General features: G+C 32.2%; 3 protein-coding genes and 1 long non-coding RNA gene across 8 annotated transcripts; 2 read left to right on the forward strand and 2 right to left on the reverse strand.

The window, feature by feature from the left end:
- Window positions 1-35,279: 35,279 nt before the first annotated feature.
- LOC145314041 (uncharacterized) lies at window positions 35,280-38,312 on the reverse strand. The gene has a single exon (XM_080153775.1). It carries the CDS (start codon window positions 38,281-38,283, stop codon window positions 35,554-35,556), a length of 2,730 nt encoding a protein of 909 aa, XP_080009901.1. The 5' UTR covers window positions 38,284-38,312; the 3' UTR covers window positions 35,280-35,553.
- A 63,716-nt stretch (window positions 38,313-102,028) lies between these two features.
- Window positions 102,029-105,841, forward strand: LOC145314043 (uncharacterized). Its single transcript, XR_013877603.1, has 9 exons — window positions 102,029-102,330; window positions 102,712-102,787; window positions 103,118-103,193; window positions 103,789-103,875; window positions 104,114-104,170; window positions 104,337-104,377; window positions 104,774-104,915; window positions 105,313-105,363; window positions 105,757-105,841. It is a non-coding gene; the product is annotated as an uncharacterized LOC145314043 (long non-coding RNA).
- Window positions 105,842-113,556: 7,715 nt separating this feature from the next.
- Window positions 113,557-230,584, reverse strand: LOC145314044 (uncharacterized). Of its 5 annotated transcripts, none has more exons than XM_080153777.1 (24): window positions 230,507-230,584; window positions 227,228-227,354; window positions 225,142-225,264; window positions 224,019-224,171; window positions 223,252-223,308; window positions 222,788-222,894; window positions 207,024-207,098; window positions 195,722-195,794; window positions 188,564-188,597; window positions 187,889-187,954; window positions 187,425-187,529; window positions 186,829-186,921; window positions 185,958-186,061; window positions 184,728-184,805; window positions 184,310-184,368; window positions 183,244-183,329; window positions 178,898-178,946; window positions 178,387-178,455; window positions 177,784-177,877; window positions 151,147-151,210; window positions 150,489-150,559; window positions 149,582-149,681; window positions 114,170-114,350; window positions 113,557-113,688 (listed from the first exon to the last, which is right to left on the reverse strand). In XM_080153777.1, exons 2-23 carry the CDS (start codon window positions 227,352-227,354, stop codon window positions 114,173-114,175), a joined length of 1,965 nt encoding a protein of 654 aa, XP_080009903.1. In that variant the 5' UTR covers window positions 230,507-230,584; the 3' UTR covers window positions 113,557-113,688; window positions 114,170-114,172. The 5 variants fall into 5 exon arrangements, with proteins under 5 accessions (XP_080009903.1, XP_080009904.1, XP_080009902.1 ...); XM_080153778.1 differs by lacking the exon at window positions 230,507-230,584 and adding an exon at window positions 227,823-227,890 and having other exon boundaries at window positions 114,184-114,350; XM_080153776.1 differs by lacking the exon at window positions 230,507-230,584 and adding an exon at window positions 227,823-227,890.
- Window positions 230,585-231,734: 1,150 nt separating this feature from the next.
- On the forward strand, window positions 231,735-239,071 carry LOC145314045 (tetratricopeptide repeat protein 38-like). Its single transcript, XM_080153781.1, has 14 exons — window positions 231,735-231,869; window positions 232,339-232,504; window positions 232,976-233,053; window positions 233,390-233,454; window positions 233,933-234,023; window positions 234,306-234,377; window positions 234,907-234,979; window positions 235,525-235,681; window positions 236,090-236,249; window positions 236,729-236,820; window positions 237,167-237,309; window positions 237,641-237,779; window positions 238,352-238,503; window positions 238,792-239,071. The coding sequence occupies exons 1-14, from the start codon at window positions 231,831-231,833 to the stop codon at window positions 238,832-238,834; spliced, it is 1,470 nt and encodes a 489-aa protein (XP_080009907.1). The 5' UTR covers window positions 231,735-231,830; the 3' UTR covers window positions 238,835-239,071.
- Window positions 239,072-246,607: the final 7,536 nt, after the last annotated feature.

Genomic DNA, 246,607 nt, shown 5'->3' on the forward strand with positions numbered 1-246,607 from the left:
TCTAGGGCTGGTTTCTCTTAGAAGGGAAACTAGGTACCCTCCCCTAAAATAGTTATAAACCTACCCTGGACCTATTAGTAATTTCATTGATAAGGGAAATCAGCGGTTAGTGGTTAGTGTGATCTTTCGCTACACACATAAAGAGAAAAGCATCTTGTTACCTTTATATAAGGATTCTAGTGTTTTTCACATATCCAAAATATTGAGAGAGAAAAAATCCACCATTCCAAAAATAAAAAAAAATCTTCATAAAGGTATTGGTCTAAATTTCACGACTCACGGTGGTAAAATAATTAAAATACTTGCCTAAATATATCTTTTTAGTAGTTACATAAAAAATAAAAACTTGTAAAAAAAAGGGTTAAAACCCCTTAATTATATTTTTAATTGGAATATTTTTAGCGTTCAAGTGAGAATTTTTTTTTTAGAACTAAAGTACAAATCTTGTCTCTAGCTATGTTACTTAAGATATTTTAAACGGCTGCAGCTTATGTATTTTTATTTTCCAAGAAACATTTCTTGGAAAAATTCAGTGATAGAGCAATGATTATCCTTAAATTAACACACAAAAAAAGTCTGAAGTAAGTATATTTTGGCCTAAAATGAAGAAAAATTTCAAGATTTTCATAATTTAGTAATCTTAGAGATAATTACTTCCAATTTTGCTTATGTTTCTAAATTCTTATTCTTCTAACACTATAAAAGTTATATAATTTTAGAGCTTCGCTATTATGGATGTTGTCATCCTTACTTTAGTTCATACAAGGTTAAAAATTTATACCAAACTTTACGACAGCCGTTATACCTTATGATCGAACATACAGACAGAGACTAAATAAGGAAAACCTTCGCTTGAAAATAAACACTTTCTCCCTTCAATATTTGCTGTAAGAATGATTAATTTCAATGAGAAATTGAAAGGTGGTATCCCATTTGTTGGCAAGTGGATCATCAACCCCCCCCCCCCCCATTTAACATTCTTTAACATTTCAAAACTATTTTCCTCTTCTAGCCCCAGCAGGTTACTGTCATCAGTCAATCCAATTATAATTAAGAATAATCATAACGCACTTAAGAGTAGCTTCACACCGAAAACTAATAAAAGATGGGTGGTTACTTCTCTGTCGCGATGTTTTAAAGGATATTGACAATTAACAATATTATTTACAAGATTTATCCAATACAGGGACATTTAATCTGAAAAAAATGTTACAAGTCAAGTTAATCCTGACAAAACTTTACTTTAATTACCCTTATTACTTTTTAAAATTTACGCTTTTTTATATATATTCGTACTGTAAAGATTGATTGTTAGGTTTTTTTTATGAAAGAAATCTTAATATACTTAATGAGTGATGTTTAACTATAGCGTTATTTGGGATAGCCAGAATTTTAAACAACTATTTTCTGAATATTTATTTTGTCTTGTGAATTTATTATATATCAAAATATCACTAATTTTTGTTCCTGATTTATTAATATTCAAATAAGTGTATAGTAAATTCTGAATCCAAAGAAACCCCAAAATAGAATTATAAGAAAATATCTTTTGTATCTTTACTATATAGTATACTAGTGGATACACCCCTAGAGGGTCACTTAAGGGTATGGGGTGAGTCGCAATCAATTCCCCCCCCCCCCCCACCCACCCAACAGTTTAAGTTTAAAAAAGAGATCGATTCTCTAAAAAATCTTTAAATAGAATTTATGCAAATAAGTACAAAATTTATGCAAATTTCTGATCAATTTTCGTTTTTTTTTTAAATGCAACCAGTGGCGTGCGAACCGAAGGGGGCATTTGGGGCAATCGCCCCCCCCCCCCCTAGTGACCAAAACGCCCCCCCCCCCTAAATGTTGAAAAATGCCCCATTTTGCCCCCCCCTGGTCAATAAAAATGCCCCTTTTTGCCCCCTACCCTACAAAAAGCAAAACTATCCCAGTTTCAATAAAAAAGATCAAGAAATACTCCAAAAAAAAATGTTTGGCGCTTTGCGCCGAACAGACAGTTACTATTCATTTAACCTTACCAAATTTTTTAATTAGTGTAGAAATTAGGTTATAATCTTTTTTCACTGAACATAACAAAACAGGTAATAGAAAGTATTTTATTTTGTATAATATAAACTTTTTACCAAAGAAATTTTGTACATCCCCAATGATGATACACAAAATCACAAACCCTTATTTAGATTACAATTAGTGGATGAAATGTATGGAAACTCGACTTAATTAACCAACCAATCAAAATTCCATTAAAGTCCCCAAAGTTGTTGAGCCAACCAATAAGAAAATTTTATATGAAATATTGGGGACTAGTGTAATAAATAGCCCAAAAACCCCTCCCTCCCTGCATATTTGAGGAAAAAAATTTGCACTTCGCTCCCTTCCAAACGGTTTCTGCTTTTTATCACATTGCATTGTATATTGTGTTTTTATTTCTTTAAAAAAACATGTGTAAACAACAAATATTTAATCAAAAAGTTATTTTATATAAAAAAGAAACAGCGTTGATATTTATCTAAGCCTTTTTTATCAACACTGTATGTCTGTCTAAATGAATAACTATATATGATGTCATTTTATTTTCAGGATAAGTTTATCATTTTTTTTGTGTACATACCCTTACAAAAAGACATGTTTTTTATGGCAATTTTCATTAAAAACCATTAAAACTAACTACACTCTATATTCCTAACCTGATCAAATACGCCACTCTTGTTGTCTTTAATTGATTTTAGTTCTGAGGGGGAGTAAATATTTTAGGTGCGCTTCACGCACCGCCCTTATAAATCCTTGGAAACACCACTTAATCAAAAATTAACAGAGTTTAAAAGTGCCATTTAAAGAGGGTAGGATATGTTGATATAACTTTTTAGCTTCTCTATAATTCACTATGGCTGTCAGTACGTAATGCTAAGGGGGAAATGTGATTTTTTCAACTGCAATTAAAGATAGAAGGCTAAAACTTAATGTTAACATTCCCATCATTATGGAGTATAATTAACTATTAAAAATTCATGGAGGTTGGACTGCTTTTCAGGACGTTTTTGGCTATTTTTGTATCTTTTAAATTTCAGGTATAGTCCTTTTTGTGACATTGCCTCTTAAGGTGCATTTCGTCGTATTTTCACAGTAGCTTTTCACCTATTTATAGCTCCTGCGGGGCCAATTGCCTAACCCTGCAGGGAAATCACCTGACCTAACTTAACCTAGAATAACCTTTTAAAAGCTACTATGAAAATACGACGAAATGCCCCTTAAGAGGCGTTGCCACAAAAGAGACTATACCCTATATTTCTAAGAGATTTTTATATCTGTAGATGAAAGGACAAGTAATTTTTTGTGGATTATAATATTTTTAAAAAAAAAATTTCTCGCTGATTGGAGCATCCAGTATTTAATTTACTTTGACTGTCATCACACAATATACAGGAAAAAGGATTTGTGACTTTTTCTACCTAAAATATGTATTTATTTCAACAGATGCTCTTTAAATTTACTTGTCTGTATTCTTATACATGATTTTTTGTGCTTTGCTACTTAAAGATGTTGTCATCCTTGTTGTCATACAATAAATAAATATTTAAAATCAGTATTACATATTAGGTTAATTTTTGTAAATTATTTCCAAAATGAGTGTTTTTATCTCCCCCCCAAAAAATTTTTTTTAAATTATTATTCATCCTTCCTGCTGAGATTTTATAACATCCCCTTCCACCCATAAAAAATGTTTTGTGGGGGGGGGGGGTTAAATTATCTTCTGTACTTTTTTTTCAAAGATGCTTTCTAGCTCCCTTCCCTTCGGTCATTGCAGGGTGGGGAGAAGGGATGGGGGAGAATAGATGGGGGGGGGGAAGATGTGGGATATAAATGGGAAAAAGGGATGGGGAAGAAGGGATAAGAACTAGAAGGCCCATAATCAAATAATCCCACTCCTTAAAACGCCCTTATTTAAAATTAGTATATATAATCAAAATATAAATAATTGATTTAGGGGGGGGGGCAAAATTTTACAAAATCTTCAAAATGCCCCCCCCCTAGACAAAGTGCTTCGCACGCCACTGAATGCACGTATAATAATAGCTATTAAAACAATTTTCAAGCATAACTTTTATCTTATTATGATAACAATTTAATAAGAAAAATATTTTTACCATATGCAATTCGGGATCAAACACCTAATTGAAAAAAATGCAAGATATAGCTTTTATTTTCAGATAGACTAGGGTCGGTTTTTTTTCTAGGTGTGGTTTTTCTTCATATAGGTCCAGGGAAAGTTGTAAGCTAATATAACTTTTATATTTATGTCTTTTAATGGTTTTAGGCTATTTCTCTGCTTTACTCTACCCCTTGTAATACAAAGTCCGTATGTTTAATTTTAAAATGTTATTTTGTCCTTGCAAGATGAATGCAAAATGTGGGGACGAATTTGGATACAAAATATATGTAGAAAAACAAGGATGACAACATCCATAAAACGAGTGTCAGAACTGAGTAACCAGACCATATGTATATATAGAAAATTTTTAACAAAATTGTAGGTAAATTTGTTGAAAAATTGCTTAAATACAGGATAATGTTCAAGGACATGCTTACACATTTTGAACTTGATTATAGAGATGCTCCGCTTATTGAACATTGTTGTCTTAGGAATCAGTATTCCAAAAATTGTAGCTACAATAAAAAAATTTTGGAGACCCTCTCTTTCCAAGAGCATTATTAGAATTAAAGTAGGATTTCAATGTTCTATTTTATGTCTGATTAACATTAAGAACTTTATAGTATATTTCCCCTCGCTTATATTGGTTGGGCCATTTATCCACCAGGAGGGGAGGGGATGGGGTTACGGAGGAAGATGGGGGAGATCGCTATTTTAGCCCGCTACAGAGTTCACTTTATTACAGAACATGAAAATCTGGTGTCCAAGTAATGATATATCCATTCCTAAGACACTAACATCCCAACTATTGTAAACAACCAACACTTTGATTGCACGAAAGGTTCTTTGTCTAGAAGTCCTAACTTTGTATTGTAATGGATTGAACCCGTTTTGGACCAAAACATTTCCCCTAATCTTACTATTAACAATGTTCATTTGACATAGAACCAGTAGGTACTTTAATGTCTTTAGTTATGTCGCGGTTTTGGCATAGATTCAAACCCATCACCCACCCAAGGACAAACGGATGCGTTACATATTACGCTACATAGTACAGTCTTGGGTTTCTAATGTTTATTTATAATGTTTAAAATATAAGTACAATTTTTATATTTTAAAGTAAAGATATACGGACTGAAATTTCACATTATAGAAAAGTTATGCTTTCATAATACACGTAGTTAAAAAATGGTATGCAAAAAAGGTAGCACCAAAAAGAGCAAAAGAAAATTAGAATTTGCCATTTTTAGAACTGTGTGATTTCTATCCTGATAAAGTGGTGTGTCATCAGTTATGCAAAAATTTGCGAATTTTCATCATCTGAAAAACTATTGCTAATTTAACACAATTTACAAAATTTCAGGTTCAAATTTCGGTGCCCAACATAAAAAGTCAAAGTAAGAGGAATGCTATGGCCTATAAACAAATGAACCTCATTACTATTCACTGTTAGAACTTCCATACAAAGGTCGTGCAATATATAGGTTGGTTGTCTGTTGGATGTTACTTAATCTAATATCCTATAGTTAGAGTATTGCAAACCTTTGCATTCAAAAGATGCCTTTCGGATCTTAATATCATAATTTGAAATCCAAAGAAAACCACTCCCAAAAAGCATGCTAATTATCTAGATATAAAAATAAAGTCTTTAAAAGGGTTCCTAGTGCTGCTATGTCATATATTCGACATAGATATTTACAGTAGGAGATATGCCTTGGCCTACAAACATGTGGAACTAATTACCATGTACAGTTAGGACTTCTCAGACAAAGGTCTTGGTTGTATGTTGGGTGTTAAGTAACCTAATATCCTATAGGTGGCGTTGGAGTATCATAAACCATTGCAATAAAGATGCTTTTGTGTGTATTGATTATTGCGAAATTAGAGTAACACACTAGAGGAGGAAGGGGTTAGATAACCGTATAATCCCTTCCCAAGGAAATTACCTTGATATGAAAATATGTGGTAGGGATGACACACCGACAAAATAATAATCTTACAAAAATGACAAGAAGTCTCTCAACACTAATTTGATTTGTATTTGATTTGTTTGTTTGTTTGTACAAGAGAACTCATTTGTATTTGATTTAAAATATGGAACCCATATGTTTGTTAACAAAGTGAATATTACATTGTTGTGTGTTTGTGTATATATCAATAAATATCTCTAAAAAGTTTTTCAAAAATAAAAGATTGCGTAGTCCGAAATTCGTGGGTTGGTAAAAACACCCTCCATACTGAGTTGATGAACTGAAATTTAGTTTCCGAATGTGAACACAGTATCCTCGGTGTTTCCACATCCTATCTCTATATTTACTACTAGCTAAAAAAGCTTCAAACTTCCAAAAACAATCAAAATTTGAAAAATTAAAATTTTGAATGTATAATGTATAAATCGTTAATACATTCAAATTTTGATTTTTTTTTAAGTTTGAAGGTTTTTTAGCTAGTAGCAAATATTGAGATAGGATGGGGAAACACGTAGGAAAATGTGTACACATTCGGAAATTAAATTTCAGATCATCTACTGAGTTGTATGCAAAATTATAATGTGAATGTATATTTTTTTGGAAGATTCTACTTTATAAATTGAATGTGGCTGGGGGTGCGCAGTTTCTCTACAGTTTATCTAAATCTGTTGTATTCAGACGGTGTTGTCTTTCATTAACTTATAGGATTACTAAACCTACATGACTTTTAGCCACACAAAAACCTCTCCCCCCCCCCTCCCTAAATGATTTAAAATAAGAAGGGGGTAGTTTTTCGTTTATTTGTTTGATATATTAGGTAAGGTTAGATTATATTGGATTCTAGGTAGCCCCGTAAGGTTAGTCAACCGCCGCTGGTATAGACCAAGCATGATTAGAGTCATCTTCGGGGATAAGTCAAAAGAAAAAATCCCCCCCCCCCCTTCTTCTTATAATCTTGCTGGCTTAGTTAGTTATTCCAGGCGTAATTAAAACTTTCAAGATATTGTAAAATTTAAACTTAAACTGGTCCCCAAAGTTGTAAACCATTTTTATCATTCTATACTTTAAACATTTTGAGGACTTCTAAGAAAATTTTATGTCGATACTCTAATCATTATCTAAACCCAACAGATTTCTTAATAAGGTAAAAAAAACGTTATAATATTTAGTCTTTAAAAAAATTTAATGAAAATTATCGATGAAAAAATGTTATAATAAATTATCAACTCTCATCTTTGTCAAAGATGAGAAAGTTTAAAATCAAAGACTAGGAAAAAATTTCAAAAAAATAAATAAATTATTCTCACAAAATTCTAATAATAAAAGTGATGCCTTGCCTGACTATTATTTTTGTTGTCAACATAAGATCTCATCAACTAACTATTTTAGACTGATGGTGGGTGTTTCGGTTTCCCTAAAAAGTGCTAGGTGGGCACCTATACCCCCCCCCCCAACCTAACCCAACGAGAATTATCTGTACCCATTATAACCTAACCTGAGTTTTTAAAAATGTAGAATATAGGACAAAGATTTTCTAAAAAGAGTAAAACTCATATTAACTGATTTAGCGACATTACCTGTCAAAATCGTATTCATCTAAAATGATTGATGCCCCACCAATAGCAATAATTGTCCTTGCTTCTCATACAGGCCACAAATTCAACTTTACAATCTTCTAAAGCCACTGTAAGCAAAAGCATAGACGCCCAAGGGTGTCAGTAAAGGGGTGTTTTCTCCCCTCAAACTTTAAAAATACTCATTTTTCTACCATCAAAATCTTACAAATTACAGTAATCACCCTAAAACCCCTCATTGTACCCTCTCAAAATAAAAAGCTTGGCTGTCCTTGACTGGTAGTGTTACATCTCACGCCTGCCTTTTATTTTCAGAATTCATGTCTGTGTTTCTGTTTTAGCAATATTTGCTAAATTTTCATGCACTGTGATTTTGTCAATTTGGACGTCCATGCAAAATAATTATAGGTTGTATTTTAGCAAAACAAGAAATGAAAATCATTATAATAATACACATTTTTTTTATTTATTGGGTCCATTAGGAGATATTTCAGTATGGCTTCGAAACCTATTGATATCCCCTGGATTGGATCCGGTCCTCAGCCATTCTGAAAAATCATGTATGGCATTATATTACAGACAATTTTCCACAAATATTAAAATAAAATATGAATAATACAAAATAAATAAAATAACATAAAATAAAATTAATACCAGTTTCAAGTAATGGTTCTTACATGATTATATTATCAGATAACACCAGATTATCATTTACTTTAATAAATTAAAACTTGTAGCAGGCTAAAATAACGACCCTCCCAGCCCCCTCCTTTTACCCCATCATACCCCCTCCTACTGGATGAACAAACTGACCAATAAATTACAGGTAAAATAGCAACTTAGAATTACTACAGTACTTTCCCTTGTCATGATATCCACGTACATATATTCTACAACCATTCGTTTAGTACGTTCTAAGGACCATTTCATACATTCTTATACTAAAGTAACAGGATGTCTATTTGTTTGTCTGTGTGTTTGTACCGAAGGATCTCGCTAACCGCTGAACCGATCGGGTTCTCCTTAACAGGGTAGACTCTCATAGGTCCCGGGAAGGTTTATAACTATTTTCTTGGGGGGTGGGACAATACCAACACTCCCAAAAAATAAAAATTCCCCCACCAAATTATTTTTTTTAACTAAAACTAAAATTGAGGGGGGCACCCTCCCCCCCCCCCCAAAAAAAAAAAATTCCACACCTCAGAAATTTTTTTACTTTTATTTTTAAAATCTAAAATAACAAATTGGGTTATCAAATTCGACTCCCCCCTCCACAAGTGCCCTTAGAGGCTTCTAGGGGCGTGGCCGCTAGTTATTTATAAAACCTGAAATATTAAAGTAATATATTATATTAATATTAGTAATAAGTAATATTAATATTTTCTTTCCGGTTTTGTTTGAATACTCGCTGTCAATATCTGTGAAAAGGGTGAAAGTGTTAAACAGCTAGGGATTCCAAAGTCTTTACATCAATAACCAAAATCACATTAGGTTTTAAGGTTTTTATTCAGTATGGCTCTGGATCCGATCAATATCCGATTACTTGGGGCTAACAAAAGTTGTTATATTCTTATAAATTTTTGTTTTGTTATCCGTGGAAATCTGTCTATTATAAATAATTATTATGATTTTGATTAAAAGTCCAAAAGAAAGAAAACTTCCTGTATTTACAATTCAAAATTTTAAGTAGCCTAACTGTAAAGAAGATTTTAATAGATCCTATGGTTATAGAGATCTTATGGAAAAGTAACATAGACAAATTGTTATTTATATCAAATAGATAATGATAATGTGATAATATATGCTTTCTTTTTAAAAGCGAAGCTTTTCTATAATTAAGGTCGGTCCGTCCGTACGTTCGTCCGTCACAGATTGATAGCTTTTTTTGTTAATTTAGACATGTTAGAATTGTCCTATCGATTTCAAACTTTGCATAGTGATTCCTTTATTAGTTAGGTACGATTTAGAAATCGTTGCAACTCTATAATCTTTACAAGAATGTCCGTACGTCCATTTTCAACCTGTTGATTTTTTTACTTTTTTAACAACATATTTTTATATGATCTAATCATCCGATTGATTTGATTTTTGGTATGTTGATTCCAGGGACAACAACGTATAATGTTATAAGCGAAGTATGTCCATAAACATTATACTGTATCAAGCAGTTTTTCAACAAATTTACTTACAATTTTGCTTCGACTCTTATACATTTATATTCTGATTATTCAGTTCTGACACTATATAACTGTTAATGTCCGTTAGTCCTACCGTTTCAGTGCTTCGCTTTTATGGATGATGTCATCCTTGTTAAGACTCGATTTTAGAGAGATTCCTCCCTTATCCTATAGTACCTTGTTGTCCTAGGAATCATTACTCCAAACATCAGATGAATATGATGATTATGAGATACAAAAATATGTTCTAAAGGGTTTTACGTACTTTCTGGTAAAGAATATAGAGTTGTCACGCTCTCTAAATTGTACATTATTGTTACAGGAATCATAATTCAAAGTTAATAATTGGTAGAATAATTTTAACATGTCTAAATTAACGATAGACATCCTCAATTATTTCCATTCTATTTATTCGTTCAGATTGAAGGAAAATAAAAGTTTTTCTAGTATGGAATCGAAACCGATTAATATCTGCTGGATTAGAACCGGTTAATCTTATATTTTTCTATTCTAATGTCCGCGGAAAGTTGTGTATGATTCGATGCGATAAATAACTATTCTGGCATTTACCTATTCCTGTTTCCTGTTCTTCTTTTATCTCTGAAGTGCAATTAAGTGGAGATATAATGTGATTTTTAGTCAGAGGCCTGTTAAATCAGGGAGAGAGGGGATATTGGGCTGTTTATTACAATAGATCCCAAAGTCTTTTTTTATAAATGTTTTCTTATTCGATATGGGTCTTAACTTTGGGGATTTTATAGAATTTTGATTGGTTGGTTCATTGGGTTGATTGTTCAAAAGTTTCAACCTCTACAGATGGGGTAAATTTGTATTTGTGATGCTGTGAGTATTGGTTTAAAAAATATGACGTAACAAAAAAAATTAGCCAATGAGAGGCCGTTATTGACCAATGGCGGCATGCGTAGTGGACTCTCATTGGCTAATTTTTTTTGTTACGTCATATTTTTTAAACCAATACTCACAGCATCTAAATTTGTGCATCTTCATTGGGGGATAAAAATGGGTAAACAATATGGCTATTTTTGTCATCTTGTGTTCATCTTGCCAAAATTTAAGCACTTCATGCATCATCAGTAAAGGACATAAATGCAGTGTACGTCTCTAACACCTTTGTATTCCTGAGTTCATACATAAAGAGAGGGCACATATAATGTTCAGGGATCTAAAGGGATAAGACAATGGTCGATAAGTTAATGTAAAATGTATGCACAACCCAAATGATGATACAGACAAAATTTTCCTACCGTACGCTACAATTGGTGGTTGACACGTTTGGATACTCAAATTAATAAACTAACCAATCAAAATGTGTTATAATTTTCCAAAGATGTTAAGCCTGGCCAACTAATAAAAAAAACGTTTTAATAAAACTTTGGGGACTATTTTAATAAAAAGCCCAATGTCCCCTCCCTCCTAGGGTACAAACACATACAGGGCACCTATAAAGCTATTTGTATGCTGTGTTAATGTATTTATTTGTACTCACACAGTCAGGGCAAAAGGAAGAAAAATGAGACACAATTAATAAAAGTTTTGACATGTCTAGCACCCTAATTAATAGACAAATACACCTGGTAAAAATATGCAGTAGAATGTTAAATTAATTAATCCCTGAAAATTTTTGAAAAGGACATGAGAAAATCACGAAAACTTGAAAGTCTAGGAATTGATCTAGCACCCCAAATAACAGACAGATGGACAAACAATGTACAGATTAGATGGGCATATGTCATAGGAATCTTAACTAAAAAATTCAACTACATATATGTATGGAATAGGAGCCGAGAAAATCACGTTTTCCCCATAGCGTTACGGCCGAACAGACAAAGTAAATTATAGAGTAGCTTCGTTACTAAAAATAGATAGGTTATGCAAGAAAAATAGGTCATACGAATATTGACTCGATATTTCAACTGTCTATCTTAAATCGCAGCCAAGAAAATCTGATAAAGTTATGAACCTTTGTTCAGACAGACAAAGATAATTATAAAAACACGTCCATAAGTCAAAGAAATTACTGGGGGCTTTAAAGACTATGATAATGTTATTAATATGACTTACAAATAAACTGTACTCATTATAAAAAAAATAAAAGGATTTTTATGTTTGTCTGTACTGAAGATCTCGCTAACTGCTAAACCGAAATGGTGCTCCTTTATCATATAGATTCTCACAGTCCTGGGAAGGTTTAAAACTATTTTTGGGATGGGTTGCACCACCCTCCACCCCACTCTCCTAAAAAAAAATATTTTTAAGTTTTCTTTTTTAAAATAAAATTGAAAAAGGGAGTCGTCGACTTCTAACCAAAAATTTATCTATTCAAGAGGTTTTTAATTGATAATCAATCATAAATTTTCATAATCTATTCATTTAATCAATCCTTTAAGATTAAAGCCAATTTTAAGGCTTACAAAAGTATGAACCTGATGGTGGTACAAGTTTTTGGCAATGTTGAGAACAAATATGATTAAATTTAATTTTAAACTATTCTGCAAAATATTTAAGTATTATTATATTAAATTGTTTAGTAAAAAAACATGCATAATAAATTAAGATTTTACAAAAATTAAATAAATTTTTGTTGTTGTTTTTCCTTCTTTAATGTATAAGATTTTTATGTGCAAATATACAAAAATAGACATGATCTATCGGGAAAATATAAAACTACATAATATACGACTTTTAGATGTACTTAATATTCTTTTTAAAAGTAACAGGATTTCTTTCTGTTTGTCTTTTTTTTTTACAGGATTCTTCCAATAGGCAAGGGAAGGTTTATTTTAGAGGAGGCTGCCACCATCCTCCCAAGAGATTTTTAAAAGCGAAGCTTTTCTATAATTAGGGTGTGTCCGTCCGGAAAGCTTTTTTCGTTTATTCAAGCATGTTAGAATTGTCCTATCGATTGCAAACTTTGCATGGTGATTTCTGTAATAGTTAGGTACGATTTAGAAAACGTAGCAACTCTATAATCGTTACCAGAATGTCCCTGCGTCCATTTAAAACATGCTGATTTTTACTGGACCATCTGACGACCTTCAGATGAGTCTTTAAATATCAGCCAATAGCGTCGCAAATATTTTCACAGCCATGTCGCTAGAAAAAAAAAAGGTCCGCAACACTGGATCCAGGTAGTTGTCTGGGTTATACAATATACATCTATTCTTAATACATTTATCATTTGAAAAATATATTTTTCTGCTGGTGAAATATCCCAGCCATGATTAAACTACCTTATTATACAGCTTAACTTTTATGGAATAGAAATACAAAATTCATTGTTGATATCTTTTTACATAAAAAGATTACAAAACAAGGAATACACTTTCCATAATAAGGGTAACTACATAAAGAGTAAATGTAAAAGAAATATTATGGGAGCTTTACAAAGTGTCCTAAAATATGTCCCATGTGATGTCATAAAAATGAGTTATGAGAGGAGAAGTGGGAAAGGAATCCCCATAAAAAGAGATGGATCGATTGACGTCACACAGCGTATTTTTCAAGACACTTTGTAGAGCTTCATTTGAAGGGGGAGCATAAATTACTAGTAAGAAATGTTTCGGTTTTTAGAAAATTTAGTGGCAGTCATTATAACTGAACTGGTTAAGGTTAAGGTGTAAACCCACCTTTTTAAACGGTGTCATAACAGAAGATATTAAAATGGTCACGCTGTTGCTCTGTAAATCAAGACGATAAATGTATGGGTTGAGGAATGCTTTGGCTTCAATGAAATGCCAAATTAGGACTTCAAAAAAATACTGAGCAATCAAATAGCTCGTTAACTGAAAAGGATAATAGATAATTTACTATCTCTATAAAAGTCAAATAACATGCATAAATTGAACAAATTTGTGTAGACTTGGAAGATGTTGTTAGCTATAATGTACTAGGGCAACTGAACAGATATCCTGCAAATTAATTAATGAGTAGCTACGCTACTTGCAATTTAGCTTGTTGTTGTTTTGTGATTAATTTTATGATGGTATAAAATTGATACTTGCAACTTGTAGTCAAGGAAAGGAACGCTTTTTCTAAAAACAAATGAGTATAAAAATTATTTTGACAATGTTTCAAGGGCATATGAAGCCACTAATCCTAATAAAAAAGTAACAAGATGTTTGTCTGTCTGACTATAAGTTCCGAAGGATCTTGGCAATCACCCGATTTGGTTCTTCTAGTTCCTTCTTATAGGTCCAGGGAAGGTTTATAACTATTTTCTGGAAAGGAGCCGGCACCCTCCCAAGAGAAATCGCCCTAGAAAAAATGCCCCACCCCTCTAAAGAAAAAACATCAACTTATGACTAAAATTCAATAAAGATCTTCGACTTCCCCCTCCCCTTTCCCTCAAGTACCCCTAGAGGCTTCTAGTAGTCGAATTTTACAAAATATTTTTTTTGAAGAAAAAAATATATTTTTACAAATTGCTGATAGTTCTGAGTGGACAAAAAAGATTACATTATGCAAATTATCTATCTACTTAAAATAAAGGCTGTCTCTGAGTTTGTACCGAAGGATATCGCTAACCGCTGAACTGATCGGGTTCTCCTTAACAGGGTAGCTTCTCATAGGTCCTGGGAAGGTTTGTAACTATTTTGGGGGAGGGTACCACCACCCTCCCAAGAGAAATCGCCCCTAGAAAAAAAATCCTCCCCTGCAGACATTTTTTTTCATTTCTTGTAACTAAAATTAAAAATAGGGGGGGTGGGGTCACCCCCCCCCCCCAAAAAAAAAAAAAATTCTCCCCTCCAACAATTTAAAAAAAAAAATTTTAATTTTTCTTTTAAAATCTAAAATAATAAATAGGGTTATAAAATTCCACTCTCCTCTCAAGGGCTCCTAGAGGCCTCTAGGGGCGTAGCCGCTAGTTTTATATAATTTGAGAGGATCATCTAGAAAAAAATCTAATGATATTATTAAAACTTTTTATCTATACTGGACATAGACTTAAAAGATTACATTAAGCAAAACTATCTGAGACACCATGAAAAATACAAAAAAGAATTCAATTAAGCAAAACTATCCGAGACACCCTGTATATTTTTCTATCTATACTGGACATAGACTTAAAAGATTACATTATGCAAAACTGTTTATATATGCAAACCCTAATACCCAGCCGGTTTAATAGTCATGATTCAAAATTTAAGTATTTGTAGTGGCGTCTAGCGGTTTTTGCGATAGGGGTGTGTTTCTTCAGGGTATGAAAAAGGTGGAAGCCAGGCCTCTCTAATTTTATTTTTAACCATAGAAGAGTTGAAGAAAAATATAAAGATTCTTCAGTACAATATTCCCTAGTTTCAGTCGCTTACAGCCAAATAGCAAATTACTTGGATTGACTTTACGAAGTTAGCTTTATGTTTTGGTTGATTATAAGCATAAGATTAATCTACATATAATATAATTCATTTATTTTACATTAATTTCATTTATAAACATTCTCTTTTTTATAATTTTGTTTTTTACTAAAAAAGCAAAACTAATGGAATAGGATTATTTAAATACTTAACTAGGTGTTTAAGCTTCAAACAAGAACAAAAATAACCATGAATGGTAGAGCCAAACATAGTAAAAAGTGTTAGGATGTTTGCATTGTATATTGAAGGGGTTAAAGCAGATATAACTTGAGGTATAACTATAGCGGATGCGCTCGTTGCATCTAAGATCCCTGTATTAGTAGTTGAAATTTTAAGCTTCCCAAAAAAAAACTTACTACTATAATAAAATTTTAGCAGATGGATGCTCTGTATTCGAAAGAGTGGGGAAGGCAAAAATAGCCTAAAACCATTCCAAAAAATTAAAAATAAAATAACCTAGACATATGTTAAGCTTCCCAAAAAAGGAGAACTTGAAAGATGTAGTAGTTATATTGAAATCTTAAGCTCTGTATTGTAGGGAATGGCAGAAATAGCATAAAACCATCACAAAATTTAAAAACTTGCGTGTCTACGTTAAAAAATAAATTGGAAAATCTTCCAAATTTTATCATAAAATCCACATAAACTTTGCTCCACACTAGGCTAATTCTAATTTATGTAGTATAAATTATTAACCTAGGAGTCTCTTTCCAATTTTCAAAACTTATGATTTACATGCATAGCTATTTAGTTGGTAAAAAATAAAATAATTTTATATTCTAAATACACTCATACTTATTTTGAATATCATTTAAAATTAATATTACAAAATAATAAAAGGAATACTTTTAGATATAAAAATGTAAATGATTTAAATATTTTAATCTAATCTATCAATGAAGTGTTGATTTCTTCACTGATAATATAAAATTAAATAGATTTTATGGAGGGTTGATACCCTTTTATCTTTTAACTAGCGGCTATGTGAAGCTTCCTTGAAATGGAGATATAATTCGTTTCAGTAGTTAAACAAATCTCAAGCTTCAGACAAAAATTCTGTATATATATTATTAATGAAAAGTTATGCTAATGAGGTAAAAAATTCATCTTGCGTTTTCATATCCCTGCATCTTTAAGTTTGAAGAACATCAATTTATCAGTTATTGTCTTATCCCTTTATATCCCTGGTTGTAACTATTCAATGGATTGTTATTAAACAAAATGTTATTTTAAATCGAAGCTATTTTACATTAAGTATGTATGTATGTAATTTATTGGTAGCTCAAAATCTAACCGTAATTTCCTCTCTCTGCCTTACAAACCCCATAATCAATATATTTATTATCTATTTGAATCTTAATTGGTTCGGTAATTAGATTGTCTTACATATTTGTGCTTTCATTTTATCATATTTTTTACAACAACATAAATTGCGTATTTCCTTAACAACATATATTGTGTAAAGGGGTAGTGGGATGTTGACCCGACACTTTTAACTTTAGTTTTAAATAAAAAAAACAAGCATTACCTTTAGGATCGCAGAGGTACAAACTATATCTTGAATAATGGCATTAAACCTTCTGTTTCATTTATAGTGAATCTTATATTTATTTCGTGGTTTTGTAAACCATGTTTCTAATTCAATAATTATCCTTTGAAGATTGTTCTTGACATGAAACACTGTGTATTGGACTTATCAAATAAAAATAACATGTTTAATTAAACTGTTGATCACTCTATATTATAGAAAGTAGTAAGGTTTTAGATCTCGTATTTAATAGGGCGAATATGATTATAGACATAATTGCAATAGTAGTAACTCATTTTTATCCCACGCTATAGTTCTACCAATTTTTAGCAGTGCTGCTACTCCATAATTCTTTTTGTCTCTTTGTCCGTCAGTCCGCCCGTAACGCTAAACGTGATTTTCTCAGCTTCTATTAAAGATAGACAGTTGAAATTTTGAGATATTCAACAGGTTTGTCCGTCAATCAATAATATTTCTGTTCTTTTTTAAGTTTAATTTACTTCTTGTTTCTATAATCAGAGCTCGGTAGCTGCGCGTCAGCCGCGTGTAAGCCTCAGTTAAATCGTAATATTATAACTTTTGAAATTAAGATGGGTGTCTAAACATTTTCCTAAACAGACAATCCATCTTTTAAGAATGAAATCTCTTACACACAAGTGGGTTTAAATTTGAGGCTTATGCGCGGCTGAGGCACAGCTGCCGAGCCCTGAATAATCCCTACTTTGTTTTTCTACAGGCCAAAATTGTGGCCAAAATTAGAGGCGTTGTCTTGCAAATTATTTGCCAACTTGCATTTTCATCTGCATAAATATGAACACGGTTAACAACTTTTATACTTATTTATCGCACCGTATTATAGACAACTTTCTGTTGATATTTAAACGAAAATATATTAGATTGAAAACAGTTTTGTTAGCCCTGAAAGCCGTAGACATGGGCTTACAAAACTGTTATAATTTTTTTTTTAAATTTAATATTCATGGAAAATTGTCTGTATAACGATACTATATATACTACTAGCGGCTGCGCCCCTCGCATCTAGGGGCTCTATATTCGGAGGGCACAAAAATAGCCTAAAACCATACCCAGACAAAAAAACAAATTAAATAGCCTAAAACCCTCTCAGAGCCTATAAGAGGCTTCACTGTAAAGAAGAACCATATCGGTTCAGCGGTTAGCGAGATAATTAGCTACAGACAAAAAAAGCTTATTACTTTATATTATAGGATATATAATTGTAGTATAGCTGAAAACCGGTTGTAATCCATTGGATATTAATCGGTTTCGAAGCCATACTGAAAATGAATTAAAACCCAAAGTGTAAATACTCTTGCATAGTTGTGAAAAGATACAAAATTATTTTGTGTATAAAATTCAGCCTATTGTAGCACTTGAATTTTAATTGAAGTAAATTAATCAGTTTTCTGAAACATTTGAATATAATTTTGGTTTATACTTTTTAAAGAATATTTGACTGAGAATTTAGTTAAACCGTGAGTTTTGACTGTTTGAAAACATGCCCCCAAAAATAACATTGTTTATTAAAAGTATATTAGAAAAAATTATTTTCATTTTTCACAATAAAGGGATGGGAGGTTCCAGTGCTCGAAAGATTTCTAAATAAATAGTTTTTAATTTATTTTTGGCAACTCTTGCAAAAACCAAATTACTATTAAAAATTTTTATTTATTTGATCGCCTTTTTCGGAACATATTACAGAACATTTGAAAATATCATATTTACACGAATTATAAACAAGAATAATTTGTGTACATTGTATTGGAATAATCGTTTGTAATAAGAATAAACAATTAACTGTAATACAGTAATTATAGATTATAACTAATTATGAAGAAAAATGTTGTAACTTGGCTTTAATACCAAGATATAGTTTTCTCTGAACATCTATAGAAAGATACTTTGACCAATAACTAATATTTTTTTCTATGAATTTTACCAGAGAAGTGTGTAAGTGTCCTGTGGCGAAAGCGATATACCAAAAAATCCCAACTGATTGTTTATATTTATTAATTTTGAAAAAAAAATTCTCATTTATTTGTTGTAATTTAACATATAATAAAAAATGAGGTATTTTATTGTATAAAAGTGAACCCTACAAGTTCGTACACGGGGGGGGGGGGGCAAAGTTTCTTATTAATTAAGCTATACTATGGATTAAATTAGTAAAGAATCTAAAATAAAAAAGAAAATATATAATTGTGATGTCAGAGTTATAAGTTACCTTCCTAGAGGAAAAGGGATTTGCAGAAGCATTACAATTACATGTAACGCATTAAAGACAGACAGACATGAAGACAGTGTGATGGATCCTAACCTATAAAGAACACTCTTTAAGTGTTTTAAATCATTAAGAACGATATATTGCAATATGTTTTATCATTAAAATACACTTTAGTACCTTACGTAGACTTACTTTTTACAAAATTCAATAGCAAAAGACAGGATCTTCGATTTAACAGGGAATAAACTGCCATTAATATTTCTGCGTACGCCTTTATAACTTCAGAGTATCACTTTCAAGGATATACAGATTGGTACATAGATTTCATTCATATACGTCCAAGCTTTTTTTTAATTTGAGGAGGGGAGGATAAAGTGAGGGTTTTTTAAAAATTGAGTGGGGTAAAATGAGGTGTTTGAAAGGGTAAACAATTCCTTCTTTTTTCAGTTCACCCATAATTTATCTAAAAAAATATCTCACCCACGTGATGTAATCAATCTATTACATAAAAAATCTATATTTTACGGGTTAAAATTACAAAAAAAAATAAGATTAAATCACAGTGACTAATACATAATGAAAGGTTTTATGAACTTAATTATGAATTTCATAAACTAACTTTTTTTCTATCCTATATATTTATCTCTTTATCCACTTTAGTATCACACTGCACCTATGAACAATATTGGCAAATACTTTTAGATTTTTTTTACATTTTTCCTTTTTCATTAGATCTGCAAAATATCATTTAAAGAAAATTTTAACCTTACCCTTTATCTAACACTCCTCATAAAAAAAATTGGTTTACTATTGTTTTTTTTGGGGGGGAAACAAATATTTTTTAAATTGATATCAATAAAAAAAATGCTTTCTGCAGATTTAAATATCTATGTAAATGTAAAAAGAAATACAGGAAACCAAGAAACAGATTTTTAAAATAAAAATTATCATGCAAGACCTGCTATTCTTTAAAATTACAGACACTTTACCACCTGCTATTTAATAAATTTTTAATAATTTAATAAATTCTTTTTATCTGGTATGAGGTTTCCAAATGAAATGTCTACAGAAACTTAGTGCCCCGAGTTGGAGCTCGCAGTAGGATATCCCGGGCTAAAGGTCAAATTTGCATAATTGTAAAAAAAAATTTGCATGCTCGCGCGAGATATTCAGCATATAGATTTGCGTGTGCATATGTATGTGTGTGTGTGTGTGGGCAGGGATATAAAGGGATAAGACAATGGCCAAAATTAATGTATACCCCCATTGATGATTCTCACAAAATTACCCCTTCTTTAGATTACAATGCATAAGTATGTGTGTATGTAAGGGATTGGATCTAAAGGGATAAGACATTGGCCGAAATTGATGTACATCTTTATTGATTATACACAAAATTAACCCTTCTGTGAATTACAATTATCAGTTGAAACGTTTGATAACTCAAAAGTTGTTAAGCCAACGACGTATAAGAAACGTTACAAGAAACTTTGGGGACTAAACAGCTTAATATCCCCTCTCTCCGTGATGTGAGGGTGAATTAGAATGATATCTGCAGAAAGGGTGGGGGAATTAGGCTGTGAATTAAAATGATACCTAAAGCTTTAAAAACACATTCCCTCATTTGTTGGTTTTAAGACTTATTAAACTTTTCTTAAATCTTGCATTGTTTAAATTTTACAACTAATAATTCAAATGTAGCAAAGGAGTAATTTTGTTTATCACCCTTGGGATGTACATCAATTTATCGTCCATTGTCTTATCCCTGAACAAGGACATCAAAGCTATTTAAAAAGTCTTACTTATATAAATGAATTAAACAGTATTAAAAGGCTAATCCGTTTTCTCATTCATAGATCTATAAACTTTGGATACTCTTATTCAATATGTTTTGGTTGGTTATAACTTTGCAACCAATATTTTCAATGCACTTAGGGAGTACTTTAGTTTATCATCATTGGGAATGTACATAATTTATATATCCCTGCATTCCTGTCTTAGTCTCTGTTTGACTCCAATTAAGTTTCTAATCATGGACATACTTTATACTTTAATCATATCCTTTGTGTACTAAATATGTATGTATTTATGTGTGTCCTCTAAGATCTCATTAACGGTAACAAAAACATTTTTAAGATAGCAAAACCTACATTTAAAATTTTGACCTAGACAAAAGGCATATTTGTCAGAGAGGTAGGGGTTATTGAGATGTTTATTCCACACATGTCCCCAAACATGTATTCGTTGGCTTCACAACTCTGGAGACATTCATTAAATTTGGATTGGTTGGTTCTTTAAGTTTAGTGTCCAAATGTTTCAACCATTAATTGTAATCTAAAGAATGGTCAATTTTGTGTTATCATTTCGGACGTACATCATTTTATCGGTCATTGTTTTATCCTTTTAGATACCTGGCTATTTATTTGGTTTATTTGGGTATAAATTTACTAATTTATGTTTTAAAATAAGTACGTAGTAAATACTCCCCCTCATTTTAATTAACACGGATGACAACATCAATATAATCAAAGCTCTATTATTTAGACATTTGGGCAGACCTAAACAAACAGCACTTCTAATTTCGAAACTTTCTGTCATTGACAGTAAAGTTGTAAAAAGGCAAAGTTTGAAATTAATAGGAAGATTATGCCATGTTTAAATCAACGATTGTAGCTGTCTATTACAGACGTACAGTTAAATAAACAGATGGAGTGACTTCAAATGTTTTATATGTCTTTATATTTAAGAAAAACAAGGATGACGAAACTGATAGCGAAACTATGAAACGGTAGGATGAACAAACAGTTGAGTCATAACTGAATAAGCAGAATTATAAATGTATAAGTCGAAACAAAATTGAAAGTAAATTTGTTGCAAAACTGCTTAAATACAGAATACTTACATGTTTAGGTCTTGATAATAGACATGCTTCGCTTATAACGCAGTACTGTTATAAGAACTAATATGCAAAGTTTGAAATCGACAAGGCAATTATGTATGTCTATATTGACGAAAGATCTAATCGTTAACGGACGGACGGTTAAAAAATCTAGAACGGCATTTATACTTTTGATGTTTAATGTTAAGAATGCATTGCTAACATTCTGTAGGCTAAAAAACATCATGCTCTTCTCATCTTTACTAGGGGCTACACCCTAGAAGACTCTAGGGGCATTTAAGATGGGGGAGGGGAGGAGCAATATAAGTTTTACAAAGAAAAGTAAATAACATTTTAGGGGGGTTTCATTTTTTTATTGGGATGCTAAAGACAAAAGAAAACTTATTACTTTATATAATTGGATTGCTAAACTTCATATGACATAATTATCTTTGCTAGACTTGGTTTAATGCCCCCTGCTGGAACACTTGTCAACAACTCCTTTCAACCTAATAAAAATAAATTAGTACAAAAAAGATTGATTAAATTAGTGGACTTTTTTCATATGTACATTAAGTACATCATACAGGGTGGTCTCTTTGAAATGTACAGAATTAGAGCAATAAATAAGGATGACAGCATCCTAAAAAAGCGAAGCTCTGAAATCAAACACTTGTAGAGTGTCAAAATAAGCAGCACATCAGTTTTAAAGTATAAACTAAATTGTACATATATAAATATAGAATCGTTCTAGGGACATACTTACATTTTTAAAATTTGATTATAGAGATGCTTTGCTCAAAAAATTGTGCTTTGCTGTCCTGGAATCATTGTTCCAAAAATCAGATAAATATGATAATTATACAAAAAGATTATTATCAAAAAGAGTTTGAAATCTATAGGACAATTCTATGCCTGTTAACATGCCTAAATTAACGAAAATAGTCATCCGTGACATACGGACGTGCACACCCTAGTCATAGAAAAGCTTCGCTATCAAAAAAGGATTGATTAAATTACTGAATTTTTTAACACCAACCTAGTTTTCTATAGCGCTTAGTCTCCAATACTCGTTTACTTTGTATGTAAACCATAAGTTTTTGTATAATGTGTTCGTTGTTTATTTGCGGATTTTTAACTTTTATTTGCATGGTGTACAGTACAGTAAAGAAATGGATAAAAATATAAAGTAGAAAATAAAAATATCCAAAGCTAAATTCATTTGAGAATTTTTTTTACAGTTTATGAAAAAGTTAAAACTGTTTATGTCCTATTATATCAAGATTCACTTTGAAAGTATAAATGTCTGTTTAAGGCATAGTCTAAAAACCTTAACTACTTGTCAATTCCCTTTCGCACGTTCTTGCTTCTATCCCTACTACGTCGAAATATCCTGTTTTTAATAATGGGTAATGTCTTAAACTTATGTACTATTAAGCAGTATATCAGTTTTATTTTTGTCCAATTAACACTTCTATTTTGCTGTTATTATAACAATAAAAATATTCAAGAAACCCTAATTTCGAATAATAAGACTTGCGGATATACTTTTTTTCAGAGAGAGAGAGGGGACAATGGAATTACGTTTTCTTATTCGTTGTCTTAACAATATTGAGAACTTGATTGAATTTTGATTTATTAAGTTGAGTGTTCTTACGTTTCAACCACTAATTGTAATTTACAAAAGGGTTAAGATAGTGTATAACCTTTGGGGACTACATCAATTTATCGGCCATTGTCTTTTCCCTTTAGATCCTTGCTTTTTTTGCTGATTAGATATATTTATTTGACTCAAAGATGAAATACAAATTACAATAAGTAAAACGTTTGGACACTCAACTTAATGAACCACCTAATAAAAAAAATTGAAGTCCCCAAAATTATTAAACAAACGAAAGAGATAAGATTTTATAAAACTTTGGGGACTAGTGTAGTAAACAGCCCAATGTCCCACCCCTCCCTGAGTTATAACCCTTTATTGCTAAATAGCAATAATATTTCAATTCCATTGGGCGGTTTCTCTAGTCTTTCAAAAATTTTAAATAACATCAAAGTTGGAAATTAAAGTGTTATACTAATAGATATTATTTTTAAAGTATAATAAAGATTGATTGACAAATTGGTCAGGGGAATTTTCACAGAAAATTTGTAGAGCATACCTTAATAGAATATGCACAAATTACATTTTTCACCCCTGTTTGGGATATATATGCTAAAAAAAAGTAAATGTCAAAGACGTGTATATTATAAGGAAGGGTGGGTACATTATTTGGATGTTTATTACACCAGTCTTTAAAGTTTTTTCTTATCCGTTGGGTCAACAACTTTGGGGACTTAAAATTTGATTGGTTGGTTATATGCTAAAAAAAAAGTAAATGTCAAAGACGTGTATATTATAAGGAAGGGTGGGTACATTATTTGGATGTTTATTACACCAGTCTTTAAAGTTTTTTCTTATCCGTTGGGTCAACAACTTTGGGGAATTAAAATTTGATTGGTTGGTTCTATAGGTTGATCGTCCAAACGTTTCAACCACTATTTGTAATTTAAAGAAGGGGCAATTTTTTTATCATAATTTGAGATGTAAATTAATTTATTGGCCATTGTCTTCTCCCTGTCCTTTCCCTTTAGATCTCTGATAGATTTTCTATAAAATACTAAATACAATTATCTATAATACAAAGTAGAACGATGTCTGTGTGTCTGTCTGCTTGTAGCGAAGGATCTCGCTAACCGCTGAACCGATCGGGTTCTCCTTTACAGGGTAGCTTCTCATAGGTCCAGGGAAGGTTTTATTTTTTGGGGGGTGGGACACCCCCAACCCCCCCAAAAAATGAAAAATACCCCCCCTCCCCCCCAATTTTTTTTTTCTTTTTAAAACTAAAATTAAAATAGTGGGGTCGACTACCCACCCCCCCAAAATGAAATTTTTATATTTTTTTTCTTTTTCTTTTAAATCTAAAATACGAAAAATTGGTTTGATTAAACCTCTTGGGGCAATGCCCCTAGAGGCTAGGGGCGAAGCCGCTAATTTTCCATATATTAGTACTTATTTTTACAGAGAATGATTGATATTTTAATAACGTACATACAATAAATTCTTTTTAAGTATCGCCCTTTTTATCTAAACAAGGATGAAAACATCCATTAAAGCGTAAGGACATACGAGCATTTACACTTGCAGAGTGTCAGAACTAAATAATCAGAATATAAATGGATAAAAGTCAAAACTAAATTATAAGTAAAGTTGTTGAAAAACTGCTTAAATAACGGTAAATTAACGCAAAGAGCTAAATATCTGTGACGTACGGACGAACCGACCCTAATTATAGCAAAGCATCGCTGTTAAAAATATTCTGCTACTGTGACTTTACTAGTACCGAAGGACTATGAGACAATCTTTTGATGGAGCTAATCTTTTATTATGATTTATTCCACCCAAATCATTAAAGGCGGAGAGACAGACAAACAAGGATGACAACATCTATAAGTAGCGATGCCAAAAAAAATGTAAATGGAAATACGGACAATACTATGAGATGTTAAAAAGACATAATTAAAGAACCAATTTATTTGATAAAAATCACGAAAACTTTCACATGCTTCTTAATGTGTTTTAGTATTTTTAATTTTTGAGCATAACTGACAGATATGTCTATTTTCCACGCTGAGTATGTAAGGCTTTTGAAATATAATGAAATAATCCTTGAAGAAGCAGTAAAACTTCGATTTAACCTTCAGAAAATGTGGTAAAAGAGAACTTGGCAAAATTAATATTTTTATTTTATCTATTTTTTGTTTTATTTTGAATGTAATACTTGTGTTACTTCCTACTTATATGCAAAATTATGGCCATTTATATTATAGCTATTATATAATAGCAGCTCCAAAGATTAATGGGGAAGCATGTCCGTTTTTGTGTCGACAATACTTGATATAATAGCAGCTCTAAAGGTTAACAGGGAAACATGTCCGTTTTTGTGTCGACAATACTTGATATATAGCAGCTCCAACGATTAACAGGGAAACATGTCCGTTTCTGTGTCGACAATACTTGATATAATAGCAGCTCCAAAGATTAACAGGGAAGCATGTCCGTTTATCTGTTGACAATACTTAATATAATAGCAACTACAGAGATTAACAGGGAAACATGTCCGTTTCTCTGTCGACAATACTTGATATAATAGCAGCTCCAAAGATTAACAGTAATGCTAGCCGTTTTTGTGTCGACAACACTTGATATAATAGCAGCTCCAAAGATTAACAGTGATGCATGTCCGTTTCTGTGTCGACAATACTTGATATAATAGGAACTACAAAGATTAACTGGGAAACATGTCCGTTTCTGTGTGGACAACAGGGGCGTCCAAGCTTTTTATTTTGGGGGGGGGGTAAAATTTTTGTAAAGGGGGGGTAATTCGGCTTTGGGGGGGGTAAAATGGCGCGCGAAGCAAAAATCTTAGTACTAAAAATGCGCTAAAATTTTTTTTGTTAAAGATTTTCTATTTACGGGGGGTATTTACCCCCCCAAAATTGTTTGGGGGGGGTAAATACCCCCTCCTTAATGGTTGGGGGTGCCTACGGCACCCCCAGGGTAGGGGTAAATTTTAAATGGGGGGGTAAAATGAAAAAAATTTTGGGGGTGCCTACGGCACCCCCAAAATTGTTTGGGGGAGGGGGGGGTAATCGCCCCATTACCCCCCCCCCTTGGACGTCTATGGTGGACAATACTTGATATAATAGCAACTACACAGATTAACAGGGAAATATGTCCGTTTCTGTGTCGACAATACTTGATATAATAGCAACTATAAGTTTAACAGGGAAATATGTTCGTTTCTGTGTGGCAACTACAAAGATTAACAGGGAAATATGTCCGTTTCTCTGTCGACAATTAAATACAGTGAATCAAACTATTTATCATTTTTATATTCGCTCAAACTCAGGGGTACATAGGATAGGTAAATTCATTAAAATCACACATAAAACTATTAATATGGTTTATTCATTTATTTTTTCCAGTATAGCTGTGAAACTGATTAATATCTGCTGGATTAATACCGGTTCTCATCCATACTAAAAAATCACGTAAAGCATAAAATTAATAGCCATGTAGCGTATTATATTATGGACAATTTACAATCTACTAATATTAAAATGAAAATCATAAAATTAATGCAGGTTTCGTTAACCAAGGTTTTTTTTATTTTGCTATCCGCGGAAAATAACTATACCTGTATACTAGAGTCCAACTACCTTTTACTTAATTCCTGAAGCTAAAGTTCGTATCGCAATTAAAGATAATTATTTCAGTTATTATCAGAAAATGTATCAAGATTGAGAATTCCAATACTTTTAATCATTTATATATTATGAACGTTAGATTTGTATGTAATTACAGGGTGTTCCAAAAAAAGTCATCAAACATTTTTAGAATTTTGTGTTATAAAAGGTACATTTTGATTTTATTTTTAAAGCTAACTTTTTTTGCTATTTTTTTTTAATTGTTCAATAAAACTTATACAAATCGAAACTGAAGATTATTTTATTTAGTCATTACAAATTACGTAAAGAAGGTGTATTAACTTTTTTGCTTTTTATTTAAGATAGCTAGCCGGTGCTTTTAGTAAGTAGTAGATGTAAAATTTTTCATAGAATTCAGATATGTAATCGGTTTTTTTGTAGACCTCTTATTTTTTAAGTAATTTAAGTTTTTTTTTAAAATAATTAAGTCGGTTTTAAGGTACTAAAACGCAACAAAATAAAAGAAGAAAATGGCCAGTATGAACAAAAATAGTAAGATCTTTAATTTGACACCTTACTTTTAAAATTCTGTTGAGTAATTATTGAAAAAATCTATTTTTTTAACCTCGGTTTAATAAAAATTTTAAACCTAAATATTTTCTCAAACAGACATAAAAAATATGGGTTCATATATACCTTTAGAATCAGAAAAATATTACGAATCTATTCTAAGCAAAATTGAAAAAGTTTTAAAAAACTATAATAAAAAAAATAAGTTTATTTTAAGAATCATAATTTTTGGCTTTAAAGGGTTCACTTGAACAAAACCTGAACAAAAACTAAACAAATGTACATACACTGTAACAGATATTTTTTAAACACAAGAAACAATAATGCATTTTTAACTGCATTTTTTTGAAGTTTATAAACAGACTGAAGCATACTTGTTCATAATTTTTCATTCTTTACATGTTATGTAAGTATCACTATTTTTATTGTAGTATCTATTGTATAATTATATATTGTTTGAACATTATCCTTTTTTTTGTCAATTGTATTGGTTAAGTTTTGAGAAGAAGCTTCTTGATTCGTCAATTTTAGAGATTTTTGATTGGCTAGTTTAATAGTTACAATTAAGTGTCACCTGTAAAAATATAATATTTTAGGCCATCTTTATTTTTTTTAAGTTTTTACTTTTTTTCAATTTTGCTTAGAATGGATTCGTAATATTTTTCTGATTCTAAAGGTATATATGAACCCATGTTTTTATGTCTGTTTGAGAAAATATTAAGGTTTAAAGTTTTTATTAAACCGAGGTTAAAAAAATAGATTTTTTCAATAATTACTCAACAGAATTTTAAAAGTAAGGTGTCAAATTAAAGATCTTACTATTTTTGTTCATACTGGCCATTTTCTTTTTTTATTTTGTTGTGTTTTAGTACCTTAAAACCGACTTAATTATTTTTTTAAAAAACTTAAATTACTTAAAAAATAAGAGGTCTACAAAAAAAAACGATTGCATATCTGAATTCTATGAAAAATTTTACATCTACTACTTACTAAAAGCACCGGCTAGCTATCTTAAATAAAAAGCAAAAAAGTTAATACACCTTCTTTATAATTTTTACAGGGCTTTGACTATAGTACTGAACACTCTACAATTTATTTTTTTAAGATTATTTCCAAAATAAAAGGCTGAAGGAGGTCTTTGTGCTCAACAAGGCAATTTGATGGCAATCACTGTAGGTGATCATGATTATGGAAATGTTTACAATATCTTTCATAGATCAATTATTAATTCGGCTAATTATTTCTTAAACTGTTTTTTTTTATTTTCTATGTATAGATGCCCAGACATAAAAGTAAAATATAGACTAAGTGTTTAATAAATTAATTGCCATAGGAATTTTCACCAGAAATTTCAGATGTCTATCATTATTATCAGCACAGAAAGGACATATTCTCAAAAATATTTTTGACTGACATAAAGACTTTTATTGGAAAGTATAGAGAAACTTTGCCACTAGAAATGCATTGCACTGTATATCAAATTTCTAAAAGATTTGATATCTCATATTTCTGTGTGTAAGGAAGTAATTGTATCAATGTATAAACCTAAGCAGAATTGGATTTATTATTACTTTGATCTTACACCAGAATTATCATGTAATCTAATAAAATGAAACTTGTAACTGGCTAAAATAACGAATCCCCCAACACCCCATCAATCAACTTAACCCCATCCTCTGCCCTCTTGCTGGATGAACAAACTTAACAATAAGTGATATCCATGTTATCAACCGAAATTGACGACAACTTTTACCTTGTCATAATATCCATGTATATTCCATATCCATTGAAGCAGGGTTGCTTTCTTTTATTTAACAACATGAAACTACACAACCGCTTTGCATCTACTTTTTAGTGAAGCTTCCCATAGGTTCCGGGAGGGTTTTTGGCTAATTTTCTGTCCCATTCTCACCCCTTTAAAGTCAGAGCCTGGATGCTAGTAGCGTAGACGCTAGTTTACAACTAGAATACTAAGTTTTTTTGTCGAAAGCAATAGACATGATTCCTGTATTAAAGGGGCTGAACTAAGGGAGTAAGGGAGGGGACAATGGATCGAATATTCAATTATTAGGAGTCTCAGACTTTGGGGACTGGCTTAAAGGGAATGTGCAACAATTTAGCAGTTTCTGACTGAGTTTGGGGACTTGCGCATAGAATGCCGCTACTCGTTATGTATGTTTTAAATATTGCAGACGGGATAAGGGAAGTGGGGGGAAGAGAAATAAACACTCGTTGTGTTAGTTTGGAATGTAGCAGACGGGGAGAAGGGAGGTAGGGGAAAGGGGCAAGGGAAATAAACAGAATAAAAAGGGGCAGTCATATTCTTGCTAGGAGCTGGCCGGGTCTAATAATCTTTTAATATAAAAATCACACCAAAAAACCTCAAAATATTTCATCAAAAACAAGTTGTGATTTCACTTTACATGACGCTATGGAAATTTATTATTCAATTAACAATCCCTTTATAATTCCTACAAATTTATTGGATTAAACTGGATTTCATGCCCTTTCTTTGATAACTCTTATATTGAATTAATTGCCCATTGTCCCCTCCCTTACTCCCTGGGCTGAACTGGTGAAATTTTGATTTTAAGCTGATTTATTGGCCCATCGGTTTAGTGGTTAGCAAGAATTTAAGCTACAGACAAAAAAAACTTACTATAGTAGGGTAAGGAGAAATTATTTTAACCAACTCTTACATATTTACTTGAACACACTGTATTTACAAAATCAGAGCATAGTAGTACAATATTAGAAAAACTTACTTAACTTTAAAAAAAAAGCTGTCTACAATAGTGAATGATTTTATATCAAACACTAAGACTAAGTTGTTTTTAATTTTATATCGTTTTGTTTAATTCTTGATTGGGAACTATTAGATACTAACAAAAGGACGGACGAACCTCGTTTATAACTAAAGAAATGCTTTGCATTTTGAAAAAAAAACCTGGCACTGAATTTTAGAATTGTAAGTTTTACAACTTAAAAATGTAGGAAATAAAATGTTTTACACTTTGATGTTAATTTGATATTTTTAGACGGTTTATTGCCCTTTTTGGGGTTTGGTTTTGGCTAAGGATACAGGGAGTTTTAAATTGAAGATAAAACAGCAAGTTGAGAGGGGGGCCGATATTTCTACAACAAGCAAAAATATATCTAGCTACTGTGTTTAGACAATAATTGGGTATGTTTTTGTCACATTAAGTTTACTTTTGTATAGTTGGTATCAATATTTCATTTGCTAAATACATCCTTTTTATAAAGTTGTCTTTAAATAGGTCCAAGAATTTTTTTTTCTAAATTATTTTAATTAATTATATTTTTTAAATCCTTGGAATTGTTTTAGGCCATTTTTCTGCACCCTTCTTTCTTAATCCTTTAAATACAAATCCCTTAGATCATCTTATTATCAAAGTATAACAGTCTTCTCTTCTTTGCTTTTACGGAGCTACTCTACATAAAGAGTCGACAATAGTTGACTATTACTAGCAGCTTGTCTTCTGGACATAAGTGTCCTTGTTTCGCAATGAAAAATATTTATAAAAAATAAAATTTTTCCAATTCCTATTTTGACCAGGCATTCAGCCCTTCGAGGCCAATAAAACCGAAATAAATATTTGTTATTTTGATTTTACGATCCGCAGAAAAGTGTCAATAATATGATGCGATAAATAACTATGAATTTTATTTTTTGTCAAGTAGTTGACGTTTTGTAATATAGTTTCTAAATTCACGTTGTAGAGTAGCTTTGTCATTAAAGAGTGTAATGAAATAAAAATATTACAGATTATATGAAATATTATATAGATAATCTTGAGAACTAGTGTATAATACAATAGTTCTTTATATTTACAAGAATAATAATATTCATAGAAATATTATATAGATAATCTTTAGAACTAGTACAAGTGCCTCTAGAGGACTCTAGGCTTATCTAAGTCCCACCCTCATTTTCACTTTTAGTTTTAAAAAGAAAAGAACAAAAAAATTTTTTAATGTGTCATTTTTTTATGTGCGATTATTTTTTTAGCTAAGAACCTTCCAACAAAAAACTACATTGTAAAGGAGAACTATTTCAGTTAACGGTTAGCAAGATTTTTAGGTAAAGGCTGAACGACTTTTATATAAGGATTACTGTAAATCATATTCAATCAGGCAAAATAACAAAAACTGACGGACGGACATCCATGTGATAAGTTATATAGTAGCTTTGCTACTAAAAATGCGCATAAATTAGGAAGAACTTGAATCCTTCTCAACAGTGTTCTTACAAACAAGGATAACAAGGACAATTATGTTTACTAGCAATTATTGCGTGCACAGATATTCACCAGGGGTGGGGGGAGTAAATCATTTAAGGGGTTAAAAATAGAGACAGGCCTTCCTTCTAAATTTAAATTTTTAAGGGGAGTGTTGACATCCCCTCCTACTGCACGCTAATGATTGGCAGAATAACAAAAAAACATTAATGTAGTTTTAAAATCAAAGTGAACTACAATTAGTGGAGTTCATAAGGGTGAAAAAGAAGTTGGGTATCCGAACCCTCAAGTTTACACAGTTTATGCACGTCTCTGACTTCAAACCAGAAACATTCAGAAACATAGGTTGACCTACATAACTAGATAGGTTTTTCATTTAATAACATTGTTAAGCAAACAACATTTTTACTTCATTTTGTAAAACATCCATACATTTTTTCTCTTTCCCATTGCACTTATATCATATCAAATAGGAGCGTGCGGGAGGGGGGTAAAGGGACACAGGCGCCCCTTTTAAAAATAAAGTCTCGTGTACTCACCCTCCTAGTTAAAATTCAAGAACTGTTATATAGGACCCCATTTAATATTGTATTACTTTAATATGAAATGAAACCCCCCTTCCTTGAAAGAATCTTTTATTTCAAAACCATGACACCACCACAATTTTATAATGAAAAGTATTATGTGCACTTTGCGCACTGCACCATTCTGGCATATTCCTGTGCACGCACGTCATATTCGATGTATGTTAACACAAGGTTTTAAGAAATACTTAAATTTTTGTGTTTTATTGTAGTAAATATGATAGAAGCTTCGCCTTAAGCCTCGAGTATAGCACGTGTTCTTGATATTTGGGGTTGGTCCTTCCGTACGTACGTCAGGTACGGATACCTTTTTTTCGTTGATTTAAGCATGTTAGCATTGTTCTATTGATTTTAAACTTTGCATGGTGATTCGTGCAATAATTAGGTACTATTTAGATAGCGTAGCAACTCTATAATTGTCACCAAAAAGTCCGTATGACCATTTCCATGCTGATTTCAACTATTTATCTATGAAATATTGATTCCAAGAACGATAAGATACAATAATACAAGCGAATCGTCTCCATAATCTAGTTCTAAAAATGTAAGTATGTCCTTAAACGGTATCCTGTATACAAGAAGTTTTGCAACAAATTTACCTACAATTTTGTTTAAACATTTATATTCTGCTTATTCAGTTCTAATACACTACAAGTGTTAATGTTCGTTTGTCCTACCGTTTGAGAGTTTCGCATTTATGGATGTTGTCATCCTTGTTTCCTTAATATTTGTTGTTAAAAGATAAATTTGCATTGGAAGCTTTACAAGTGATATTTTATCCATTTAATACTTTGCAGTAGTAGCAAAGCTACTCTTCAACTAGATTATCTAACGCTAGCGAAAAATATGTAACTGCTGCTGCTAAGTCAGACGCGAGACTGGTATTGATAAAACCTTGGTATGTATAATTTGTATATAACTTTAACAGTAAAATACGATTTTAGATTTTTAATAGAGTTTTTTCTAAACAAAAACCTTACTACTAATCGTCTTATTATTCTAGCGGCTGCGCCCCTAGCATTTAAAGGCTCTGTGTAGAAAAGAACAGAAAAATAGCATAAAATATCCTAGGACTTTGATCTAAAAAATAGAAAAAGCCTAAAACCATCCTCAGACCAATGTGAAGATCCCCTAAATTAAAGCTTTAAATCAGTTAAGTAGTTTTCGGAATTTTAGGTTTCAGACAAAAAAAAACGTAATATTTTTCTATAATAGGATAAGTTGGTTTGCCCCTAAACTCGAGGGGCTTAGTATTTATATGGATTGTCTGTAGATGCAAGAAACTGATTTCTACACCTATCATCACTGTGCATAGTGTATTACAGTATAATGTTCTTTTTTACCAAAATAAATTAAGTTTGTTGCAACGCTTCTTGAAAAATAATTGTCCTTGCAAGCATTAAGTATATTGAATATATTTGAATACCATGTAATTGAATATTTAAATTAAATATCAAAAAATGTATCTTTTATCAAGTTTTGAAATATTTTATCAAAAAAAGTTTTGCTCTTGCATTTCAATAATAATTATTTATGGCAACGTATTATAGACAGTTTTCTGCTGATATTAAAATGAAAATCTATAGAATTAAAACCTTCTTGTTAGCCCCGAGTGACTAAAGACCCGTGGTAACAAAACTAGTGTTATTGTATGTAATACGAGGCTATACAGGTTTTCAGTACGGCTGAGAACCGGTTCTAATCCAGCGATTCATACTTAAGTTTAATTGAAGGGGAAAAATATGATATGACAATAAGCTAAACTTTTTAAAAATATATTTCTTTTAAAATCACGCAACCTTTGATATTTTAAATAGCAATTTTCACAGTAATTTCAAAGTTGAAAAGTAATAATAAATTTTATCTAAAGCCACAACATAACAAGAATACCTTTTTTCAAAATGCTACTTCAATAATTATAAGTTTAAACTTTGGTTCTTTGGCATGTTGATATACAATGGTCATTAAAACTCCTGCATTTTATAGACTTAGAATTGTGTTGACGCTGTAAGTTAAAAAGGGTTTTGCTATTACTGTATTTTATGTGTAAATACTACAATTGCTGCACTAATAAAGAATATTGTATAGTAGTTGTGATTTTTAGTAAACAATCGGCTGCACTCATAGCATCTAGAGGCTCTGCATTCAAAAGAGCTGCCAGAAAAATAGCTTAAAACTAACCCAAGACTTGATTTTCAAATCCTCACGGGACCTATGTTAAGCTTAACACAAATAATATAAATAAAACAAGAACGTAAAAGTAGGATAGTATTTTTATAAAATTAACCCAACTTATATCTTCATAAATCATTTCGATCAATCAGACAAAAGGAGTCTTAAGAGTATGTGCTCATTGGTCAAAATGAATTACATGTCAAGTCCTATTATCCTAGAAAAAAAACAAAAATTATCTTACAACGCCATCATCATACAGACAAAGAGAGTAATTGAGAAGATTTTTTTAAATCAGAAAAATCTTCACAACAAATTTCAGATGCTTATCTACCACAAAAATCTTAAGTACTTCGATGATTATACAAACAAACGGATCTTAGATGCCCATTGATCAGGGGAATTTTAATTGGCTAAAACTGTCCACCTTCAATAAAAACCTAATTACAATTAAAACCTATTTACCACAGCATAGATAACAGTACGGACAAATATTATAAGTTATAGAGTAGCTTTGCTAACAAACAAAAAAAATACAAAAAAATCAATTTTAACAAACGTATATTTTGATTAAATAAGACAAAATATTAATAATAATTATAACAAAATAATGAGTTTTTAATTCAATTTGAATTAACAAAAATATTCTACTAAATGCCCAAATGAAAAAATAATAAATTTAATGTAGAATTTCAAAAAATAAACAAGAGTAGAGATTCAAATGAAAAGTTATCATATTTTAAGAATATCATTCCCTCTCCTTAAAATATTTTTTATGTAAATTTCAATTGACAAATGTTGTACAATAAAAGTGTTGACTAGACCAGAGTAGAATGTTCATAATCATGAGACAAGCTTCTGCCGCCGCTGTTAAAATGGACACTTTTCATGCCAATCGGCGAGGCACTCATATTTCTCTCTATCAGCTGTGGCGTAGACGGCGGTAGCGGGGTTGTAGAGGCGGGGGGCGGAGTTTTCCACATAAGTTTTCCCGCCACAGGTGACCTGTAGGCGCTGACTTGGGCGGCGGGATGGATTGTCGGCGGACATTTGCTGGCCAGCGCATAGTTGTTTGACGTGGGAGTGGTGACTATGCTCGCTGGCGCAGCCGCTGGCAGGTGATATTGATTTGAATTTCCACCAGATGAAATTTGCATGCCAATAGATGAAGCTACATGATTAGGCAGAGCTTTCACATATAAGCGCGTGTCAAAAGTGCGCACAAAATCTGTAACATTACAAGTCTCTGGTTTTGATGGATTTCCTGGCCGCTTAGCTTGACTGGCTGCCGTTAATGACATAGTTGGCGGCTGAACTAGGGCACCTGGTGACTGGAAAGCAGTGTGTCCGGGAGGGATTGAACCATTATGGCGGCTGGCTTCTTGGTTGGCCAATAGTCTGGTGTTGCTAAACAGGCTAGAATAGCTGGCATACATGCTTTCTGTATGGCTAACAGGACGAACAAAGGGCGCAGAAACTGATAGATTACTTGGAGGTCCAGGTAGAATTGGTCCATTTGGCGGAGGCGAGGTTGCCATCTCCCCAATCAGGCTATTTGATGCCAAGTGGTTGTAGTAATTTTTGTAGGTGCCACTTGGACGGACAAGCTCATGTTGTTGGTAGATATCCCTGCGGGAATCCAGGGTCCCATAGCCATGTAAATGGTCCAGGGCAGGTTGCAAGGGCTGCCTAGAGTGCACCCAATCCAACACCTCTGTTGACCTAACCTTTAAATCAGCTCCAGGTCGTGTTTTTGGCTGATTCTGCTTGACCTCCACAACCTCCAGGCTGCCTTGTGATCTTGTTTTGACCAGGGGATCCTTGGCTCTAGCCTCTTCGGCTTGAACAGCTCGTACAATAATGCTATTCGCCCGCATGTCACTGATTGTCTTTGTTCTCTCCCGATTATGAATTTTCTTTCTGGTTTTCTCAAAACCTCCAGAACTTTGCTTGTTATTTTCACCAGATTGCAAATTTTTGTGAGATTGTTGTTTTAAGATTGGCGGAAAATCTGTCTGAGTGGCAGCTGATGACGTCACCAGAACAGGAGCAGCACATTTTTCATCATTAACAGCAGCTGTAACAGATTCTTTATCACTTGTTTCACAATCATTGTCAGTGTCCAGCGGTTTTTTGGCGGATTTTACTGATTTATCACTATATTGGGAATGGGGCGTAGCCACAATATTTCCCTTTTCTAGGTTGGTAAAAACATTGAGGGCACTGTGAAAGGATGGTGATGATTTGTCCCCTCCCCCGACTCCCTCCTTCTTGATACTTGTAATTTGAATTTCTCCTGGTTTCAGTCGTGTACTGGCTTCCCGCAGAATACTAACACCAGATTTGGGCGGCTGTCCGGCCTTTTTGAGTATCCCCTGCAGGCCATTTGTTGTAGATTTCTGCACAAAATCATTCTTGTTTGCTATGCCTCCGGTGGTAATAGCTTCATTCTTGTTACCACTATGACCGTCCTTGGCTGTATCTAATCCATTTGTCTTGGCAATTATGTGTTTAGTGCCGGAGTTTGTAATTTTTGAGACATTACCGTGAGAATTACCATTGTTTTGGTCAATTTTGTCAACACGGCCATTGTTGTTGTTATTATTATTACTTGCTGTTGTTGCTGTATTATGTTGTTGCAAGTAAAGTACTCTTGTTGTTGACTCAAATTGTTGGCTGGTGGAACTAGACTCACTTTTAATGCTGTCATTGTCCTTACAACTATCTGTCTTCGCCTCCTCCTTACTGTTTCCTCCTTCCTCAACTTGAAGAGTGTTTGTTTTATCTAAGGAGTGGCTGTTGGTTGTTAATGTAGAATTTTCATTGCTTCCAGCAATATTGTTGTATTTCACTTTGCCATGCGCAAACGTCCGCACTGGCTTCGGCGGGATTACATCAAGTTTGGCCGCGGAAACGTCACTATTATTATTATTAGCGGATGATAAGTCCTCACTTTTAACAATTTTAGCAGTGTCTGTTTTTAGCTGCTTTTTCAGCGGCTCTGATCTCAGCTGTGGGGACAAATCTGACTCTGAGCTGACGCCAGAACTTGATGATACAGAATCCACAGAAATGGACAGATTAGTATCAATGCCAGAGTCGGTGGAATTTTTTCTAAACTTAATCTTGGATGCTGCGGAAGCTGTGTTGTTCACATTTTCAGAGCTGTTCGTGATTAACTCCAGTTTTGATGGTCTGGGCGAGGGTTCTGGCGACTGGTTGCCCAGCACTTGGTAGATCTGCGACAGGTACAGCAGGATTGACTTGCGGTCGGGCGTCGAACACTCAGCCATGTCCTCCGGGTCTAGCAGGGGCGGGATGCCCAGATATTTATCCGCCAAACTGAAGGCAAGTTCACAATTTTGCTTAACATTCACTGCCTCTAGGCTGGCAAAATCAATCAGCTCCGGCCGAAATCTGTGGATAATGGCGCAAAAGGCGAGGCCGTCTCTGAAGGCGGTTGTCACATTGTTTATATTAACGCCCGGATAGCCGGAGCAAACGCGCCGACTCCACTCCTCCAGCGCTCTTGTTCCTTTGAACACCATGGTTAAACTGATGAGAGAAGTGAGGCGGACGGACGGACAGACGGAGCGACGGACAATTGCGAGCGACGATTCTATAGCTCTGTCTTTTTTTGGCGATCCTAAAGACATAATTTATACTAAATCACAAAGTCTTTACCGGTAACCAATGCTTAACTATACCTTTATTTGGAGTCTTGAGAAACCACTTATCTATATAACCTAGGGGGCGGGGTATATAGATGGGGGACGAAAAAGGGCGCGAACTAATCCCCTAGACCTTCACAGGGACAGATAAAGATACACACACACCAACCCCCATTCCCTTTTTATTCCTTTTATATGCCCCACCCTCTTTTTAGTAAATCAGCCTTAATAATAGATGGTTTTATAGTAAGATAGTAGTAGTAGTAATATAGTAGTACATGAAAGAAAAGAGGAGAGAGAGAGAGAGAGAGAGAGAGAGAGAGAGAGATAGACAGGGATAATATAGTGTGTGAGGACGGAACGGTACATCAACATTTTGTCTGTCTGACCCTTTAACCCTACTATTGAGCGCCCCCCCCCCCCTTTACTCTTTAAATTATTTTAACCCCTTCACTTTTAATTTTTGTATTGTGATAAAGCTTTTTTGTATGTATGTATATAATTAGTTTTAACAAAATGAGAAGATTGATTCTATCATCCAAAACGTAGACATTGTTACTGATCCTAATTGTAGATAAACCTTGCTTCAAACAATTCATACACACTCACACAAATAAACATATACACATACGTACAAACACACACTCAGAGCAATAAAATTTGCACTTGACTTGTTTATTGCAAATTTATGTTTTGCACACCCGTATCCTATCTATCTACATATATCCTAACTATCTACTTGTATCCTTTCAATCTATCTATTTATATCCTATATATCTATTCTTATATCCCATATTTCTATCTACTATACTATCTGTCTATCTACTTATATCCTATATATCTATCTAAGTATATCCTATCAGTCTACTTAAATCCTAACAGTCTATCTACTTGTATCCTCTCTATATATCTACTTTTATATTATCTATCTAATTACTTATATCCTATATATCTATCTATCTACTGATATCCTATCAATCTATTTACTTATATCCTATCTATCTACTAAAATAGTATCTATCTAACTATCTACTTATATAAAGACAAACACATAGACATCCTGTTATTTTATATTATGATAATGGATTAGGTGTTAGATGATTAAATGATATTAGTTAAGGTCTCCACCCCCTGTCAACGGCCCTAGCTACAATGTCATCATTATTTGAAATCCTTAGAATAATATCAAATGGTTCCGCCCCTTTTAAACGCCCCTGACTGCAAAGTCATGGTTACTTAGAACCCCTAAATAATATCGACATTTTCCTTACTAGATAATCCTAATATATAAAGTAACAGGATGTATGTTTGTACCGAAGGATCTAGATAACCACTGAACCGATCGGGTTCTCCTTAACAGGGTAGCTTCTCATACGTCCCGGGAAGTTTTATAACTATTTTAGGGGAGGATACCACCACCCTCCCAAGAGAAATCACAAAAAAATCTAAAAACTTTTTTTGAGTAGTGACTTGAAGGCAACTTAGACAATAATTTCTCAAATTAGATATTTGAATTAAAAAAAAAACATTTAAAGTACCACTAGAGGCCTGTAGGGGCGTAGAACCGATGAACCGATATGGACATGGTTTTACTGTACAATGTAGGTTTTCATAGGGTCCTAGGAATGTTTATAAATATTTGGGAGAGGTTACCACCACCCTCTCAAGAGATATCACCCCTAGAAAAACATTATCCTCCCCAGTATTTTTTGACTTTTTCTTTTAATAACTGAACTTTAGAATGGGGGAGGGATCGACTTCTATTCCCCTCTCCTCACATCAAGTGCCCCTAGAGACCTCCAGGGGGCATAGTTGCTAGTATTATATAATATCTCCACCCCATGTTGACGCCCCTGGCTGCAATGTCATAGTTATTTAGAATCCTTAAAGGTTAATTTAGTAAAGAACACTCCCCAATTTTTTAATGCATTTTCTCTTAAACACGGACAAGGGATTTTAGTTTATTTTTTGTCACAGATCTTAAGGGATAAGACAATGATCGATAAATTGATGTAAATACCCAATTTTGATAACTAATATATCCGCTTCTGAGGAATGAACTTATTGAACCAACCAATCAAAAATTAATAAATTAAAGCATTCTAAATCTAATACTTTGGGTAGTATTGTATTTAATAGTTTAATGTCCCCTCCTCCCTGACTTTTATTAGAAAAAAGGTTTGATTCTTGAAAAATGTATATTATTCCGTAAACAAGCCTTATTGATTAAATCCTAATAATGCTAAGGTCTAAATTGTTTGCGTTTTTACTTGTCAACCTGTACAACTATAACCAATTCATTTGAACAACTATAGAGTAATATGTTTCAGTCAATAATATTTTTTTAAAAAGCTAAAATGTTTAACTTGCATCTATCAGTTGAAAAAACCGAGAAAATTTTACAAGCCAAATTTTGATTAGGGGTTAAAAAATGGGCCATCCTATTTTCAAGAATTTGTTGAGAACCCCTTGCCACACGCCAATACATTCAGATTTAGTTATTTAGATAATAAGTTTGTTGCTATTTCTTTAACTAATAGGAAACTATAATGATATTGTTTAATCGTCTTTGACGTACGTATAGCAGGTGGACTTGATACACAGCGAAGCATGTACAATTGCCGCGTAACTTTATTATTATAGTGCACAATGAATGAATGAATAGCATAGCCACGCTTCTAATTACTTAGTCTGTACGTCTGTTGTCCAAAAAATCTATTATCCAAGCTACCCTATTATATACTTATTTCAAATACACGTTTATACATATGGCATGCAAGCTTGACATAATGGAAAGGCGTGGAGAAATAGCCTAAAACCTGCTATGGTCTATGAATAAGATTTTATTAGACAAACATACATACACACAGACACAGCCTGGACAAAAAATTATTATTGCATATTGATATTCGCTAATATTGTTGCTTAATTATCCTTGTTAACCCTTACAGATCGGGCCCCTATTCCCACCTTAATAGATCGGGGGGGGGGGGGGGGGTCATATTGACCCCCACCCTCTATCTCGGCTTCTGTTACAGATAAAGACGTAAAATTTTTATCTGGTGGTTCATGTGTATTTTTAGAGAAAATTACTTTTTCTAGTCATAGCGGCCAGGCCGCTCCTTAGCCGCTTTTTAGCGGCCAGCCGCTAAATTTTAAAACAGCTGTAGAGCGGCCAATTTTGCAGCTAGGATGACCAAATTTTAGGACGAACTTTTATTTTTCATATTAAAGAAATTACTTTTTCTGATCATCGCCAAAAAACGGCAAATAACGGAAACCGCCATTTTCGGCGGTTACGGCGGTAAAACGGCGGTTGGCGGCGCCAATTAATATATTATCTGTTTATTATTGCTCAAGGATTTACCAAAAAAATTTATAGGTCTCTAGCTGTAATAGAAGCCAGGATATTCATGATATATGTCTGTAGTAAAAGCCGGACAAAAATCGGTCATAAAGTCGGTCAGGGTGCGGTCAAACGGCCATAACACCACTTTTCTCATAAGGTCATTGATATTTCAGTATTCACCAAAAAAATTTTAGGTTTCTACCTTATATACAAAGTCATAATGTAGAAATTAGGATTTATTTAGAATTTTTTTAAATTTTGGTGCTACCCAACCGACTTTGACCGGACACCACGACCGACACAGACCAGATATCCTAATAAAATCAACTCTTGCCGACGTATAATTACTAAACTTAAAAAGTCATGAAGTCACAACTCTCTATCTTACCTACAAAAAAAATGACATTGAAAAAATAGAGGGGGGGGGGTCAATATGACCCCCCTCCCGATCTGTAAGGGTTAAATTTAAGCTTCGCTAGGTGCTTGGAAATGTTCTTATTCTTGTTTTATCATAGGTGTACATTTACTTCCGGATTGTGTTTTATTTTCGAAAAAATATCAATAATATTAGATGTGGTGATTAATCCTATTATATAAAGTATTTTATGGAAGCTTTACATAGTTTCCAGAATATTTTTTTTGAAATAAAATTTTTGGTTAATTTTGAGTTATTTCTCACCAACTTCTTTTATGCAGAGCTTAAAGATGCTAGTGGCGCAGCCACTAGTGTTTGTAATATAGCGATAGATGAGGATCTTTTGGTGCTGTTTTTATAGTTTGCGAATAATACCATTAAATAAAAGTAACAGGATGTCTTTCTTTCTATCTGTCTCTTAGGTCCTGGGAGGTTTTATAACTATTTTGGAGAAGGGTGCAAACACCCCCTTCAACTCACCTCAAGTACCCCTAGAAACATCTAGGGGGCGTAACAGCTAATAATTAGATAATGTAATTGAAATCTGCGGAAACGGATGCACACCATTGTTATTATTATATGCCTGAATAATTTGTAATCCTTGAAAATTATTTATTTAATGTACATACAATTCATTTCAAATAGAATTATATCCAAACACACATTTAGGTTTTAATCGTATGGTAATTTTTTTAATTCTAAAAAGTAAGATATGTAAGCCAAGACCACTTCTTGAAAATAACAGATATTATATATACATGGATAATGATATCGTTAATATAGGTTGCTAACATGGAATCCATTAATTTGTCAGCTCGTTTATCCAGTAGAAGGGTACATAATAATCTGGTGTAAGATTCAAGTAATAATCAATCCAATTACTACATTTACTTGATGATGAAAGTTTAGGTTTGATTTTCTGAAAGCTATAGCTAGCACATTAAAAAAATGCGCAAGATTTTAGCTGTTTTGCGGAAGGATTGTTGATTTATTGATATATCAATTATTTCAAGGCTACCGCTGCCTTTTTCACGGTGTTCAGACATTTACGCTAAAAGAAACTTTAAAACTTTGACTATGAATGCTTTTTAGTCAGTGTAATGAAATTAAGAATACTAATATTTGATTGAACTATTTTTTAAATTGATACTTACAGAAGGTTTCAAAATAACCCTCTTTACGCATTCCTGTCCCCTCCTTCTGGATGAGAACTGACCAATTAATCAGATCCATACTAGCAAGCTAAATTGATGACAAATTTTCTCCTGTCAATATATCCACATAGGTCTTATATCCATTGGAACTAAAAATCCCTTAATTCTTAAACTAATATTTCCTCTGTTTAAAAACATTTTGCTCATATGAGGAAACACCTTTTTTTGCTTACTCAAGCAATTTTATTTAATTTTGGCTTTCCAAGAATAAGGTTTCGCAATCTCTCTTTGATTAATCGAGTTTTAAAAACAAGCTATTTTTCAATATATTATTTATTATTTGTATGATTTTTATTGATTTATTTTCCAAAGTAGTTTGATCAGTGGCGTGCACAGGTTCTTTGCGGGGGGGGGGGAGAATCGACAACTACCCCCCCCCAAAAAAAAAATGGTTGTAGAGTCGAAGCTTATCTCGAGAAATTTCAAACATTTATCTTTATTAGTAGCTGAGTTAATCACGAATTCCGTTAACAGAGTTAACAGACAAACAGACAGACGGGCGGACATTACAATTATAGAGCAGCTTCGCTATTAAAATCTAGATAAATCCTTCAGATTTTAAAAATTACTTCCTAATCCATCCATTGATTATTTATTACTCATTTTATGACTAATTATTCATCATAAAACAAGGATGACAACATTCATATAAGCGAAGCACTAAATACAGAAGGAAGGACAAACGAACAATAACTATTGTAGAGAGTCAAAACTCAATAAGCAGAATATTAATTTTAGAATGCAAACAAAATTATATATGAACTGCTTGCAAAATTGCATAAATGCAAAATGAATGACATACTTATATATTTAGGACTTGATCAGAGAGATGCTTCGCTTACATACAGACCTTTTTTTATAGAAAAGCTTCTCTTTTAACAAGGAAAATTATGTTTATATGCAGTGTAGCAATAACAATAATACATCCATTGATTATTTATTACTAATTTTATGACTAATTTTTCATAATAAAACAAGGATAACTATATCCATAAGCAGTGTAGCAATATCAAACTAAGAATTGTTATTTATCCCATTGTATTTTAGACAGCTTTTAGCAGATATTAAAATGAAAAAAAATTAATATTGATTTTTCATTTTAATGTTCGTGGAAAATTGTCTGTAATACGGTTCTAATCCAATGGATATTAATCGGTTTCGAAGCCATAATGGAATAATTATTACTATTTTATAAAAAAGCTTTACTATGAAAAATTCAATAAGAATATGAAGACGATTTTATATGTTAGATGGACACTTAATTAGGCAATTATGTATTCAATTCTGTTAAAAGATTTTCTTCCTAACATTTAAAAGGACAAACTATAAGTCTAGCGTAGCTACGCTGCTATAGATACTCAATAAAAGTTTGAATGTTTCCCATACATATGGTCTATGGCAGATTTATAATTTTATTATCCCTTTTTTTTAAGGAATATAAAAATAGGCAATAAAACAAAGATGACAACATCTATAAGTAGCAAAGCACCAAAAAATCGTGAATGTAAATATATACAAGTAGATTTAAAGAGTATTTGTAAAATTCAATCGTAGCTTCGCTACAAGAAACAAAATAGGGCAGCAACTCGTATTTTTACAGGAACTCTTATAAAAGTTTGAAACCGATAGAACGATTATAACAATAGAATACAAGTCTATTGTTCCGTATAGATGGACTTACGTACATGTATTCCTTATTTACAGAGTAGCTTTGCTACTAAAAAAAATATTTACAGCTACAGTATAATATAGTAATTATATGGACAAACTGTTTATGGCTTTAAAAATACAAATTTCCTCAATCGCTGAATACATAAAATAGAGTTAACTTTAGAGTTTTAGAGGAGTCATTTTTATTTGTCGAGTATGGCTTCCAAACCGATTAATATCCGCTAAATAATTGCTTCTTAGCCATTCTAAAAATCATGTATCGTATTTTAATGCAGACATAAATCATAAATAAAAATCATAATATTAATACCAGATATTTCAGTCTGGGCCTAATAGCGATTTTAATCAGTTTTTAAAAAGTTTTCAAAATCAAGTATTTTTATCTTTGTTGAAAACCTTAAAAACGAGCATTAGATTAGCACTTAGTTTTCGAATTGATGGGGATTAAATTACAGTCTTAATGTTGTCTTTTTTTTGTCAATTAACATCTCGCTCACCACTCAACCGATTATTTTTGCTTTCGCCTGCTTCGAGTCCAGAGTCCCTAAAGGATATTTCTTTATATGCTAACTCTATTAAAAATTCCTAAAAACGGGGAGGGATAAAATAACCTATATATCTTTCCAATAAAAGACTAATTTTGATCAATTTTATGACTTCTCTAATCCCACCCCCTCGATCCTCCCATATGAAAGAAGCGCAGTTTCTGTATAATTAGGATTTTTGGGTACGTCTATGTGCCATGGTAGTTGAAAATAGCTTCCTTCTACATATATTGAAAGGATTTAAACTGAAAGCATTCAATTCAAAGCATGATTAACTTTCCAACGTTTAAAATACTTCAAAATAAAAGTAAATTTTGTCTTTTTTCAACAATTATCCCTAAAAATTTGGTTTATTATAAGTCCTTTTACAATTGATTTTTGACGTACTATCATATATTCATCAAAACAATTGCCAACTTGTTTTTGATGCGCTACTGTTGGTCATGATAGACCTTGTTTTCTTTAGTTTTCAATAATTAACAAGGATGACAACATCCATAAAAGCGAAGCTCTGAAATGGAAGGACAAACGGACATTAAGACTTGTATAATGTCAGAACTGAATAATCAGAATGCGAATGTATAAGAGTCAAAGCAAAATTGTAAGTAACTTTGTTGAAAAACTGCTTGATACAGGATAATGATTATGGACATACTTACATTTTTAGGACTTGATTATAGAGTTGCTTCGCTTTTAATATTGTACTTTGTTGTCCTAGGAATCAGTATACCAAAAATCAGACCAATCAGATAATTAGGTCACATACAAATTTGTTGTTAAAAATGTATAAAAATCAACATGTTTAAAATAGACGTACGGACATTCTGGTAATGATTATAGAGTTGCTACGCTTTCTAACTCGTACCTAACTATTACAGGAATCACCATGCAAAATTTGAAATCGATAGGACAATTATAACATGCCTAAATTAACGAAAAAAGCTATTTAAAAAAGTTAAAAAATCAACATGTTTAAAATGGACGTACGGACATTTTAGTAATGATTATAGAGTTGCTACGCTTTCTAAATCGTACCTAACTACTAAAGGAATCACCATGCAAAATTTGAAATCGATAGGACAATTCTAACATGTCTAAATTAACGAAAAAAGCTATCCGTTACGGACGTACGGACGGACGTACGGACGTACGGACGGACGGACCGACCCTAATTATAGAAAAGCTTCGCTTTTAAAAATAGAGAAGGGAAAGGGGATTATTTAGAAAGGGAAGGTAATCAAAAGGGAGACTTCAAATCTTCAACTTTTTCACCATTGAAATTTATCAAGATTTTCTTTCTTGATTTTAATAACAGCATGCCATTGTCAACTCATGTGCAGTATAAACATCCATGTATGGCTTCGGAACCTCGTGATACTAGCTGTATTATAACCGGTTTTCAGCCAGACTGAAAAATCATGTAAAGCATTGTAATATATAATAGAATTAATACCAATTAATACCAGCCTAAGCCATCTGCCCCTCAGGGCTGAAAAAGACTGGTATTAATAATAGGATTTTTGATTTTAACATACAATGCGATAAATAACTATTATGTATTTATCTCATTGATGATTTTTTAACTGGTAGAAAAGTAAGTGATATTGTTAGGCATTGGCTTTTGGCGCATAAAGCAGTATTAGCTACCTCCCATCTTCATGAAACTTAGAGATTAGAATATGGGTAGTAATTAGGTATCTATAGGGATAAGACAATGGACATTAAATTGATGTACATCCCCAAATGATTATATAGAAAATTACCTCTTCTGTAGATTATTGGCTAAAAAGTTTAAATACTCAACTTGTGGAACTAACCTTTCAAAAAAAAATTCAATAAAAGTACCCATATACCCAAATAAAAAAACGTTGGGTACTAGTGTAATAAACAGACCATTGTCACCTTCCTCCCTGGTAGTATAAAATAGATCTATCTTCTGTAGTTTCCTTTTAATTAGGGGAAGGATAAAAACCATAGTAAAGTAATTAGCAGATTCTTCACAAATCTCAATTTGATCAGGAATACAGTGATACATCAATAATAGATTTGTTACTATCTCCCTTTAAAAAAAAAAAATTAACAGCCTTTTTAAAGAAGTCTTCTGTATAGATTAAAACTATAGATATAATTGTCGTTTGCAGGGTATTTTATTGATACCACCTGCTTAAACTATGATTTTCATTTGGAAGCATAATTAGAATTTAGAGGGAAATTAAAATAATTTCCATTGTCCTATACCTGTATACTAGGAAAAATCTTATTGTAATGAAATATTTGTTTTTAATTCGCTGATATGGAATAATTTTCATAAAAATAAAAACTTGAACAAAAATACCACAGTAAGGCAATGCAAGTTGGTAAGGAGTTGATTGTTGAGAGCTTAATCTTCAACTATTTCTTAATCCAATATTTACAAGCTAAAAAATGGAAAATCTTAACATATGATAATTTGGGAGAAGTTTGTTTAAATTTCCATTACTCTATACAAAAAAAAACTTCACCCCAATCCTGAAATGTTGTATAATATGATATTTAAAATTATTTGGGTGATATAAACATATTAGAATAGCAATTTATTTTACCTCTTTGACTATGGCATGCTATAATTACTATAAACAAAGAAACCAATTTAATGAAGAAACTATTTTTTGGACTGACAAAATAATTACAAATAATCCTGAATTTGATTTTTGTATATTTGGAAGGGATTACCCTTTCAATGCTTAATCTGACCTTGACTTTCATTAGTAAACACACACACACACACAAAAAAAAATGCACGTGCATGTGTTGTTGACCAAGGAGTATCTAGAAGGTAGGTCAATTATTAGTATAGCGTTTTTTAAGTAGATTTTTTATATTGATATCTGTTTGTACCGAATGATCTCGCTTATCCTTTACAGTGGAGCTACTCATAATTACTGGGAAGGTTTATCACTATTTTGAGGGCGGGTACTATCACACTTGCAAGAGAAATTGCCCCCAAAAGAAAATTATTATCACCACCCCCCTCCGCCTACAAGCCTTAATGATATATCCCTGGAACCACCAGGGTATGTAGAATTTTGGTTAAGAAAAACATTTAGACCCTCTCATTGCAATTTTGTTGGATATGGCGTGTCTTAAAGACCATAGTCAACCTAAATTCTGAAATGTATGTATAAAAATCCGTCAAATTTTTAGGATTTACCAACATTTTTCAAATTGACATAAGTTTGTCAATTTTCAACCTTTTTTCACATTTTAAGTTGCTAAAATTATCTTCATTACCTAAGGTTTTTGTTTTTTGAAAAATTATTAATGAAAAATGGAATTTAAAGCATATTTTTTTTTAATTTTAGATGAAATTTTGATTTTTAAAACTTTTTTGGGGGCCGGAAATGGCCGGAAACTGGTCAAAAGACCGGATTTTAACCATTTTTTCAACTCTAGGGGTCATATCCAGTGTTGAGGAATTCAGATCATACCTTAAAGCAAAAATCATCATTGGGGCGTACCCAGGAGAGGGCTTGATTTACAGATACCCCCTAAAAACCGGAAAAAACCGGGTTTTTTTTATAAAAATCCCGGCCGGTTTTGGCCGGATCCGGCTCAAATTTTGCATGGAGTCATCCTTTGGTATTCCCCACAGTTGATACTTGATCTGGCAAGATCCCAGAAAAGTGTGGTATATCTACCCTCCGGGCCCCCCCCCACCCTATTATTTTTTTTTGAATTAGAGTTGAGAATAGTGCGTAACTGCTAGTTCTTGATATTGTATGTACATATTGTCGATGTTAATATCAGGGTATTGCTTCCTAAAAAGTAATAATTCTAAGACAGCTATGATCATTTTTTGATAATACCAAAATATCATACATTTGAAGGATGTAGGTCTTTATTATGGAGGTCTCACAGATTAGGTTGAAGTCAAGTCAGGTTGATAACTGTGATATTACAACTTATTAAAAGTAATTTCATTATAAGAATAGCATTAACTTATTTTAAAAATATTTTCTTATAATCCAACCCGTATTTAGATACCTTGGTATGTCTTTTTTTCACTTACCCCTTCTTTTCCTATCAATTTCCCACTTTTATGTTGCAAAGCTACTCTAAAATAACTCACTTAATTATACATTTAAGCAGGTCTCGGCAGCCACACGTCAGCCGCCTACAAGCCTCAGAAAATCAACCTTTATATTAAAAAAAACTGGAAGTCTAAACATATTCCAGTGATTTCTCCTTTCAATAAATTGTAAAGCACCCAAACGGGTTTAAATTTGAGGCTGACTCGCGGCTTCTGAGCCCTGCCTTTAAGTATATCCTATTACTGAACGTTTTCAACAAAATGTCCGTGAGTTCAAACTAAAGATTGTTATTTTTAATAATCTTATTCAAAATATCATAAAAACATATAGAGCAAGTTTTCATTATGAACCATATAATAAAGTAACAGGATGTATGTCTTTCTGTCTGTACCGAACTATCTCCCTAACCGCTGCACCGATATGGTTCTCCTTTAGAGGGTAGCTTCTCATAAGTTCTGGGAAAGTTTATAACATATTATGTGAATAGTACCACCACCCTCCCAAAAGAAATCGCCAAAAAACATAACTACTACAATCTAGCGCCCAAGAAAATATAATTGTAAACAGCTTATCTAAACGTAAAAAAACTTTAAGTTTCGATAGAAGCCCTAGGGGCGTAACCGCTAGTATATGATATTGGCTGACGGAAAAAATATTCTGTTTAGTTGTTTAAAATCTGCACATCTAGGAGAAAAAAAACATAGAAAATGAATTACAGAATACAGATTCAATTATACACCAACACAATTCCCTCAATTCAGTAGGATATAGATAAATAATCAGATAACAAAATAAATAAAAAAAAAGTTAAATAAGCGCGTTCTCAGCAATTTGTGGAGGTGGGTGAGACGCGAGGGGTAAAGACTTACTCTTTTCTCTTTTTTTACAATTATCTTGTTAGCATTGTTCTATTGATTTTAAACATTGCAAGAGGTTTCTTGATGGGTACAATTTAGAAATCCACTCTATAATCGTTATTACAAAAAAGTACGTTCATTTTCAACATTCCTAGAACAACAAGGTATCATATAAGCTCTGTAAAATCAGCTATAAGTTTATCCTTATACAGTATATTAGGTTCTGACACTCTAAATGTGTTATTGGTTGTTTGTTCTGCCATTTAATTTTAGAGATTCACTTTTATCGATGTTGTCATCCTTGTTCTAATAATAACTATCTCTCTACCGCCTCGTATAGTTTGGCCTAAACTTTGTAATAAATGGACGTAATCGTTATTGTTTCCATGATATGTATTCCTCTCACCCGCCTGGCCTTGTGTCGTGTGAATTATCCTGCAGAAATTGTAATTTCGCTAGCGGCAAATTTTAGTAGGAACAACACTGCATGAGGACAGGAAATTTTATTCTAAAATATAGATAGTACTTAAATGAAATGGAATTGATCAACAACTTCTTAAAAATGCTGCAGTATTTTTGGAAGAGTGAATAAAATAAAGTAATGGCTGTCTAAAAATTAAATTAAAAAATAAATAACTAAAATAAGTACCAATAAAAGCAATTTTCAGTATGGCTTCGAAACTGATTAACATCTTCTGAATAAGAATCGGCTCTAAGTCATACTGAAAAAAGACACTTTGAATAATTACTGAAATCAAAAAAAAAACATAAAATCAATACCAGTTTTGCAATTTTTATTTCCCCGTGCCTTCGGCCCCTCGGAGACAACAAAACTGAAATCGATCTTATAATTTTTCCCTGCTGCTCAAGAAAATAGTTGATTTTGATTCAATTTTATTATTCTTTTTATTTTAAGAATAATTATTCTAAGCTATAGTAAGGAACAGAACACATACAATAATAATATACAACAGTCATTCTCAAGAATAAGGGATGCATGAAAAAAAAAACTATATTGCCTCAGAATATTAAGTATTTCCTATTATATAACGTAGTAATGATTTTTCGTCTGTTGCTTAACTTTTCGATTAATACAGAAACGATTGAGTTTCCCCCTTTTTAGGGATGCTTCACATAGGTCCTGAGATGGTTTTAGGCTTTTTTATTTCAAGAAAAGAATACATACAATAATAATATACAACAATCTTTCTCAAGAATTATAGATGCATGAAAAACTATTTTGCCTAAAAATAAGAATATTTTATCATGTAGTCAATAGTAAGGTATTTTGTCTTTAGCTTAATATTTCTAAAACTACTGAAATGATTAAGTTGTACCTTTAAAGGAAGCTTTATTAAGGTCCCGGGGTTATTTTTTTTATATTTCATTATTGGGATGGTTGAGGCTATTTTAATTTTCCCTACCCCTTATAATTCAGAGCCTCTAGAGGCACAGCCGCTAGTAATTTGTTATTGTAGTAACAAAAGTTAATGAAATCTGTAATATTGGAGGCAAATTAAATGTTTTGTTGGTGTGCTATCCCCCCCCCCCCCCAATCCCTTGGTGTGCATTGACATTTTATTTGAGTTTGCCGAAGGAGGAAAAATGGTACAGGGTGCGGTGTGTGTTCGCAGACTCTAGTGCCAGCCATATAACATAACAAACAGCCGCTAAAATGTAAAAATACATTGCTACTTGTAATAATCTGCAGCCGCTAAAGGCTGAATTTCTGAATTGAAATATGTAGTATACTTTTTTTAATCATCAAATTAAACTATTCGTTTTTCAATTTTTGATAAATACTTATTTTTGAGTTTGAACTAACTTTTAAAAAAATTATTGCTTTGAAATTAAGGCCATACCATCTTTCTATCTGATTTCAGAGTGCCTTTTAATTGCCTACGGATAATTAGTGTTCGTAGTCGCATAGTAGCACTGTCATTATTCGGGCACGTCTGTCCATCAATACCTTAGTTTTATCAAAAACATAAAATAATTTTAAAGATGAGTTATTCATTCTTTTGTTGTATAATTACTTTATACTAAATTAGTTGATAGTATGTTGTCAAAATGTTGTTATAAATTAATTACAGATTTTGAAAAAATATAAAGTAGCAGTAACTGAATCCTATTTATTCATATAAATCTAAATTAAATCAATTTTTTTCCATTGTCTAATATCCTCGATCCATACTGCTGATAATGCTCTAAGAAAAATTATTACGATATCGTTCTATGGTACGTTGAAGTCATTGATCAAGTTAAGGATTTTTTCCTATTAAGATCTTGTACACTGTTGGACCGAACAGTGGCTGGATATTAGCCCAGGAGGGTGGGATTTAGGCTATTAACAGGGGAGGGGGTTTTTCATACTGAAGAACATAACTTAGAAACTCTTAGAAAGAGTTTAAAATGTTTGTAAGGGGTTCTGTGTAAATTCATCTTAAGGACAAGCGTTATGTGCGTTTGGGCGGGGAGGGGGGAGCATTTTTTTTTATTTTGACATATATTTTTTGTCATTTATTTGTTTTCATATCCTGGAACTTTTTATTTGTGGATGATCTCAGCGTTTGGGACAATATATATAGATTTAAAATGATTAGTTATTTATCGCATTTGCAGTTTTGTTATCTTTTGAGGGACAACAAAACTCGTATTAAATATATGATTATTGTTGGAAAATTGTCTATAATACGATACATGATAGTATGGCTTACACCCGGTACTTATACAATAATCGGTTTCGAGGCCATACTGGAAAAATATACTTGATGGGAGTGTCAAGTTATTTATATAGAGTAATAATAAAAACCATAACAAAGTTAACAAACGAAAAACCTTTCCAAGAAAACTTGAGATACAGAATAACAGAAAGTTAAGCTTAAAACATTCAAACTTTACTTTCTCAAATATCATAACATAGGCGTCCAGGGGGGGGGGTAATGGGGCGATTACCCCCCCCAAATTTTTTTTTCATTTTACCCCCCCCCCCCATTTAAAATTTACCCCTACCCTGGGGGTGCCGTAGGCACCCCCAACCATTTAGGAGGGGGTATTTACCCCCCCTAAACAATTTTGGGGGGGTAAATACCCCCCCCCCCAAAATAAAAAATCTTTAATAAAAAAAATTTTTGCGCGCTTCGCGCGCATTTTTAATTCTATATATTTAATAAAATTTAAATTACCCCCCCCAAAAATTTTACCCCGGGGGTAAATTTTGAGGGAGGGTGAACTAAATTTACCCCTGCCAACAGATTTCAGGGGGGGTGATTACCCCCCCCAAGCAAATTTTACCCCCGGGGTAAAAATTTTGGGAAGGGGGTAAAAAAAATTTGCGGCGCGCTTCGCGCGCCATTTTACCCCCCCAAAAAACAAATTACCCCCCCCCTAAAAAATTTTTACCCCCCACCAAAATAAAAAAGCTTGGACGCCCCTGTATCATAAGATTGTTTCTTTTGGGCTAAAAATCATTCTCTTGCTGCTTTACTTGTATATTTAATTGTCATTTAAAAATGATATTTGTCTCAGTCCCTGGATGATTTTTAAAAAGTTTCTATTAATTACTGCTTGACTGATGAAAAAATTTCCCACTCTCTCAAACCACAGATTTTAAAAAACTAAGGGATAAATGGATTGTTAAGAAAAGATAAAATGGAGGAATTAAATCACAAAGAAAAGAAAATTAGCAATCAACCAACCTGCTCGTTAAAGTAATTACCGATTATGTTCCTAAGATACGCTTGTTATAGAACTACGGATAACCAAACATACAAAAAAGTAAAGTTTTTTTTTGTCAAAACATAAAGATCTCGAAAATTGCTGGTCCAAATGGAAAGCTTAAAATATACTGAATCTATTGAGCTTCACATAGGTTATGGTTTTAGGCTATTGTCTACCTTACCCGTTTAATTTTAGAGCTCCTAGCTGATAGTGGCATGGCCGCTTAAAACTAAAGATACGTTTTAGATTTAAAAGTTCGAATCATGGAAAGAAAAAGAAATAGTAGGTTTCGTCGTATTTTCACAGTAGCTTTAATTGGTTAGGTAAATGTTAAAGATTGCCACGCAAGGTTAGATGCCCCCACAAGGGCTATTAATAGGAGAAAATCTACTCTGAAGATACGACGAAACCCACTACTTAGTTTTTTTCCAAGATAGAAAATTTTCATTATGATTAACAATCTCATAATCCTGACTAAAAATTCACACACAGTAAATCACGGAATTTGGTTTTTATATGGATTTCTATTTTTATAAATACGAAAATAAATACTTACATTTAAATATAAACAAATGAACACTTATGATATTATTTTCCTTATTCAAATACCTAATTTAAATGTTATGAAAAAAGTAGTTAGTTGTAAGTCTGCATTTTTGTTTGATAAATTATATAGGCACTAGACAGTTTTATCTTTTCTTTACAAGAAAGTTTGAATTTTTCAAGTGAGCTAAGGTCCCAGGCATGTATAAGGCTGGGTTAGGTCACCCCACCCCCCCCCCCCCTCTCCATTATCGTATATAAAAAGTCAGATGTGAACGATAATACAAAAACAACATAACTTTGGAAAAGCTTTGCTTTAAACAAAGCAAACATAAAAAGAAAAAATGTCTCTTTTTGTTATTATACATATGAATGTTTTTCATCAAAATCATGAACAGTTTTATTTTCATAGATTTTTGATGAGCTTTCTATTTGATTTTTTTGTAGCGAAGATACTTTATAAAACTTTGTTACCATCCTTGTCCTTTTGAAAAATTAACTTTTCTCAGCTGCTATTTATAATAGCACACTATTCTTTTGTGAAAATTCTCCTAATTAATAAGCATCTACTCTAAAAATCAATTTTGTTCGTCTATCTATCCATACAATATACTAGAAATATGATTTCAATTAGTAAAGAGGAATTTATTGGGCTTTTAAGTGTATTATAAATTAAACTCTACTGTTCAGTGTTCATTAAGCATCTACTTAATAAAAAAAATTCCCGAATGACTGTTTGTACATAAATTACAGTTTGGAAGAAATTGAATTTTATTAGGAAAATTTGTATAATTAAAATTTTTGTGTGGTATTATCTAAGTGAAATATTCTATAAATAAACATTTTTTTGTTTATAAGTGTTTTCTCCCTATAAGAAGAGAAATACAAAAAAATGGCACCACATCTTAAGCTTCAGACAAAAAACGAAATGACGGACGGATAGACATTGATTTACTTTACAATATATATTTTACGTTCTTACAGATGTTGTCCACCATAAATTAATGATCGACTTGTAGATGACTTTAAGAAAATGCCTTTTTTTGTCCAAGTGTCATAATCATAGCCTTTAAAAATCCTAAATTTATATTAAATTGTCCAAAAAAGTTTAAGACACTTAAAATCCAATTATTTTTGACCTATCTAACACTTTAGAATAAAGCTAAAATAATAGCTTTAACATATATGTAATATGTATTTAATGATATATTATAAAATTACATAAAGTTGATACACGAAAAATTTACAATTATATTCGATAACGATATATATAAGGTGATGTTTAATACAAAAAAAAACAAGGACGACAACCTTTATAAAAGAGAAGCTCCAATATAAAACGGTAGGACAAAACTATCGCAGAGTGTCCAAACTAATTAGGCAGAATATAAGAATTTATTTTTTTCAAATGTTTAAGGACATACTGGCTTTTTTAGGACTTAATTATTAATGTAGATGGTTTCTTTATAATATTATACTCTGTTGTCCTAAGAATCATTATTTCAAAAATGTATAAGATAGTCATATCATACAATGAATTGTTGTTAAATAAGTCGTATCTAACTGCCATAAGGAATCATTATGCTTTGTTGATATAATTAATAGGACATTTCTAAATTAACGATGATAGCCAATTGCTATTTACGGAAGGACGGATTAAAAATGTGGTAAAACTTCGCTTGTCGCTATTAAAATTTGATTTTTATTGTCTGTGGAGTAAAATTGATGTATATTGTCCCTAATTTTAATAGGCTTTATTGCCTAATTATCATGTGAATATAATTGCTTAATGCAGTTCAGTGGATGATTACATTTTTCTTTGATAAAACAATTTACTTTATTAAACCCAGGTTTAACTTGGAAGAATATGTTCAATATTTTATTTATTATAAAAGCTATTTTTCGTCACGAAAGTGAATTTTTTGTCAAAAATGTTGACATTATCTCAATATGAAATTTTAATTGTTCATGTCCACTATGTTTTTTTATCAAAAAATTGTGTTCGCGGCTGATAATTTAAGGCAAAGCCCAAACTGTGTTAAAATTGAAACAAAATTAATCCATGTGACGTAATAAAATGAGGGAGATGAGAGGAGAAGTCGGAAAGAAAACCCCTAAAAAAGAGATGGACAATTTCCACATTTTTATTACGTCACATGGATCATTTTTGACACAATTTTAACACAATTTTGGCTGTGTCATAATTGAGAGACAAATTTAACTATTTTGGATTAAATATAAGTAAATATGGCTGATATTTTATTGAAATGTAGATTTTCTAATGAAAATATAGATAGTTACTTATGTTTAAATAATAAAAACAATTTTAATAGGTATAACAACTAAAAATCTTCATTATAATAAATCCTACCCAGTTCCTAAAATAAAAATACACTTCACTGCCCAACCTAAATGAGGGCCCAGATTAAAAGGCTAAATTCCTTAATATAATTTTAGCTCTCCCTTCCTGCATATTTGGGTGTCATTTCAAACCTACGAAAAATAATTTTTAATTAAAAACAAAATATCTAAAAGCTCATAATAATAAATAAGTTTTGTGTGGAGATACCCTCCTTCCAAATATTTATAAACTTCTAAACCTGGACTTATAAGTAGCTTCACTGTAAAGGGAGACCATATAGGTTCAGCGGTTAGTAAGATCCTTCGCTACCGACAAAAAAGGCTTACTACTTTATATAATATCCATAGACACTTCGCACTTTTAGGGCTCATCAGTATGGCTTAATAGGAAAACATTAAGTTATGTTCTTAGATATTATGCGTTTACGTATATAATTATACATATGCAACTTTTTGATAGTTATTATACAATTTTGCATACTTTATCGACAACCCAGATGTATCGTCATAGGGCAATTATCATGATAAACAAAAAGTTGAAATATAAATTAATTTTTATAATGTTTAGGTATAGGTACAAATTGCAAAATCAAAATCTGTTGCCAAACGGAGCGTAAAACAAATATAGTTTTAATTTTAATTATATTAATAATGAACTACAAAATTCATACCCCCCCCCCCCCCCCTTACCGTTTCTTTGAGACAGACTGCAGACGAACGGACATTTCAAATATTTGAGTAGGTTCGCTACTATCAAAACTTTCATTCCAAACTATATCTAGAACTATTCTCAAATGTTTGTATCATGCATTTTTTTCGAAATACTTGTCTTAGACATGAAATTAAGCTGTCTTAACAGAGAGGAAATAGCAATCTAGCAACTACCTATCAATAATCAACATTCTTTATAAGTAGCGAAGCTTCTCTTTAACTTGGATATGTCCCCCATCCATCTATGGACCTGTCTCAACTCAACATTCTTTGAATAGTGAAGCATCTCTTTAAATTGGCTATGTTCGTCAAACCGTTGCTGGTACTATCATAGAAATGGTTAATACCATCTAGTAATACCATCAATTAATCAATAATCTTTATAAGTAGCAAAGTTTTTCTATAACCTAGCAACGTTCGGCAGACCGTCTATGAACCTATCTTAACTCAACATTCTTTATATGTAGCGCAGCTACTCTATAACACAGCAATCTCCGTCAAAATGTGGATGGTACTATCATAGAAATGGATAATAATGATCAATTAATCATCATTCTTTGTAAGTAGCAAAGCTACTCTTTAAAATGTCTATGACCGTCAAACTAGGTTTACTAAGTTGTTTCCAACCAACCAGGGGAATTTTTAAAAGCGAAGCTTTTCTATAATTAGGGTCGGTCCGTCCGTCCGTACGTCCGTCCGTACGTCCGTCCGTACGTCCGTCCGAGATAGATAGCTTTTATTTGTTAATTTAGGCATGTTAGAATTGTCCTATCGATTTCAAACTTTGCATGAAGATTCCTGTAGTAGTTGGGTACGGTTTAGAAAGCGTAGCAACTCTATAATCATTACCAGAATGTCCGTACGTCCATTTTAAACATGTTGATTTTTCTACTTTTTTAACAACAAATTTTCAAGTGTTTTAATTATCCGTTTGATCTGATTTTTGGTATATTGATTCCTGGGACAACAAAGAACAATATTATAAGCGAAGCAACTCTATAATCAAGTCCAAAAATGTAAGTATGTCCATAAACATTATCCTGTTTTTAAGCAGTTTTTCGACAAATTTACCTACAATTTTGATTCGACATTTATACATTTATGTTCCGATTTTTCAGTTCAGATACTATGCAAGTGTTAATGTCCGTTTGTCCTACCGTTTCAGTGCTTCGCTTTTATGGATGTTGTCATCCTTGTTAAATATCACTTGCTTGAATTAGCATTACTAAATTTAAGACTCTTCAAAGACTTATAGTCTAAATTTCTAAAAACAAAAAAGAGATGAGGGGCAGGGCCCGGGGGTAGCTATTAGCCCTTTTTTTACTCTTTAAGGTGAAATATAAAAACTTATATAGTAGCTTTAATTATAAATATTATGAGGTATCCTGAAGGAAATACTTTAAAACCCTATCGCGCCAATATTATAATTTGACAGTATCAAAATATTTTGATTTGGACCCATTTGATATTTACAAATTATATAACTTTAAAAACTAAGCCACCCCACTTCCCATATTTTTCTTTTCACGATAACAAAATTCTTATTGGGAACGGGGGTGTTGTATTTTAATTCGACACAAAATAAATGTTCTAGGAAAGTGGGTAAATTTGACCTTTTCTCTAAAAAAATTTCAATGAAAATGAAGATGAAATGATTATGTTTTTTTAATGCTGCCTCTGAAATGCAGGTAATTAAGGACAGTTTTTACCATTTCGGACACAGAAAAGAAATATAGGCAAAAAATATTAACAACATATTACAGGCTTACTCTTTTCTAAAGTGCAAAGAGTGAAAGGGGGGGGGGGAGAATAATTGACCCTTCACTTTTCTCTTTAATTTTGTATAGAAAAAGCAGAAAAATATTTTCTTCCATGGGCAATTTTTAAAGATTGTGCCTTCCCTAAGAATAGTTATAGACCTTAGTGGACCTATAAGAAGCTTCATTGTAAAGGAGAACCATATTAGTCCAGCGGTACGCACACAGAGACAGTAGACATCCTGTTACTTTTATATAGGCATAAATATAATAGTTAACGATAAACATAGTTTTAGATTGACCAAATAATAATTTTCAGAAATTTTAAGTATCGATTTTGTATATTTGAACTCGGGGAGGAGGGGACATTGGGTTGTTTATTTTTAGAAGTCCCCAAAGTTTTATAACAAGGTTTGCATTTTCGTTAGCTTAATACATTTGGGGACTTTGAATTAAATTTTAATTATTTGCATCAATAACTTAAGTGTCCAAACGTTTCAACCACTACTTGTAATTTACAGGAGGGGATAATTTGTGTATCATTATTGGGAATTTTCATCAATCTATCGGCCATTGTCATATCCATATAAATCCCTGATTTGAACTCCTATAGTGTAATCAATATCTTATCTTGTCTTCAACCTGCCAGGATATTTCGGGGATCTAAATGGATAAGACAATGGCCGATAAATTAATGTACATCCCCAATGATCATACACAAAATTACCTCTTCTGTAGATTACAATTAGAATTGAAACGGTTGGACACTTAAACAATTGACATTCAAGAAGTCCCCAAGGTTGTTAAGTCAACGAATAAGAAAACATTATTTTAAAACTTTGTGGACTAGTGTAATAAACAGCCCATTGTACCCTACTTCCCTTATTTCTTGTAGCGAACCTCTAGGAGTGTATACAAAAGACTAGCTTTGTATTGTATGCTCCATGAAAACAAAAAGTTGGACTGACAGTTGACTTAAGTATCAGGCAAATTAGCATCTAAACGAGAAGTTTAATAATTGTACGCACAATTGATTGTAGAATATACGTGGATAATATGACAGTGGAAAAAATTGTCGTCAATTTAGCTTGATAATATGGAACTCGTTTATTGATCAGTTTGTTCATCCAGTTGGAGGGGAGAAGTGGAATTAAGCCCGCTACAAGGTACATTTCATTAAAGAACATTAAAACATAGTGTTAGATCCATTCTTTATATACTTAACTATCTATTATACTTATTCCAACCGTCTATCCTTAATGTGTATATACCATCTATCTATCTATCTTTCCCTTGGCGCATTTTTTGAATGAAGATATATTCTTAAGCATAAAATTACAGAGTATTAGGGGCATGATTTTCATTTCTGTAAGGGGTCAATTTTCATACTCGAGACGAGAATTTTAAATTATACTATAAAGACTAGACACTAGATATATTAGAGTTAAAAAGTGTAGAGCCTTTTAAGCCTATCTATTTAAAATCGAACAAGAAGATTCCTATTAAAATTAATATGATGTCTTTCTGTCTTGTGTGTCTTTGTTTGAATAAGGATCTCAATAACCACTGGACCCTGAAAAAATACTATACCCCAAAAAATTAAAATTCTTTTTAAAACTAAAATGGAAAGTTGAGGATCAGCATTTTCCATCCTTCCCTCTTAACTCAAGTACCCCTTGAGGCCTCTAGGGGCGTAGCCACATTAAAAATATATTAGCTCTATACTTCACATCGTAGAATATACTTTATTGTTTCTAGCATCATTATTATTCAGAGTTTGAAACCAATAGGACGATTCTAACATGGCTAATTTTACGTCATGGCTGTATAACTGGATATAATCCTACATTTGAAAAGACACGCCTTAAAACTTTATAGGATTTTCTGATTGTTATTACTCAATTAATATAAAATAGGGGGTTGAAAGTGATGTATCTATAGACATATTCAAGACTTAAATATCTTTTTATAACAAGCGAGTCTACTCTACAATAAGAATCTGTTGGTATATCCGCTTTATACAACTAAATGAGTGGTCTGCTAATTATAGGGGTGGGGTAGATTTGTTTGAGTCCTGGTCTAAAGTAAGTAAGAAAAGTAGATGCTTCCTTCTGCTGCTAAGTCAGACACTGAACAAATAGGACTACTAAGAAGCGCAACTAAAAAGTTAGATACTTCTAATATAATATTGGATTGGACATTAGAAAAATCAGAATAACAACATGCATAAAGCGAAGCTCGAAAATTATACGGTTTGAAAAACGAACATAAACACTAGTAATGTGTCAGAACTTCTTTAATGGGTGTAAACACTCTCTGGTAGCACTTTGGTTTTTAAATTATACCTAACTGAAAACTCATGCAAAGTTTGAAATCAATAGTACAATTATAACATTAAATTAACGATAAGAGCTAACCATTAAGTATCTTGTATGAAATGGCAAAAAAGGCTTTTGATTCTAGTTATATCAACATTTATAATAAAAAGTATAAATAGATGATTTAATTGAAAAGCTAAATCCGCTCCAATACATATGTTTGTTCTTGTCGTAATATATAGTGAGTAAGATATTATAAGGCTAAGAAAAAGTATAGAGCAAAGCTGCTTATTAACTAATTTAAAAACATAATATAAAATTCAATAATGTATCTTAAAGACATTTATTAAGTTTTTGCATCTGTTTGTTAAAAAAATCTATTTGTATACTGTTTAAAGTATATATAAATAGTTTGATCACGGAAAGAAAACAAAGAAGTGGGTTTCGTCGTATTTTGATTATTTCGGTAAGGTTAGGTTAGGTAATTGTAAATAATTGCCCCGAATATTTTGAAAATTGGCCTCGCAGGGTTAGAGCTCCCCTCCCCCCGCAGGGGCTAGAAATAGGAGAAAAGCTACTGTGAAAATAGGAGGAAACTCTCGTTTTCTTTCCATGATCGAAATATTTTATCCAGGGGAATTATTTGACAATCTAATACCTGCAAGACAACCAACTTTTTGACTGCATGGCTGTTGTCTGTAAGTTATGTAATTGTGCAAGCAAATAAGTTCGCCTCTTAACAAGAAAAGGCATTTTTCCTTATCATGTAATTAATTTTAACGTCTCTAGTGTGACGCACTTAAGCTAGACCTACAAAGGCTAATATCGCGCGCGATGCGTCTTATACAGAGATCTTAGGAGATAAGACAAAGGAAGATAAATTTATATATTTAGATAACCAATAATGATAAATAAAATTACCACTTCTATAGATTAAAAATATTGGTACAAAAGCTTAAACACTGATAGTTTCGGACCAACCAATAAAAATCTATTTAAAGTACCCAAAGTTTTTGGGCCAACGAATAAGATAACGTGGTTATAAAACTTTGGGAACTATCTGTCTATATTGTCAGGGTTTAGGGATAGAATGATTGACTATAAATGTTCTTCCCTAAAATTATCTATAATACAAAGTAGAACGATGTCTGTCTGTCTGTCCGTCTGTCCCTTAAGATCTCGGTAACCACTGAACCGATCGGATTCTACTCTTCAGGGTATATACCCATTGGTACTGTGGTGGTTTTAAGCCATTTTTTGGGGGGATGGGAAACCCCTAACCCCCCCTTAAAATGAAAAAATCCCCCCCCCAATTTTTTTTCCTTCTGTTATTTAAAACTAGCGGCTACGCCCCTTGAGGCCTCTAGTGGCACTTTAAATGTTGTTGTTTGTTAAAGTTAATTTTTTATGTACGATACCACCTTATTTGACGTTGAAGTCTCCTCTAAATTTGAAATTTTTTTGATTTTTTTGTCATTTCTCTTGGAAGGGTGGTGGTACCCTCCCCCAAAATAGTTAAAAACCTTCCCGGGACTTATGAGAAGCTACCCTGTTAAGGAGAACCCGATCGGTTCAGCGGTTAGCAAGATCCTTCGGTACAGACATACACACAGACACACAGACATCCTGTTACTTTAGTATAAGGATTAGTGGTGGAGTTGGGGGCTTCTCACCAGGTACTTAATTTTTTTTCTTCATTAATTACCTCTTGGGGCAAAGCCCCTAGAGGCTAGGGGCGAAGCCGCTAGTTAGTAGATATTACTACTAACTTCTACAGATTAACACTAATTGATATAATTTATGTGAATAAATTGAAAGGGGAAAAATTTGTCTTTAATTTAGGTTGCTAATATGAACCTCATTCCATGGTCAGTTCTTTCATCCAGTAGAAGGGGATGGTATGGGGTAAAGGGGGTAGATGTAACATATAGTTATATTAGCCAGCTGGAAATACCATTTTATCAGAGAAGGTGAAAGTCTCGTGCAATATCCAATTAATTATTTTAAGATTGTCCCTCCCTCCGTCCCTTCGTCCCTGCTAATTTGTACTTATGTTTAAATTATGGAAATTAAAAGTTCCGGTCAAGAGATAAAAAAAATATTGGGTTTTCGTTCAAAACTGCAGAGTTTGTCTGACTTAATCTATAATACAAAGTAGCTTGATGTCTGTCCGTCTGTCTGTCCGTCTGTCCGTCTGTCCGTCTGAAGCTTAAGATCTCAGTAACCGCTGAACCGATTGGGCTCTACTCTTCAGGGATTATACCTACTGGTCCTGTGATGGTTTTAAGCTATTTTCCTGGGGCGTGGGACACCCCCAACCCCCCCAAAAACTAAAAAAACCACCCCTCCAAAATTTTTTTTTTTACATTTTTGGTAAAATCTCAGTAACTGCTAAACATATTGGACTCTACACTTCTGGGAATATACCTACTGGTCCTCCGGTGGTTTTAGGCTATTTTCTAGGAGGGTGAGACACCCAACCACCCATAAAATAAAAAATCCCAATTTCCAAATTTTTCTTATTTTTTTTTAACAAAAACCAGTAATTGGGTTAGGGGAACCCCACTGCACCATGGGGCGAAGCCCCCCTGAACCCCCCCCCAAAAAAAAAAAAAAAAATTTCAAAAAAATTTCACCCAAAAAAATTTTTGGGCTTTTTGTAACTTTTAAAAATTTACATCTTTAAAAAGTTGTCGCAATTATAGGTATTAAATAAGATTTACAGAGGAGAGTTTTTAAATTTTGTGTATACGGTGAACAACATGGGTTTAATTTTTACGAATTGAAATTTTTGTGCTAACGACGACCTGGGTTTAATTTTACCAAAGAGTAATTCGGCAAAGAATAACTTTTTTGAAAATATAACTATAAAATTATTTTGGAGGGTTGACTTTCCATTACCTCAAGGGGCGAAGCCCCTAGAGGCTAGGGGCGAAGCCACTAGTAATTATAATATAGCATTCTTCTACTATGTTAGGCGCGTGGCAATGTCAGAAAAAGTAGGGTGTTTTCCTTGGAATTTAAATGGGACTAACTAACTATATTACAGATTCAGTCAAAGGTCGTCAAATTAAATGCAGATTGTCAAGGAGATTTTAGTTTAAATATCAAACCAGTCACTAAAAAGCTTGCACTTAATATCCTTTTATATTTCCTTTTATTAAGTTAAAACTTGAATATTTGTTAAAAAAAATTTATGCATAAAGTAGAAACATAATATTTTTCCTAGAGTGTTTGAGCATTTGATGATGCTTTGTGTACAAGCGTAACATCTCTATAAGTTTCATATTGCTTTGAATTATCAATTACTGAAAAATTATATTAGTTATTTATTGCACCGTATGGACAGCTTTCCACGAATATTAAAAACTGGTATTAATCTTATAATTTTTATTTTTATATTTGTGGAAAATTGCTGTAATACGATGCTATACATATTTTTTCAGTATGGCCGAGACCCAGTTCTAATCCAGAGGATCTGTTTCGAAGCTATACTGGGAAAAAAATATTCTTTAACCTAATAATTTTCTTGTAATTTCTAAACCCATGATGGAGGGGGGGGGGGGGGGGGGTTCAGAAAAGTAGCCTAAAACTATCTTAGGTCGTATATAAAGCTTTTCTGAAATAGATAACTCAAACTATTGAGTGTTAAACGAGATCATAACTGACAAATAAAAATCATTCTATCCCCCTCAGCTGTATAGCTATACAATGCATCGCTCTTGTCTGTTTGAATGTTAGAAAAAGTGTAAAGGTAAAAAGGTGACGGGAAAAAGGGGGAGAAGGTTAAGGATAAAATAAATTATTGAAATTATTTTTGGCGCGAGATAGCCACAGATAAATTATTATTTTACGCTTCTCATCACATTAAATATCTATCTATCTGTCTGTCTGTCTATATTTTTTTGTATTTTTTATATTTTTTTGTATGTATTAAGAACGACTACGCCCCTAGAGGCATAGTGCTCTTTAATTTCAATTTTACTTTCTACACTTTTTGGCGCATTAATTTTTTTCTATTGGTGAATTATCTTGGAAATATGGTTGCACATTTCCAAAAAAAAAGTTTTCAACCTTCCCTGGATCTATGAGAAGGTCTATGGGAGAACCATGTCGGTTCAGCGGTTGGCAAGATCCTTCCGTACACACAGAAAGACATTATGTTACTTTTACATAAAGGTTTATATTACATTTTTCTTGTATTATATGACAAAACTAAAAATATGTAATGATTTTAATTGTCTGTAAGGTTGCAATATCTGTCTATCTATCTAATCATCTATCTATCAATTTCTTTTTAATGTTATCTGATTTTCTATCTAAATATCTATCACTATTATGTATTTAAACACTACCTATCTATCCATCTACCCAACTGACTATCTTTCTATCTATGTCTATATATCTCCGTATAAATGATTATTAAACGCTGGTCAAAAGATAATCGTAGACGGATTATTATGGAAAAATGGTCACACACGAACTTTGATATATATCCTCTTAAGAAATTTATACTTGTGTAGCATTACATATCAAGCACACAGACCAAGAGATTTTAAAAATATAATATTATTAGATCAAACAAGTTTAAATAAGTCCAAAAGAATTGCATTAACTTTAGTTATGAAGTAGATTTTTTATACAGGTATAAAGTTAATGAATTCACTTAAAAGTAAGAGGACTAATTTACATTGAAACCCAAAGTTTTATCACAACGTTATCTTTTTTGTTGGTTCACAAACTTTGGGAATTCTTATTGAATGTTGATTGGTTCGTTCCAAACAACTGGTGCTCCAACTTTTCAACCAATAATTCAATCTACAGAAAGGTCATTTGTCTGTCATCATTCGGGACTTTTACCAATTTATCTGCTATTGTCTTATCCCTTAAGATCCCTCAGTAAATGTATGGTTATATAGAAAGAAAGATAGACAAATAAATAAATTCTGTGTGTGTTTATCAATAAAAAAAGGTGATACTAGGTTTTACCGGAAAAATATCTAAGAATTTTTTTTAGTGAACAAAAAACGATGACTAACGATTTTTAAAGAAGGCGTATCAACTTTTTTGCTTTTTATTTAAGATAGCTAGCCGGTTCTTTCAGTAAGTAGTAGATGTAAAATTTTTCATAGAATTCAGATATGCAATCGGTTTTTTTTGTAGACCTCTTATTTTTAAAGTAATTTAAGTTTTTTAAAAAAATAATTAAGTCGGTTTTAAGGTACTAAAACGCAACAAAATAAAAGAAGAAAATGGCCAGTATGAACAAAAATAGTAAGATCTTTAATTTGACACCTTACTTTTAAAATTCTGTTAAGTAATTATTGAAAAAATCTATTTTGTTAACCTCGGATTAATCAAAACTTTGAAATTAAAAATATCCTCTCACAGGCATAAAAAGTATGTGTTCATATATACTTTTAGAATGAGAAAAATAATACGAATTAATTCTAAGCAAAATTGAAAAAGTTTTATAAAACTAAAATAAAAAATATAAGTTTATTTTAAGAATCATAATTTTCGGCTTTAAAGGGTTAGCTTGAATAAAACCTGAACAAAACCTAAACAAAAGACAATGCAATGTAGCAGATATTTTTTAAACACAAGAAACAATAATGTATTTTTAACTGCATTGTTTTGAAGTTTATAAACAGACTGATGCATATTTGTTCATAATTTTTCATTCTTTACATGTTCTGTAATATCACTATATTTATTGTAGTATATATTGTATATATTGTATGAACGTTCTCCTTTTTTTTGGCAATTCTATTGGTTAACTTTATAGGTTAAGCTTTGCGATTCGTCAATTTTCGTGATTTGTGATTGGCTAGTTTAGTAGTTACAATTCTTAAAATAAACTTTTCATTTTTTTTATTTTTTATTACAATTTTTTAAAACTTTTTCAATTTCGCTTAGAATGGATTCGTAATATTTTTCTGATTCTAAAGGTATATATGAACCCATGTTTTTTATGTCTGTTTGAGAAAATATTTAGGTCTAAAGTTTTTATTAAACCGAGGTTAAAAAAATAGATTTTTTCAATAATTACTCAACAGAATTTTAAAAGTAAGGTGTCAAATTAAAGATCTTACTATTTTTGTTCATACTGGCCATTTTCTTCTTTTATTTTGTTGCGTTTTAGTACCTTAAAACCGAATTAATTATTTTTTTTAAAAACCTAAATTACTTAAAAAATAAGAGGTCTACAAAAAAAAACGATTGCATATCTGAATTCTATGAAAAATTTTACATCTACTACTTACTGAAAGAACCGGCTAGCTATCTTAAATAAAAAGCAAAAAAGTTGATACACCTTCTTTACAAATTTATATTAAAATAATCAAAAAAAATATTTTCCAGAAAAACAAACCGTTTCTGATTCTTGGACAGACAGACAGAAATGCTATTTTTGTATCTTTCCCCCACTTTTTATTTGTGAAATTCTGCCTTAAATACCTGGTAGATATAGAACAATAAAACTACAATTGTCCCCTCCCTCCCTGACAGCCATGGATAATTTTGTCTACTCTTTTGACTACACGCGACTATTTTAGTTTCTTAAAGAGCGTAGCAACTCTATAATAAACTATTTCTTTTTATCATAATTATATGACTTTTATTTCAATTTGGCTTCGAAACCGATCATGTATAGCATGGGCTTATTCAACTGGAATTAATTTTATATTCCTTTATCTTAATATCCGCGGATAGCAGTCTATAACATGATGCGATAGATAACTATAACACACGACTATTTTAGTTTCATATAATAGCATAGAAACTCTATAACTCACAACTTTTTAGTAAATAGAAAAATTTTGTTTAATATTTTCTTAGAGATCAAAGCAACTCTTTAATTCTTAGGATTAGTGTAATTTTTTCTTTTGGCGAGGAGAATCATGAATTAGCCGATCCGACTTGAGGAAAAATTTAAAATAGTTGCTCAAAGGTTTACACAAAATTCTTTACATCTAACAATTAGCAGCCAATCAAAAAGTATTTTAGACATACAAACAAACTAATTTAGAATTTTAGTATAGATACGATACTATTCTATTATGGTATGACTATTTTAAAAGTATTCTCAAAGAGCAGAGCCTGCTTGGTCCAGTGGTTACCGAGATCTTAAGCATCATTAAAAAACACACAGACAAACAAAAAAATATCTTTGTATGATAGATTACTGTGTACTGAAGTATAATTCCCTATATCCATTATTCAAAATTTGACCTTGGTTTTAGTTTAGTTTTTGCTCTTTTGAACATCATAATCATACATAATAAAATAACATATTTTAACGGGATAAATAAATAGTTTAAAAAATAGAAATATAATATAAATAACTTTGGGTTTTTAAAGTATTATCTAAAAACATTTTTCTCGTTATTTCTTCGTTTTAGAAATCTAAAAGTTTTCCTTAAATGGCAATTTTTAAGATAATTCCTAAAGAAAAGACCAAAGATGTTTTGGAAATATTTCTTTTGAGTCATGCATACATTTATCAGCCAATAAATTTTTCCCTTTTTCCTGAATCTTAAAAAGGCTTAAACATAATTGCCATAACTAAATCCCCCAGTTTTAGTCAACCCAGAGAAACATGGATATGTTTAGAAAATTGTTTTTTATTTTGAATTTTTGGGTATGAAAACAATATAAATATTGAATGGGTCCTGATTCCTAAATATTTCATTGACGCCACCCTCCCTGAATATAACTATAGTATTATTATATTCATACAAGAACTTTTATGTCCATAGGTAGAGCAATTTCTAAAGTTTTCAAATACAGGCAATATAAAGTTTCAAGAGTGGGCAAATTAGCCCCTTTGGCTTAGTACTTCTTCTAAAGACAAAGCTTTTATAATATTTTTCGTCTGTCCGTAACGGATGGATATTATAAATAATTTAGGCATATCACAATCGTTCTATCAATTTCAAACTTCTTGTATTTGTTAATTATCATTTGTCAATTTTTTCAATTTGTAAAGCTTCGCTTTTATAATGTTGTCATCCTTGTTAATTTTAACATTTATTTGATTAAGATTACTTTTTAGGTCTTAATGTATGAATAAAATGAATTTCGAATTTGTTTTAAATCTTTAGAAGAAAAGAAATAATGTAAAATTTAAGAGAAACATAAACAAAAAGATTAAATTTCAGAGTAGCCTTGCATTTAATATAAGATAATGTATATTTTAGACCTAGATGTAAAAGATATATCCTAGTTTAATGATTTATTCCTTATTTTATGGCCAATTTTAGGCAAATTATTAGTCGTGTGAACTCATAAAAAGGAGTCTTAATGGCGAAGCTTTTTAATAGCATATCCGCCTGTGTAACAATTATTGTAGACGTTCATTGATATGTGGGGGGGGGGGGCGGGGGGGCACAATTTCCCCCACCGTACAAAGGATGGAACATTGGGCTTTAAATTACTATGGTACCCAAAGTTTTGTTAACACACCCTTTGACTCGTTTGCATACATTTTGGGGTACTTTTATCAAATGTTGATTATCAGTGTCCAAACCTTTCAACCAATGATTTTATTCTACAGAAGGGGTAATTTTGTTTATCATGATTAGGTATGGGCATCAATTTGTCGTTTTTGTTCTAACCCTTTAGATACATTATTTGAATTTCTAAATATGTATACATGTTGTATATGATGAAGGGGAACCATTTTAAGATATTTTTAAATGAAAATTTTAAATAGCTACAAAACTTAAATGTCTAATCTGTAAAGCGGAACAAAACGCCCAAATTAATATAAAGCTTTGCTTTTTTAATTTGATGACAGCAACAGCTGTTGGTAGGAAGTTGGTGCGGTGAAGATGGTGTTGGAAGCAGGGCTGCTCTATAACTTGGATATTTTCGTTCGTTAGGCTGTACGTGTTGACCTCTTTGCTTGTCTCTATATTTCTTCCCAAAAATTAACAACCAACAGATAAACCCAGTTTTTAAGAAAATAAATACTGTTAGATTGTTTTTGGTTCGCTAGCTTCTTATGTACGCAATTGTTATTGTTAAAATGTTGCTAAGATGTGTGTAAAGCTTAGTCAAGTGACAACATCTTAAACTAATCATCGTCAAGTTTACAATTCACTTGATTTCCTCAAAAGAAATATTACATTATTAGTTTAATCCTATTAATATATAGTATAGATGTAAAATTTAGACAAATGCCTGGCCCACGTGGTGGAGACCCTTTCGTCTGTAGTATTTTGCTTTCTGTTCTTTTGCAGGTACTCTGCTGTGTTTATTTTTCCGACGCTATTAGCTGATTGCAAAGAACCAAAACAAAATCAGGACAGGGTCCCCGTCCTGTGGGCAAAGTTACATTTAGATCACGCCCCCTTTATTATTTTACTTTAATTTTCCTCCTATAAGATTTTTATAAATAATAATTGACAAAGTCACAGCTAATGCAATGTACACAATTTAAAGATGAGTTTTGTCTTTATAATGATTTTTTGTAAGAAAGCTATTTAGAGGATTTATTCAAAAAGTAATTTTAAGTTTAAACCTACTGGAAAAGGAAATCAGCTAACAGAAATTCAGACGTCTATCTCAAATACCAACCAGGAAGACTGCGTTTACCTCAAAACATTCTTGGTAGATGGACATCTAGATATTTAGATTTAAGGAAATCTATCGTTAAAATGTTATAATTGTATCTTATATAGCGAACGCAATTTTTTTCGCTTCCTCTCCCCATTTCCGTAAACTCTAAGTAATTTTTTTTGTCATGTAGGGACGCTTTTTATAGGGATTAATATTAGGGAAAACCATCTTAAGTAAAAACACCCCCTAATAAATGTTTTGATGAGTTTAAAATGCATAAAGTTATAACAATTTTGTACTCCATAAATTTTTTTTTTAAATGTTATTTAAATTTGACTATTGTCCTACCCTTAATTTCATTTACACCCGTCCCCCATATAAATATAACATCTTTAAGACCCTTTAATTGCAGATATCTTGTCTAATAGTCGTTACTTTAGACTTGCAAGTATATTTAGGGATAAGACAATTGACAATAAATTGATAATCATTAACAATGATGATAAACAAATTAATCCCTGATATAGAGTATAATTTTTGTTTGAAATTTTTGTACATTAACAGCTTGAACCAATTAATCATGGTATAATTCAAGTACCCAAAATTTTTTAACCCAAACAACTTTGAGTACTAGTATAATTTACACTCACATGTTCCCTCCTTTCCTGCTTATTTGTAAGATTTTAGTATTCGTTTTCAGAATATATGTCCCTGTGTTTTTAAGATGCTATGAATCAAAATACAATTTCCGCACTAATTTATCGCTCTTTTTATTTAGGAGCGCAGCTGCTCTATAGCATATTATGTCTAGAACTACTTGTTTGAAGGTTTTAATAAGATAAATGTTTCTACTATATATAAACTTTCCCTGGCTTTAGAAGCTTTTAGAAGAACCATATCGGTTAGCGAGATTTTTGGATACAGACATACAAGCGGACATCCTGGTACTTTTACATAAGAATGAATATGTAAGATTTCTTCCTTGTTTTCCAAGTAATAAAGTTACTGTTAATAACTTTATTTTAGTAAGGTAACTGTAAAATACTATAGTAATAAAAACTAAATTACCAGGGCTCGGAAGCCGCGACGATGCTCTGATTTTTTAAATTGTAAACGTATTTTTTTTAGGCTTACAGGAGGCTGCCGAGCCCTGGGAAATTACCGCTTTCTTTAGGATATGTTGTTTGGTTAAAAATAAGAAAAATGTTCTGCCATGTCAGATGCATGGCATTGAAGCTAATATAGTTGCAGAAATACGGGGTTGAAATAATATGTTTTTAAACGTTTCGCTTTGTGTTTAGTCATGTTAACCCCCCTCAAATCTTTGAAGCCCACTTCCAAAAAGCTTGGATGTCCTTGCTTTAAGTAGCAAAGTAGCACAGCTACTCTATAGCTAGAATGTTTTGCCATCTGTTCATCTTTCTTTGAATTAGTTCCAATTACTTACCTGTTTTTTTGTTAAAATGTATTTATTTCTTATTGCTCTGCTACTATGTACTAACAGCTGTAAAAGTATTTGTTTTTAATGACAACTATTATAGGTAATAAAGTTTTATATTATAATTATAATTATCAGTAAATCATTATAACTAATGGGACAATGTTATAGTCAGGATCATGTTTCGTGCTCCAAGCATTACCCTCTAATCTAGGAGGGAGGGGGGGGGGGGTATACTTTTTAGTTATAGTAATTTATATAATACACGTTGAAATTTTGTCGTCAACTTAGGGGCTACTTTAGTCCTTATTTATAGGTCAGTACTTTCCTTCAGTAGGATGGAGGTGATGGTTTAAGAATAAAATGAAGAAGAAGAAAATGAAATATATATTTGCTAATTGTAATCTACAGAAAGGGTAATTTATTGGAGATGTACATAAATTTATCGGCCATTGTCTTGTACCTTTAGATGGTATTATTTTATAGTGCTGTTTTTAAACTCTTATTAATATTGATTTGTTTCCATTCAAATATTATAATAAAGTTGTACGCGCATATAAATGTTGAAATAAGAAGTTATGGGGTATTCTAATGTATGTAACTGTTTATTTGATTTGATACGGTTATACTTTTTTTCCTTACAAAACGACCAAAATAAATGCCTTTCTTTATAAATTATTGGTGGAAAAGTTTAAACACTGTTACTTTTTCCAACCCAATTAGAATTGATTTATATAATAATAGAATTTTGGTACATTCATTATCCTATACACTTATTCCTGTCAAGTCTTTGTGACATAATTATGATTTACAAGAAGACAAACAATGAAAATTAAATCATTAAGATTTTCATTTGTTTTGTTCTTATTTCATCTTATTTTTGAGCATAATCAAATATCAAAATATTGTCTATGCTGTTCTAGATCTCAAAACAACTGAAATTTTTCGTCTGAGCTAATCTATTGTCTATCTTTGTGCTATTTAAGATCTCAAAACAGCTAAACATTTTAGGCTGAGTTAATCATGGAAGCTTAATCAAACATCAGTTTTTTAGGGAAAGATATGTTAACTCTAAAGAGAATTCAAAGTAATAAGCTAACAATGTCGAGTAGAATAAAGTTCACGTAAATGTCGTGCAGGAATAGATTTAAATTTCCAGGTTTAATGTGATGTAAACATTAAGTCGCTTTCATTTTCCTAGCATATTAGAATTGATGCAATTTTTATAAGAATGCTTTTCTAAAATGGGTTAAGAAGGAAAGTCAATTTACGTAATATACTATATCAAACATACGGACAGACCACAGATCCTAGTTATTTCATTAGCTATTCTATTATATCATGTCTGAAATGCGAAAAAAGCCCTTCAGGCAAAATTAGGGTCTTTATCAGACAATTTTTTAAGATATTGAAACACACATAAATTTAGACTTTTTTGTAGTTTTTCTTGAAAAAATGACTATTCGCATTTTTGTCATGAACCTTTATTTTCCGTACAGTCTTTTTTCCGTCCTGCTATAAAGTAGCGTAAAAACACACAAAGAAAAAAAGGACATCTAACTTCATTGAGAGGAAAAAGTATTATATAAAAAAAAAGTATTTTTTTTTGTCTGAAGCTAAAAATCTTGGCAATTGCTGGTCCCAATTTGCTGTACTTTGCAGTTGGGATTTATAATTATTTTTGGACAGTTTTAAACTATTTTCTCGTATTCATTCGAATCCGGTGGATAGGAACCGGTTCTCATCCATACGAAAAAACTATGTCTAGCATCGTATTTTATCCAGCTTTCTACGAATATAGAAATGTACAATCATAAGATTAAAACCATTTTTTTAGCCCCGGGATGCCGAAGTTTCGTAGAAACCTATTTATAATACGATGCGCCTTTAGTCGGCGCCTTCGGCACTTCGGGGCTAAAAAAACTAGTTTTAATCTCATAATTGTACTTTCTATATCCGCGGAAAGCCGTTTATAATACGATGCGAGAAATAACTATTCCTTACCTCACCTGTCATTCCTAGAAGATAGGGGCCAAGAAAATAGTTATGTTTATGTGAAAGGAAAAAGTCAAATCTTTAGATCTTCAATGAATGATGTTCAAATAATTTATATAATAATTCATTTTTTCTTCATATTGCATCTAAATTACGTATTTTTTACGCTTACTTTAGGTTAAGTTAATGTAAGGTTATAAGAGCCTCACATGGTTACAATCTCCGAAAGAGATATAAATAAGCTTTTTTTCATTTGTGTCGGTTCAAGAAATTAGGCCTTAGGGAAAGCACAAAAATAGCCACAATATCATTATCAGATTCAGAACCATAATATGTGGAAGGTGTATGCGATCTCTTAGAAACATATTATTTTTACAGTATATAAATGTAGATATAGGTTTCTTAGTGTAAACAAGTCCCTGATCCTGGTTTATCGTTCTGATCTATTATATCTCTTTGACCATTTGACCATTTGACCATTTGATTCTTCAGTCAAATTCATACCATTAGTTGCAAGCAACCAGCTCCTTTATTGCAGTACATTTGTCTAAAATTGTGGTTTTGAAATTGGATGGATTGCTTCTATCTAAAATTATAATGGTTTATGTCGACTTTGAAGTGTTTAATAAAAGTGATCAAGGCTGACATACTATCGACTAATTGTTTTGCTAATAACATTATTAGAATGTATGAATAATATACGTGGATAGTATGACAGAGGGGGGGGGGGATTGTCGTCAATTTAGATTGGCATTTCCCCCATCATTTATTGGTTGGGAGGGAATATTATGGAGGGGGAAGAGATCGTTATTTTATCCAGCTTCAATTTTCTCCTTATTAGAGTACATAAATATCTGAGCTGGATCTTTAAATCATTTCAATGGTGCGCCAAATCGGGGTGAGCCAACTTTCCACCAATGAGAGCACAGCATTTTACGAAATGCCGCGCTGTGATTGGCTGAAATTCTGCGCACCCCGATTTGGCGCACCATTGAAAAGATTTAAAGATCCAGCTCTGGTGTAGTAATAAATCCATAAATATTATCATAAATAGGAAATTTTAATAAATTATTCGACATACGTTATAAGTGAGACCGTAACTAACAAACATTTTACATGCAACCTGACCCATTAAAAAAATCAGCCTAATCGTATAAACACCAATTCCCCCTATTTTCGTCATTATAGTGTTATCATCACTGTTCATCTAAATTACATTATCAGACCAACAGGACAACAGGGAGTGATGAATAGCATGGAAATTAATCTATCCCCCTAAAGATTTTTACATTTTGTAGAAAAACAAAAGTAGAGTTGTTTATGGAATATTAGATAATCATCACCTCATTTGACAAAGTTAAAATTATTTCTTAGGAAAAATATAGAATAACCTCTTAGTAATCTCTTAGTATTAGTCTCTTAATTAATCTCTTAGTATTAGTATAAAATTTAGATTATTTTACATGCCTTTACACTGCCTTTAGTATATTGAATTAAGGTTATATGAAAAAAGACTATTAGGAAAGCCTAGCTGTTTTAGAGATACTATTGGTAACATTAGAAAAACAACAAAGTAGCCGAAAAAATGGAATAAAAATTGAAGGGTTCTTGACCAGAGGCCTTTTAGCAATTTGGTGCGGTTTTCATGGTCATTTTTATAAGTAGCGCAGCTTCACTATAATTAGGGTGTATCCGGCTGTAACTCAAAGATATATGGGGAACATCATAAAGGCATAGCTAATCTATAGATAGTGTATTGTATGTAGTTGCTGTCTCTCTTTCGCTTTTAATCAGAAATTAATCAGAAATTTTATTGTTACATTTTATCATTTAATGACTTTAGAACTTGGCCTTTAATCATTAATTTAGATATCCTACTTTGATCAATTTAAAAACAAGGATGATTTTGTCCATATTAATAAATTTGTGATTTGGTGGATTTTTAAGCATAGGAGAAATAAGTCGCCGTATAAAAATGCGGCAGAGATGATCTAAATATTGTAAATTTTATTAAGATTACCGTTACTGTTATTTCTAATTTAGAATCATAGTTACTCTATAAGTCACTATATTCGTGTGTCAGTCAACTACAAAAACTATACAATTGCCTTTCCTAATCGATTTCTAGTTATAACTTTAGAAATACAAAGTGTTAAGTAAAAAAAAGTATAGACATAAGAATTGTCTAAAAACAGACTCATACAAAAATTCATGAAAAAATAATAGAGTAGCTTTGCTGATAAACATATAATCTGTAGATTATCCTACGTTTACCATCTTAAAAATATTAAGTGTCCAAGCAAAACTACTAATTATATGTATACCACTTCAAGGGATAGAGGGGACAATTGACTGAAAAAAAAACAATAGTACTCAAAGTTTTACAACATGTTTTCTCATTGGCTGCATTAAGATAATTGGAGATTTTTTATAAATATTGATTGGTTGGTTCCAATGTAATAATGTCCAAAGTTTTTCACCACTAATTTAAACTATAGAATAAATAATCTTTTTTTGTCATAATTTATTTACTGAGTTTCTCACCAGGTTTTGAATTACAAAGTTGGCTAAAAAAATCATTTATTTATTTTTGTAAGAATGTAGAAACTAAACTTTAAAAATGATTTTATCTTATGCAAATAATAAGATATAATTTTAATCTTCAATTGGTTAATAATTTTGGATAGAGGGATAGGTCATTGACAGATATATTGTGTAATAAGGTTCCTATCAATTTGAAATTACATTGATGATAAAACAAATATTTTTTTTAAGGAGACTTTAACGTGGAAGTAAAAGCATCGTAATATGTTCATAGTCATACATCCATTAATTTTATGTCCACTGGTAATAATATATCTAATATTGTCAAAAATATATTGAGTGAGGCATAGCAACCCTACATTCAACATTGGGAAGTATGTACTTCAATTCTTAACATCTGTAGGTATGTCTTAGAGAGGGGGGGGGGCGCTTGAGTTTTGACTTACCCCTCTAAGTTTATAATCTCCTTATACCTTTTCTTCGCTTGATAAATTTATGGGGTAAATTCGGGGAAGAATAGGAATATAATATACACTGGTACCTAAAGTTTTATAACCACTTTTCTTATTAGTTGGTTGAAAAACTTTTGTAATTTTCCTAAATTTTCAATCAATAATTTTAACCTACAGATGGGGTAATTTTGTTTTTCACCATTACGTAAGAACTTTATTGTCAGTAATAGGCAATAGTGTCCAAACTTTTCCTGTAATGATTCTAATCTATAAAATTGTTTGATGCTCTCTTTTTAAATAAAAATAATATCTTTAATCTGCTTATAAAAAAGATATATATGCTTTTTAATAATCTTCAAAGAATAAGTAATTGGATCTATAATTATCATTTTCTTACAAGAAATTGTCTTCAAAATTCTATTTTTATTCCCATTAAAAATTTATCTTCAACAAAGATAATTTGGTCCATAAGTAGCGTAGTAACAATAATTTAACAGAAAATAACAGTAAAATCTAGTTTATAGTTGAATACAGATGGCTTAATATGCTTTGTAATATACAGTTTATTGCCTTTAGCCTCTAGGAGAGAACAGTGGAGTTCAGAAAAATAATTCAAAACCCCCACAAGTTATTTATAAATCTTAACTGAAATGTACAGCTAGTTCAGACCATCATTTTCCGAAATCCTTACCTTCAGACAAATATCTTACTAATTTATATGGATTTTAATAACACATAATATTTGAAATATGCTCAGTTAGTATTATTAACAGTCACTCAGTTACAGAGACGGACAGTCAGACAGTCGTACGAATTGTAGATTAGCTCCACTCCAAATAATGTTTTAAAAAACCTATTTTGCCGCGTGTTTTAATGCTAAAATACCAAAGCAATCCATCAACCCATCAGATCACATTAGGCTACGGGTTGTTTCTTCATTTCAACTAAGAATTGTCATTAACACTTCCGTCAGTCAAAAATAATTATTTAATTATAAATATTACATTTAGATTAAAGAAAATGTAAAAATTTCTTTATGTGATGTATACAAATAGCTGGGATTGTTTAGGGAAGCTTCTTTTAAGTCCTCTGCCAGTATTACTAAATCCTTAGTTCTAAACTAAAATCCAATAGACAAATGTAAATCAATAAGCCTCTAAGTTTATTTTCTGAATTAAAGTCGACATTAAAAAGAACATTTTCCTATCTTTTTAACATAAAAAAAATGAATTTCAAAAACTTTTTTTGTAGCTCTAAATAAACATAGATTTAAACGCAAGGATAAACCTTTGATGAGATTATGGCCCCGCCTACAAATTAGGGCGTGGTTAAAAAGGGATTAAAATGGGTTTTTAAGGAGCTATACCTTGTGAAATAACTTTAAATTTACAGTAAAAACTTTTATACTACATTAGCTGTTATGTATGTTACTTAAAACCAAAGGAACCACCTTAAATTTTCAAAAAATTTCCAATAATAAAAGCACAACTTTTATAAATCTCGTTTATGTATGGCTATCTTTAAATATATTATTAGCTATTATTAGGTGAAAGGTTGTCTTTCTCTCAATCAAAAAACTAGTTAACCACATTGAGTTTTTTTGCTTCAAAATACATCACACATAAAGTCATTCTTTCTATATTAAGAGTTTTTCAGTGTATCAACTTTAGACTCGGGTGTGCCCGTCCGCCAACTCTTTCAGTTTGTTTAAAATCTTTTCAGATGATATTTAAGATATTTTTGTTATAAAACATTTTACAATCAGACTTTTAAAAAGTTTCATTTTTAAAAAGTAAACCTTTAACTACCCCTTTTTGTTAATATTCCAAGTTTTATAATAAATAACCTTTAATTTGGGATATAAATAATTATTCTTTTCTTAATATAAAAAAGAATCTTTGTTTTCTTTAACTTCAAGGTTTAGTTTTTAGTATTATACTTTTACTTTGTCTATTCCATAGTTTAATTTTTGTAAAACAAAGCTAATCAAAAACTCACATTATCTGTCGAATAAACAACTGTATCCGGTTCTGGTTGTTCTGATGCTTCTGAGGTGAATTCTTGAAAAAAAAACTTTTTGCCCCACTAAAATCATTTTGCCATTTGAAATTTTAGTTTAGATTTTTTTTCTTTACAGCGTGTTTATGTTGTCATTCTTGTAAAAAGCAAATTTTTTCTGTGATCGTTAGAAAATGACTGGACTTCCAAAAAAACATGTTGATTTTTTTATAATGACTTTTTATGTGATATATGTAGTTAATTATCCTATTTTTAAGATTTTTGGATTACTGATTTCTAGGACAACAAAGTACAATTTTATAAGCAAGGCATCTCATTATTCAAGGCCTTAGAATATAAGTATGCCATTAAATTGTGTCCTGTATTTATCCAATTTGCAACCAATTTACATTTTTTTATACTCTTTATAGCTTCTCTTTTATGGATGTTGTCATCCTTGTTTTTCTTTTAAATCCATTGGTAAACTAATTATAATGAGCTGACCGCCTAAATATAGCACCTGTAAACATTCAAACAATAGGCCTTTGTTTTCAATTTGACTCATTGTTTTTTAATAGTTCAACTCGCAAATAAGGACGGTCTTACTGATTTAGAGGTCGAAGGAGGTATTTTAAAGGCTTTTTATTACAAAAAAATAAATTAAACTTTTTTCTAATCAGGTTTAATTTATTAATACATTTGAAATAATTCCCTTGTCAAAGAAAACGAAAAAGAATGACTTATAAGTAAATCGTTTTCAAATTTATTATCATCATTAATGTATTCGTACATCCATCACGGTTAGTTTTTTATTAAATGAATAAGTTAGGGTACAATGTTTGGCACTTTCGATATAAGTAAATGATAATAACAAAGCCACAGAATACGATAATACCTTCAGAAAAATCGATGAAAATAGTTTTCATACTAAATTTTGGTTTTTTATATTTTTTTCTAAAATGTCATGACAGAAGATGCAAAATGTCGTCTTAGTTTTTTGAAAGGATTAATCTTCTCTGAAATCTAAATTATCAAAATATTTTTTTTGGTAAATGATTATACGATATATGTAAAACATTTTATCAGAAAGAAATATTTAAAATTGTGAAGTAGAAACCTGAATAATTTTTCTTGTGGAAATAGTTTTCTGCAAATGTTGATAAACATATGTCTGCTAGCATTAAGATGTTTGTACTGCCAATACACGTTGGGTTTTATTTAAAGAATTTCTTTAAAATGTTTTTTTTTTACATTGTATACCAATAACGCAATATTTGCTATCAGAAAACCCCCGACTAAGACTCGCCTACGACCCGATCTTTTAGGATTGCTTTGTAATTTACATTTTTGAAAGTCTTTCAACAGTATACACAGCAAATTCTCTCTTTTTTAACTAACTTTCCGAATAATATACCTAAAGCATTTGAATTGACAAAGGCTATGCTAATATTTTTACCATTCAAGTTTATTTAATATTCTAATAAATAGCGCAACCCTCCAAGTTTATGACTACTTTTCATGAACATATGATCTAAAGAATAAGCTCTGACGCAATGTCATATAAGGATATTATAATATTCATTAAAAAAATTGTTATTTTTGCATATATGTTACATTTTACAGTGTTTTGTGGCTCAAAAGAAAAACAATTAAAAATTATTTCATATTATATAGTTTAAATTACATAAGATAACCTAGAAATAGTAAAAAATTCGGGTATAGTCCTTTCCATGACATCGCTCCATATGGGGCGATGATTTTAATTGATCGCCTCTTATGACAAGGGGCGATGTATTGGCTCCTTGAAAGGAGCGATTTAATAGCCCCTTATAACAAGAGGCGATGTTATGACTCCTTGAAAGGAGCGATTTGATAGCCCCTTGCCCTAAGAGGCGATTAAATGATCCTTTATCGCTCCATAATCGCTCCTTCTGAAGAGGAGATGATATGTCCTATTTAATTAAATATCGCCTCTTCATGGCCCCTTCACTATTATATATATCTTAGTCCCTTGATGGCCCCTACATCGCTCCTACATTACCCCTTCATCGCTCCTCCATAGCTCCTTCTCCAAATTTATATTACATTGTACTTTGATGGCCCCTACATCGCCCCTCCATCGCTCCTACATCGCCCCTTCATCGCTCCTTCTCCAAATTTATATTACATTGTACTTTGATGGCCCCTACATCGCTCCTCCATCGCCCCTTCATCGCTCCTACATCGCTCCTTCATCTCTCCTTCTTGAAATTTTTATTACATGGTACTTTGATGGCCCCTACATCGCTCCTCCATCGCTCCTCCATCGCCCCTTCATCGCTCCTACATCGCTCCTTCATCTCTCTTTCTTGAAATTTACATTACATTGTACTTTGATGGCCCCTACATCGCTCCTCCATCGCCCCTTCATCGCTCCTCCATCGCCCCTACATCACTCCTTCATCTCTCCTTCTTGAAATTTACATTACATTGTACTTTGATGGCCCCTACATCGCTCCTCCATCGCCCCTTCATCGCTCCTCCATCGCCCCTACATCGCTCCTCCATCGCCCCGTACATCGCTCCTTCATCGCCCCTTCATCGCTCCTACATCGCTCCTTCATCTCTCCTTCTTGAAATTTATATTACATTGTACTTTGATGGCCCCTACATCGCTCCTCCATCACCCCTTCATCGCTCCTACATCGCCCCTACATCGCTCCTTCATCTCTCCTTCTTGAAATTTATATTACATTGTACTTTGATGACCCCTACATCGCTCCTCCATCGCCCCTACATCGCTCCTACATCGCCCCTACATCGCTCCTTCATCTCTCCTTCTTGAAATTTATATTACATTGTACTTACTTTGATGGCCCCTACATCGCTCCTCCATCGCCCCTTCATCGCTCCTACATCGCCCCTACATCGCTCCTCCATCGCCCCTTCATCGCTCCTACATCGCCCCTACATCGCTCCTCCATCGCCCCTTCATCGCTCCTACATCGCCCCTACATCGCTCCTTCATCTCTCCTTCTTGAAATTTATATTACATTGTACTTTGATGACCCCTACATCGCTCCTCCATCGCCCCTACATCGCCCCTACATCGCTCCTTCATCTCTCCTTCTTGAAATTTATATTACATTGTACTTTGATGGCCCCTACATCGCTCCTCCATCGCCCCTTCATCGCTCCTACATCGCCCCTACATCGCTCCTTCATCTCTCCTTCTTGAAATTTATATTACATTGTACTTTGATGGCCCCTACATCGCTCCTCCATCGCCCCTTCATCACTCCTCCATCGCCCCTACATCGCTCCTACATCCCCTTAATAGCCCCTTACCTTAATTTATATAACATAGCCCTACATAGCCTCTCCATCGCCCCTTAATAGCCCCTTACCTTAATTTATATAGCATAGCCCCTACATAGCCTCTCCATCGCCCCTTAATAGCCTCTTACCTTAATTTATATAATCCTTACCTTAATATATATAACATAGCCCCTACATAGCCTCTCCATCGCCCCTAAATAGCCCCTTACCATAATTTATATAACATAGCCCCTACATAGCCTCTCCATCGCCCCTTAATAGCTCCTTACCTTAATTTATATAACATAGCCCCTACATAGCCTCTCCATTGCCCCTTAATAGCCCCTTACCTTAATTTATATAACATAGCCTCTACATAGCCTCTCCATCGCCCCTTAATAGCCCCTTACCTTAATTTATATAACATAGCCCTACATAGCCTCTCCATCGCCCCTTAATAGCCCCTTACCTTAATTTATATAGCATAGCCCCTACATAGCCTCTCCATCGCCCCTTAATAGCCTCTTACCTTAATTTATATAATCCTTACCTTAATATATATAACATAGCCCCTACATAGCCTCTCCATCGCCCCTAAATAGCCCCTTACCCTAATTTATATAACATAGCCCCTACATAGCCTCTCCATCGCCCCTTAATAGCCCCTTACCTTAATTTATATAACATAGCCTCTACATAGCCTCTCCATCGCCCCTTAATAGCCCCTTACCTTAATTTATATAACATAGCCCTACATAGCCTCTCCATCGCCCCTTAATAGCCCCTTACCTTAATTTATATAGCATAGCCCCTACATAGCCTCTCCATCGCCCCTTAATAGCCTCTTACCTTAATTTATATAATCCTTACCTTAATATATATAACATAGTCCCTACATAGCCTCTCCATCGCCCCTAAATAGCCCCTTACCCTAATTTATATAACATAGCCCCTACATAGCCTCTCCATCGCCCCTTAATAGCTCCTTACCTTAATTTATATAACATAGCCCCTACATAGCCTCTCCATCGCCCCTTAATAGCCCCTTACCTTAATTTATATAACATAGCCTCTACATAGCCTCTCCATCGCCCCTTAATAGCCCCTTACCTTAATTTACATAACATAGCCCTACATAGCCTCTCCATCGCCCCTTAATAGCCCCTTACCTTAATTTATATAGCATAGCCCCTACATAGCCTCTCCATCGCCCCTTAATAGCCTCTTACCTTAATTTATATAATCCTTACCTTAATATATATAACATAGCCCCTACATAGCCTCTCCATCGCCCCTAAATAGCCCCTTACCCTAATTTATATAACATAGCCCCTACATAGCCTCTCCATCGCCCCTTAATATCCCCTTACCTTAATTATATAACATAGCTCCTACATAGCCTCCCCATCGCCCCTTAATAGCCCCTTACCTTAATTTATATAACATAGCCTCTACATAGCCTCTCCATCGCCCCTTAATAGCCCCTTACCTTAATTTATATAACATAGCCCCTACATAGCCTCTCCATCGCCCCTTAATAGTCCTTTACCTTAATTTATATAACATAGCCCCTACATAGCCTCTCCATCGCCCCTTAATAGCCCCTTACCTTAATTTATATAACATAGCCCCTACATAGCCTCTCCATCGCCCCTTAATAGCTCCTTACCTTAATTTATATAACATAGCCCCTACATAGCCTCTCCATCGCCCCTTAATAGCCCCTTACTTTAATTTATATAACATAGCCTCTACATAGCCTCTCCATCGCCCCTTAATAGCCCCTTACCTTAATTTACATAACATAGCCCTACATAGCCTCTCCATCGCCCCTTAATAGCCCCTTATAATTTATATAGCATAGCCCCTACATAGCCTCTCCATCGCCCCTTAATAGCCTCTTACCTTAATTTATATAATCCTTACCTTAATATATATAACATAGCCCCTACATAGCCTCTCCATCGCCCCTAAATAGCCCCTTACCCTAATTTATATAACATAGCCCCTACATAGCCTCTCCATCGCCCCTTAATAGCCTCTTACCTTAATTTATATAACATAGGCCCTACAAAGCATCTCAATCGCCCCTTAATAGCCCCTTACCTTAATTATATAACATAGCCCCTACATAGCCTCTCCATCGCCCCTTAATAGCCTCTTACCTTAATTTATATAACATAGCCCCTTCATAGCCTCTTCATCGCCCCTTACCTTAATTTATATAACATAGGCCCTTTATGGCTCCTGTACAGCCTCTGTAATTGTATTGCCCCTTCATTATAGAAGGTAGGGCATTAAGGTAAGGAAGGAATGTGACCCTCTACAGTTTTAAATTTAAGTTTTAAAAGGATGACAAGGATGACAACATTTATAAAAGCAAAGCTCTGAAACGGTAGAAAAAAGTTTAATGAACATTAATAATGTAGAGTGTCAGAACTGAATAGTCAGAACATAAATTTAAAATTCGAAACAAAATTGTAAGTAAATTTATTGAGAAATTGCTTACATGCAGGAAAATGCTTAAGGACGTACTCACATTTTTTGGACTTGATTATAGATATGATTCGCTTATAACATTCTATTTTGTTGTCCTAGGAATCAGTATCCCAGAAATCAGATTAATCGGATAATTTTGATACATAAAAATTTGTTGTAAGTTAATAATTAGTATGCTTAAAATGGACGTACGGATATTCTGATAATGATTATAGACTTTCTAAATCGTACCTTTCTACTACAGGAATCACATGCCTAAATTAACGAAAATAGCTAACCGTTACAGACGTACGGACTGATCCTTAATATAGAAAAGCTTTGCTTTTAAAAAGTTAAAAAGATTTTTTGAGGGGATGGGGTAATATTTTTCTTGGGGTGAATTTTCTGGGAGGGTGGAGATACCCTCCCTCGAAATAATTATAAACCCTCTATGAACTTAAAAGAAGCTTCACTGTAAAGGAGAACCATATAGGTTCAGCGGTTAGCTTTTCTACAGACAAAAAAAAGATTACTACTTTATATAATAGGTTATGAAAAAGGAAAAAAAAGCAAGATAACAAGGATAACAACATTCACAAAAGCAAAGCTCTAAAATCAGGAGGTCAAACATAAATTTTGTTAAAATTAGCGTAAATCTATAATACAAAGTAGAATGATGTCTGTCCATCAATCTGTCTGTCTGTCCGTCTGTCTGTCCGTCTGTCAGTCCTTAAGATCTCGGTAACCACTGGACCGATTATATTCTACTATTCAGGGAATATACCTACTGGTCCTGTGGTGGTTTTAGGCTATTTTCTTGGGGGGTGGGATACCCCCAACCCCCCCAAAAACAAAAAAATCCTCCCCCATTTTTTTTTTGCTGAAGATTTTCTTGGTCCTATTACGAATTTCGCCAAAAAAAATTTTTATCACCTCTTGGGGCAAAGCCCCTAGAGGCTAGGGGCGAATCTGCTAGTATAGAATATAGTAAAAGGGCATAATTTTATTTTTAGTATTTGATTATAATACTAAACCTTGTTGTCCTAAGAAACATTACTCCAAAACCCAGATGAATGGGACAATGATATTATACAAAAAAATGGACGTACATACTTTCTAGTAATGAATATAGTATTGTACCCAACTGTTATAGAAATCATTCTGCAAAGTTTGAAATCGATAGGATATTTATAACATGTCTAAATTAAAGAAAATGTCGTCTAACCGTTTGGACGTACGGACAAACCAATCCTTACTATAGAAAAGTTTCGCATTTAAAAAGGAAAATTATAATGAAAATATAATGAATTAATAAAATAAATATAAATAATATAATAACATAATGAAATAAAGAAAAAAGAATAAACTAAGAGAATGAAATTTTTTAGTTAAATAGAATATTGAATAAGGATCATATAATGGACAAACAGACAAAGTAAGTTATAGAGCAGACTTTAAGAGAATATGCTATTACTCAAAGATTATCACGAAACCTAAGTCTTTTGAAGCATAATTGAGAGACAGACAAAATAATTTATAGACTGGATATACATATGTCATGGGAATATTCACTAAAAATCTCAACAGTCTATCTTTAACAATAGCAGAGAAAACCACATGCTTAACTTAATGAGAAGAGCAATGACGAAAGGACTAACCCTAATTGTAGAAAAGTCTCTCTTTTAACAAAAAAAGTATTTTTTTTGGTCTGAAGCTTAAAAATTTCATAAACTGACTAAATTCTCCATTTAAGGGAAGCTTCACATAGGTCATGGGATGGTTTTTTGCTTTTTCATTTTCAGATTTAAGCCCCTAATTGGTTTAGGCTATTTTTCTGCCTCCTTACATTAAAAAGAGCGCAGCTGCAAGTGAATAAGAAAAGAGAAATATAAAAGAAGAATACATATTATCCTATTATATAAAGTAGTAAAACATAAACAAACGTTGGAGTGGACAAACCTAGGAATGGGACAATCGTCGGAGTGGACATTGCTTATGTAAAACGCAGGAGTGTCTTTTATTTTATTTATAAGATAAAAATCTTTCAAAACAAAAAAAAAATCTTGAATATCTTTTCTCACAGACTGAAATTTTAAAATCAGTCTAACAGTTTTCCAAAGTAGGTAAGTTCTATCGAAAGGCAAAGGTTTGAAATAGATAGAACATTTCATTAAACTAAAACATATTTTTTTCTCACATTGTTTACAACTGTCAAATATGTTTTTTTATATGCCTAACCTCTGCAGGGGGCTTATTTGTATATTTATATCTTAACCTAACCTAACCTGTGTAGAAATAACTAAACAAATGTTGTTGAAACCTAATTTTTAAGATATTATAGACACTTCTGCGTTTTACTTATATAATGTCCACTCCGACATTTGTCCGAAACATCCTGCGATTGTCCACGTTAGTAAGGCTTTCTGTTCTGAAACTTAAGATCTCAATAACTACTAAACAGATTGGGCTTTCTATTTCAGGTAAGCTTAATATTTGTCTTGTAATGGCTTTAGGCTATTTTATTTTAAGTCGAGGGATGGTTTTAGGCTATTCTATTTTAAGTCCTGGGAAGGTTTTAGGCTTTAATTCATTCCCCTTTGAATACAGAGCCAATAGATGCTGGGGGCGTAGCCGCTAGTCGATATACAAAGTTTTTTTTTGTCTGTAGCAAAGGATCTCGTTTGCTGCTAAACCGATATGATGTATGTCTGTCTGTCTATACCGTAGGATCTTGCTAACCGCTGAGTCCTGAGATGATTTTAAGATAGTTTATTTTTTTTCCTTATAATAAAATAACAGGATATTTGTCCATAAAAAGCGAAGCAATATCTTAATTTTTGTTGTTGGAACTGTTATTCAGTTGATTATACCAAGGATCTAAAGGAATAAGACAATGGCCGATAAATTTTTATCCATCCCTAATAACGATACACAAAATTGCAACACTACAACCAAAATATGACAAAAGTCCCCAAAGTTTTGAGCCAACGAATAAGAAAACTTCATTATAAAACTTTGGAGACTATTGTAAAAATTGCCTAATGTTTCCTTTCTCCCTGAGATTATACAGACTATCCTTAAACTAATATTTACATTAACGTAACAGGATGTTTATCAGTATCAACTGAACCGATATGCTTCTCCTTTACATTGAAGCTTATTTTACTCGCAGGAAAAGTTTTCATTTTGGGGAGGGGACCAACACTTTCAGCCCCCGGAAGGTATCACTTCCCTTAAATTCTTAACCTTCCCCCTCCCCCCCCCTCTCCAACACATCTATTCATTAAAGTACTCCTAGGGTCATCTATGGGATTAGCCGTTAGTGACTTAAAAATAATTCAAGTGCAATGATATATTTACCAAATTAATACGATAATTTTGTATACATTTTTTATGAAAAAAAATTATTTTGCCAAAGGCAGCCAAAAAATAAGCAGCAAATATTTCAATAATGCTCTGATAATCAGAGATCTACAGGGATAAGACGATTGTCGATAAAATGATATATATGCATATATACAGTGTGTTTTTTTTATGAGAACTTTTTTGAAAGCAATTTTACCTTACTTATAGTTATCAGAATTTAATGATTAATGGCTTATTCTCTTCTTTTTTATAACCTTTAATAGAAAAGCAAAAAATATTTCAGTTTTTATTCAAAAAGTACAGTAAATTAAAAAATTTAAAACTTAGGTGTCAACATCTAAAAATGGTTTTAGTGCATCTTTCTTATAATCTACCTTTGCAAGAATGGCTGCAAAACGCTTCAAAGTTGAGATATAGAGCTAAAAATTTATATAGATACTATTTGTGACATGTACTAGAACATTTTGAAATTTGAAGGCCATATCTCAACCAGGGAGGGAATACTGGCCCCCCAATGTACTCCCTCCATTCTTGGAAAGGGTAGAAGATTTGAGCATAAGAAAAATGCGCTAAAACCATTTCTCGTATTCATTTGAATCCGGTGGATAGGAACCGGTTCTCATCCATACGAAAAAACTATGTCTAGCATCGTATTATATCCAGCTTTCTACGAATATAGATATGTACAATCATAAGATTAAACCCAGTTTTTTTAGCCGGTGCCTTCGGCACCTCGGGGCTAAAAAAACTAGTTTTAATCTCATAATTGTACTTTCTATATCCGCGGAAAGCCGTTTATAATACTATGCGAGAAATAACTATTTTAGATGTTGACACCCATGTTTTGAAATTTTGAATTTACTGTACTTTTTAAATAAAAACTGAAATATTTTTTTGCTTTTCTGTTAATGGTTATAAAAAACGAAGAGAATAAGCCATTACTCATTAAATTCTGATAACTATAAGTAGGGTAAAATTGCTTTCAAAAATGCTCTCATAAAAAAAAAAACTGTATATATATGTATGTATATATATTAATTATTCCCATTGATGATTCACAAAATTACCCCTTCTTTAGTTTAGAATTAGTGGTTAAAACATTTAGACACTCAACTTAATGAACTAAACAATCACAAAACAATAAAAAGTCCCCAAGGTTGTTAATCTAACGAATAAGAAAACGGTATTATAAAACTTTGGAGACTAGACAGCACTCTTGGATAAGCCAACTTATAACACTTTGGGAACTATCCTAATCCTCCCTGGCGAAATGACAATGAGATTTTTTGGTAAATTTGTGGCAAACTTTATTCTTAATAAATTAGCACTTGCCAAAATTATACTGGAGAGATATTTCATTGAAGAATAAATCTTTTTTTTTGCCCAAACTTTTCGTCAGCCAATAATAACAGATAAGTTAAACATTGTAAAAATAATATAGTAACTTAACTCGAGTTGTCAACGGCAGAAATTAGGTCCTGAGATGGTTTTAGGCCTGGAAAGGTTTATAACAATTTTATCTGTATTTCTTAAAATAAATTAACAGAATCTTTGTCTGTATGTATGAATGTCTGTCTGTACCGAAGGATCTTGCTAACCGCTGAACCAATATGGTTCTCCTTTACAGTGAAGATTCCTATAGGTCCTGAGATCGTTCTCCTTAATAGGGTAGCTTCTCATAGGTCCTGGGGAGGTTAATAACTATTTTATTTTAATCCTTATAATAAAGTAACAGGATCTTTGTCTGTATGTATGTCTGTCTGTACCTTGCTAACCACTAAACCGACATGGTTCTCCTTTACAGTGAAGCTTCCTATGGGTAATGAGATGGCTTTAGGCCATTTTATTTTTAATCCTTATAAAAAGTAACAGGATCATTGTCTGTATGTATCAAAGAAGATCGCTAACTGCAGAACCGATATGGTTCTCCTTTATAGGGTAGCTTCCAATAGATCCTGGGAAGGTGTATAACTGTTTTGAAGGAGGATATAAGGGGCTATTAAGGGGCGATGGAGAGGCTATGTAGAGGCTATGTTATATAAATTAAGGTAAGGGGCTTTTAAGTGGCGATGGAGGGCTATTAAGGGGCGATGGAGAGGCTATGTTATATAAATTAAGGTAAGGAGCTATTAAGGGGCGATGGAGAGGCTATGTAGCGGCTATGTTATATAAATTTGCTATTAAGGGGCGATGGAGAGGCTATATAGGGGCTATTTTATATAAATTAAGGTAAAGGACTATTAAGGGGCGATGGAGAGGCTATGTAGGGGCTATGTTATATAAATTAAGGTAAGGGGCTATTAAGGGGCGATGGAGAGGCTATTTAGGGGCTATGTTATATAAATTCGGGTAAGGGGCTATTAAGGGGCGATGGGGAGGCTATGTAGGAGCTATGTTATATAATTAAGGTAAGGGGATATTAAGGGGCGATGGAGAGGCTATGTAGAGGCTATGTTACATAATTAAGGTAAGAGGCTATTATGGGGCGATGGAGAGGCTATGTAGGAGCTTTGTTATATAGATTAAGGTAAGGGGCTATTAAGGGGCGATGGAGAGGCTTTGTAGGGGCTATGTTATATAGATTAGGGTAAGGGGCTATTAAGGGGCGATGGAGAGGCTATATAGGGGCTATGTTATATAAATTAAGGTAAGAGGCTATTAAGGGGCGATTGAGAGGCTATGTAGGGGCTATGTTACATAATTAAGGTAAGGGGCTATTAAGGGGCGATGGAGAGGCTATATAGGAGCTTTGTTATATAAATTTAGGTAAGGGGCTATTAAGGGGCGATGGAGAGGCTATGTAGGGGCAATGTTATATAAATTAAGGTAAGGAGCTATTAAGGGGCGATGGAGAGGCTATGTAGGGGCTATGTTATATAAATTAGGGTAAGGGGCTATTTAGGGGCGATGGAGAGGCTATGTAGGGACTATGTTATATATATTAAGGTAAGGATTATATAAATTAAGGTAAGAGGCTATTAAGGGGCGATGGAGAGGCTATGTAGGGGCTATGCTATATAAATTAAGGTAAGGGGCTATTAAGGGGCGATGGAGAGGCTATGTAGGGCTATGTTATGTAAATTAAGGTAAGGGGCTATTAAGGGGCGATGGAGAGGCTATGTAGAGGCTATGTTATATAAATTAAGGTAAGGGGCTATTAAGGGGCGATGGAGAGGCTATGTAGGGGCTATGTTATATAAATTAAGGTAAGGAGCTATTAAGGGGCGATGGAGAGGCTATGTAGGGGCTATGTTATATAAATTAGGGTAAGGGGCTATTTAGGGGCGATGGAGAGGCTATGTAGGGACTATGTTATATATATTAAGGTAAGGATTATATAAATTAAGGTAAGAGGCTATTAAGGGGCGATGGAGAGGCTATGTAGGGGCTATGCTATATAAATTAAGGTAAGGGGCTATTAAGGGGCGATGGAGAGGCTATGTAGGGCTATGTTATATAAATTAAGGTAAGGGGCTATTAAGGGGCGATGGAGAGGCTATGTAGAGGCTATGTTATATAAATTAAGGTAAGGGGCTATTAAGGGGCGATGGAGAGGCTATGTAGGGGCTATGTTATATAAATTAAGGTAAAGGACTATTAAGGGGCGATGGAGAGGCTATGTAGGGGCTATGTTATATAAATTAAGGTAAGGGGCTATTAAGGGGCGATGGAGAGGCTATTTAGGGGCTATGTTATATAAATTCGGGTAAGGGGCTATTAAGGGGCGATGGGGAGGCTATGTAGGAGCTATGTTATATAATTAAGGTAAGGGGATATTAAGGGGCGATGGAGAGGCTATGTAGGGGCTATGTTATATAAATTAGGGTAAGGGGCTATTTAGGGGCGATGGAGAGGCTATGTAGGGGCTATGTTATATATATTAAGGTAAGGATTATATAAATTAAGGTAAGAGGCTATTAAGGGGCGATGGAGAGGCTATGTAGGGGCTATGCTATATAAATTAAGGTAAGGGGCTATTAAGGGGCGATGGAGAGGCTATGTAGGGCTATGTTATGTAAATTAAGGTAAGGGGCTATTAAGGGGCGATGGAGAGGCTATGTAGAGGCTATGTTATATAAATTAAGGTAAGGGGCTATTAAGGGGCGATGGAGAGGCTATATAGGGGCTATGTTATATAAATTAAGGTAAGGAGCTATTAAGGGGCGATGGAGAGGCTATGTAGGGGCTATGTTATATAAATTAGGGTAAGGGGCTATTTAGGGGCGATGGAGAGGCTATGTAGGGACTATGTTATATATATTAAGGTAAGGATTATATAAATTAAGGTAAGAGGCTATTAAGGGGCGATGGAGAGGCTATGTAGGGGCTATGCTATATAAATTAAGGTAAGGGGCTATTAAGGGGCGATGGAGAGGCTATGTAGGGCTATGTTATATAAATTAAGGTAAGGGGCTATTAAGGGGCGATGGAGAGGCTATGTAGAGGCTATGTTATATAAATTAAGGTAAGGGGCTATTAAGGGGCGATGGAGAGGCTATGTAGGGGCTATGTTATATAAATTAGGGTAAGGGGCTATTTAGGGGCGATGGAGAGGCTATGTAGGGGCTATGTTATATATATTAAGGTAAGGATTATATAAATTAAGGTAAGAGGCTATTAAGGGGCGATGGAGAGGCTATGTAGGGGCTATGCTATATAAATTAAGGTAAGGGGCTATTAAGGGGCGATGGAGAGGCTATGTAGGGCTATGTTATATAAATTAAGGTAAGGGGCTATTAAGGGGCGATGGAGAGGCTATGTAGAGGCTATGTTATATAAATTAAGGTAAGGGGCTATTAAGGGGCAATGGAGAGGCTATGTAGGGGCTATGTTATATAAATTAAGGTAAGGAGCTATTAAGGGGCGATGGAGAGGCTATGTAGGGGCTATGTTATATAAATTATGGTAAGGGGCTATTTAGGGGCGATGGAGAGGCTATGTAGGGGCTATGTTATATATATTAAGGTAAGGATTATATAAATTAAGGTAAGAGGCTATTAAGGGGCGATGGAGAGGCTATGTAGGGGCTATGCTATATAAATTAAGGTAAGGGGCTATTAAGGGGCGATGGAGAGGCTATGTAGGGCTATGTTATATAAATTAAGGTAAGGGGCTATTAAGGGGATGTAGGAGCGATGTAGGGGCGATGGAGGAGCGATGTAGGGGTCATCAAAGTACAATGTAATATAAATTTCAAGAAGGAGAGATGAAGGAGCGATGTAGGGGCGATGGAGGAGCGATGAAGGGGCGATGGAGGAGCGATGTAGGGGCCATCAAAGTACAATGTAATATAATTTTCAAGAAGGAGAGATGAAGGAGCGATGTAGGGGCGATGGAGGAGCGATGAAGGGGCGATGGAGGAGCGATGTAGGGGCCATCAAAGTACAATGTAATATAAATTTCAAGAAGGAGAGATGAAGGAGCGATGTAGGGGCGATGTAGGAGCGATGAAGGGGCGATGGAGGAGCGATGTAGGGGCCATCAAAGTACAATGTAATATAAATTTCAAGAAGGAGAGATGAAGGAGCGATGTAGGGGCGATGTAGGAGCGATGTAGGGGCGATGGAGGAGCGATGTAGGGGTCATCAAAGTACAATGTAATATAAATTTCAAGAAGGAGAGATGAAGGAGCGATGTAGGGGCGATGTAGGAGCGATGAAGGGGCGATGGAGGAGCGATGTAGGGGCGATGTAGGAGCGATGAAGGGGCGATGGAGGAGCGATGTAGGGGCGATGTAGGAGCGATGAAGGGGCGATGGAGGAGCGATGTGGGGGCCATCAAAGTAAGTACAATGTAATATAAATTTCAAGAAGGAGAGATGAAGGAGCGATGTAGGGGCGATGTAGGAGCGATGTAGGGGCGATGGAGGAGCGATGTAGGGGTCATCAAAGTACAATGTAATATAAATTTCAAGAAGGAGAGATGAAGGAGCGATGTAGGGGCGATGTAGGGGCGATGTAGGAGCGATGAAGGGGCGATGGAGGAGCGATGTAGGGGCCATCAAAGTACAATGTAATATAAATTTCAAGAAGGAGAGATGAAGGAGCGATGTAGGGGCGATGTATGAGCGATGTAGGGGCGATGGAGGAGCGATGTAGGGGCCATCAAAGTACAATGTAATATAAAATTCAAGAATTAGAGATGAAGGAGCGATGTAGGGGCGATGTAGGGGCGATGTAGGGGCCATCAAAGTACAATTTAATATAAATTTCAAGAAGGAGAGATGAAGGAGCGATGTAGGGGCGATGAAGGAGCGATGAAGGGGCACTGGAGGTAAAGGACTATGGAGGGGCGATGGAGAGGCTATGAAGGAGCCATCATGGGGCTATAGTATAGCCTCTTATCATAAGAGGCGATATTAACGCCCCTTCAAAGGAGCTATTAAGAGGCCATGAAGGAGCTATAGCATAGCCTCTTATCATAAGAGGCGATATGAACGCTCCTTAAAAGGGGCTATCACATCGCTCCATATGATAAGAGGCTATGCTATAGCTCCTTGAAGGAGCTATAGAAAATCATCGCCCCATATGGAGCGATGTCATGGAAAGGACTATACCCAAAAATTCCCTTTCTTTTTTTGTCGCAAAAGAGAATTCAACAAAGATTTTCATTAAAAAACACCTTAGTGTAAAAATTAAAAAGTTTAAACATGGTCACAAAAAGATTCAATTAGTTTATCAAATGTTTCATTTTCAGCAAATGACGATTAATCTCTATTACAAAGAATAAAGTGTAAAAAGATATTCTCGTTTTAATTTTAAGCAACTTAAAATGCATTTTAATACCTTTTAATGATTTTTTTTTTAAAACATCATTTTATAAAATGTTATTGATTTTTAAAGTTATATATTAGAATGTTTTTAAATTTTGTTAACATTTTGTTTTAAATGTAGAAAATTGGTAATTCTAAACATTCAAAAAATGATTTTATTAAATTTTCATCACTTAAATTGCATGTTTGATGAAATTTTCAACTGATAATTCAAGAAAAATCATTTAAGTTTTATTATATTTTACTTTGAAATGTTAAAAAAATATATTATTGTCAAAAATGTGGAAGTTATACTTTCCTCAAAAAAAAGGCCTAAAACATGCAAATTAACACGTGTAATGAGATTTTTTTTTCTTTCAGGTTTAATTTTAAGTAATTATTGATAATTTTTGTAAAAAGGATTTTATATAAAAAGTTTTAAAACTCGAGTTATGTAGTGGTTCTAAAAAAGGTTGCGAATTTATGCAATTTTCTTGCAAAAAAAATTTTCTAGGATTTTAAAAATAGCAAAGGGTGTTATTAGACGTACTTACAGATACAATTGCTAAGTCATTTTGGCCAAACACTAAAATAAAGTTTTGACATCTGAGGGTCCAGCCGTGCCATGTCTTAAAGGTGAATTTTGAAAAAGCAAGCCTTGCCTTATATTTAAAGCTATCCAAACATTTAACATTTTGTTTTAGTAAATTATTGTTATATATTTTACGTAATATTCTTATTTACTGATTTTTTGTTAGCATTGCTGCGATACTTATAGATATGACTGTTCTAATTTTATATTCTTTAACCCTTTCCCTGTCAAGCAGTAAAAAGAAAACAGACTATTGTTATGAATTTGATGCATTGTTTTTAAACTGTTTTTTCTTAAGTCGCGCATCTATTATGAGTCTTTCTTTAATGTCAGTTTCTTAAACAAGGCGCCTGGGACTTGGCGTTTTAACAATGTAATCCATTTATCCTATTCCTTTTCTTTTTTTATTCTAAGTCACTTATAATTTAATCCAATAATACGAACTTCAAAACTTTGTATAATTAAATTTGCCCAAGCAAAGCTTTATTGTTTCTACCATGTTTTACTTTAGCTCTAATTAGAACTTTGTTAATCTGGCTTTTTAAACATAACTATTTATAACTATTAACTATTGACTTTTTGGTTTTAAAATTTTATGAGGATTTAATTTCTTCTAAGGCAATATCTTTGTGGCCTATTACAAAACAGTCTAAATCTTGCCATCATGGTTTCTAAAAAAATAGACTGTTTTTTTGTTGATTTTAAGGAACACTGTTAACAATTAATGCGCGACAGAGAATTAAGAAAATTCTACCACTTTAATTCTTCTCAAATTAGAAAGCCCAAAATAAGTTATTTTTCAAAGGAATTACATAAAAGTACCTTACATAAATTTAATTGATTCCTTACAGATAAACATTGACAAGAACAGTAATGTCTTTAAGAAATGCATCAAAAACAAAAATATGAAACAATGATGAAAATAAATATACACATAACTGGAGCATAAAAAATGATTATAAGCTCATGAAGTAAGCAACAGCATTAATTTATTTATGACAGACGTACAAATGAACATTTCTCAAGTTATATAGTAGTTTTTTTAATATCAAGAATATTTACTTTTTTTCATATTCCGTAAAACATTTAAATAATAACAACGCTTGTCTGTCCATTCTCCCCCCCCCCCCCCCCTCACCAATTTAAAGACAGATCACAATGACTTAACTAATATGTATTTCAAAAGTAATCTACAAAGTAAAATTTAGAGCAATGAACAAAAGTAAATTGTAACACAATGCAAAACCATTTGAATTATGTAAGTAAATTCAGGGATCTTAAGTAATAAGTCAATGGACGATATATTGATATACATTCCCTTGATGATAAACAAGATTACTTTTCTGTAGATTATAATTGCTGGTTGAAAAGTTTGAACACTACTAGTTATCAATCAAAATTCAATTAAAGTACCCAAAATTTTGAGTCAAAAACGTAATTTACAGTCAAATATACACTCCCTCCTTAAAGGGGTCATAATGCTGTAAATTATTTTGGTACTCTTTATAAACACGTACTTGCATTCGTTGGCTAAGATTATTGGGGAATTTATCCTATTCAAAGGTTCAAATATGTAAATTCCATGAATAAACACCAATTTTGGTAATCAAATTAAGGAATTAACGAGGGATTAAAGGTTGGGTTATTTTTACCTTTTTGACCTAACTTTTAATCTCCTCACAGCCCCTCCCCCTTCCTTGGGGATTAGCATAGCCACTTGTAGACGTTGATATTTGAGAAATAACTACAAATGTCTTATGGTCGGTAGGTTGGTCAGTAAAACACAAATTAATTGATTATTTTTCATATTCATACTTTTCATATATATGCCAGACGCCCATCCTTCAATTTATATGTTCAGGTTTTGTGTTAATTTTACTATCAAATCTGCTAGCGGTTATGCACCTATCATCTGCAGGCTCTGTATTTGATGGGTCTACAAAAATAGCTCAAAACCATCCCAAGACTCTATTCTAAATATAAAATAGCCTAAACCAAACACAAGACCTATGAAAAGTTACCCTAAAAAAGATAACCCAATAGTTATTGAGATCTTAAACTTCAGACAAAAAAAAACATTACTACTTTATTTAATGGAATTTGTACATTTCACTGTTCTTTTTTCTCTAAAAAAAACTATTGTTTTTTTTATTTCTGCTGTGAAACTTTGGATATACATCAGTTAGGGAGTTGAATCCATTTTTATAGAAGCAGAAATATAATCTATGATTATGGTTTGGACCCTCTAAAACTGTAATCTACCCTTCCACTTTCCCCTCTCTTGGTGAAGATATCTTCAACGCCGATACGATTTTTGAAATATAAGATTCCACTTTTGTCTCTCTTGTTGAAGATATTTTCACCAAGAGAGGCAAAAGTGGCATCTTAAATTTCAAATATCGTATCGGCGTTGAAGATATTTTCACCAAGAGAGGGGAAAGTGGAATCTTACATTTCAAAAATCGTATCGGCGTTGAAGATATCTTCACTAAGAGAAGGGAAAGTAGAATCTTACATTTCAAAAATCGTATCGGCGTTGAAGATATCTTCACCAAGAGAGGGGAAAGTGGAAAGGTAGATTACAGTTTTAGAGGGTCAAAACCATAATCATAGATTATATTTCTGCTTCTATAAAAATGGATTAAACTCCCTAACTGTACATATATATTTTTTTTAAAACCAACTTTTTGCATTTAAATCAGCTGTAACCAACAACTGAATTAATTCGAAAAAATTTTATTAGAGGTTCCGTGATTTTTTTTTTTTTTTTGGGGGGGGGGGTTGTAACACATCGCAGTAAAGGCAACCTTTTAATCTGCCCCCCAAATTATTTTAGATTTATCTCGCCTATAGGCTATACATTTTTTCTGCATTTAAACCTATTTGTCCATTTTCTTATAAGAATTTGTGGATAAATTCATCCTTGTTTAATGAAAAATTAGCAATATAAAACTCCCTAATTATATATAATTCTAAATATTAGCATTCTTTTTTTACAAACAAAAATATGTTGAATTAAAAATGTACAGGAATATGTGTTCTATAAATAAAAGTAGTTGAATTTTTGCTTTTTTCCTAAGGGTCTTTAAAATGTGAGGTCTTAAATTAGTCCTGGTAAGGTTTTGGGCTGAAAAAGATAGTGAACTCGTACTCAGTAGAGATCTAACACTACAATGCACTAGCCTTGTGGGGTTTTCCTTACTACCTCTTACTTAAGCTATCATAACCTAAATAAGAATATAGTTTAATTTAAGTTTTTTTAATAACGAAAGTGTTTTTTACTATTTGACTAATTTTTTAAAGGGTGTTGCGCCCCCCTCCCCTTCCCTTCCTCCATAAAAATTGATATACTTGTCCCTGTCCCCGTATCTGTCATAGAACTATTCATAATTATACAACAACAACAAATATAAACATAAAAAAGTATAACAAGGATGATAACTTTCACAAAAAGCCATGATCTAAGAAAAAAGTATAAATATTTTCTAAGGCAAAAGAATTATGGCAATGTGATAAAGACAGACTTACATAAGTTAATGATAGAGTAGACTTAATATTCAATTCAAAATGCAAACAGATTTTTAAGTATTTATTATATTGGATTAAATGCAGTTTTTGAGTAAATAAGATTATGTATTGATACTTTATTTATAATTGATTAAATATGTTAATAAGTCAAAACTACTGATTATTTAAAGCTGGAAAGTTCTGAAGTAGCAGGATGTCTGCCTGTATATCAGGACACCAAGCAACAGGATAACTGTCTCTGAAGTAGCAGGATGACTGTCTGTCTAATTAATACAAAGGTATTAATTAGCTGTATAACTCTGAAGTAGCAGGATGACTGTCTGTCTAATTAATACAAAGGTATTAATTAGCTGTATAACTCTGAAGTAGCAGGATGACTGTCTGTCTAATTAATACAAAGGTATTAATTAGCTGTATAACTCTGAAGTAGCAGGATGACTGTCTGTCTAATTAATACAAAGGTATTAATTAGCTGTATAACTCTGAAGTAGCAGGATGACTGTCTAATTAATACAAAGGTATTAATTAGCTATATAACTCGGAAGTAGCTGGATGGCCGTCTGTCTAATTATCAGGACACCAAGCAACAGGATGACTGACTGTTTAATTAATACAATGTATTAATTAACTATGCACTTTGAAGGGGTAGAATATTTGCCTATGCAAACTAGCTAAAGTAGTAGAATGTCTGTAAATAGCTGTATTGGTCTTAATAAAGACTCGAACCCAAACCAGATAATGTTCTGTGTTAGGACTCTCAATATCAACTGACTAACTAAATAAATGTTCTCTTAAAAGTTCTCTTAAATGTGCTCTTAACTTTTACAGAGCAATAAAGAGTAAATGATGTTTCTACTTTTAAGCCAAAACTTAAAACTGAACTATACTACATTTTCCCCCTCCTGACGCCATCAAGGCTTCACTAATCTGAATCTACATCAGCAGCCATTACCGCATTATCTACAGCAGCAGCTACAGAACCCTCTTCAGCAGGCACTGAAGCCTGAACCTCCAACTCAGCACCAATATCTGGAACGTCTCCCTGAACCACCATCACCTCACTGGCAGCCACCGCCCCACTAGTACTCCCAGCCTGTTGCAGCTGCCAAGGTACAGCAGGTAGATCTTTACTTATTTTGCGCCTGATCTCGCTGAATATATTTGTCAAATGTCTCTGAACTTCTGCCTCTTTCTGTGACATGTCTAAATTAACCCCCTTCACACTGGCCCCATGACTTGTCAAAGCATTTTCCACCTGTTGAACTACTGCTTCCACCTTTAAAATACATGTCACCTCTACTCTCAAATTTTTATTTTTAGAACCCAAATTATCTAACCCAACAGCAGGACGCTTGGCCACACCTCTTCCTGACCCTCCTTCGCCCTCCTCCAGACCACTTTGACCGCTTGGCCACCTGTCCCATGCATCAAGATTCACTTCCAAACCGTCCTTGCCAATATCATCATTATTCTTCAGAAACTTCAGAAACTCATCATTAAATTCATACCTGGGCCGCCCATCCTTATGCTGTCTTCTACTGGGACCAGCCCTATCATCCATTCTGTACACCACCTGCCGCCCATCCTTATGCTGTCTTCTACTGGGACCAGCCCTACTGGGACCAGCCTTATCATCCTTTCTGTACACCACCCGCCGCCTGTTGGTCCTACCATCCTCCAACCTCTCTAAAGACCTCTCGTGTTCCTCTTGCAACCGACCAGAAACCAGCCGATGTCTCTCTCTTTCATCCATCTTTCCTGATAATTACAATTTCAATATTTTTTATATTTAAGACGACATTTAAAACAGATTACATTATACGAATCATCATATCAATTTTATGTCAGGGATGCCAAGGTACAAATCGAAAAATATCAAGAAAATTTCACACTCCAGCCGCGCCAATCACCACCATGACAAAATGCTGCCAGCTATCAGTCAACCATAATAAATGTACAAACCAATCCTTTCCACTTGATGATATATAGAAGTCAGCTGCAACAATAAAACACTATTCTCCTCCACTTTATGCATCCAGGACAAATTTCAGCTTGGCTGATGTAACCCACAAAAACACATCAGGAATATTTATTATTTTATTCAGGAATAAAATAATACAAATCCATCGAAAAAAATCTGAAAATGTCAATTTTTCCTCCTACTCCAATCCTAATGAAAAATGTGGAGAAATCGCCAACCAATTTTGGCCACCATGACTTCAGACGCCATATTTAAAATTAAAAATAATAAACAAGGTGATATTTGCAATTTCTACAGCCCAAAAATTACTGAAATGACACCTATCTTCTTGTGATCTGTTGTGAACCAGCCCAAAAACCGAACAATCAGAATCTCACAGTTCTGCCATTCCACTCTGTCATTAATACAGGTACATTTCAGCATCACATAAAAATGTAAAAGACAATTTCCCAAAACCAGACAAAATAAAAATGTTTACCTGATTTTGATGGTTTACCACTATAACTCGATATTATGATTTAATTGCTCACAATCTCAGTTCCAACTATCAACTGGACTTAACTTTTATTGTAGATCAACTTTCCAACTTACTAGCTTAATAAGCACATATTTGTTATTAAAATAATTAAACAATAATTTAATGAATCTCCATTATATAAACATATATATAAAACTTTTATATTTATTAATCTGCACATGTACCACAGGACCTCCTACTTGAGATTTAACCTCCTCTTTGTATCTCATTTAGCTACTGACCCACTCATTTTAATCGTCACCACTTTTTCAGGCAAAGATAGCAAATGGAAACAACTAATCCAATGGAAAATTGACCTCATCAACACTCGTTCCAGCTTTAGAAACAGGTACTACAGACTCAACAGCCATCATATATTTAAAGGGAGATATTTCATACACAGTCCCTTTAAAACAGAATTCAACGTTGACTTGAATGATACATAATATTTTTTTATGTTCAATCCCTTGAAGGAGGGGGTGATTCCCAAAAGGCGCTAAATCATACAAAGCATCCAAAAACTTTTTGACCAAAATAAAAGGCCCACCGTAGAAAGACTGTAACTTCTTGGACACGTCACTCTTAATGCTTCCTTCTGTACTCTGTGTTTGTTTTGAACCTCCAAATATAGTTTGGAATTTGTTAAAATTCTCTTAATTATATCCTCCATATGTTTCAGAAATTCCAAATACGACCAAAAAACGAATAACCTGTCCTCGAGCTCTTGGAGCAGTTAATCACCAATGTTGCCACAGGTAATTTTTTTTTTTTTTCCAAATATTTCATGATTTTTGTCTACTCTTAAAGCTGCGTACAAATTCGGATTCTTGAAAGGAACTAAAACGGTGTCCACCCCCAATCCTTTCATTACCCCCTTTTTGTAACTCTGTCAGATCTCAAAGCCCGAAATAAATTATAGGTAGGTACAAAATTCTCCAAAATAAACCATAGGTAGGTACAAAATTCTCCAAAATAAACCATAGGTAGGTACAAAATCCTCCAAAATAGACCATAGGTAGGTACAAATTTCTCCAAAATAAACCATAGATAGGTACAAAATTCTCCAAAATAGCCTTCACTGCTGTCTCAGTCTTAGCATCAACTAGCTGACACGTAAATATATACCTGGAAAATAAGCTAAGCAGATTATGATTAAAACAAACTTAACCGTTTGTAATAATTAGTGAATCCCAAAAATTTCTGTAACTCCTTTCCTGTCTTAGGCTTGCCCCAATCCTTAATCCGTTCCAAATATGAAGGATTCATCTTCAATCTGGCGGCACTAATAATATGCTCCAGATAGTGGCATTCTCTAGTCAGTAAACCACACTTATCCAGATTCCATTCCAGGTTGCCCTGTCTGAGAACCGGAAACAACGTCTGCAAATGTTCTACATGCTCCTCTGGACTAACCGAAAACACAATCAAATCATCCAGGTAACTGATACAGAAACCATACATCCCTAGTGAAATGGATAACACCTTGTCCATCAAAGCACAAAACAAGGATGGCGCGTTGCAAATTTTAATAATCTTCGGTTTCAATTCTGGATTTTCCTTAATCATCTGATTTTCCTCTAACTTCAATTGTTGAATAATAAACTGTACTCGCTCATGCATTTTCTGTCCTGACAACTTTTCTGGTTTCTTTAACACATTTTTTGTTTTCTTACAGGTGGAATCCAGATTGTCCATGACAAAACAGTGCCCCATCTTCACATTTTTAAGCAAGGTAATAGGTTTTATCGACGCATCAACTACGTTAACTCCTCCTTTATCCCTGACAGAGTAGGTTCAGCCACTACCTGTTATTGTAAACAAGACTTAATAGGAACAGATTCCCCATGAAATTCAAATTTATCCACTTTCAAACAAATATTAATTTTATTTTTCTTCAGGAAATCAGAACGGAGATTCACCAACTTGCCTGTTACCTCAGGTACATAAAATATTTCTGTAAACACAGCTTGGTTCCCACAAATCTAACTTTTAACTCAACATATCCAATAATATTAACTTTCTTTTAATCTACCGAATAGGCTGATAACTTAGCAGGACAGAAACCAATTTCATGTTTATCAAAAATTTCTCTAGATATTAAAGAATTAAAATTATTTCCTGTATCAACAATTCCTAATTCCTCCACTGTAATATCAGCTCCTGGTACAAAAACTCTAAATCCGCGCAAATAGACATTTTTCTTTCTTTATCTTCAAGACTTCACGATCCCTTTAAAGCCCTAGTAACTTCTGCCACCGTTCTGTCGGATTAAAATTTCAATGTCATGTTATAAATAATTAATGTATATATTTAATTAATTAACTTCAAATTTCAGATACAAAGCCATCAATCTACAACACAGCAGCCAGCCCTCCGCCATCCACCAGCCGCCATCATACTGATCGACATATTATGTCATGCACAGCCTGCAGAACACCAGCCCCTCGTGACTAGACACCAAACTCCTTGCAACACAGGTAAGTACCCCTCAAAGGTTTAATATTCATTAAAACTTTATTTAGATACCTACCAAATTTTATACACAATAGTACTAAATGTATTATATAATATATTGTTCCCATTAACAGTTACTAGCACCTCCACACATTGACTAACAAAAACAGAAACTTCTTCACAACATTGAAAGCCATTATCCGAATACAAAACAGCAAAAATTTTCAAATTTTACATAGCTTAAAAACTCAATTACACTAATATAACCTAGATATAATATATGTGAACAAAGAAACAATATATAAAATAAGGTTTATACATCGAATCAATCATCACACTACTACATAGGATATTGATAATTGAACCTAGCCATTTCAGCAATCATAGCCTCGTATTGTTTTTCATCTCTGCTTTTTTCAGAATCCACAGCCGGCCCCCTCTGATTGACTGATTTCTTCAGAAACTGCTCAGGTATCACCCGATTATTAGGCACTCCAGGCCCCTCTCCCTTTTCATTATTGACCGGAAAGAACTTAGCCTTGGTCTTACCTATGCGAGAATCAGGGGCAGGCGGCTTACCATCCCTCTTCTGCCAACAATCAGCCACTATATGTCCTTCTTTCCCGCAATACCAACAAATCATATTCTTAGCCTTCGAATTCCAAGCCCCAATCACATTCTCAACTTGATCCCAAGGGATATCATCCTTTCCCTCAATCCAAGCATTATTATCGCCAGTCCCGGTTCTGTCAGCCAAATTGGATACATGCACCTCACTAATCACAGGCCTAGATTTCACCTCCCTAGATTCTTCCAATTTCAACCCTTCCATAGCCTGAGAATAACATGACGTCACATTTTCAGGTGAAATGTGTCCAGAACGAGCCCAGCTGATGTAATGTTGACCTCTACGAATCAAATAAGTCAAGAATGAGCTATAATCCTCCAGGTAATGCATAGATTCAACAAAGTTGGCCATATCTCTAGCTAAATCTGTAAACATTAAATTCTTCGCCACATTGTTATAAAAATCACGCCAAGATTGTTTAGAAATATGACCAGGATGCATAAGTCTAAACAACCGTAATTTCTCATTAAAGAACACATCCACATTCTGACCACTCTTTTGTTTCAGGGCGTAGAAGAATTCAGTAGCCGATTCTGTATCTGCAAACGGTATCACCAACCTCCTTATCAACAGGTAATAACCTAAAGCACTCAGGGAGGCATTAGCCTCCGGAGTAATAAGCCTCCCCATTTTCTTTCCCTTGTACTCAAAAATCCTATTGTACAACATATCCTTGAAAAGCATGGGATCCTCCAATTTTGCGAACCGAGCAACCCTCCACAAGGACAAAAAATAATCCTCAAAATCAATATTTCCTTCCCAAAATGGAGCGTCCCGCACAAAATCACTGTCCCACTTGACACCCCTTACCAGACAAAACTCCTTAAACTGTCCCTCTACAGTCTGCTGACTGACACTGCCGCCGGCCACCTTTTTATAGGCCTTAAGCACTTCAGCCCTTTCCTCAATTAATGGAAATATATCCAACAATTGATTCTCATATTCGGTCAGACAACTCTCACGAACATTCATCCAATTTCCATTCCCAACAGGACCCAAAAACTCAATCTGCGAAAACTTCAAATGTCCAGGAGCACTTTTCACCCTTTTAGCCTCAAAATTTGTAGAATCCAATTTAGCCTCCACACTCAAACGATTAATGAAAGATGTATTAAACGAATCATCTCCCGTCGCTTTGACTGCAGATACACTAGCCCCCATACTTGTCTCATACAAAAAACCGCTAATATCTCCATCCGCTGGCAATTGCGCCACCTTTTTCTTAATAGTAGCCAAATCAACATCATAACCTAACTTCTTATGCTCATCAGAATTCTTGAATTCTTTCACCTTATTCTCCAGCCGTTTATTCGCCGCCGTTAACTTATCCACCTGACCTTTGACAGTCGTATGCTCCTTTAACATTGCCCTAACATATTTTTTTATGCTTTCAGGCACAACGTCATTCTCCACCTCGCCCAACGCCGACTCCACATTCTCCACCTGAAATATAAATCAAGTTAGAAATATAAAAATTAAAACAAAACTGTGAAAAAATCCGAGATAAAAAAATATCTCAAAAAGTGATTGACTTCAAATTAAACACCACTTCCCCCACCCTTAACTCAGCAGCAGGTCTAAATAACACGTAGCACAATAACTGTCTCTGAAGTAGCAGGATGACTGTCTGTCTAATTAATACAAAGGTATTAATTAGCTGTATAACTCTGAAGTAGCAGGATGACTGTCTGTCTAATTAATACAAAGGTATTAATTAGCTGTATAACTCTGAAGTAGCAGGATGACTGTCTGTCTAATTAATACAAAGGTATTAATTAGCTGTATAACTCTGAAGTAGCAGGATGACTGTCTGTCTAATTAATACAAAGGTATTAATTAGCTGTATAACTCTGAAGTAGCAGGATGACTGTCTAATTAATACAAAGGTATTAATTAGCTATATAACTCGGAAGTAGCTGGATGGCCGTCTGTCTAATTATCAGGACACCAAGCAACAGGATGACTGACTGTTTAATTAATACAATGTATTAATTAACTATGCACTTTGAAGGGGTAGAATATTTGCCTATGCAAACTAGCTAAAGTAGTAGAATGTCTGTAAATAGCTGTATTGGTCTTAATAAAGACTCGAACCCAAACCAGATAATGTTCTGTGTTAGGACTCTCAATATCAACTGACTAACTAAATAAATGTTCTCTTAAAAGTTCTCTTAAATGTGCTCTTAACTTTTACAGAGCAATAAAGAGTAAATGATGTTTCTACTTTTAAGCCAAAACTTAAAACTGAACTATACTACAGCAATGACTTAAATATGTTGCAAATTTCTACGTAATACAATTATTATTAAAATGTTATGCATACCATTAGAAATATCATAAGCACTAGTTTTTGGATATATAACAACCATTCCTGTGCTACCTATAGTAAAGGACTTTTGGAAAAACCGGTTTTTAATGCATAATTTGTTACAATAATCAATTTTAAATATTTAAAAAACATAAATGTCCCATAACAGGTTTTCCAAATATATAAAGCATTTATAAAAAAAACTCATTTCTTTTGAAACAACCTGTACATTTCACCAAAATACAAAAGTATCAACTAAGGATCTTGGTCTAGAGAAGCAGCGCTGCCAAAAATGTGGCGTAAATCTGTCAAAAATACAGAAAAAATATGTGGAAATTAAAAATGTTTGGCTGCGGGACAAATTTTCTGCGGCTTCAAATATTTAAAATGATTGCTTGGGGCTCAAAATGTTTACTCAAAAAAGTACAAAAAAAATTTTGGTAGTTATCATTGAAAAATATTTAAAAAGAAACATAAAATTTCTTAAGAACTTGCCTTAGAGATTATACTATTTTTAGGAGAATCTACACACAAAATCAGACCTTTATCTTCTATTGCAGTTGAGAAATTAATGACGAAGTTCAACCTGTACCACTTTTGATTCCGGTGACGTCATAAAAATGAGGGATTCTCCACCTCTTTTTAAAGGTTTTTTTCCTACTTCTCCTCTTATCTCCCTCATTTTTATGATGTCACAGGAATTAAAAGTGGTACAAAAGTGCTACAAATTGGGCATCGTCAAATTAATCAATAATGTGTAAAGTATTTTTAAAACAATAATCTCAAAGATTTGTTTTAGAAACTAATCAAAATAGTTATATGGCACCATATCATAAACAGCTTTAAGCAGATATTAAAATGAAAAATTAAAATATTAAAACCAGTTTTTTAAGACCCAAACGGTCGGTTCTATTCTAGCGGATATTAATCGGTTTCGAGGCTATACTGGAAAAGTATTTTACCGTTTAGCTAAAAATATTAAACGTAGTTGGCAAATAGAATTATTTTATTTTTTTATTCTTCGCTGTTTTAAATGCGCACTGAATGATTACATTTATGAATGTTGGGCCTAACTTAGTAACTTAGTGTAAAGGGGCCTTTTAATTCATAGTTATTAGGACATCTAATAATATTATCAACATAGATATTTAGATAGTTGTTATGTATCATATTTACAAAGAAGCTGTATTTCTGTATGTACATTAAGATCTCGGTAACCAATATGTTGCACGTTTTAGGCTAGGAAAATGAAGGGATAGGTCAACTTCCATGAAATAAAAAAATATTCCCTCTTTTAACTCATTTCTTCCCGTTTCATTCTAATGGATGTATTACTTGGATCTTACACTAAATTTTTATTTTCTCTAAGAAAGGTAAAAATACAGCGGGCTAAAATAACGCTTCCCCGCTTCTACCTCCATTACCCCATCCACTCTCCTCCCAAAAGATGAACGAGCTGACCAATACGGGAATTCCATGTTAGCAACCTACATTTCACCTGTCACAATATCCACGTATTTCCTATATTCGTTATCCTTTAATTTTAACAAGCGGTTGATATGTAATTTCCAATTGTAAAAATGTTTTACTCACTTACTTTAAATTATGAATTTACAAGTTAAGTTTCTTTAATTATATTTGTAAACTTTTTGAGGTATTTAAGGTTTCTCCTTGTAAAATATATTTTGTAATGCAAAGCATGTTCTATAAAGTTTAGCATCAGTTGTCTATGTCCAGGTTTGCAGCTATAGATTTATGGATAATAATATAATTCTAATATTTAAAATATGTAATTTTTAAGTTAAGGTCAAATCTAGCAAAATATGATTTGTTGATATCTTAGAAATAGTTTTTCACGTTTGGTTTTGAAACCTATTTATATCTGCTAGATTAGAAACGGTTCTGAGCCATACTGAAAAATTATGTATCGTTTCACATTGTAAATAATATTCCACAAGAATAAAAGTCATAAGAATAATACCAGTTTTGTTGGACAGAGCCTTAAACCTCTTGCGGTGAACAAAACTGTAATCTTTGTTCTTATTTTACTATCCGCGGGAACCTTTCCTATGTAAAAACTGAAGGAAAAGTATGTGTATAATTATGAGATTGTACTACATGTATAAATATCAGACAAACAAGAAATAAATGAGTGGACAATACAAGGATTTTGTATCCAACAGAGCATAGCAAATAGTACATTAACCATTAAGTACCAACAGCAAAGAAGAACTATCTTTGCCAAGAACACCCAGATCCCAACTGTCTCAGCTACGTTCAGGATAAAGTTTATATCTGAACAGAGAACACCTTCATAGTCAGAATAAACAGGGATCCCAACAAAATTGTGACAAAGCCCAAATTGTATTAAAATTGTATCAAAAATGACCCATGTGACGTAATAAAATGAGAGGAGAAGTGGGAAAGAAAACCCTTAAAAAAGAGATGGATAATTCCTCATTTTTATTGCGTCACATGGATCATTTTTGACACAATCTTAACACAATTTGGGCTTTGTCAAGATTGTGTTAGACACATGTTCAAACTATCAGGAATTATATACCACTGAACATATTGTTTGACTGTGTACAGAACCCCACGTCATTAAATGTGAAAAACCTTTGGAGAAAACCCGCCGAGACAGCAAGATTCTTTGGGCTGTCCGTCAGAAACGATGATGATCCGGGATGAGTAGGACATGGGCAACAAGAAGCAGATTCTATACAATTGTATAGACGCTTCGCTATTCAAATACCATCGGTCAATAAAAAGATTTTGACTTTCAGTCAAAATTAAAACTTGTCGGACATATTTCCGAGCATTATTAAAAGAGTAGCTCCGCTATTAAAATGAAGTCCAGTCAATAACTAGATGTCGCGTGACTTCCCGTCAGAATAAAAAGATGTCGGTCATACGGATTTTCAGAATTTTACATACAAGGGCGTTTTCACGATTCTGCTAAACTATGTAGAAATTATTGTAGCATATATTTGATTGTACAATCGCTATGTTTCAGTAACTAAATGATCTAAGGGGGAAAGGGGGGGAGGGGGGTAAAAAAATCGCTACTAAAAGATAGTGGAAATAACATAATGAAATGATAGCTCAAAACCACCACAAGAGCAATAGATATACCCTGAAAAGCAAAACCTCATAACTTCAGTGTTTAGGGAGATTTGAAGTTTCGGACAGTCAGACAGACATCGTTAGACAAATCATTAAAGTAAAATAATAGAAAGGGCACGAGCTATATGTAACTTTACCCACGTTGACCCTGTTGCGACTTTCAATTGGGTCTTTGAATATCAACCAATAGTGTCGAAATTATAAACACAGCCAAGTCGCTACAAAAATGGAGAAAGAAATTTGATAGCAGACGAAAAAAGGTCCACATCACTTGTTAAAGGTAGTTGTCTGGTTTATACATCTATGCCTATACATTTATTGACAATGGTACAGCCGATTTGGACAAGCAGTATCTGAGATCTTTAGCTACAGATAAACAACTTTACTACTTTACAATATAAAATAGGTCTCACCTTCTATGCTAAAATCAAAGCAACTAATATGAATGTATATTATATCACAGAACATTTAGCTGTTTTATAGAGATACCATAATTTTTGTTTGTAAATTGCATAATTTGTTTAATTATCAATAAACATACAAAACAATAATACTCATAAATTAACTAGGATAACATTATCGTTACATTGCGAATCCTAAACTCTAAACTTAAGGACAAAAAAACATAAGTAAAGGACCTTTATTTTATATCCTTTGTTAAGTTTTCTCAAATAGGCATAACCGGTATGACAATTTAATAGTCTCATTTGTAAGCTTTGTAGCTCCCTATCATCCTTTTTGAAATCTTTATTATGACGTAGTCTTTACAAATACTTAAAGAAGGGTTGACAAGAGTAGTATTACCAAACTGATAGACCTACACAGACAGACCCTAAGACATATAGTAGCTACTTTATTTATAAAAAGAATAATTAGCCTACAAACTTGATCATACCTATTATGTCTGTCGATGTATGCAGGTTTTTAAAATGTGAAGCTTTTCTACAATTATTGTGAGTTTATGATTTTTTACGTAAGGTATAACTTTTATTTTTCTTTAGATATGGTTGAATCCTCCTACATATTTCAAATCTTATTATTTTGATGATAAGACACGATTTGGAAAACAAAGTTACTAACACATTAACTCAGTATATAAAGCATAATTTTTATGGAACATTGGAACACGGCTTGTAAATATTTATATAATCACAGCGGGACAAAGTTCTTAAAAATCAGCCATGTGACGTCATAGAAATGAGTGATTATACGTCTCTTTTTTACGGGTTTTCTTTCACATTTCTCCTCTCATCTTCCTCATTTTTATGACATCACATGGCTGATTTTTGAGACACTTTGTCCCGCTACCTATAATCTTTCTTTGCTATTATGAATGTTATCATCTTTGTTCTTATCTATCTATATGTATGTCCAATGAACTATCTATCTACCTACTTACTAATTAGAGTAGACTAATAAATAATTTGACAAAAAGACTGAACAATTTTACTGCTTGTATCCTAGATGATATTAAATAAATTTAGAACTGATGGGCACACTGTTGATGTTGACGCAAATATCAGGCAAATATTATCGGCATATTATGTCAGTTTTAACTTTTTTGTTTTAGCAGACAAAATAAAAAAAAAACTCTTATTTGTCAGTATTTAATGGAAAAAAAATATTTCACGTAACACTAATCTAATAATGACAGTTAAAATATTAATCCCCCCCCCCCCCAAATAATAATCTATTCCTATAATTATCGAGTATCACCAAAAAACATTTAATATATGTATTTCAAAACAAATCAGCTTGCTTTTTTGACATTTCTTAAACTATAGTGTATGATTCACCTTCAAAAAAGCTTCGCTCTTCGTTTCACCCCACATTTTATTGAGATTGATACTCCAGCCCCTTTGCCCTCCTTAAAAAAAGTTGGAACGTACTCGTATGTAACTATCTTTTTCAAACAAAAGGAATAATAATACCGAGAAAAAAATAATAATTAAAAAAAGTCATGACTCAAATACACACTTAATGTCTGTCTAATTATCCGTCTGTCTTTCAAAGGATAAATGCTATCATTGTCTTCTAGGTGTTTAGGTCATGATTGTTAGGTAGTGGATCTACTCTATAACTTATTATGTATGTCTGTTTAGCTTTCTAGAAGAAAGTAGTTAAAAGTAAATATTGCAAGCCAAAAATATGTAATGATATCATACCTATTAGCTTATTTGAAAAAGAGAATTATTAAGAAATATTTAAAGTCACTAGGTTTTTTCTCAATACTAAAAGTATCAGCTAGAAACTTTTTTTAACTTTATTTTTTACCTGCCTTTGTATGGATGTTGTCATACAATACTTTGTTTTTATGAGTCTTTGTTTTGATACTGTTTTCAAAGTGAGTTATATATTAGTACTCCTTGTTTAGGGAGAAACCTTCACGATCAGAAAAAAGTAGACATATCTTTTTAAGAAGCCTTATTAATTACATTTTTCTCATCCAGGCATAATTTACGGGAAGACGAACGAAGATAGTAAAAGAATATATCAATTTTCAATTGTAATTCAGATTTTTTAATAGCCAGATAATGTTTCCCTTTCTCGTAGACTGTGGACATTTGAAATTATAGAGTACCCTCAATTTAAAAAAATTAAATTATGTTTAAAATTTATTTTGCCTCCTTTAATAATGTAAATACTACAATAAACATTAAACCAATAACAATAAATATCTAATCATATTTTCATAGCAGTTTTTTATTTCAATTCCATTTTCTAGCTCAGAAGTCTAAAAAAATAAAAAAAAAAGTTAATCCTAATTCGAATAACAAATATATCCTATAATTTTTTTTGGTCTTTAGCCTAAAATATTGATAACTGCTAAAACTTTTGTGAATAGCTTCAAATAGGTCTCGGGATGGTTTTGGGCTATTTTAAGAGTTTTTGGATGGTTGTAGGCTATTTTCTGCCCTTCCTTACCCTTTCAAAAAAGAGCCCCTTAATACTACGGGTGCATCCGCTAGTTATATATAAAATCTAGCTTACTTGTTTTTGTTTGATTTAAGTTGCAATATTTTCTTAAGGATATGATTTGGTTTTTAGCTGTTATAAAATTGAAGAAATCCCCCCCCCCCAAAAAAAAAAAATAGCCCAAGGTCCCATCCCTTAATTCAATAATTAATTTTGTATGCAATAAAAGTCCCCAAAGTTTTTAAGCCAACAAATAATAATAAATGTGTATGCAACCCTGTGTTAGTAGCGCAGCATACCTCTCAATATTTACCAGGCATCTCGGAGATATCCTTCATATAGGCCGGGCCCTCCTCCGCAGAGTACTCGTAGTCCATCTCGTTCCACTTGCCGACGCCACCCTCCTTGCCCACCAGCCAGTACGTGTCCAGCCGACCCTTCCCCTTCACGTCCACCAGGCCACGGTGCTCGGTACGGAATCTAGATAGATAGATAGATAGATAGATAGATAGATAGATAGATAGATAGATAGATAGATAGATAGATAGATAGATAGATAGATAGATAGATAGATAGATAGATAGATAGATAGATAGATAGATAGATAGATAGATAGATAGATAGATAGATAGATAGATAGATAGATAGATAGATAGATAGATAGATAGATAGATAGATAGACAGATAGATAGATAGATAGATAGATAGATAGATAGATAGATAGATAGATAGATAGATAGATAGATAGATAGATAGATAGATAGATAGATAGATAGATAGATAGATAGATAGATAGATAGATAGATAGATAGATAGATAGATAGATAGATAGATAGATAGATAGATAGATAGATAGATAGATAGATAGATAGATAGATAGATAGATAGATAGATAGATAGATAGATAGATAGATAGATAGATAAATAGATAGATATATAGATAGATCTGTTTAAAAGAAAACATTAAGTCCTGTATAGAAAAAGTACAAAGTAAACCAACTTTTCAATGCTGATCTAAATTTACTTTGTAAGTTTGTTCATTCTAAAATTTTCTGAATTACTTAAAAGTTAGGAAGATGGTTGGGCGACGGCCGTATACATATTTGGCCGGATGTCCTGCTGATTTCTAATACCCGATCTCCGGTATCCGGCCAGTTATTGATGTAGCATAAAAAATTATTTTATTATTTTGATCCTATTTTTAAGCAATTAATCTCATGATCTATTACTAACATTTTACTTACATCTATTTTCTTTGGTAAAACTCAAATATTGTACCAAGAATTCAAGAAATAATGCTTGTTTGTTAACAGGAATTATTGTTGTTTAATATGAAAGATTATAATGCCGGATTAAATGCCCAACCCTAGTTAGCAATATGATTGTATTTGGCTTACAGCTGCCTGGCTTTTTACTGTATAATTACTTACTGTTCTTACTCATACAAATATATAATAATTGCTGCGCTACTTATGAAGATAATTATCCTAGTATGTATATGAATCTTAACACGAAACTAATCAATTATCTTATGTGAAAATTTATGAATTACAAAAAATTGTGATAATTAATATGTTAAATAAATATTAGAACAATAACTTCAATTAGATTTAAATTTTGGAGTTAGCGCAGGAATATGTCAATGGCAGATAAATTAAGCCTTCTCTAAATTTAAAAAGAATTTGATTTCTAATTAATTAAATCTTCAGTGGGCGTTAGAGTTCCGTATCCCATTACAAGTGGATGATGTCCTTGGTTTCTCTAGATGAAATTGTATGAGAAAAATATAACGGAAATAGTTCTAAAATAGAAAAATTTAAATACAAAAAATCCACTAAATTTATCCTTATACCTATCCCTATGAATAAAAAATAACTATTGTGTACCATATGTTCATCAAAATCAAAAGTTCTTTCTTTAGATTTTTAGAAGCGAAGCTACACAATTGTTTTGTAAACCAAGGGGGGAGGGGTTAAGAGAAGTAAGAAATGAGGGGGAGTCATTTACTTTTAGTTAGGGGCGATTTCTCTGGGGTGGATGGTTCTACTCTCCCCAAAAATAGTTATAAACCATCCCATGACCTATTAAAGCTTCTCTTTTAAGGATAGTCAAATTGGTTAAGTGGTTAGAAAGATCCTTTGGTTAGACAAACAGACACAGATCCGGTTAATTTTATTTAAAGATATTAAAAAGTAAAAGGTTTAAGCTACTTTTCATATAAAAGCTTCATTACAGTTCAAAGCTATTTCATCAACTTATTCCATCCATGCAAAGTTGCGCTACTTACGAATATTGTCACCCTTGTTTGTTTAACCTTGTAATCAACCTTAATGATTAAAAAAAACTCTTTTCAGCCATTTGTTCATTTATTATTTACTATGCATAAATTATGAATAAACAAGGAAAATGTCCTTAACTAACACAAATGAATAAATATTATCCATATAAAAAAGAACAGGATGTCTATGTCTGTTTGTAACGAACCAATATAAATCTACTTTACAGTATAGCTTCTCATAGATCATGGGAGGGTTTTAATGGAGGGTATCTCCAACATCCCAAAAGATATAACCCCATGAAAAAAAACCTCACATAAATTTGTATCTTTTTAAATAAGAATTGAAGCGGGAGGGTCGTCTTCAACCCACTCTTTTCCCTAAAGTGCCCCTAGAGGCATAGCAGCTAGGAATGTCTATTATAAAAGCAGCCAAAAAGATAAGTAGCAGAATGGTTGTCTATGACCTAAAAGTGGCATCTAAGCTAAAAGTTATACATCTATCTAACAAAGCAACATAGTGAATATAATTTTCGTTAATATACTTGTATTGACTGACGGATTAAACTAAGTTTTAGAACGACTGCGATTCTAATAAATAAAGTAGATTCATGGATTGATGGATGAATGAATAGTTAAAATATAAAAATAATTTCTTTTTGACCAAGCAAATATTCCCTTGATAACTTGATACATATATTGCATCATTATAGATATCTTAAAGGACAGACAAAAACAAATCTAAGTGTCAAATACTATTTTTTTCTGCTCACATATCTTTCTCTTTATTCATGATAAGGACATTCTCATATTTATGTTGTACTTAGTTTTTATCAAATATATCTATTCATGTAATGTGTATTGAATATCAAGGATATCCTTATACTAAAGTAACAGGATGTCTGTGTGTCTATGTATCTGTGTGTCTGTACCGAAGGATCTCGCTAACCGCTGAACCGATCGGGTTCTCCTTAACAGGGTAGCTTCTCATAAGTCCCGGGAAGGTTTATAACTATTTTCTTGGAGGGTGGCACAACCCTAACCCCCCCAAAATGAAAAATACCTCCCCCCCCAAAAAAAATAAGAAATTAAGTTATCAAATTCGACTTCCCTCTTCTCAAGTGCCCCTAGATGCCTCTAGAGGCGTAGCCGCTAGTACTTTCATATAGCAAAGCTTCTAGCATAACAATTTAGTTTTTAGCTAAATATATAGGTTAAGTTTGAACTTAATTTTAGATGAGGGCAAGTTTGTTCCATTATAGCTGAGAACCGGTTCTAATCCTGCGGATAATGATCAGTTAGTTCTCTGCAAAACTAAAAAATCATGTATAGCATCGTATAACAGACAATTTCCCACCTATATTAAATAAAAATCCTATTAACATCGACGGAAAACTGTTTGTATAAATACGATGCGATAAAAAAGTATTATGTATAAATTATAGATTAAATCAAGTTTGTTTCTTATTCAAGTTATCTTTTTTATAACTATACAAAACTTACAGTAGAAAAAAAATTAGCGTAAAAAGAATTTATTCTAATAACAAATTACAACAGTAAAAAATAGATGATTATATAGTTGCTTTCTACCTTAATCCTTTTATTTATATGAGGACAGAACATAAAATGTATTTAATTCATAATCAAAATGGTAAAACCTCTCATACAAAGATAGTGATCTTTTTTTAATCTCTCGCCCAATTTTTTTGAATTAAAGTATTTTTAATGCAAATTTTAGGTTGGGTTAAGTAGAATTCATGAAAGACAAGAATAGTTAAAACATAAAACCTGACCAGTGTCATGCTTTTATTGAGCTTCCCTAAATTGGAAAACTCAATTGATAAAAGTGTAACATGTGAGATAGTTTGGGGTTGTAGTGTTGGTACTCTGTTCATATAAGGTAATTTTATCGCATAAAGTGTATTTAATTCATAATAAGCTTTATAAATATTATTTCTGACTACACTATTAACGCATATTCATGACCATTGAGTACATGGGCGTACGCAACAGGGGTGTCGACACCACTCTTGAAATTATAAAAGATTATTCATGGTTCACACCTCCTGTCATAACTCTGTTCTAACCAATCGATATATAATTACTTGGATGTTGCACCTGATTTCCATGTACTCAAATTAAGTGATACTCCAGCTGGCTAAAATAACGATACCTCCCATCCAGCCCCTTTACCCCTTTCCTTCCTACTTGATGGAAAAATGGCCAATAAATTAGGTCCATATTAGCAATCTGAATAGACGACAAATTTTCGACAGTCGTTAATATAATCACGTATTTTACATATATTTTATAAAGTAGAGATGGCTGACATAATATCGATTCGATATATCCGACTGTTAAATGACATTGGCTCAAATCCTATACAGTTTTTAAGGCTAGCCTAGAAGTTAGGATTGCTTAATTCATACAAATTTCTTTATATCTCTATCTAAGGCTAAGGAAACTCCAAAATAGCTTATGATTTTTTTTTGTATTTGGCCATAGACGTCCAAAGGTGGAGGTAAAGGGGTGTTTATCCTACTCAAATCATAGAACCCCGTCATTTTACCCTCCTAACATTTAAAAAATACATTAGATTTCTTCACCCAAACCTTGGAAACCTATCATTTTACCCCTCTTAAAATCAAAAGCTTAAACGTCGATAAATTTTGGCCTATTAAATTCTACATATAGAGAAGCTACGCTACTAAAAAAGGACAGTTTTAATTGGAAGGCACATAACATAACAGAATATGTGACCGAACTTATTTTAATTAGACAACCAAGATATGGCCACAAAAAAGAGAGACAATATTCTAGAGCGGTAACGTACTATGCCAAAAAATATTTCTTTACAAAGTACATGCTCTAATAATATTTTTTTATCCTAACTTAAAAAATAGTAAGGTTTTTTTGTCTGAAGCTTAAAATTTCAATAACTACTAAACCTATTAAGTTCTCCATTGCAAAGAAACTTCACATAAGTCCCTTGGAAGTTTTTATGCTTTTTTTATTTTTAGATTGAAGTCCTGGGACGGTTTTAAGCTATTTTCTCACTACCGCTTCACATAGAGAGCAACTAGATGTTAGACGCGTTATTGCTAATGTTTATTATTGCATTAAAAGTAGACAAAAAGACAGGCATAAATATAATTGAAGAGGATTTTGAAACAATTGTCCAAATTCACTGCAATATTAAAGCTCTAAAGAAATGTCTTTTGGATAAATAGTGTTTAAGGTTATATACTTGCTCTTGACAAACGTAGTAGGTGTCCCCAAAAAGAAGTAAATTACTTTAAATCTTGAAATAAATACGTCGGAGTAACAGAATGTGTTTCTGTATGTCTGCGTTACCAAAGGATCTAGCCGCTTAGCCGATATGGGTTTCCTTAACAATGTGACCTATTTTCGGTCCTTTTTATAGGTTAATAACTATTTTGTGGAAGGGTACCACCACCTTCCAAAGAGAATCACCCAAATTAAAAAATGACCCCCCCCCCAAAAAAAAAAAATTATTTCTGTTCTAAAATTACAAAATTAAGTAGAAATTACTAAAATTGTTTCGCTACAAAGTTTGAAATATAAGTTCGAGATTTTATTATGAGATAGCCATTTTAAAGTTCATCCTAGTTTGAAAAAGGGTTAATTTTTCTTAAAAACAAATATCAAACCTCAATTGATAAACTGTATTATACAAAACTGGTATAAATTTTATGATTTTTATTTTAATATTAATTTTAAAAATGCTATACATAATTTTAAAGTATGGTCGAGAATCGGTATTAATTAATCCACTGGATACTCATCGGTTTAATAAAAAAAAATAAAGGATATTGGAGTACATTTTTTGGATATTCAATATTGATTAGATGGCCAATGATCACATTGTTGAAATTTTATGAAAAATGACTTTTAACTTTGAAAATTGTCTTAAAATGATATGTTGGAGGATGGGAGATATTAATCCTCCCTCTGGAAGCCTTGGATTGTATATTTAGCAATATTTTTTATACGTTTTTAAAAGAATATTTGTCACTGATCTTAAGCAATATACTCGTGGTCAAAAAGTTGACAAAATTGAGTAAACCTAGAAAATCTACCATTTATTAAGTAGAATTAAGACAATTGAGGATAAATTAAGATACACTACAATTATTATATACTAAATTACACTCAAAATTATTGGCTAAAAAGTTTGGACACTTTTAATTTTCTACAACCCAATTAAGATTATAACTCTTATATAGATTGGTCTATAACTCAGTGGTTGCATATGTTGACAAAGTTATTGATATGTAAGTTTTAAAAGAATAGGATCTTTGGTCGTAAATTAAAACCTACATGGAATCGTTTTAAATATGGAAAAATCCTCTATTTTAATGTTTATTGCTATGTATTAGCGACTATGCCCTTATAATCTAGGGGCTCTCTATTCGAAAGAGTAGGAGATTGCAAAAAAAAAGCCTAAAAATATCCTAAGACCAAATCTAAATATAAATATCCGGTCAAATCATACTTTGACCTTTGTGAAGCTTCCATAAAATAAAGATTTCAATCAGTTTAGTAGTTATCACAATTTTAAGCTACAGACAAAAACCTTACTACATAATAATAGAATAATAATTACAAGCATTTCTGTTTTACTTACTTTAGACTGTTGAAAAAAGAATGCGCAAGTAGAAAGAAGATGCATAAGTACTGTAGACTGGTTAATGTTGTATTCTTAGCAAAACGTAAATACCGTTAAGACAATGACTGATAAATTTCCATTCATCCCCGATGATGATACACAAAATTATCCTATTATAGATTAAATTAGGAGTAGGACAATCAATGAACAACCAATCAAAATCAATAAAAGTCCACAAAGTTGTTAAGCTAACCAATAAGAAAACCTTATTATAAAACTTTGGGGACTAGTTTAATAAACAGCACAATGTCCCTCCCTCCTTGGCTCTACGTACTGACTTACCCCTCCTTATAAAGTATCTTTGTTACTTAAAGATAAGTATATACATTTCCACTAATGGACTCGTGACTAATTTAACCTAGACTTAACACTAGGGCAATTAAACTTATTTATTTTATCTATCTATCGTTTTTTTTTTAAATAGAGGATAGCTGTGATTGTTGATTTAGGCATGTTAAAATCGTATTCTATGTTTTAAACATGAAATTGAAACTATGTATATAATCATTACCAAAAAAATGTTTCTCCATTTTATTTTTTTTTATTTAATAAACTTGAATGGATTTATTATTACACGGATCTTACACCAGATTATCATGTACTCTAATAAATTAACGTGTAGCGGGCTAAAATATCAAATTCCCCATCCCCTCTTTATCCCATGTCCTCTCCTCCTACTGGATGACCAACTAATTTTGTGGGGAAATAGTAACAAAATTTTGTGGGGAAATAGTAACCAAATTTTGTGGGGAAATTCTCTCTCTGTCTTAATATCCACGTATATTCTAAATCCATTTGATTTTTCATATGGATATTCCTGGGACAATTAGGCACAATATGTATGCGAATCAATTGGGGACAATTATTCCATCGTCCACTGTTTGATCCCTGTATCTCTGCTTTTAACCTAGACTTTGAATTATAGAAATGAGACGCTAATTTTGTCAGGGAGGGAGAGGACATAGGGCTGTTTTTTTTCAATAGTCCCCAAAGTTTTAAAATAGTGTTTTCTTATTCATTAGCTTGACAACCTTGGGACTTTTATTAAATTTTGATTGGTTGGTTCGTTAAGGAAATGTTCAAACGATTCAACCAATAATTGTAATCAATAGAAGGGGTAATTTTGTGTTTCGTCATTTGGATATACATACTATGTCCTATCCTTTTAGATCCCTGGAGAAATGAGACGCTAATTTTGAGTTTAAGTGTCTTTAAACATACTACTTAGAAATATCTGGAACAAGGATGATAAAATAGCAAAGCATAAGAATAAATCAAATTAAAAAGAGATATTGATAAGGTTTAAAATCTGTATCTTCTTAATATATCTCATTTTAGGAAATCGAAAACAATTTGTATACAGTTATATCCCTCCTTAAACCCTTCCAAAGAAATGGAGTTAACATCACCCCCCCCCCTCCCCCTTCACCAACGAGATTTTTTTTACAAGAGTGGTACCATAATAACTGTGCTACTTTCAAAATAAATATTAAGACAAAAAGAACACTTTAATAATAAGTTAACTTTCGAATTGCCATCAATCTACCTATCAAAATAGATATCTTTTCATCTATCTATAATTTTGCAAAGTAGAGAAAGCAAATTAAGATTGCTTTCGAATTGCAGCACTGTACAATGTACATTAAGATATAAATGTTTCTAAAGGATATTGGAATAGCATATTTTGTTTTTAAATTATCTTAACATTATTTCCCTTTTGTTTAACTTTTATTCTGTCATAATTTCAGAATAGGAGTTCAATACTATTGATGCATGTTTTTTTTGAGAAAAAGTCCCCTACGAATAGAAAACGTACATAAATAAAACTACATATATATAGACCACTAAAATATTGTACTTGTTAATATTCGATTTTTGTAATCAAGGTTTGGCAGCCGCAAATTCTGTAGAGCCAGCTACAATTAAACTAAATAAGGAATAATAAGATACTACTTGTCAGTTTCCAAGTCCTTTTGATCATTCATGACCTGCAGCAGAGACGTCCAAGCTTTTTATTTTGAGTGGGTAAATTAAGGGTTTTCAAAGGTTTTAGGAGATTAATCTAATGTATTGTATTTTTTTTTTGGGGGGGGGGGGGCAAAAAACCATTTGCCCTTACCATTGGACGTCTATGCATGGCAGGTATACTATAAAAATTAAAAACCTTTATTCCTTAAAGTTCCGTATGATAAATGTAGTATTTCTACGCGTTTGAAACCCATTTCATTAAAAACTCATTTCCGACTACCCAAAAAAGTTGATGTTATTTCGTCCGCAAAAAGACTTTTTTTTTATACATGTTAAATATTACATATTTAGCTTTTATTAGCTTGATAAAGGTATTTGATCTTAAGGGATAAGACAATGGACATTTTTGATGCACCTCTTCAATTATGATAAACATAATTATACCTTCTACATAAGAATTATTAATGCGCAAGTTTGTACAACCCAATAAAGATTTAATAAAAGTTGTTATGGGTTGTAAGAAAACAGATAGAAGACTGTTTGTATAAAACTTTGGGGACCAATTGCGACTGTAATGAGTACCAGAACCAGAAAAGAGTTTCTCAGCTTCAAACATCTAAAATCATTGACAAAGTACTTTTCATTTATCTCTTATTCTTAGATAGCTAACATCAGTAAACAGAGAAAAACAAATAAAAAACAATCATTACTTATTATTAAAAAAAAATTTAGATTGGTGGAATAATATCTTTTAGAAGGAATAATTGATGATTTCCCTTAAAGCACTAAGCGGGTACAGAAACCTCTACCTCCCCCCTTATTTACAATTCATTTACTAGGCATTTAATGGAAAACTACCGGAAAAATTCATAGATAGACAAAACATTTTTTCCCTTGAAAATTAATGTATGAGCCTGCCTGGTCCAAGCTGCAATAAAAATGATTGAAATTTGCCTGCAAAATTCTATTAATGCCTGCACATTAACTCTTGACCCCCCATCCCAGGGATCCAGGGGATAGACAATGGATTATAAAATAATCTCAATATTTTTTGAAGATAAAATGTTACTCTTTGAAAAAAGGGGGGAGGGTCATAAACCCTTTATATTAATTTTCACACCCTTGGCTGTTTATGGGGGTTTTATAGGAGTGAGTAGACCCTTGTCAACTGGGTGTGTAGGTGTTTGAGTACACCCAAAAAAAATTTAGGAGGATGAATATAACCCAATACTTTATGCTTCTGGTTTCGTTCATAACAATTTAGGTTAAGATAAAATTATCTTTCATGGCATATCCTTCTATTCCTGACTTATCCTTAAAATACAGGATAAGGGAATATGCAATAGAAGAAAAGATTCTTACCAATTAGATTCTATAAGAAAAAGACAATTGATTTAGTAGTAGCAGATTTTAGAAGAGAAAGAGTTGTCTAATCGTTATACATATGTTATACATACATATATTGTAGCACAATAATGAAAAAAAGCTAACAACATTTAAAATACCTTTTTAATTCATCTATCCTTTTATCTATGCCTGCGTCTCTTTATAATGTGTTTTTCATTATCAAATGCATGGTCTTGAACATTAAGCACTTTTTCCAATTAAATCATTTTTCCTTATTCCTTGCTTATTGTCTAATTTTAAAATAACTTTAAAATTGTGAACATGAATAGTACACTAAACAAAAATTATTTTTTTTTCTGGTAATTAAATTATCGGTTAATTCAAATAATTAAATCATTCTTTATGGTCATTGCTGACAGATCTATAAATTTGTTTAGGAGTGAATTTAGTTAAGTTTACATTATCTACCAAACATTCATAACCTTGTTTAAATGTAAGAGAAAGTCTGTCTGTCTGACTGCGTGTCTGTCTGTCTGACTGTGTGTCTGTTTGTAGCTTAGGATCTCGCTAACCACTACGCCAATATGGACCTATAGTGAAGTTTCAAGGAAAGGTTTAGAACTAATGGGGGGCTACCTCCATCCGCCATAGATAAATCCCACCACACAAAAAAAAACCTTTTTGCTTTTTCTTTTCAACTTTTTCGAATTACAACTTTTCTCCCCCCCCCCCCCCCCCTCTTAATTTTCTCAAGTGCCCCTTTCTTTTTTAACTATAGAACTTGTTGTTGTTATCATAAAAAGACAAAAGCTTAACCTGGAAAATGTCATAAACATATGTTGGCCACACTCCTTTAGTATATAATTGTCCTTGATATGTAAAAATGTTGTAAAACATATGTATGCAATTTTGCTGTTGTTGTTTTGATATAAATTAAATGATAAATTACTGGCCCAAAATATTTACAGTTGGGTTGATGAAAATACTTAACTGCCTGAATACTAAAGTAATAAAATGTATATAAGTATGTAATATGTATGCATGCTAAGATATATCAAACAGACGGATCGATCCAAAATAATTATGAAAGTTTTCCATTATTCAAGGGAAGTTTTTTTCGCTATTTTGAGGAGGGAACATAACTCTCTTGGGGATAAAAATATCACCAATTTCTTTTAAGATTGGTGAAATGTATTATCATTTGATTTGATGTAGTGTTAACTACTGCTGTTATGGTAGGCACATGACACTAGAAAATAATAGTCGCAACTTGTTACAAAGCCCAGTTAGGACTTGCAGAGAAAATTTGTGCAATTGAACGATTGATTGTCTTACGAATGCAAAAAATACAACACCCAAAAATATACAAGACCCAAATAAATATTTTTAAGATAATAGAATTATATCCAATAGCCCAGTTTAAAAAGTTTCAAACAAGCAACCAGGATGTTAATACCAACACAGGGAAAGGTGATATTGTTCTATAAGAAAATTAGTTTTGGTTTAAAACCCAGCAGGGCTATACTAAACCTAACCTAACCATAATAATTGTAATTAAAAATAAGGCTTTTTACCTAAGAAGGTAGAAATCTTATTATGATCTTAGTTAAATCTTCGCCTGTCGTTTTCTATAATATTTATTTATCATCGTTTTATAGACAGCTTTCCGCGGATATTAAAACGAAAAACTGGTATTAAGTTTATGATTTCCATCTTAATATTCGTGACAAATTGTCTGTAATACGATGCTTTACCAGTTCTAATTCAGCGAATAGTAATCGGTTTTGAAGCCACACTAAAAATATTTTTACATATTTTATTCCATGTTCTAGAATGCATACTAATAATAATAGTACTTCTTACCTAAAATGCACTCATAATAAATTACTAAAACCTGCTAATTCTACCATACTAAAATAATGGATCTAATACCAATGGAGAAATGATAAAAAATAAAATACTCATAATAAATTACTAAAACCTGCTAATTCTACCATACTGAAATAATGGATCTAATACCAATGGAGAAATGATTAAAAATATAATACTCATAATAAATTACTAAAACCTGCTAATTCTATACCAAAATAATGGAACTAATAAATGATTTTCCAAAATTACATGCATTTAATATCAAGTTTAGCTTATCTTCTATCTAGTTTAACCAAAACTAAATATCTTATTCACATATTTGTAAATTCATTATCCAGCTTAACCCATGAAAAAAATGTTTTGTCCTTAGATTTCTAGATCCAAATAATTTAATATCTTGAGTAGTGTGTTCATACTTATGTTTTATCCATTGTTCAATTTATCCATTATCCAGTTTAACCCATAACAAAATGCATAAGACAGCAAAAACCTTCCCAGCTAATTTTAGTCAGAGGATAATTAAAGATTTGCCTGTAAACATTTCATTAACAAATTTTAAGCTTTAAGTCTAATTGCACTGCATCAATTTGAAAATGACCAAGAATCAAAGTTTAAAAGTGGCGCAGCCGTAACTTTACCGTAATTCAACTGATTTTAGATATACAAGCATCTGCACCCCTAGCCACTAGGGACTCTGTATTTGAAAGTGCGGGAAAAAGCTGAAAATCGCCTAAAACCACCCCAAGTACCTATGTGAAGGTTCTCTAAAATGGAGAAACCAAACGGTTTAGTGGTTAGAGACAAAATACCGTACTACTTTACATAATAGGATAGTATCTTAACAGGTCATCTTTCCGAATTTATTAAGCAAGAATTCACTTTCCCAGTAAAGAAAATAAGAGGGGTAGTACCACATGGTTATGACACCACATATATGGGTCCAACATAATTAGGGCCTCCGAAGGGATTAGGCATAGAGGAAAAACAACATCCCGCCCAAACTTTCAAAAATAAGAGGTAGATTATGCTCAATAGGCTCTTTGGGGGAAGCACCAACATCTACTGTAAGGATAATCTAAATTTTAGAGTAGCTACAAAATTGTAATAAACAAAAAATGCAATAAAAGTAAATTGAAACGGATGCAATATTTTCTTTAAAATTAGTTGGTAGGTATACGTGTGTTCTGTAGAGTGGATATTTAGGAACTGCAGCCGCAACTTGATTGTAAAAAAATCTTTTTATAGAATTTCCAAAAAAATAATTGTGTGTCTGTTTGTATCGAAGGATCTCGCTGACCGCTGAACCGATCGGGTTCTCCTTAACAGGGTAGCTAACAGGTCCCGGGAAGGTTTATAACTTTTTTCTTGGTAGGTGGGACACCCCCAACCCCCCCCCCCCTCCAAAAAAAAAAAATTCCACCCCTCAAAATATTTTTTTTTTACTTTTTCTTTTAAAATCTAAAATAAGAAATTGGGTTATCAAATTTGACTCCCCCCTTCTAAAGTGCCCGTGGAGGCCTCTAGGAGCGTAGTCGCTAGTTCCCTAATAAAGTTATAGAACTGTTTATCCCCTAATGGTAAAAAAGTGCTAAATTATTTAGCTTAATTTAACTTTAGTCTGGATGTCCTAACTGTGAATGGTAATAAGTTTTGTCAAGGTATTCCTCTTTCCTCCACCATTTTTATTATGCATCTGACATAGCAGCATATTTAACGTGAGGCTGTGTTAAGCTACCATCATTTACGATAACAAATCTATATATCCGTAAAAAAGGAATGGAAATTTAATTTGATTGCAACTAACCCCCCCCCCCCCCCTCCACACGCCCCCTGGAAATGCATTACCAACTAATTTAGGTACTCGCGGATTTCAAAGTATTTCCTCCGGAAAAATAAGTTGGTTGTGTGTAGTTGCTACTTTGTTTATTCATTTTTAGCAAATTTTACATTTAGCAAATTTTAAAAATCTCAGCAATATTCAGGAAACTTTAGATTTGATAAGGATAGATTTTAGACTATTTGTTGATGGTTTACCGCCCCGGCCCCCCTTCATATAGTCCTACAATCAACCTGAGTAGAAATATATTATGGATGACCAGTTGCTTCGCCCCTAGCCTCTAAGAGAAAGTGAGTTAGGTTGGTGTAGGGTTTCTTCAAAATAGCTCAAAATCAGCTTAATACATTTATAACGCTATCCTAAAAAGTATAACCCACATCCGAGCTTTTAAGCTTCAGACAATAAAACCTTTATATTACAGGATTATCTGTTAAAAAATTACATAGTTCTCATTTATACGCATTTACAGGAATATTGTACGCACACCCTTATATGCGTGAGTGACGCATATTTGCGTAGTTACTCACGTATACGCATTTACAAGCAAATGTTTGAATTATAGAGAAGTTGTTTTTTTTCTTCTTGGAAATGAGTCCCACAATTATTCAAAGACGTATTATCTAAATATAATTTTGTGACTGTATGTTAAGATTTCGATAGTTACTAAAGCAATTGAATTCTTCACTTATGGGATGGTTATAGGCTGTTTTATTTTTTAAAATTAAGTTTTTGGAAGGGATGAAAAATCACAATAAAAATGGCAGGTTGGGTTAAAAAAGCCCCGCAGAGATAGTTGCTTATAGCAGGAATGCCTCTTAGGGTTAAAGCCACCCTCTACCCCATCTTCAGTGCACAAATACTTTATTTTTAAAGATGAAACCATATTCAACCATTTATTGTTTCTAGCGATGAAATATGTTTTTTTTTAACTGGCAGAAAAACTACGCAAATAATACGACCCTGAAAGCCCGCGTATAGAGTGGTTGATAGTTTGCATTCCCGTAAAATCATTTAATTCATATCTTTCCTGTTGTAAATTTTAACCAGGGATCCAAGGAATATTAAATTGGGTTCTACTTTCCAGTTTGGCTTTAAAAATAATTGTAAACCTTTCCTGGATCTGCCAGAAGCTCAACCATTAAGATTTGATATACACACATCATTTTAAACTTTTATCATTTAAATCGTATAACCATTATTATTTAATTTAGAAAACTTTTAATTTACAATATACCTTACTTATGCCATAAATTTGAAAACTTGCAGTTACCCAACTCTTTGATTGCATTTCTTTTATGCCATAAATTTGAAAACTTGCAGTTACCCAACCCTTTGATTGCATTTCTTTATCTACAATATCCGCTCGTTGTTTAAAAGGTGATATGTTTGAAACTCGGCCCAACACTGCGTCATAACAAAAGACGTTAAAAATGGTTCCTACTACTACTATGCCAGGTGAGCGAAATAAATAGTTAGATCTAGAGGAGCAACTTATAACTATGAACAGTTAGGAATTCCAAATAAATTTCGTGAAATCAAAGTGTTGGTTTTCTAACCAAATGATCATCTACATTATTAAGCAAGGCTTGTTTTATACATACACAAAAATAAGACCTCGCCTTCAATCTCATAGGCTTAGGTTAGGGTATGTTAGAAATAATTTAAGCTCATTGACGGTCCCCTGCATCCCTGATTTCGACAAATTTAATTGAACTCAAGACAAACAACAATTTCAACCTTGAAAGACCGTCAGGGATAAACGATAGGCCACTCTTTTAAAATTGAGTACTATTAATAAATCAACAAATACTTATAGTCAAAAGAATGCGTTATATGTAAGATACTGCTTAAAATTGTTCACAGTAATAATGCATTTTCGTCTAGGAAACTTATTGTCAAATCAACAAGTTAAATTACAATGGTAGCCGAAGTTTATAATATTATATTATATTATTTTAGTTTATTTGATTGGTTGGTTTCAAACTATAAGTGTTAAAACCTTTCAACTAATATCAATAATCTACGTGAGGGTAAAGTTTGTTTATCATCTTTTATATATCTCAGTATCCCTTTAAATCATGAAAAAAAGTAAATTTGAATGTAATTTGATGTATTTTAACATGTCATTTTTATAGCGAAAACATGATGATTTTTATGCTAATTTTTTTAATGTTACAGGTTTTTTTTTCTAGGAATATTCTGTATGAATGGTTAATAACGAAGCTACTCTATACGTTGGACATGTCAGTAAGTCTGTCTATTCGACAAAAAGATACATTACCCTAAATGGTCAACTACAAATAAGAATCCTTCCGATTTAAAAAGAACTTTTTAACAGATGAAGATTAGTTTAAACATGTTACTCAAATGCAATATGAGAGAAACCGCCATCTTTCTAGCATTGAAAAATGCATTAAACCCAATCTAAATTGCATGTTTACCCATGATAAATCAATGTCTGTCCGTCAATATGTTTGTTTGTATGTCTGTAAGTGTTTGCAAAGATGTCTTTATCAGATTTAGACACAAATTGATTATGCATATTGGAGAGAAATCATCCTCCAATCTTTATATTTGTAACTATAATTTGTAATATAAAGTTGTAGAGTTTCTTTGACTTTTTTGTTTATTGACAGCTTTTAAAGGAATAAATGTAAATATCCCATCATTAATGTAAAAGATAAAAGAAGATACATTATTATTATAACTCTAATAAATATATTATTATTCTGTTTAAATCTCTATTATGAGATAAAAGTAGATACCTTACCAACTTAGTGTTATTTCTTAAAATAGTATTATTACTCTATTCATATCTTTATTATGAGATAAAAAAAAAGATACATAACCCACTAAGTGTAATTTCCATAAAAATAAAAATAGTATTTTTACTCTAATATGATATCTATTATGGGATAAAAAGAGATACATAACCTACTGAGAGATGCCACTTAAAATTTGACATTCCAACAAAATCCATTTTGATGAAATGTGCCATTCTAACACCCCCTTCTCTGATATTTGAATTGGCGTAGCTATTTCATAAATAGAGTATGTCTGTACGTCTGTTTTCAAAGTTTTACTGATACTACACATTATATTATTCTTTATAGACATTATTTTGTTTGTGGTACTTGTGACCTTTATGGGGCACTTGAGGTAATGGGGAGCTTCCCTAGACCTGTGAGAAGTTTCCCTGTAAAGGAGAACCATATCGGCTCAGCTGTTAGCCAGATCACAAGCTAAGACAGACAGATATCCTGTTACTGTTATATAAGGATTATGGTTGGAGAAGTGGGTGGATTTGTGAGTTAACTTTTCGTACATGGGATCCTAACAAAATGCCTTCTTTAAGTGACTTAAAAAGCCTCTTTGAAATCAATAACAATGAATTAAATGCAACTGATATATCGATAGTATTGGAGCAGCGAAGCTTTATATGTTTAGGTAAGGCCTGTCAGTTCTTGTATCTCGACTTACAGACATGTAAAGTATCTTGCCTAATCAAGGAACAATTTCATGTAAGAAAGAAAAACAAAGTATTTTAAATTTTTTTCAGAAAAGGGAAAGGAACTTTTTTTTATTTATCATTAGAGGCGGCGATATTCTCTACGACTCTAATTGATCGTTAAAGGAACTCAGGGCAACGGTAATTTTAACTGAACTTGATGCTCTTCCACATAGGGGTATTACATTAGGTAATAACCAATAGAAAACTAACCCTTTGATAGCACGACCTTTGTCTGGAATTCCTAAGTTTGCATGGCTGTAACTATTTATGAACCAAGTCATTCCATATAATCTTGCTATACTGTCACAAGACGGACATAGCAGCAGTAGGTAATATTTTCAACTTTTTTTTGTGACGCGGTTTTTTTTATATAAAAACACACTACTAAAAGGTGTTTATCAATTTATCGTCCATTGTAATATCCCCTAAGATCTCTGCTTGCTACTAGAATCTCAATTTCACCATCAATGCTATTCTAATAGTTGACAATTTATGTTGATATAATTATAGCACCGACGTTCAACACGGAATGTTTTCGCGTAATATGGGAAAGCTTGAAGAGAAATCCCAAACCCCAAAATTGTGGTGTCAACAAAAAAGTTTATTTGATATCATCAGATTTTATCTTTTATAAAATGTATCTACAATAAATCCTAAATTTTCTTGTTTGGTTGGTAGTCTTACTAGTATCTTGGCTGCTAGTATCTAGAGGCTCTTTATATAAAGGTGTAAGACAAGGCGTAGAAAATTATAGCCTAAAACCATCCCGAAACCTATGTTTACTTTCCCCAAAAGGAGAACTCAATCAGTTCATAAGTCATTGAAATCTTAAGCTTCATACAAAAATCCTTACTACTTAGCATAATGATTCATGTTTACATATAAGTAATAGAAACTGTGTCTGTCTGTGTGTACTAAAGGATCTCGCTAACCACTAAACCAATATGTTTCTCCTTTACAGTGTAGCTTCCCATAGGTCTTGAAAAGGGCAGTAAGTATTTTTGAGGAGGGTACCACCACCATCCCAAAAGAAGTCACCCCTAGAAAATATAACCCCACCCTAAAAAAGTGAAAAATAATCTATCCATTTAACTAACCCTGTAGAACTACTAAATACACTCTAATAGCATTAAAAAAAAAATATGTTACTTTGTAAGGAATACCATTTTATGTATGAAATTTAAGATAAGAACTACAAGAGCTCTTAATTTTCTCCTAAACTTAAGCCTCATGTTTATTCAAGTGTCCACCATTCATTTACATTTATTTCTTTCTCACGTCGACAATTTTTCAAACATTTGTAGATATGCAGATGCTGTATAATCATAGTTAGAATGTCGTCGTCCGTCTATTTCTTTTTGTTTATTGAAAGCATGCACAATTATCTGTTAAAAATATATTAAATGACACATTTAATAAAACTTGAAAATACCTTTTGCTTACAATATGCTATTTAATTTTTTTTTCATTGTTGATTAGGGACCTTGAGGTATAAGACAACCTCCACACCAATTACTATAAACAAAAATACCCCTTTATGTAAAATAATGTTATAGATGGAATATAATATTTGAAATTGTCTACCTGACTATATAGGAGACTTTGACGAAGTAAAGATCAACATCGCTTAAAAATCTTCTAAGATATTTTGAATACATTTGATGTCGGCGTTACTTAAAAGTTCTTAAACAGTTTTACTTATTTAAGAAACATTGTTTTATTTTGTTATAATTTTATTCCTTTTATAAAAAGAAAGGATTAAAAGACAAAAACATATAAATCATAAAGTAATAAGTTGTATGCATGTCCAGTAAGATATCGTTAACTATATCAATAAATTTATGATTTTCAAAGAATCTTAGTATTGGTAAATTTAACAAAAACGTTATGCACTAACCCATCAACTATTAAAGTCTCGCTTTTAAAAGATAATTTAAAAATCAATAAAATAAAGCTTTGCAGAAAAAAAAGCCTAACCCTGAATTTATATGCAAAAGAAGGAGGAAAAGATCGCAAAAACTGACCTTTTTCAAAGAGAAGTTTTTCACAATTTAGTGCATGTACGACATGTATGTTTTCATGAAGAGGATTTTCGTATATTTAGTATGAAGCATAGGCACTATTATTATAGGGTAAAATACTGGAGAGAAAAGGTTTAAATAACTGTATATCACATTTCCAAAAATCCTGTGCCGACTTTCAATTGGGTTTTTGAAAATTAACTAATAACGTTAAGAATATTAACACATCCAAGTTGCTACAAAAAAGCAGACTAAAAAGGTCCTTAAAAAGGAGATCCAGGTAGTTGTCTGGTTATGCATTTATACTACAAATTTATTGCACTCTTATAGAAAATTTCTAAAGTCATTGATCCAACATAATTTTTTATTTTAGAGCTTCTCGTTTTATGAATGTTGTCTTCCTTATTTAAACTATCATACATGAATATATCAGGGATATACGGGATAAGACAATGCACAATAATCTTCCCTCAAAGGTTAAAATTGTGCAATTCAGTCACTGGTAACTGTAAACTTTGTTTGTAAAAAAGGCTGGAAACTATTTTGTCCCTCCCACCCCTGTGAATAGCCCCTTGTTGGCCTTTTACTCTAGTACTCTGGGTTTAATTCTGAATGTAAATAAGTAAGTAAATAAGACTTTCTCATCTGCTATTGAAGTTAGACAGCTTTAATTTGCCATGAAGATTCATATGACATATTCTTTATCTTTCCTTTTTTGGTGCTTTGCTTCTTGCATGGATCTTGTTATCCTTGTTTTTTTTATATATAGATCCTTCTCATTTGATTTGATATTAGTTGAGTATCAGTAAATCATAGTTCAATGTTGTATCAGGAATACAGAGGGATATTTGATTTGATATTAGTTGAGTATCAGTAAATCATAGTTCAATATTGTATCAGGAATACAGGAGTATATTTGATTTGATATGAGTTGAGTATCAGTAAATCAGAGTTCAATAATGTTTCAGGTATACTGGAGGATGTTTGATTTGATAAAAATCAATTCAGCCAACTTTTATGCTGTGAACAATTATTCTTCTAACAGTTGGCAAATTCTAACATTTTATCAAGGAGGGCAAGGACATTGGACTGTAAATAACACTGGTACCAAAAGTGTTTTTGTTTGAAACTAAAAGCAACCAAACTGCTCAACCAATAATAAATCCACAAAAAGGGTAATTTTGTTTATTGTCTATTGTTTATCTCTTAGGATCCCTGCTTTTTACAACTTATATTCATATAACAAGTATAATTTTTAGTTAATCTTAGGTTCTCCTTTCATTTTGACTGTCCCTTTACTTGTAAAAAAGTTAACTCGCTAAAAAAAGGATTTTTTGAGTGTAAAAACACTTGCAATTCCCCAAGATGCATGCACATTCAAAATCAGAGTCCACAAAAAAATATGCCTTAAAATTGTAAGTAGTGAAGCTACTCTACAAGTTTTACTTTCCTGTAGTCTATGAATTAATAGAGATAAACACAACATATTAGTTTTCTAATAAAGCATATTTTTTTTGAAAAAAAAGTTGTTCTTCATATAAAATATTACTCAAAGTCAATATAACTTTTTTTAATGTTTACTTTTCACCAGCTACAAAGATTAATTTTTTTTTGTGGATAATAAAGGAATATTAAGTAAAAATGCAATGGACATTATTATTGTTTATATCCCCTTTGATGATAAACAAACTTACCCATTCTTTAGATTAAAATTTTTGGTTAAAAATCATGTTCCCCCCTTGACAATAAAAAATAAACAATTTCCCATTGATTTTGAAGCAACTAATAAGAAAACGTGGTTATACAACTTTGGATACCAGTTGTCGTTGGATAAGAATAAAAAGTTTACAAATTTCCTTGGGACAGATATGTTTGGTAGATATTATTAAGAAGCGATGACCTATAACCCTTGCAAAACTATTCTTTACGAATATAACGACATGTAAAAACTTTTATAAAAAAGAATTTTATATGAGTAAGTGGCTGTACTCTTAGAATCTAGGGACTGGAAAGGCAATAAAATAGCCTAACACCATCAAGATCTTAACTGACAAAGAAAAAAACTTTACTCCATCTTATTAAAAGGATTTTTATTGCTTTTATATTAGGTCATTTTTAAAAAGACGCCATAAAAATAATAACATTTTAAACTGGTTAGTGATTTTTGTGCTATTTTTATCATTATTAATGTTATGCTAACATAGAATCCTTATTTTAAAAGAAATATAATCATTCATTTACTTTTGCTTGAACCCTGTAATCCCCCCACACACCCTTTTCATTTGTTTACATCCATACAGAATTAGAATATAAAGGGATAGTGGATGTATAGAGAATCATAATTGCCAGGAATATAAGGATTACATCCATACAGAATTAGAATATAAAGGGATAGTGGATGTATAGAGAATCATAATTGCCAGGAATATAAGGATTACATCCATACAGAATTAGAATATAAAGGGATAGGGGATGTATAGAGAATCATAATTGTCAGGAATATAAGGATTACATCCATACAGAATTAGAATATAAAGGGATAGGGGATGTATAGAGAATCATAATTGTCAGGAATATAAGGATTACATCCATACAGAATTATAATATAAAGGGATAGTGGATGTATAGAGAATTATAATTGTCAGGAATATAAGGATTACATCCATACAGAATTAGAATAAAAAGGAATAGGGGATGTATAGAGAATCATAATTGTCAGGAATATAAGTATTACATCCAAACAGAATTAGAATATAAAGGGATAGGGAATGTATAGAGAATCATAATTGTCAGGAATATAAGGATTACATCCATACAGAATTAGAATATAAAGGGATAGGGAATGTATAGAGAATCATAATTATCAGGAATATAAGGATTACATCCATACAGAATTAGAATATAAAGGGTTAGGGGATGTATAGAGAATCATAATTGTCAGGAATATAAGGATTACATTCATACAAAATTAGAATATAAAGGGATAGGGAATGTATAGAGAATCATAATTGTCAGGAATATAAGGATTACATCCATACAGAATTAGAATAGAAAGGGATAGGGGATGTATAGAGAATTATAATTGTCAGGAATATAAGGATTACATTCATACAGAATTAGAATATAAAGGGATAGGGGATGTATAGAGAATCATAGTTGTCGGGAATATACATATAAGAATTACTAAGGATTTTAAATCAACATACAAAAACAACCTAATTACTGTTTGTTATCATCTACTAGAATCTACGCCCCAAAAGGCTCCTAGGGGCACTAAAAGGGGGGGGGGAGAAGTCGACTCTCTTTTTAAAATTCTAGTTTTTAAAAAGTAAACATTAATTGTTTTATAGGGTACCTATGAACGTTACATTGTAAATCAATAAGCAAGATCCTTTAATACAAAAAGATTGAAAAAAAATTCTGTCACTTTTTTATAAAGATATATTATCCCTCTATATCCCTGGGTATATGTCTGTTATTATATGTACTTGAAGTAAAGATGGTAAAAATTATGTTCAAGGTTGTATGTGGTCAAGTGCCCATACAAAACTTTTATTTTTTTTCGGCTGGGTAGGTAATAGAAGATGTAATTATACCACTTGAGGCAAAGCTCCTAGAGGCTAGGGGCTAAGCCTCTAGTGTCTAAAGCATGACCGACAGACAGACGGAAAAAATAATATATAGAATGACTGCCGGACAGACAGACAAAGTTAATAATAGAGTAGCTTCGCTGCTAAAAATTTGCATGACCGACTTATCAACAAATAGCAAGGAGAGTTTAAATTTGTTGTTTTGTACGCCCTTACAAGGTTATGACTCCCCAGGGGCACTGTACAAGTCATCTATGTTACACAGGGAGTGAGGGAGGGGACAATGAGCCTTATATTATAGTAGTAACCAAAATTTTATTATCAAATTTTCTTATTCGATTGGATCAAAAACTTTGAATACCTTGAAAGATTAGTTTTATACTATTATTGTCCTAACTTTTTAAAATACATATGGGGTTTATCATCATTGGGAATGAATAAATTTATCGTCTATTGTCTTATCCTTTAAGATATACAATAAACCTATACCTACAACCCTGAGAAGCCACTCACATCAAAATATTCTCAACTTTTTGCACGTTTTTTGCCAAGTTTTTTGGCTGATTTTTTTACGACTTTATTGCTCGACTTTTTTTGGTGGCAAATTAGAATTGATTGGTGGGTGGTGCAGGGTGGGATATTATAAATACCTTAGCTACTATATAATTTAATTTCACCGTTTTTGTTGGGTTAAAAAGTTGAAAAATGTAAGGATGGGATAAGGGAAGGATAATAAGCAATTTTTATTTGCTTTTAATATCTGGCATTAAAAGGGTTGTAATACTTATTTATCAAATCGTATTAAAGACAGATTTCCGCGGATATTAAAATAAAAATTATAAGATTAAAACCAGTTTTGTTAGCCCCGAGGGACCAAAGGCCAAGGCTACAGATATTATATTTTTTTAATATTTGTGAAAAATTGTCTGTAATTCGATGCTATACAAGATTTTTCATTATAGCTAATATTAATCCAACGGATATTAATCGATTTTGGAGCCCTACTGAAAATCATTTTAATCAGTGTCCATTCCCTTTTTCAGATCTTTATGTCTACATTAAAGTTTAGTTTTTCTAAAAGGCCTAATAAAAATTCTTTAACAAATTAAATAGCCTAGTCAGGGATGGAGGGCATTAGACTGGTACCCAAAGTTTTATAACCAAGTTTTGGCTGAAAACTTTGGGTTCTAGTATTGCAAATTTATTGTTTGGTTTTAAACTAGTAATGTCGGGAATAGTCCCTTTCGTAACATCGCCCCATAAGGGGCGATTCGTCGTATTTTTAAAATTGCTTTTTATAGGTATATTAGGTTAGGTTAGGTTATGTTGGGTTAAGTGATTGCCCCACAGGGTTAGAGCCCCCCCACAGGGGCTAGAAATAGGAGAAAAGTTACTGTGAAAAATACGAAGAATCGCCCCATAAGGTGCGATGTTACGAAAGGGACTATACCCGTAATGTCCAAATTTTTAACCAATTATTTTTATCTACTGTGGGGTTAATTTTATTTAAGATAATTGAGACGTTCTTAAATTAATTGTCTTATCACTTAAGATCCTTGGGCATAGACGTCCAAGGGGGGGGGGGGGTAAAGGGGTGATTACCCCCACAAATGAATTTGGGGTTGCCGTAAGGACCCCCAAAATTTTGGATTTTCAATTTTTACCCCCCCCCCTCACACCCCCAAATAAAAAAAATACCTCTATAAAATAAAGATTACCCCCCCCCCCCCCTAAAATGAGCTTGGGGGTGCCCCAAAATTTTTATTTTTAAAATTTTATCCCCCCCCCCCAAAAAAAAAAAAAAAAAAGCTGGGACGCCCCTGTCCTTGGGCCTAATAAAATGTAAGTAAAACCTACAGAACTTTTATGTTTCAACGCTTTAATAACTAAATTACCCTTAGAATAAAATATTTTCTTTTTTATTGCACATTACACGCTTTTAGCTTTAAACAATATTATAAGTTATAAAAAGGATATTCAAAACCAAGAATGTTTTTATAAGTTAATAACGAAGCTTTTAAAGTAATTAGCATATTAATTACTAACGGCAGCGCCCCTAGGGCCTTTGTATTCATAGGGGTAAGGAAAAAGGGAGTAGAATAGCCTAAAACCATCCCACGCCTTCAACCTAAAAATTTAAATAGCCTTAAACCATTAAAAGACCTATATGAGGCTTCTCTGAAATGGAGAACCCAATCAGTTAAGTAGATTTTGAGATCTTAAGCTTCGGACAAAAAAACCTTACTACTTCATATAATAGAGCAAATGTAATAACATTTTTAGTATCGAATCTACTCTATAATTCACTTTGTGTGTCTGTTGTGCCAAAGTTTTACGTCTTGTCATTAAGCTTTTTTTATAGCAGAATATAATTAACCGTAGTATATATATAGTCGGAGTGGACAAACACAGGAGTGTTAAAATATTGATTTAATTAAGTATTTCTCTACAGGTTAGGTTAGGTTAAGATATGAATATAAAAATAGGCCCCACGCAAGGGTTAGGCATTTAAAAAAAACTATAAGCTGATGGTCTAAAATATGTAAGGTTAGGTTAAGTGTCCAAACCGACGTTTGGGACTCCTGCGTTTGTCCTAGGACCTAATTTACTATTTTTTAATCAGTGTAAACTGATTGTTTTTGTAGTGCTTATATCATGTACGTAATTTTCATTGTTTTTTTTAAGCGAAGCTTTTCTATAATTAGGGTCGGTCTGTCAGAAAAGGTTATTTATTTTCGTTAATTTAGACATGTTAGAATTGTCCTATAGATTTTAAACTTTGCAGAATGATTCCTGTAATATTTAGGTACTATTTAGGAAGCGTTGAAACAACTCTATAATCGTTACCAGAAACGTACATCAATTCAAACCATGCTGATTGTCAACTTTTTTGATAACAACTTTTGTATGATATAATTATCCTATTCATCTGAATTTTAGAATAATGATTCCTAGGACACAAAAGTACAAATTGATGTTCTGCTTTTTAAGTTCTGGTACTCAACAAGAGTTATTGTTCGTTTGTCCTCCCTTCTGATTTTAGAGCTTCGCTTCAATAGATGTTGTCATTCTTGTTTATTTATGTCGTATGTCTTAAAATTGTACCTTTGTTTAATTGAAGACACCGGAAGTAGGGACGGAAAGACAGATTGATTTATAGAGTAAGTGCGAGATAAAACAAGGATGACAAACATCCACAGATTTCACAGCTTAAAATAGATTTTAGATTTTTCATGAAATAATTATTTCTTTTTAAGCTTAAGATTTCAAAAACTTCTGATCCGATTGAGTTCTTTACTTTAAAGAAGTTTTACTTGTGTACTGGGATGGTTTAGGCTTTATTTTTTTGGATTTAAACCTTTGTATGGTTTCAGGATTGGCCTTTATCATCTCCCTTCTAAAATCAAGAGCCCCTTTATGCTAGGGTAATAATCAATAAACGAAAAAAAAGTATAACTAAAATGAAGCATTAATGACTTCGAAAACGATTAAAATACGCTTGATTTGAACCGGTTCTCAGCTATACTGAAAGATCATGTACAGCATCCTGTTAAAGGCAATTTTTCACAAATATTGAAATAAAAATCAGAAAAATAAAGCTGTCTATAATACGTTGCGAGTAATATATAACTATTCTGAAGAGACAAAGTTTTTCTTATTAAGAAATAAAAGGAGCAATCATAGAAAGTTTTAAAAATTTTATCATACAAAAAACATTTAAGGAAAAAATACTCAAATATGTACGGAAATACATAAGAACAAGAGCAGTTACGCTTTAAAAATCTATATATCACCCCCTTGGTGGGTAAATTTAAGCATAAAATTAAATCTTTGTTGTGGGTTTAATTGTTTTCTTCAATCATTTTTTAAACATTTTCCTCGCATGGGAGGTTTTTTCTCCATGTATATCCATTTTCCGAGGACCCAGTGCCGACTTTCAATTGGGTCTTTGAAAATTAACCATTAGCGTCGGGAACACAGCCAAGTCGCTACAAAAGAACAGAAAACAATTTGTTAGCAGACGAAAAAGGTCCTTAACAGGGCATAGGCGTCCAAGGGGGGGGGGGGTAATGGGGCGATTACCCCCCCCAAACCGTAGGCACCCCCAACCATTTAGGAGGGGGTATTTACCCCCCCCCAAACAATTTTGGGGGGGTAAATACCCCCCCCAAAATAGAAAATCTCTAACAAAAAAAATTTTTGCGCGCTTCGCGCGCATTTTTATTACTAAATTTTTGATAAAATTTAAATTACCCCCCCCAAAAATTTTACCCCGGGGGTAAATTTTGGGGGGGGTAAACAAATTTTACCCCTGCCAACAGATTTCAGGGGGGGTAATTACCCCCCCCCCCAAGCAAATTTTACCCCCGGGGTAAAAATTTTGGGGGGGGAAAACAATTTGCGGCGCGCTTCGCGCGCCATTTTACCATCCCAAAACCGAATTACCCCCCCCTTAAAAATTTTTTACCCCCCCCAAAATAAAAAGCTTGGACGCCCCTGTAACAGGGGAATTCAGGTGGTTGTCTGGTTATACATCTATAATATAGATTTATTGATAGCTGGAACTTGGGGGGAGGGGTATAATCAGCGCACCCTAATAGGAAAATGCCGCGTCTTTTTTTCAATGGTTTTTCTAGGTCAATGTCTCGGATACTCTCGACATCATTGAAAAATAAATTGATTGCAAGAATTTTCTTTGTTTGCTCGCCCCGGTTAGGAGTTTGAAAGTTATATTGATTGGCAAATAGGTACCCAAAACTGTTTCCCTTGTCCCCCTTTTTCGATTCAAAAAATTTATGTACATTACGAATAATGAATAACAAAACTAACTCTATATTTTATTATTATTGTCTTAAACCTTTGGACACTGCTAGTTAATGAATCAATCAATACATATTTAATAAAAGTTTTTAAGTCAACTAATAATGAAACCTGATTATAAAACTTTGGGTACTAGTGTTAACAGTCAAATGTCCCCTTCCTCCCTGACGAAAAACTTATGTACACCTCCCCCGTTATGATAAACAATATTACCATTTGAGTGAGGGAAAAACTATTGAAAAATTATATTTACACTGCTATCTATAATACAAAGTAGAACGATGTCTATCTGTCTGTCTGTCCGTCTGAAGCTTAAGTTCTTAGTAACCACTGAACCGATTGGGCTCTACTCTTCAGGGAATGTACCTACTGGTCCTGTGATGGTTTTAAGCTACTTTATTGGGGGGTGGGACACCCCCAACCCCCCAAAAAATAAAAATACCCCCCCCAAAAAAAACTTTTTTTTACTTTTTCTTTTTAAATCTAAAATACGAAAAATTAGTTTGATCAAATCTCTTGGGGCAAAGCCCCTAGAGGCTAGGGGCGAAGCCGCTAGTATTACAATAAAATACAAACAATTATTATTGAAAGTAGCTATAAAAGATTTACTTAGCCAATGTTTACCTATTATGTCTTTCAATATCCTAACTTTGATATAGAGTGCAAAGAAAGGGAAGTAAATTTACTTTACATCATGTGTGTATATATGTGTGTGTGTGTTAGAGTGTGTCTTATTGTGTGTGTGATATTTTGTGTTTGTGTGTGAGTGTCTGTACGTGCAGGGATATGTAACGTTATTACATGATTTTAACTTTTTTTAGATGTGTAGTATCTATATAATTATACTTTTCCTTCACTGGGTTACTGACTAAAGAAAGAATAATGTTTTATTCTGATATTAGAATAAACCTTTTAGAGTGCTCATAGAGACAAAGCTATAAGAGAATATGCAACTAAGAACTAAGAAGTAAGTTTTTTTAGTTAAGTTAGTAAAAGAAACACATTTCAAACAAAGAAGATTTAAGCTAATCAAAGTAGCAGAGTGTTTGTTTGAAGACGTATGTACAAATGGATGCAGAATTTATGTGAACATTATGACAAGAGAAAAAAGTGCCGTCAATTTAGGTTGCTATTACCCCTGTTATTTATTGGTCAGGTCTTTTATCCAGTAGGAGAGGAGGGAAAGGAGAAATTGGGGGAATTCGGTGATTTTAGCAAGGTTCACTTTATTAGAGAACATGAAAATCTGATGCAAGATCCAACCGAGTAATGATAAATCCATTTTTGTATCTGTGTGTAATTTTTTTTGCTCACATTATAATTAATTGAAAACTATGTTTTATATTAAAATAAAAATGATTGATGTAATCAGAGCTCGGCAGCCGCATGTGAGCATATTTACATAAATTTTGTAAATTAAATCATAAATTAAAATTCTGCTTATAAGGTTTTGACACTCTACAAGCCTTAATATTAATTTGTCCTACTGATTTCATAGCTTTATGGAGGATAACGTCCTTGTTTCTTTTTTAAAAGCAAGGATTTTCTATAATTAGAGTCGGTCGGTCCGTCCGTACGTTCTTTACAGTTAGCTCTTTCCGTTAATTCAAACAGGTTAAAATTGTCCTATCGATTTCAAACTGTACATGATGATCCCTAGGTATAAGAGTTAGATACGACTTATAAAGCGCAGCAACTCTATAATCGTTACCAGAAAGTCCGTACGTCCATTTAAAACATGCTGATATTTTACTTTTTTTACAACAAATTTTTATGTGATATAATAATCTGATTGATCTGATTTTTGGAATACTGATACCTAGGACAACAGCCTTAAACATCAGCCTGTATCTAAGCATTTTTTCAACAAATTTACTTGCAATTTTGTTTCGACTGTCATACATTTATATTCTGATTATTTAGTGCTGACACTCTACATGTGTTAATATTCGTTTCTCCTACCGTTTCAGAGCTTCACTTTTATTGACTTTGTTATGCTTGTTATACTATGAATAAGACGGATAAATGCAATTTTAAAATGGATGATATTAAAATATTTATCTATTTAGAATCCAGTAATAAAGACATAGTTATGTTTCTTTATTATCAAAATAAGATAAATGCAATTTTAAAATGGATGATATTAAAATATTAATCATTAACCACTGAACCGATCGGGTTCTCCTTAACAGGGTAGCTTCTCATAGGTCCCAGGAATGTTTATAACTATTTTGGGGTAGGGTACCACCATCCTCCCAAGAGAAATCACTAATAATCGATTTTTTTTTAGTATAGAGACTCCTACGCAACATACCTAGGTATTGTAGAAACTTAAATGGCAACATAGATAGGTTTCGTATTATTTTTTAAACAAAACCAAACATTTAAAGTGCCACTAGAGGCTTCTAGGGGCGTAACCGCTAGTCTAGAATATAGAAATAAAGGCATTGATATATTTCTTTATTATCAAAATAAGATAAATGCAATTTTAAAATGGATGATATTAAAATATTAATCTAGGTTCTAGAAATAAAGACATAGGTATATTATTTAAAACAAGCGAATGAAACCTTCCCTTGACCTATACACCACTGATTTGTACCAACTAATTATCACTTTATCCCTGATATACAGGGTGGGGCAAATAAGACCGGACAAATTCTAACTTCTAAACAAATGAACATAAAATCGTCAATTTTAAAGATTTTATTGAATTTTAAAAACAGGCAAGCAAAATAGGCATATGACTATTAGATTATTCAATAAAATCGCCGCCAGCCTTAATTACTGCCTCTACCCGCCTCCTCAACCACCGGCAGGTCCAGGTCAAAATGTACCTGTCCAAGCTGGTGTATTTCTCCTTGATAGTGGCAATGAGGGAGGTCTTTGTGGTATGGGCACGTCTATTGGTGCATGCTTCAAAGTAGCCCTAGGCCAAAAAGTCCATTGAATTAAGATCGGGCTGCTGGGAGGACACATTTCCTTAGGAATGTGAGTAACCGCAGGATCCAAATTCGCCCAACTTTCAAGCTACCCTTGTACACGGAGGCTCTTATTTAGACCACAGTTGAGCTAGAACGACGTTCTTTACCTTTTTAGAAATGTCATGAAGTTTAAGCTAGGGTTGTCAGCGCAACCTATACTCTAAAATGAGTTTTAAAGTTCAATATGGGTCCCTAAAGTCAAGAACCGAGAAATTTTCACGGTTTTTGTTGTTTTTTACATCTCAAAATCTGCCCCGTTTCACTTTGCTGGAGTACTACGGCCAAGCCATTTCAGATAGAGAGCTCTAGTCTTTTCTAGTGTCTTACTTATGTATCTAACAGTATCCCCAGCAATTCGCATAACTCTACCTCACCTACAGATGGGCTGAGGTCATATTTAGTGAGCCCTAGTCGAGAATCCAGATTAAACCACCGGCGCATTTGGAATCTGCCTTGTTGAACATATACACGGCTAGCTCGTTGTACACTTCCGTCTACGTCCAAGGATTTTTTTTTGCTAAAAGGTCATTACCTAAGCTTTTTATAGTGTGGTCAAACCTCCTGATTGGTAAAGTAGTTTTGGTGCTATGGCCGTTTAAAGTTTGTCCGGTCTTATTTGCCCCACCCTGTATATTATTTCCCATGAACTGGACAATAAGAACAGTCTAAATAATTTAGAACCAACTAATCATCTCTTTATCCCTGATAAATAGTATTTTTCCATAAACTGAACATTGACCACAGGAGATAATCGTTTCCAGGAACATTTACTGCACTGTATCCAAATCTCTTTATGCGTGGTAAATAATATTTTCCCATGAACTGGACAATGAGCACAATCTAAATGCACATTAATATACAAATAAAAAATTGTCTGTAAGACAGGGACACAGGATAGGTCCATAGTAGAATAAAACGAGCATATGCATTGAAAAGGAGTTTTAATTTTTAAAACCATTTTTTTTTCAAAGCTAAGAATCTAAAATTAGAAAAAAGGTTTGTATCTATTTTTTTAGAAAATTAGCCCGGGCCTTCGGCCCCTAGGGGTTACAAAACTGGTACTAATATTATGATTTGTATGTTAATATTCATGGAAAATTGTCTGTGATACAATACTAAACGTTATTTTTCAGTATAGCTGAGAACCGGTTCTAATCACGTGAATAATAATTGACTGCTTTGAAGCCATCTTGGATAGAAAATTTCTTCGAAGAAGGATTTAAAATATATAATATATATGTATATAACACTCAAAATTAAAACTTTTTTTGTTTTCTAACACAAGTCAAACAGAGAACAAAAAAATGTGATAATATAAATTTCCCCAAGTCCCTGAATTAAAATAGCCTAAAATTATCAATCAAACAGGTCCAAGTACTGCAATATCTTACAGTGCATTATACTCCAGACAGGATAAGGATAAAGATTCATAAAAACACGGACAAATTCGTCCAATGCGAAAGTTCACGGGAATTTTTTATATAGATAACTTTTGATCTTTATTAGGGCATGGCAGCCGCGCGTTAGCCTCAAATATAAACCCGTTTGGATGTATTGAATTACCCTATTTTGGTCAGATCACCCATTCTCATTATTGACAAATCGATATTTTAAAGAAAAAGAATTTAGATTGTGTAAAATACATAATATTTCGCATTTAAACTTAATTATTCAATTTATTTTGCTATTCTAATTTCCTGTCGGTATTTTTTTAAATAAAATATCTACCATTCTAATGCTTAATATCTACACAATCATTAGTTTCTCTAACTCACTTTTGTAAAAAAAAAAACATTATAATGTATAATAAGTAATGATTTTTTTTCGGAAAGTTTAATAGTAGCCATACTTATTTTAAATCCATGTTATAGAGGTGCAATAGTAATATTAGTATCGACAACTTAAAATTTATTGAAAGTCCCCTAAGCTTTTAAGCCAGTGAATGAGGTAGCTTGTTTATAAAACTTACCAGTGTCATTTACAGTCTATTGTTCCCTCTTTCCAGGGATCTTAAAGGATAAGACAATGGACGATAAATTGATAAACATCTCCAATGTTGATACACCTTCTGTAGATTACAATTAGTAGTTGAAACGTTTATACACTCAACTTAATTGGCCAACCAATCAAATAAATGTTTCCAAGGTTGTGAGGCCAACGAATAAAAAACGTTATTATCAAACTTTGGGGACTAGTTTTTTAAGAAGTCCAATGTCCTAGTTCCTTCTCTGAATAATAGTTTGTAAGAAATATAAAAAATACAGATGTATGACTTATGTCTGATTGTAGCGTCCTTGTTTCTTTGTTGATTTAAAAAGAAAGTATTTGCAATAATCTTTCCATCTCTATTTACAAAACTATTTATAAAATGTATTTCTTATAATTTTAGTAATGCATTAGATCTTTGTTTTAGGAAAGCTACTCTATAAATGTCCCATGTTAACAAAACATAAACTAAAAGTGACTGGCGAGCACTGGACACACACCAATTTGGGGGGGAAGTTGCCCCCCCCCCCGCCCCCCCCCCCCCCACCAAAAAAAATAATATTTAAGGGGTGGTCATTTTACTAGCGGCGATTTCTATTGTGAGGTTGGTGGTAACCTCCCTAAAACTAATAATAAATCTATCCAGGACAAGTTACATTGTAGAGGAGAACCATATAAGTTCAGCGGTTAGTGAGATCCTTCGTTACAGACAGACAGGCAGAGATCCTGTTACTTTTATACAAGCATTATTAATATTTGTCGATATACAAAATCGAAACTGCATGTCTAAAAAAAGGTTTCATGTCTAATAGATATCCCTATATTCTTGGTAAAATGTAATCTGACCCCCATGTATAATGGTTAGATCTGACAATTATGAATTCGCTGCTAAGATTTCTTTACGTTTTTGTAAAATTACTGATATTAGTGTTAGTGTGGTAGGGGTGAAGCAGTTCAACCCTACTGAGCGAGTCCGGTCAAAAGAGCCCCTAGCCTTTAAGGATTCTATCAATAAAGAACTACAAGTAGTTACAGTTTGAATGTTTTATTTGAACTGAATATACACAACAAGTTAATGGCTTTATATACAAACAGATTACAATAATGGGTTAGGTAGAAAATGGGTGTGGAGAAGATGGGGAAGCCTCAGCCAGGTGAATAGTAGATGGGTAGGCTCTGGTAGGGGGTAAGGCAGACGTCCCCCGGAAAAGGGTAGGTTACTGGAACATGCAGAGGGGAGTGGCAACTCCCTCCCCATATCAGCGGGTGATAAGTTTGACCGCTTTCTTTGATGGTCAAACAATGGCAGAATGTGTTGGCTAGAATTGTGATAAGGAGGGGATTAACATCTGGGTGTTATCGGCAGTCCCGGAGCATAGCGTGCTCTAGGAAATGACAGTCCGTCTGTCCGACTACCACATTAGCACAATGATATCTTAACAATAGCAGACAACCATTACTTAATTCTAAAATCTAAAAAATGAATGAAACCAAATCAAAGCATACCTCTAGATACATAAGATTAGCGGTTTTTGGGATCTTATAGAACACAAATAGAAAAAATCCCATACTTTGGAATAAAGAATTTTATTTATAATTACTTGGATGTTACACCAGATTTCCATGTACTTGATACTTCCCAACCACCCCCTTTACCCCATCTCCCCCTTTCCTGCTAGGTGAACTAACTGAACAATAAATGAGGTTCATATTAGCAACATAAATTGACAACAATTTTTTTTCCCTGTCAATATATCTACGTATTCTATATCCATTTCTATAAGATAACCTGTTTTAATTTTGGAATAATTCAAATTATTTAATTGCAAATAGTTTTTTACACAACCATACACGCTCTATAACTAGTTTTAATCCTCGAAAATTAAGAATTAGTATCATTGCAAAAACCTAAGATATGCAGTCTGATTAATGCAAAAACTAACACATTCAGTGCAAACTGTTTAATACAAAATATGTATTAAATCAGATTTTTGCACCAAGATGTAGGTATGAAAAATACCAAACAATTATGATGTTGTCGTTTTTGCTTTCTTATGCAATGGGATTTGATATATAATCTTAAAATGCTTTTACTCATAAAGCTTAAATTATCGCAGTAAAGTATTAATAAATTTAAAAAAAAACAAAATTACCCCTTCTACAAATTAAGTAAATTTGTTTTTAAGTCGACATATTAGGAGGCAGTGATTAATAAACTTTGGGTACCAGTTTAATTTACAGTCCCCTACCTCCCTGTATGAAAAAACAGATTATCTGCAATGCATCTAAAGGTAAATTTTTGAAATAGGGAAATAAAGAAAGCAAGATAGAGAATGAATATTAATTATGCTTAATAGAGTTCAACTTTCATTTTAATATCTTTTAGGCTATTACCCTTGTATCGTCCAGGAATATAAAGATTAGACAATGGACGATATATCAATTTTTCCTTCAGTAATGATAAACAAATGTCAAAATTTATCAGATCAAAATTGTTTTATAATTTTGTTTTCTATTGCTGATATTCAATATTAGGAACACGTACCTACAAAGTTTAGCATAGAATCCCTTTAAAACTAAGTTTGGGTAGTTTAAATGTATTATTAATTCAGGGCAGGTTAAGTTGAGTACACTGCAGCTCCGCCATTCAGCGCAGGTATATGCCCCAAAGGTCTAGGGTCACAGCAGGGGATAGACATACAAAAATTACCCCCCTCCCATAGAATCAATTTTGAAATAAAAGGGATGGGGGTTTATACAGAAAAAAGAACACAGGCATAAAATAATATTTCATATATCTGTCCCTTACCTGCCCAAAGTATCGAGAAGAAGTTTGGTCTCCATTGAGATATGGATTTTCATTGGTTCTCCAGTTGTCTCCATTCTACTGGCTGTATTCACTGTATCTCCTAAGATAATCTACAAGTAAGTAAACTATTGAATAAGTAGATCATTATAATATCTTAATTGTAATGATATTAAAGCGATTAAAAGAAGTTGTTTTAAGTTTAGACTTCACTCTTTCCACCTTATCCCCTAAAGAATTGTCAAAATATATTGAGGTAAGATCTTAGGAAATAAATGTCTTTGAATCGACTATCTACCTATCTTTGAAGCTTACCAAACAAACAGTATCTCGGCATCTTGCTTCTAACTACTCCAGAAACTACAGGTCCAGTATGAATCTATCTATCTATAAATCTATATAAATACCTATAATCTATCTATATATAGAATCAGATCTTACCAAACAAGCAGTATCTCGGCATCTTGCTTCCAACTACGCCAGAAACCACAGGTCCAGTATGAATCTATCTATCTATCTATAGATCTTAACAAACAAACATTATCTCGGCATCTTGCTTCCAACTACTCCAGAAACAACAGGTCCCGTATGAATCTATCTATCTATCTATCTATCTATCTCTAGAGCTTACCAAACAAACAGTATCTCGGCATCTTGCTTCCAACAATGCCAGAAACCACAGGTCCAGTATGATTCTATCTATCTAGCTATCTCTAGAGCTTACCAAACAAACAGTATCTCGGCATCTTGCTTCCAACAATGCCAGAAACCACAGGTCCAGTATGATTCTATCTATCTAGCTATCTCTAGATCTTACCAAACAAACAGTATCTCGGCATCTTGCTTCCAACTACTCCAGAAACCACAGGTCCAGTATGATTCTATCTATCTAGCTATCTCTAGATCTTACCAAACAAACAGTATCTCGGCATCTTGCTTCCAACTACTCCAGAAACCACAGGTCCAGTATGAATTCCTATCCTAAACAATAAAACTTTTTAATACAATAAATATATTTTTAGAAGTGAAGCTACTGTACAATTTAATTTGTATGTTTGTCTTTCAGTCTGTAAGGCTATGTAGAATCATGATTGTTAAAGATTATCTTAACCTATGATCATTAAGTATGCAATTTACTTAGTCCGTCGGTCTGTCAGTCATTAAACAAAATATAAATGTTTAATAGTTATTTCTCGCATCGTATTATAAACGGCTTTCCGCGGATAAGAATGTACAATTATAAGATTAAAACTAGTTTTTTTAGCCCCGAGGTGCCAAAGGCACCGGCTAAAAAAACTGGTTTTAATCTTTTGATTGTACATTTTTATATTCGTAGAAAGCTGGATATAATACGATGTTAGACATAGTTTTTTCGTATGGATGAGAACCGGTTCCTATCCACCGGATTCGAATGAATACGAGAAAACCATTTATTAATTTAAACATCTGATCTTTAAATCATATTGTTGGTATTTCCCTCCATGATTTTTCTGTACTGCATTAGTTATCCTTGTTTTAGAAAACTCATAACTATCTCAATTTCTTAATCCTCGGGTAAATAAATTTACCTTAATTGAAGCTTCTCAGTAGGTCTATGGGGGACAACAAATATTGAAGATCCAGCAAGCAAATCTAAACATAAAATGTTATTAATTTCAATATAGTATTAGACATTTTTTTAGATAGGTATTTTCTGAGATTTAGAAAACAAAGAGAATAAAAGGAAAACTGTGTTTCTCTAAATTTCAAAACAATTAGGAATCAGAGCATTCAATAACATAAAAAAAACCATAAGTACACTTAATAATAACGGTGATTAAGTACCTGAATTATTAATAGATTATCCAAATTATAGGTTTAGTAAAAAGTATGTATAGTCAAAACTTAAGTATGTTTACTGTCCCCTTTATATTACCAAGACTCTTACATGCCTTACTTAAAGCATTGGATTGTATAAATTGTATGTTATTTTATCCTGTAAAAGTATATTTTAATACCACTAAACCGATGGAGTTCTCCATTTTAGGGAACCTTCACAAATGTTAAAGGATCGATTTAGACTATTTTTGAACACAGTAAAAGTGTCGGACTGATTATGACGTAACAATAAAAATTAGCCAATGAGAGGCCACTATAAATTTTATCATTGGTCATTAATGGCCTCTCATTGGCAATTTTTTTTGTTACGCCATGATCAGTCCGACACTTTTACTGTGTTCCTATTTTTAAATATGGTTTTTATGGTTAACATCCCTATTATTTCAGCAAGACTTTCATATGCCTTACTGAAGTATGGGGTGATTCGGTATCACATTATAAGTCCTTAATGACCCTTCAGCTTAGCCATACACTTCATATTTAAACAAACAAACTCATAATGGGTTTTAGGGTCATTTTAGTAATACAATATAACAGTAAAATTGAAGGCTTGTCTGAGATAAAATCATGATGTTAAACTAGTATATAGAAAAGTTAAGGAACCAGTAGATAGCCTGATATCTAGTTGCCGAAAGTGTACGCAGTTTCCTGGGTGTTTCCTCATCCTCGCTCAATATTTACTACTAGCTACAAATCTTCAAACTTCCCTTAAAAAAATCAAAATTTGAATGTGTAAACGATTTATACAATATACATTATAAATTTGAATTTTTTAAATTTTGATTTTTTTTTTTTGAAGTTTGAAGCTTTTTTAGCTAGTAGTAAATATTGAGCTAGGATGAGGAAACACCCAGGAAACTGCGTACACTTTCGGCAACTAGATATCAGGCTATCAAATTTAAATATGTACATATATTAGATCTAATAAAAATGGATATAAGCTTAGATCTAACAGACCGTAGAACTGTAAATTATATAAATAGATAACTCTAAAAATTGAATTATTAACAAACTTCAATAAAACCATTGTGAAACGTGTAAATAATTTTGTATCAACATTTTTTAATAACCATCTTTTATGAATTATTATCACTGTATCTTAATAGTTTTAATAAAAGAATAAGTTGATTAATATCAGTTTAATCTTAATTTATTATGATTGAAATAATCTACCTGCCCCTTGATTTGTAATAGTTTTCAGTAATATCTGAATTAAAGCTTAATCAAATATTCTAAACATAATTTTAATTTTGCGGATTTTTACCTACCTTTTCCTGAATTTTTTTATTATAAAAAAAAGATTTGATAATAAAATATTTTAGGACTATATTTATAATCTGTAAGTCCATTGTAAATATCACATATTTTAGGCTATTGTTCTGGGAAAGAGATATATTTTATGCAATAATCATATCAATTAACGTTTGTTTGTATTACTGTTGTATTCTCCAACATGTACAATCTACCATAGATGATAATTCATTTGCAAATTTAGACCTCATTTATTGGTTAGTTTGTTTATTCAGTGGGATTGGATGGGATGGGGTTATCGTTATTTTAGCCAGCTCTAAGTATCACTTTATTACAGATTACATGAAAATCTTGTGCAATATCCAAGTAATAATAATATCGATTATTCAAAATCCACACTTACTCTATTATACTTCTTAGAGTATATCGCAATGTGCAATTAAATGTTCAAATAAATTAAAATATCTGATTCCAAGTCTATGTCCCTGTTACTTCTTATGTTACATTTGTAAAAAGGATTATGCTCATTGTGCGCCACTAGTTCAAGGTTAAATACTTTAACAGTTAGGGTTTTCAATGCTCTATTGTTTATGAAGTTTATTTTTAACATTCGATCTATTTCTTCAAATAGATATAGAATATACGTTGATATTATGACAGGGGAAAAATTGTAGTCAACTTAAGTTGCTATCATGAACATTACTTTTTGGTCAGTTCATTCATCGATTTGTAAAAAGAATTATGCTCATTGTGCGCCACTAGTTCAAGGTTAAATACTTGAACAGTTAGGGTCTTCAATGATCTATTGTTCATAACATTACAAGGAGGGAGGGGACACTGGAATGTAAATTACACTGGTACCCAAGGGTTTATAGCCAAGTTAACTTGTTCGTTAACTCAAAACATTGGCTACTTTTATTGGTTTAAAACGAGTAGTGTATAAACTTTTCAACCAAAAATTAAATAGTGTGACGTTGTAATTTTGATTATCATCATTTGGGAAGTACATTAATTTATCGTCATTATTAATTCAAAATCAATGTAAATTAGATTTTAATTAAGCATTAAACAGTTTTTAAAAACCCTAACTGGTTTAAATTTAGTTTATATTAATATGCCTACATAGGCATTGAAGCATTTATTTCAATTATTGAACTCCATACAAGAAGAAATGCTGAAGATTTCATCTGTTTTTGCATTGTTTTGGTAATTGTGGTTTTTATGTCAGAGAAATTGTTTTATTTTTAGTTCACTGTGGGCTAGAATTGAATCAAGACAAAAGTAAGTGCCGAGCCCTGGGACCTTTGTATGGTGAAAATAGACATAAAACCATGATTATTCCAGGTAAAACCAAAATATTTCAGCGGGGGCTTTTTGAGAAAATTAGATTTGAAAATTTCAAATTCAATTTTCACCCCCTAGGAGTTGCCGCATAATCATGACAAGAAAAGGAAATATTATTTATTTTAAATTTTGAACAACTTTGCTTTTATAAAGTTCTTCATAAAATCAATCCTGAAGGGAGTTAATTAATGGCCATTTTTATCAATTGCTTTGCAAAGGTCACAAAAATTCAGCCTAAAATAAATCATATATAGAGAGGTTTTATGAAAGACTTCATAAAAGCAAAGTTGTTCAAAATCTAAAATAAATAATGTTTGCTTTTCTTGTCATGATTATGCGGCAACTCCTAGGGGGTGAAAATTGAATTTGAAATTTTCAAATCTAATTTTCTCAAAAAGCCCCCGCTGAAATATTTTGGTTTTACCTGGAATAATCATGGTTTTATGTCTATTTTCACCATACAAAGGTCCCAGGGCTCGGCACTTACTTTTGTCTTGATTCAATTCTAGCCCACAGTGAGTTATGTAGTAAGTAACTCTATTTCCAGTATGGCTTCAAAACCGATTAATATCTGCTAGATTAGAACCAATTTCAGCCACACTGAAATTTTTCATACTCAAATTTTCAAAATAGAAAAAGAGGAGAACGGCAAATTAAAATATTTCAGACCAAAAAAGTAGACAAGGACAAATAAAGAATTAATATATATTTTTGGATATATATTTATTGCTAATCCGTGCTATTAACCAAAATATGTTTGAGTGATTGAAAAAAGATAAAAAAATAAAAGATCTGATATTGTAGTAACACAGTATATTGGGAAATAGAAAAAATTCACAAAATTTATAGACTTTCTTTTGATCTTTGAAATAATGCTGAAAATAAGTAAGTAAACTATGGTTTCCTAATTCGCAAAAAAATACGTCATTGATTATGTATTAGGAGAATAAGTGGTGGAATTGTTTATCTTCCATTTCCTATCTCTGATTTTCTTCAAATGTGTGAATAAAATATAAAAAGCGTTTTTACAATATTAAAATATTCAAACAAATAAAAAATAAAATGATTTTTTCTTCCATGAAAACTCAAACATAAAAAGACTTTAATGCTGAATTGACAGGTGTCGTAAAAATGAGTATTTTTCAAAATACCTTTTTTATCAAAAATCATAACAAATAGCCATAACATTTTCTTTGTTGATTAACAATTACAGGAAAAAGGTGTACTCTATATGCTAAATCTTTATCAAAACTTAATAAACTATAATTTTAGAATATCAGAAAAATTGGAAACTTAATAGTTTATTTCTGCATGAAATACCCATCCCAGAATTAAGTTACTGAAATTATTATTATTGATTTTTGTTTTACACTTATGAAAAATGCGCAAATTACTGCAGTTTTATCCAAACACCATGATGAAAAGAATAGAATAGAGATATCTTGAAGAATTTTGTCTTTTTTTCCTGACATATTCGATCTTATCAGGGTACATAATCTGTAATTTAAAACGCCAGTGTTTATTTAAAGTAACAGGTTTTGCAAAGATTGTGTACTACTTTTTTAGTTTAAAATTTTAATGGGTATATAAATTACAAAGAGTGTTGGAGGGTAAACTGGAAGCTTTACAAAGAGTCTAAAAAAAACAATTTTCTTTCAGATGGTGTAATCATTTTGTGGGGGGGGGGGGTGAGGGGCCCGTAGCTAACTTACTAGCTTACCCCCAAAAGAAGAACTCAATCAATTCAGTAGTTATTGAGATTATAAGAAACCTTACTACTTTATGAAATACTAGCGGTTTCGCCCTCAGCCTCTAGGTTTGATTCAAAAGAAAAATTTTAAAAAATTAAATAGTTGACCCCCCTATTTTAATTTTAGTTTTAAAAAGAAGAAATTTTTTTTGGGGGGGGAGGGGGGATTTTGAATTTTTTTGGGTGTCCCACCCCCCAAGAAAATAGTTCTAAACCTTCCCGGGACCTATGAGAAGCTACCCTGTTAAGGAGAACCCGATCGGTTCAGTGGTTAGCGAGATCCTTCGGTACAAACACACAGACAAATACACACTTTAGTATGAGGATTACTTTGTATTATAGATATGATATGCTAGTTTATTAATTTTAAATTTTCAGTTTTGTGGTATAACTTTAATTCCTTGACAACTTTTTATTCAACATTTAATATTCCTTAGGTCTATTTGAAATACTATACATTCTTAAATATCTTTTTTTATCCTATACTTTTACTTTTGATGGTTTTGATTCTCAGCAGCAAAATTACTCTACAAAAGTAAGTTTTACGCCAACTAACTCCACAAAAATATTTCAAATGGAATTAATTTGCTGAATTACGGCCCCTAAGTACTATAATGTTATCTTTGATTTGATTAAACATTAAATGTTGAAATAACTGAATATAAGTCTCTCTCACCTAAAGAATATGTTGTTGTGTCATTATTTGTTAAAAATTAGGCATACTGCAAAACAAGTTAAATAACACGATTTTAACGTATAGAGGGATTGAACAATGAAAGAAAAATTGACTCTCCTTATTTTCATGTTTCAAAACATCAGGTACCTTAGAGAATTTTGACTTTATTTAAAGATTTAGACTAATAATTTTCGAAACCGATTAATCCACCACAGTGAAAAATTATGCATCGTCTGTATTATAGCCAGTTTTCTATGAATGTTGAAATATAAATAATAATAAAATACCAGTTTTGTTAGAACAGGTCTTCGGTCCCTCGGGGCTAAAAATTGGTTTTAATCTTATTTTTTATTTTAATATCCATGGAAAGCTATCTATAATGTGACGCGATAAATGAATATTATCGTCACAATCTAACATTTTAAAGCTAAAGATTAATTTGATCTTTTATTGGAGTTCCATAACTATCATACATTGCTTAACCCAGCTTAACTAAACAAATTTAATCTGCCTCTCAATCAAAATACTAAATTGTTAAGCTAAATAACAAATATTTTTTTTAGGGGAAAAAATTCTATTCCTATCGACCTATTCCTTTATTCCTGCAATCGATATATTATTACTTGGATGTTGCACCAGATATTTATGTAATCTAATAAAGTGATGCTTGCAGCTGGCTAAAATAAAGATAGAACCTTCACCCCCTTTACCACATCTCCTTCCCTCTACTTGAGGTACGAACTGGCCAATAACAAACCATAATAATAAACTGAATTAACGACAACTTTACCCCTGTCAAAGAATCCACGTATTATATTTCCCTTTATTCCAGCAATTATTATCTTTTTTATGACGTACGTCAACAAGGTTTTAACACCCATAATTAATATGTCCTATAGTTTGATCAGATATAAAATAAATATTGAGAAGGTTTGCTGTAAAAAAAATATTAAATTAGCTCCTAGCAAAATTTTACACCTATTAATTATATTTTAGAGGGTGTCCCTATAAACTATTAGATTTTAATATAATCTAATTATATATTCTTAAAATTAATCATACAACCATAAAACCGCGACTTGCTATCAAAAAAAACAATCTAAAATTATAAATATTTGTAGTAGAGGTTATATTTTTGTGGAGCTGTTTCTCTTTGGAGGGTTATGGTACCCTTATCTAAAATTGTTATAAACCTGCCCTGGATCTATGAGAAACTTTACTGTAAAGGAGAACCATGTCGGTACAGCGGTTAACTAGACCTAAAGCTAAAGACACATTAAGACAGACAGACATCCTGTTATTTTTATACAAAGATTTTTTAGGTTGTATTATATAAATTTAAGAATTCTTAAATGCTTGGCTAATATAATGTTTCGTAACATAGCATATAGTATATCCAACAGTTATAGGTTGATTTGTAAATTAGGCACCTATCAGTTTATTTTGATTTTATAACATTTAAAAGGTTTGTTGTGTATACTCCCCTGGCAAACCTAGACTTGAAGGTTTAATCGACAATATTACAGAAGTGGCCAAAATTGACATTTTATCGAGAAAAAGTATCACAAATTGAAAAAAAAGAAATATTTTACTGGGTTTTTAGTAGCGAAGCTAATCTGTAAACCACTTTGTCTGTCAGTCAGTCGATCCTTTAAGTTATGCATATTCTCTTTCTTTCCTTTTTATTTTTTATGAAAACTGAACATCTGCTATATATTTCACTTTGTCCGTTTGTCTATTTCTTGATTTTTTTGCGTTTCGCTACTTAAGGATGTTGTCATTCTTGTTTTAAATTCATCTTTCGAATAATTTTTTTTTAAGTTGAAAGAAATAATATAAATAAATTACTTTATTAGGTTCCCTATTTATGACTTTTTTCCTCCTTGTTCATTCATGTTTTTTAATCATGAAAAAGTCATTTTGGCAATCTTGCAAATTACCCAAAAAAAATAGATTAGCTATTAATTCATCCATATTGAAAAGTTGTAGCTAGTGTGTTTGTCTGTCTGTCTGTATGTAAGCAAAGGCTTTGTTTACCTAACCAAAGCAATTAGCACGTCTAGTTATTCTTGCCAGATAAGCTTTATTTGAGTCATAAGAAAATATTTTGTATCTATAATGGGATGGTAGTCATCACAAAATCTAATATAACTTCCCCCCCAACTTTTCAAAAATTCTAATTTATGAAATTTATTATGAACATTGGTTATTGATTGTTTCTTAAATAGTCTTGTGTTACACAGTGGAGTGCAGAGGGTTTTGTCGATGGTTTCCACCCCCATTTAGATTTTTTACACCACCTTAAATCCAAAACAACGGTGAATAAACTTATAGTCAACTAGGGAGTTGTTATATTTTTGCCAGAGGGATACAACCCCCTTGGAGTCCACTACTTAAACATTCAACACATATTTATGGTTGGTAAATAATCCTTTATTGTTCTTTTTTGCTTATTTTTACTACGCTAATATTTGTTACATTAAATAAACATATTAAAAAATATCTCAATCGATATAATATTACTTGGATGTTGCACCAGATTTTCGATCTCTAATAAAGTGGGGGGGGGGGTAGAGGGGGTAATCTTTGTATCATATAGGCAAGGACGTCCAAGATTTTAATTTTTTTGGGTGGGGGGTTGAATCATTTAGGAGGGGTAATCACCTCTTTACCCCCTCCCCCCCATTAGACGTGCTTGGTCGCAGCCGGATAAAAAAAGATAACCCTCCAATCAACCCTCATTACCTCATCACCTCCCCACCTACTCGATGAACAAACTGATCAATAAACGTGGACCATTGAAACAACCTAAATTGATGACAAATCTTACCCTGACAATATATCCACATATAATATATCCATTGTCATCTCTTTATATGTACCCACCCACTATTTGTTAATAAAATCTGATGTAAAAACAGTTTAAATGGATTCAAAACAATGATTGATTGATTGGTTTGGTTAGAAAATACAACTTTTTTACTTTTTCTTTCTTTCTTTATATAAGAGCAAAGCTTTTCTTTAATCGGAATTAATAGGTAACAGACATTTAGATTGTAAATAATAAAAACATAACATAAATTTATAAGCGTGAAGAAGGGGAATGTCAAATTTAAATTGGAAGGTATGCTTTCCCCTTTTTTATCCCCTCAAGAAATACAACGCCTGGCAAAATCCTGTGCACTTTACTGCATATATAAGTGTGTAGCAACTTATAATTGTAGCCAAAAGGTATACAAATAATTCATATCTTAATTGGTGCTTTTCGCTCTTTACAAACAGTGGCGTGCATAACGATTTACAAATGGGGGGAGGGGCTAAAACAATTAGGGGGTGGATAAAGGGGTCAAGGCAGGCATTCCCAATTTCAATTTTAAGGGGGTGTGGACTCTTCTCCTTTTAACCTCATAGAATTTATTGATAAAATAAGATTTTTTAAAAGTACCCAAATTAACTAAAGAATTTGGTTCTTTGGTGATGGTCTTTCCCTAAGAAACTCAGATAAAAAAGAAGAAATCAGATTTATAATCCACTATCTCATCCTTTAGGATCCCTGGGTAAAAATAAAGTCAGGGAGGAAGGTGACATTGTGTTGATTATTACAATTGTCCCCAAAGTTTGCATAATTTTTCTTGTTTGTTAGCTCAACAACTTTGGGGACTTTTATTAAATTTTGATTAAGTGGCCAAACATTTCAACCTCTAATTGTAATCAACAGAAGGGTTAATTTTGTGTTTCATCATTGGGAATGTACATCAAAGTATCGCCCATTGTCTTATCTCTTTAGATCTCTGACCTAAAGTGGCTTAATAAAACTAAATTTGGTGTATAGTGAAATAAGAACTGTTGTTTTATGTGTGAAGCCATAATTTTAATTTTATTCACAACAGAATAACTGTAAACAAGTATGACAACATTCATTAAAAGTTTTAAAAGCTATTGATCCATCTCAACCCAAGACTACTTTATCAAACTAACATCTTTGTACAGGCCATATATATATTTCAATAACTAAGGTTATCATTCTCAATCGTCCTGTAAAGGAAAAAACACAAATCCGTAAATAATACATACAAAAAGTCTATTTTTGAAGAATCTGAATAAGATATTTAACGTTTCTTTTTTTCTTTTTGATTTGAAGAATTGTAGAGATGCATCGCATCTTTATAAAAGGTTATGTAATTAGAAATGCTGTTAAAATTAAATTTTCATAATTCATATTAATAAAAACACATACCTATAAACTTTTTTGACATTTTAAACATATTTACACTCCCGCTACATATCTATTTATGGTCTAATAGCAGACCATTTCAAAACAAACAAAAAAAAACAGCTGAAAGAAAGGGTTGAAGATTTTGAATGGGCGTAGCAAGAGGGGATTGTGGTGTGGTTGTTATTTTCATTTTTTTTAAAAACATTGCAACTGCATTTTACATTCTAATATTTAATACAGGGTCAAATTTACGAATATAATATTTTTCTCTAGATAACAAAATCCAAGGGTCATTACTCTGTACTTGCTCTAATGGCACCATTTGAAAATCATTGGGTTGGTGTCCATTAGAAGAAAAATGAATACCTACAGCTTTGGTTGAATTTGGTTTAATGGAACTGTTATGGGCATTAAATCTATCACAAATACGATTTTTTGTTTTGCCAATGTACTGTGGTTTTAGTCTACAATTGCCAGATTGTTTAACACATGTTATACAATAAATTACATTAGAAGATAAACAATTCATACTAGAGAGAATAGGAAACTTTTCATTTGTTGTTGATGATGTTAAATAATTTGCAAATCTGGGTGAATGTTTACAAAGATTACAATTTCTATTACAATGTTTAAAACCAATCTTTTTTCTCTCTGATTTTCGATCATTTAAAACAGGAAGTTTGGCTCGAATTAAATATTCTCTGAGATTTTTTGGCCTAGACCAAGTAATCATTGGTGGGTGGGGAAAAATTCTTTTTAGTCTAGGATTTTTTACCATAACTTTCCAAAATCTAAAAATTATATTTGAAATAGAGGGTAAACGGGGGTCATATTGTAAAGATAAAACTGGGCGTTTTATTTCAGATTGCTTAGCTACTTTTTGTAAAGCAACATTTCTATCAATAATTTTCACTTTATCAAAAGCTTTTGTTATATAATTAACTTTATAACCACGTGATAAAAGCTTTATTTTCAAACAATCTAATTTGTTTAAAAAATCTAAATTTTCACTGCAAATACGTTTTAGCCTTAACGCTAATGAGTAAGGTATATTTTCTGTAATGTGTGAGGGGTGACAGGATAAGGGCGAAAGATAGTTGCATTTTCGCCCCGGTTTCTCATAAAGGTCAGTTTTGATAAAGTTATCCTTTGTCACAGAAATAACTGTATCCAAAAAAACAACGGTTTTCTTGGTGAAATCATAACTGGCTGTAAACTTAAGATATGGATGGAAATCATTTAAATGTTTAATAAATTTTAAAAGCTCATTTTCACTACCATTCCATAAGAAAAATATATCGTCAATATATCTGCGAAAATGTCGGGGTTGTAGGCCTTTCCATCTTTTTAGAGCCAATTGCTCTACACCAGCCATAAATAGACACGCGAACGTCGGGGCGACTCTTGAGCCCATCGCGGTGCCTATAGTCTGTAGATAGAAAGTATTATTAAATACTAAAATATTACACGTAAGGACAAATGTAAGAAGTATAATCAGGAACGATGTTGGTACAGATTTATCTTGTCTCTGGTTCAAAAAGTAGCGGAAAGTCTCTATACCTTGTTGAATTGGTATATTTGTGTATAGAGACTGTACGTCTAAGGTGACCGGAATTGTGCCAGGCGGCTGCGGTCCGGCATCGTTCTCTGACTTAAAAAAACGCAGCATGTCAGGTGTATCTTGCCAGTATGACGGCAGGCTTTTAACAATGTCGTTACTGTGCATGTCAACAAAGTGTGAACAGTTTTCAAAAGTGGTACCAGATGCACTTTCTACAGGTCGCAGGGGGGGAATTTTGTTATTCTGTGGCCACTTCTCTTTGGCCACGTGATCTTTAACAAGACCATAAAGGCGGCCCTCTTTAGGTTCGTCTGGGACCAGCCATTTAGCCTGCTCTTTATCGATCCATTGCATATTAAGAGCATTATTAACTTCACTCTTAAGGTTATCCAAGTCATTAAATAACATCTGGCTAGCTACATTTGGATCTAACTGCTCAAAATACTTGTGCTCTGTACCATCTGGGTCTTTGTGTGTGGCATTCAAAATTGTGTTCATTGAATCCACGTAGTCACAGGTATTCATAACTGCAGAGCCACCTGTTTTATCACAAGCCTTGATAACAATTTTGCGATCTTTTTGCAAAGAAATCAATTGCTTCATGGCTATCTGTTCACGTTCAGGTAGATTTACATGTATCTTGTTGAGATCAGATCCAAGCACGCAGTTAAGAGACCCATTAATGAAGGTGTTGAGTTCAGGTGCTGCAGCATTTGTGGGAAGGTTGGTACCAACAGGTTTCCAAGGTTTTTTCACGTAAGTTTTATCAGGGACAAATTCAGGGTCAGTTTTGTAAAATTCTTCAGTCCATGCCATGGTTCTACGTAGCTTATCAAACCCAGCTATAACATTTGTTGTATTAACTGTTTTTGGGGTGACGCTATAGTTAAGGCCCCTATTAAGCAAACTCTGCATGTCTCTAGACAGAGGAATATCACTATAATTTGTAACAAGAGAATTTCTGAGGCTTTTGTCAATTTTAACTTTTTTGCGTCTATATTTATTTCTCTTAACAAATTTACGAGATTTTTTTGCTGTAGAATCATTATGGCTACAATCTCGCTGTAAAAAGTTCGGTATTTGTCTATTTTCTTTACTTAGGAGGTGACATAATTTCTGTCTATGTTTGTTAGCTACTTGTTTATGTAATCTTGATTTATCACTAGAAATGCGCTCCTCAACAAAAAGGTGTAATTGAGGCTCGTTAATTAAACTATGAAAAGACACTTTTTCCGCCCTTAACTCGTTTTTAAATGTTTGTAAGTGTACTTTTTCATCTTGCAAGCCTAATTTTAAGTTTTCCAAGCTAACAGCTTCTAAATTTTCACTTATTTGTCTTTGTGTATTAACTTGTATTCGCTCATTTAAATTGATCTTAACTTTTGAGTTGTTAGGTACAATTTTTAACTTTATGCAATTTTGAAGGAACCAGATTCTTGACTCCGATTTCACAACTTTATTGATCACTTTATATGTAGAAAAATAACACTTTTTATAGTTCAAGTTTTTAAAGAAAATAGACTCGTCACTATTTATGATTTGAGCAATAGTTTGATCACCAGGTGGGGTAGGTGAAGGTGGTGGGGATATCTGAGAACGTGGAGGAGGAAGGCTAGGTGGTAAGCCCTCCTCAACTCTATTCTGCACTGGATTCTGGTTAGTCATTGTAAGCATTAAAAATTTAAGCTGGGACCAGACTCAAAGATATCCATAGAGTAAAATAGGGGATATCACAAGAAGGATATTCTTCAGAGATCGGAATTGTCATCGTAATAGTTTTAAAAGCTATTGATCCATCTCAACCCAAGACTACTTTATCAAACTAACATCTTTGTACAGGCCATATATATATTTCAATAACTAAGGTTATCATTCTCAATCGTCCTGTAAAGGAAAAAACACAAATCAGTAAATAATACATACAAAAAGTCTATTTTTGAAGAATCTGAATAAGATATTTAACGTTTCTTTTTTTCTTTTTGATTTGAAGAATTGTAGAGATGCATCGCATCTTTATAAAAGGTTATGTAATTAGAAATGCTGTTAAAATTAAATTTTCATAATTCATATTAATAAAAACACATACCTATAAACTTTTTTGACATTTTAAACATATTTACACTCCCGCTACATATCTATTTATGGTCTAATAGCAGACCATTTCAAAACAAACAAAAAAAAACAGCTGAAAGAAAGGGTTGAAGATTTTGAATGGGCGTAGCAAGAGGGGATTGTGGTGTGGTTGTTATTTTCATTTTTTTTAAAAGGAAAGTTACATAATAAACATGGACTTGTGTGAAGAAATAATCATAGAGAAGTTAGTTATGACATCATATAGGTATTCTAAATAATAGAAATCTGCTGTAAAATCGTCGAATTCGAACTGATTTGTTTATTATGGGCTAGAAACATCTAGGGGCTGTATTCAAAGAGTCAGAAAAATAGCCTGAAACTATCAAAACACTATAGATAAAACAGCCTAAACCAATCCCGTGTAGTTTCTCTAAAATTCGGTTTAGTATTTTTATCGCAATATTTAGCTTCTGAAAAAAAACTTTATAAAATAGGACACATTGTTCATAAAATCTTTACAACGCTCAAAAGCAACATTCTTTACAATAATAGCCTAACTATTATACGTCAGGACAGACAAACATATTCTTAAAGTAGAAAATCTTTGCTTTGAATAAAGTAACATTGATTAATTGTAATCATTTAGACAATGCTTGTTTGTTTTTTGCAATGGACGGAGCTTTTATAAAATGACGATAACGTCAGATATTGACAAAGATTTTTGTTCAATTTTCAAGGTAGATTTACGGGTTAAACCATTTTTTAATCTTCATAATAGAAAAAAAACCATATGTCCAATATGTGTCTGTCTGTAGCGCTGAACCAAAATGGATATCCCTTACAGTAAAGCTTCTTACATATAGGTACCTTAACCCTCCTGTAAAACTCAACCGTTGATAAAATTGAAAGTAAACGGTCGAACCCCATACCCTCTACTCTCAGTGCTAGTCCAATTAAAGTAGCATTTTGTTGTTTGAAGCTAAAGATCTAGAAACCTGCTTCTACTTTTCAAGCAAGCTTAATTAACGTCTTTGTTTTAAGCTATTTTTCATACCTCATTCGCCCTCCCCTAGAGGATAGGGGCGAAACAACTAGTATGTTTTTTCACAACATACGGTAAAATCGCCACTAAATAAAATTGAAAGTCAATGGTCGACCCTCTCCCCTCCTTTCAAAAATGCTAGTATAATTCTAAAAACACAATATTGAGCAAGACATTTCTTAAACACCAGGACTTTTGCCACCACGTTTTATAAAATTGCATAAATGCCAAGTGTAATCAAAAATTTTAAAAAAAATGTTAGTTAAACTTTTAGAATAATTATCTATGCCCATTCAATATTTGTGCACAGAACTCCATATTTTTGTATGATTTTAGCTATCAATTGCATATCTTAAAACTTCAATTATTATTCTCTTGTTTTAATTAAAATGTACAATAGACAGTGTTTTTTTGTTTAACATCTTAACTTTTTAAAAAGGGTGCAACTCCAATTTTTTGTGTCTGTCAGTTGCTTAAGATCAAATTCTCTCAATTACTGGTTCTTCTTTTTAGGGTTGTTGTTTATTTTTATCTTTATACAAATATCAAAAACATTTTTTGTGTTTACGTTTATATAGGTATCAGAGACATATTGGAGTACTCTCCCGCAAAGTAATTAAAAATCTGCCTTGGACCTTTGAGAATCTACATTGTAAAGGAGAACCATATCGATTCAGCAGTTAGCGTGATCCTTTGTTAGACAGGATTTTTTTTATATTATACTTCTTTAATTTATGTTTTAAGAAAAAAATTACCTTTTATTTAAGAAAGAAAAATATATTTTAGAAATCTATCTATCAGTTCATGGCTTTAGGCTTAGCCGCTATTTCAAGGCGTCTTCAATTCTCATTTAATCACATGATTATCACAAACCCTTACACTTTGACCATCAAAACTCTGTTGTCATAATGGTCCTTTTACTAATTTATACGTTTTATTATGAAATAGTGTACGCTAAAGTAAAAGATTCTAACGCAAAAGCCTGAAAACTGCCTTAAACCAATATAATAAAAAATGTGGAACATGGGTGCAGCCGTTTACGAAATCTAATTGGATGGATTCCATAGCAGACAGCCACGATCTTTGTCTACATAATAATAAGTTGCACCTGTTTCTAGGCCAAGATAAATCTGGGATCTTAATGGATAAATTAAATGAGATAAATTGATGTAGATCTTAAATGGTTATAAACAAAATTATTATTCCTTCCAAAGATCAAACTATTGGTTGAAAAGTTAAAACTATACTAATTCGAAACCTACCAATCACAATTCAAATTAAGAGAAAACAAAATTTTGAGAAAACAAATAAAATTGCCCTTTCCTTACAGCATTAAACTAATTTTAATTTAATCAATAAAAGACAACCCCATTCTTCAAAACCAACTGATTACTTAAATCTTTCTGCATCAAATCTTTGACTGTCCTGGTGTATTATTCATTTTTAGATTCCTTGTCTATTGCCAACGCTGTTATAGCTTCTTCATTGGAAATTTGGAGGATATAAAAACAAGGATAATCAAATCCATAAAAACATTATTTGAAATACAAGTCATTTATTGCATCATATTGTAGTCAACTATATATAGTTAAATTAAAAAATGCAAGATCAATACCAGTTTTGTAGGATGTTTATTTTCTTGTTCGCCAAAAATTGTCTATAAGATGCAATACAAGTTTTTTCAGTATTGCTAAGAACCGGTTTTAATCTATTTGTTGGTCGCGAAGCCATACTGGAAATTAATTCTGTTTATAGAAATTAATCTTTCAAACGTTTTTGTGACCTATTAAATAAAGAGAGGGGTAGGTTTCTGGTAAAATCCGTAAAGGTTATGTGTTATAAGTAAAAAATAGTAGAACGATAAAAAATTATGTTAACTTTTTTTTCATATTTTGTCTATAGTTCTTTTCAATAAGAAACACACATATTTAGTGAATATTATCGTTCTACTACTTTTTTTAAGCCTTAAAACACACACCTTTACGGATTCTACCAGAAACCTACCCCTTTCTTTCTCCAATGTCCTTTATGTTAAACCTTTTAGAATTATTTTATTATAACCAAATTAAGTCTGTTATATAAAGTAGTATGATTATTTTTGTCTAAAGTTTAATACTTCAATAACTACTAAAACGATAGAGTTCTACATTTTTTAAAGAAGCTTCACATAGGTTCCGAGAAGTTTTTAGGCTATTTTAAGTCTTGGGAGGGTGTTAGGCTAGTTTTATGCAACTTTCTAATCTACTTGAACAAAGAGTCTAGGGTCGAAGATATAGGTCTATTGTATTTTATTTCCTAACAAAAAAAAGAAGTACAAAGCAAATTATAGAGTAGCTATGCCGACTCCTAATTGATTTTGATATCCCGGTCATTTATAAAATTGATACCAGATTGTTTTTCGCTGCTGGTTAATTTGAGGATATTAGGCAGGGATACAGGGATAGAACTTTGGAGAACATTAATTACTCCCCTCATAGTAAAATGTATATGTTAATGTTAATGTCGTGTGGGTGAGTTGCACCTGGACTGAACAGTCAACTTGTCAACTCAAGGCCAGACTCTTGGTCCTTCACCTCATACCCGTGGTACAGTACATTACAGACAACCAACCCTTTGATTGCACGATCTTTGTCTGGAGATCCTAACTGTGCATGGTAGTGAGTTGCGCCTGTTTGGGGCCAAGGCATTCCCCCTACTCAAACTCTTTGATGTCCTGTGCCAAACAGAGCAGGTAGGTACCATTTTTAACGTCTTTGGTATGACGCGGATTCGAGTTTGCATCCTTCTCATCATTTTCCCTTGACACTTTAATTAGGGCTTGTGGGTAATTTACACGTCAACCTTATGGATGGTGAGTTAAGGTTTCGTGATTTTTTTGTCATGATATTATTGCGACTTTTAATGCAACCAAGGCACAGGACGTGGCGCTGTTTTGACAACGACACAATGAAGTCACATCAAATCCTAGGGACTTCTCAGTCAACCTAGTATTTAAGGATGACTCCCAGTAGATGAACTAACAAACGCCACTAACACACTAGCCAGCTACTACACAATGCTAGTCCACAGGGACTTTTCAGTCAACCTATGACTGAGCAAAGTTTTTCGATCACTAGTGTACCATGCCAAGGACCACCTATGCATACCTGATTTAGGGCTAAGGCTTCCCCCCTACTCTTACTCCAAATCTCTAACGCCTGAAAGAGCAGCAGTAGGTACTAATTTTACATCTTTAGTATTGATGCGGTCTGGGGACTCGAACCCGACACCTCCCCAACAGATAAGCGGACGTTAAACCACTGAGCCATATCTGCGGGTTAGTAAAATGTATATACATATACATTGTTGTTATGATAGGGAAAATTTTCATCATGTCAATTTAGGTTTTTTAAAAACTACACAGTAATTGGTCAGAAGAAGGGAAGGGGATTGGGTAAAGAAGGGGGATCGTTATTTTAGCCAGCTACAAGTTTCACTTTATTAGAGGACATGATAATCTGGTGTAAGATACATGCAATAATAGATCCATATTTAAGGGAGTAAATTTTATCTTCTTTACTACGCTCAAATATCGGCCATCACGCGTTATACTAAAGATGTTAATATGGTATATACTGCAACATGTGATATTATGAATAAGATTTGGGAAGAATGTCTTTGCCAAGCAAAAGGGTTATTTATCACTATTGAACTGAAAGGACTTGATAATCAAAGGCACGGTGGTATCACGACTATTATCAAAAATATTTATCTTTGATATTCCTCTCCCTTCCTGAATCTAGAAGGCCATTCCCAAAAATAATCAGTCACAATAAAATTGCATCAAAGTTTAGACCTTGAAATGTTAAAAATTCTAAAGTGATATTTTAAATAGAATTAAACTATCATAGAAAGATGAACTGAAATTAGTTTCCGAATGTGAACACATTTTCCTAGGTGTTTCCCAATCCTATCTTAATATTTGCTACTAGCTAAAAAACCTTCAAACTTCAAAAAAAAATCAAAATTTGAATATATTAACGATTTATACATTATACATTCAAAGTTTTAATTTTTCAAATTTTGATTTTTTTTTTTGGAAGTTTGGAGGTTTTTTAACTAGTAGCAAATATTGAGATAGGATTGGGAAACACCTAGGAAAATGTGTTCACATTCGGAAACTAATTTCAGTTCACCCATAGAAAGTATCTATTATTAGACGCGAATAAAGGGATAAGTCAATGAGGGATAAATTGATCTCTTCATACTAAGGGTCTCAAAACCAATCATTCACTCTTCTAGTTTATACATGATTCTATTTAGAAACCTTTGGAGAACTTTTAAAAATAGATTTTTGTGCTTTTTGGTATATGGTTTCAAAAATAGAGAGAAAAAAAATTTAGTACATTAAATATTTCTATATGAGCTTCTAAAAGATATAAGATCATATCAGATCTATAGTATAGAGACAACTACCTCCCTTCCTTATTCAATGACCTTTTTCGTCTGCTTCTAAATTATTTTTGCTACTTGGCTGTGTTAATATAAGCGACACCATTGGTTGATTTTTAATGACCCAATAGAAAGGGTACTGTGATGGGGAGATACAGTTATTTAACCTTTTCTCCCTCTAGTGTTTTACTCTAATGTCAGGAGTAATTTATACGCGTTTAATCTATCTCTGTATCGCTGAGAGCAGAAATCGTGCTGATGTGTTTTGTGCTTAAAGGGAGTGTGAACGTAAAAATTTCTCATCTGATTATCAAATCTTAACATTTACTAAGCACATTTCCCTACAATGATCAACCAAAAATGTCCTATTCACAAAAATATCCAGAAATAATGCCTTGATTTTATGGTATTTTGAGAGGGAAAATGGAAAAAACAGGGAAAATCTGAACGTTTTTGTTTCTTATAATGTTTGTAGGGATATTTAACTTGTCATATATAGTTGAAACAATTTACTTACTGTTAAGGATTTATTTTATGCTATAAAATTGCCAATTCGTTTTTTTATAACGTAGTAATTAGGTAATAAAGACATATTTTAAATTCGTATTATTGACAAAAAAATACCTCACTGTCTACAAAGGGTTGAATCTCATAGGTTATATAAAATAATAATATCCTGTTTTATTGTGTTAAACAATAAATAACCCACTTTGGAGAATTAGTTTACACTTTTATCAGACTGTATATAAAGAAATATTGCGTCTTTATTATTTACAAATTTGTAATTAAAGGTGGGCGAGAGATGGGCCATTTAAAGTTAATTGGATACTAATAAAAAACCTGTTTCTGGCTTTGTTATTGTATTTGGTTTTCAATAAAAAAATATTGCTTATTTTATCAATTTCTAAGTAACTATACATTGGATTAAAGCAAGGATTATGTTAAAAGTCAGCTTAACTGTTAGGAAAAATCTAGAACTATGTGAAAAAGTTTAATTTTAGCTATAATGGGAGAAAAAAGCAATTTAATGCACATTTTATATAATACGGAAAATTTCTTCCCTTCCCCGTACCTTATAAAAATCGTCGGAAAAAGCCGTTTTTTAAGCAAACAAAAGCGCGTTTTGCTCTATCTGTGAGATATTATGAATGAGATAATGTTAAGATTTGATATTAAGATGAGAAAAATTTACGTTCACAGTCCCTTTAAACTAAATAGGAACATATTATTCTATTATATAAAGTATTAAAAAGAATTTGTCCGCAAAGATCAAAATGACTAATAAACCGATTAAGTTCTCAATTTTAATTGGATTGTTTAAACCTATTTTATTGCGATTTCTTAAAACTTCTCGTCTTTTAAATTAAAAAGTTCTGATACAAATTTATTTAATTTAAACAATTTTAAAGTAACATATTTAAGACCTTTTAAATCCATTTTTTAATTTGACCATTTTTTATAAAAATGTATTTCTTTTAGAAAAATAGATTTTCATTGGTTTATATTAGGGAAATGATAAAGTTATTTTTTTTATAAGCGTAGTTACTCTTTAAATATAGTCATTCTGTCAATTTATCCATTAAAGTTAAGAATTCTAGTTTATAGTTTAATCGTAAAATAAAATACAAAACCCAAATAAATATTCAAACAGCAATTTAATATTTTACAGTCTTTTACTTTTTTACATGCCTAAACTCAAAATCAAAAAAAAAATTTATACGTTTTTTAGTTACTTTCCTTGTGGTTATACATATTGTTCCTTTTCCCCTAATAACAAAAGCTTGTACTATACCTGTATTAAATGCTTACTATACAAAATCATGATTTTGTGTATTGAATTACTATTTCACACAACAAATGCAAAAAAATAACTAAATTTCAACTTGACAGACAAATTATTTCAGAGATGCTTCGATTTTTTAGTGCTTAACCTCAAATTTTCAATAGATCCAAGAAGCACCCCATCCCTCCCTATTATTATCCATAGTTATTTTTCCATATGTACCTCTTGTAAGTGACTTTAACCCTGTGGGACCTATACCTGTGGTGCTCTAACCCTGCGAGGCTACCCTTTATACAATTCAACCTAACCAAACTTAAAGTATTAAGCAAACAAAATAAAATATCCTAACCACCTTATTTTCAATTGAACTTTAAAAATGAAGGTGTGAGGGGTTTCTTGCTCTGCTAAACACTTTAAGGAAAACCGCCAATTTTTTAAAATCATCTAGATTTAAAGGGTACAACAAAAAATGATGATGACTTTTACATTTTTATATTATTCTTCCTGCTCAAATTATTTTATTATCATTTTACTTTTTTGTCAGATTTAGCTAAGATGCCGTCGAGGGTGTCATTTATCTAGTAGTCTTAATTTTAACAAAGTACATCCCTTATGACAATGGCCGATTAACTGATGTACATCCTTAATGATGATACAGTGATACACGGAATTACCCCTTCTGTATATTACAATTAGTGGTTGAAAACTTTGAACACTGAACTAAATGAACCAACCAATCAAAATTTGATATAAGTCCTCAAAGTTGTTAGGCCAACGAATAAGAAAACGCTATTTTAAAGTTTAGAGACTAGTGTAAGAGCCCAATGTCTCCTCCCTCCCCCCTCTTGACCACTGCCTAGAATCTAAGGGCTAAAAGATTAGTTTTTGTATATTTTATTTGAACTTTCCTTTAAAATGTTGGGAAAACGCCTTGGTTTTGTTCACCATTTCAGGGTTTCAACTTTGGGAACTTTATTGAATTTTGATTGGTTGGTTCATTATGTTGAGTGTCCAAACGTTTTAACTAATAATTGTAATCTACAGAAGGGTTTATTTTGTGTACGATCCTAAGGATACGCCATTGTCTTATCTTTCATATCCCTACAAAATTTTACTTGTGCGATGGTATTTTTGTTCCCTACACAAAGTACTTTTCTTTTAATAGTACTGCCCAAGAAATTCATAAGTATATTTAGGGTGTCCAAATTGGCCAATCCTTCGGTATATAGGAAAACACCAACTTTGTTTATTGTCCTCTATATAAGGATTGTAATTATATTACACCAAGTATCATGTTCAAATAGGATATTATCTGCCATAGGTAGCGAAGAAACAATCTATAATACAAAGTAGAATAAAGTCTGTCTGTCTGAAGCTTAGGATCTCAGTAACCTGAACATATATACCTACTGTTCCTGTGGTGGTTTAAAGCTATTTGTGTAGTTTAAGAATAATTTCTTCTCAAAAATTAGGGGAAACCAAAATTTAATGAAAATAGTTGCGTGTTAAAAGCACGAAACACAGACATTGTTTGTTGATTTGGACAGGGAAAAAAAATCCCTCACCCTATTTCAGGTAAGTTAAAGTTTTATAAATCAAAGTATAGGTGGGGAGGATACTTTAATAATATTTGTAATAGGTATAGATGTATAACCCAGACAACTACCTGGCCACTTTTTTGAGGACCTTTTTCGTCTGCTACCTTAGCCCGTGCATTCGTCACCTCGGGGCTAAAAAAACTGGTTTTGTATCTTATAATTGTATATTCTATGCCCGCGGAAAGCGGTTTATAATACGATGAAAAAAATAACTATTCCGCTGTTTTCATATCTGAATGACCGCAGCCTCTATTCCAAATTAGGCTTACAAGCTAAATTTTCTTCTGTTTATGTATCCCTGTCAGAATGTCCGCAGCCTTTATTCCATATTAGGCTTATAAGCTAAATTTTCTTCTGTTTACATATCCCCGTCAGAATGTCCGCAGCCTCTACTCCAAATTATACGTACAAGCTAAATTTTGTTCTGTTTATGTATCCCTGTCAGAATGTCCACAGCCTCTACTCCAAATTATGCTTACAAGCTTAATTTTCTTCTGTTTATGTATCCCAGTCTTAGTGTCCACAGCCTCTACTCCAAATTAGGCTTACAAGCTAAATTTTCTTCTATTTATGTATCCCAGTCTGTATGCCCGCAGCCTCTATTCCAAATTAGGCTTACAAGATAAATTTTCTTCTGCTCATCTATTCCTTTTCGAATGTATGCAGCCCTTACTCCAAATTATTCGTAAAAGCTAAATTTTCTTCTGTTTATGTATCCCTGTCAGAATGTCCGCAGCCTCTACTCCAAATTAGGCTTACAAGCTAAATTTTCGCCTACACGTTAAATTTGTAAGTGTTTCTATAAACAGGTAGATGTTACTTTTTTTTATTACCTGAACGGGGAGGCTGTTTATTACACTAGTTCTCAAAGTTTCATAATATTGTTTTTTTTTCGTTGGCTTAACAACTTTGGGGCAAGTTTAATGAACTTTGATGGGTTAGTTCATTAAGTTGAGTCTAAAAAAACGTTTAATTCTTAAAATTGTAATCTAAAGAGGGGTTCATTTTTTGTATTATCATGGGGTCTGTTTTTCAATTTATCTCACATTGTCTTATCTTTTCAAATCAGTTCTCATAAATCTTATCATTAAGATGAGGGAAAGAATGATTGGAAATCTTTATAAAAGTAACATGATGTTTATGTGTCTATGTTTGTATATGAGGCTTAAAATCTCGCTAACCTCTGGACTGACATGGTTCGCTTTTGTAGCAAAGCTTTGTATATATCGAGGGAATGAAAAGTATAGAGTCGACTACACTCCACTTCCTCGGGAGGCCTCTAGGGGCTTAATCGCAGGTTGATTTTATACTGAAATTGCCTGATCTAGTCTTGCAACGCTTCTATGATTATACTTATCCTTGTTAATGTTTTTAATTTTTGAAAATTTTGTTTCATAGTTGAAACGTCTTTTGATAATAATAATATAGGTTGATATAATATTATTAGGCCTAGGCTAAAATAGCTTTATTCTTCACTCTTAAGGAGTAAGTTTTAAAATAACAAGGATGACAACATTCATGGAAGCAAAGCAAGATTAATCTTATTAGATTGAAAATGTATATGAAGGACAAATAGTCTTATTATTTTTTAACATTGACATACATTTTGCAAAGTTTATGCCGACTTTTTGATCCATACAATGAAGTTACAGGATCTCTCTGTGGTGGGTGTCTGTCTATCTGTACAAAAGGATCCCGCTAATCGCTGAAACGATTTGGTACAGGTTAGCTTCACATTAGTCCTTGAAAGGTTTATAACTATTTTAGGGGAGGGCACTACCAACCCCCCGAGAAAAATTGCCATATGAAAAAAAATTACAACCCCCCCTCCCTCCCAAAAAAATGTATTTTATTTTCAAAACGTAGCTATGCCGTTAGTATGTCATAAATTGATCATATTATATGAAACTTTAATCTTTAATAGCATATGTTAATACTTCTAGAGACCTATAACACCAAAGTAACACTATGTTAATAATAATCGGGCTACGCCTTTAGCATCCAGGGGATCTTTATTGGAATGATGGAAAAGAGCCTAAAACTATCCAAAGAAGAAATCTAAAAAAGCTCAAACCATCCCAGGATCTATGTGAAGCTCTCCTGAAAGCGAAAACTAAATCGGTAAAGTAGTCTAAATCTAATTAAACTAAAGACAAATAAAACCTTACTACTATATTAGAATCTAATGTAGTTATGTTTTTCTCATGCAAACAAACACTTTTGTTTAAATACTCTTATTAGTTGTTTAAAAAAGCACTTTTTTAATTTTTGGCATTTTAAGAAATGGTTCAAGGTGTGAAAAAACACATGTTATGTTTTATTATTTAATACAAAAGCTTCATGGTTATGTATACAGGTGGTAAAAAATTGCGCAATGGCATTTAGTAATATTTGTATTTGTGTTTATGTTCTTCCTTAAGTAAAAAAAATACTCCAATGGATATTTCTTTTCTGAATAGGTGAACCTAATTGATCCAGCGGTTTCCGAGATATTTTTGCACAAACACACAGACATATAACCCTATATAATGCAATAAAAATAGTCAAAAATGAAAACCATTATATCATGAACTTTTGAATAATTAATGGTTTTTAAATATCACCATTACATGGCATTCAGTGTAATATGTATTATGTATAGCCTAGGTTAAGTTAGGTAATGCGAGTTTAGCCATTCAATAGCCAACACGGTTAGGGCTCGCTGCGGGCCTAAAATGTTGGTCATATTAATTACTTAATTTTATGGTACTTTAGCTATAAAAATTAAATTACATTGTCTACCATGATATAAAGCCTTGGTCATGCGCGCATGATAATAGACACACCCTACCCTCAAGGCTCTATCCAGTGTCATTTAGCTGCGGTAATGTGACATCACAATAATAAGCTATACTTAGTTGAAATTATACTGATATTCTGTGGTATTGTACAACTATAGTACAAGCGTCGCAACTATTCACTCTGATTACCTTTTCATCATATCTAGACGTTTTTTAGGAACACAGCTACTCTATAATATCATTTTGTATATTGTTTCAATGTCTCACATATCTTGTTTATTGACAATTTTAAAAAAATTAACATTTCAGTCGGTAAATTTTTATAAGAAATATGTCAGATTTGAATGAAGAATATTTAATAGTATTGGTTTAGGTTGTTATGCAAATTATGAACATATTTACTTTTGTTTTGAGCATTAAATAGAAAAAAATAAATATGAGAAAATTTTCGTAATTAACTATCTGAAATTATAATGCAAGATAATAATACCATTATTTTTGCTATTATCTAATTTTTATTTAACTAGCGGCTACGCCTCTAGTGGAAACTCAAATGTTTTTGTGGGGGGGAGGGGGGTGTAAACACTCCATCTAACCTATCCAAAACAGTTATAAACCTTCCCTAGACCAGCTTCGCTGTCAAGTAGGACCATATCGGTTCTGCAGTTAGCAAGATCCTTTACAACACACGGGCACACACACACACATACCTTGTTACTTTTATACAAGAATAAAATACTTAATTATATATTTATAAAACTCAAAAAACTGTTATTTTTTCAAGAAAAATATGGGCAAATTTACCTCTTTCTATGTTTTTCATTCCAAATAAGGTTTGGGGTATGAAGTAATCTGGGCTTTTTGTAACATTATTTGGATTTAGATTAAGTCATCAGAAAGCATTGTATGTCTACACGCACAAAAATGTTAAAAATACAGGGTGCGCGCCAAAAAAATCCAAAATGTATAAAATCTCCCAAAAAAATATTCGGTGCCATGGAATATTTCAAAATATTTTTTAATTAGATTAAGCCATCATTATAAAGCATTGTATTGTAATCTTAACAAGTAGAACTCAAAATACATTTATTTTCTTCTGTAATTCAAATACACTAAGAAATTTAAGTAAGAACCACCCTGTATTACATTTATTTATCATGTTTGTTGATTTAAAGCGGACTATTTATGTCAAACATGACATTTCCATGGAAATTTATATCATATTATTCAAATATTATGTTTTTAACAAATATTGTACCATTTATTTGCATGTTATCATTACTGTAGATAGGCAGATATATCTAGATCAGGGTGGGAGGGGATTTTGGGCTGTTTATTACACATTATTATTATCTTATTTGTTATTCTTTTACAACTTTGAGAACTTTTATTTTATTTTGATTGGTTGGTTTATTAAGTTGAGAGTCTTAACTTTTCAAAACCTAATTGTAATTTACATAAAGGGTAAATTTGTGTCTATTGTTTTATCCATTTAGATCCCTATATTTATATAGGCAGAATGATAGCTTAGATGTATAAGCTGCTGTAATATCAGACGCATTGAATTAATAGTAATAATAGAGGGAATAATGTGGCCAATAAAGAGTTTAAACTCGTTATATTTAGGACTTATATGCAAGGGCCTGTTAATTTACATGTCTCAAGCTAAAGATTTTGAAATTTGTTGATCCAAATACTTTTCAGGTAAGCTTCATGAATATCATGTGTTGGTTTTAATCTATTTTCCTGACCTCTTCCACCCTCACCTAGTTGCTAGGGACGAAGCAACAGGTAATATTAAAAAGATAAATCATATACATACCCAAAGCCATAGTCGCAATCTCAGCTGCATGTTTGTTTCCATTCTTGACAGGCAATCCAGAGGCCACCATATAACTGTCATTGATAGTTTCCACCTAAGGAGTAAATGATATGTTATTACTTGCACCAGATTGGCATGTACTCTAAAGAATTGACACTCCCAGCTGGATAAAATAAAATAAAAGCATCCACCACCTTTACCCCATCCTTTTCCCACTTACCGGATAAACAAACTGACTAATAAATTAGGCCAATTTAAGCAACCTTAATTGACTAAAAATTTTGTCCTGTCAATATATATCCATGTATTCTATATTCATTTAAGTAGTACAATTAATCATTAAAAGGTATTGTTAAAATGTAGTTACTTCCGTTTTGTAGTCAATTATATTTTAACTTTAGGTTAGAAACCTAGCTTTATTGTAAAAAGTATTTTTTTAGTTCAATGCAAAGGTAAAACTGTAGAATAGGCATAGCATGAAAGAAAACCGAATATACTATTAATGACTATAAATTCTTGATTCAAAAAGTTAATATAGTGTGATAACAAACAGACATACAGACAGGTAAAGCTATATAAAAAGCAATGCTACTAAATTTTTACCTTATAAACATCGTATCTATCAATCCTAGCATCAAAAAGCTTGTACAGCGAGTTTAACAGCGTTACCACCTTAAAAAATATATGTTTAGTTGAAAATGAAACTTATCTTTTTATGTGAAGTAGTGCAGGGAGGGAGGGAGGGGTTATTGGGCTGTTTATTATTCTTGTCCCCAAAAGTTTTATAATAACGTGCTCTTATTCGTTGGCTTAACACTTTGGGGACTTTTATTTACTTTTGACTGGTTGGTCCAGTAAATTGAGTGTCCAAACGTTTCAACCAATAATTGTAATCTAAATAGGTTTAGTCTTAAACACAGTAATAGTGTCTGACTGATTATGACGTAACAAAAAAAATTAGCCAATGAAAGGCCACTATAAATTTTACCATTGGTCAATAACGGCCTCTCATTGGCTAATTTTTTTGTTACGTCATAATCAGTCAGACACTATTACTGTGTTCTTAATGTTACAATAATATAATTATTTAAACTTTTAGAGAAAAAATATTTACCTCCATTGGAGTACTTTCAGCAGCTAGCTCATGAAACTCTACAATATCACTGAACAAAAACATTTATTAATGCATCCATTTAGTAGAAGAGAGTCTATTTTTGGTAGGGTTAATATTAGAAAACTATTCCACTAATTTTAATAACTTTCTTTTGGAACAATAATAGTTAAATTTGGGGCAAATTCCTAACTTAACGTTAACATTAACTTCTGACTAAGTATAAAAATATGGGCTATATGGATCAATAAAATTGGATAAAGGACTGTGTAATTAAATTCAGAATTATTCTTCTCTTAATGAAAACATATTTAATCATTATGTAAACTGAGGTGAATTCTTTAAAAAAAACTTTTGCCCCACTAAAATCAGTTTGTCCCACTAAAATTTTATTGAGGCAAAACTATCCCCTCTAAATTTTTAGTTTGCCTCGCTGATTTTAGTAGGCCAAACTGATTTTAGTGGGGCAAAAGTTTTTTTAAGAATTCACCTCTGGTTTCAAAATTCAATGCAAGCCGCGTCCTAAAAAACAGACGATTTTTAGGCATATTTTTCTCCATTTATCTTTCCCTAAATTCATCTTTTAAGGATAGATATATTTTAGCCTAAAGCAAAGTTTTTCATGATTTTATTTCTCGATTCCTTACATGATTAAACTTATATCATATTATCAAAACGCAGGGATAGTTACTCTGAAGAACAAATTTTTAGAAAAATTTATTAGATCTATTTAATTAAGGATAATTTATTAATTGTATGCTTAAACAAGTCGACTTTTCTTTAAGTCGAAAATAATTATTTTCATTTAGAAACCTTTGTCTGCTAGATAACGCTTTTCTAATGATGAAATTGGTACTAAATATTTGTCCTATTACACAAAGTAGTAAAGTTTTTGTCTGTTTTAAGATTTCGATAATGACCGAAACGATTAAGTTCTCCATTTAATGAAAGCTTCATATTTGAAATAGGCAAAGAAATTTTAAAATCAGAGTGAAATAGATTTTTTAATTTAAAATATTTTCTGTAATAATTTCCGTGCTCATATAATTGATTATAGTTCTACTAATGAATTATCAGTAAATTACATGTAAATTAATGACGGAGTTTTTAAAATAATGCGAAAGCAGTAAAGGTTTTTTTTATACAGAGAATATATAAAAATTTATATACACTTTAAAAATAAAGATAGAATAAAGTGACTTTATCATATAGAAGTTTTGTTCCAAAGACACCACTTTATTTGAAATGGTAGGCAGCTAATGCTAATCAAGATAGATCTAAATATACAGATATTACAAAATTTAGTAAAATCTCAATTATATTTTTTTAAAGCCTAATATAGTTAAAAAGAGGCATGGTATCTATTGATCCTCCTATATAGGCTGTGTATAGGCATAGTATGCTTTCATAGAGACAAGTTATAATGTAGAAACACTTAAATTAATCATATTCAGCCAAAAGGCAAATGGGAAGCTTATAATATTTAAAATTTGTTTAGATTGGGGGAAGGGGGAGGGAGTTTGAAATCATCTACTTTCTAATAAAATTTTACTTTTATTTGTTGTGCAGCTACTCAAAGACTTTATTATTAACTAATTGCTTCGCCCAATGCCTCTAACCACAATTTATAAAAAATAGAAAAATCTATTAAGACCAGCAGTTTCCGAGATTTTTAGCTGCAGACAAAATTACATTTTAATGACAGGTTACTTTTTTAACATAAAACTAATTCAGATTTAAAGTACCCAAAGTTTTGGGTATCAGTGAAATTTACATTTTACTTTCTACCTACATTGGTCGGCTATCGCGCCCTGGTTTATCTGACTGCTAAATTTGCTAAAATTTCTTCGCTAATTTTATCAAAATTGGGCAAATAAAAATTCATATTTTACGCAATTTTAGGCCTTTTTTTACGCAATTACATTTGACAACGTAAATTCAAAGTCAGGAATAATAGAGATAAGTTAATTTGTAAAAATTAAATATTCAGAAAATAAAAGGCAGCCTTAAAAATTTTCTTAATAAAAACTTGTTACTCTCCATAAGTTGCAACGACTATTTGTTCATTTACTAAGTATATTTGCAATAACTTTTATTTAATGAAATCTTCCAATTTTTAACATGTACAAAACGGCCTGCTTAATTGCTTCAAGATCCATGTCAGATCTATATAGGAAATAAATGTCTATAAACGAGCTCAAGTTTTCCAAGGAATATATGTATATAACTCATAGTGCTCCAATAATCCATAATAAACTCTCATTGGCTAGAACGATAAGACCCATTATTTTACTTTATAAAAAATAAATTCATTATTTTCATTTCATGTTGCTATTTACCTTATATTGATGCATTTAATTTCTAATCACAAAAAAGAAAATTTAAATTTATATTATAATAAATTTAAGAAAACTCTGTTTTAAAAGAATTCGATTGTGGCGACACTTTGTGTGTTCAAATATTGAACTAAAATTGTAATCATCATCATTAACCCTTTGGTGATGGTAATGTAAAGAAAAAAATATAATTTTAAAAATCTTTTTAAAATCATTTAAATTATTGAATATTTACTTTCTTTTAGATAGTAATGCCGGGTGAGGAAAATAGATTTATTGAGAAATAGATATGCATATAGAAAACTAGCCAATAGGGAGATAATTTTATCGAGCCAACTCTAGTTTTAAAATATGCTTGATATCTATGACAATATGGCAATCAATCTATCCAATTTTATGTTAAGAAGCTAAATAGAAAAATGCACCTTTTCATATATTGATTAACTTTTTTTTACAAAATAGTCTTACTGCTATGAATTTAAATGATTTTTTTTATTCTTGTTTTAGCCAGTGACGTCTAAGAGGCAGGGTTGAAAGGGTGTTAAACCCTCCCTCTCCCCCCCCCCCCCAAAAAAAAGTATATAGTATATAGGCGTCCCCAAAATTTTTTGAAGTACAGAAAATTACCAACCCATTCCCTTACACACACCTTTGAAACAGCTCGTTTTACCCCCAACCTCCCCCCTTCCTCACCGAAAACAAAATAAAAAACTAAAGCTTGGACGTCCTTCCCTAAAACATATTTTAGTTTTCTACTTATTCCTGTGCACAGAAAATTCTAAGAATAAAATAAAATATAACAAATAATGTTGTCTATTACATTGACATCAAAATTTGTAAATTTCTAGTAGCAAAGCTACTCTATATAATCACAGAAATGTTAAAATGAAATCAAATTTGAATCCTTGCTGTCTTTCAAATTATTTTTTTTAAAATTGTATAAAGGAATTTGTTATTTTGTCTGGAGCTTAAAACAGAACTGACTGAGTTCTCCATTTAAGGGAAGCTTCACATAAATCTTAAGATGGTTTTAGGCTATTTCTTATTTAGATTTAAGTAAGTTATGTAATCTAGGAAAATTACTCCAAAATTTTTCGTAGTTAAGCTTCTTTTTAGCTTGTACTATTACAAATCCTTAATGTCCGTCTGTCCTTATGAAGCTTAAGATCTCTGTAACCGTTGAACCATCAGTGGCCTATCAGTAAATATACCTATTTGAGTAACGTCAATTTATTCCTTAGAGCGATGCAACCCCCCCCCCCTCCAAAAAAAATAACTGCGACGCTTTTCTGTGTCATAAATGTAATTTCGGTTTTATCTCGACCTATCTTTCTCAACTTTGAATATAAAAGTCCTCGTTATTTGGGTTCAAAATTTCATATTTTCGTGCTTTTTATTTAATTATAGGTTTGATCTGCTATTGTTTACCACGAATTTGAGAATAATGGCAATTGTATAATTTACATAAAAAAAAAACAAAGTAAATGAAACGTTGCTATCAATAACTAATGTATAGATAACATGATGTATGTCTCTCTACACCAAAGGATCTCGCTAAGCGCTGGGCCGATATGGTTCTCATTGACAGTAAAGATTCTTATTGGTCCAGGGAAGGTTTATGACTATCTTGGGGGAGGGAACCGCCACGCTCCCAAAATAAATCAAACCTATAAATAGTAATAGTATAGGATTCTGTCTTTTCTGTGTGTCTTTGTGTGTGTGTTTGTACATTAAGATCTCTGGAAATTTATTGTACCGTATCATAAACATCTTTCCGCTAATATTTGAATAAAAAATTATAAGGTTAACACCAGTTTTGTTAACCCGAGGGGCAAAAGGCCAGGGCTAACAGAACTGGTATTAGTTTCATCATTTTTAATATGCTTGGAAAATTGTCTGTAATACGATGCTATACATGAATTTTCAGTATGGCTGAGAACTGGTTTCAATCCAGCAGATATTAAACGGTTTCGAATCCATACTGCGAAGGAATAAATAATATAAAAATATAACCTGAAATAAACAGTAACACTTTCATATGTTTCAGCGGTAACTTGTTTCTTCTGCTGTAACGCTATAGCTACAGTTGGAGGTAACATCTGAAAAAATGGATATAAAATATACGTGAATATGGTGACAGGGAAAAATTGTCGTCAATTTAGGTCTCTAACATGGACCCCATTTATTGGTCATTTTGTTCATCTAGTAGAAGTGAATGAGATGGGTTAAAGGTGGTGGATGGGGGATATCATTGTTTTAGCTAGCTGCGAGTTTCACTCTAAGAGAGTACATGAAAATCTGGTTCAACATTCAAGTACTAATATATCGATTTCTGAGATGAATAAAGATTAACAATATTAGAATGGAGTTATGTAAAAATGTAAATGTAATATGCTTATTGTTACACTATTGCAAAATAACAACATTTGCACATTTCCGTAATTGGTAAGGTGTTGGGTTCGAGACTGGTCCCTACTGTGTTTTACCAGAGCCGTCCAAATTTGTATCACTGATGCTATGTCAGGCGTATGAAATAAATAGGACCAGTGGGTAGAATGCCTTGGCCAATAAATAGATGTGAATGATTACTATGCACAGTCTGGATTTCCAGATGAAGGTCGTGCAATCAAAGGGTGTGTTATTCTTCTTAATAGCCCAGGTGTTTGGTCAGCAAAAGAGATAATATTAGAGGTCCCCTTAATTACTCTTGGTCGTTAGACCTAACGTTACAGTGTCTTGGATAGCAGCCTTGCAAATACGACTGAAAACATTATTACTAGACAAACTATTCTATAACTCGAGGGGTCTGTAGGTTATTCCAGTATGTCTTCGAAATCGATTAATTTCTGCTGGATGCGAACCGGTTCTCAGGCATACTAATAAATCATGCTGTATAGCATCGTATTATAGACAATTTTCACGAATATTAGAATAAAAATCATAAGATTAATACAAGTCTTGTTAGCATGGGCCTTAGGCCTCTCGGGGTTACAAAACTTGTTTTAATTTTATAAAATCTCATTTTAATATCCGCGGAAAGCTGTATATGATACGATGCAATAAATCAATCATCTTGTACCTGGAACAGAAGTTTATCCGCCTTTTTCTTCTCCATTTTCAACTCGTGTGCTTTTTTAGCTAAAATATGAAATGTTTAGATAGTTTCAAGTCAACTTCAATTAAAATTATGTATATTAATAATCAGAAACAGAGATTCGACAAATTCGAGAAAAAAAATTTCCGTCCCATTCCCTAATATCTAATATACTTTTCACTTATTGCATTCAAAATTCGCTAGTTTACCCCAAGCTTAAACATAAAAAATATAAAATTTTCATTACCAATGTCAACTTTAATTAAATAAGTAGGAATGTGTTTTAAAATAAAAATAAATGGGATAGATGTAACAGAGAGGAAAAAAAAATTGCTTATACAGACCGACCGATGCTAGAGATATGTAAATTGAGGAGTAGCTTTGCTACTAACAATAGGCTTACCTAAATTCAATGAAAAAACTTGTATGGTAACCGTAGCATTCCGAACCAGTAGGATGATAATCGGAGATATTATTAGCACTGAAAAATATACAAAAACATTAAAGTAATTTTTTGTAAAATTTTTACTTCAGTCCATGAAATAATCTTACCTGGAAATTCATTTAAAAATGGTTAAAAGTACCTTTTATAATCCATACTTACCTTTTTAAATCCAAATTGTCGTTTAAAATCTTATACTTTTTAGGAATATTTATAATATCTTTTCAGTATTACTTCGAAAGTGATTGATATCCAATGCAATGGATTAAAAACAGTTCCCAGAGATTACTACTTTAAAGTAGTAAGTCTTTATGGGCATCTCATTCATATACATGCAACTCCAGTGGCCAACAATGGATATAGAATATGGGGATAGTGTGATGTTCTCACATTTAATATGCTACTTCCAGCTGGGTAATATGCTCCCATCCAGCCAATTTACCCCATCACCTCAATTCATACTGGTGGAACGAACTGACCAATTACTGATGACTATTGTAACAACCTAAATTGACGACAAAATTTCCCCTGGTAAAATATCCACATATTTTATATCCATTTCGTCAACACAAATGCACAAATAGTCTATCAAGCAGCCAACCATTCAAACAGGCAGCTATCAAGCACAAGCGAGCGGTCAACTCAATGATACATGTTACCTAACACCAAGACAGTTATGCCGAGGGCCTGCTGCTCGTTGGCCGAGCTAAGCTCGTTGCCCACAATGTCGCCAATCCGCAGCCGAAGATTTTTTAACACCTCCCTGTACTCGACACTTTTTACCCACTCGACAAGTTGTGGCTTTTTCACAGTAACTTTTTTCTTTTGTTGAAAAAAAAACCTTAAAATACCCCCATTTATTGTATTCTTTAGAGATATTTTTTCAGTATGGCTTTGAAACCGAATAATATCCGTTGGATTATAAAAGGTTCTCAGCCATACTGAACAAATATTTATAGCATCGTATTACAGACAATTTTTCATGAATAATAAAATGAAAATCATAATAACTAGTTTTATTTGCCTGGGCCTCTGCACCAGGGGAATAACAATATTTTTGATTTTTCATTTTAATCTTCGTGGAAAGCTGTCTATAATACAAAGCGATAAATTGCTATTAAAAAATTAAACCAGAACAAATACGCGTCCGAAGGAAGCATAGAGAAATGTAAGAAAAATGTGTTAAATCACCTAAAACGAGGACAGCTATCCCCAGCGCTTGCCTCTCATTGGCCGAGCTAAGTTCATTGCCAATAATGTCGCTGATGCGCAGTCGCAGGTTTTTTAGCACCTCTCTGAGAATGGTAACACAAAAGTTACCCATGATCCGTGTGGTTGTTTGCCCTGGATTATTTGGCTTAAAAATATGAAAAATATTTTCAAATTTTTAAGCTAATAATCTTTTTAGTTAGGCCATTAAAAAGTTTACTCCCTTTTATCTAATATTTTACTTAATTTTCAGGTATCTTAATGGATAAGACAATGGACGATATATTGATGTACACCCCCATTTGTAGCTGTGTTTAGTGCCCTAGTAAAACGGGGAAAGATGTCACTGCTTTTAGCCTACCTATTCTATTGACGCTATTGTAGAAGGGAAGGGGAAAAGAAACCCCTAGAAAAGAGATGGGATATAGGGTATTTCCTGATGTCAATAGAATAGGTAGGCCAAAAGCAGTGACATCTATCCCCCATTTTGCTAGGGCACTAAACACAGCTACCCCCATTTGCAAATTATAAAACACAAAAAAAATCTTTCTGTAGGTTAAGATCATTGCTGGAAATATTTGAACACTTATGGTTTGTATTTAAAGTACCAAAAGTATTTGAAGCAAATGAGAGATCCTGGTATAATACGTTAAGGACCAGTATAATTTACAGTCCAATGTCACCATCCTCATTTACTGCAATAATCTAATTACATTAAACCTTTCTTTCTTAAATCATACTTTTAAAAAAATCTTAGATACTTAAATGTAAAGCTAAGGACTTCATAAACAGCAAAAATATTTAAAATTATGAAATAGTTAAAAGTGGACTGGGTAAAATTGTCTCGATATTCCTGAGATCTTCCGTGTATCTGTAGGTTGCCTGGTAATACTGGTAAGCTTCCTCTGTATCTGGATTCCGGTTCTTCTGGCTTAGAACCTGTCCCCTGGATAGATAGATTGAAAGACAGGCAGACAGATAGATAGATAGATAGATACAAAGACAGACAGATCATGGTTATACTGATATGCCTCGTCCGTATCTGAATTCCGGTTCTTCTGGCTTAGAACCTGACCCCTAGATAGATAGAGAAAATAATCATGGTTATACTGGTATGCCTATTACGTATCTGGATTCCGGTTCATCTGGCTTATCACCTGACCTCTGGAAGGTTTAAAATGTATTGTGTTTTTTTGTCAATAAAGGTGGAAAAATTGTTGGTCCGAATGGGTTGTATCTTTATATAATGTATTGGAGTGGTTTTATGCTATTGTTATGTTCAAAAGGATCACATGAAAAGGACAATGGACGCTAAATTGAGAAAAGTGTGGGCTTTATTAATTTTTACATCCCAAAAAAATAATTTATCGTGAGTGGTGGGAGGTTAAGCAGCCAATTCTATAAGCTTTGGTAAAGAGATGCTGCACTTCAAAAATAAATTGTTGGTACCTGCTGCTTTGCCAGGTATAATACTCAGATCCTTCAGATTTAATCTTCTCAAAGTCAGCTCGCACTTGGGGCACAAAATTCTTAGACTGATTCAGATACTCAGAACTTAAAAATAATATGAATTTAATTGAAGCAGTAGATAGATATTTTTTTGTTTCAAAAGTTAAAATCATTTCCTTGGCTAGTTTATTCATAATCTTAATTTCCATATAATATTCAATTCGTCAGATATTAGATTATAGTTTGGCACGCAGAAATTAGACTACTGAAAGGTCAAAATTATAATGGAACCAAAAATATTACTCTTTTATTATAGATAGTGAATTTTCAAATTTCACAAACCCACTTTTATATTCGTAGAAAGCTGGGTATAATACGATGCTAGACATAGTTTTTTCGTATGGATGAGAACCGGTTCCTATCCACCGGATTCGAATGAATACGAGAAAAAAAATTATCGTTACCTCAATGTATCATGTTTAATGAACTGGATATAATTGTCTTCTGTTATGTTTCCTTGTCCGTAGTATCTGTAAAAAAGAAGATTAATAAGTTGGCCATAAAGGATAGACTTTATTTTTGTAAAGACAGAATTATAAGTTTATAAATTTAAAATTTGGTCGTATAATAGCTTTTTTCATTGATTCAACTAGAATTGATTTTTTTCAGAAATAAAAAAAATGAAATTACGTAATGAGTGACAAACAAGCTTGACAACATCCATTAGAAATGAAGCACATAGAAATCATAGAATGGATAAACTGACAAAGTGAGTTATAGAGCAGATGTTAAGTTTACATAACAAAGAAAAGAGAGAGTATATGCAAAAATAAGGACAAATCAATGTATAGAATAGGAGAACATATCTCTTTGGAATCTTTAGTGACTATTACAGCTCTCTATTTTTAATAGCAACTGAGAAAATAAATTTCCCCCCATAGCTTACGGACTGACGGACAGACAAAGTGAATTATACAGTAGCTTCACTTTACTATAAATGTTAAAATTAATGAAGCAATAAGTCAATAAATAAAAATATTTAATATTTTTTGGTTAATCTTAATAAATCCAGGTTTTTGGTAGATTTATTTATAACAAGGACGACAAGATCAAAGGAAAGTGATAAATAATAAACCAACCTGATACCATACACAACAGCGATACCAAGATTTTCTAAAATAAATATGTATTAATTTCAATCTACTGAAAGTCTTTGATACTCCCAAATATATTATTTAAATATAAACTACTTTCTGGATTAGAAAAACTTTGACGGCAATACAGTTTTTTTTAAAGATACCATATGCAATGTCTAGATGTTTGTGGCTTAGAAATTCTAAGGTATATCTGTAAGTCCGTCTGTGATTTGGGGTATTAAACCCCTTTCAGTCGGGCCCCTTGCCGCACCTTAATCAGTCGGGGGGGGGGGGGGGGGGTTTCAACGCCCCCCTTATTATCTCAGTTCCTATTTTTGCTAGAGGGCTAAAAAAAATTTTTCCCTGTGTTATGATAAATTTCCGACCTTAAATAAGTCAAGCTCAATTTTCGCTTCCTTCACCCTTTTATTTAACAACCTTTGTTTTTAGGTCCTTTTTTACTTAAAAATTTCAAACGGCTGTAATTTTTTTATTTTTGAAGCTAGAATAAAATTTTTTTTGCAGAAAATGTTTATCTTTATGTAAATTTTATATTTGAAATATCAAAATATAAATTTCAGCGGCCGCAGCTGTACTTGGCAGCTGCCAGCCGCCGCAGTCAGTGGTCGGCGGGAAAACGGCGGCGGATCTTTATGAAATTTTAATACGTTATGTAGACCTGTAAGAAAAGCTTAAGTTTAAAATTTGACGTCTCTAAGTCAAAAATTGCGGCCACAGGAGCCTTTTAAAGATTTCTGGAGAACTGGAGGATCAGGACCTGCAGGATCATACCTGGAACCTAAAATTGACTTGAACACCTGTATTTAATATGAGGATGTACTACTAGAGGATATTTTAGTATTTTGTTAAGATAAAATGCTTTGCTTAAGTCAAAAAAAAGTCAAGCAGTTTGGGCTCTATCTTTCACACACAGAAAATGAGATGGAACCGGATGGGGGGGCTTTCAACGCCCCCCCCCCCCCCCCGACCGTTAAGGGTTAAGGAAAATAATATTTTTGTTCAGTAAAATACAGAACAGATTTTGCTTTTGATATACATATACTTGTTTATAATTAAAATGCAAAGTAATGACACTCTAACTAATTTTGTTTGCAGAAAAGAAATGTTTGAAATCAGATAAGCAATATTTGTTATCATTAACAAGAATAAACAATTCCAAAGTTGCATCGTCAAAAGATAATTAAAAATAAATCCTCAAAAAGTGCTTGTTTGGCTTTTTTGAAAATTTTAATTTTGTAATAAGTAATATGCTTTGTGGTTTTTGAGATCTTTTTGTGCATATACTAAATAGAACAGGACACACCAACCCCTAAAAGAAAATCGGAGCGAACCCCCCCCCCCCCCTCTAATTTTTCTTCAAGTAACGCTTCCCTGTTTTTATTAGGTTTGGTTGTTGAAATAAATCAACGAATAGCTTTGCCTACTGTTAACAACAAAAACTGATTAGTGATTATATAATAAATGCATTGCTATGTACAGCTAATTTTTTTATCATTTCGTTCATTTAAAAAAATCATTTTATCTAAGGTACAATAAGATTTAATTTTTACTTGTTGATTCTCCCACCAACTTTATTGGACTTTATAAATAATGGATCTGATGGAGTTGGGGTTTATATATTTATCTGAAGCTAATTTTACAATATTCAAATATTCTGCAAAATTTACATTAAATTATCTATTCAACAAGGATGACAACATCCATAAAAGCAAAGCTCTTAATTAAGCGGTAGTACAAAAGGCTATTAACGTCAGAACTGAATAATCAGAATATAAATATATAAGAGTCAAAGCAAAATTGTAAGTAAATTTGTTAAAAAATTGCTTGATGCAGGATAATGTTTAAGGACATACTTACATTTTTAGAACTTGATTATAGTGTTGCTTTGCTTATAATATTGTACTGTGTTGTCCCAAGAATCAGTATACCAAAAATCAGATCAATCAGATAATTATATCACATAAAAATTTATTGTTAAAAAATAAAAAAAAAATAACATGTTTAAAATGAACGTACGGACATTCTGGTAATGATTATAGAGTTGCTACGCATTCTAAATCGTACCTAACTACTGCAGGAATTACCATGCAAAGTTTGAAATCGATAGGACAATTCTAACATGCCTAAATTAACAACAACAACAAAAAAAAACTATCTGTTCCGGATAGACGGACGGACCGACCCTGAATATAGAAAAGCTTCGCTTTAAAAAATAAGAGAATCATAGAGATAGACCTACCGTACAAGCTAGTTTTCGGTTGTTAATTGTGAAGTACAAATGGAACAATGATAATATTTTCATTATTCCTTTCACTTTAATTTTCTTCCCAGAAGCTTTGAAATCGATTGATAAAAATTTAACTCTAAGTACGTGCAGAAGGGATGGATTTTACTCAAACATTTCATGATTCAAGCTATTTGATAATTAATGATAAGAATTTGCTGCGCTACTTAGGGACATAATCAACCTTGTAAAATTTGTATTTATATGTAATTGATATAATAGGTGCATTATTTGCCAAATGTACTACTTTTCTGCACTACCTCTCCGATTTTGTTAATACTCTATATTTTGGTCCGTTGGGTCATTCAAGGATGCTGGATGGCCAAAAAAAAGTTTCAGAGTCCCTGGATGTCTAGATATCTAGCTATCTATGAAGGTAGGTAACAAAAATTTAAAAAACACCCATTTTTTCACAATTTTAAAAATTATTTTTTTCATCAATCTTACATCCAATCTATACATTTTATACACTAAAATGATCGTTTATTCATGTAAAAAGCGCACATAATGCTATTTTGGCCAAAACTCTAATTTTACAGGGTGTCCAACAAAAAGTGTATTTTGGATATCTAGCGTAATACCCAAAATACCTGTCCAAAAAAAATCATTTTTTTGGCTTAAATCCTGTGTTTTATCTGTGTGCATATGTGGTATATAATGGTTCAGACCACCAGGGACTATAAGGTTGTCAAATTTCACTTTGGGACACACTGTAAATGTGATTTTTGCGTCTGTAGAGCTAAAACTTGGTCCAAATTGGCTATTTTTTTCAAATTACTCTAATATGTGTCTTAGTATGTTTGGCCATAGTGTTTTCTGACCAGATCAATATTTTCATATTTTTTGGACACCCTGTATTTTCAAAAAAAGAGGGAAAAAAATTTTGTTTTTTTTTAATTTTTTTTCTATTTTTAAGTTACTTAAAACTGTCATATAGATACAGATTTTGACCAATAACAATAATATTTGCCTATTTTACAATTTTTTACACTTTTGGGACACCCTGTGCATGTTTTTGAAAAATGATGGTTTTTGCCCATTTTTGGGGGGAAGGAGTTGTTTTAGGGCCATAGACTATTTCTTCATTTTTGTAGAACTTTTTAAGACACTTCATTTGTTATTTATGCAAAAACCGCAAAAACCGAACCGTTTTGCGGTTATTTACCGCCAAAGGCAGAATTTTTTAAGTTTTTTGCCATTCCCGAGGTTCTAATAGGCATTTAGGGTAAGAAGACGTTGATTTATCAAGAAAACTGTGAAATACTTTTATTTAGGCATTTTAATTTACTAAATTTCATGTGAAGTAAATTTTTTTGTATATCCAACCAATTTTTGTCAAAAGGAATTTCAAATGCACATGATTTATGTTTCTTTTATCACTTATGTTACAGCAATTATTTATGTTATATTCACTTCATTTTCTTGTTTTAACAATTGAAATACATCTCGACGAAAAACAGTTAGCTGCACAAAAAAATTTACCTAATATGAAATTTAGTAAATTAAATTACCTAAATAAAAGTATTTAAGAGGGTTCTTGATAAATCAATGTTTTCTTACCACAAATGCCCATTACAACCTCCGGAACGGCAAAAACGTAAAAGAATTCCGCCTTTGGCGGTGAATAACGGCAAAACGGTTCGGTTTTTGCGGTTTTTGCATAAATAACAAATGAAGTTCTACAAAAATGAAGAAATAGTCTATGGCCCTAAAACGACTCCTTCCCCCCAAAAATGGGCAAAAACCATCAATTTTCAAAAACATGCACAGGGTGTCCCAAAAGTGTAAAAAATTGTAAAATAGGCAAATATTATTGTTATTGGTCAAAATCTGTATCTATATGACAGTTTTAAGTAACTTAAAAATAGAAAAAAAATAAAAAAAAACAAAAAAAATTTTTCTCTTTTTTTGAAAATACAGGGTGTCCAAAAAATATGAAAATATTGATCTAGTCAGAAAACACTATGGCCAAACATACTAAGACACATATTAGAGTAATTTGAAAAAAATAGCCAATTTGGACCAAGTTTTAGCTCTACAGACGCAAAAATCACATTTACAGGGTGTCCCAAAGTGAAATTTGACAACCTTATAGTCCTGGGTTATCTGAACCATTATATACCACATATGCACACAGATAAAACACAGGATTTAAGCCAAAAAAAATTATTTTTTTTCGAACAGGTATTTTGGGTATTACGCTAGATATCCAAAATACACTTTTTGTTGGACACCCTGTAAAATTAGAGTTTTAGCCAAAATAGCATTATGTGCGCTTTTTACATGAATAAACGATCATTTTGGTGTATAAAATGTATAGATTGGATGTAAGATTGATGAAAAAATTAATTTTTAAAATTGTAAAAAAAATGGGTGTTTTTTACATTTTTGTTACCTACCTTCATAGATAGCTAGATATCTAGACATCCAGGGACTCTGAAACTTTTTTTTGGCCATCCAGCATCCTTGAATGACCCAACGGACCAAAATATAGAGTATTAACAAAATCGGAGAGGTAGTGCAGAAAAGTGGTACATTTGGCAAATAATGCACCAATATTATTGTGGTGTTTTAGCAAACCAGCGTAGTAATCATGGTTAGGAATAACAGCTAACTACAGTGGAAAATTTTCTCTTAAGATTTTATTTGTCTACGAAACAAAGTAGAACGATGTCTTTCCGTATGTCCGTCTATCTGTTTGAAGGTCAAGAGCTTGGTAACCGCTGAACTGATTAAGCTCTACACTTCAAGAAATATATTAAGTTACTGTGTCCTGCGGTATTTTTATGATATTTTGTTAGGAGTGGAATACATCCACCCCCTCCGAAAAAAAATGCCTCTGCCTCCCATTTTTTTTGCAAAACAATCTGTAATATGCCAAGACACATTATTCAAGTATGATGTCAAATTTAAAATAAGGGAAAATTTGTATTTCAATTTTTAAAATTTGTCAACTTAAATAAAAAGATGTAATTAAATCACCAAGTGACTCATTCAGGCTTACAGATGGACGTACTAAAAAACTAAAGAGTATCTTTCTAATAAAAAGATAATCATCTAACAAAATATATTTGTCTTACTTGCTGTTTTCCCTATAAAGAAGCTTTATAGATTGTAGGAACTCCCATATTAACCATTATATGATTAATGGGTTTAAATATAAATAGGTGTGCGAGTAATGCAGCCAAAGTTAACTGAAATGCAAGAAAATTTAAATTTGATTAGACCCTTGATTGCACTACTTTTGTCTGTATTTGCTAACTATGCCTATTTATTAAAAGTATCTAGTCTACTATTTTCATAAAAAAAAGTCACGCATCTGACTTTTCCGAGATATAAGCAGGAAATTTTATTTCGTGCAGCAAGAATGATGATTAATTTATCTTGAATAGTCCTATCCTAAAAATCGTTTTTTTGTGGGGAGGGGAGGGGTTGTAACATAATATTATGTTTTTATTAATATACATTGTATTTAGCTATTGTAAAATTTGTAAATTTGTTGTTATGTATAATAACCGTATAAAGGATGGTCATAAGGCTTGAGGACAAATTGATGTAGGTCTGGTCTCCACTATGATTCACCATACAAGGACGTCCAAGATTTTTTTGAGGTGGGTAAATGAGGTTTTTTAAAGGTTTAAGGGAAGTAATATAACGTATTTTATAAACTTTGTAGTGGGGTATAAGGAATTTCAAAATTTAGAGGGGGGAAACCTACCCTTGCCCATCCCCCTTTGAACGTATATATGTCAATCTACAAGCTTTTAAAAGGCTTTGCTACGATATTTTTACACAAAAAAATATTAAAATGTAAATTGTGGCAATTGGTAGTAATTTTATCACTTTTATGTTTGAAAATGAATTTTTTTATACATCTTTTTATACATCTTGGGAAAAAAACTTTTTAAAAGTTTATAATCTTATGTATAAGGTTTCTTAATCAAAGCTTTTTTAATCTCATAATTCTTTTATACAGATTTTAGACTTTTTCATCCAGCCCCCTCTAGAGTCTTAGGGAGAAACCGGTTAAGTTTCAAGAATTTATTTATAAAATGAAACTAATTTGGATTTCTTGAATTTTAATGTATGCTTAATTATGTAAAGTTTACTTTTTCCAAAAAAAAGATCTTTCCTAAAGAGCAAAATAAAACCTCCCCAAAGAAATAATTTACAATTCAAATTACAGGCAGAAATCTTAAGCAGTAAGACAATGGACCATACATTTATTCACAGCCCCAATGATAATGAAGAAAATTACCCCTGTATAAAATATAATTGTGGCTTGAAAAGATTTAACCAATGACAATTTTACAAAAATATTCAAAGATTTTATGCCAATGAATAAGACAAGGTCTTTATAAAAGTTTGGTTCCAATTTGCTAAAATATTGAATTACCGTAACATAAGAACAACATAATGATTTCTATAAACTTATATCCCTATTATATTTATTCGGTTATAATCCATTACACATAGCTTCTAGCTAATTTATATATATCAATATCTATCTATGATTTTTAAGGAAATCTATTTATCTATTCTTTTTAAAACTATCTTTCTATGTAAATGTAACAGGATGTCTGTCTGTCTATCTGTACCTCTCACCAACCGCAAAACTAATATGGTTCTCCTTTACAATGTAGCTTTTCATAGGTCTTTGGAAGGTTTCTATCTATTTTAGGAGGGTACCGCCACCCTCAAAGATAAATTTCCAATAAAAAATGCTTCCCCCCATGAGACAAAAATATATATATTCATCCAACCACCATAAACCTATTATTCTATCTACATATATAACTTTATATTTTCATCTATCTATTCTTTCATCTATCTATTAGTCTATCTATCTATCTCACCTATAGCCCGAAGGAGATTCTTGTATCCAATTAGATATCTCCAGACAGCGCTACTATTTGTCAATTTAATGTCCTAAATATCAATTAATAATATATTAGTGTGCAATCATTTCACCAAAACAAAATCATCCAATGAGCAATCATTCCAACTTTATTAAGTTTGAAAGATTGAAGGGCAGAGGCAAGGGTGAAGCAGCTAATCTATAATTCAAAATGTTTGTCTGTCCGTCTGTATGCAAAAATACCAATTGAGGGGAACGTGAGTTTCTGGGCTGCTATTCAAGATGAACGGCTGAATTTTTAGTTGGTCTATCCACAAGTTATTTAAGCTGTAATCCTTGTTAAATAATGATTACCAGGAATAGGTATAACAAACAAGCGAAAAAATCTAAAATAACATTTGAGGGGCAAATGGAGAGGTCGTCAATTTTACGATGTGTTGCCCCCCAACGACAGCTGAAAAACGCGTATAGGTTTTGTGATTTTTTCCCGAATTAATTTCATTGTTGGTATAAGCTGAATGATTAATCACAACTGAAAATTAAAAATTTGTAGATTATGACCGTCGAATCTTTGCTGCCACTAAATACATGCTGGGTCATCCAGGTTAGATATCAATCAGCATTTTCTTAGTTTAACATTTTACAATTTTTATTGTTTTACAACTTTTATCTTCATAACGATGATTTTTTATCCTTATACTAAAGTAACAGGATGTCTGTGTGTTTGTCTGTGTGTTTGTACCGAAGGATCTCGCTAACCACTGAACCGATCGGGTTCTCCTTAACAGGGTAGCTTCTCATAAGTCCCGGGAAGGTTTGTAACTACTTTGGGGGAGGGTACCACCACCCTCCCAAGAGAAATGACAAAAAAATCGAAATTTTTTTAAAATTTAGGGGAGACTACAACGTCAAATAAAGAGGTATCGTACATAAAAAATTAACTTTAACAAACAAAAACATTTAAAGTGCCACTAGAGGCCTCTAGGGGCGTAGCCGCTAGTTAACGGATAAAACAATTACTTTCGGTATTAAAGGGTTAATATATACTTAAATGTAAAAAAAATCATGTTTTAAATAAATTTAGTTTGATTTATTGGCGCAAGGTATTGTTTCAAATAAAACTTTCATACAATTTTCTAAATATGATTCGTTGAAAACAAATTAGTTAAATGCTTATAAGGTTTTTTTTATTTTTTTTATAAATACTTGAAGTTTTAGAAATTCAGTAAAGATTTAGGGCATATAGTTAGAATGTGATAATTTATGTACAACTATGTTAATATGAATCTTTCGTATTATTTAAGATTGTCACAAAAGTTATCCTTAAATCATTTATAATATTTGATGGTAATGTGCCAATTTGATGTATTAAATAATTATTCGAAAGGACCTAATATTTGAGGTTCAAATTGTTATTTGCCTTTACACTTTCATTTCCTATTCTAAGGGGAAGAACGAAGATATTGTCCATTCCATCCCCGAGAGTAAATAACATTTTTAGGCATTTAAAATGTATCCATTATCCATTCAAAAATATTTGCCTGGAAAATTGAAACAAATGATAGTGATAAAAAATTTAAAAATTCTCTAAACAAGAACAATCATTTTTATAAAGAGTGCAGTAGTACAAATCATATTTTAATTTTTGTGCAGCTTTTCTACGCAAATTACTAAATAAAATTTATTTTCAGCAATTTTTCTTATTATTTACCTTATATCTAAATTATGATAAAAAGTTACAAGGTTGTTTGTTAGATGCTGAAGATCTCGAAAATGGCTGATTGTAAATTTCAGCAAAGCTTTTTAAATGTCTTTGGGCGCTATAAGGCTATAAGGCTGTTCACCCTCCCCCAAAGGCTATTCCCATTATATAAAGTAGTTTGAAGCTAAAGATATCAGAATCTGCTGGTCCGAATTGATTGTACTTTTCAGAGAAACTTCTTTGCGTAGCGATGAACAGACAGACTAAACCTAGTTATAGAGAAGATACATTTCTAAAAATGTTGAAATAATTTGTAAAGAATATGCCATTGTCAACTTAATGATATAATCTTATCTAGCAGGCTGCCCTGGACATTTCAGAGTTCGGACCTTAAAATTTGCTCTATATATTCTTTTAAAATAATTTGATTATGGCATATTTTAGCATTTCAACCATTTTATTGCAAATCTCATATCAAATATTCTAAATAATGGCAATTGTAGATTTTTATAGTACGTACAAAACGTACAGATATCCTTTTGTATAAAGTAGTGAGCTTTTTCTGTCTGTAGCGAAGGATCTCGCTAACCGATTTATAATATAATGAACTTTTATATTTTTAAGGTCCGAACCCAAATAATAAATCAACATTTCAATAATATGCAAGAAATGGCGAAGGACACTAAAACATAATTTTTCAATTTTTGGAGCGCAGCTGTAATCTATGTATTATGATGTCTATACGTCTGTTTGTTCTTCCGTGGCTTTATAATATCATTATTGAGGTTTATCGCCTACTATTATTCTGTGTCTTACCCTAAATCTAATATTGTTTTATTATTAAAAGTAAATTTTTACAAACAGCTACGCCCCTAGAGGTAATAAAGGGAAATTCAAACTTCAACTTTAGTTTGTATTATGTAAAAAAAATTGGCGGAGGGGTTCCACATCCTTAGATACAGACACAGAAAGACAGATAGACAAACATCCTCTTACTTTTTTATTAGAATAACATATCCTGGAAGATATGGGTTACTAATATTGCAAATACTTTTAATCTAATGTCTAAGTATATGACAATTATTCTTTGTTTACCCAACATTTTAATTTACTTATTGAAATGTTTTTATGTTTTTTTTGACCAACTTTAAATTACATTTGTTTGTCGACACATAAGATTAATGTTCTTAAAATAACGTGAATATAAAATAAGGTCAATTCCTAATGATCATCTGAAGCGAAACTTCTCTATTGTTGTATTCTACCATTTTCTGTTCGTCCATAAACAATATTCGGGCTTCTCAGGAGGGAAGTTTAATATTAGGAAAAACTAATTGTCCTCCAACTTTCCAAGAAAATATACTGACATTTAAAAACGATATATCTATACATTTTTGGTCTGTCTGAAGTTTAAGATTTCGGTTACCACTGAACCGACAGGTAATATGTATACTGGTCCTATGGTGGTTTAAGCTATTTTCTTGGGGTTGGACAATCCCCCACTCCCTTCCAAACAAAAACAGTATTAGTGTCTCGCCTTTTAGACAGTCAGAATTAAAAAGCTGCATGTTTAGTGAATATTGTCATCCTTGTTTACAGAGATACATTGGTATTTTATCAAGGACAAATATTTTTAGAAATAAAATAATTAATGATTCATTTCAACCTATTTCTTAAAAAAAAACAATAAACTTTCTGACTTTAACAAGTCAAAATAATGTCATGCAACAAAGCCCAAGCTTTTTATGGGGGAAGGGGGTGCGAAAATTTGCATAGGGGCCATGGCCAATTATCTAGATTTTCAAGTTTTTACAATTTTTGCTAATGGTTTTTTTTAACATTTAGCTTTTAAAAATGGTATGACCTAAATTTTTAGGAGGAAAACATTTATCTTTATATTTGATAGATATGCTAATGGTACACTCAATAATAATAAAATTTTGACATACAATAAGCAATTATTTCTATGAAAAAGAATCATTAAAACACAATAAAGTAATAATAAGTAGCCATAAATAGAAGCAATAGGGTAGAATCCCTTTTTTTTTCAAAATTTTAGATTAAATAAATAATCCATAATCTATATTTAACTATTTCTAATTGTTTGTTATGTTTTGAATTATTTTTTCTATACAAATTTATTTAATTAAATGAAAATATTTCAGTTCCAAAAATAGCCTATACTCCAAAAAAAAAGAGAAGGAAGGGGTTCATTACAGATGCTCCTATGGCGAAAAAAGGTTTATGTCAGCAATTTCAATTGTGCAAAATTCAGATTTTTATCATGTGAATTTAATAATTAACAATCATTTAGATTCAATCAATCAATAATCTGTTGCAAAGGGTTTTGTAAAAGATTCGGCTGATAAAATGTATGATAAATAAGTGCCTACTTTTAATTTCAACTTTTCAAAACTCCAAAGTGACCCTCTATATTAATTTTAATTGTAAAATAATATAAAAAATATGGAGGGGGGATTTTCCTCCAAGGTTAAGAACCTCTGAACAATAGAATATTGTAGGTAAGGAAAGTCGGCAAATAGTTCTGTTTCTGGGAGAAAAAATGGCTATGAAGGCTAAGGTAGATGCATCCAGCATGGAAGTGCCTTTAAATTGGAAGGACTGATCGAGAGAGGGGCGATTACTCTTAGGAGTGTGGTAAAATCCCCTAAAATAGTTATATACCTTCCCAACAACTATAAGGAGGTTCACTGTTAAGGAGAACCATATCCGTTCAGCGGTTGGAGAGCTCCTTCAGTACACACTGACGGACAAGAAGACAGACACACATCCTGTTACTTTTAGATATGTATAAACCTAAAACTGATCAATATAATAATAATTTTTGTCCATTAAAATTATTTACTTAAAATCTCCAAAATTGCTGAAACAATTAAACTATCCTTTTACTGTAAGTGCAATTTTGATACTGACAAAATACCTGGACCCAGTTGTTGATAGGCAATAAAATGAAATCAATTATTAACATCTAATTGTATATTAACCTATGTTCAAACAATTGGTCAAATTTTCCTATGAATTTAAATGTACAATAAATTCATGGCTAATTTAGGTCATCTGATTCATAAATTAATGGAATTTGTCAATCAAAATTGAAAAATTACAGCTGCATTGTTGATAACATTGTTGCGTGGCAACTCTACAAGTATTCTCAACTCGTAAATGTAAATAGAATTTTTAAGGTGTTATAAAAGCTTTAAATACTTTAATAATTTTATTGTGCATTAATACTATAATAAAACTATAGCCACAATATGACACTATTCTAATAATGCGATTACTAGTGGTACAACAATATTGATGCGAAAATTGGACATGGATTTAAAACCTTGAGTTTAAGTATATTTGTACTATTTCCATATCCAATGATGCTATACTATGTTTGAACAATAACAATAATTATTCTTGTTAATATTTTGACATCATCAACTAATGCAACCTCCTTGACACATTTAATAAACAAGGACAGTTATATTCGAAATAACCTTATGCAAGCTAATAAAAAGTTTTGTTTTAGTAGCAAAGCTACTTTATAATTCACTTTGTATGTCCGTCAGTCAGTTAGTCAGTATGTAACACTATGGGGGATATGCTATTTTCTGCTATTCAAGATAGACATCTGAAATTTTCAGTAAAAATCATTCTATGATTTTCTTATGCTTCGCTTCTTTTGAATGTTATCATCCTTATAAATTGTTAAATATTATAAATAAAATAAATGAACATCTTTATATCTTCAAAGAGGGAGGAGATATTGAGTTTTCTGATATTGAATTTAATTGGTTTATTAAGTTGAGTGTACAAATGTTTCAACCACTTATTGAAATCTACAGAAGGAGTAGTTTTGTTTATTTTCATTGGAGATGTACATCAATTTAGCGGCCATTTATATATCTCTTTATATTCCTGGTATTCTTGTAGTTCTTACAGTCAAGATAAAATATAGAGCTAACTGTGCAACTAATAAAATGCATTCTAAATTGATTGCTAGTGAAAAAAGTGGCCATGACAAAAAAGTAGATATGATGAGAAGTGCCCCGTTGATGGAAAAGGTTAATGCCAGGAAGGATGGGGTTAATTCACCTTAAGAGTAACAAGGTGTCTGTCTGTGTATACCGAAAAGATGTTGTTCCCTAGAAAAAAATTACTCCCCAAGAATTTTTTTTCTTTTTCTTGTAAAACTAAAATTGAAAATGGATGGACAAAATCTTACAACCCATCCCCCCCCCCCCCCCCATCCATACTCTAGGGCGTAGCTGCTAGTCTTTAAGTAACTATATTTAAATCTCAGATTTTTTAGAAGGATTAATCTAAAAATCAAATAATGTATAACAAACTATTTTTAAATCAATTTTTACAGGCTGTATAGTGTATAATCTCTCAAATATTTTCATTTAGAATGTATAAGATCTTTGTAACAGTTGTGAAATCAATTTTGCTGTTTCCAGAAGCTTTGTATAAATCTAAAAAATGTAACTATTCTGATTTTGTGGGGCAGATTCCATTTTTGTTATAAGTGCATTTTAATGAATCTCAGCATAAAGTTTAATCTTGTCTGATAACCATATATTTCTAGATAAATACCATCAATAAAAGTTTTATTTTCCTTCATTTACTGATTGAATATATATTTTTACATTACCAGCGTCTAAAATATTGCCTCTTTTATTCAATTTAATTTTTTAGCTTGTTATTAAATAAACAATAAATTGATGAAACATCCCCAATGATAGTATACAAAATTACCCCTTCTGTTGATTACAATTATCTGTTAAAACATTTAACTTAATGAACTAACTATCTAAATTTATTAAAAGTCCTTGAAATTTCTAAGCCAACGATTAAGAAAATATCATTATAAAAACTTTGGGGACTGGTGTAATAAACAGCCCATTGTCCCCTTCCTTCCTTCCTCCCTATTATTAAAAGCGAAGCTTTTCTATAATTAGGGTCGGTCCGTCCGTCCGTCCGAGATAGATAGCTTTTATTCATTAATTTAGGCATGTTAGAATTGTCCTATCAATTTCAAACTTTGCATGATGATTCCTGTAGTAGTTGGGTACGATTTAGAAAGCGTAGCAACTCTATAATCATTACCAGAATGTCCGTACGTCCATTTTAAACATGTTGATTTTTCTACTTTTTTAACAACAAATTTTCAAGTGTTTTAATTATCCGTTTGATCTGATTTTTGGTATATTGATTCCTGGGACAACAAAGAACAATATTATAAGCGAAGCAACTCTATAATCAAGTCCAAAAATGTAAGTATGTCCATAAACATTATCCTATTTTTAAGCAGTTTTTCAACAAATTTACCTACAATTTTGATTCGACATTTATGCATTTATGTTCCGATTTTTCAGTTCAGATACTATACAAGTGTTAATGTCCGTTTGTCCTACCGTTTCAGTGCTTCGCTTTTATGGATGTTGTCATCCTTGTTTTATATAAATCTAGCTGATATAAATAATTTGTACAACCACGTTCTTGGTATATGTTATTAATCTAGTTGCAACATGATAGGATTTTGCAAAACACAACACGGGGGTCAACCATGTGTTAAATTAAATTGCAATATTACTTCCTGTTGAGTATATTCTCATTAGGATCTCAAAAACGGTTGCTTAATTCATGCTTTTTTCATCATTTTTATAATATTTTGATGTAAAAATGCTTTTTGTTGATATGATTCCTTTTTTTACAGCGCAGTTTCATTTCAATCAAAAACTGCACATTCTTCCGTTAAATCAAAGTATTGACTGTATTTATCTTGTTTATATTGATTGATTATAATTTTAAACTTTAAATGCTTAAATTGAGCTGTATGTAAACAAAAGGTAAGTCTTATTATCTTCTTTTATATAGTTACCTCCTATATAAAGTCAAGTTGGTATTCCTTTACCATTGGAGAAATTTTTCTATGATTATAGTAGTTAGTCTGTAACGCTATTGGGGGAAATGTGATTTTCTCGACTAATATTAAAGATAGACAGCTGAAATTATAAGAGAAGAATTCAATGACATGCGCATCTAATCTTATTTTGCCCGTCTGTCTGTCGGTCATGCTTCAAAGGATTTAAAAGTTAATTACAGATTTTCTTGGAGTTTTTGCATATACTCTCTTTCTCTTTTCTTCATTTTTATGAGAACTGAACATCTGCTTTATAACTCACTTTGTTTGTTCATTTCATTGGTTCACTGTGCTTTGCTACTATATGTTGTCATCCTTGTCTTATTTGCTGTTGATTGATTCGTGCAACCAATATCTTTAAATCAGCCATTAATATTCCATTAAATTTGATGCTTTCTCAAAGCCACTTGATACCCCTTGTATATCATATGGTATAGTTATTTAGCCTTTCCCGGATATTAAATGGAAAAATATTTGACTGATTCCAATTTCGTTGGCCCCGTTAGGGGACCAAACTACGGGCCACTAAACTGGTATCTATTTCATTATTTTAATTTTGATATAATCGATAAATATTTTTTCCTTGTGTCTCAACTGGTTCTAATCAAACAAAAATAATTCGTAGAAAAAGGCAGACAAAGGTTTAAAATTGGGTTCCTGAAAAGTATAACCTTTGGCAAATTACTCCCCCCCCCCCAAAAAAAAAAAAAAAAATATATATTTTTAATAACAGACAGAACTTTTTCCCTATCCTTATACTAAAGTAACAGGATGTTTGTCTGTCTGTGTGTCTGTCTGTCTGTGTGTCTGTCTGTACCGAAGGATCTCGCTAACCGCTGAACCGATCGGGTTCTCCTTAACAGGGTAGCTTCTCATAAGTCCCAGGAAGGTTTTTAACTATTTTGGGGGAGGGTACCACCACCCTCCCAAGAGAAATGACAAAAAAATCGAAATTTCAAAAAAACGTTTAGGAGACTTCAACGTCAAATGAAGAGGTATCGTACGTAAAAAAAAATTATAGTAGAGACTTTATCAAACAAAAACATTTAAAGTGCCACTAGAGGCCTCTAGGGGCGTAGCCGCTAGTATCGTATATAATGATGTTAATATGTTTTAGTTGTTATTTACCAAATCAGCGAAGCAAGAAAAGTTTCTATGTGATTCAAGAATTAAGGATCAATGTTGACAGCAACAAAAATTAATAAAGCATCCAGACAAGGACGTCCAAGAGGATAAGTTAAATGGGTGATATCCCCCCCCCCCCCCCAAAAAAAAAACACAGATTTTTGAGGTGCAAAGGGGAGTTAATTACTCCTCTCTACAACTCGAAGCATCCAGACAAGGACGTCCAAGAGGATAAGTTAAATGGGTGATATCCCCCCACCCCCCCCAAAAAAACACAGATTTTTGAGGTGCAAAGGGGAGTAAATTACTCCTCTCTACAACTCGATTTTTTTTAAATTTCACACCCAGAATATAGTTTTTATCCCCCTTACAAACCCTCCAACCAATCTAAAACAAATTTTATCAAACAGCTTATTTTGTACTAGTTAGTCTGAGAAAAATAATTATAAATTGGAAGGAGGATTAATTATTTCATATTCCTAAATCTGATTTTAGCATAATCAACTGGCATAATTTATGGGGATATTAATTTATCAACCACTATTTACATAACCCATAATCCCTGTATGTTAACTGTAATGTTCAGCAGACAGAGGTAGGAAAGAAAATTTAGGGATGATTGATTTATCAGCCATTGACCATCCCTGACTCCCTGACAGTGACTAACAAGGTTGAGCAGGCACAAGATAGCAAAAAATTACGACAATTTAGATTTTAACAACGAATGATTTACTTTTTTATACTTATTACATCCTATTTATATGTACATTATCTATAACCATCTATGTATGTCTGATAAATCAAACGATGGATTCCTTAAAATTATCTATCGAGTACAGAACCCCCCCCCCCACCCTTCCTTTTCTAATAATTGGAGATAAAAGATAATTTTCTTTCCCTAAGACTAACCTGGGTTGCCCAACCCTCCGGGTTAAATTAGTGCCCAAAATAAGTAAATAAGTATTCTTATTAATTATCCAAAAGTTATCCTATAATCTATCATCAGTTCACAAGCACTTTGTCAAATACTTTTTTTTATAAAAAGTAAAGTTAATGTGTAATCATTTAAAAATTACGACAAATATGAAATTATATCCGGTCAGTGGATGTCTGTGTTTTTGTGTGTTTGTGTGTGTGTGTGTATGTGAGTGTGCTTTTAAGGAGCTTGGATGGAGAGGACAATGATATATAAATTATATTCCTTTCCCCAAATAATTATAACCTATGCATCCAGGGACAAGGGACAAGATACCCAATAAGGTTTCGTGATTTTTTGTAGAATTGTTGGTTAGACTGGCTACCCCTGTATGCATCCAGAATAATAAGTCACACATCACATTTGGGGAAAATATTAAGTATCCATATGTGGAAGTAACAGGATGTGTTTCTGTCTTTGAGTCTATATATAGATAGATCTTGCCAACTGCAGAACTGATATGGTTCACCTTTATTGTGAACCTATATGTACACAAGGAAGTGTTTTAAACCATTCTAGAGGAGGGAACCTCCACCCTTTTAAATACTCTTACTTCCCCCCTAAAAATTAAAAGTGGAGGGTTTTTTCCGGCCCTATTAAGAAAATTGGCGATGAATGATTGGAGAAAAAAAAACAGTTTATCTGCAGGTGCAACAACCCTTCCGGGATTTCAAGACATACTACATCAAATATTTGTGTTGTTTACGCTTTATATTTTTCTTTGCATTTTATTTCCTTCCGTTTATACATAAAATATAAATATTTTATAATATGTTTCACCAATATCACAAATTTTAAACCTTAGTGGTTTTAGAGATTAGGTTTTTTTTAATTTGATGTAAAGCTCGTAATACATTCAATTATTTGAATTAAATATTTTCTTTATTTTCCGTAAAAGTGCCTAGCGAGATCAGAATCCCCCCCTTATGAGCTGGACTAAAAAGTTTTAGGGAAAGCACTGGTAAAGTTTTAGATTAATTGTGAATAAGGCCATCCAAAAAAATCTGTCAAAAATTCTAAGAAAGTAAAATAACAACATTTATAATGCATTCGTACTATAGAATTTGAGTATTTGCTGGACTAAAAACTTTGAGGGAACGCACTGATAAAGTTTTAGATTAACTGTGAATAGGGCTATCCAAAAAAAAACTGTCAAAAATTGTCCGGAAGTTAAATAACAACATGTAGCTTATAGTTAAAAACCAATTCATGATATATAAGTAAATTGTCTCTATGTGTGTTTTCTATAAGAAATCCGGTAGACCAATTGGTCTAAAGAGGCCCACAATAATGACGCATCACTTACTAACATACAAGGATAATCTTAATTTATCAAACAAGGACGTCCAAACTTTATTTGAGAGGGGAAAAATTAGTTAATTAGGGTTTCGAAGGTTTGAGGAGAGTAACACCCCCCCCCCCCTTCATCCCTTGGACGTACTTTCTTAACTGATTTGTTTTAATTTAGCAGCTGCGCATCTAGCGTCTATGGACAGAGGTTATTACTGAGGGGAAAAAAATAAAAGAGAATATTTTCTAGGTTGAAAAAAAAGTTACTTCACCTGTGAAAGATGATCCAAGAACACCGCGTCCGTAAACTTATACCAGTACAGAATACTGTTGATATCTTCTTCATCCTACGAATATGAAGATTTCATCATATGCAAGGTTCTACGCAAAATCTGAGGCAGTCAGAATAATAGAGAGTGAGTAATTGAAAGAGAAGGATATCAAAATATTAGGTTTCAAAAAGCCTTGCATCTAAATATATAGTAAAATCATTTTTAAAACAATTGTACATAATATCTAGGAATATAAATTTCTTAATAATGGTTATTGTATCTCCTATTGTAGTGTTTAAATATAGCAATATCGCCCCTAGCCTCTTGGGGCAAAGCCCCTAGAGGCCACATCTTTTATTACCTGGAAATGATTTTTTTTTTTAATTGGTGGGGGGATTTTTTGTTTTTGGGGGGGTTGGGGGTATCTCACCCCCCAAGAAAATAGCCTAAAACCACCACAGGACCAGTAGGTATATTCCCTGAAGAGTAGAAGCCGATCGGTTCAGTGGTTACCGAGATCTTATGGGACAGACGGACGGACGGACAGACATCATTCTACTTTGTATTATAGATATGACTTTCATTCCTAAACTTGTTCAATTTTGATTTTCCTAATAAAAAAGTATTTTTTTCCAAGAAAATCCTGACTTGGATTATAAGGGTCAATTAATTTAAATCAATTTATGATTTTTAAGTTTAATTGTTTACATTTTTTAAGAAACCTGCAGCTATTAACTTTCGGACGAACAGATGTATCATCAAAGATATATATTAGCTGCGCCACTGACATACAAAACATTTCGAATATTGAAAAGACAAAATTAATGAAATTATCCTAGAGAATTTGCAAACATAATTATACAATTTTTGGGACACAGATAACTATTAAAATAATATTAATTTTATAGATCTTTAATTTTCTATTAGAAAGGCCTTCATTTAAATATGAGCGACATATCTGGAAATTAGCAATAGATTTAAAGCGAAATAAATATATATATAAAATGAGTGAAATACCGATAAAATACGGTGACACCATCGTAATTAAGATGCTAAAACATGTAGCTTTTTAAATAAAATTAAGATTATGGTGACATGTCTTAGCCTATTTAAAAATCCACTAAATTTGCACACAAGGTGATATAATGAAAGAGTTTTTAAGAATACTTTTTTATATTCCTATGTACAATTTACAACACAAACCAGGGAAATAGAAAACAAATCATTATTCTCTTCATCCTTCTCATTCATAAATGGAAGATATATTATTTTTATCGAAACATATTATAGACACCTTTCCGCTGTTATCGAAATGAAAAATCATGTGATTAAAACCAGTTTTTTTTATATTTGTGGTAAATTGTCTGCAATGCGATGATATACATGATTTTTCATTAGAGCCGGGAAACAGTATTAATTGACCGGATATCTATTGATTTCAAAGCCATTCTGGAAATTATATTAGCTAATGAAATTATAAAAGCGAAGTACTGAAACGTTTGACAAACGGACATTAACACTTATATAGTGTCAGAACTGAATAACCAGAATATAAATGTATAAGAGTCGAAGTAAAATTGTAAGTAAATTTGTTGAAAAACTGCTTGATACAGGATAATGTTTATGGACATACTTACATTTTTAGGACTTGATTATAGAGTTGCTTCGCTTATAACATTATACTTTGTTGTCCCAAATCAATATACCAAAAATCAGATCAATCGGATGATTAGATCACATAAAAATTTGTTGTTAAAAAAGTAAAAAATTAACATGTTTAAAATGAACGTGCGGACATTTTGGTAATGATTATAGAGTTTCTACGCTTTCTAAATCGTACCTAACTACTAAAGGAATCACCATGCAAAGTTTGAAATCGATAAAACAATTCTAACATGCCTAAATTAACAAAATAAGCTATCCGTTACGGACGGACGGACGGACCGACCCTAATTATAGATAAGCTTCGCTTTTAAAATACAGGTATAGGAAATTAAAGATAATTTTATCATACATTAATATATCCCTATAACCCTACATACACACACAGATAACAAAAAGTAAAAATTGAGAAGCAGATATTAATTTTTTCATACCACAATCAAAACAAGTATGACGTTACCCATATTGAGCGCGGCTAATCCTTAAATCAAAGATATTATCTAGTGTAAAGAACATTTGGAATCTTGTAATAATGAATACAATTAATATACATCAAATGATGATAATCAATTTTACCCCTTCTGGAAATTTCTAGTTGAAATGTTTTAACATTACTAGTTTGGAACTAACCAAATCAAAAAAAAGTAACCAATTTTTTTAAATAAGAATATAGGGTTATAAAACTTTGGGTACAATTGTAATCTATAGTCGAATGTCACCTCCCTTCCTTGATTAAGCCACAACAAAAGACAAGGATTAAATGACTAGCAGCTACGCTCAAATTTTAAAATTTAAATTGGAGTGTGCCTATGTAATCCTAACTGTGGGGGTCTAACTGTATTCTACCACAAGGAGTATTCATATAAAGTTGGTTAATAAGCCTATGTAATCCTAACTGTGGGGGTCTAACTGTATTCTATCACAAGGAGTATTCATATAAAGTTGGTTAATAAGCCTATGTAATCTTAACTGTGGGGGTCTAACTGTATTCTACCACAAGGAGTATTCATATAAAGTTGGTTAATAAGACTATGTAATCTTAACTGTGGGGGTCTAACTGTATTCTACCACAAGGAGTATTCATATAAAGTTGGTTAATAAGACAGGGAGGAAGGGGACAACGTTTTTTATAAATACTGTTTCTCAATCGTTGCCTCAGTGACCATGATATTAATATACAGATGGGGTAGTTTTGATTATAATCATTAGGGCGAATGAACGATTTTATTCTTACTCTGAAATTGTAACAATAAGAGCCTTAACGATTTTAATTTTAATTTTCCATCCTTTAAATATGAATTCTTGATGTACTTGAAAATTAAGTATATGGAATTAAGAAATTCACAAAGTCAAAAATCTCCGCAAATATTTCATTTTAAGTAAAGCTACTCTTTAAACGCAATGTCCGTTCGTCTGTATATCTTTCTTTCAATCTATAAAGCACGTCTCGTATGTTATCAAATTATTTTAAGTAAGAATTTCAATGAAAAAAAATTTATTTTATAAAGCATATTGTTCATAAAAAATCATTACATTACTTTCGTGGCTACTATATGAGATAATCTAATGTTCTACTATTATTTTTAAAATTCCAATAACAATCTTAGACTACCATTGTTCTTGTAATGTTTTTTTCATATAAACTTCAAATATGTTTTTGTATGAGTAAAATCTAAACTATATCATTTTACATTCAGAATGATAACCACAAGACAAACTTACTAATAGATACAATTTCATATTCAAAGTAACTTTAATATATGAAAAAGGAATTACACACATCATAACAATTTAAAGCCTATTATAGTAACTTAATGAAGTTAAGGAGAAAGGGGACATTGGAATGTTCATAGACTAGACCTTAAAGTTTTGCAATAACTTTTTTTTATTCGTTGGTGACTTTTATTGAATTTTGATTGGTTGACTCTTTAAGTTGAATGTTCAGTCCAAACGTTTTAATCCCTTAATATAATGTTGTATATCATTATTGGAGATTTACATCAATTCATAGGCCATTGTCTAATCCCTGCAAATCCCGGACTTGAAGAGTTAAAGAACTAAATAAATGTTTACTGAGGGTACAATGTACAATGCATGAAATTCAATTTATACCAACCTAAAATTTAATCAAAGGATGTGTATTGAGTAATTATCAAATAAAACTTAGAGTTATTAAACTTAGAAATTTGATGATAATTTTTCAGTATTATTTGGCACTTTAAAAAAACTAGTCGCAATGTCTCTAAATAGCTATAAACCTTCTGTAGACCTATAAGAAGATTCACTTTACAGGAGAATCATGTCGATCAAGCAGTCAGTGAGATCTTAAGCTACAGACAGACAGAAAGACAGACAGCATTCTGTTACTTTATGTAAGTATTAAAGTTACTACCATCTCTTCCCCTATAAAGCAAAGCTTCTTGTAGTGTAGCCACTAATCCTTATACTAAAGTAACAGGATGTTTGTGTGTTTGTGTGTCTGTACCGAAGGATCTCGGTAACCGCTGAACCGATCGGGTTCTCTTTGACAGGGTACCTTCTCATAGTTCCCGGAAAGGTTTTTAACTATTTTGGGGGAGGGTCCGGGTACCACCACCCTCCCAGGAGAAATCATAATAAATCGAAATTTTTTTCTCTCGATTAGAGACTCCTACGTAACATTGCAAAATATCGTATTATATTGATAGAGAATCCTTCGAAACATTGCAAGGTATAATATTATTTTTTTTAAACCACTAGAGGCCTCAAGTGGCGTAGCCGCTAGTCCTATCATAAAGTAGCATCATTTTTTTGTCTAAAGCTTAAGATCTTAATACTGAACCAATTATTTAAAGATTTAAGTTTTAGGATAGTTTTAGGCTTTTTTTATACCTTCTGTCACTACATATCCAGAGCTCCTAGGTGCTAGGGGCATAGCCGCTAGTATAAACTTAAGTAAAAAAGTTTGAAATTTAAAAAGAAAAATTCCATAATCAAATTTGTCATTTTATCATTCATTAAAATTGCAATGATGTAATCATAAATGAATTTGAAAAAATGGTATTACAAAAAAAGGATCTACTGCAGTTCACGGTAAAATATTGCTGGTAACGAATATTACCAAAAATCTATGAATTTTAAAGGCTGCTAGCTGCCAAACGACTGAAAGTACAGATCATGTCCGCACACTGTTTTAAGCAGCATAAGAAGGCCTACAAATAATCTGGAATAGCCATAAATCAATAATGCATAATTATCTCGCAGTGCAGAGAAATGCGCGAAAAAGGCCTATTTTATGCGTTTTTTCTACAGTGAAGCTTTCCCTGTGCATCATTGGATCTTGGCTATTCTAGATTAGTTGTAGGCCTTCTTATGCCGCTTAAAATGGTGTGCGGGTATGATCTGTACGTTCAGCCGTTTGGCAGCTAGCAGCCTTTAAAATTCATAGATTTTTGGCAATATTCGTTACCAGCAATATTTTACCATGAACTGCAGTAGATCCCAAAAAAATATATAAGTTTTAATTAATTATAGAAAACGAAAAAAAATAGCTTTTAGGGCGGCAAGTTACGAATAATTTTCTATGAAGAACATTGCAACGTTACTTGTCTGTGATGGAGGTGTTTTTTTTTCAAACTGAATATCAGTGAATTAAATCTCCCCTTCCCATTAATTTTAAAATTAATTGAAAATAAAGCGGGGGGTTGTTATTGTAGGGTATAACTACCCAATATAAACTAACCTAAAAAGAAAATAAACTACTCAATTTACTCTAAATGCGAGGGTAGGGGTTCTGTGCACGAAAAGTCACCTTAAGAGATAACGCCGGTTTATTCTAATATTCAATAAGTATAATGTCTGTTCGACACCTATCAGAAAAAAAATCACAAACTGCAATACAGATGATATTCTACTTTTTTATAACTGCTTGGTAAATTCACAATTATTTATCATGGAAGGGAAAGTTATATCCTGTAAGAAAAAATAGCTTGTTGAAAATATTTGGAAGCTAATTAATTCAATATTTTTAAAACCCTACAAACCTCTATTTGACAAGGAAAACAAACAGGCTATTTTTTTGTACTTTGTAAGTGTGTTTGTCTGTCTGTCTATTAAGTTGTGTCTGTCTGTCTGTCATAGATTTGTCTCGTATGACAAGTGTAAATGCATATATTGGCACTAGGGTAAAGTTTGTGTGGGAGTAAGACAACTGTTTTTACCCAAGACAGGGAACATTATTAAATAAGAATATCATATTTCCAATAGTAGTATACAATAAATGTATAAGTATAGATGTATAACCCAGACAACTACCTGGATCCAGTGTTGGGGACCTTTTCGTCTGCTAGCAAAAAGGTGGGGTTGGGACATACAGTGGTTTAACCCTTTCTCCATCTATTGTTTTACTTTAATATGTATACCCTGGTGCTTAGCAAGATCTCTTAAACGGAACAATTAGTCCACAATTTATTTTGTTCGATAAAAAGTAGACATTGCAATTAACACACTTTTTTCCTTGGGTAGTATTACCCTTTTATTAGTAGTATTACCCTTTTATTACCCCACAACTAAACGTTGATGAAATTTACTCTACTCAAAGTGACTATTTTGGCATGTTTGTCTGAAAATCCCAAAACAATGGGCAGGGGGGTTATGTAGAATTATTCTTTCAAACAATTGTTTTAGGTATTTCTTTTCCGTGTGAGTGGTCTGTCCCCGCATTATTTTAGTTAATCAGTTACAATAGTAATACAAAATAATTAAGATTAGACTCACAACCATCAAGTTTGTTGTTAGAATATTAAAAACTTAAAAGGCAATAAAAGTTAATTTGTAACATTCCTATAGTATTTATTGTGTACAAAAATAGTTTATTAATAAATTCTTAATGCAACGTAATTATCATTTATAAATGTTGATATTAAATGTTTATGTTGTTTTGTCCCAATAAATATTTGAATTTGAAATTTGATTTGAATCAAATATCGGCTTAGGGGTCTTTGTCTAAGGACGAGAGGGGTGGTTCCCTTCCCTAAAATAATGACAAACCTCCTTCCCTATACCTATGAGAAGGAGAACCATATCGGTTCTGCGGTTAAAACTAAATGCTTTATTTTATTTTTAAATCCTATTTGAGTTAAATAAAGACCTTTTTACTAAATTCGTAGCAACTCAATATAAAAGGTATTGACTTGCTAAATGACCGTCAATTTTTATACAATTCCATAGCTGCTTTAATCTTGAGATATTTTTTTCTTGTGCAATATTGTAGTAAAATTTTGTGAAATTATTATAAGGGAATAAATATGTGTCTATTAATTTAAATCTATTGTTAAAATTTTAGAAACTCAAAAGTAAGAAATTTGAGTGGGTTAAAATAATCAGAAGAAAATGAATACTATGTATTAATTATGAATGGAGAGATAGATAGATAGATAGATATATGGATAGATAGATAGATAGATAGATAGATAGATAGATAGATAGATAGATAGATAGATAGATAGATAGATACATAGATAGATAGATAGATAGATAGATAGATAGATAGATAGATAGATAGATAGCTAGATAGATAGATAGATAGATAGATAGGTAGATAGATAGATAGATAGATAGATAGATAGATATATAGATAGATAGATAGATAGATAGATAGATAGATAGATAGATAGATAGATAGATAGATAGATAGATAGATAGATAGATAGATAGATAGATAGATAGATAGATAGATAGATAGATAGATAGATAGATAGATAGATAGATAGATAGATAGATAGATAGATAGATAGATAGATAGATAGATAGATAGATAGATAGATAGATAGATAGATAGATAGATAGATAGATAGATAGATAGATAGATAGATAGATAGATAGATAGATAGATAGATAGATAGATAGATAGATAGATAGATAGATAGATAGATAGATAGATAGATAGATAGATAGATAGATAGATAGATAGATAGATAGATAGATAGATAGATAGATAGATAGATAGATAGATAGATAGATAGATAGATAGATAGATAGATAGTTAGATAGATGGATAGATAGATAGATAGATGGATAGATAGATAGATAGATAGATAGATAGATAGATAGATAGATAGATAGATAGATAGATAGATAGATAGATAGATAGATAGATAGATAGATAGATAGATAGATAGATAGATAGATAGATAGATAGATAGATAGATAGATAGATAGATAGATAGATAGATAGATAGATAGATAGATAGATAGATAGATAGATAGATAGATAGATAGATAGATAGATAGATAGATAGATAGATAGATAGATAGATAGATAGATAGATAGATAGATAGATAGATAGATATATAGATAGATAGATAGATAGATAGATAGATAGATAGATAGATAGATAGATAGATAGATAGATAGATAGATAGATAGATAGATAGATAGATAGATAGATAGATATATTTAAAATTTAAAAGAAAAAACTAAAAAGTCTTCTTCATCATTCCGAAATATATTTCAAGTAAAAAATACTTAATATCAATCGCATCTCTTGTAGAAGTAAATGAAGCAATATTAGCTTGGTCGTTTTATAACAGAGAAACAATCAGACAATCAGCTGGATACAAATTCATAATTTGAGTAAAAAATGTGTACTTTTTAGGATAGCAGACTGTATAGACAAACTAAATAATGAATATTTTTGCTAGTGTTAATATTTTAATTCTGCATTTTAAAGTAAATTGCAAGAAAACAAGGACAATTTTTTATTGGGCTGTTAATTACACTAGTACCCAAAGTTTTAGAACCTCGTTATCTTATTGGTTGGATCTAAAACCTTGAGAACTTTTACTGATTTTTTCATGGAAAGGTTAATGGCAGCTAAATTGTTCTTCACAAAAATTAATAAATGTATCTTTATATAGCCAACATTTATTAATTGTAAGATTCATTTACCATCATTTAACATATCCCTGTTTCCCTGAACATAATTCACGCCAGGCTACAATTGAATCAAGACAAAAGAAAGTGCCGAGCTCTGGGACCTATGTATGGTGAAATTAGACATAAAACCATAATGATTCCAGGTAAAACCAAAATATTTCAGTGGGATCTTTTTGAGAAAATTAGATTTGAAAATTTCAGGTTCAATTTTCAGCCTCCAGGAGTTGCCGTATAATCATGACAAGAAAAGCTAAAATTATTTATTTAAAATTTTGAACAACTTTGCTTTTATGAAGTCTTTCATAAAACCTCTCTATACATGATTTATTTAAGGCTGAATTTCCGTGACCTTAGCAAAGCAACTGATAAAAATGGCCATTAATTAACTCCCTTCAGGAGTGGTTTTATGAAGAACTTTATAAAAGCAAACTTGTTCAAAATTTTAAATAAATTTTTTCTTGTCATGATTATGCGGCAACTCCTAGGGGGTGAAAATTGAACTTGAAATTTTCAAATCTAACTTTCTCAAAAAGATCCCGCTGAAATATTTTGGTTTTACCTGGAATCATTATGGTTTTATGTCTAATTTCACCATACATAGGTCCCAGAGCTCGGCACTTACTTTTATCTTGATTCAATTGTAGCCTGGCGTGAATTGTCACATAACCGTTTAAGAGACAAATAAGGCGTTAAGAAACAAGCTTAACCGTTTAAAATGAATATTTATTATAATTCAGAATAACTTATTACTTGGGAGGGAGACGACATTGGACTGTTACAATTATATGTATTGTATACCCCAAAATATACAATCATATTCTCTTATTTATTGGCTTAAAAACTTTGGTTACTTGTATCAAATATTAATTTGTTGGTTCATTTAGCTGAGTGACCAAACGTTTAAACCAATAGTTTAAATCTTAATATATATGTTTTTATATTGAGTCAAAAAAATCATGTAGAAAATCTACACTATTATTATGAACTACGTAATTCTATTCAATATTGGATAAATATTTGATTGTTGGAAATGTTTTGACAATATCGTTATTTTAATTGGTTGCTTGATTTATATATTTAAGAGCTTCGCTTCCATAGATGTTATCACCCTTGTTTAGAATGTGTATAATAGTAATTCAGTTATGTTTTAACAATGGAATTTTTCCTTTTTTGTTCTGTGATCTTTTATAAAGGAATTTAACATTGGGCTGTTTATTACACTAGTCCCCAAAGTTTTATAATGTTTTCTTATTCGTTGGCTTAACAACTTGAGTGACTTTTATTGATTGGTTGGTCCATTAAGTGTCATCGTTTCAACCACTTAATGTAATCTACAGTAGGAGAAGGAATAATTTTGTGTATTATGAATGTACATCAATTTATCGGCCATTGTCTTATCCCTTTAGATCTTTAGATGTAATATACTAGTGTGTTCTTCTAATCATAAATATGAATGTACGGACATATCAAAGTTACATAGTAGCTACGCTACTAAAAATTAATTTTGACAAGTTTCCAAAAATGAAATCAATGGGTCGAGCCTAATGAATGGTAATTATTTATCTTTTTCTTTATCTTAAGTTTGGCGTTTTGTGTCCATTATCTGTCATTTTTGAGTATTTTTTTACAAAAACAGAAGAAATTTTTTGTTCTTTTAAAAATGCCAATAAAATTTTAAAATTCATTATGACAATTGCAGGTGTTGTCACTCAGGAAGGAAGGGGACATTGGACTGTAAATTACACTGGTACCCAAAGTTTATAACCACATTATCTAAATTGTTAGCTCTAAAACTTTAGGTACTTTAATTGAATTGCCATTTGTTGGTTCCAGGCTAGTAGTGTCCAAACTTTTTAACCAACAAATTTAATCCCCAGAGTTCAGAAGGAGTAATTTTGTTTGCTATCATTGGGGATTGAAATCCATTGTCTTATCCCTACAGATCCCTGGTTTCGACTTGAATTTGGACAAGACAAGACAACAAAGCATCTCATTACCAAATCATTATCAACACAAACCACTTTGATTGCACGACCTTTTACAAAAAGTCCTAAAAAAGTTCAGTCAAAAATAGGATATCTGATTTTCTCTGTCTGTCTGTCTGTTTGTTCCGAAGGATATAGCTAACAAAAGAATCTATGATTCTCCTTTGCAGTGTAGCTTCTAATAAGTCCTGGGAAGGTTTCAAGAAAAATCGGCCCTAGAAACCGACAACTCTCCCTAAAGAAATTTAGTAAAATTTATAGAAACAATAGACGTCTAATCTTAGAGATTATAATACATTCCATTGTTACATCCCTGAAACTCTAATTCTAGATAATAATAAATTTGAGATCATGTGTCTTATCCCTGCCTCCTTGCCTCCCTGAATGTTCATTATCTACTTTATATATTCAAGGTTAATGATAATAGTCATAGAGAACCATTGTTCTTGCAAAATTACTAAAAAGAAAGTTAAAAAAATTTAAGTTAGAAGCGACCGCGATCCTAGAATCTAAGAGCTCTATATATTCTAAGGGGTAAGAAAGTGCAGGGAAAAAAGCCTGAATCTATACCAAGACTAACATCTAAAATTTAAATCGTCTAAACTATCCCGGATCATATAAAGCTTCCCTAAAAAAAACTCAGAAGAAATCTTAAGCTACAAAAAAAAACTTACTGCTTTATATATTAGGATTATACCTTTTTTTTATGTCTATTAAGATATAGCAAACTGTTTTATTCAGTGGCGTGCATAGGGTTTTGCCAGGGGGTGTAAACCCTTAATGGGATGAAAAAAGAGGAAGAAAGTCATGTCAAATTTCAAAAATACTGGGTAGGAGTCACCTCCCTACCGCCTTCTACCTTATCATTAGTATGTTCTTTTTTAGCTTTTGATTTAGATTTCGTGGAAAAATCCGCCATTTTGTTATTTTGAAAAATCAGCTGATTTTGTACGAACACATGGTAGAGAGAAGCTGATAAAGAAATCAAGATTTTAGATAATGGTCAGTTCTTTTTAGTTTTAACAGGGATGTAGATAAGTTGACTTCAAATCTAACCCTGTTAAATTTAAATTTTTCGTTAGACAAAAGTAGTAGGAAATAAGAGATAAGACAATCTAAGATGGATTTATATACATTTCAAATAATGGTAAATATAATTGCCTCTTTATTGATTTAAATTATTGGTTGAAAAATTTGTACACTGCTAGTTTAGAACCACTTCTAGTTTTGGTAAATAAAAAGTACCTAAGTCAACTAATAAGATTACGTGGTTATAAAACTTTGGATACCAGTGTAATTTAATGTCCCATGTATTAACACTCTTTATGGGTGGCTGTACTGTAAAATCAAAAACTTCCAGTAAAGCTAGGTTATAGTAAGGTTACAGGCCTTTTAGACAAGGTTGATAGGCAACCATACAAGAACTAAATTCAACTAATATAGAAATCAAATCAAAAGACGATGATTTAAATGTATACTTTATGAAGTAAAAATATAACTTTTTTACTTATCCGTTTATGATCATTTTTTTTACATATTATATGTATTAAAAACAAGGATAAAATTGTATTTGGACAAAATAAAAATTTTTAAATAATGATAAGAAACGCCTTTAAGAAATATTCGTTAATAGATAAGGTCACAAAAAATTTATTTAGTTAAAATTTAGATCAATCAATAAACCTCATAAGTTATTGAAAATTGATTTTTACTTTTTTTATTTTTATAGCTTATATTTATTGGAGAATATTGATATTTAGATTAGTTCACCTACCAATGCGCTATCTCTTCTTATAATGCTATAACAATCGATATATTATTACTTGGATGTTGCATCAGATTTTCATGTTTTCTGATAAAGTGATGCTCTGACACAGCTGGCTGAAATAAATATACCCCCCATTCACCTCCTTTACCCCATACCCTTCCCTCCTACTGGATACACGAATTTACCAATAAATGAGGACCAAATTAGCAAGCTAAATTGACAATAAATTTTATACCATAATATCCTATATCTATAACTGAAACATATAGTAGCTTCGCTCCTTAAAAGCTGGTCAAATAAGAGAAGAAAAAAAGGATTATTTCTAAATTATTTGAGGAAGATTTTATCAGCTTAAAACCTTTACATCGATGACCTCCGAATTAGTTGCCGAATGTGTACGCAGTTTCCTGAGTGTTTCCCCATCCTAGCTCAATATTTACTACTAGCTAAAAAAGCTTCAAACTTTAAAAAAAATATCAAAATTTGAAAAATTCAAATTTATAATGTATAAATCGTTTATACATTCAAATTTAGATTTTTTGAGGGAAGTTTGAAGATTTTTAGCTAGTAGTAAATATTGAGCTAGGATGAGGAAACACTCAGGAAACTGCGTACACATTCGGCAACTAGATATCAGGCTATCTTTACATCTTTGTACCAGGGACGCAGGGAGAGGACAATAGACAATAAAATAATCGTCAATTTTCCAATAAGGAGATATTGTTCCAACTATAAAATAACCAAGTCAGGGATCTTAAAGTATAAGAGATGAATTGATGAACATCCCCAATTATGATACACAAAATTAACCCATCCGTAGGTTTAACTTATTATTATCAGTGTAAAAGTCAAAGAAAAGGAAAAACCTGCTAGTTTGAAGAACCAAATCATGATAAAACAAAAGTTCCCTTAATTTTTAAGCCAAATCATGAGAGAAATTATCAAAAACTTTGGGGACCATTTTAATAAAATTATCAACTGCAGAGTGGCATTGCGTTTCAAACGATCTTAAAACGATTTTGACTGGGACAAAACCTAAATATTTTAAATGCTTTGTTAGTAAATAAAGAAATTCTAAAATTGTATAATAAATGTTAATTTTATGAAGCACATAACTTTATCAACAGATGAAGTCAGACAAACTTTACTTCATTGTTAAACACGAATTTTGTTTGTAGTAATTACTAACCTATCCTTTCCTTAAACAGATTAAAACGCCCAATATGAACTAATCTTGTAAAGAAGAACCAAATAGGTAAATATATGCATTCATTTACTATAAAAGCTTAAAATATGGAAAGAACAAGACCCTATGATAAGAGATTTATTATTACTTGGATGTTTCACAAGATTTTAATGTTCTCTAATAAAGTGCTAAAATAACGATATACCCCCTAACCCCCTTAATCCCATTCCTGATCCTTATGGCTGAACGAACTGACCAATAAATGAGTTCTATTTTAGCAATGTAATTAACGACAATTTCCCTTTTCATAATATCCACGTACATATAGTCTATATCCATTCTCATGATAAAGCAATTGCACAGAAAATAGGAGAGACATGTTTTTGTATGGGATCGTCGAGTCTGTATAATGAACAGTCGAATACATACTAACATACTAAAGATATACAAAAAAAACTTTAAAATACTAATCAAGCGGGTGTACAAAAATGTAAATTCAAAAAACATCTCCACCCAATATTTTTGGTATTTTTCGACTGCCAACTTTTTGACGCGTTCTTTCGTTAAATTAGGCATTTCAAAGAATGTTTATCAGTTTTTAAAAGATTTTCTTGGAGAATAAGATAACAATTGACAGTATTTCATACGTTTTATATTATGTATTAAAAAAGATTTATTGTTAAGGGGCTATATTTGATTAATGTGTCATTTCATGGGACATTGGGGTGTTAAGTCCCCAAAGTTTTATAATAACATTTTCTTATTCGGTTTCTTTACAACTTTGGGGACATTTATTGATTTTTTTCAGTTGGTTCATTAAGTTGAGTGTCCAAACGTTTCAAGCGCCCATAATAATCTATAAAAAAGGTAATTTTTTGTATCATTAATTGTGATGTACATCAATTTGTCGTCCATTGTCTTAATAAACTCATCAAAAGATTTATAATGTGTATCAATTTGAAGACCCACTAGACGATATATCTTATTTTTATTATCTTGTAGGCCCCCCAACAGATCTCGCAATCAATTTAGATGTCAAATTTTTGACAAATCTTTCAAATCATTTACATTTTCACACCGACCAAAAATAGAGAAATAGTATTTTTACAATATTGCCAATTTCATGGAGAACTTTTACAAAATTTATTGTTTTTTAAGTTTAGGCTATTACCACGTACAGTTGTTGATATAAATTAAAGACATAAAATTTATAGTAGATCCTATTTATCAAAACATTGAGTACTTGATTGAACAACATTTGTCCTAAAATAAATAAGAAGGACAATCTTAACGCATTTAACAAAAGTTATGCTAGAAAAAGTTCTGAAAAGAATGCAAATTTCTACAAACATAAAACACTAAGATGGTGTAAGTTATTTTTGGTACAAAATATATGTACAACATTTTGTAGCAATTTTAAATGAATACTTTATTAGAAAATGCATAAATTCAACTTACACACACACAAACATAAAATAATATTGGTATAAAGTTTTAACTTTGTTTTATTGTCGATTAAAAATAATTTTAATAATCGTTAATTTAAAAGAGAAACAGACATAAACATTAAACACATTTTGAAACTCATAATGGTAAAAATATTGTAAGTAAAACAGAATTAGATTTTTGTACAATCCAGATTTTTTAAAATTTGTCTTTGATTTAGGTTGCTAATATGTACCACATTTATTGGTCAGTTCTTTCAACAGAGTATAGATGTATATACAGACAACTATCTTCCTTCCTTTTTCAATGACCTTTTTCGTCTGCGTCTAAACTACTTTCTGCTACTTGGCTGTGTTAATAAAAGCAACACAATATTGGTTGATTTTCAATGACCCAATAGAAAAGTTGCACAAGGTTGATGCGATGGGGAGATACAGTTATTTAACCCTTTTTCCCTCTATTGTTTTACTCTAATGTTCTTTCATCCAGTATAGGAGGGGAGGGGATTGGGTAAGGTCCGATGGGGGGTAAAGTTCTTTTAGTCAGCTGGGAGTATCACTTTTTTACTATCATTAATTATGATAGGCAAACTATCCATCTATATTTTTATCAGGGATCTTAAGGACATCCCCAATGATGATAAACAAAATTATTCTGTAAGTAAAATTATTAGTTTAAAAGTTTGGACACTACTTGTTTGGTACCGACCAATCAAGAAACAATACAAGCACTCAAAGTTTTTGAGCCAACTAATATGAATACGTAGTAGTAAAACTTTGGATACCAGAGTAATTTGGGTACCTGACTTATCCGCTGTCTGAAATCTTCATGTCTGATTTGGAACCTGAGTTTTGACTTGAACATGTCCTCCTTGCCCCTCTCAAACCTTTCTGGCCAAGGCATCTTTTCTAAAATATAATTAACAATTAATATTGTAATTCAGATTTCAAGAAACTTTTTTATTGCAATTTATAGTGTAATTTTTGCTTTAAATGCGAGAAAAAAAATATTTATCACATTTTCATAATGTTGCACAAATTAAAGTTTTGTCATTCATGTGATCATACATTACTAGAATATTTGAAAACCAATTTCTTGAAAATAATTAAGGTTTGGCGATTTTTTCCAAAATATTTTCTACGAGGTTTCGTGATTTTCTTTTCAAAAATAAATTGATTTTGTGGCTACTTAAAAATTGATTGGACGGAAATACTTTCAAAATATAAAATTAAATTAAAAAGTAGCGCAGCTACTAAAAATCTTACCCAGTGTTGCATCCGTATGTCTAAATCTTGTGGTTAGCAGGGACAGGGATAGAGATTCTGAGAAATAATAAGGAGGTGCAACAAATTAGAAAATTTATATAGTTCACAAAACATTTACAAAACAATTACATATAATTACATACTAGAAGTTAATATTCTTTTTTTCTCTCGCGATAATTGGGATTTTTCACAATAAATTAATAAGATATATTATTTCTCAGAATCACTGTCCCGAATAGTACGTGAGAATAGTTCAAGCAGGGACGTTCAAGCTTTTTATTTTGAGGTGAGTAAAAAGAGGGATTTCAAAGGTTTATAGCAAGTAATCTGATGTATTTTTGAAAATTTGTAAGGGCGTAAAATGAGGGGTTTTAAAGTTTTTGGTGGTTAAACATATCTTTACCCCCAACCTGGGATTTTATTTTTAATGTTTTTTCCATTATAAGTTGAAACTTTATGTTACATGCATGCATTCGAAGACACTTTAACATAAGGCATGAAAAATTGTTCTAAGGGGGGGGGGGGGTTATTAAATACCACTTTAAAAGGGGAAATTATTTCCCCAGTGAAAAAAAAAATTACCTATACGCTTTAGTTTATATAGCCTATGTGTAAGTTAGTCGCTATCCTAGACCTTAATCAACCCAAACTCAACTACATGTTTAAGAAGCATATGATAAGTGTGACACTGGCAAAAATAAAGTTATTCTGCAATTTTTAAAGTACTATACATAGAGTAGCTTCGCTATCAACAAGAACAAACTTACCCAGGGTAGCGTCCGTGTGTCGAAATCTTGTTGTCAAATTCATCTCCAGAGTTTGGCTGCCATTCGTGAAGATATAGAAGGCCACTTCGGCCCTCTCCCTCTGCATGTTGGTGATAAACTTCTCCAGTAGGGTAGCTCCGTCTACTTTTCTTCCTGTGGATAGATAGATAAACAAATTGAGGTACTAAATAGATAGACAGATAATTAGACAAACAGAGGTACTAAAAAGATTTATACACATAATCACATATAAAGGTACTAAATAGATAGACAGATAATTAGACAAACAGAGGTACTAAAAAGATTTATACACATAATCACATATAAAGGTACTAAATAGATAGACAGATAATTAGACAAACAGAAGTACTAAAAAGATTGATACACATATAAAGGTACTAAATAGATAGACAGACAACTAGACAAACAGAGGTACTAAAAAGATTGATAGACATATAAAGGTACTAAATAGATAGATAGACAAATTGAGGTACTAAATAGATAGATAGATAGACATATAAAGATACAAAATAGATAGACAGATAATTAGACAAACAGAAGTATTAAAAAGATTGATACACATATAAAGGTACTAAATAGATAGGTAGACAAATTGAGGTACTAAATAGATAGATAGACAAATAGGGGTACTAAATAGATAGATATACAAATAAACATACTGACTGAATTGATAGATAGAAAATTAGTGGTACTAAATAGATAGACAGATAGACAAATAGAGGAACTAAATAGATAGATAGACAAATTGAGGTACTAAATAGATATATAGACAAATTGAGGTACTAAATAGATAGATAGACAAATAAAGAAACTGAATAGATAGATAGACAAATAGGGGTAATAAATAGATAGACAGATGGACAAATAGAGGTACTAAATAGATAGATAGACAAATTGAGGTACTAAATAGATAGATAGACAAATAGGGGTACTAAATAGATAGATAGACAAATAGATGTACTAAATAGATAGAAAGATAGATAGAGGTACTAAATAGATAGATAGACAAATAGGGGTACTAAATAGATAGATAGACAAATAGATGTACTAAATAGATAGAAAGATAGATAGAGGTACTAAATAGATAGATAGAGGAACTAACCTATAGAGGCTACATCCCGCTGGTATTGAAGTAGATTATTCAAGGTAGTAGAATTTTGGACAATCAGGGCCGTTATTGGTAGGAAGGGGAGTAGCAACATATGCATCATGTACAGCCGTTGCCCTAAAAAAGAAAATTCATGCATAGGGTTGCTACGCTTTTACTATTGTTTTTATTTAAACAAGGATGACAACATCCATAAAAGCGAAGCACTGAAACGGTAGGACAAACGGACATTAACACTTGTATAGTATCTGAACTAAAAAATCGGAACATAAATGTATAAATGTCGAATCCAAATTGTAGGTAAATTTGTTGAAAAACTTCTTAAAAACAGGATAATGTTTATGGACATACTTACATCTTTGGACTTGATTATAGAGTTGCTTCGCTTATAATATTGTTCTTTGTTGTCCCAGGAATCAATATACCAAAAATCAGATCAAACGGATAATTAAAACACTTGAAAATTTGTTGTTAAAAAAGTAGAAAAATCAACATGTTTAAAATGGACGTACGGACATTCTGGTAATGATTATAGAGTTGCTACGCTTTCTAAATCGTACTTAACTACTACAGGAATCATCATGCAAAGTTTGAAATCGATAGGACAATTCTAACATGCCTAAATTAACGAATAAAAGCTATCTATCTCGGACGGACGGACGGACGTACGGACGGACGGACGGACGGACCGACCCTAATTATAGAAAAGCTTCGCTTTTAAAAATTAACCATAACTATATTTTGCAACATTGTGATAAAAGTGATGGGAGGGAGAGGAAATTGGACTGGTAATTATACAATTACCCAAAGATTATAATCACGTTATTTTATTTGGTGGAAACTTTGGGTAATTTTATTAAACTTTGAAACCGATTTGAGATATACTGCTATTTGTATTGCTTATACGTATTTAAAATCAATTGAATACAGAGGCGTGCAGATGATGTAATGGATTTCCACCACCTTCAACCACCCCTCTAAACACATCTAGACAAGGTTCTTTACTCCCCTGATACACTCTTAAATATTTGGACCTTTGGGTATTTTGGTTTGTAGAGTGTGGACATTTCAGGGAAGCTCAATAAAGGTCTCCGGGTTGGTTTTAGACTATTGTTTTTTCATGAATAGAGTCTTGTGATAGTTTTTTTTCTATTTTGTTATCATCCTTTCCCTAGATGCTAGGGGCGCAGCCGTGTTAAAGAAATAGGACTAATATAAAATAATTTTTCATTGCCAAATTGCACATCGATAAGAAATATATTTCCTAACTTTAAATTGATAAAAATACATTTATTGTATTCTATTGTTATCAGTAAGTTAAAAAGTTTGTGAAGAGGAACTTAACAAAACCTTTTATAAAGGGTAAAATAAAATACTAAAACGCAAAAATTAACACAATGACAATTGTTTTTTTAAAGTCATGAAAAAATTAAGCTAAAGCTTTTTTGGATATAGTCCTTTTCGTGGCAACGCCTCTTAAGGGGCGTTTCTACGTATTTTCACAGTAGCATTTCTCCTCTTTCTAGCCCATGCAGGGCCAATTGCCTAACACTGCGGGGCAATCAATTAACCCAATTTAACCTAACACTACGGGGCAATCACCTAACCTAACTTAACCTAAAATAACTATCAAAAGCTATTTTAAAAATACGACGAATCGCCCCTTAAGAGGCGTTGCCAAGAAAGGGACTAAACCCGGATTTTTATTATTCTCTTTAATTGATTTCTTTTCTTGAAGCTCATTTTTATTTAGCTGTATTCTCACTTATTATTTTACCTGATTACCATCCTTCTTTCAACTTGCAGCCTTTAGGGGAACTTGTGGGAAAGTTAAAGAGATTGTCGACAATCCACTTGTCAAAGGAAAAAGAAAAAAAATAGGGAGGGGAGAATTTTTTTAAGGCTAATTTATCTTGGGAGTGTGAAAGAAACCTCCCCCAAAATAGTTATAAACCTTTCTTAGACCTACAAGAAGCTTCACTTAAAGAATAACCATATTATCGGTCCAACGGTTAGCGAGATTTTTCAGTGGAAACACATTTATATACTCTTACTTTTAATATCTGTATATAAATCATACCTGTCTTGGTAACCGGATTGACCTGGAATATGCCAATCCTGACCAGAGTAGCTCCGGGGGCGGGCTCTGACGTCCGGGACTCCTCCTCCTCGTCTAGGGGGGAGATTGTTGACCCTCCCACACCCATCTAGATATATAATAATACATTATTACAGTTTTCGAACAAAAATATTAAATATTTTTGTAACTGGCTTTGCTTTGTATTGTATGTACAACCTTTGTTAGCAAGTCCTAACTAGGAAAAAAACTTACTTTTATTTACTTTAAATTTTATGTTATAAAACAAATCAATTCGGTTTTTCTTTTTAGATCAGCATTTATATGTCGTGTAATGATTTTCAGAAGCAAAGACATAAAAGATAAGCCACTAATCTTTAAAAAAATTCTCAAATTTCGTTTAACCTTTCTAAAAATATTATCTTACAAATAAAACATACCTAATAACATAAAGGTAAAAAATAAATCTTTTTTTAAAAAGGAGTATACAATTCAATATGATCCCAACAAACTTGCGTTTATGTTTATGGTTTCATTTTTAGCTTTGCTTAAGTCTCATTTTCTAAGATTATTTGGTATAATTTAAACTATTATGTACCTCTCCAAATTATGCACGCAGACCTTGTTGAATGAAAAGTAACATAAGGACTGAGCAGTCATTTACAGAAAGAATTTATCATGAAAGGAAGATTATTTTCCATTACATGAAATTTTTGGTACCCGTTATAATTGAAAATTTAAAGATATGCGATGTCAATTTGACTGTTTGATTGTGCTTTTTAGAGACGCTTCACTAAATGAACAGTGAACATTGAAACCTTTTTCAACTATTAAATCTATCGTGCAAAATAAGAGGATGTCTTTCTATCTTTATCAATATATTATAAACAGTAGGATTATATGAAAAGTGCTTTTCCTGGAAGCTTTAAACGAATCCTCGGCTTTTATACATAATTTTTGAAAGATAGTTGACTCATTTACAACACTCTAAAACTCCCTTAAAAAGTATTGCTGCATTTTTGTTGTCAGACCTTATTCATTTTATAATAAGGTCTTTTAGAATACTATAGAAAGCAAGAAAAAGAATTTATAATAATAATAGCGACTACTCCCCTATTGGCCTCTAGGGTCACTTAAGAAAAGGGTGATGTGAAGTCGACCCGGACCGTCAACTTTTGATTTTTGCAGGGATTTTTGTTTTAAACAGAAAAAGTAAAATAATAAGGAGGGGGGGGGGGGAGGATCTAGGGGTTATTTCTCTAGGAAGGGTGGTTTTACCCTCAACAAAATTAGTTATAAACCATCCCTGGACCTATGACAGACAACTTGTAACTTTTATATAATGATTACATACTTAGAATATCTGTTTAGATAATTTTATACCAAAATCTAGAAAATTTTAAAAATGTAGCAACTGCTAGTCTAAAGGGATTAATATATAGAATAGGATTGTGTATAAATTAAGAAGATTTGAAGTCAGGAACTAATGGGATTATTGTTTACAGAGAGGGAAATGATATAATTATATTATTATAATAATTGCAGGATTACATTATTGGCTCATTATCTGTTAATAATGATTACACTATGATTGTTTTATTAGGTTTTATTTTATTACGTAAAGTAGTAAGATTTTGTCTTCAACTAATATTGAGTTCTCCATTTAAAAAAAAGCTTTTTACACTGGTCCTGGAATGGTTTTATGCTATTTCATTATTTAGATTCAAGTCTTTGGATGTTTATTTATTACATTTCTCTTTCCATTACTTCCTCTTTGAAAACATAGCCCCTGGAAGTATTTTGGGCGCAGTCGCTAGTTATGATTCAAATCAACTACGAGGATGACAACATCCATAAAAGCAAAGCTCTGAAACAGTATGACAGACGAACATTTTTAGGACTTGATTATTGAGATGTGTTGTACCTTATTGTAATAGGAATCAGTACTCCAAAAAATCTGACCAATCGGATGATTATATCACATAAAAAAAATTTGTTAAAAAAGTTAAAAATCAACAAGTTTAAAAATTAAAATGGACGTACGGACATTCTGGTAACGATTTTAGAGTTGCTAGGCTTTCTAAATAGTATCTAACTATTACAGGAATCATCATGCAAAGTTTGAAATCGTTCTAATTCTATATAACGTGCCTGAATTAACGAAAAAAGCTATCCGTTACGGACGTACGGACGGACCGACCCTAATTATAGAAAAGGTTCGCTTTTAAAAACTCTTTACTCTAGAAGGAATATTGCAGTTACCCTATGATTCACTATTTATGTCTGTTCGCAACACAACGCTATATAATACCGAACATTTGATTGATAACTCACTTAGTCTGTTTGTCAATACCTGATGTTTTTGTGCTTCGCTAAGGATATTGTCATCCTTGTGGAAATATTAGAGACCAAGTAATTATTCAGCAATACAAATCTCTGACTCATGAACATTTCAGAACTCTACTATTTTGTGAAGTATTTTATCTTTTCTTATAGTTTAGTACTAGCGGCTACGCCCCCTTAGGGGGCCTCTAGGGTCACTTGAGGAGGGAGGAGCTGAATTCGATAACCCATTTTTTATTTTAGATCTAAAAAAAAAGTTAAAAAATCTGGGTTGGGTTTGTTTTTCTTTGGAGGGGGGGGGGGGTGGGGTTTTACTTCTCACCCCCCCCCCCCACTATTTTCAATTTTAATTTTTGAAAAATTAAAAATAAAATTTAGGGGGGAGTAATTTTTATCTAGGGGCGATTTCTCTAGGAGCAGAGGGTGGTGGTAACCTCCTTAAAAAGTTATAAACCTTCCCAGGACCTATGAGAAGCTACAATACCAATTACGGTTCAGAGGTTGGCGAGATTCTACTGTAAAAACAAATAGACAGACAAATATCATGTTACTTTATCATGAGGATTATCGTTCGATTAATTGTTTTCTTATTTTTTGAATTTATTTAAATGTTATACTTCTTTTTGCTGAAAAAAAATAATTCAGGCGACATTTGCGTGCAAATAAAAACTATCAAAGTCCAAGAATCTAGGGATAAGACAATGGCCGATAAAATGATGTCCATTCCCAGAGATAATACACAAAATTAACCCTTCTGTAGATTCAAAATAGTGGTTGAAACATTTGAACATTCAACTCAATGAGCCAACCAATCAAAATTCAGTGTCTCCAAAGTTGTAAAGACAACGAATAAGAAAACTTTAGGACTATTTTAATAAACAGCCGATTGTCCCCTTTCTCTCTTTCTTTCTCTGATCAAAATCTTTAAATCACACAAACCTTATATAAGTATTACGAAATTCAATCACATCATTAATTTTTCATTTTAAAATTCCTTATCAACAAATACTGCAAAACATTTCCACCAATAAAATTTCTCTAATTCGTCTGCTAGATATTTGGCCAATAAAAATGCTGCAAAAATCCTGGAAAAGATTTTAATTGGTTTTAAACAAAAACTGAATTACTATTGGTCACAGCAGACAATTTATTACTCAACAACTTGATACAAGTTGCCAAAAACAAATACATAAACAAAATATTATTCAGACAAAATAATACAAAAAAAATTATTGTAATAATTCAAATCATTATAAAACAATCTTTTTTTAAATAGTCGTAATTTTTATTTTATTTTATTTTAATTTTGTGGCAACCATGTCTAGCAGACAGGTTACAGAATACGTATCTCTGTTTATTTACAAAATTCTAGAAGCAGACAGGCAGGCAGCTTCGGAGCTATACGGCATATAAGGCATAATAAACTTACCCAAGCCCCCAATTCTATTCAAGCCTTTGGAAGGCTTGTTTCCTAAAAGAAAAGCAGTAAATTACAGAAATAGTATTTAAATAGTTTGAATTTTTACTAAGTTATAAATCAAAAATTAAAGTTTAAAATAATGATATATATTAGTATTGATAAGAAACTTGTTATTATTTTTTATAACTAATTATCTTGTTGCTAGGGGCTTAATAATTAAAAATTATAAGTAAAAAATGTTTAAAATTGATAAAATCACGTATTTTATTAAAATGATATCTACCTAATACGAATGTAAAATATTATTATTAAGGGTGCTATGCTAATTTTTTTAAACATTTGTACTTTGTTTATTACTATATTATAAACTAGCGGCTCTGCCCCTAGCCTCTTTGGGCTTTGCCCCAAAAGGAAATTTTTAAGAAAATTAAGTACTACTGGTGCTACCGCCAGTAGTTTTATGTGAACTAACTTTCCCATAAGAAAATAAAATTGTGAAAAAATAGGTACCTACGCAAGAAAAAAAGATTGGGGGGGGGGGTTTATATTTTTGGGGGGATTGGGGGTGTCCCAAACCCCTAGAAATTAGCCTAAAACCACCACAGGACCAGTAGGTATATTCCTTGAAGAGTAGAATCCGATCAGTTCAGTGGTTACCGAGATCTTAAGGGACAGACTGACATCGTTCTACTTTGAATTATAGATGAAATTTATATATAATTGAACTAGCGGCTTCGGCATCAAGAGAGGCCTCTAGGTGCACATGAGTCGGACAGGTCTTGACTTCTAGAATTCTATATACCAAATGATTATAATTTTAGAAAACCGAAATAAAATTTGAAAATGTCAAAAACTGTGGATGCACCCGAAGCTACTCCTGAGGTAATTATATTTGTGACTCATTAATACATACAGGAATGATACAATATGGATGATAAACAGTATATAATACCCAATGGTGATCAACATATTACCTAGGTGGTACCCTTTCGATCTTTTGACTAAAAATTTGGTCGTAAGTTTAGAATTATTTATCTAATCGAATTTCATTAAAAGTACCCAAAGTTTTTATGCCAACGAATGAACTTTTTAAAACTTTGTCTTTAGGTACCAGTGTAACTTAATATCTATTGTACCCTTCCTTCCTTAAAATAGCCTAATGAAAGTTTCATGAAGTTCCATGTAACTCTTTTTTATAAACAATGATGTCTGAAATTGATTACGTGTGTTTTTTTGTATAATTTAGTATTGCTTTTTCATCCATGAAAGGACCTCAGGACTTACGACATACTGTAATTAAAGAGGAGCTTCACTAATAAAAAATCAACAAAACATAACTTTATTTATGAAGGTATTTGAATCTCCCAGCTTTACCTTTAACTGGCGCGACCTGGCAGGTTGGCAGGCGGATGGTATCCAGTTCTCAACCTCTAGCAACGAGGCTGTCAAGATGTACGATGCGCTGCTGCATCAAGCTATTTATCATTATAATGATGGTCAGCTTGGCGGATTTTCAGGTAGGCTTATATGTTTTGGTATGCAAAGAAATATTTTAAGTTGCCTATGTTAGTATATATACACTTTCAATTTTCCTATTTTACACAACATTCCTTACTAATTTTACATTCCTTACTAATTTTACCATTCAGCTAAACCGAAGAGGGTGCGATGATCACAGAAATATATTTAAAATAAATAACTAGTAAAGAAACAGACTTTTTCACTCTAGTGACTTTATCACTAACTCATTTGATTAAATCTTGGCCTTGGGGTTGTTGCGCTACGCATCTACCCGCCCAATAGCTTGATACCTTTCTTTTACGTGATTTTTCACTACATACGCACACACAACTTACTGCTGTAAAGAATAGGATTGGTTAGACTAAAACAACAACTCCATATAGTAGCAGAGCACCCTAACAGAATCCCTTGCTCCTTAGGTATTAGATTGAGGATCATAAAATTAATAAGTTATTTTTATTTTCTAGGCACCACAGCTAAAATGACGGAAGCTGACCCAGACTTTGCAATGGGCAAAATATTCGGACTTGGCCTAGATTGTTTTGGTAAGTTATTGTTCTTGTTACGAAAGATTAATAAGAACATATGTCTTTCTTTCCCTAGCTAATATCTCGATAATTGCTGGACCTAAATGGCTCTACTTTACAGTATAGCTTCTTATAGGGCCTGGGAAGTTTAATTTTTAGGCACCTCAACCCTCCCAAGAAAATTACCCCTGGATCCCACCCCCCCCCCCCCCAAACTATTTTTTTCTTTGTGAAACTGAAATTGAAATTGGAAGGTCAACTTATTCTTCCTTCTCTCATGTGTCCCTAGGTGCCTCTAGGGGCGTATCCGTTATGTCAATGAAAGACAAATTGACCATAATCAATTTTTTTTAGCAACGAACCCAAAGAAAAACGAGGAACCCAGAAAGAAACTTATTGATTTCTCTGCAAAAGCTAAGGTACCTACTTTTTGCCAGCTTCTATTTTAGAAAATTTGTATTCATATCGACAAAAAAATAACACGGATAACAACATCACTAAATAGCGAAGCAAAAAATGGATGAATAAATGGACAAAGCGAGCAGATGTTTAGTTGTCATTAAAAGAAAAAGAAATAGGGAGAATATTTTGGAAACATAGGAAATCAAGTCTTCATAAAACAAATATTATTTATGTCTTTTGAAGCATGGTCGATAAACCAATAAAGAAAAATCAGATACTGGATGCTTATTAATACAAGGAATCTTAACTAAATTTCAGCTGTCTATATTACATAGGTAGCATACGAGAAAATCACATTTAAACCAGTATTACGAACGGACTGAAAAAGTGAAAGTTTAGCTTTTCCACTAAAAATCAATTATTGGAAGGTGAATCGTTTGTAAAAAATATTGAAATCTCTTATTTTGCTAATTTCTCAACGGTTAACTTTTTTAGAATCAGAATTTGACCAAGTACGAAGCAGACCATTTGAGGGCAGCCGAGCTTCTTGCTATCGAAGATTATTGGGGAGCTATGGAACAATTTCAGGAATAATCATTAATTTAACTTTAATACAACAAGAATGGCTTCGAAACCGATTTATATCCTCTGGATTAGAACTGGTTCTTAGCAATACTGAAAAAAATATAGCATCGTATTATAGACAATTTTCCACGAATATTTAAATAAAAATCATTAAATTAATACCAATTTTGTTAGCCCTGGTCTTCAGCCCAACCGTACCAACAAAAATGGTTTTAATCTTAAATTTTTTTAAATATTCGTGGATAACCATCTATGATAATTTTTTAAATAAATGATTAATTTTAGGAAGTTTTAAAAACCTATCCCAAAGACCCCTACTCTTTACAAATGGCTTATTTCTTAGCTTTAACTATTGGTGAGTTTTTTTTTATTTATTTGAATATAATCTGTTGATTTTTGTATGTGTTTGTTTGTAAGTTGAGATCTCCGTGACCATTAGACCGATTTAAATATTCATTTATTTTTTTATAGAAACCTCATGTAGACCTGGGATGGTTTTAGAATTTTTTGTTTTTAAAGTGCTGAAAGTCTTGATGTTTATTTGATAATTTGAAATTGTACCTACTGCTGCTATGACAGACAGTTAGGACTTTTAGATAAGGTTTTTTTCTGCAATATATTTGGTATTACTTTATAAGAATAAATAACACTAAAGAAATTCCAGTCTGGCTTCGAAACCCTTTAATAACTGCTGGCATATATATGTTTCTGAGCCATAATGAAATATCATGTATCGTCTTGTATTATAGACAATTTTCTACAAATAATAGAGTACACACTACACAAATCATAACACTAATATCAGTTTTGTTAAACTAGAAAAAAAAATATTTAATTTCTGCGGGAATATATCTATAAAACGATTTTATAAATAACTATTATAGGTGAAACTCCAAGGCTGTATGATATTCCCGCATCGGTTGTGAAATATTATGATCCTAGCACACCTTTCTATGGGTAAGTTTTTAAAAAAAAATCACCTAGGTATGATTTAGTTTCCTTCTACTTTGTTGTAAGCCTTCTGTTATGTTCTCATGTATAGGAATAAAATATGTACAACCTTAAGAAGTTATGTAGCAAGATGAGGTATTACTCATTAAGAGCTACATACTCTCAAATGTGACTATTGATTCATTCTTACGACTGCGTTCTTATTAATGACCGTAATATCAATATCAAATAACGACAGGTCCTAGGTCCTACCATTTCCCACCTTTATTGATGGAGTTAATGTGGCGGATATTAAGATACCTAGTCTACATGCCTACTTTTTTTCTCCAAAATAAATTATTAGAATATTAAGATAGATGGCAGAGATTGTTTTGTAAGTCACAAGTAAATAGGTGCTTTCTTTAAAGTCTAGTTTTGGTCACTGAACCACCCTCCCCTATTTGTTGAGATCATCTAGGTAATCAATACCCTACATTAAAAATATTTTTTTTCCATTTGCGAATAGGGATAGTGGTAGTAAATTACCATGATTGATGTTAATATTAATTCAGACATGTGTTTGGCAAGATCTGTTTTGGTGAAGGAGAAAGGGGCAACTATGACGCCAGTGAGATAGCTGGCAGAAAAGCTCTGGACCATTTCCCACTGGATAACTGGGCCCACCATGCTCTGGCACACAACTTTGAAGAGTCGGGAAGAGCCCTACAGGTATTTTTATATTTCTCATTGGATAACTGGGCCCACTGTGCTCTGGCACAAACTATGAAGAGTCAGGAAGAGCCCTACAGTTATTTATATATTTCCCCCTAGATAACTGGACCCACCATGCTCTGGCACACAACTTTGTAGAGTCAGGAAGAGCCCTACAGGTATTTATATATTTCCCATTGGATAACTGAACCCACCATGCTCTGGCACACAACTTTGAAGAGTCAGGAAGAGCCTACAGGTATTTATTTATTATAGAGATCGATGACAGTTTTGCGCAGCATCAATAAGCTACACTGTAAAGGATAATTATATTTCTTCAGCATTTTGCAAGATCCGTTGGTACACACAGACATTCTGTTTTTTTTAAAAAAGAATTATTAATAAAATAAAAATACTTTTGTTTAGGGTAGAAATTTCCTGCTAAACTCTGCCCGTGACTGGACGACAGGCACAACCTTCTCCCACCACATCTGGTGGCACACTGCTCTGTTCCACGTTCAGCTGGGAGAGTATGAATCAGCTCTCCAACTATATGATGATAAAGTCGGACCAATGACTTTGAAAGGTTAATTTTTGATTTTTTCTTAGTTAAATATAAACCTACTAATGTTGAATGACACAAAGGGGGGGAGGCGGATGTGACACTATTTAAAAAACACTCCCCCCCCCCCTCCCTTTAGGTGACTGATAGAATACAAGAGAATTCTAAATAAGGGTTTTGTCTGAAGCTTGAGATCTAAAAAAACTAGGTACTGAATCGATTAATTGTTCTTTCACATACTCATTAAACGGTTATAGGCCATTTTATTTTCAGATTGAAGTCTTGGGATGGTTTTAATGTATTTTTCTAGTCCCCCCAGGCTCTCTGCCTCTTCTGATACAGAGAATAATATGTGATATATAGAATGATAACTTCACGAAACCAAGATAGCTGTATACTGGATGCTCATCGGTACAAGAATCTTAACCAAAAATGTCGTAGATCTATCTTAAAAAGCAGCTGAGAAAATCACAATTCTATCTTAAAGTTATCTGTTGTTTTAGACGGAGGTAACTTCCCATTGTCCGACGGTTCATCTTTACTGATGCGACTTCACTTGGAGGGTGTTAATATTGGAGACAGAGCAAATGAACAGGTACTGTAAAACTGTCATACTAGCAGCTACGCCACTAGTGGCCTAAAAGGAACTTGAAGTGGGGGGAAGGGAATTCAACCCCCCATTTCAAGTTTTTTTTATTTTTGAATTAGAACCTATTTATTTTTTAAAAGATTGGGGGGGGGCATTTTTTTTAAAGGCAAATTCTCTTGGGATTTTGGAGGTACATTGGACCTATGAAAAGGAGAACCATATTGGTTCAGCTGTGAGAGAGTTCCTTAGCTACACACACACAGACAGACTGACACATGCACACATAGACATCCTGTTACATTAATATAAGGATTGCCACGCTTGATTTTGATCCTTCTTATTGATATTCTAGGCTAAAGGCTGGGTGAAGCACAACGACGACTTTGTCTCACTGTTCTACGACGGTCACAACTCTTTCTGCTCGCTGCTGGCTGGGGACGCAGCCGCTAACCAGAAGCTCCTGGAAAATATGAGAGAATTTGTCAATGGTGACAGGTAGTTTTTATATTTCGTTTTGGATTAAAATAGTTGGATGTTAGTATTTGCAGTCACTAATTCTGGAATAAAACTGGAACCGTTAAGCCTCCTACGTGACATTTGCTTTAATGAGCAATTTACTCATGGGTTAAGGATTAATTGAAGCTTCAAGAGGATAGAAACCCACAAAAATCATTTTATGTCTTTTTTTATCGCATCGTATTATAGACAGGTTTCTGCGGATTTATTTTTGAGTATGACTAAAAACAGGTTTTAATCCAACGGATATGAGAGATTTCGAAGCAATGTATGACTATATGTATTTAATTTTGAAAAATATTCTTTTTAGACTTGGTTGGAACAAGGACGTAACAACCAACGTGGGCATACCTCTGGTGGAAGGAATTACACACTTTATGGACGGAGAATATACAGAAGCTGTGGAGAAAATGGCCCCAATCATGCCGGAGTTACAGAAAAAAATTCAGGTATGTAATATTGCATAAATAAATACCTAAAAGAGAAGGGTCATTGGACTGTTATTTACATTAGTACCCAAAGTTATAGTTACGTTTTCTTATTCGTTGGCTAATAACTTTGGGTACTTTTATTAAATTTTGATTGGTTTCTTCAATAATTGGAGAATCATAACGTTCCAACCAATAGTATAAATATAAAGAAGGGATTATTTTGTCTATTGTTATTTGAGCTTTACATCAATTTATCGTCAATTATTATATCCCTGAAGATCATTGGATAATACCCAGAAATAAAGAAAAGAACCAATTTTTACAACTATTTTAAACTCTTAAATTATTTATGTATCAAATTTGCATCTGTAATATGTATTACTAGCTGCAACGCCCCGTAGAGGCCTCCAGGAGCACTTGAAGAAGTGGAGGTGATTAGCCAACCCTCCACCTTCCCCCAACATAGCTATAAACCTTCCCAGGACCTTTCAGAAGCTATACTATAAGGGAGAACCAAATATGTTCAGAAGTTAGCGAGTTTCTTCAGGACAGATACAGATCATGTTTTATACAAGGATTATCCTTTTCAGGGAAGCAAAGCGCAAAAGGACATATTCCGTCAGATCCTGCTGCACGCAGCTGTCAAGTCCAACACAAAACAAAACCTAGATCTGGTCATGGATATTCTCAATAATAAACTGGTCGAGTCGAAATTGAAAGAACACACTCCTTTGAACCAAAGGTAAACTTGTCTTTTCTGTTTCCCTTAAAAAAAATTGTAGTGGAGTAAAGAAACCCCCCCCCCCCCTCATTAATTTGAAATCATTTGAAAAAAATGAGGGGGAAGAGTTTTTCGTTTTTTTGTTTATTACCTTATGTTAGGTTAGGTTACTTTTTATAAGGTACTGGATATTTTAATATTCGTAATTTCAGACTTTGGGTCTACTTACACTGCACTGCTACAAAATGAGCAAAGATCTAAATAAGACGACATTCTTACTACTTTATATAATAGGATGTTTGTTTTCAGGTTTTTGGATAGAATGGTTGCTGTTCATGAAACACAAGGATAACTTACCTGAAAATCACAACAAATTTAAATGGAAAGGGATAGATATTCTACAATGTAAATAATAAAACAGGAAAAATAAAGATTAAATAAGGATTAATTAAGAAATTTTTAATGTTAACTTTTATTTTTATAAAATAAATCATTAAATACCTCAATTATGTTTGGTCCTTTTAAAGTTTATCTAAGAAACACGCTACAATTGGATGAGATTTGACTAATTTTCATAAAAATATTTCTCGTATTCATTCGAATCCGGTGGATAGGAACCGGTTCTCATCCATACGAAAAAACTATGTCTAGCATCGTATTATATCTTCTTTCTACGAATATAGAAATGTACAATCATAAGATTAAAACCAGTTTTTTTAGCCGGTGCCTTGTACTTTCTATATCCGCGGAAAGCCGTTTATAATACGATGCGAGAAATAACTATTACTAAATATGATATGAATACATGAATGATACAATAATAGTTATTTCTCGCATCGTATTATAAACGGCTTTCCGCGGATATAGAATGTGCACCTCGGGGCTAAAAAAAACTGGTTTTAATCTTATGATTGTACATTTCTATATTAATAGAAAGCTGGATATAATACTATGCTAGACATAGTTTTTTCGTATGGATGAGAACCGGTTCCTATCCACCGGATTCGAATGAATACGAGAAATATACGTATAAAATTTGTTGTCTCATTTTTATATGTATGTATTGTAAATAAAAACTATGAATAGGTAAATTGAACATATTTTCCTTCATTTTTAATTTAATTTCTTTTTTTGTCCTGTTTTAATATTTTATTCTCTGCAATAGTTCAAATCTCTTAAAACAACTCAGGTTGAACTATTAAACTTACATAATGTATTTAAAATTTAGTTTTATAACTAATACTGAATTTAAAAACTTTCTTGTCAACGAACGAAATGATAATTTTATAATTGAAATGATTAATATTTTCTAAAACTACTTATTTTTGTACAAATAGCATTTTTGATAACGAAAGCTTTTTAAAATATTATCTTCTTTTTGTTAAATATAATTGCAAAAGTTATTTTAATTTACAAGTTTCTTTAATTTTAAAGAGGATGTGAATTTTTACAATTTGAGAAAGGATGGGGGGGGGGAGGGCGGTATTTTAAAAATTTTGAAAATAGCACTTAAAAATGCATTATAATTGCTTTAACAAATGGTCGATGTTATTAAAGAATTAATTTTTATTTTACTCTATGTGATTAATTTTAATAAAGTCTGCGAAAAAGGTTTAAAATGACAAAAATTACAATAATAGAACTATTTGTAAATTTTCTGACACAACAACTTAAATTAGACATTGCTGCAAACATTATTTGTGCCTTTGGCTATTACAAAAATAAATTTTATAGTAAATTTGCTATAAATATTTCAAAATACTAATTTTATGTTATAACTTTAATATTTTTGAATAAATATTCATAAATTGTGTATTAATACTTTATGTAATAACTAATAACATAAATATGTGATTTTTAAGTTGCTTTATGTTGCTTGAAAAAATAAATAATAAAAAATCTAAAAGTATATTGATTATTTTATTACCAACTGATCATAATTTATTTTTAAAGAGAAGAAGTATATTTTTTTTTAAACATACAACCGATGCGCAATAAACTATCCCCTTTTTTTAAAAAAAAGGTATGCTTTTGAGTCCCTATTTACCAAAGGATCTCTTTAACCACTGGACCATTATGGCCTTATCCTTTACAGTGTAACTTCTCATAGGGCCCAGGAAGTTCTAAAAATATTTTCTTAGTTTAAGTTAAGAGTTAAGACTCTAGGGGGCTAGGTGTCTCTTCGGGTACTAGACCTCTCTCAACGCACCTTTGGAACATACATACAATACTTATGATTGCGGTGTAAAGCGTCCATTCACCCATCAGACAACCAACTCTCTGAGATGCACGACCTTTGCCTGAGAAGTCCCAACTGTGCATGGTAGCGAGTTGAGCCTGTTTTTGGCCAAGGCATTCCCCCCACTCTAACTATTTATGTCGCACATCTTACATAATAGCAGTGGGAACCATTTTTAACGTCTTTAGTTATGACGCTGTGTCAGACCGAGATTCGAACCTATCACCTTCCCGACGACGAGCGGATGCGCTACGTGTTGAGCCACGGTCGTGGGTTATTTTGTTAGTTTACCGAGGAAAAAATTAAACTCCCCAAAAAATCATTTTTTTTTCTTTTAATATGAATACGGGCTCGACTCCTACCCCCCTTCCCTCAAGAGGCCTCTAGGGGCGTGGCCGTTAGTATTCCCTATAGTTTTTGATGAAAAGTTAAATAGTTTTCTCATTGACTCGTATGAATATATATGATGTGAACTATGATTCATTGAAAATAAATGTCACATATTAATTATTCAATATAGCTTCATTGATGTTGAAATAATACTTTTAATTCAAAGTTCATATTTATACTTTATTGTATAGACCTAAGTTTTTATGTATATTTTTAGAAGCGAAGCTTTTCTATAATTAGGGTTGGTCCGTACGTCACAGATAGATAGTAAGAGATATAAGTTTTCCGGAATTTTAATGTAGGGAGTAGATTTGAAATCTGCATCAAATTTTAAGGATTTTTTATAAAATTCGTTTTTTTGTATAATTCTTTATCTAAAAGCGGAAATACAAATTAAGTTCATTAATTTTGGCATCTGTGATTGGTGGATTTAAAAAATCTGCGCTCTGATTGGATGTCTTACATCATTCAACCAATTAGAGCGCAGGTAGTTTAAAATCCACCTATCCTATTGGTCAAAATTAATTAACTTAAAATGTATTTTCGCTTTTAGATAAAGAATTTTACAAAAAACGAATTTTATAAAAAAATCCTTAAAATTTGATGCAGATTTCAAATCTACTCCCTACATTAAAATTCCGGAAAACTTATATCTCTTAATAGATAGCTCTTTTCGTCCATTTAAATAGGTTTGAATTGTCCTATCGATTCCAAACTTTGCATGGTGATTCCTGTAGTAGTTAGGTACAATTTAGAAAGCGTAGTAACTCTATAACCGTTACCAGAATGTCCGGACGTCCATTATAAACATGTTGATTTTTAACTTTTTAATAACAAATAATTATCTGATTGATTCCTAGGACAACCAAGTACAATGTTATAAACGAAGCATCTCTATAATCAAGTCCTCGAAATGTAAGTATGTCCTTAAACAATATCCTGTATATACAAAGTTTTTTTAACACATTTACTTAAAATTTTGTTTCTACTTTTATACATTTAAATTCTGATTATTCAGTTCTGACACTCTACAAGTATTAATGTTCGTGTGTCTTACCGCTTCAGAGCTTCGCTTTTATGGATATTGTCATCCTTGTTAAAATCTATTAAAAAAAATCCTCAAACCCTAAAATTTTTTAACAAAATTTGAAATAAGGAGGATTTAGGGTAGTTTATCGTTTGTTTTTACTACTTTAGGTTAGGTCATATTAAGTACTGGGCGGCCCCACAGTGTTAGTGCATAGTAAAATAAAACTACCCTTTTCCCTTATTTCCAATATATTTCAAAATAGGAAGGACCAATAATTTGCTGTTTTTTAGTTATTGCTAAAGTTTTGTAACACTTTTATTACAATATTAAAATACTAATATTGTATGACGTCAAAGTTGTCGTGTAATTCAGCAAATTAATCTAAAAGCCTCTCATATTTGCAAACTAGATTTGAAAAAATAAATCGTGGTACTTATAAATATTTTTAAGCAGTTTACCCAGCTGCCAACATAATAGTTAAAACTTACATGGTGGATCATTTTATTGAAATTTTTTTGTCCCTGTGTTACTAAATAAAAAAAAATCCAGTTTGGCTTCGAAACCGATAAATATACGCTGGATTAGAACCGATTCTAATGCATACTGAAAAATCACGAATACCGTCGTATTACAAACAATTTTCCACGAATATTAAAATAAAAATCATAAAATTATTACCAGTTTTGTTTGCCCCGAGGTGCCAAAGATTTTAATCTTGTCGTTTTTATTTGTATTTCCGCGGAAACTTGTCTATAATACGATGCACTAAATAACTATTATTAATATTTATTAGCTTTATTCTGAAGGCGACTTGTGCTACAATATAAAAACCATTTAAAAGCACACCCTATAATTGTCGTAAAATGTCAAATCTAGGGAGATTATTTGGTTGAAAAGCTGACTTCGTTGCGCCTTACTTTAGAAAGTTAGGGGCTTGAAAGTCCAATTGCTAAGAAATCAACTGTGTCACAGCATTAATAGGCTATTGAAATCTAATTGTATAAATTTTATTGCATTAATATTTCAGAACGTCTTAAGGCTTAATACCCAATAGTCAATGAAATCATCAATTTATTAAATTAAATGGACACTACTAACTTATTAAATAAACCAAACGAAATTCAGTCAAAGTAGCCACAGTTTTTGAGCCAATAAATAAGGAAACCTGAATATAAAAGTTTGGGTACTAGTATAATTAACAGTCCAATGGTACCCTCCCTAAGTAAGCTACTTAATTCTAAACCAACAGATCTTAAATTTGGATAACAACAATATAATATTCATAGTCCTAACTATTATATTGACGATATAGGGGATACTTTATGGTTAGGTTATATAGAAGCTTTCTAAAACCATCAACAACCCCTTTTTAACAATCAGTTTTGACGGATGGCTTCAATTTTATTTTCAGTCAAAATCTTTACGTGATCATGATACTTTAAAATCAATATCTACTTTAAAATCAGACGGGGAAGAGGCAATGACGCTAATATTAACCTATACCTTTATATTTTTTCAAGGATCTGAATGGACAATATCATTGTCGACAAATTGATATACATCCCAATGATAATACACAAAATTACCCCTTATGTACACTATATTTAGTGGCTGAAACGTTTGAACACTCAACATAAGGAACCAACTAATCGAAATTCAACAAAAGCTACCAAAGTTGTTAAGCCAACGAATAAAAAACATTATTATAAAACTTTGGGAACTAGCGTTATATATTCCCCAATGTCTTCTCCCTCCCTGTGATTTTTTCCTTTATATTATAACTAGCTAACAATAGGAGAATTTTATACATATTGGGGAAAGGTTGATTTAATAGGTCTAATTCAATATTATCTCACCCTTACAATAAATTGGAATGAAAAATTGTACTTTTTGAGGGAAAGAAGGGTTGTAAATTGAACCATATTGAGGGAGGGGACATTGAACTGTAAAATTAAACTATTACCTAAAGTTTTATAACCACGTTATCTTATTTGCTGGTTGAAAAATCTATGGGTATTTTGATTTTATTGATCAAACTAGCAATGCTCAAAAGAAGGTGTCCTAACTTTTTTTTATTTTTATTTAAAATAGCTAGTCGGTGTTTTTAGTAAGTAGTAATTTAAAAAAAAATTAAACTACTTCAAAACTAAGAGGTCTACAAAAAAAAAACGATTGAATATTTAAATTCTATGGACCATTTTACATCTACTACTTACTAAAAACACCGACTAGCTATTTTAAATAAAAATCAAAAATGTTAGGACACCTTCTTTCAACAAATAATTTTAGTTTTGTTTTTCATCACAGAGGATGTAAATAAGATCGTCGTTCATTGTCTTTTCTTTAGATAGATCCTCTTAGCTAGTTGTAATGAAATATTTTTAATTTTTATACTAAAACTATATATAAAAATTACAGAGTTGCTTTTAAATTTTTATAGTTTATCTTAAAGATGTCTACAATACGAACATCAGCAATTGGGCTAGCGGATAGAGGTAAGTTTATTTTACTAATGTTATCGTTTTTGATTTTGTAAAAAAAAATATATTGTTTCTGAAATCTACAAAAAAAAATTTAGGTGGTTGTCATTGATATCATAAGAATGGATATATTACTACTTGAATGTTACACTAGCTTTTCATGTTCTCTAATAAAGTGAAAGAATTATGAAAGCGGCTAAAAAGCAGTTATAGAGTGGTCTGGCCGTTAATTTTTAAAATTGTTCCAATATGCAAAATAGTTAGAAAAATCTACACTAAAAAAATCAGAACTCTATCGTTTATAACCTCTGAGAAAATCATATTTTTTTGTTAATATACTCTTGTCATACGGACGGACGGACATAGCGTCTAAAACTACGACATAACAAGGATGACAACATCCATAAAAGCGAAGCACTGAAATGGTAGGACATACAGACATTAACACTTGTATAGTGTCAGAACTGAATAATCAGAATATAAATGTATAAGATTCGAAGCAAAACTGTAAGTAAATTTGTTGAAAAACTGCTTGTACAGAATAATGTTTATGGACATACTTACATTTTTAGGACTTGATTATAGAGTTGCTTCGTTTATAATATTGTACTTTGTTGTCCCAGTAATTAGTATACCAAAAATCAGATCAAACGGAGAATTAGATCACATAAAAATTAGTTGTTAAAAAAGTAGAAAATCAACATGTTTAAAATGAACGTACGGACATTCTGGTAATGATTATAGAGTTGCTACGCTTTCTAAATCGTACCTAACTACTACAGGAATCATCATGTAAAGCTTGAAATCGATAGGACAATTCTAACATGCCTAAATTAACGAATAAAAGCTATCTATCTCGGACTTACGTACGGACGAACGGACCAACCCTAATTATAGAAAAGCTTCGCTTTTAATAATTATAGAAAAGCTTCGCTTTTAAAAAAAGATGTTTATACTTTGCTTAAGCACCCACAGGTTTTTGACCCCTTCTTTATTTAAAATGTTAATTTTAATTTTCAATTTTTAATAATTCCACCCCCCCCCCTCCCCCAAATAAAAAAGCTAAGACGTTCATGCTTTAGATTGTCTTTTTTCAGCATAAAAATAATTTTATATTTTATTCAAGAAAAAAAGGTTCTTGACCCCTTCTTTACTTAATATGTTTAAATGCTCTTCAAAAGTACAAACATAAGATGTTAATATTCATAAGAAAAATGCATTTAAGAAAACCCATTACTTTTTGTGGAAAACCTTTTAGTATAAAGTGTAGCCCCTCTTAAATTAACTCTGTTGGTTTTAGCCTATTTCCATTAGATTATTATTTACTATGGTATCCCGAAAAAGGAAAATTGGAAGTCGTTTTCATCAGGATGAGAGGGGACAATGAGCTGTCTATTTCAGAAGTCCCCAAAGTTTTACAACAGCGTTTTTTTATTTGTTGGCTTAACAACAAAGCGGAGAGTCTACTTACCTTCCAGCCATTACTCAAGTGCCCCTAGAGGCCTCCAGGGACGGAGCCACTAGTATGTTTATATTGTATAAAACAATCACAAATTACAAATGATTTGCTATAATCGATTTATTATTACTTGGATGTTGCACAAGATATTCATGTTCTCTAATAAATGGTACTCCCAGCTGGCTAAAATACCGATACTCCCCATGTACACTTTACCCTTTACCACATTCCTTTCCCTCCTACTGGATGAACGAACTGACCAATAAATGAGGTCCATGTTAGCAATCTAAATTGACTACAAATTTTACCGTGTCAATATATCCACGTATATTTTATATCCATTTTTTCTATTTACTTTCTAACATTCTTATCTCCGCCCAAAGAACATAATTGTTCTTGTTGCCTAATGAATATTCTTGTGGTAAGAACAGAACAATTATTCTTGAATAAAAATAAAAACCGAAAAAAGTTTATTTACTGAATTGTATCATAGATAATTTTCCGCGGTTATTAAAATGACAGATTAA

The sequence above is a fragment of the Acartia tonsa genome, chromosome 3, assembly GCF_053477335.1.
Source record: "Acartia tonsa isolate MP-2025a chromosome 3, ASM5347733v1, whole genome shotgun sequence".
NCBI classification, from domain to species: domain Eukaryota; kingdom Metazoa; phylum Arthropoda; class Copepoda; order Calanoida; family Acartiidae; genus Acartia; species Acartia tonsa.

Excerpts from the sequence above, each read along its gene's own strand:
- LOC145314041 (XM_080153775.1), bottom strand. The coding sequence starts at position 38,283 with ATGGTGTTCAAAGGAACAAGAGCGCTGGAGGAGTGGAGTCGGCGCGTT.
- LOC145314044 (XM_080153777.1), bottom strand. The coding sequence starts at position 227,354 with ATGGGTGTGGGAGGGTCAACAATCTCCCCCCTAGACGAGGAGGAGGAG. Across the intron at positions 222,895-223,251 it reads ACATACGGATGCAACACTGG|AAAAGATGCCTTGGCCAGAA; the intron begins GTAAGATTTTTA and ends ATTATATTTTAG. Across the intron at positions 150,560-151,146 it reads ACTGAGAAGCTTCAATTAAG|GATAGGAATTCATACTGGAC; the intron begins GTAAATTTATTT and ends TTTATTGTTTAG.
- LOC145314045 (XM_080153781.1), top strand. The coding sequence starts at position 231,831 with ATGTCAAAAACTGTGGATGCACCCGAAGCTACTCCTGAG. Across the intron at positions 232,505-232,975 it reads TCAGCTTGGCGGATTTTCAG|GCACCACAGCTAAAATGACG; the intron begins GTAGGCTTATAT and ends TTTATTTTCTAG. Across the intron at positions 235,682-236,089 it reads AGTCGGGAAGAGCCCTACAG|GGTAGAAATTTCCTGCTAAA; the intron begins GTATTTTTATAT and ends ACTTTTGTTTAG.